The following is a 258,683-nucleotide window of genomic DNA, read 5'->3' on the forward strand; positions in this document are numbered from 1 at the left end:
CACAGTGCACAGCACTCTGGTATATCACTGCTCACGTGTAAAATGAACAGACCTGCAGTATTTCTCCCACCTAAAAGTTACCCCAGCCACACAGATAGGTGGAAGAGTGTTTACTAGAAGCACACTATTTTAACTCCTGCCTTCACACTATTTTAACTCTTGCCTTTTCTTCCTTTTTGTTGTTTTTTTGTTTTGTTTTGTTTTGCTTTGTTTTTAAATTCAATCTGCATAACTGCTAAAACATGTTTCTGCTGATCTTCTTGAAAGCATGTAACAGTGAAAAACATTTCAGGAAAGGCTTTGGAATCTGTTTGGGTATTGGTTCTTTTTTTATTATTTTGTCTTTTTTTTTTTAAAGCACACCCCATTTGAATTGAACAAACAGCAGGTTTCTGACCTTAACCCCCCTCTCGTAGACCATTCCTCGTTTAGACAGAGCAGTTGAATCAATCTCTTTGTGAACTGCTTTTGCGTTATGACTCTGCATAAATGTATAGCAGAGGACTTCAGGAATAGAACACAAATCAAGGTTAAATAAGGATAAGTATTTAGCTAATTCTTTGCATAGAGATATGAGAAATCTGTTCCTACATACTACTTGCTACAAGAATGTCAGAAACTTTTAGCAGGCCAACACTGTTTGTGCAGGTGTTTGCAAACAATGAAAGCTACAGCCCACGTCCCACAAGAAACCAAGACAACAGATGAAACAGAACCAACCCAGGGCAATAACAGACAAAGAGTGAATGTCCTCACTCAGAAGAAAGGAAGAGGAAGAGAAGCAGAGGCATATCGCCTGAAAAGGGCCTGCTGAAGCAAGAGGTGGAAGAAGAGATTGCAAAAGGTTAAAGTACGAATACAAGCTTATGAACCTGTTACGTATAAAGGTGGCTGGGAGTCTGAAGGAAGCTGCCAACAAGCAGAGGAGTAAGGCTGCGGCACACTTACTTTCGAAGCTCTGGCAATTTTGTATTAAACAGCTGCTAAAGTGGCAGTTGGTCACTGTGCAAAAAGTATGTTTATGATGAGATGCTCACAGTAATGATGAACTGCATTTGGTGGTCCAAGGAGATGGCTTCCCCTCATTGCATGGCCTGTCTCCCAGCAGAAGAGAAATGCCACTAGGAACAAGCAGTTCCCCACCTCACTGCTGCCTGCCAAGGGAACGTGAGGCCAACGCTTTGTGCTTTGCCTGTTCCAGTTCAGGAAAACTGAGCCTGAAAAGCTTTGCTCAGCACGGTCTGCATTCTGCAAACAACAGCGGAGCTCTAATTAACAGCACAGATTTCACCTCAGCAAACTGCTTAAAAAGAAATAAAATCTAAGAAGTATGTGAATGCTCTGAGTTTAATCCATAAGGCAAAGAGCTGAAATAGATTCTGACTAGGCGGTCCCTGGAAAACATCTATATTACATGCTCCATTTCTCATTTCAGAAACATCCCGAGTCCAACGTGTAGCAGCCCTAAATGCAGATGAGCTGAAAGGAGAATGCCAGATTCAAATACTCACGAGAAAAGATCAAACCTGAAGTCTAATTAACATCACAGAACTCTCTTACCTCTAACAAGGGAAAGCTGCAGGGAAGTCAGGCAGAGTTTCTGTGCACTTCTGCTAGGCACCTAGATTCCAGACAACAGCATTCTCCCAAGCCCTTCCACAAAGCCCAGAATCAGGCAGGAACAAGTGAGGCTACTGCTGGCTACTTGGGCTGGAAGGCCACCCATGCCCGAGGTTACTCTGGAGCCAGCTGGAGCTGTCTCTGGACAGCCGTCTTCCATGAACAGAGCCATCCTGTCCCACAGAAAGGTGCTCTAGCTTCACTTCTCATGGTGAGGCTGATGACCAGAACATTCCTTACCTGCTCCAACAATTACAAGTGCATGGGATCTGGAATCTTAGGCCTCCTTCACCCCCTGTGGGGTCAATTTCCCCAAACTGCAGTCTTACCCAGAAGCTCAAGGTGGGACTGTGTACATCCACTCTTCCCCCCCCAGTAGCACATCACCTCACACAGCTTGTTCCAAGGGACGGAGAGACATTGCCAGGAGATGTCAACTTATGCTCACTCTTCTTACCATGCAGAAGTTCCCCCGTTCTGAGAGGGCTTTCATTGATTCCAGTACAATGGCATGCAATTCCAGGCTCCTGTATTCCCTTGGCAAAGCACATTTGGACTTAACCCAGAAACCTGGAAGAAGAGCCCCTGGCAATTTCTACTGGATCTTCTAAAGCTTCATCATTAGCATCATAGGCTTTATGTGTTTCAGCCTATCACCACCAAATCAGACAGAAAGAGTAAAAAAAATCTGGCATCAAGTATTAAGCCTAAAGAGCAGGCAATCTCAGCCCAGCAAATCAAAGCGAGACCTCTGGTCTATTCCCAACCCATCTGATAGAAAGGCTGCCTTCTGCCACTGACATTTACTACAAAAACACTCCATGCAGAAGATCAAATACAACTGTTAATGAAGGGCACAGGACTCTTTCATGCCATCTGTGAGAAATCTTCAAGGGTACAAACAATACTTCTTCGAAAGACCAGAAAATCCACCAATTCCCATTAGATTGACAACACAGATCCTGTTGAGACCAACAGATACACTTATGTCAGCAGTTTCAGTAAGGATGGAAAAGGCTGCTGCATTTGGCTGACAGCAGAAGCATCTGAGACGGGGACATGAGTAGCACTCCAAGTTTAAAAGAGGAGCATGAAGAGTTTGATGTTATTTGGGGAGGGGAGGGGAAGAACAAAAAAGAGATGCAGGCAAACAACACATTTCAGATAAGCGTCATCTTTCAACGTTATGAAGCTTTTCCAGCTGGACAGAGAAGGAAAGAGCTCTTATGTCTTCCTGGTCCAGGCCAACTGCATTCTGCACAGAACACAGAGGTCGTGAAAACCATGAAGTTCTGTCCTTCAAACAGCCAGGGCAGCCTTACAGTCAGATACCAGTGCCCCCCATCCCCACACACACACTTCATTTCACCACATTACAGTTAAAGCCACTGAAGGCCAGCCTGAATTCTTATTCAAAACAGCACTACGCAAAAGCCACTTTTGAACACAGCGGTAAGAGTAAAATTAGCACTCCCAATTAATAAGGAGCACAGTACCTGAATGAATCTTCTAGGAACAACAACTGGCAGAATTAAGTTGTTCTTGCTGAAAAGAAAGACACTAAGTTTGCTCCCAAACTCTCACTTCCTACTTAGGAGCCTTTTCATGAACTGCCACATGTTTGTGAGAAAAGTGCAGCCCCAAGAAGAGAATGTGAGCACCCCTACTCCTCATAGGGATTCAAGTGGGGATTTGGTGCTATTTAGTTGAACAGAATTTAGTCAGTTAGGGAAGCTGAAACAATAACATATGTGAAACAGCTTGATTCCTGAGGATGTGAACTATACAGATTTTTTTTTTAAACCCACACTCTCACCATAACATTCATTTAGTAAATCTGAATAAGAAATGTATTCAATAGCAGCACAATCTGCATGCGAACATTCTGTCAAGAGAAAGACTAAATTCCATGAATCGATAATTTGTTTCAATTGCCTTGGTTTTGTTTACTATGCTATATTTGCTGAGTATTAGCCTATTAATGTTTTATTAATGTTGGACATCATCCACGTTAAATCTCTGCCTAGGACTGAGCGAACAAGGCCTGTATTTTCTTTGACTTCAAAGAGAGTGAAGAATCTGCAGAACTGCTTTCCAGACTGTGCTGCACTCTATTTGCTCTGCTGTCCTAAGTTCAGAAAAATCACCACATCATCTGAATTTGAGACAAAAGATCTTTCATGCAATAGATCATATTTTGCAAAACTGTTATTTATAGAATGTTGGTAACACGCGTAGCATTGTAGTCAACATCAGCCTATTGGCCATTAAATATTTATTTTCATCAAAAGGCTGGCCAGCTGATTTTTAATATTGACAGAGTTCTCTCCTGTATACAACATTTGTTCTAGCTAAAGAGATCTGGTAGAATTTCTTAATCAACTGTAACTACTTGCCACCCATAAAATTGATGGAAAGAAGGGAAAAAAACTGCTAGTGGGATCCAAAGACAAACACTTTTACTTAAAACTCTGTGAAAAGAAATCCCGCTCTCTCCATATGTTTTTTTCTTGGCTCTTAATCATCTTTTCATTGGCTTCCAGCTGGCTGTCTCACTATCATCTAGCAGTATCACCAGCAAGACCAACTTGTTATGCTGAAGTCAGGCATAGAAAGAGGAGAACTGCAGAGCAGAGTGTCTATGTGCAGCAATCTTGACTAGGAACAAATCAAGTAGAAGCAATGCATGGCAGGGTCATGCATTGTGTCAGCACAGCAACCAGTGCCACACTCCTGAAATGCATCAGCAGGTCTGTGCTGGTGCTTTTTAGGAGTGAGAGTGAAGAACGACTACTACAATTGAAGCTAGAGGGAAATTCTGCAGGCAGAAGCGTAATTACCTGAGTGGGAATTCTGGCAGGAAACCCAAACCTCTTTCTCTCCTTAAATAGAAACAAATGCCGTGCAGTCACCATGGAGAGATTACGTATGCTACTTGGATCACACACAATACTGAAATACAACACACGCAGGAAAGTCAGCCACGGAGCTGGTTTAGCTATATACAACCAGCAATCAGTCCTTATGGCTACAGCCACTCAGTCAGCTCATCTCCTTCCAGTCTTCTTCCCATTCCTAGCTTTTCCAAATATTAAGGCTCATACCACAGCTTGGGCTCCACGTGAAAGCCCAGCTCTGTGAGGTGTTTAGCCCTTCTGGGAAGGGAAGCTCAGCCTCTAGGCACCTCCCAGACAGCCTAGACATCTTGTAGAGCTGGGGTAAACCTTCAGTGAGGCAATGCCTTCTTGGAGGAACGCTTCAGCCCAAAAGTATAAACTTATTTTCCGTGTACTGAAAACAGCTGATTTGTTTGGGCTGAAACTCTCCCACTCACCACCACTTTTTTTGTGCTGCTACTCTTTGAAAAACTCTTGTGCCCCATTGCTCTAGGTCAAAATTAGGCAGGAGGCCTATGTTTGTCTCAAGTGCCTTTTGTCATCCCTGTGAAACTCAGACTACCCTGGTCTCCATAGCAGATGCTCTGTGGAAGCAGCAGGGTGAAAATTTCTCAGCAGGAGTCAAACTCGCTGTGTATACGTGCTGGAAGTGTAGCATGCCATGGCACTGAAATTCAGGATTTCAGGCAGAGCTGGTCTTCACCCATCCTGTAGTTGGGGGTTACCTTTAAGGTGAAAGCCCGGAAATTCATCCACTTCCAACCACATAAGATAGAAGAAATGGTGAGGAAAGAAACATTATACAGTGCATGGCTATTAAAGTCTACTTGGATTCAACTAAAAACAACCTTTGAAATGCAGCCTCTGGTCTTCAGAGGCTTTGATTTCTGTTACAAGATTTGTTAGTTTTGGTCTGCACCCGGTGTTTCTGGTTACCTCACACAGTAAGGCCCATATCTTCTTGCTCAACCTCTGATTTCTGTCCCTCTTCCCTCCTTCTGCTCACTGTACAACTCAGCTTGTTTTCTGTCTTCTGCCCCTCTCAGCCCTGTAGTTTTCTATTGTTCAAACTCAATAGCAATGTTATCAGACTAAAAATTTCATAAGTTTTTTCAATCACCTGAACCAGCTTCAGAACATGAGGAGAGTGTTTTTTCTGATCTGCAGACATATCAGGCTGGTGGTATTACATGACAATTCTTCTACTTACCGAGACCAACAAAATGCTGCTCTGTATCAGGAAAGCCATTCCACGGATGGTCCTGTTCTCACTTCTCTGCAGTAGCTCACTAATTGAGGAGCTTACAGAGGAGATAGCTGATAAGGTTGCAGACACTGAGATGCCCTTGTTCCCATTCAGTTTTCAAAACAATCCTGCAAATCACCTAACAACTTCAGAGTTGAGTTCTGAAAACAACTCTTCTCATCTTAAAATATAGATGCATTTCAATTTCCTCCATATAACACAAGCAATTATGGAGACAGCTGTTTCTGATTTCATTGTCATTTTTCCCCAACATGCACATCCATGTGACTGGCTTTGGTTTGCATTCTCACAAGACAAGACATTGAGGCCAGCACATTTCCCCTTCCCACCATTACTGGCTTTTTCACAGCTCCTCTCTCTTTCCACTTTTAAAGTTGTGGTTCACATATGCTGTATTCCATGGGTTTTCTTGAAGGGAAACATCCTGTATTTGTATTTATGAAGAACTGCCCTCTTTCAAACAACCCCATACACCCTAGCACATTGATGGTAGTAAAATTTGCTTGTTCTCCATTTTACAAACCCATGAAAAGCTACTAAAATGAGGGGAAGATCTTCCATCATTTCGGTCAGTGTCGATTTGAGAGCAGTCTGATCTTCAGTCTGATCAGTCTGAAGTGTGCAGCTCCTGTTGCTTGAAAACAATGACCAGCTTGGCAACTTAATCACATGCGTGAGATATCAAGGCTCAGGCTTTAGGTGTACAAACTGTAAAGATCTGAGAAGGTTCTTTTCATTTCAACAGAATAAACGAGTGCAATTCTCATGCCATTTGTTATATCCTGCATATTCTATTTCTTTAAATGATCACCTATTTTTCTTTTTATGTACCAAGAATTAATTTGTAAAATATGAATCATAAAGGTTACCTTGTTTCCAGTTATGCTAGCACCTACAATCTTACACTTGATCAATTCCCTTACTTTAGAAACTGAATTTCAGTTTCTATTTTATTACTTGCATTTGAAGGAGCAAATAAAAATCACCTTTCTGCAATGACTAAAATATCACCTACTGCTTACTTACAAACAAGTTTTAGAATTGCACCATCCCTGCAAGTGTTTAATCAGAAATTCAAACAAGAAATTCAGCCTGTACATCACGTCCTGACACACGCTGAGCAGCAATTATATTTCAGCATTACCACACAAACCTACAAACCTCTGCTAGTGGAAAGGAACAACAGAAAAGCAACAACAATGAATCAGCGCACCAAAAGGTTGACTTGAGTTCTGTGCGAGTTCAAAGTAGACATAAGAAACAGGCCTCCTTTGATTGTGCATAAAAGGGAGAAAAAGAAGAAAAATTGTACAGACTCATTTCTTAAGAGACAGGATAATCACATTTGATTCTTTCCGGCAGCCCTAGGATGCCAGCACAGGTAGGTATGAACAGTCATGCACAGAGAGATGTTAGCTACATCCTGGAAACCATATAATAACCTTAGTGCAGTGCTTTGCACAATAGAATAAGGCATGCTGAGGCAGAGAAGATTACTTCAGGCTCATTGCCACGTAAAAGAGTTTGTGGCTTTCCAGCCACCCCAGCTGACTCGTTTGGACTGCAGACAAGAGAAACACAGAGGGCTGCCTGCAACCGTGCCTCCAGAATGATCTCCCAGGCTGGAGTCCTTCTCTCAGTGCTGGGGTTTGTTTGATTCTGAAAGCTCATCAACCTTACCACTTGAAGGGCTCATTTGTCATGTAAACATCTCAGTTTCACATACATGGAAAAAAATGGCAAGTTTTACAGTTGGTTTTCCAGTACGAACCAGAGTAAGGTCACAAGCTGACACTGATTTGTTACCAGCATCTCAGGACACAACAAAAATACCGTCTCACTGGCATAAGGTATTTTGAGCACTTCGATTTTATGCAAAATGCCTGCTTCTTTCATTATTTGTAAAAATAATTATTTCTTCCAACTTCAATACTTGTTGATCTCAGCTAAAGTAACCCGAGACACGATCAGCTATGATCTTCAACTGGCAGCACTCTGTTCCTATTTCTCCGACAGCTTTTACAAAATCTTCTTGGAAGCACAAACTGTGGTGTTGGGTTCTTCCCCCATCCATCTCCTACAAACATCTATCTCAAAGGATGCGAGCAGATGCAAACAGTAATCAAGAAATTATACAATGATTTCAGAGGACATTTAAAACATTTTCCTTAACCACAGCCAGCCTGTTTCCTGACTACATCTCCTCTCATTTAAAAATTTGCCAAGCTGTTTGAAATGCTAAAATTGGGAGTTATTTTTTTCCCCAATTTCTAACGGAGATGAGAAATACTTAAGAAATCTGACCAGAGACTGATAATGTATATTTTACTTTATCTGATAGTATGTTATTCCTAAAGAAAAAAAAAAGATAAGAAGCTGGAGACACTCAAATGTCTTCAGTTCAGTTCCCTCGGGAGGTTCACTGACCCCCTCAGTGACCAACATCTCCAGCTAGCTGAGAAGAAGCACATTCCCTCTCAGCTTCAGATGAGGGAGCCTGGTCAAAGACAATGAGGTCTGCACGCCAGGACACAACATGAAAGCCTTCTGTGGTGCTATTTATTGTAGCAACAGGCGTGGGCAACAGTTTGATGCCATGGTGATCATGAATAACCAAACTCCCAGTGATGAGATGAGGGCATTTCCACTGCTTGGACTTGCAACAGGGAGCAGCAGATGGTCCTCATTTCATCATGGGCTGCAATACATCTAAAAGGGTTGCTGCAGCACAGCTGTCTTCTGAGGAGCTACAGAACAACCATGAAGCCAGAATCCAGGTAGCAATTTCTTCCAAACAGTCTCTGTACAGAGTATGTTATGAGATGTCTTAGCACGGGAGTGTACAAGGATATATGTATAGAGAGAAGCAGTTCTGCTGTATCTCAGAGTCTGTCAGGGAGCTCTTTATGAACAGTGTTATCTCTTAGCTTCATATGAGTCTTAAGCCAGAGGGGAATGAGACTCACCATTTGGCCACGTGCATGACCTGATTTTACAGCAGCTGAAAATTTGCCTCTCACAGTCTGCATCATTTTGCAGCACTTCAGCAGGGTACATATTGCCTCAAAAAATTATTTTCAGGCAGAGAACTTGTATACATCCAAATATTACGTGAAACATGCGCAGAGCCATTTTGTGAGGTTTGCACAATTGAAGTGGCTGAACCCCAACTCAGTCACGAGAATATATCCAGTCTCTACTCCTGCACTGTTTGCAAATGCAAAGCTCTCACTTAGAGAGTTTAAAACCTTACCATGTACTTATTCTAAAAACTCTTGGAGTTGAAATTTCTAACCAATGTCCAACGTACAGATAGCACTTAGAAGTACTAAACCAATACAGCAGTACAGGCAATGGGATTATGGACATATTCAAGATTAAGGTCATCCCTTCCTTTCTGAAATTATATGAGACCTTTCATCACCATGAACATCAATCAATCTGTGACAAAGCACAGATAAGTATCAGGAATGTCACTATATTCCACTTTACTCTGAATGTGTCAAGCCTACAAGACTATTCTAGAGACTGCTTTCTCCTTACACATTCAGGAGTCCTCAAGGACTTCTCTCATTCCTTTCTTCATTTTCTTGCAGACTACAAGTGACAGTGCTGACAAAACATGGGCTGCCACCTCACACGAAGGGGCAGCTTGGACAGGGGACACTTCAGAGAATGGAAGCAAACTTGAAGTTGAAGCCAGCGAGGGAGGCTTTCATGAGAAATCAACAGAAAGATTTACACCGTCAGAAAAAAGAAGCAACGCACAAAGCACAGGTGAACAGTAGTTTAAGGTCATATCAGCTCCAGAGAGAGAGACCTAGAAATGAACCATCTTGAGCCTATTGCCAGCCCTCTTCAATTCACAGTAAAGTCACTGCTGTGACACCACAAGGACCGAGCTCTTCACACTGGTTTGAAGCCTTGCAATAGTAGTGGGAAGTATTTCCTAACCACTTGTTATGTTCTGCAGCATGACTCAGCTCTCGCTACCAGAACAGGCAGAAGGGTATATACTTTTCTTGGCAGACGCTGGGAACAGACCAGGAGAACATACTCAGCCTTGTTGTCTCCAGAGGTAGCACTTGCTAACAGAGATTATGGCACGGCACACTGGGAACACACATTGCCCACGGTAGTGCTCTCAGCCTGATGCTATCAAGTCAAGCTTTCCTTCTTTTTTCTTCCCCCCCCCCAGACAGGACGGCAAACACAATTCTCTTAACTAGCATCAAGTGCAGACAGCGAGTAAATGCCACGCCATTACTTAAGACTGCAGCAAAAAGTTTCAGGGCAAGTTATCATATAAAGAAAACAACAGAATTTCCCAAAGTTATCACAGCACAACGCAGAGATCTGCTAAGAACTTTTTCTAAATTTCTTAATGCAAGGGAAAGTCTGAGTTGAAACTCTCGTGTATTCTTAGGATACTGATGTAAGAGATGTTGATGGAAAAGTAGTACTGTCTTCGGTGAATAACGAAGTTTTGTAGTTTACTTTTCAAGTGCTATGAACAGCTTATATTTCACAAAACACTGAACAGAAAATCTAAAGTGGCTATTTACTCTTTCTTATATAGAAGGGCTCCAATAACATATTCCAAATTGAACACAAAAGGAGTAATTACTGATGTTTGCTATTCATTAAAGAAGACTTAACTCCCAACGCCACAGAAGGATGTGATGAAAGGATTTCATTTCAGATTGATCAAAATGATTTGCTTGCTCTGAAATTAAGTGTTTCATTTAAGTTCATTAAGCTGAGTTCCTTTCCTTTGTCCTTGCTAAAAAGACAACTTCACAGGAAATTTCTAAACAGAATTTTTGAAATCGTCCTTCAAGCTTCTGTTTCAAGAAACAAAAAAGAGATAGTGTAGCTTCTTTTTTTCTCCTGAATGAATGCATTAGTGAAACTCATACAAATGGACATTGCTAATCAAAATTGTCCATTTATCATGCTTTTTAATATTATTATTATTATTATTTGCCAAAGGATGTTTTAGCATATACAGCCTTCTGGTATTTACATGCACTGGCAGACATCTGAGCCTTGGTGCCTTTTGGGTGACTGATTCAGTTATTTTAGGAGAGAGAGGGAGTCAACTTCTACAAGATGGTAGATGTTTTGTATTTGTGTTTTACAACCAGAAATTAAAGAAAAGCCAACACTGCCATAGCCACTTTGCTTAAAAAGATGGGCAGATATCAAGTAACTGTGATTTTGACTTGGTCCAAGTATTCTTCATACAAAAGCTCTATTTTCTGCCAGTAGGGACTGGGCAGATGGGATAACTGTCAGCTGAGGGTTGAAATACCTGATAGGTCTTGGCAAACTCGTTGCTTAATCATGTCTAATAAGTGGAAACTAAACAGCCCCTCAGAAGGGTTATCAAAATAATTTGGAATTATTCTTAACTGTTGTTTATAAGTACACGATTAAGTGTTGGAATGCATGTGATAATGCTTAAATGTAGCAGCACTGTTGTAACAAAAATCATAAGCCATGAAAGCATATGAAAATTTGCATTCATCTAACAGAAGAGCACAGTGATTTATACAAGACAGCCAATGTAAGATGGGATAATACAAGCCTATTAATGGGTCCTCTCTAACCAGCTCACACAATGCTTAAGAACTTGAACTGTAAACAGCTGTCCATAGCCTCTCTTGGGGAACGTATTGTCTTCACAAACCTTCAGCACCTGCTTCCAGGCATTTGGCCCTCTGGGTATAACTGGCCATACTGGGAAACTGAACTCCAGTTTTCCAGACATTAGAAAGCTTACTGCAGCATTTAAGTCATAAAGAGAGCCTCAAGCAGGCCTTCTCAACAACATGTTCTCGGAATGCAATCTCTTCAATTAAAAGCTCACCTTGAAGACGGCGTTCAAACAAAACTTCATGATTTAAGTGCTTTGATGTTTTCATCTTTTCAAGATGCACTGCTCACCAGTGGGTTCATCAGCAAATCACGGCCCTTACAAGAAACAGAGAGACAAAAATCATCAGACATTCTTGAGGAGTTGAGGATGCAGGGAATAATCGGGAGCCAAAGTACTGCTGCCAGGACTGGAGAAGCACACGAAAACAAGGTGAGCATCATTACACAACACAAGATCTCTGCTACGGAGTTCTGACTCTTTTGTGAGCTCCATGAGAGTCGATTTCTCTACACGCGCAGCATCCAGACAAACCTTCTCTACGATTTTAGAGGCAAGATGTTGAACATAAAACTGTATAATGAGGATGCTAATAAAACAAGCTGGCAGTAGTATTCATTCAGTTGTTTGCAGCTTCCAGGCTTGTTTCAAATGGGTACAGAAGAGAAAGGGGTGGTATTAAGAGACTAGTTCTTTGAACAACTCACTGGAGAGTACATGCCATAAACTTGTTTCTCAAACAAAACTATGAGAAACATCACTAATAATTACTAATAATTACATTTGCATTTGATCTCAGACTGAAAAACCATTAGAAAAATGTTGTGAGCTTTTTTGTCTAGTTATCTTGTTGTTTTGATTTTTTAAAAATAATTTTATAGAACAAGTATTGGATTAAGAAACAAGTGTCCATTTTCTTTTCATTCTGAATAATAACCTGAGGCTTATTTTGGCTTCTGAACTCAAGCTCGTTCTTTGTTGTTCAGCATTGTGCTAAGGATCAGTTGCTTTTTACAGATAGGGCTTCAAGTACAGATGGTGGGAGGGAGAAAATCCATAAGGAGATTGTAAGAAGTTTAACACCATTTGTGGCTGCATCCAAAGCACAATCCTTGGACTGACTGGACACAGACAATTCAAGCTCAGACCAAGGATGATTCTGAGTAGCTTTGAAGTTTGAGGCATTTACTCATCTCTAACCTTGACCACTTACATCAAGGTAACGTGGAAACTTTCATAAAAGGCACTGAACAAGTCTCACGTAACAGTCTGGCTAGTGTGCAGCACAATACACTTCCTACTGTATTTTGGAAATAGGGACTGAAAAATATCTGAGTGCAGCTCCTCCGTAGCCTTTACTTACTTTGCTTTATTTTTTATTTTATTTTTTATTTTTTGGAGTATCTGAGAGGAATATTCCCTCTGTGGCTAGATTTAGTTAACATCCTGCAGGCAGGTTTTTGTATTTTTCCCCTTCATAAAACAGGTGAGCATCTGTTCTTTTTTTCCCTCCTGTATTAAAAAGCTCTCTGCTATTAAATGGCACATACTCTTTCACTGACAGAAGCTCAGTTTGAGCTACTTCTCCTTAGGGAATTTCTCTATACCACCTCCTTACAGAAGCAGAGTCCTATGATGTTGGTGTTTTTTCCCCCTCAACGGTATTAAAAAATGAATTAATGTACATATATCAATACAGCTTTTAAAAAAGCGAGCCTTGAACTTTTCACCAAAAAAGCCAGATTTTCCAAGTGATATTTCACATTTGAGCTGGGCCCACTGCTGGGCAACCTACAACTGAAAACATAAATCTGCCACTAGCTGCTAGCTCTCCCTTAGTAGCCATCAAAAAATTGGCCTGTGCTGCCTCCTGTAAGAATAATTTATTACACTAGAGCTAAATTATCAATGAACGGAGGGTCTAAATGCACTGAATACAGACAGTAGGAAAGGGTTATTACCTTAACGCATTCCAAATTACAACACATGGTGCTGGATTGTGAGCATTAACACACGGGTAAATCACACCTGAAATTTTGGAATTGACCACACGTAAGGACAAATGGCTTTGTAGTGAATTTCAGTCCAGCACTAGGTGTGACAAGGAAAAGAGTTTTCGTAGTGCTGAGCTTTTCATAGCACTATGAAAGACTAGTATAACCAGGTTTGGGGTTATTTTTACAGTAATATTGGAGACTGAGATATCCTTGTGGGAGCTCTCCTTTCCTGTGTGTAATTTTACTCCATGTAAGTATCTGCATCTCTTAAGCTTTGTAGCATTACTTGTCCTCTCAGGATTTCCTACCATTGCCAAAACTCTGAAACCACTGCACTAGAAGCCTTCAGTCCTTTGACTTGTCCTTCATTTTATCCTGAACCAAACGAATTCTGAGCAGTAAAGGTTAAGATGCTTGTTTCTAAGCATTACTGCTCTAAGGGGTGAGTACTTCTGAGAGCAACATTCTGGGGGGCTAGTCTAACAGAGCCAGGAAGAGCTGCTCACACAACAAGATAAACTACCCTCTGTAACTTTAACAGTGACTGCTGCCAAAAATTTCAGCAGAGCCAGGACTTCCACCTAAATGGCAGATATCAAAATTTCTTTGTGTGATTGTGTTTTGGCATTTAGGCTTTTTTGTTTCCTGTTTTTTTTTAAGAAGTAACGACTATTTTTCTTCCAGCACTTGAAAATATTTTAGCTGAAGTCCAATGTGACAGATTTTCATCCTCACCACTGCCGAGTTACATTAAGCTTTTCTTTAGTTCATTAGTGGCTAATTGTAGCATATCATCTATCAAGTACCTTTTTTCCAAGTCTACCTTTAGAAACACTCTCATGTGTGTGAGCTAGAGGGTAACCAGAAGGATCCAAATATATTGTCTCAAATGGAACTGCCTATGGGAATTTGATCTACTTATGAGTTCCCATTTATAGAAGATATGCATAGGTAATTATTTTAGCTTTTCCATTGCAGTTAGCTTTCACTATGGGTTCCCAGGGTTTTGAAGAAGCTGACTGAGGTGGTTGCCAAGCCACTCTCCATCATATTTGATAAGCCTTGGCTGTCAGGTGAGGTCCCAGGTGACTGGAAGAAGGGTCACATCACTCCCAGTTATAAGAAAAGGAGCAAGGAGGACAAAGTGCAAGATTTTGCACTTGGGAGGAACCCCAGGAACACAGACTGGGAGGAGCAACCCTTGAGAACAGCCCTGCAGAGAAGGACCTGGGGATCCTGGTGGATGAAAAACTGAATGTGCACCAACAGTGAGCAGCTCAGAAAGCAAATGGTATCCTGGTCTCCATCAGAAGAGGGGTGGCCAGCAGGGACAGGGAGGCAATTGTCCCCCTCTACTCTGCTCTTGTGAAGCACCATCTGCAGTACTGTGTCCAGGTCTAGGGCCTCCAATACAAGAAAGAGAGGGATCTGTTGGAGAGTGTCCAGAGGAGAGCCACAAAGATGATCAAGGGGCTGGAGCACCTTCCCTCTGGAAACAGGTTGAGGGAGCTGGGCTTGTTCAGCCTGGAGAAAAGAAGGCTGCAGGATGACCTCATTGCAGCCTTCCAGTACCTAAAGGAAGCCTACAAACAGGAGGGGAATCAATTCTTTGAAAGGGTAGATAACTGCAGGACAAGGGGAAATGGTTTTAAGTTGAAGGAGGGAAGATTTAGGTTGGATATCAGGGGAAAGTTCTTTACCAAGAGAGTGGTGAGGTGCTGGAACAGCTGCCCAGAGAGGCTGTGGATGCCCCGTCCCTGGAGGTGTTCAAGGCCAGGTTGGATGGGGCTCTGGGCAGCCTGGTTTGGTATTGAGTGTGGAGGTTGGCAGCCCTACCACAGGCAGGGGTGCTGGAGTTGGATGATCCTTGAGGTCCCTTCCAACCCAAATCATTCTGTGATTCTATGAGTCCTTGAACCTATGAGGACTCCTGATCCCTCACAGCTGTTTAATTCAAAGAAAATTATTTTCTCAGCGTACAGGATCACTTAACTGCCTGGAAAGCAACATTGTTGCTGAGCACCCACTCAGCGCAGACGCATAGGGAAGAATTCAATTTGCCTCTTCCAATGTAACCCACAGTTTATCTTTGGTGAGGAAGGACAATCTCAGCATGCAATACATTCCCACATTAGGGTTCTGTTAGAAAGTCCTTTGTCATTAGAAAGAAGAGTTGTTTGTTTTTTGGGTTTTTTTTCCCTTTTGGAAAAATAACAGTTGTTTCATTTTTACAATGATTGAACGTTGTGCAGATTTCTTGTATGTCACCTGCATTCAGAACATCCCCTCTGAATACTGGTTTTCTTCCTACTGATTCATGCTCCACCTTCATCTCACTAAATGAGTCACCCTCTATACTATTTGCAGCACTTAACACTTCTGGCAGTGAGGTCTGACTTACAGAATTATTTAAGGCTGCAAAAGTATGGCAAGCAGATATCCCAGGAGATTTATAAACAGGACAGTGTGTATTTCAGCAACCAGAGGTCCCTGGTTTGACTTCAACACCGTTAAAGCTGCTTATAGTAGACTTCATCCTCCTGGCTGCTCAGATAATCACTGCATCTTTCCAGGAATAGAGATCTAGGACTGGGCTGCTCATTTGCATGCAACAGAGGCCAGCAGTAATGTGATTATGAAGCTTTAACAAAACCATCCTTAAATTTCTTCAGCAGTAGTAAAGTAGCTTCCTTTACTGAATTCCCACATCAACTGGGTACACAGCAACATTAGAAGCTTCACAGCAACATTAGAAGCTTCACATCACTTACCAGAAAATGGGAACTCTCATTGCAACAGCACTCCTGAGCAAGTGAACACTCAGGTTATTACCACATTGCTATTTACAGGCTTCCTTTGGTACCTGAGTCTATCACTTCTATGCATGGAAAGAAAAAGAAAAAAAAAAAAAAAAAGCAGAAGGCAAGCAGCAAAATGTCAACCCAACATCAAAATAGACTCTGCTGAAATATTTTAATGTCTCTACAGAGAGATGCCCTGGAAAAGATGCTGAAGAAACCACCAGCTAGGCTGGAAAAAATGTGGTTTGGAAACAAGGAAGTGAATGATTTTTACAGCAAAGGACATGAAGGCTGCTGAAGAGAAAGGAAAAAAAAAAAAAGAGGTCATCTGATTCTGTTGTGTATTCTTCAGCATTTGCTTTACCACATGAAATCCTCTGCTTTTTACAAACTGACCTAAAGCAGAGAGTTTGTGTGCAGGCTGCTACCAAAATGCATTCAATGGCAGCAAGTGGATCCCGTATTCCTCTCATGGATTTTGAAAGGCCAAGTTAATAGTTTAATTTTGCTGAAAGCCTGAAAGATTATCCTAAAAATATGCAGAGGAGGGGAAGCTTCTAAAGCAGTTTTTCCTGCAATTAAAAAAAAAAAAATGCATATTCTATGCAGACAAGAGTAAATTGGCTAAGTTCAGTGCTAAACTGGAGTGATGTTGTGATTGCATTTGGGTACAAAGATAGACAGAAATGCTGCATATGATCAATGAATCTTCTTCCTACTTCCATCCCTCTTTACACAGCACTGGGGTTTTTCTGTTTTGTTTTAGGTTAGGGAAAAGGAGCTAAACAGGAGACCACACCACATTGCATTTTATCCAGCAACAGCCCACCAAACTACAGGTAAACAGACTGAGGACTGCCCAAGTTTTCAAAGTCAAGAAAGCACAGATGCCCCTCAGTCATCACCTTTACATGGTGAGATAAATGTACTGCTGCAGGAAATAACTGCAGAAGAAACCACAAATTATTACACTGAGGACTTTACCATTGAGTCTGATATAACTTACAACTGTATCAATGAAACAATCTGGATTTAAGCCACTCTGCAAAGAAGGAACCTCTCTGCTCCCTGCTGCTTTTTATCTCGGGGCTTAAGAAGATGATTTATCCTGAGCTGTGGTTACCTATTTCACCATGGAAAACTCTAATTTCACGTTTTTACACACTAGTTGAAGGAAACAAAACAAATAAGAAAAGGAAGAGGCAAATTAGTGACCTGCCAGTCTCTTAGTTGGATTACATACGTATGAACACGGTTCTATTACACTTAACTCTAGAGCAGAGAACAGGAGTTTGGAAAGGCACAAAAGGAGGAGTGTGCAAGGAAGAACAAAAGCCTGAACAGCTACAAGATTTGGGGTAGTAAAACACAGTGGAGACCTAAACATAAGAACAAAGAGTTTTAACTTACTGTGCAGGCAGAGATGTGAAAGCTTCAGACATTAAGGCAACAACAGGCCACAGGAACATCTGTGAATACAGAGCAAGGACTAATACTGAAACTGCAGTGAAGAAAACAACTAATTGGCTGAGATATAAAAGCACAGGTGAGGACAGGAAGAATGTGATCAGTCTCCATGGGAAGGATAGGACTGTTTCCATAACAGAGCTATAAATTTGCAATCTTCCATTCCCTACCTCTTACACATATCCAGCTCTTCCAAAATCAGTGTAACAGCAATGGTTGCATTTGTGCTTTGCCTCTTACCAGCCCTACCATCCCCTTCTGGTTCATCCCTAAATATGCCTAATCCTTACTTCCATACCACACTCACTCCCACCTCCTGTGCTGGCTTTTTTAATTCTTTACCTCCAGCTCCTGATGAAGCATTCTTCCTTTCTGCCTTCCAAGCCAAGGAAATTCAGTTGCAGTACAGGACCATTGCTCTCTTCACCAGGCACTACAGAAAAGAGAAAAACTTAGCCTTTATTTGTACAGCCTCATTGTGGTTCTCCCCATTACTCCCAGGAAACTAAATAAATTAATAAACAATGCTTGTGCTGAAACATTAAAGGTAGGAACAAGATCTCATCTCATTACTCAGGCAGCTGGGATCGCACCTGAGCAGCTGAGTGAGTAAGCTCATCAGGAAGAGACCAATGCTTCAGGTTTGGCCATGTTGTTGGTTTTTAAGAAAAAGATGGGACACAGCAGCAAACAGAAAAGCAATACTGACAATTACCCTGTGTTGCCTGGAAAGAACTATAAAAATACTGAAGAGTAACAAATTTAGGAAAAATAAGAACTTTGGTCAGTTGGCTTGAAGTTATCCAACAGTCTGACAGACAGGGGAAGCAGCAGATTGAGGATGTGTTTTCAGCATACAGTTAACCAACGTTGTTCACTGAATTTTCTCTCAGATACTTCAAGTTAAGGAATAGAATGAAAACACGTGTCTGTGTGCGCATACATCTACACAGACTGTTGTACTGAGCTGATGAGCCTCCTTTTAAAGGAAGGTAAGGACACCGAAGCACCAGTAGTTGCCCAAAGCCTTCCTGTGGTTTCAGAAGGATGGGACAAACAGGTCTCTGTCCTCACCCAACGTCCTTTCTTCCACTATTTCCCAGATAAGGATTTTAGCTCCCTGCAGCACAAAAGGCCTCGTGACACAGAGAGAGAAGCAGAGCAGCAGGCAAGGTGCCTTTCTGCACCATGACCACCTGTGGGCTCCTACCTGGCTCAGCTGGGTCAGACACACTGCTCTCCCACATCAGCAAGGATGGCCTGAGAAAAGCAACAGTAAACAGGAGAGCTTCTGAAGGTGTCGCTTTACAACAGAGTTCAAATCTCTCTGCTGGTAACATTTGCTTTACTAACATGAAAAGCAGTTAAAGTTTGCCTTACTGAGTTGTGTATTTACCTGAAAACTAATCTAACTCCTATTGAAAGGCATCCATGTCTTCCCACTGCCTTCAGTGGATGCTGGACTCACTCCTTAATGCACAGCAGCAAAGCAGGGAGAACATAGCTATGTCTCCGAGCAAAGGAGCTGCCCGCTGTTCTGCCTGCACCCAGAGGAACGGGATGTTGTGCCTGCTCCAGCGAATACTCCAACGCTGGCACGACCTGACAACAGCATGGCTCTCGGCGGGCGCAGACACAAGCGAGGAGCACCGTGCCTGCTTTTAAATCACCACGCCGCTCCCTCGGGCCCTGTCGCAGCCACAGAGAGCAGAGCTCAGCGCTTCCCCTCCGCTCCCCGTGAGGAGCCGCCACGAGGCCTCCTTTCAGGCTCCACGCCCGGCCCTGCCGCCCCCACGCCCAGCAGGTGTCACCCTGTCCCGCGCAGCTCCCCGCCGCGCCCCGCTCCCGCTCTCAGGCCGCCAGCCCCTGCTCGCTGCCGCCCCGCTGCGGCCCAGCTCGGCGCTGCCTCGGGGCAGCTTTTGTCTCTCTCTCGTTTCCCTTGCATTCCTCGTTCGGCTCCTCTGTCCCTCCGGCGTTCTTCCTGTTTGACCCAGCTCTCTTTTCTCTCCAGCCTGCGGGCAGTCTCCATCTCGCCCTTGCTGCTCTGCATTTCTCTACATTCTCCCAGGATGGGGATGGCAAGAAGTGAGATCTCTGACCGAGCCGTGCGTGAACTCGGCGTGCATCTTGCTCTGCAAGCAGCCCGAGGAGCCGAGTGCTGCAGCGCAGCACGCTTACAGCTGTGCCCCGTGGAGCTGCACTCTTCCCTAATTTGCTCCGTGTGCATTTCAATACCACCTGGAATGATGAAACCCAAATCTGTCCTTAAAGCTTTACCCAAGCTGTGCTTTAGCTGTCTGCCTCTTTAAATGTACCTAAGGCCAAGCAGAGTTATTACATGGTGGGGGTAAAACTCAGCTATCTGCGGCGATGCTTTGGCACGAATTCAGGAAGCCTTCCGTGCTGGGAAGGGCCATTAAACAATGTCATCTGACCTCCTGCACATACAGAACATCGCGTTTAATTACTGGCTGTGGTGCTGCGGGGTACAGAGGGATCTAAAACAAAAAATCAGAACCGGGGCCCTCCAACCTCGCTTTGTTTTCCTACATTAATTTGACATTTCAAAATAACTTGGCTGCTTCTCAAGTGCTGTCAGAAGGGCTGGTTTCCCTTTGAGGAGCAGTAACTTCTGATTTCAGGCAGTACATCAAGAGAAACCATCATTTCTCTTCCCAGCACAGAGCCGGCGAGTACTGAGAAGAGATGTGAGTGATTGCATAAGCCACTACTGAAGAAATCCCAACCGGCAGAAGATCTCAGGTCGCACCGCACGAGGGGGAGTCTGGGGGCAGAGGGCACAGCAGAGAGCTGGACTCAGGAGGAGAGAGGGTGGGAAATGGAATGCTTTTGCAGAGAAGCCTCTGCTGCACAACCCGTCCCAGAGTGGGAATAACAAAAATATTTCCCTCCTTCTCCTTTTGAAAAACCAAACCATTTGATAAAACAAAGACACAACTTTTACAAAGAAGAAATGGCAACAATCACACCCAGCAGGGACTCCATTTTGCTCGGTGAATTCCCCCTCTTTTCCTGTTGTCTTGCAGATTAGGAAGGCATGGGATAAAGAGATCTTGTCAGGGATATTAATGGAGCCCTCCCTCCAGATAACTCCAGAGGCTCTGGTCCCAGCCCCTCTCACCACGAGGCAGCTCGCTGGGGAGATGTGTTCCCAAACAAGCTGATAGAAGCTATCTCGGGGTGTGAGGATGGAGCAGGGTACAAACACCCTTCCCAGCTGTGTAACCCCTGAATGCCCTCACTCCCAGCCACCCCGCTAATGTTTCTGCTGGGGTTTTATGCTGTGCAGTGGTTTGTTCTGAAATAGAGACCTGACAGATCAATGAACAGCAGAATACGCTTGCTTTCTACAGCGCTTTCCCACTTCACTGATATTTTGCTTTCTTGCTTCTCTGGCAGTTTTACTGTATAAAGTGTTTTTGTTTTAGAGAGGATAGTGAGAGAAAGACAATGAAGGAGGTAAACAAACACAGAGAAGAGATTTACAAAGACAGCCCAGGGAAAGTTTTTTCTGCTCCAGATAATGGAAGTTTTTAGTGCGCTGTGGCAGCATGTAGTGCCCAACCACTCCAGTATGCTGATAGGACTGCTTCCGTTACTTTGAGCCTATTTATATTCGGGATGGACGTAAATAAATATAAGCCAGCTATGATATGGAATGATGATTATTGGCAGCGGCATCTCTAAGAGCTGCTTAGACTACAGTTGTGCTTAAAAACCAAATGTATGAGAACCAGCTGCAGATCTACAAAATGTAGAAAGTCCTGCGAGGAACTAAAAATTTCCTTCTGATGTTGTCCTCTCATGTGGTTGTTACCTTTCCTGTTACACTCACTTGTATGGGAACTGCTGAGTCACGGCCTGAACCTCTGATTGATCACCTGAGGTGAGCCTTGAGTCAGCCAGAGGAGCACAGGTGAAGGCAATTCAGCTGTGCTGCCGGAAGGGGTGGAGCCAGGCTGCAGCCCTCCTGGACCTATTTAAGAGCTGGCTACCAGAGGGGAAGGCTCTCTTCTGGAGATCCTCCTCTTTTGGTATCTTCTAGTGAGCTCAACCCAAGGGTAAGCTCTTCTACTTATTCTCTTTTGTGATCCTTGTTTGCTTTTGCCTTACTCTTTTGATTATATTGCAATTATAACATCTTGGTTATACACTCACTGGATGCTTAGAACTGGAGACATGAATAGTTGAAGTTACAGAGACAAGGCTCCCAGGCTGGAACTGCAAAGGATCCAAATTCTCAGTAGCACAGTGTTATGTTGTGACTTCATCTATGCTGGAAAATCAAACATGCCTGAGCCAGATGGCATGGAACGTCAATAACCATCCTATCAAATTCTATCATCACTAAAAAATGTCTGTATCTGAACACAGGAATGGTCCTCGATCATAATATCTTCTGAATTATAACTTGGAGCTGCCTTGGAAAGCACTAATTGGGAAATGTAAAAACTGCTGGAGATTGTTTGGACAGTTTAGTTTATATTTGGAAACCTTCCTGGCCACTGTTCAAACTACTAGGGTGGACATTGTCTGAAAATATGTTTTTCTCATCTTTCTAACTTATGTGATGTTCCCTCTTCTCTATATTATGTCCTTTCAATTATATGGCCAAGAGACTTAATTATCCCCTGATTTCATACGTACCAGATAGAAATCAGCTATTTTAGTGACTGTCATATTCAACACCAAATTCATTAAACTGCACCCAGAATTCTTGATAGAAGCTCTGAGCTTTTATCACCATGACACTAGTGACTGATAAGACTCGTGTTCTCCCTATTCCCTGAGAGATCCTGGAAAATCACCCCTCTCCTCTGTAAAGGCAGTTCAGTCTTCCTTTAGGAACTCTTGTTCTCTATAGTGGGCTGGCAAGCAAAAGTGAGACCAGAGAAGGCTTTCTAACCAACAGCTCATGAGCTAGGAAGCCAGAGGACTAGAAGTGCTCCCCACCAGCTAAGCTGCTTCTCAGCACATTCATGCCTCTCCCAGGATATGAGCATTCGAAAGTAAAAGATACTTCATGATCCTATAAGATACAAGCACTAGATGGAGCAGCGGGCGAACTTCTGTACTCTTTTATTGCTCATATGCAATCTATGAAGTTACCAGATAGCCCACTTGGAATTTGAGCGGAGTTTTCTTAAGGCACCTGTTTAGTCTTCCAGACATTTCCCCACATGGAGAAAATGTTACCTTATTGAAAGGGAAAAAAGCATATTGTTAGAAAACAGGATCATGATTCTAAAGGTAACTTGGAAGGAGAGAAAGGGCTGTTGTACACAGGTCGCTCTGAAAGTAATGTCTCCTATTTATTTCCTTGGAAATGACAACAGATACAAAGAGCACAAAAACACTGCTTGATAGAGCAAATTTGCAACTACGAAACAGTGCTTTTCAACAGTGACCACCATGAACTACGCATTTTCACCAGCAATGAATAAGAGCCAGCATGCCATGCTCATAAAAATCTGCGTAGCCATCCAGAACGTGGCTTGTCTTTCATGTCACTGTCACCACTGCTGAAACGTGCAACCCACCACCTCGCTGTGCTCACATCCACTGCTTGGTCTCCATAAACATTCAGCAAGTATTGAAGAATGTCAGTGGGTGCCATTTTTTCTGCGTGGAGGAATTCAGTGACACACCTTTGCTTCATTCACACTTCCATGTTAGATGCCATTTTCTCAGTTTGCCCTTCTGCTGCCATCTGTCGCACAGCAGTAAAATGTGATGGAATGTTGGTGGGAAGGTTCAACCCCTGCTGCCACACCACCAACATCCACCTCCTGATGTTGTGGGCCAACATAATAAAATAGGGGGCATTACTTTCAGAGCAGCCCTCATATCGACCTTTAATCATTTGAGAATGCCACTGTGAAATTCATCTTCCTTTAACAAACAAGGGATAGAAATGGATAGGAGATATTTCCAACCCTTCCCTTAACAAAAACAATCTCTGTCAACCAACAGCTACTGCTTAGCTTATCAATCCCTCCACTGCGCCTTGCTCTGTCACCTCAGTTCCCTGTTCTGGCTTCTCAAATGAACACCCTTTGGAGCTGACTGAATAATCTACTTTCCACTTCAAGGCATTGAATAAATGGGGGAAAAAACAAACAAACAAACAAAAAAACCATGTGAATTGAGTACGGAATTATTCGATTTAGCTTGAAGACCACCTATTTTAAACCTCATTGTAAAAACGAAAGGGGGTCACTTGTAAAATGAAAAGTGAAACCAGATCGTTTCAGAAGTGACACTTTGAGGTCTTACCCTTTCTTGCTTTTTCTACTCCAGGCTATTTATCAAAGTCTCTAGTACCCAAAGTTGCCAATTTCATGGCAAATGAATTTAATTTTCCAGAAACTGCAAGTGTCCCTTGCCAGATTACTAAGGAAATAACCATAGAATATAAAAGGATTTCTTGAGAGCTATCTGAAGAATTATTCATGTCAGCAGATATATAACCATATGCAAACAGTTATACAATCAGAAAGCTGATGGCAACCCCAAATTCTTCTAATTTTTTCCTTGCTCTTTTCTAACATGCTTCCTAAATTTGCCCAATGGTTTGTACAGAATCCATCAGTCTGACTTCTTGCATACTCCTAAGATGGAGTATGATGGAGTAAAGCTGTTAGTTAATGGAATTCAAGCATCAACTGTCTAATGAGTGTTGTCTGGCTGCAAAAACAACTTATTTTGTATTTTATGACCCAATGTAGCATCACGCTGCATCTCTCACCAACTCTGACTTCATCTCTCAGGAGATCTGACAGTGACTTTCGCTGCAAGGAAGAAGGAAGACCCCACAGCAGTAATTACTGCCTTATTCACCTCGTTCCCCATCTTGCCTTGACCCTTGCAGTCCCTGGTAACAACAGCAGCAGAAGTGATGCACAGGCAGCACACTGTGGTCAGATAGCTCACTCTCACCTCATCTAGCACAGTGCCATGGGCAGTCACTGAGGAGGACAGATTTGAGGACACAGGAGACTGACAGTCTCTTTTTGGTGGTGCCCACTGACAGGACAAGGGGCAATGGGCACAAAGTAGAACACAGGAGGTTCCACCTGAACATGAGGAAGAGCTTTACTTTGAGGGTGACAGAGCACTGGAACAGGCTGCCTGGAGAGGGTGTAGAGTCTCCTTCTATGGAGATGATCAAGCCTGCACACTTTCCTGTGCAGGTTTCCGTAGGGAATCTGCCTTAGCTGAGGGTTGGACTTGATGAGGTCCCTTCCAACCCATATAATTCTGTCATTTTGTGACTTAATTATCAGTGTCTGAAGCTGTTCCCTGATCCGAGGGGTGATGGCAGTGTGTGTTAACACGTGCAATACATCTATGTTAAAACCTGGCTAGGGATGGTTTGAATATAAGCAAAGTAATGCAAACATCACACCTTAAATCCTACTACAGAGAAATGCAAAAAAGGCACAATTGAAGTGAGCCAAAAGCATTTGGCACTGGAAGGAAATCCCACACAAGAGTGTTTAGTGTCACAGAAAAAGACCTCAAGTTGTATAAATCTGAATGATAGCGTTGATCAAGAATGAGAATGTCATGGTCACATCATGGGGAAGAATACCTTGCAGGTGGCAATAAACACTGATAATGTCTTTGGGAATAATTACTCTGAGTTCACTTTAGTTGTTATTGATATCATTCTAAAGAAGAGTGCGATATGGAATGTCAGCAGAGAAAAGTTTTGAGTTTGTTACTTTATGAAGATTTACATAGTTTCTTATTAATAATGATTTCTACTTATGTAGAGGCTTTTGTTAAAGTCTCTCTACAGGAACACCCAATTGATTTTCTGAAGGGAACCACTCGCATGTTGAGGACATGCAAAATAGATAGAAAATCACTTTCACCTGAATTTCCATTGGCTGTACAGGAGACAAATCCTGTTCCATGACATAACTGCTCTGCAAAGTTGCATAGCCAGATGGAAATAGGACTATGCCAACACAGTGACTATGCACACCACATTCAGTGGTTGCTTATCATACACATTGTTGTAGTGCACTCCCATTTCAAATGGCAATTGCTCTAAATTATGATAATGTACTTTAACTGAAGCTCTTCTGTATGGAAGACAAGGTTAACATTTCTTGAACTTGAAAGTCATGCACTTTTTTTGCAACGTGTTGTTTCACTTAGTGGAATAACAAAAAGTAGAAGCAGAAACAGACTGCTTGCACTTTTTGGCATCCTTTGTAATGCTGTCATCAAAGTGATGCTGTGGCAAGAGGAATAGCTCAAGCGCATCACCAAGCTTTGAATCATTCTATGCTGTTATTTGAAAGTTTCCGTGAAGCCCAAGAGACTGTTAAATTATTGAATGTTAATTCTGGAAATGCAGTATTTCCAATAATGTCTTCACAAAAGACTGAAATTTTGTTTGCTCCTCTTCCTCCTCTTCCTCTTCCTTCTCCTCCTTTTTCTCCTCAAGCAATAATAAAACCAAAGTACAAAATCCCCATGCAACAGCAGATGAAAGAGAACCATGAGACAGTATAAAGCACTACTGAACAATAAAATGAGGACAATCTGCATTAAAAGTTTAGATTCAGTGCATCCCGAAAGAACATACTACTATAAGACCCATGGATTAATCTTCCATGAACATGAAATATAACTCATTTTCACGTTTTACAACGGCCATCTACTCAGTGGAGTTACAATGATTTGGGTGGTTGCTGTCAGCTCCGTCTTACGATTGCCAGGAGGCAGCAGTCCTTTTCTCCCAAAGGGCTGTGATGTGTGCAGAGCAAAGGATTTCAGCTCTGCTCCTCTTTTCTTCTTTCTTTTCTTTTTTTCTTTCTTTTTTAACTGTGCTTCGCTTAGGGAGAGCATAACAGCTCTTTTATTTTTGTGATCCTGCCAGAAGGCTGTGAGGCTGGAGAATGCAGGCTGAAGCTCTGTCAGCTTGTTCCTAGCAACACGTATACTCTGCATTTCATATTAGCCAGTTTAATATGATTATGGGACTTTGTTTTCTCACTGCTGAAGTACATTTTTTATTTATGAAGAGGGGCACAGGTATCGCTGTTTTGCCTCGATGCTTCTTTGAAACTTTCTTAAACATCTAAAGCTTTTTTTTTCTGGCAACAAACTTGTTCTCTAACAACAATGGGCTGGGAGTTTTGATAGATCCATTTAGCCTTTTGAGAAACAACTAAATTCTGTGGGTTAACTTGTCTCCTTTTACCATCTAAGGAATATTGGCAAGCTGCAACCATTTTCCTCTGTTGGCCCTTGAAATGATTCTTCATGCTTTTGTCACATAATTAAAATTAGATTATTGCAACTCCCTGCTGGCTGGCCTTAGAGCTTTGTAAACATTCCAGCTGGCCCATAGGTTCGTAGTGAAAGGGATGCACTAAGCATATTCTTTCTTTGTCCTCTTTTCTCTCATCTGTGTTGAAATCACTGCAGTTGCTAACTGCCAGCAGAATGTATTTGGTTATTGCTTTCTAAGGGCAGCGAACATAATGTCAGAGACATTATGTGCCAAAGTCTCTCCAAGCTTTGTTTGAAACAGTCTGGATGCAAGAGCTTTCAATCTATTTTCTCTCCGTCGGTGAGGTCTTTTTCTGCTGAAAAAAGAAGGCAAAGAAGAGGGAGGGAACAGAGGAGCTCAGGCTCCCTTAATGCCACATTCAAAAGGAAAATGGGTACAGCTCTACATGATTTCAAAACCAGGGACTGCCTTTCATTGATTCGTATGTAAACACCATGAACATTATGCAGTTACTTCTTCTCCTATGAAAAACTGACTCCCTTTCCCCTCAAAAGATTAAAGCCATTTTGCAATAACAGCATCTCCCGCTACTGCTGGGCTTTCTGAGTTCAGGAGGCTGCTTCCCTGGCTGACTTCTTTTTATGTCACATTTGCTTATGGACCATTACTCCCACATTCACATCCAACCAGTTCTGTCCTATAAATCTTGTACGTAACATTGGGATTGTGCGAGACTTGCTTGATGAGCTTGTATGGATTATTGAATTAAAGTTCTCAAGGGCCTGAATGACTAATTGTTGAGGAGAGAGAACAATGCAGGGATAATAGCGCTTTAAAAGTAAGTAATACTGATGGCATAGTTTGTGTTCGGACATGATTGCTCATCTGTCACATGTACGGATCACCGCTTAGTGTTCCCTGGTTCATGGGCCCATAACCTCTCACCTCTGTAATCAGCTGGTGATTTTTCTGAAAGTGGATTATAAAGGTGAAGAAGCACAAACAGGCAGTAAAGCTGGCTGCCTTGAATTCTCCACTACTATTGGAGCCCCATCACTTTCACTGAGCCAAGGGTACGTTTGTTCAGATTGAGTTTTAGCATGGTCTTGGCCAGCCACTGTTATGAAACAGTGACTGTGGGTGCAGACCCACAGTGTAAGCCTGTAAAGTACAATGTGACTTTATTTGTGCTTCACGTTGTCACTCACATTAATTGTAGAATCACAGAACCATTACGGCTGGAAAGAACACTAAGATAATCTAGTCCAACCATAAACCATTCATGATATATGTTCCAGCATAGTCACCTCTCTGCCCAGTCATTTTTTTCTGTGCTTTTGCTGCCTAGCCCTTTGGGCACCAATGTTTGGTTGTAAAGCTCCGTTACCAGCCAGGGGCTTGATTTTAAATCCCGTGGGCACATTTCCAGAAAGGCTGCTCCCCCATCCAGCTGAAGGCAGGAGAGCTGCAGGTCTTTGGCAGCTCTGCAAATCAAGACTGCAGCTCCTAGAAGTCTGAGAACACAGTTGATTCTCACACTCAGTTCCTGCCATGGTGCAGTTTGTGACTGCTGGCAGTCACAGCATAACATAAGCTTGGTTTCTCCTTTCCCTTGTCCCACTGGGGCTTTTGCTAACATAAATACGTTACCGTGTGTAAGCAAGTGCTCAGCGCTGCAGTTAATGCAGAAAACAGATCTCCTGTGACAGAGACTGTACTTGCAGTGCCCTGCTGCCTTCCCAGGGCAAACATCTCTGCTGGGGACTGGCTGCTCTGCACTGCTGGCACACCGCTGCCTCCAAGCAGGGCTGGTGCCAGTCTCCCGACAGCCCTAAGTACCGCAGCCAAGGCACCGTGTATCAGGGCTGTGCATGTGTCAAGGACAGGTTTCCCAGCCTGAAATGTCAAAGCAACTGTTTTTCCCTCAGGAGGTGCACTTGTCTCTACGGTGAAGAAAATGTATTATCACAAGTGTTGCCTTTCAGCTCAGAGCTGGCTACAGACTAAACAGGCACCGAATCCAGCAAAGTCTCAGCATCTCTCTCAGCAGAAACAACTCAGATCTTCAGACTTTTTCTTCCAAGAACCAGCCTGCTTCCAAAAGGAGTGAGCTGAGCAGTGACCAGTGCAGCCCTCCCCTCCAAACGTCACATGATAACTGCTTGGAAAGCAACACTTAACATTTTTCCTACCAAGAACAATTCTCAAACCTGGCATCCTTGTTAGCCATTTTCAGACATTTTCTGGTCATGACCCCTGTTTCAAATTGAGACTCCACTTCTGATGAGCCCTTGACCTCACATATGGGCGTGGATAAATGGCTCCTAACTGGGCTCTGTACTTTGCTCCTAACTTTACAGGCCCCACGCAGAGATGTGACCCCTGGTTTCAGAGGAAGGGATATGGAGTACTTCAGCTCATGGAGGAATGTGCAGCAATGTTGCTTCTGCTGGAGGCATGAGAGAATGCTGAGAGCTCACTCCTGAGCAGACAGCAGTTTCATTCTGGACTCAGCTGCTGACTCCAATTGAGTTAGGTGCTGCTGCAAGCTGAAGGAGCCAAGACCTGTGATGTTTTTAACAGTTACAGCAATGCTATAGAAACACAGGTTTCTGGAATATAGAACAAAATTTACTACTTTCACTATGTAATTTACTACTGGACTAAAATGCATAGGAAGAAAAACTCTAGTTAACTTTCACAAGCAATTTCACATTAGTTCTCCTGTATGGCTTTGTTTCCTTTTTTTTTTTTAAATTAGGACATCTGGGCAGTGACCCAACCAAAGCCTCACATCCCTAAAAGAAGTCTGTCTGACCATAACATGCATATTCCAGTTTTCATTCACAGGCAAAGACTTATCTATTGTCCAAGTCTTTTTACTCTCTCCTAATCCGAATACAAATTCTAACTTAACTTAAAATAGACATGTCAGAAACACTTGACGTGACCTGCATGCCTTTCAACAAGTGATAATCAAATTTCCTTGCTGTACTAAGGTTAAGCAGGACACATTTCTTTTTAGAAAACAAAGTAAAACAAAACAAAACAACCTCCGTATCATGTTGAATTTGTGAAACACAATGGAAGTTTTTATTTTATGTGAAGGAATTGAAAAGGAGTGAGAGCAGTTAAGAGCACATCTGCTGAATATAGGATGAGAGTAGGAGGCACACTTCTTTGTGGAACAGCATACATGCAGAGTTAGTGAAAATTAGAGCAGAGGGGGGATTATTGTTCTGCTTTTTTCTGTTTATTTATTGTGTAAATTCAGTTTCCCCTGCATAAATATTTAACTTCTCTCTTTCCCTTTGAAAATCAAACAGCAGCAGGGATAAAAAAGCAAAGAATGCAATTGTAAAATTGGCATTTACAGTGGATTTGTGCAGGTTTGGGGTCTGTAACAAATTTTAGTGCATTTGGTATGAAAGTACAAAAGTTCCTACAATTTACTGGAAAGGAATAGCACAGTTCCAAAAGGAAACTACAGGCAGAGAAGATTGTTCTTTTCGAAGAAAGCAGTGATAATGCAGCAATGTTCTGCAGAAAAAGGAGAGAAGATAAAGGTGTAAAGAAAGAGAAGATATTCCAATCACTTTTGGCACGGGCTTCCTCTGGAAGTGTTTGTCCCAGCAATATAAACAAACGGGCTCATGCAGTCTGTGGTTAAAATTATCAATGTCTCACTGGCTTGTGATCCAGACTAAGCAGGGCATTAAGAAATCCAAAAGAGCACAGCATCTTCTATTCCTGAAGGGACAGAAAAGGTACACTGACATAACAGTTTCCAACAGCTGTCATAGCACTGTGCATGGCGTTATGCTTTAGCTGACGGACAACAGCCTCTTGCACACAGGGCGCAGGAGCCATGCTTCATGGAGCTGCATGTTTCCAGGTTCAGCTCTGGTTTTTCTGTACAGTACACTACAGCTTAATCCCTCTGAGATTGCCCTGAGGGGTCTCCAGCATGTCCTTTTCTGGCTTTTCCCAGGCAGAGAAATGCCACTCCTTTCCTCCTTCATTTGACTGTATCTGGCTTTTCTTCTGGCACAAAAAAGCCCTCCTCACTCAGAGGTGTGATGAGATGGGGAGGAGAGGACTTTTCCTTTGCACATCAATTGCCTTATTTGGGGGTAAGTTCCCAATCTCTGATAAATATGGCACCGATGACAAAATCAACTAGTTGTCATGGCATCACTGCTCTTAGGACATGAACTTATGGGTTAAAAGCATCTTATTCATTTGAACTTCTTACTTAACTGAACAAAGTTTGATGCAACTGTTACTCAGAAAAACTACTGTGAGGACTGCAAAGTGGAAAAGCTCAAAATTGTCAAATGATCACCCTAGAAAGATTCTTGCTGTGGGAGATGCTGCTGTGCATGTTCCTATGAGATAGGAGATGGAACAGGAAGGAGACAGACAAGACTCCTTTCCTATTCCTTGCCCCAGCTCCAGGGAGACTGCTGGTCCTCTCTGAAAAGGTCCTCCATGGAAAAGGAATCCTGCTGCCCTTCCCAAAACACTTCTGCATGGAAAAATGAAGAGAAGTTGCCCACAGACACTTACAAAAAGGAAAGCAGACAGCAGGCCTCTGGAGCTGATGGATATTCCAAAATAAATGATGCAGGAGGAGATCTTGTTCCCGTCAAGCAGTTGCATGGGCCTACCAGCTTCAGGAGGGGCATTTTGTCCCAGAAACATTTCTGATCAGGTCTTGCCTTGCAGGGAGAGATAAGGGCTCCATGGCTTAAATTTTTCTATGGGAAGTTTGTTGATACCATCTGAAGACATCTTAGCTGTTTTCAATGAATTCCTATTGCAGGTGATAGAGGAAATTCTGAAGATCAGGTCTCTTGACTCCACTCTTTGTACACAGTTTGAGGCACCTCAAGCCTGGGTCTCCATCAGTCTAAGAAAATAGCAAAGACCGGGTAATTTCTGGGTGGAAAAAATGAGAACCGTAACCTCAGGGTGCATTAAAACCAACCAACCAAACAACAACAAGAACAAAAACAGCACTTTTTTTTTTTTTTTGTAGAGATACCGCCTGGATTCTTACTCTTAGACAAAAATCAATTTGCAATGCTAAAAAAAAAACAACAGCAAAGAAAGCTAGAAAAGGTGTCAAATGTCAGATAGAAAGTATGGTCTGAAAAAATGGAAGAGGAGTATGGATGAAGATGATGCAAGGGCGTTAAAGAAACATCCAGTTTTCTCATTGTCTTTGCAGATGGCAATTTGTGTCACTGTCATTTTTAAGATGCTTCTGGATTTTTCCCTCTCTGTTCTCCCAGTTTCAGCTGTTCCTTGCTATCCTGACACTGGACAACAGGCTAATGCCCCCTGACACGCCAAATGTGGAGCAACCCATTTGCATAGGCCATGCTCTACTGGAGGGGATGAAAGCTCTGAAAAGCAGCAGGAATAGTAATTCCCTTAACCTTTTCCTCTTGCCTCTCTTCCCTAAAGTGACAGTGTGATTGTGTTTACAAAGCAGAATTAACACCTGGGACAACACAGAGTCAATGGATGTGGAACTCACGTTCTACGCAAATGATGCTGAGTGGCTGAAAGATCTTTCTGTGATTGAGTTTTCAAGACAATTTCCTACTGAAGGGACCAGAAATGTTGGTGGTTATGCACACTGCATGCTCGACTTACCCACTCACAGAAAAAAAGTCTGATTTAGACTATTATAAATTGCATGTGTTTCAACAATTTCACTGGCTCCAGTATACACAACAGTAAGGAAGCAAGGACGACCCACAGAGGCTGAGTATTAGTGAGGAGAAGATGAATCCACCAAAGGTGAACATACCCAGATTTTCCATGACTCTCACAGCAACTTCTGAGCAACTGACCTCTCTTAGTATGACTAATGATGCAAATACTTATTTTCACCAGTCTTTGAAAATTAATCAAACCACAACACATTGTTTGAAACAGAAATGCTCGCTAATCAGCTGTCAACTGCAGCAACCTATTTCAGCACATACGTGAGTTTAAGCACACACGCAGCCACGCTGAATGCAGTATAGCACTAAAAGCTGTGTGCTCACACCAACTCCTCTGTTGAAGTAGGGTTTCCATCTGTCTGTATAAAGTTGCACCAAGCCTGCGCAACTTCACCTTGAAGCCATTAGTTTTGGCCCTACAGGAAGCTATTTATACATATCTGAAATAATTAAGTCAGCTCTGTACAGAAGAAAAAGGAATCAACTTAATATGGTCGCCATGGCAATAAATATTTCCTGGATGGAGTTTTGCTGCTGATTGGCAACGGCTTCCCCACATTCCTTATGATGGCAAAAGTTGTTGAGCTTTTTAGCTTGTACTGAACATCTTCCTTCAGAGTAAGATAAACTTGAAGCCTGAGTATTTTAGACAAAGATTCCTCTTCGGTAGCATCTCACACTAGTTTAAAATCATTCAGATCTTGAAACCAGGATCCACAATTTTCCCTTCATCTTGCCCCCTCCTATTCCTGACTAGTGTGCTGAGAGTCTCTGGGATACTGAGCAGATAGCGAATCCGTGGACGCTGACTGCATTTTGTTATTAAAGTGACCCCTCCACCACTGACTGAGCTGAGCACGGCTGGAAAAATGACGGCAGAGAACAACCTGTTGTTTTCAACAGACAGTCTTGGCTGACCCTTGTGTCCACACCAGGCAAAAATAGAAAATAAAAGGTGCTGACTCTTTGCCAGCCCCATCTGCAGAATACACTCCTGGCCATGTCAATCACACCAGCGAGACTCTACGTGCAGTACACAGTAGAAATGTCCAAGTCATGCCTATGCCTTGTTGCTAAATTTGCCAAATGAGTCCACAACCTCCTCACAGCTTTGGGAAGGCCATGCTTTGTGGACAGGGAGTCTTTGGTGGGCAATGGATACCTCAGAGGGCTTCAAGAGCTTCTGTGCGCTTGTGTGGAGCTCAGAGATGTTGAGCGGTTGTGCGAGCTTCTTTTCTTTTTGTCTTTTTCATTTCTTTTCTTGAGTAGATTAAACCAAATATTAAATACGCTTTCAAACAAACACCAGTCTTACACACTTCCAAATGAGATGGCATGTACAGGACAGATGCATGATTCCAATCTGCTTTTACTTTCCTGTTTTTAGAAACACGGGCCTCAAATGTGTGTGATCAGAACATGTGTCTGTCCATGTATTTTTCTCCTCATAGTCACTAGAAATCTATCTTATTCAGTGTTAACCAAATGTAGCAAAGGAGGTATGTTTTCACTGTTAAGTTTCATGAAAATAGGTCACTGGTAGAGAACAAAGATCCTTTCCATGTCCTTACTGTTAGGAAAGCTAGATTGCTCTCTTTTCGCAAGAATCCACATCAGAGCTGGAAACCAAAAACTGCACACACTTGTGATTGCCTCAGCTGTGTGAGAAGCTTCAGCAGCAATGGGCACCTTTTAAGTCACTGTTATCAGATGGCTGGAAGCTACGCTGTTCACACGACCAAAATTATGGCGGAGCAAAACGGAGAAGCTGGAAGAAGGGAAATGCATGATTAGTCTCTGATTTGCAAATTCACCGCATTCATTTTGAGCTTTGTGGGTTTTCTTGTAGATTTTTTTTTTTACTCCTATTGGAAGAAACTCAAGTTAGCAAAGTAGCTATTGAGATGAGGCATTTAGAAAACCCAGAACAAAACGATAGAGCTGCCATGACTACCCACTAATCTTCAGCTTTCAAGCCCCTCCTGGCCCAAGTCACCTTCTGAGGATAGCAAAGGAAACGCATGACCTCTCAGCCACATGCAGCCCATGGCAGCAGGACCCACTGCACCAGCTGCTGCTGGTTCCTAAGCTTACAGCTCGGCTTCTTGTGTTGTATTTATTAATACAGTCTTTAAAAAGCCAGTATTTCTAGTAAAACTAAAGGCTACCAGACCTCTTAAAGAAATATCTCGCTTCCCTGTGTGAGTAAAAGACTCGTACAAATCTGAAGTCTTTTAAGGTTGAATAGCTTAGTAGGACAGGGAACTGAGAGAGAACGCCCAGCCCCGAGGTGGCTGTTTGTTAATGGGTTACAGCTACACTGTGGTGTTATCTGATGTTTTGCTTTCTAATGTACGTGTTTAAAAAGGAATAATGAAAATGTAAATAAACGCAAAGGAATCCCAGGGACAGAAGAGGATCTATGAGGAATTCATTCAATGAAAAATACAAGCATACTGTTTCATATTGTGTTATTGACCATATATATACGTTAATTCTTCCATGTCTCATTTGCCTAGCAGCATGGAAACTGCCAGCATTTTAAGAGCTGCTATCAGGTAACTTGCAGTGACATTAGCCAGACCATACAAACAGTGAACAGGCTCTAGTGACTGCGTTTTGAACCTGATCCTATGAGATGCTGCATGCTTTTTCTCCACATAGCCTTCAAGATGGCTAGACACAAACGGACTCCCAGACCTCTGTACTGAGAGCAGCTATGCAGTGCACTGCAAGGAGAGAGCTCTGAGAAGTGTCAACTGGCTGGGACTGATCTGACATTTCAGTTTATCCCTTGCCAGTGCAGGGGACTCTTTCCCTGCATTAATCTTTTTATGCTTTTCTGTCAAATCTCAATGAGCCAGGTGAGAAAACTGCTGCATAATACCTAGCTTTAACTTTTGGGACTGTTTTCCTGACACATCCAGGGTCACAGCATCATGGAGGAACTCTACACAAGAGCTCCCTGTGCAACACGCTAACACAAAACAGTCACAGCAAGAAGAGACAAAATGGATCTGAATGACAGAAATACTCTGACTTCTCAAACACACTTATGCATGTACTTAACTCATTACAAGGAGTTTCTTTATTTTCTAGGGGCCCAGAAGACGCATATCAGATAGACTGGCAGCTCAGACAAAACCACTGAAACTTACATAGGACATTTTTACAGAACAGGGATCTGAACCAAGTGCCCCTAAGAACAGAATCACTACTTCTACCACACGCCCATGCATCCTTTCACAAACATTTCCTCCCCTTCTATAAGAATATGAAAATATTTTTCTATCCCCTTGCATATCATCCCATCTTTAAACAATTCCTCTCACTCTCCAGTATTTCACATGAACTTCTAATCTGGATTGCATTTAGCTGTTTTCAAGCTAGCTTTCTCCCATCCCCACTTTAATAAAACCCGATTAACACGCTTGAGAGACAAACGTGAACACAAATCTCCCTTTCCCTCTGAAGTATGGCATTCATGAAGATATCATGAATAAGTAAACATTATCTCGTGTTCTGTTTCTTTTGTCTAGCTTATTGGTGTTGAGAAAGCTTCTTCTTCATTTATTTATGTTGGTATTTTATTTCCTTCCTGAGTTTCAAAGATGAACAGAGAAAAATAAATACCACAGAAATAGTTGATAGGCTGAAACAACCATGTGCTTTCTTCCCAGGGAAGTAAAAAATATATATATTTAATGCTAAGTTTTTGTTGCCTTGGTATTTCATTTAATACAACTCATAATATGGACTGGATGACAGTCTATGTATGACAATAGCTAGCAAGCCAGAGCATCAAAATCCTGTTTTCCAATGTGCAGGATTCCAATTTCTTCTCTTAATACTGATTCAATGATATCGGATTCTAGATTCCTAAATTACTGTTGTACTTAGAACTGGGGCAATCTTGTCTAGAGCAAGCCTATTCTAATGGCAGAATGTGTACAGTCCAGCAGCTAGTCAGTTTTGCACAGTCCTCACCAAGGTCCCAGATAACACTCCTGCATTTCTTTTTCTCAAATTCCCTGGAGAGATGCTGCAACACAACATACCTGCAGGACCCAATGTCTGTGAGATTGGGCCAACTGGTGGATTAATTCTTGCTTATCTGACCTCGCTTAACTCTTTAGCAGATCTTGGTAAAATGATCAAATCTCAGAAAAATTATTCCTCAGACTAATTTTAAAAAGTATTGATTTGGTAAACTTCATGGCAAATGAATAGACTTTGACAAAAGGTAACTGGGTAGATTAGATGCTGTGGGGCGAAAGAGACAGCCTACAGAAAATCCAAGCATTGTACCTGACCCCTATAAGCAATAAGCACAATATTTAACTTGTTTCATGTTGACAGAGTCTGTTTTTCAAATCCATGACAATTCCTCAGTGGAATTAAATCCACCTTGATCCCTGTGCATGGCTAACCAAAAGGCAACGTGATAGCTCTTCTGCAGCACTAACTTAGCACGCTCACAGCTGTAGCATCTTAGCAAAGGTCCTTTCCAGAGGGGAAAATGGAGGCATTAGAGCATGACACGTTTTCCGTGTCCTACTTCATAACCTCACACCTTAGATGAACTGTGAAAGTTAAGACTAAGGGTCTAAAGGCGCAAGCCAGCCAAACAGTACTATTTTTATCCTCATGACAATGTCAGAACGGTTTTCTCCTTCTTGTTAAAGACAAAAGCCATGCATTTTCCGAATGAGGGCAATAAAGGCTACAAGAATGCTCAAAAACACCACATAAACTTTTTTGGTTGCAGAAATGAAGATGTAGATGCAATTGACAAAGTGTAATTTGCTTGACTTTCCACTGATAAACAGAGCAAACCAACAAAATAAAAAAAAACCAACAATCTACTGTGCATTTTGAAGCTATAGCCTGCAGGTTAAACCAAATTTTTTGACAAAATTGACTTTCAGCTTTGTAGGATGAATACAGAAAGCAATGGCAATTGCAGCACGCCTCCCTCCTGAGTCACTTCCGTGAAGACATGGAAGGAAGATGGGCAGAGGAGAGCTGTGTGCTGCAAGTGTCACCTTACCAGCACCGTGTGCTGCAGAAATCCTGACCTTCTGGGGGAGAATGAAGAAAATCACCGTGGTTCTTCTCAGCAGGAAGCTCGTTCCACTTTGGGGCTCTGGCCAAATCCTAACATAGCTAAATCTACCTACCAAAATGAAATAAGAAAAAATGTTTTTTTTTTCAATCCCAGCCAGAAAAATAATATCTCTGAACAGGAGAAGATAATCTGCTCTGACAGTCCTCGAAGGAGAGGAATGCTGTGTCACAGTGCAGAACTAGCTGTACCACTGCAGCAGGTGGTGGGACACAGTGCAGGCCAGTCAACCCCCGTGAGATCCTTCTGGAATGGAGGCACCAAACTGCTGTCATGTGTCACTGCTTTTTTTAACAAATGGCATCTAATCCAAAAAGCAGAGCCACCTAAAAGCTATTGTTGGCCTGGCACTATTTTTAGTCGAAGAAACCAAGCCTGCAAAGTAGACTGAATGGTAAAAAGTTTGGGCTAAAAATACTTGATGGCAAGATTTGATACCTTTGGATCAGAAAACACAGCTGAGGTAATAAAAACAGTTGTGTATTCCCACAACACCACTCTCTGGCTCAGTATCGGCAAGACTGTCAAGATGCTGTTTGTCCTGAGAGGGCAGCATGCAAGTGGGATGCCTGTGCCCTCCCAAACTCTCTTCCAGCACTTGTAAAGCTCTAGTTTGAGTGCCTGAATCAGAATATAAGGGGTTCTTATATTCAGGTGAAGAAGACAGAGCACAAATTTGTTTCTTCTTCCTCCATGTTTCTCCATACCCCAGATGCCTTCAAAGGAAAGTGGAGGACAGTTCAGTGGAGCAGCTCATCCTTCTCTTTTTCTCTCTTCATGCTGGGATTAGCAGATATGTCCCTGGGCAAGGACAGAGGAACACTACAACCCTCCTTTTCCTCTTAATGTGACATAGGCAAAGGCACATTTTGGACCTCTGCTCTGATTGTCTCAGTGGTTAGATGAAAATTAAGTTGCCTGCAAGCTTGGTTTCCCCAGGACAAGCAGTGCAAGAGGAACTAAGTCCTTTTAAAAAAGAAGTGTTGGGCTGAACTTCGCAAATGAGGATGTGGTATTTCCAGGCCATAAATTAGAGCCTTTCAGCTCTCTGACAGGAATGTGCAAGTCATTTCCCTGGAGGGCTGAGAGTGCATGAACCACACAGAAGTTGATTCCTGGATCCAGAGCTGCAGTACTGAGATGTTCACGTGACAGGTAATTAGTTGCTCACTTAGAACTTCCTTCAGAAGCATCCCTCCAACATGGCTAAGAACTGAAGGGAATAAAGTGTATTTGAATGACCTTTTCTCTGTATTTCTCTCCACCTATCCACTTTTCTCTTTCCTTTTCCACCTATCACCTTTTCTTTTTCTCTTCTACTATCCTACCAATATATGTGCACTGCTCTCTACATCAACTGTCTGTTTAATCCCTTGTAATAGTAACTAACCAGGGCTTAATGGCTTCTGTCTTTCATCAGAATCCCAGTATTTGTGTTTCTTTTTTTTCCTGCTTATCTTGACTGAAGTCTAGATTCAACGTGATGTAATTGGGTTTTGTTTCACTGCCCTTAGCAGAGATCCACCAATTTGGACTGGCAGAGAATTTTTTCATGGTGATATTCTTTTACTAAGAGTTTTTGTTTTGTGTATGAAATACAAGCAAGCAATGAATTATATGGGTCTATCAGTTCAGGCTACATGTATATGGCTTAGCAGGCAGCTCTGACCACTTGTTCTTCCATCAAATAACAAGATGAGGGGGGTATAAGGCATTTTAAAGATGTGCAGGAGTTGGATAGAGAGGGTTGTGCTTCTCATAGAATCATCCAGCTGTTATGCCAAGCAAAATTCAATATGGTTTTGCAGACTATCTAACAAGATACTTTCTAGATACCTGTCCTCAGCAGGACAAGGGGAAATGGGTTAAGTTGAGGGAGGGAAGATTTAGGTTGGGTGTCAGGGGGAATTTCTTTACTATGAGAGTGGTGAAGTGCTGGAACAGCTGCCCAGAGAGGTTGTGGATGCCCTGTTCAGGGCAGGAGGCATTCAAAGCCAGGTTGGATGGGGCCTTGGGCAGCCCGGTCCAGTACTGAATGGGGAGGTTGGTGGCCCTGCCTGTGGCAGGGAGGTTGGAGATTCATGATCCTTGAGCTCCCTTCCAACCCAGGCCATTCCGTGATTCTGTATCATAGCTGCCTGTGGCCAGGACAAATAAATCTGGTGTTTAACACTTCTACTTCTAAGCTTCAGCTAGTCTGCAAATCTACATTTATTCCTTCCCCTGATGTCGACATTATTAATTGTTCTCCTGACATTACTTGTTCATATGGCAAGTGTGAGAGCTTCCCTCCATTCATAGAGCATATGACCGTCATAGTACAACTTCAGATCTTGCTGCAGCACTGGGAAGCACTACTCAGTATGGCATTCATGCTTTGGTATTCATAAGCCTTGCCATGTGTTCCCCTACCACCAGCACGTGCTTGCAGAACCCTTTATGGATGCATTCAACATTCTGCGTACAGTTATCATTCACCTCTGCTTCATCTGACATACCTATTACTTTCTTATATACAGGCAATATGTCTTTCATACACAGTGTCACAAGCTTTGAATTTTGTTTGCTGAATCACTGAAATTTTGTGTCAGCTCTTCCACTGCCCTTGAAAGGGAAGAACATCCATATCAGATTGAAACTACCCTTGGTGCTCTACATTTGGTGATGCAACTGGGAGTAGTGAGGTTTATGGTAGACAGAGATCATGCTGATTAGTGCTCAGATATTACAAAGAAAGAGACTTTGGAAAACAGTGAGATTAATAGATTTCAGGGGGAAAAAAAATAATCCTATGGTGAAATCTGTTCTAACAGGCATACTGCCAGGAGAGACAGAGTAGGAGCTTTACCAATTAAGATTTTTCTCACAGAAATTGACAATTCGAGAAGTAATCATAGATAAGGACTATACATCAGTAAGAGTGAGAAGATGATGAGGACGTTGAGGTTTCTAAGTTTCTCAAGAACATGAGAGTGCACTGCCTACTACTGTATGCTATGCTTCCCAGTGCAGTCAAACGTATTGCCCAAGCCACTGAGCAGAGACACGCTGGTCCTCTCTGCAACAGGATGTGGTTGGTGGATTAGAAGACAAAGCCATGTCTGATGTAATTAGCTGAATGCTTTCACAGAGCTATGGCATTATGGAACTTCAGCAGAAATGTCTCACTGTCCAAACTGATCATCTTTACTGCTTTAACAGAAAAATAATTACTTTTCAGCGCTGCTCAAAACCCGTGGAGTTTTAGGCACTAAGCATTCTAGTAATAGCAACAGCAAATCAGTGTGTGCATACGTGTATATATAGATATACAGAGAATTTTTGGGATTTCACTTAGGTGTGTTTACTTCATGATGAACTGAATGTTCTGACGACCTTTCTTATTTACTGAAACAAGCGCCAGCAAGAATGAATGGCGTGCAATATAATCAGGGGTCTTTGTTATTTTCAGAAGCCTAATGAATGAACACATGACATCCACTGCTTTTTGACATGACAGGCATATGGTGTTCATAAATAAATAAAAAGCCTGATGATACAGTTAGGTTGATACCACCGAGTGGTAACATTTGGTAAGCTGGCAAGTTGTCTACTCTATCTTAGCTCGACAACAAAAACACAAAATATCTGAGTAAAAACAATTAATTGTAACTGATAGCTATTGCAGTTTCCTCCAATGAAGTCACATTACTAGGTTCCAAAAGAAACACTAGACTGCTCTTTAATGTATAGCTTCAGATACACTTACAATAACAATTAAAATTATTAGGGAGGCGTTTTTCAGCCACAATAGCAGTCAGCAACAATATCTACATGCATGGTAGAGATTCACAGCAATATCAAAGTGTGAAGCAGAACCAAGGTGCCTACATTTTACTTATACTCGAAACTGAAATCCTGAAAATGCCAGAATAGCCACCTAATGGACAGGTACTGCTTTTGGGTTTTATAACAGTGGTGCTTACTGAAATATGATTGAGCCAGGTTCAGTTTTCAAACCTCTCTATGCCCTACAGATCCCAGTTTCTCATCTCTCCCAGGAATGCTCTCCATAGATCTGTCTTTCCACATTCTTGCTGCTTGCTTGAAAAATCACACTTTCACCAGTGGCATCACTACTGCAAAATCTGGAGGATATAGGAATATATGTGTTTCTTCCACACTTGCATTTCAAAGCTACAACCTGATCCCTAGCAGTGAGTCATCCCAGTGACCCATCCACAAATGTAAAATACAAATTATTACAAGCAATTGAGATAATAAGTATGATGTATCTGCCCACAGACCTCACTGCAGAAAACCATATGCAGTACAATCCTTGTCTTTAAATCTTCAAAGCCACTCGTCTGACTGCAAACTCAGTCATACATGCAGTGTAGTCAGGTAAGCAGTAATCAATCAACAGCTAACCCCAGAGTCATCCTCATCACAGAATTCATCCAACTTCATCAGTTTCCTGTGATACCTACAGGTTCCACAGGACATCTTCAGGCTTCTCTGTGCTGAACCCTGACACCTATAGCAAAAAGATACAAGGCCTGATCAGGCCAGAACATCTATGAGATTGATGTCCTCTCAATAAGGATTGACCCTTCTGGAGTTTTGTAGTCAGCTCCCTTGGATTAAGGCTAGCTCAAAATTTGGGGTTAGGGTACAGTTTAGGAGAGAAGCACACGTTGTATGCCTGAACATGGTAGTATTCAGACGGTCTTGAATTTATTTTCAGATGGTTGAGGTCACTTCCCTTTGGGAAGCATGGAGTTAAACTGACAATTAAGACTGAGAAAGAGTTGAAAATATGTTATTTTCTGATAGCTGTTTAAATAAGATACAGGCTGGTACGGTAATGCCAAATCAGCCTTAATTTGGTCACAGGATAGTAAAGATCACCATTGTGAGAGTCAGAGGGCTGTGTTTGTTTTTCATAGGGTGTGCAAAAATACAGGCTCATGTTGACAGTACTGAACACACGAGAGTTAGCTGCAGCACCTCTCTGGGATTTAGGCTAGAATTCCTGAGGTATCCAAAGGCTGGAAATGTTCATCCTACATTATGTCAGAATCACCGAAGTAGGAAGAGGTTTAATCCTGGCAGGGCTGAAAGGATAAAAACTGAGTTTTGAGGGGTTACCCCTCAATGGTAGGGGTTCTATTCTTGTGTTTATCTTAGTGATATGGTTGGGCTAAAGGAAATAATCGTCAGGAGTACTGTGTTTATTTCTGAATTTCACTGGAACTGTCATCTGTTAATGGCCAGGGACATCTCTCCTTGCTTTAGAAAAGAGAATCTGTTAATATGCTGAAGTAATATGAAAATTGCTTTGGAGCATCTTAAGGCTACATTAAGTGTTTAGTTTTAGGAAAAGCTAAGTTTTGGAGAATTGTGTGATCACCTTAATCTTTGAAGAAATATCAAAGAAGAAAAGGGATGGTATCAGAGAGATTGCACATGATACAGCAGTCACCTCCTAAGTTAAACTGTGGCTAGCTGATTGGCATTAGGATGTGAGAGAAATGAGATGATAGAATTGTGGTTCTAGGAATACTATGGTTGGCAAAAGATGTGGTGTCATTGATAGTTTCAGTTCAATATTAGGAAAGAAGGGCAAGGACTGCTGGTATTAAATGTGAAGCCTGCAGGAGCCATTGAGTAGAATGAGGCTTAGTAAACAAGAAAATGTAATGGGTGACAATTTGGGCTTGGATAATTGTGCTCACTCTCCTGAATCAAGGCTAGTGTTAGGATTAAGAACTGGTGTTGGAACACTGAGTTTATTTCTGAATTCTGTGGGAACTATGTACTCAGTTGGCAGCTGTTCCTGAGAGGACTAGGCTGATGGAGCGGGTGATAGCTGCTTTCTAAGACACAAAGGGTTGAAGATCTGCGGTCATTTCTCCTTCCTGCAGGGGCCACCAAAACTCAATCCTGACCAAGCCTAGAGTTCGCTGTCTGCCACAGAAGTATCTTAAAGCACCACTCTTGATTTTGATCCAGATAAGTTTATTAGCACCTCCTGCCCAGAACTCTTTATCTCAAAACTGTGGTTAGGTCTGTCACTTCTGCCCGGACAAAACTACTCATACCCTAATCATTCCTGGAAATAGTTGAGCACCATGGCTCTTCCAAAGGGTGGCATGAAAGCCATTCCCAGTTCACCTTACCCCAAACTGAGCACTGGATCCCACGGCTCCAACCCCTTGTTAGTGACCATATTAATCCTATGGATCCAGCAACAAATGAAGTTATTCTGCCCTTGGCTTCTCAAATTCTCTGAACTGAACTCAACACACAGAACAAAGAAATAACCCTGCTGTTTGTCCAGACAAATTTGTGCTCTTCTGTCCTGATCAACAGAAGGCCTCGGCTCACTCTTCACAGGATTATGGCATCCATTGCAACAAGCTCAGATTGACAGTCCTTGTGAACTCCATGCAGGACTGAGGTAGGTGACAGAATTCAAGAATGGGGCAGAGTTAGAGCTACTGTGCAAAAAGGAAGCAGAGGTTGAAGAGCTAGTTCTACTGCTGGCTGGGAAAGAATTCCTGCATAGGCTGTAAGGGTTTAGGAAAGGATCGCTGTGCTTTAGATAAACAGATCAAGAATGAGAATGGGAAAATGAAGATAACTAGCCTAGGATTTAATCTATGATTAAGATGAAAGAAAAGATGCAGCTTTTGGAGAAGATAGATGGATGAATTAGAAGAGGTAACGGAGTAGAAAAGGCTGGCAATACTAGTTAGGAAAACATTTTAAAAGGGTCTGCTCATCTAAATTTTAAACTCATAATTAAAACCGGTATGGGACAGAATGAGGTGAAGATATATTTTTGGTTCATGTAGGGTCTGTATGTCTGTAGCATGATGGTAGTGTTGTAGTGCAAGTTAGGTCTATTGCTGTGAGAGCTACCTTTCCTTGTTGAAGGCTATGATTGCTTGGAATCACATGTGTACCTTGGGAGAGAAGAACCAGAAAAGGCTTGTTCATTGCAGGAACCCACAAGGGCTGCAAAAGCAGTAAGAAGAGTGGAGACGTCAGAGGGAATTAAGGTGTGTTTTTTCCTTACGAAATGCTTCCTGGACCTCAAGTTAATTATGTCACTGTGGTTGTGTTTGATTTGTGACAGACAGACTCAGGCTACTACAAGGGCCAGCTGATTAATCCTGTCTAAATATAAGAATTTTGCCCTTTATTGGCATATAGATATGGAAAGTTAAGTTTTGTTTCTGGATCCTGGAAGACCAGCTGTTCTGGGCTCAGTCAGCCAAAATCTCCAGTCTTCCACTCGGGCTCAGTTTTGTGTTGGGCTGTGGATACAGCTTGAAACTGGTGAGATTGATCAGCTCCATCTGTTGCCACAGTCTTTATAGGCTAGAAGACTGGGAAGAGGAGTGCTGCCTCTGCAGATGCAACACACTCAGGACTGTGGGAAGGAAAGAATTTCTTGAGTGACTACAGCTAGAAGTAAGGACAGATTTCTTAGCTATACAGCAGGCAGTTGCAGGTTTGGAGAGAGAACCCGGGCAAACAGGATAGGAAGAGGATTCATTTGCTGAAGTGAGATCCAAGATTAAAGATATCAAAGCAGTGTGAGTGTTCGGTTTATGCCTGAAGTCTGTAAGTCCGCAGGTCTGGTATGTGCGCTGACAATATGAAGTCATTGCTCAATTACAGTAAACAAACTGTATTTGTTACTGGATCCCAGAGGCCAATTAAGCTGAAAATTTGTTTCCAAAAACCCCTCTATTGGATCAGATCCGATGACAGCTTCGAGGCTTTAAGGAAGCTTTGTACTGAAGATCTACTAGCATTAGGTGGCTGTAGAAGGCTGACAATATTTGGAGGATGGATGATGTAGTTAGCTGTAAGAAATCACACTATAGCAATCAAAAGTTGATGGGCAAGAGAATAAAGATAAAAGTCTGGTGTCTGGAATGAAAGAGGCAAATTCCTTAATAGAGCTGCAATTACTTCTGGGGTAGCCAAACATTACTTTTCTGGCCTTAATGCAAGAATCCATGACTACATGGACTACAATGACTACAAAACTAGGCTAATTCTCCATTCCTGCAGACATCACAAGACAAGCAGGAGTGGTGGGCACAGAAAGGGACAGGGAATGCTATGGTTGGTTTTAGGTGAAGTTCATCCTTTTGGCCTTCAAAGGGGCAAGGAGTTTACAGTTCTCCTACGCAGTGTGCTGTAGTGCTCTACGGTGCTGACACCTTGAGTAGGACTACTACGTAAGTTCAGGTCACTGGGCCAGAGCTTAAGGTGACAGTTAACCATCAGAGCAGAATTGGCTTTGTTGTGTTTAACAGAGGGTTCCAGACCACTATAAGAAGTATGCTGGGAGATGTCTTGGGGCAGAGTTAATGGCCTTACTGGATTCAGGCCAAAGTTAATGTCTTGGAATCACAGGAAGTGAAAAGCAACATTTATGTCTGGATCACAGAATCACAAAATGGTTGAAGTGACAAAGGGCCCTCTGGGTCCACTTGGTCCAGCAGTCAGAGCAGAGTACCCAAACCCATGTCCAGGATGAGACTCCAAAACCTGTCTGGGCATTCTCTGCCAGTGTTCCATTTCCCACACAGCACCGAAGTTCTTCCTGGTGTTCAGAGGGAACCTCCTGTGCTTCAGTTTGTCAACTGCCTCTTGTCCTGGCACTGGGCATCACTGAAAACAGCCTGGCCCCATCTTCATTGCATCCTCCCTTTATTTATTTAGTGTATTTAGACACTGAAGGGATACCTCCTGAGCCTCTTCTTCTCCAGGCTATAAAGTTTCATCTCTCTCAGTCTTTCATCTCTCAGGATCCTGCTAGGTTTGCTGAGCTTAAATCTCAGTTAGTTCTAACATAATAACACAGATTGTTTAATCTGCAGAATCTGAAGGATGGTGTGGGGTTTGGGGTTAGTTTTAGTGACAGCACAGCCTGGTGCTGCACATTCTAGGCCATTAGAACCAGTACGATGACTGCTGAAGAAAATCAGGCAGAGCCAATATTACATATGGGGCAAGCAGGGCCTAAGACTAGGATTGATGTCATTATGGGTAACATTTGGTACTAGAGGGACTGAGAAGTTCTTGAAAATCATTTCTGGAAACCAGTGCATCGCTCCTTTATGTTAAAAGAGGGGACTTCACAGGGAAAGTCTAACAGACAAAAGCACAAGGAGATAGAGGCACTAGCACTTATCAAGGCTTCGTGACCACAAGGGTTTGGTTCAGAAGTCCATACACATGTGCACATATGTTTCTCCAATCTGTAACCTTCCTCCCATCCTTCCTGTCTCCCTGTGAGCCTCCCTGCCCCCCAGCTCCCACAGCCCTCCATGTCCTTTCTTTTGTTCTGCCGCATCCTTCTCAGCACAGCACAGGGCCGAGGCAGCAAGAGGAGAGAAAGAGGAGGGAAGCAGCTTTACCAATTGCTTTGGCCCTGCGTGCAGAACAATAACAACCACCAGCCCCACCATAACAGTAGTAATGGAAATGCTGCCGGGCCCCGGCTTTTCCATCTTGGGGTGTAAGGCAGGTGATGCGGCTGGGGGTCACCGCCGGCATTTGGTTTGGGATGTAAGCATCTGGGGGCTGCCGGCTCGCAGCGGTGACCCCACAACTCCGCCGGCACTGCTTATCTGCCCAAGCCTGGGGACACGCGCAGACTCCCCGCCGGGCCCTCCGGCAGCAGCCCCCGTTCCGACGGCATCCAGCTGTTGCCGCCAGCTGTGTGCCAGCCCCGGCCGAGCCGCGGCCGTGCGCGGGGGCCGCCCCACCGCGGTCCCCGCCCCTGCGGGAGGAGGAGGAGGAACCGAGAGTGCCCGACCCGGTGGCTTTTAGGGGGGGAGGCCACTCGCCGCTTAGCGCTCCTCCGCCCGCCGCCGCTCCGCCGGGCTGGCCGCTGCCCGGCCGCTGCCCCTCCCGTCCCCGGCACCTACCTCGAGCCCCCCGCGGGCTGCGGGGCTCCGCGCCCGGAGCAGGAGGCAGCTGGGCGGGCAGAAGCAGCGGGGAGCCGCGCCGTGACCGGGTGGCGGGGGGGAGACGGGAGGCAGAGAGGAGGAAAAAGAAGGCAGGAGAACAGGGCTGACTCTGGGAGCGGGTCTCGGCGCCCAGGACCCGCACGCCCCGGCGGCCACGCGTGGGTGCAGAGCTCAGGGCCGGGCGGAAGATGCACACGACGCAGAAGGACACCACCTACACCAAGATCTTCGTCGGGGGCTTGCCCTACCACACCACCGACTCCAGCCTGCGCAAGTACTTCGAGGTGTTCGGCGACATCGAGGAGGCGGTGGTCATCACCGACCGGCAGACGGGCAAGTCCCGGGGATACGGCTTTGTAAGTGCGGGGACGGCTGCGGCCGCCGTCGGGAGAAACTTCTGCGGGGGTCGCTGCGTGGGGAGCGGGAGGGTTTGGAGGATTTTCCTTCTTTCCTTCCTTCCTTTCTTTCTTTTTTCTTTTTGCTTTCTTTCTTTTCTTAGTTTTTTGTTTTGTTTTGTTGGGTTTTTTTTTCCCCCTCCCTGCTGGGCACTTCGGAGAGAGGCGGGGGGAGGATTACTGAAAAAGGAGATGGAGGGCGAATCCCGTCTCTTCTCGCCCAGCCTGTTGCTCCCTGATACGGCCTCGCCGAGGGTTATCTGCTGCCAGCGGAGCTCGGCCCGCACCCTCGGCGGCTGCCGGCTGCCCCGGAGCAGCAAGGCGAGGCGGGGGGAACCCCGGGCGGCTGAACCGGGGCGGGGGACTTCTCCCAGTCGCCCCGAGGGAGAGATCTAACGCGGAGCCTCGCCCCTGAAGGTCACCATGGCCGACAGAGCCGCTGCCGAACGAGCGTGTAAGGACCCCAACCCCATCATTGATGGTAGGAAGGCCAATGTCAACCTGGCGTACTTGGGTGCCAAGCCGAGGATCATGCAGCCAGGTGAGGACGCGGCCCTGCATGCACCTTGGGTTCCTGAAGGGAGTTGAGCTTTGGGAAAGGTAGTGCTGGGCCACACTCCCCTGAAGCGCATTGGGGGGTCAGGTGTGCTTTTGTCTCTAAAGGCAGCACACAGTAACTTTGTGGCTATTTGTTTAAGCACCAAAAGCAACTGGAGATACAATATCCCAAGTTCTCCAGGAGGATTTGCACAGTTCAGATTCTTCATCGGCTATTTCCATTGCTGGGAACGTGGAGGAGCTGACCATTTACAGTATCATTGCAGGGAAAGAGTGGCCTGGGAATGAATCGCTTCGAGTGTGTGTGGTCTTATTAATACCAACAGTATCTTAAAGGAAAGTCCTAAAACAGATGGGAGCTATGGGAAGGATTTTAAAATAAAGTAGCATTTCCCAAGGCCACATCTGAGCCAATCTGATGTCCTTGCCACTTCCCAAAGTGCTGCCTCACACCCTGAGAGAGCTTTGAGCACGGCGCGTGTAAACGTCTGAGCTCTGAAGGTGTTGAGCCCAGGGAGCGCTGTGAGCAGTTCTGTGCCCACACAGGAATGGGATTTTGTGCTTGGGCATTTGGAGAGCAGAAGCAAAGTCAAGGATTTGAACCCCTGCTAAATCCTCATGTGGAGAGGGCTAAGGCTTAAGTCTGTAAAAACAGCACAGATACACCGATGGTTAAAAAGGGCCATATATAGATGGACAGTAAGGACCAGAATGGAGCATAAAATCAAAAGTTAATGAAAACTTTCTACTCGTTATTTAGCCAGAGTCATTCTTCCAAACACCACTAGGGAAGCGTGAGCTTCACTGTTTTAATTTCTGCATGGATGTCTGTGTGTGTGTGTGTGTAGGGACCGATGTATTTTGCTTTCTGGTTTGTGGTTCTCCAGCCTTAGAGACACCACCACTGGAGGCCGTTACCCTGCGTTTGTGTGCGTGTGTGTGGCAAATAGCCAAAGGAAACTCATATGGAGAATGTGATGTGTTTTCCTTGGTAGGTTTTGCCTTTGGTGTTCAGCAGCTTCATCCAGCTCTCATACAGAGGCCTTTTGGGTAAGTCTGTTCAATGGGACCTCAAACAGGGGAGGAGAATTCTTTTTTTTTTTTTTTTGTGGAAAGCAAAAGTATGATCCTTGAAGGCCTCTGGCACTAGCATCCTTATAAACACAGCAGCAGTACTGCAGATTGCAGACTTACAAACGTATGCCTGTAACTGTGCTCTCCTTGTCGGTAACGTTCTGAACGCTGTAGCCGAGTCAAGTTGTGTGGGACGCGTCCCCTCCACCTAAGCAGCCCGGTCCCGTATGACCCTATGATAAAACAAGGAGGTATGACTTTATGCAAGATTGCTGTGCCCCGTTTCTCTTTTTTCAGCTTGACTCAATGTTATTTATCTCTTTCTAATCTGACAGGGATCGTTTACAGTTAAGATAACTGATCAGAAGGATATGATGATAAGAGGTGGAATAGTTCTGTTTGGAATTAAACTCTGTAACCAGTAGACTCAAACACAAACAAGCTAAAATGGTGATTAACGATGCATGTATGTTTTTTTCATATAGTCAATAGACCTCCGTGTGCTTTTTTTCATTTATTTATTACGGTAATGAAGTGGTGTTGATAGCTAAACTGTGTGCTTTTATTTACTCGAAAGAGCTGTAGTGAAGTGGGTTTTTTTTTTGGGGGGGGGGTCTTTTTAATTTTGTTTTTGTTGTTGAGGAGTGACTTTGCCATGGGGAGCAAAGGGCCTTTTTTTGTTTCCTTGCTTTCAAGCTGTAGCTTGTGACTTTTTTAACCTTATTTTGTAGTGAGTGCTAAATGGTGTGACTTCTTGGTTTTTTTTAAGTGAATCAACATATTGCTTGCATGTTCATAATTTTGGGGGGGTTTGTTCTCAGGAGGGGTGTGGAGCTCCTTATTAACAATGTGCGTCCTGTTGGGCTTTCTAATTGGAGATTTTTTCCTTCGGTCTGACTTTAATACGTAGCACATTTCTCCTTTACTCGACTATACTGTTCCTAAGTATCTCTAACTCTTGCTTCCTGTAGGCATTTAATTAGGAGGTGAGGTCTGCTTCAAAATTCCGATACGGCGTCACTTCACTAACGCGCACTGGCTGAGAAACTCATTGCAAAATAATGCATTTGGCTAATTAATGAAAAAGCTAACAATCAAGTAGGGAAAACGTGTCACAACTAGAATAGCTTCATGTAGCGTACCCAGCTGCCAGAAGCAGGAATAGCTTCTCAATAGTTTGCTTCATCAAACCTGTAGGTAACTGCAGGAAAAAGTTTTCCTAGAAGCTTTATGCGCTTTTAGAGGAGAACGTTTGCTCTCCTGAGACACCTGGGGAGGCTGTGGAAAACTTTCTGTCTTTTTTTCTTCTTCCTCTGCCGTACTTTGTTTGACTTCTCTGAAGTGTGAGGGGACGGCAGTGTGTGCGCGGTGCTCAGTGTGTGACGCCAGCACCGAGGAGGGCAGGAGGTGGAGTGCGTGGTCTGCAGAGCTGCTACAGCCCTGCTGCAAAGAGGAACCAGTGAACTGCCCAGGGAGCAGCCATGGAGAGAGTATTTGCTGAGCATAACAGAAAAGGAGAACCTGTGCAATCTGTTGCTGAAAGCACTGTGCAAGTGGAGGGCTCCTTCTTGCTTTCCCTACCCCGAGCCAACAATAGATCATTGAAATCTTGCTTAGGTCAGGGGAATTCTTCCAGCAGGCTGAATAAGGTTTTATTCCTAATGCAAAGTATATAAATCTGAGAAGAGGAATGTTGGTACCAGGGTCGTGTATATATCAAATTAGTCATTTTTAATCCTTGCTTTTTGCCTTTCTTTTGCTATGTACAGACAAAGGAGATTACTAAACCTGCTTCCCCCTGGGAATTTCCAATGGCCTGTGTATTTTCTAAGGGATGTACTTCAAATTAGGAAGGACAGCATTCATTAGGATAAATGAAAACCTTCGTTCTCTATATTCCTTGACAATTCTGCTGGGCTGTTTCAGTGCTTGAATCTACATTTATTAAGAGCTCACTCTCAGATGATGCTGCATGGATTGCACACCTTAAAACCTCTCATCCTCCCATGCAGTTGCACTTAAAAAAAAAAAAAAAAAACATTTTACTCATATGCTCTGTTAAATGGATTGTAGTAATGATTCATTACCAACCCTCTGCTAACTCTTCCACAGAAGCTGCAAAAGTTTTATTTTGTTTTTCCCTATCAATCAGAATGCAGATCAGTAAGGTGCTTCCATACTCCAGGATGGTCAACAGTGTTTTGTCATGATTGCCCACCTAACAAGCAAGAAACTGAAGATAACTGGAGTGTGTTAAATTACTTTACTGAAAGGATGCAGAAATACAGTATTCCAAATTAAATACAGCTTTTATTGCAGTGGAAGGAGCTAGCAACTAGGTTAGCTTCACTGCATGAAGGAAGCTGTTTGGTCACAGGACTGGTTATCTACAGCTCTGTTTTCAGAATTGCTTATTGAAATACTACCCCTGAATTCAATAGGAATTTAAGGAGAGGGAAAAATAACTCTGTCTCCTAAAACAGATTTTCTCATTTTGCTTTCATAATTTTTATTTTACTATTATGGAGGAAAAATATGGGGTTATGCAGAGGGACCGGTGTAGGACATGACTTGTTCTGTCAGAGTTTGTCCCCTTATTTTTTTCTAGAACTTGTAGTGCCTCAATCAAAATGAGGGCATTCCCATTCCCACTCTTTCTAGTAAGACCAGAGTTAAATCTCAAGTTGATAAGGCTGCTATCAAATGGTGAGCTGATACTGCCTGCTTGTTACTGTCTCCTATAGTTCTGTCTCCAGCCAGGCAATTCTGCCTTCCTTAAGAGAGAAGGAGAAGCCCTCTTTTAGTCTGTGGTTGGGAGACATGTGTAGTATCAGAGTACTGCTAACCAGGCTCTAGGGAATGAAGCCAGAACAGTCAGAAGTGAACCTGCAGATTGCTAAATGTCCTCTTGCTGTTACCAGATGCAAATTCAAAAGGGAGCACCTTAAGGGGATGCCTTGGTGCTTCTGTGACCTATTTTTATTATCAGGAAAGCTGTTCATTGACTAAATTCTACTCGGTAGTGATGCTCACCAAACCTTACCATGGTCTGAAGCAAAACATGTCATTCAAAGTTAAATAACCACCTTCTCAATAGCGTAGCGTTGAGATTTCAATTATGTGTTACTAAGGCTGAATTTCTGCATGACACAGCTCTCTGCATTAGTCCAAACTGTCCTTTCCTCTAAAACAATTAGCTGTCGCCTTATTATTGCTTGTAGGATTATTCTGGGAGGTCTTAGTTAAAAACACATCTTCTGTTATAACAACAGGGGAAGTCGTAAGGCACACGGCAGCGTGGAGTCATTTCATTTTGAATATCCCAAAGCTATAGTTGTTGCTAAAGTTAAATGTGGCTTTCCTTTTCCTTTAGTGCAAGAGCTTAAAGCAACAAATAGGTGTTCCAAAATAAAAACTACTGTCAGGAAAGAAAGCTCAAACCATGTGCAATTCCCACACTCTTACTTTCAAGAACAAAGCAGCAGCTTTTATTTAAAATTATTGATACTAAGGATATCCAGAGCTATTAGGCATTGCTTTTTCAACTTTTGACCTGGCAGAGCACTAAAAGCAGTTGGGTTCTGAATGGCCAGGCTCTGCACGTGCTGGCCTCTGCAGTAGGTAGAAATTGACTTTGGCCATATAAAGCCGTTTCAGTCGACTCAAAACAGTTGTAGCATGACAGATGATCAAAAATAGCCCCAGTGCAGCTTACGCTGTCAATCACCACGTGTGAAATGGCACGGTGGTGAGGAGCCTGCCTGGGGTTTATGTTTGTTGTAGGGTAAGATGTGGCAAACGGGTCATGTTTCATAACTTCACCACCTGTTAGTTTCTTGGCTTAATGAAACAAGTCATAAGAGTTTAAGTGGGAGCACATGTATCTTTCTGTCTTGTTCAAGGATCCGATCGAGTGTCCTAATGTCCTAAGAAAATTCTAGTAACATCAGTTGCAGACAACACGAGCACTTAGATAAGCCTTCTTGCTGAACCATTTCTGTTAGGACTATTCTATTTCATAAATGCCGTACATAAAAAGTCTTGTGATGTGATGTTGAATGGGCTCTTACATGATGCAGAAGGGGCTCTCTTTAAAATCGTTTTCATTCCTCTTTATTTAATACTTAAAAACATGATGTTATATTTATTGAAATTTTCCTTGGCTGGTGACCAATACGAAACGCATGCTCTTGCTCATCCATCTTGTATGGGGAGCTCAGGTAATGATGTGTATTTAAATGCACAGAGCCAGCTTAAATATGCTTCAAATGCAGTTCTGGCTAATCACATCATAAATTAGGTGAGTTTTAAAAACCCAACTTATTGTTTTATCTTATGCTTTCTTTCCTTTCCCATCCCTATTTGTCATTCTCTCTTTTTTTTTTTTCCATTTCTCCCTTCATCCAGTAGGAAGTGAATTCCATTGACACGCTGGGTTTTTATGAGTGCAGTGTTCCTATTCACGCCACTGAGCTCTTCTTCTTCTTAAGAAAGAAAACCAGGCTGTTCCAAAGTCCGGTTTTCATGTATTTTATACTATTTCTTTGCTATGAATCTAGGTGACAGTGCCCCTTCTGACTGAAATGCTTCCTTGTTGACCATTTAGGTAAATCTTGATGTCATTTTAAAAATTAAAAAAGCAAAAAAGCTTTCCATTAAAACTTACAATTGGAGGACACTGTGTACTATTGCAGGTTGCATCTATGCTACAGTGCACTAAAAGGCTGGTGCAGTCTTCAGAGTTGTCTGTAAAGGTAAATTTCATTACTAAATAGCTGTAAATTTGCACAAGCAGTTTTATATAAAACTCACTTTCTGGAAATGAGTTCGGAATGTGAAGGACTTCCCAGTGAAAATCCAGATGTGAGACAAAGCTATGGATTTTAAATGAAAATTATATCAGATGCATCATTTTAATAAACTGTATTATGTGATCAAACACAATTTTGAGATGAATTTGTGTGTACACTTCTCTTGTGGAGAAGATGTGAAGAAAGTGTGTGTACTGATTTGTTCAGAATGGTTATTGCTTAAGCCATACATTTGTTTGGTCTTTTTGTTTGCTTGTTTGGTTGTTGTTTTTGTTGTTTTTTTTTTTTTTGCTTTTGTTAAGCACCAGATCTATTTAGACTTAATCCTATTCCCACCTTCCAAAAAACTCTATGCTGTATGTCTTGCATAGAAATAAACAAGCTGGCACAAAACAGGACAGCAGTGGCCTGATAATCAAACAGGTTTGACCCTTGTGTCCTTATGAACTTTTTAAAAGTGTGATGCACATGTACTTAGGAGTCACTGTTATGGATTTTAATAGCATCCATGTAGCTTCCCTCAATGGCCTCTTGTGACGGAGTGAGCTGCACTATAGTTCGTTTGGAAAGTGTGATTCTTGCTGTGTTTACCACACTTGTGAACTTTATTTAAACTCTTTTGTCGCCTGTGTTGGTTTTTTTTTGTTTTTGTTTTTGTTTTTGTTTTTGTTTTTGTTTTTATTCTTATTTTTAATAAGGGTGACTGAGGTTGCAGAGAAATTAATGTGTGCTGAGTCTGCATAGCAACTTAAGTAGGGTTGCCACAATACACCTTTCTTCCCTGCTCCCCCCCAGAACACTTTACGTAAACAGGGCTAAGCTGTTTTGTTGCCTTATTGGCCATTGTCAAACAGCGAGGCTGTCAAACCGCCGTGTTACTAATAATAACAGTACTCACAGGAAATAATTTCACTAAGAGGCAAGTAGTTCGGCGACAAGCAGGATCGCGAAAACCACTTGAGGTGTTTTGAAAAACAAATGCTGCAATCGAGCCTCCTCCTTCAGAGTTGCCTTAAACTGACATCAGTAATCCTGGGCCTTCTAAAGGGTTTGATAACATCCCACGTAACATCCTCAAGCAACATTAAACGCTCCTGTTTAACTCGGCTATAAGGCTGTGCTTCAGAGCAACTCATGTTTTCAGGCCAACCAACTGATAACCGGTCTGTTCCACCCAGTTATTGTGGCAACCCTATGCACATAACAACAACTAAATTGAGTTTGTCTGACTTCGGAGTATGGATACGACGCTTAGGCGCTAACTCGCCTACCACCTCTGACTCCCTCTCCCATCTTTCAACAGGATCCCAGCTCACTATGTCTATCCACAGGCTTTTGTGCAGCCCGGAGTGGTAATTCCCCACGTTCAACCCGCAGCAGCCGCCGCTTCCACTACGCCCTACATCGATTACACCGGAGCTGCCTACGCCCAGTACTCGGCGGCGGCCGCCTATGAGCAATACCCGTACGCCGCCTCTCCGGCCGCCGCTGCCGGCTACGTGGCGGCGGGGGGCTACGGCTACGCGGTGCAGCAGCCCATCACCGCAGCAGCACCGGGGACGGCGGCTGCGGCGGCTGCGGCTTTTGGCCAGTACCAACCCCAACAGCTGCAGACGGATCGTATGCAATAGCAGATGGACTCCCGAGGGAAGCTCGTTCTTTCTCTTCCTCTTTTTGGCCTTCCAGTATAAGTAGTTAATCAGAGACGATTGATGTTAACTAAGGAGCTTTAAGGAAAGCGACGCTATTGCGAAACTAAAGAGTTTTTATTCCACTGTCTTCATACAGTATGCATCCAAATCTTGTTGTTAGAGGGGAGGGGTAGTGCGGCATGGCTAGTTTCAAGTATCGATCCAGAAGAAAATGGGGAAAACATACTGTACTGTCATGAAAGAGTGGCAGGAGTAGCAATGGGACTTTGTATTTTAAAAGAAACGAGAACCAAAAAAGCAAAGATGTATTTTTACAGTATCAGGGAAGCAAAACTGCCTTTTATAAGTGAGAAAGTGGTATTCAAAAAGTTCGAACCAGGGGAAAAAACTGAGTCAGCAATATGTAACCTTTATCCATTTAAGAGGAAACAAGCTTAAAGCACTGATTGTCCTGTGTAGCTTTCAGAAGCTGTCTTCGTGAGATGGCATCTTCCCACCGTTTCACTAACGGGCATCGAACAACCCAAGGAAGATGGCCTGCTAGTAAGATGGCGGACAGGCACCAAAGTTATTTTCTTATCTGTCCTCTGGATGAGTGGAACTATGGAGCAAGTGATGTGGAAGTAAGGGGTGCAACAGCTGTAGAGACAATCAATAACACAGACAGTTCTGGACAGAACACATCACTCATGCTCATGTGATGAGCTTGTCACATCCTAATCCCTCGCCCCATCCTGTTTCACTTTTGGGAAACTTTAACTGCTGGTGTCAGCTATTCTGATTCTAAAATAGGATCAGCCCTTTACTACAACAGCCTTCTCTTTCTATTTATTGCATCTATTCGTAACTTGTGAATAAAGGCAGGAAGAAGCTTAATGAATTAAAACTTTTAAGAACTGTTTTAAGGGAATTTTCTTTTCTGAAACCATTTGTACGATTTTAATATCTATTTCAGGACTATATTTAAAATATTTATTAGTGAACGTACATTACACAAGGCAACTTTTGTTACCAAGACTGCAGTTCTTGAAGGGTTAATGGTATGTGATTTATACTGTGCCTTAATTGTTATGCTATTTAAAAAGAAATATTTATTTTGAAAGTTTTACTATGCTGTGCTCTAAAGAAAGCAACTTTAGATGTGACACTGTATAATTATGTATTCATCTCATGGCATAAATTATTCAGTAGACTTAGATGTAGCATATTAAATATTAACCTAATTAACTAAGGATGTTGACTTGGATTTATTTAAATTCAGTATGTGCACTGTATGAGGGTACTCTTAAATTAACACTTTTTTTTTTTAGGTTTTTACATTAAATATTGCTAGTTCATTCTTTTTCCCTCTAATAGTTCTTCATGTAGACCTCTCAAGTACATTAGTGCAGTTTTCTCACTCATCTGTATGTAGACTGACTATTTTTCCCTTTGCTAGGAAATGCTGCTTTACATTGTCCTGTGAAACTACAATACTTGCAATTTTTATTCTTGACCGAAATGGAATTTAATATTTTACACTGTATTGGATTTTTTTATACTTGAACAATTTCATACAAGGGAAGACAGGATAGCATTTTTATGGACTTTTATCCAATGTCACTGGATTTATTTTAAGTATTCTGAGTACTAGCCAGTGTTACAATGTAGACATGACTCTTCTGTGCATATTATTTATTCAGTATGTATATTGCTTTACAACATTTCAGATCTTTTAATCAATTCACTCATATTAAAAACAATAAAAGATGTCGTCGCATCTTGTCTCTTGATGTCTTTGCTCAAATTGTCTTAGATCGTGTCTAGCTAAAATTGGGGGCCAACCTTTTATATAATTTTCTTGGTCTGTGGGCTGAACATTGCAGTGTCTTCAAGTCTACAAACTGTAAACTGTATTAAATAGAAGAAACTCTACAGAGAAAATGGAGAAGATCCATCTTAAAGGTTATCGTAAAATAACTGAGTGTAAGGGACTCTGGAAGTTCACCAAATCCCAGACCAGGTTGTTCATGTCTTTGTACAGTTTAGTCTTAAAATCCTCCATTCAGAGACTGCAAAACCCCACTACGTCAACCATTTCATTGCCTAATTGTCCACATAGTATCTTTTTTTCTTTTCCTTTTCCTTTATGTAGCCCAAGCCTCCCTGATTATTTATGACCTTCATCTCTCATTGTTTGGCACAGAGCCCAACCCTATCTTCTCAGTAACCTCCACTTAGCAACTGGAAAGTTGCCGTTCTTTTCTGTGGGCTGGACAAGCCCCATTGCCTGAGCCTCTGCTCTTAAATTTCATGCTTCAACCCCCAGCCATCTTTCTGTTCTTCCAATGGATTCATTAGGGTTTATCAAAAGCTTTCATATGCTGGGGAAGTCAAGACTGGACTCACTCTGCCAGATGTGATCTAATGAGCACTGAGTGAAAGGGAATTACCAATTCCCTTCATCTGCCACCTGTGCTGCTGTTCATATGGTTTAATGCACTTTCACTGCTGCCAGGCTTTGCCACTAACTCACACTCAGCCCAACACAAGGCCTTGCATGCCCTTTCCAGCAGAGCTGTTACCAAGCCAGCCATGCCTTATAAGCCTGTGCAGGGTCCTTGTCCATCTGAGATGCAGGATGCTACATTTGTCCACACTGCATTTCATGGGGCTCCTGTTGGCCCTGTCCTCCAGCAAACATGAATCTCTCTGAATGGCAGGCCGGATCTCAAGCACATCAACTACACCATCTATTTGGTATCATCATTGATAGCCTGAAAGTACTGCATCCTGCCTCTGCATCTAGGTCATTGACAAAGACATCAGGCAGGACAATCCCTGTGGAATTCAATTTGCAACCAACTTTCAGGCACAGTATGATTCTGAACATCAATCTGGTTGGAATTTTGCCCATCCAAACTGAAACATCTGAAATTGAATACAAGGATTCTGTGTGAGACTGCACAAAAAGCCTTGCTAAACTCAAGGTAGACCTCTGCTTTCCCCTCATCCACAGTGAACTCATTTGATCTAGAAGGTCTGGCATAATTTACACTTGTAAATTCATGCTGACCTTTCCCAATTACTACCTTCTTCTTCATGTGCCAATAAATGACTTCCAATATTGCCTGCACCGTGACTGTCCCAGAAACTGACTGTCCTGCAGTTTTCTGGATTCTCCTTGCCCCACTGAAGATGGGTGCATTACCTGCCTTTCTTCAGTAATGCAGATCCTGATCTCTGTACCCTTCCAAAGATAGTGAGCAGCCTCACAATGGCAACATCCAACCCTCCTATTACCCATAGCTGCAGTTCATCTGGGAAGTGAATTAAATAATGGAATCAAAAAATCATGATGCAAGAAACCTTAAAGACAATCCATTTTTAATCCCCCCTGCCAGAGGCAGGATTGTCACCAACTAGATCAGGCTGCCAGGGTCTCATCCAACCTAGCCTTGAATGCTTCTGGGGATGGGGCATCCACAGCTTCACTGGGTAACCAGCTCCCATGCCACTCCATCCTTTTGAGTAAAGAATTTCCTCCCAATATATCATCAAAATCTCCACTCTCTTAGTTAAAACCATTCTCCCTAGTACTATTACTAATGCAATGTGTAAAAAGTTGGTGTCTCTCCTATTTTTAAGCTCTCTTCAAGTACCGGAAGGCTGCAGTGAGGTGACTCTGAGCCTTCTCTTCACCAGATTGAACAATCCCTGCTCCCTCAGTCTGTCTCTGTAGGAAAGATGTTCCTCTGATCATCTCTGTGGCCATTTTCTGGGCCTGCTCCAACAGCTACACATATTTCTTGTGCTGGTGGCCCCCTGTACTCCAGACCTCACAAGGGCAGAGTAGAGGAGGACAATTACCTCCAGCCCAGGATACAATTGGCTTTCCAGGCTACAAGCACACATTGTTGGCTCACACAAAGATTTTCATCCAACAGGACCCTTTAGTTCTTCTCTGGAGGGGTGCACTCAGTGAGTTCTCCTAGACAGTGCACATAACTGGGATTGCTACAACCCAAATGCAACACCTTGCACTTGGCATAGTTGAACCTCATTAGGTTCTTGAGGGCTCACTTTTCAAGCATGTCCAGGTTCTTTTGGATGGCATTCCTTCCTTCTGCTTTATCAACTGCACCACTCAGCTTGGTGTGTGTCATCAGAAAACTTGTGGAGAGTACAAGCAATCCTCCTACCCAGCTCATTGATAAAGATGATGAAGAGCACTGACTGCAAGAAAGACTTCCGGGAGACACCATTCAACACTGGCCTCCACCTGGACATTGACTGCAATCCTCTGGCTGTGACTGTCTACCCAATTCCATTTTCTACTCTCTTCTACCATTTCCCCTTCATGATCTTCCCTAGAGAAGGTCTGTCTACAGGACACAGTATCAAGTAAGAATTAAAACCAGACACACCTGTCCATTTCCTGTGGAAGGAAAAGGAGAGCACAGATGTCTCATGAAAATATGCGGTACAGTAAAATCTTGCTTAATCTAGGATAAGGAAGACATCTCTGCCCTACACAGATACACTCCTGCCAAATCTGGGACCTTCTCTGGTCTCCATTCAGAGATGACTGATAGCCCAGGGTGGGGTGTGACAGGCAACGATTGCTACCCAGGGCAGGGGCTGTGCTGAGGTAAGCCACAACAGGGACAGAGTAAGCTTATGATTCAATTTACAGAGGTGAGTTGTATGCTGGCTCTGTAACTTGACAACTTAAATAACCTCAGCAAAAATGTACACGTGTAAGTTCTACTAGCAAACCTAGCTTTGGACACGCAACACAAATGCTACCTTATTCTTGCTAAATGTGTAGATGTACAGGCCTCTGGATATGAAACACATATCAGTAACATTCCACATACATGAAATGGAAATAGTTCATGTTACCAGGACATAAAATAACTGAGAAACAACAACACTTAATTGTGAAGTGCTAATACTCAGCAGAAATGTTAGCATTTTACTTGAGGGATGGCATATAAGCAAGCAGCAACAAGTTGCATACAAAAAAACTTACAGTTCTGTTACCAAAATCTTCAAAAGAGATTTGACATGAAAAAGTGACCAGTGCCGAGCTCCTTGCAGAGTGGGATGGAGAAGCTGAAACTAGGAACACGTTTGTTCAGCAGTGTGTAGATGAAAAAGGTGTCATGCCTTGAAATGTTGCATGTATGAGCTGAAGCTGCTAGAACTGCAATTTTTCTGAATGTTTGCATTTTCCTAATAACTTGTGAACATGGCATTACTAGTGTTCATTGCATCTATTATTGTTGGATTTTTAAAACAAGTGAAAGGAATATATTAGGATTAAAATAAAATGCAACCATTCAAAGCACCCCTCAGCCTTGCTAATCAGACACCGAGCCTTTTCAAATTGAGCAGTTCCCCAGTTCTGCTCAAAACATGCAGCCTATTGACTAGTAAGGTTACATAAGGTGTGCACTAAAAGTTTACATCCAACTATTATTCCAAGTGTATCCTGCAAACAACAAGGAAATGCTCTTCTAAACCAGTTTATTACTTCATGCCACCATACTACTAGATGTAAGGGTCCCAAGGCACAGATTCTTTGTATTATTTATATTAAATATACTACATTTAGCAAAACCAAGCAAATACGTTAAGAGTAGCTTTGAAAATAGTACAGTTATGGATGAATTTACATTCTGCATACTGTGAATGATGACTGGGCTTTGGGAGTTTGTGTTTGTGGTTTTTTTTTTCCCCTAAAGCCCAGTCAAAAATTATGAGAACAAATAAGCTTGACAAAGTGCCAAAGAGTAAAGAGAAAACTGCAACTACACCAGTGCTCAAGCATGCAGATATGCACACAGAACAATTATCTCCTTCTCTCCACTTGAGGAAAACAAACTCCTTTTCCCAGTTCAGTGTGCCAACTTTGCTGTGATAAGCCCCAAATATGTTTAAATATTAGCTTACAGTATCATTATTTTTGACCTAGTCAGTCTCGGATTAAGGGAAAAACCCACCAAAGTCTGCTTCATCACCAAACATCTAAAAGTCAGGGGTTGCAGAAATCCAAGTTAATTGGTGAGAGGTCTCTGAGACAGATACACTCTTTAGCTCCATGTAACCATGTTAGTCTTTGGACAAGACTTCATAGGCGTGCCTGCTACTTCTCCCTCTAAATGTGGCTGTGGTGGGCCTTAGTTCTCCACTTTCAAACAGAGCAAGGGCTCTTGTAGGTGCCGATGCACTTCCTGCTTAAGAGCGGGTAGAATGTGTCAGTTACAGTAAGACAAGCCTCCAGTCTTTCACCTCAAACTTATTTGAACTTTAAGAAATCTGGGGGAAAAAAAAATCTTTACAAAGGAAGCCTTCATACCCACAATTCATCTTCTGAATTTATTTACTTCATTTGAGACCAGAGCAAAAAATGTCAAAATGGCAAAACTGACATAGGAAATAAGAAAAGCTCAGTGATTCTTCTGCCTGCCATTCATTTGTTAATAGAGCTTTGTCACTGAACTTGCAAAGGCTGCAAATCAATCTTTAGGACACTTTTGAAGGAAAGTTTTTATCCGCCACATTTATTGTTAGGTTTTTTGGTGGTTGTTTTTTTTTTCCTGGTTTGTAGAAATGAGAAAAATAAGAACACAGCTCAGAAAAATAATATTAAAAATAAAAATAAAAATCAGTGTTTTGTTAATTTTAAAAAATAGCTAAAACTATATTTAAAAAATCATAAATTCTTTAAAAGAAAATATCCCTGCATTAAGAAAGTATTGGAGCAGAATGTCCTGGTTTTTCCTGACATGAGCCATTACAATTGAATAGTTTCCAAAAGAGTTCTGCTTCAGTATACTTTCCAGCTGCTTCAAAGGGAGGACTGATTACTTGCTCAAGGCTGTGGATGCCATACTGATGCCAAAAATTAGGATTCCCAAGCTATTTGCTCAAACCACTGGAATTCTTCTCCTAATTTGATCACTAGCAATATTTCTGAATGAAAACAGAAACAAGGAAAATGTAGAGGCAAAGATTATTCTCAGACAAATGAAACTCCAGTAGGAATACTTTGGTCAGGCAGTTTGGGAATATTTTATACAGATAAGTGAACACTGCTAAGAGGAAAAAAAAAAAAAGCATGAACATAAATAATCCAGTTGTTGTGCAAGCTTTTTTTGAAGCATCCAAGCTTTTTCAAATGATGGTCAGTCTCTATTATAATGTAATTTCTTTATCAGTGCTAATGATGCCTTAAATTGGGCTGGCCTCTGAGCAGTGTTCTTTCTTCCACAGAAGATGGGAGATGGTAAGTGGCATATCAGTGTGATAAGGGATGTCCACTGCCTGTGTTTTTCAACACACAGTTATGGAGCAGTGCACGTTTCTAGGCATAAATATATTTTACATACACTACTTAAGGAAGAAGTGGTCTTCATAAATCAAACATTAGGTAATTACAGTATGCAAATTTAAGCATTATTGTTTCCCAAATTTCATCAGTATTACCTTCTTTGTTTATTAGTGAATAATTTTATCAATTAAATACACTCTTTTCTCATTTTCTGTAAAGTGCATCCTTTCACTAACTAGAGTGCCACCATAATTTATGTTCTTCATGTAACAGAGAATATAAAGAACTTCAGACTTTATTCTTCTATAAATATCATCAGTTCCACTTACCCTACTGTATCTTGAGACTGGTTTTCCACTGACCTTATCAAGAGCAGCCATTTTCCTGCCTACTCTAACAGCACCTGGAATCTTACCAAAAGAAATCAGAACCCGGTGTAAAGCTTCAGGAGCAGTGGCTAAGTGTGAAAACAGGAGCGTGTCCTTCAGCCTTCAGAGGACTTGTGTGGGGAGGGAGCTGGTCCTCTTGGGGCTGTTTCAGCTCAGCTGAAGGCATGCAAAGGGCACACAACAGTTGAAAGGCTCCCTTGTGTGAATGCATTGGTTTAGCTTAATAAAGGCTAAGCAAAGGGCAAACACGACTGCACTGTAGTGACTCTCTAGGGTAGAAAATCTTGGTGCTCAGTGGAACTTCAGAAAACCAAGCTGGCTTCAAAAGCTCTGTCCTCTGCTTAATGCACTCTGTAACGCAGCACCTTGATCTGACCCCACTTGTGGTAGCAGTGCTTGACAGCAGTTCTCCAAGAATAAGGGTTGCATAGACAGTGTCTGCGGAGGAGATCATGGCATCTGGCTTTCCTAAACTCAGAGAATGGCAGTATTAGGGAGAAGCAGGCATTGTGTCTACTCTGCCTTCTGCAGTATGTAAGATATGGCTTACGTGACAACAGCACTGTATTAAAGGTATTTTGTTCCAGGAGGGCTGCTTGGCTGCTAATTACCACAGCTATTGCTGCAGAGAGCAGAATAGCAAGCTTTGGGCACAATGGAGATGGGCTTGATACCCTAGGACTGCAGCCAGGGCCCAGACTGAGAGCAGAATATCTGCAAAAATCTGAGGGATTTGCAGGAGGTCAGAGAGGTTTATTTTATAGGCTGGAAGTACAGTCTGTTCAGTGCCCATGGAAGTGCTATTGCTTGCAAACATAAGAAAGTTTTCATGTTTTTTTTCTTTTTTTTACATTTACTGTGGTATTTTATGTGCTTAGCATGATGGGACAATTGTTCAGAGTTTTAAATCTAATCTTTCATGTCTTTACTGGTTGAGTAGTAATGAGTGTAATTTTTGCCCATTTGTTGACACATGAAAACAAATGTGCCAACAGGAGAATATTTTTTAGTGGGATATTACCAGATGTAGGCAGGGTTCCTGCGAAGTCCCAGGTTCTGCCAGTTGCACTGGTAGAAGATTTAATGATAACATTTGGCTTTAAATTCCTACATCAGCAATGACCTCAAAAAAAAACAAAACAAAACAAAAAAGACAAAAAAGAAAACCAAAAAACCCCAAAACCCATAGCTGTTTGACTGCATCGTTGATAGATCCTGTTATTTAGAAGATCTTTGCAAGAACATCTGGCTCCTCCAGAGAACTCAAAATGCTGAACGAAGCAAGTTGCAGGTAAACCTACAAACATCGCTTTGCTCTACGAGGCATTGACTTGCTATAAAATCTGTACCGCAGCAATACATTCCAACCCTTGCATGGCTATGGTGGTAGGATAATTCTGCTGCTCACTATGATACTATCAGTGTTGAAATCTCTCATGCTGCTCCCATTTCTGGGAAGTGGTAGAAAGCACTGCATCCAGGGATTTGGGGACATGATACTGAGTAAGATCATTCAAAGAGAAGCATCTGGGGGAGAAATGTCAACTATGAAGTTGGAGGACTGTAGTCCACATAATGCAGCCACTTAAGCACATCTCTAGTTTGTAGGCTTCATGGAAGCTTGTCTGGATTTACGTGTTCATGATCCTACTATATGAGGTTCTACAAATTCAGACCTTCCACCACTGCCTCATTTCAATTCAAAATAAAACTAACTGTTCTTCCTTCTACAATTGAAACCTATCCTTTTTCTCAAGTACTATGGTGACAGAAACCTGAAGAGCCTTTTTAGGGAAATCCTTCTAAGTCACCAGGTGGTGCAAAGCCACTGGCAAAGATCTTCTTAACCTATAGGCTGGAAAGCTGGACATTTAGAAGGCAGAGTTATTTCAATTATCATAGGCAATACATTGAAAAAACAGATGGACTCTGCCTCCCTCATTATTTCTCAAATTGACTATCTCATTTCTCTCCAGATAAGTGCACCTGCACTCATTTCTCATAAACTCACTTTCTAAAAATAGAGGCCATCTATATTTACACAAGAATGCAAAATAATAAATTGCCTTGTCTGCTGCTAATCGTGGAGAATATGAGGAGTTCAGCACACATGGAAACTGAAGTTTCTTTTTGCAAGAGAAAGAGAAAGGTATTGCAAGAAATTTACTGAAGCGTTACAAGTGCAACATTAGGTCATACATGTGAAATTTTGAATCAGTTTATGCTTTTGGTTAAACGTTCCTGTTACGGGAATGTAGGGTCAAGGTTTTCCAAAACAAAAGATTATCTTTTAAATACACAGTCAAAGGCTTTCAGGTATCTGAAAAGTTAATGCAAATTCTTTCTTTAAAAATAATTAACCTGCACTGTGAACATTACTTCTCAGTCATTTCAAGCATTTTTCCCTATGCCAGACACACGTAGCTTTCCTTGGCAAAAGTTCTATTTCTCTGTGTCTCATGTGATACTTTATCAGATTTGACTGTAAGTTTTCTGACACAAACCTTTTCCTTTAAGTATTACTATATGCTACATAATGTTATATTTCACCAATAAGTGGTAATCATTCAAGCCTCTATCATAAAATGTTTGATCAAATATACTTAATTTGCATTTTATACCCTCTGCCTCTTACAATTTGCTCAATTATTTTATTATTCTGTGACTTTACCTTCATGACCTCCAAAACAGCTGCTGCAGCTCTTCTCTGCTAGGTCGGACACAGCAGTGCAGGTCAGGCAGCATGAAAGCTGTCAAAAATTTGCTGCCTGATTAGGTTTTTGTTGCTGCTGTTGTTGTTGAAAAATAATTATTGACTGCCTCCATTCCCTTTTTCACTTTCTTTCCATTCTCTCTGCCTGCTAGGCTTCAAGCTGAGACCAGGCTCTCTAACATTTTCTAGTTCATTGGAGGTCATTAGCAAACAGCTTCAGAGAAGCTAGACAGCATGTTTGCTCTTTTCATGGTGCTGTATTTCAGTTTTTGATGGGACAGAATCTCTTAAGATCTTCTCCTGTACTCTTCTTTTCACATAAGCTCTTTGTTCCTAATGATACAGGAAAGATACTCTCATACTGTCTCTTGCTTTTGTGGCTGAAAAACAGCAGAGCCACAATTTCAAAGGTAAAGAACACACTGCTGCTACAAGCTCCTGTATACAGACATTGGCATATGTCTTTACATCACTGATGCACTCACCCAGATTGGATTCAAGTATATGACCAGGTGCTTTACTGTCTACATATGCGAGTAAATTAAAAGCTGTATGTATAATAAAATACATGTACAATGCATAAAGCCTTAAAAAACTGTCCCATTGTACATTCTTATAGTTTACTTTCTGAAGTCACCATGTTCTTATTACAAACTTGTTTTAGACCCCGCCAAATTCTAGAGACTGACAGACCATTCAAGCCTGCCAAATTCGCCTCCTCCAGATTGCTCTCTGGAATACAAATCTATCTAAATCTAACAGATCCTACCAATAACGTGTTTTGAACAATTGAAATCAACTGCCACCAGCACACTTTCTTCAAGTGGAATGGTATTCCAATGAAAGGCATTCACATGCCAAATGATTAGTAGGGAGCGTCTTGATAAGGTCAGGAAATACAAGACAAACTGCTAAAGCAGTAGCTTAAGAGACTACTAACAAGTAAACAATATTTTTCAGAGCGACCTACTTTCTGTGGAGGAAAGAACCAAAAACTGAAAGATCAATTCAAGATGGAGGGAGCAGAAAAGGACTCCTGGAGATCCTGCAGAAAGGGTTCGTTTGTGAAAACAAGACGAGATTATGGAAGCAGACCAGCAAAAAGAAAAGATTAATTAATTCACTCTTTCAATAGAGTTAACAGAATTTGCATATCCATTCCTGTCTCAGAAGCTTTGGAATTCTGTTCTTCTCCAGCTGTTTTTCTTATCATTGTGGCATGCTTTCTCTTCTCACGTAGGACCACTTAGCTCTCAGATTCTCTCTTTAGCAGACTGCTGGCATCTTTCAGCTGCTCTCAGGCCTTCTCTTTTACATCTCCCAGCTGCCTCTCTTACCCCTCACAACATTACTGGCCCACTCATCTTGTGTATTTTTTTAAAATCATTTCCAGCTGCCACATTTGTGCTCTAGATACTTTTCATTCTCTCTCCCCCTCAGAATATGTCACTCTGCAGTGTTTCTGGGGGCTAATGGGATGACAAAAGTTTCCAAAGCCTCTTTCTGTCCCAATAGGAATTTCATTCAAATCCTTTCAAGATTTTCATGCACCCAACTCAAAAATCTGGGGGGCTATTTGTCAGTGCTGGGGAAGAGAAGGGCTGCTAAAATCCCTAAGGTGCTACAAACACATCAATGATCAGATAATGAAATCTCACCTCCTGCTGTCTCACACATCTCACGCATCATGCTCTCTGGACTCTAAATAGTGCCCAAGCTCCCACAGTACGTATGAAAGTTCTGAAGTTCAGAAGAAATCCCAGGTTACAGTGTAGAATCTCTTGCCCAATCGTGTCCAGATTATTAAGTTACTCTTGCAGACTGCAGGCTCTGGGCCGAGGAGGAAAAGGCTTTATGTGTTTTTAAGAAACACTACACTTCAGTACATGTGAATCCTTTGACTTTCACAGTCAAGAAACAAACTTTGTAAATCAATTCCTCTTACCTGTGTAAATGACAGTTTAAACACACACTTGGTGGCTATTCTTACACTGTTTTGCACTTTAAGAAATGGGTAACGCTTTCATTTTATCTTGGTTTTGCAAAATTTCATACCAAACTTATGTGACTATAGAAAAACTTCATTACCATCTAATTAAATTTACTCAATTTTAAATTTCAAAGCTATTAGACCTTCTTTCCTCCAAAACTTTGGCAAAAGCCAAATGAAAATATGGCTGGGAGAGGTGCTTAAATATTATGGAATCTTAATCGGGCCTTCTATAATCTCCCCTTCAACAATGTCATTTGAATAAACATACAAGAAGGTTCAGGAAAGGATATTTATACTCATAAATCCTGATAGAAGCTTAGATTTACCCACTGGAGTGTACTGGCTGAAGCACTTTCTCTGCAACAGGTGCCCACAGTCCAAAGATGAGCCAGGACAAAATGTGTTGGCATCCAGCACTTGCTTTGAAATAGGTCACAAACTTGGAAAATCCATTTATAAACATCGCAGCAGACTGCAGAAAGGGAATATATTTGGAACTGCCCAGGGAAGGAACCCTCCTCTGTCACTATGCAGAAAGGCTCCTGTCCTCATCTTCTCTTTCTCTTGCTGAATCTCCCATCACAGGCAGAGCGAAAAAGGATTTTGGATCTGCTTGTTTTAAACGATTAGAAGGAAAAAGAAACAGTCTTCTTAGGTTTCTTAGGAAAAATATCAGTAGGAGTGTGCAGTTTAAGAGCTGATTTAGTTAGCGCAGTGGCTGGGAGAGAAGCAAACATAAAGCTGGCAGGGCAAAATAGAGGAGAGGCTGGAAGAAAGATTTTAAAGAGCATCACAGACATTTGGACACAGCGTCCTCCAGGGTACAGTGAAATAATTTAAAGTTCTCCAGATACCTTCAAAGACCTTTAGATCAGGTCTTGTGATCTTGTATTCAGACTAGAGGGCTTAAGTAAAGCGTATTAACAAGCACTTTCAAACACACCTTAGCATGGATGGAGTCAGGACAGCTTTGGGTTCTTCACAGCATACATGATTGTTACCCAACCTGAGAACACAGACACGAGGTTCCTTTCCAGCTGGGTTTCTGGTATTCCCAAAAACCTTCTCTGATGATTTTGAAAGGATTTACAAGTCAGCTCATGAAACAAAGGAGAATCAAATTCCACAATTAACTAGGAAGTCATCTAGCACACACAGCTCTCTATACCTGCCAAGTACTAATGCTACTCTAAAAAGAACCCTATTATAAGAAATGGCGTTATTTGGATTAGACTAAGCTGAGGTTGCCTGGTTCCAAAGAAACCAAATAGGACTGTGACACAGCACTCTCTACTTTCCACATGAGATCACCAGATATATTTGACAGAGATAAACGAGAATGGGATTATATATTCAGTATACAAACTACAGCATCACCTTCTATAACCAGGCTAACATCAAATTAAAAGGCAAAAATAGGATCAAATGTTTTCCTTCTTTAAAAAAAAAAAAAAAAACAAACATCACAAACACAACAGTAAGAGATATGCCCTCTCCTTCCTCCAAATGTGTCTTCCCCTTCTTGTCCTCTCCTTAAGGCAATCATCACACAAGTACTGTGCCATTGCCAACTACTACAATTTTGTGTACTGTATTTTACAAGTGCTGAATACTATGATCTGACAGAAAGCAGAAATTGTGTCCAATAGAGACACAGTAATTTCCACAGGCCTGACTTTATTCTAGGAAAATTAGCTTGCTCCCTGGATATAGACAAGAGATGCATAGATCCTCTGAGTTACTCTTGAAGGAGCTTCTTTTGGATGCATGGAAAAAGAGGTAAGGGGGATGAGTTCATCTATGGTAAAGCTTGCTTCTGAGGATTCTCCATCAAGTTCTGTTTGCTTCTATGTAAAGTATAAGTCAGGGCTTGACTAATTTTGCACCTCTAAAACTGAACTAAGTCCTGAAGATAGTTCATAGACACTATCATAAAAGAATACAGCAACAAAGTAATTTATGAATGGATTGTATCAACAGCAATGGTAATTCACTGCTAATTCACAGAACAACCACTAGCAGCCCTAAAGATATAACCTTAGATTATGATACTAAAAGTAGCAAATAAGCTACTGACATAGCTTGTGTCTGAACAGACCATTTGAAACCACTGGAGGATTATGTTCATGATATATTTCAACTAGTTTCAGAAGAATCAAGATGGATTTATTTTGTGAGAATTCCCAGTCAATTGTAAAAGCCACATCTCCAGTAAACGGTTCAATAAAGAAGGAAAGAGTTGTCTAAGAAGAAATGAACAGTGTTTTTCTGAAACAAAATAATTACAGCAAAATTCTGTAAGTCCATAGTCCATTTAAATGTTCATATTGGAGGGGCAATGAAGTGCACAAGGACCTTTAACGCCTTGAAGAGAAGGACTATTACTAATTTTTAAGATTTATCCAAGATTTATCCAATAAATCTCCAGTCAGCACAGCGAGGACACTGCACAGTATGTATATTACGTGGACACACATTTCCACATAGATTCTGCAAATGAACATTTGTAGGTCTCTAAAAGCCACACACTATAATTGAAGAACAGTTGTCACAGATTTGAATCCCTATCATTGAACACTAAGGTATGAAAGAATGAGAGGAATTAATCAAATATAGTAAATGATTTCACATAGCCACATACCAAATTTTATCTGAGATATACTGTGGAATACCAAACACATATGCAACACAGTCATTTTAAGTACAAAACAGAAACTTTTTTTGCATCATGAGTTTATTCTTTTAACCCACAAACTCTTTTAGTGTTGAGACAGAGTTGCTTGTTTACACAGGCACACACTTAGATGAACACAGCTATCTAAAAGCCTTTTCTACACTGATTTTCCCTCAACATTTCTACTGTGTTACTGAATCATAGACTCATCTAAGTTGGAAAATCCTTCAAGATCATCAAATTCAACCATCAACTTGACCTACCAAGTCCCTTCTTTAAACCATGACTGCTAGTGCCACGTCCACGTGTGTCTTAAGTACCTGCAGTGCCAGGCACTCAGGCACTTCCCTGAACAGCCCATTCCAATGCTTGGCTTGGATGTTGCAGGGCATCAGCTCTTTTTGATGACACTTACTCAATGTAGTATGAATATATGTGCATGCATCTGCATGTGGATTAAGAGCCAGACAATGTGGGGAATGTGGAAAAGATGCACCCATTGTGGAACTAGCATGGGCTGGGTAGCACAAAGGTGTGAACCCAAATGCCTCAGGGACTGCGTAGAGGAGGAGAGTTTCAAACAAGCTAAGTGGGACAGATATTATGTGTATTATGTGTATGTTTGGTGGCCCTGCTAGGCAGGGGGGTTGGAACTACATGATCCTTGGGGTCCCTTCCAACCCGGGTGATTCTGTGATTCTGTGATTCTGTGATTCTGTGATTATCCTTGAGTAGCCTTCTTTAAGTTTGTCTGATAACATTGTGTGGTGGGTACTCGTGAGGGAAAAAAAACTGCTAGGGAAATACAGACATTTCCTTACATTTTAAGAGGTGCAGATTTTATAAATTCTTTCAAAATTCTTGACTGATGAGCAGGTATTATTGCAGTTTTACTGGCCGTATCTATCTGGCTAGGACAAGGGACCGATAGCAAATGTGTTTATTAAATGACTTTTCTTCAGACAAAAGACAGCAGGAGGTTATTTACAAAGGAGTAGTCATAGCAGATCTGTAACTTTGAAAGGCAGATTATTTAGAAGCTGTGAAAAAGTTTTAAAAGTTGTTGCATATAAGCAAAATGATTTTTAGAAAGTTTTGGTCCTTTATAAAGTTGCACCAGAATTTCACAGCTTCAGCATCAAGGATCATGCTGTAAAATCCAACGTTCCCTCAATTATTAAGTATAGCACTGTATAAATACGAGCATTAGGTTATGCATGACTGCTATCCTCCTTTGTCTTTTTAGGACACTGCTGTATCCTGGCAGTACGTGCAACCCACAGAGACAACCAAATGTTTGCTGCTATACACACCTCTGGAGCTGGTAATGGCCAACCCCATTTTGGCTTCCACACCACCTGCCAAAATAGCCAATAGTGCTGCCAAACTCAAAATACCTCACTATGTCCTTCTGATAATACCAAAGGACAAGAGTTCCACAAGTTCAGAACTGTTACCCTTCTGAAACAAATGGAACTTGACTGGAAATTATCATAAGGTAACAGAAGGGACAGCTGTATCATAAAACTTGATTTGAGCCAAACAAGCCAGCTGCATCATAAAGCAACTGGAGAACCAAGTAACATAAATTCCCCTGCTTTTTTGCCACGGCTGTGAACTTTACTCACTTACCTATATAGCTACTAACACACGGGATTGATGGCTTTATTTCTTAAAGCCCATAGTACATTCTAAATGAATATATTTGTGCTGAGCTGTAACACTGCAGAGCTATCTGAATGCAGAACCCACAGCACGACACGTGTCACCGGGACTCTCAAGCTCAAACTATTCTATTAAAGCCCAATGCAAAGTTCAACAACTGAGCTTTTGATCCACAGCATTTGGTCTGTGACTCACACAGGAATTTGACACACTCATCCCTTGCTGCAAGAACCTTGACTGAGGCTTCCTATGCGGTCAATAAAAAAGTTAACTGAGTAACGTCCTCAGATCAGTCCATTGTTCACCGATGCCTATTGGCACAACCTCACAGCTCCCACTCACCTCCCACCTTCTGGTGTCATACCTGACTCCAGAGCTGTGTCTCTGGAGAGCCTTTCTAGGCATGGCTGGACAACGACCTGACAATATTCAGTTGTCAGAAAAGCCATTGTTTTTGCTGCAGTCACATAAATAAAGTCCTAAAGCATTAATGTTTCTGGTTGGAGATTGTAATTGAAGGAATTTACCCAATTGCATGAACACTGGGACAGACATACAATGACTATAAATCAGCACATCTCTACAACTTTCAGTAACAGTTTAGTGATCCAGAAGGACTGATAATTTGATCTTGAATACTTAATAGGTAAAAATAATTGTTACAGGTAAGAGTCAACTTCTAAAATACTAAGAAAAAGCATTTATCATGGTATACATTAGCCAATTAATACTTTTCCAAGACATAATTCTTGCCCTAAAGAGGTAACAACATCATCTAGAAGTAAAGGAAAGTGAGAGAAACTATGCTACCAGACAGATTTAATATAATAAAATCTTCAATTTGCAGTCTTATCAATATTAATGTGTATTTATCTCACAAAAAGAAGTTTGAAGAGGTTGGAGAGAATGTCCAAATTTCATTTTCAGACAAAATCAAAGTCAAAGCAAAAACCCAAAGCCATTCTCAACAGCAAAATAAAGAAATAAACAAATAAATAAATAAATCTATGGTTGTATATAAAGTAACGAGTTATGACGTGTCCAGATTCTGTAGCCAAAAAAAAAAAAGCCACCAAAATAAATATCCATGGCAAAAACTCTTTGGTACAGGAAACAATCAGGTAGTAATTGTGGTAGCAAATGAGGTTGTTTTAAACCGTCGGAAGATCATTCTCCAATGTATCAAATAAGACTATTCCTCTTTCAGCTTCAAGGAAACAAAAGGATAAGAACCATAAAAATTGGGAGTGAGATTTGTACAGAACCAAGACCTAGGAATAAATCTAGGAAATCTGAATTAAAACTGTAAAAATTTGGAGATAATGTAGAGGGAGCCACAGGATGTATTTTAAGCATTTTCAACGCAAGGTTTACTTCCACTTTACTGAAATCGGTCTTATTTAGTATGAAACTCCATTCAACACACAGATCACACATATTTTGTGCCCAAAGCAACAAAAAGCAGCAACTTGGCCAAGTTTCCTAACCCATGTGTGGATAAGACCACAAAGCATTACTTTATGGAGAAAAGCAGTTGACTTGGCAAGTCTACATGTGGCATGTTGACCTTTTTTTTCTTCCAGAAAAGATCACCATGGAGCTGGGTTCCTGAACTTCCCAGGGTTTCTGCTGCTCTAAAGTTAGAAGCCTTTCAGACTATAGCATCATGACAGCCTAAAGAAACACGAATTAATAAGTCACTTTCTTAGTTCCTACAAAACCTTTTTAGGAGCTCAGGAGCAATAATGAGTGGTATCAGTCCAGTTCTTGGTGATCAACAGCTGTGACCATTGCTGAAAGCCTCAGCACGTAAGAACAGCTGCACTTAAGTGAAAGGCTAAAGGGTTCTGTGTGTCTGGGAGGAGGTCTGATTGTCTCTTGTCCGCTCTAATAAAACCCAACATTGTGGCTTACAATGCTGTCATGCTGGCTCTCTTGTTACATTAATGCAGTTGAAAGTATTTTTAGTGGAATATAAACACACTATACAGCTCAGACCGCAGGAAGCAAGTTCTAAGCCATGACAGATTATAATAGGCCGATTTGCTAAACAAGCACATAGAAATCCTTGAGTTCCACTGCCACTTAAAGCAATGGAACAACAAAGTGAAACAGGTTTAACCCTGATACTAGGTTAAAACTCAAACAGCGTGTGCAAAGCCTTTCATTTTTTCAGGGTGTGGATTCACACACAGGATGGTCAAACCAGTTTCTGAAGAGACAAAAACTCGCAGTGATGATTTTAAACAATCAGAGAATAACTCAGATATAAAGTTGCAGATACTATAAATCATGCTATCATTATTAATTTCAAAGGAGCAAATGTTGGTACATCATTGAACTTTGCGATAATTATTTCAGACTAAATGATGTTGCTTTTTTTTTAAAGTGTATTTATTTTATTTATTTTAGATATTATTCTATGTAGCTCCCTGGTTCCATGTTTTCAGATTGCATCAGAAAAAAAAAAGAAGCAACTTCATGAAAGGACTCCCTTGCTGAAATTAAAATATTTTAGATTTAAAAAAAGTAAACGAGAAAAAGGAATATTTCTATATTATTGACCAGATATTTTAATGGCACACTGCAATTCAATATCATAGAGTCATAGAATCCTTAGAGTTGGAAGGGACCTTTAAAGTCCATCTAGTCCAACGCCCCTGCAATAAGCAGGGACATTTACAGCTTTATCAGGTTGCCCAGGGCCTGATCCAGCCATGCCTTGAAAGCCTCCAAGGATGGGGCATCCACCCACATCTCTGGGCAACCTGTTCCAGTGCCTCAGCACCCTCACTGTAAAATACTTTTCCTTATGTCTAACCTAAATCTACCCTCTCTAAGCTTGAAACCATTTCCCCTCGTTCTATCACCACAAACCCTGCTCGGAGTCTGTCCCCTTCTTTTCTGTAGCTCCCCTTTAGATATCAAGGCCACTCTCAGGTCACCTTGGAGCCTTCTTTTCTCCAAGCTGAACAGCTCCAGCTCTCTCAACCTGTCCTCATAGCAGAGGTGTTGCAGCCCTTGGATTACTTTTGTTGCCCTCCTCTGGATACATTCCAACAGCTCCATGTCTCTCCTGTACTGAAGACTCCACATCAGGACACAGTACTACTCCGGGTGAGGCTTCACCAACGCAGAGTAGAGGAGCAGGATCATCTGCCTTGACCTGTTGGCCACGCTTCTTTTAATGCAACCCAGGGTATGGTTGGCTTTCTGAGCTGGGAGGGCACACAGCTGGCTCATGTCCAGCTTCTCATTCACCAGTACCTTCAGGTCCATTATGGCAGGACTGTGCTCAATCCTTTCATCCTCCAGATTGCATTGGTAGTGGATGTTCCTTTGTTCACGTTCAAGACCTTGCACTTGGATTTGTTGAACCTCATCAGGCTCACCTGGGCCCACTGCTCAAGCCTGTTTGAGTCCCTCTGGATGTCGTTCCATCCCTCTGGTGTGCAGACTGCACCCCATGTCTTGGTATCATCCACAAACCTGCTGAATGTGCACTTGACCCCACTGTCAGTGTGATTGATGAAGGTATTAATAGCAATATGCATAACAACAATAACTATTATGGCTACTGATATTGGAATTCCTCAGACAAAACAGATCACTTCTGTAAATACACGGTAACATAGTCTTAATACTATACTGGCGCATTTGTTCTTATCATCCTACATGTGATCACATCTCTCCAGCCAGTCCGAAATTCGTGTGTACTGTGTAAGGGGAGCCACAGGCACATTCCTAACAAACATCCAAAGATTTTTAAAATTGAAAAAAGAAAGAAAAGAAAAAAAAAAAAGTGAGAACGTGATTGCTTTTCAACTAAGTATAAAAACCAGGCAGAACCCAGTGCTGCCGTGTAGAAACTGAGTAATAATGCCCTGTGCAGGTGGGGCATGAAGGTGAAACCCACAGGCAGTGAATGAGGTTGCAGGGCATGATGCACACATACACACCCACACAGCATCTGCTACTGCTATTGCAGTCAGTAGACCCAGTATCTGGAGGAGGTGAACAACATTCTTCGGAGGTGAGCTGACTCAGCTGCACAAAGGCTTCAGGAGGTTTGCCCTGACATTTTTGCTAATTATTCGTTGAATTACAGCTATCTCCGATTAAATAAAAGTAGCAGCTTGGTTGACTTCAGCTGGTACAGGAGTAGACCTGTAAGAACTGCCACCTGCTCTTTCCAGTCAATGGGTAAACTTGCATTGACTTCAATCATCCTGTAACAAATAGACCTTTAAGCCCGTAAACAAAACTGGACTAAAAGCAGCAGGTGTTTTGCTCAGAAAGGTTCTTGTATGAACTTCCAATGTCTAAAAACAGCTCCAAGATAAATAAAAATGAATCAGCACTGGTGATCTTCTATTTAGGGAAATACATTCTTGTAAGAGACCTGAACGGCTCTGGGGATCTGACCTTTCATTCATTTCTCTCTTCCTCGAAAATATACACGAAGATAATTCTTCTAATGCTCATACTTGTTAGCATCCAGCCAACAGTCAGATATCTGGCACGGTGACTGTGAATCTAAGTTTTGTTTGTATCCTTTACAAAACCAATATTTGTATTTCAGAAAATGAAGAAACTGAAATGGTAGTGATTAAAGTCCTAGAACTGACATCCAACAGGAGAGTGACAAGTTAAATTACCAGTGAAAGAAAGCAAATAATAGGCCCTTCAGGTCTGTTTTTATTAACCTAATGACCAAGGACCACACAAAACATACAACCTTTGGGCTGAGGACATGTACCACAATAAAAACGAGGACAACCAATGAAGAAATCAATCTTGAACAAACTCCATGTATGGAGCATCAGGTTCTCCACCAAATTTGTTTGATAACACTGAAAACCAAAAAGATGTACGGAAGACCTGCTATGAAAGAACACTGAAGATTCCTAGGAAAACTACACTACACTACAGAATTATTTCTTTTTTTATTATTATCACATTAATGCTGGTGATGAATTACTGATGTTGATAGATGACTCAGAAAGAAGGGACTACATGGGTTGCTCACCAGAACAGGTGATGGACATCAGCCTGATGTTCCAAGAATGTTAATGTAGGAATCATCTTCTCTTTTGTTTCTCCAGAAGATTTCACTTTCTCTGTTTCTCTAATGTATTCTGTTTTCCTTTTGTTAACTGCTATACAGAAGAACTTGCAGCAGTTCATTCCCTGCAATGCCCGAGGTCCCCCAGTATAGCCCATAATTTTGCTTGTGACTAAGGTACGTACACAGTAGCCAGACCAAACCCTTGCACAAGCTGACAATTTGGCTATTTATTACAGGCTGAATGAAGCTGGTGGCTGGAAGAGGCTGACATTTCTGAATTGGTCAGCTCAGATACAAGCAACAATCTTTTATATGCTGTGGGACTGATATGCACCTTTAATACTGGTTTGACTTTGCAAGGCATACATTCTTCGAGTATGCAACTGTTTTGATTATTTCCTTTTAATGTTTTACAAGTACCTCAAGACTCGGCTTTGAAACAACACTTTGTAAGAGGTGCAGTACCTGAATCTATCTTATATACAGAAAATTAATTGGAGTTGCTTATAACAAATGTGTAAATCCCATGAAAGAACTTAAAAGTGTTTGTGGACCACAAATTCACTATGAAGATACTTCTGGAGTATTTCCTTTCCATCTAAAACATTTATATTTTAACCAGGTGAGATACATAGAATTTTGGATTAGACTGCATGTTATTTGCTGTTGAATTTATATTGTATTCTAAGCAGTTCTGTTTTCCTTCAAAGCTTACATTGCCAGACAAATTATCTGACATCTAAATATCAAATTGTCACCACGCTTCTCCCATGCTCCTTTTTTACACTCTGTGATAAGTCAGAGCCAGATCTTTGCCACATTAGTGGAAATCTGCATAGAACCAACAGTTTTGTTTCAGAGACACTGATATAACTGAACCAGAATCCAACCTGATGTACTTACTTACACCAACACTTTATTTATTTTTAACTCTCATGGCCTAATTCATAAATCAGCTTTGCAGTGTTGTGTTCCTTTTTTTTTCCTCTACAAAGTTACAAGAGTGGCACATTTGATGGGGGATTAAAGGAGATCCCCAAGATGAATTATTCAGCAGAGCAAACAATATTCTCTAAAGAAAATGATAGCTTCTAGAAATATGGTACAGTAGGTACAGAGCCCATGTAAATACAGGAAAGCAGGAAAATAAGCATTAAATAAATGAATTGCTTTGAAACAAAACGTTTTCTTCTAGTACTTGAATCATTGGTCTATATTTATTCAAGTGAAACATTAAGGTGAAAATTTAGGGTGAAAGCTCATCAGCCACTGGCAAAACACACACTGATTTGAGGAGGAATAGGATTTCACCCCACCAGAGCAAAATATTTGTAATTCTTTCCAAACCATTTTAGCCATCAAACAAATACTTTTTTTCTTTTTTTTTAACTTTTGCTTTCTCCTCCTTCCTTTTTTGGGAAAAAATAACAAAAAATGAAAGGTAGAGTGGAAGACAATGTGGCTACAGGAAGATCATCTGGCAAAAAAGGCAGAATCATTTTCTGGCTTTGTATTTGTTCTTCTGTTTTCATAGAAAGACTCAATACACAGATGATGGTAATTCAGAAAGCAAGGGGAAAAAAGCAAGCCATCATGCAAAGTATCTCAGCTAAGGCCTATAAAAGGAAAACCACGTTTTCACTTACCAGAAGAAACTCCTCTACCTCAGCTGAATGCGAAAAGTATGCGTTGATAGGGATATATAATGGGGCTGGTCTCAGAAAGCTCTCAGAGTACAGAAAAAAACGTTTTCATTTGCCATGGAGATGAAAAGTAGGGTAAACAATTCTGCATGGCTCTGTGCTGCTGTACTTGATCAGCTCTTCACATCTAATCTAGGCAGCCATCACTTGTAAAATAGTAATTTAGGCCAACAAAACTACATACTAATGTAAACAATGTACTGTACCTAGGGATCCATACCAGCAGTCTCATTTTGCAGCAGGATGTAAAATTGAGATATCCTCAGTCTTGAAGTCCGTAGCTGAGAGAGAGATTGAAGGAGCAGAAGAAAATTCACACCACTGTCACCCTCGGCATTCCAGTGCTGTATGAAAAAGCACAAATCACCTCAGTACCTTTCCAGATTAAGTCAAAGATGCTGACATTCAAAACTTTTCCACTCATTTCTTTACTAGGGTTAGCAAGAGTGCTCACAGAAGACTAATGTCAAAAGCTAAATGGTTACTTACAGGACAAGCCCAATCACAGTGACTACGGCAAGGCAAAGGACTTTATTCTCAACCTGAATTAACTGCTCTAATGGAGACTGAGTGCCTATCTTGCTCTCCCTCACTTCATAGAATCACAGAATCATAGAGTGGTTTGGGTTGGAAGGGACCTTTAAGATCATCTACTTCCAACCGCCTGCTAGACCAGGTTGCTCACAGCCCCATCCAGCCTGGCCTTGAATGCTTCCGGGGGGAGCATCAACAGCCTTTGTGAGTAACCTGTTTCTGTGTCTCACTGCCCTCACAATAAAGAATTTCTTCCTAAAATCTAGTCTAAATCTACCACTTCCAGTTTGAAAACAGAATCACAGAATAGTTTGGGTCGGAAAGGACTTCTCACTCTTCCAAGGCAGAGGAGCTTGGAGGTGGACAAAACCAGCTAGGAATGCTGTTTGCAGAAAGGGGTAGCAAAAGTCACCTAGCACCAAATTTACTACAGGTAATTTCAGATAAAGAACATAAATCTCTTACTCACAGCTCTGAAAAAGGGCATAGCCTAGTTAAGAGCTTGAAACAACACTAAATATGTCTGCTAGAATACTTTGGCTACCTACTCATGTGGCTATATTTCCTATGAAGTGTACTGTCCGTAACAATTAAATAAGCAAGTTATCAATTCATATGATTTTACCATAAATTCTGCATAGCTTGGTGTTTTCCTTAAACTGCCTTTTCCTAGAATCTAGTAATTTAACACAATGAAGACAAAGAAAAATTAAGCTTCTAGTCCAGGGTTGTACAGAAAACCTTGAATCCATGACTTGGTTATTCCCTCGAATCTCAGAAAAAGCAACATCAAGAACCTAAAATATACTCAAAAATTCATATTTTTCCCATGTCTGGATTTTTAAGTACTTCTACTGCTCTGTCTGGGCTTTCTCATACAAGAGCATCAATCTCAGGGAATCATTAGTAAGTCACCCCAGGACAAAGTTTAGAGCTGGCCTATGCTTTCTATCTTCAGGGTGAGAAAAAAAAACATGATTGCAGTCTGGATTTAGTGGAACTCCTGAGGATGTTGGGACACTTTGAATGAGCCAAAGCAGTTGGGAAAAACTAGCAGTGACCAATGAATGAGACTCTGTCATTCCTTTTGACTGTCCCATCCACAGCTTTCACATGCAACAAAAGCATAGTTGAAGATGACAGAACACTACAGTCACACACTTGGAAATTTTGCTTTCCTTCTTCTGATTCTCTGTTCAAGCACCCTCACTGAAAGTATTCCTTGCAAATTTCTGCCTGTAATTTAAATCATGAAACTTCACTTGAAATCTGTATCAAAATCGGTATCAAAATCTGTATCAAAATAGGATTTTTAGCAGTGCAACAGCCTGTATCTCATGATAATAAATAGATAGGGCAATGTAAATAATTAGCAGAACTGAAGCTCAAGCTTATGGTATTCTCTGAGTAGCTTTCCCAATAGAACAGCACCACAGAAAGGAATTAAAACACCAAACTATCATTAGTGAAAGTAGTCACAAAAATTAGTATTTGTGAGATCAAGACATTTTCCCTCCGGATTCAGCAAAGCCCTTATGCATATACTGAATTACAAACAAGTGAGCAATTCCATTCCTAAGTGACAAGCTGCTTGAATACAACTGGAATGCCTAAGTGCTCTGCTGCATGAAGATGCCATTACTCACATACTTAATGACATATTAAGCACGTGCTTTTTATTTAACTTTTCATGTTTCCATGCCTAAAGAGAAGCATCCGACTTATTAATGCACAGTTATGAGAGTCCACACTCCCAGAATCAAAGAGAGAATTGCAGAGAAGAGACGACAAGCAGTGCAGTGACGACTTATCAGCCAAATATAATTTGATCTCCCTTCATCTTATTTTATAGGCAACCAGATTGGATGTTGACATATTCAGCCTTGTTTCACACTAGTCTGAAAAAGGACAGATAGTCCACTTGTTTGGCAGAATCTTCTCTTTTTTTTTATCCGTGTGTCCTGGCACTGGATCTGTGTGAGATGCCCACAGAGCTTTCTTTACTGATTCATTTAGCTTACTGTGAACGTCTTTTCAAATTCTGAAGACTAAACAATAGATTTGGTAAGCAAAGGGCATCCTAACAAATGCATTCAGATGTAGACCTAATAAGTCACACTACCAAGACTTCCATAAGATATTCCATTTTGGTTCCACCTCAATATATACTTAATTTAAATTCATTTTTACGTATTGCCCCAGCAAAGACAAGTTCCATGAAATCACGGACATGAACAGCAATATTTGTGCTTTTCTCCAAACTCATCTATGAATCATTTAGATGCAACTTTTATCAACAGGGAAATTTTACAACTGCATACATCCAAAGCCTATTTTCAACAAATACTGAGAAGGTAGCCATAAACATTTTCAACAGTTTTCTTCTGTGGAAAAAAAAAAAACAAACATGCATGCAAATTGAATATGCACCAGAATATTTTCTTCTAAGTAGGTTGCAATTCTGTCATCCTGTGGAGATTTTGGTGTCTCTAGAGCAGCTTCCGGCATGTACTTTGGGATCCCTGCACAACTTCAGAAATACATTCTTCTAAAAAAGGAAATGAAATAGACCAGCCCTGGCAGAGATTGTGTGCAGGAGCAAAGATAAAAACAAAACTGAAAAAAAAAATTAGAAAGCTATATTAAATGCCATATACTGTTCTCCATGGCATACTGTATTTTAATTGGATACCTTTCAGCAAGAGGGCTCTTACTGCACCTTTTGCACAGAAGAGCTCCGCATAACTTCAGCCATGTACTGGAATTGTAAGACTTATTTTTTCTTCCAGCATGAATGCATGTTTTCTACATTTTAAAGACTTTTAGAAGACTTCAGAAGACTTTTGAGAAGATTTTTAAACCTTTTGGTTCTGCAGTTGTTGATTCTTTCTGTACTAAAAAAAAGTATACAAATAAAAATCTCTAACTTCTAACTTTTAATGTTGCGATTTCTGGCATCAATTTATTTTCTGCCTATAAACCAACAAATGAATGCATTGTTAGACTGAGGGAAAAAAAAACTCAGCTTCAAAATCTGATCTTCCAGGCTTTCCTCACTTAGTGTTTCACTTGATGTCAATGCCAAACAGTTTCAAAACACATTTTTATTGCAGTCCAAGCCTTTTCTTTTTTCCCTGGATGGGTTAGAACAATAGTATGTCATCTACTCAATATTTTGCAAAGTCCAAAATTTGCATCTCTCTCATTCTTTCCTTCCCTGTAGGGGGCTGTTCCTAGGCTTGAGCTAACTGTGAAATTCTTTATAGAACTGCCTTTTAAGATTGTCTTCATTTATGTAGAAACCAAAATGGGCAAGATTTTCTCCTCTAATAGCATGTTTTCAGGCAGGAGCTACATCTTACATCTCTACTTGCCACTGGGTTTCCTCTTTATTATGAGGTCACTTTACAATTACAGAAGCTCTTGTTTCTCCCTTCTAGCTAAATTTATCACTTCTTGTGTCCTCCTTACCTTAGTCTTAGCCTTTGATGTCTGCCAACGTCCTCCTGGGGAGGTGAAAAGAGCAGAAGAGCTTGACTGTTTTGTGTAGCTCCTACGCTTAAAGAATGCACTAGAAGAAGTCAAGAGGGAAGATGTGTTACAGGGAATTTACTTCAGATGCACAAGTTATCTGCCAGCCTGGTAGCCTGTAAACTGTTCCACGTAAAGAAAATGCCCAACTGTTTTCCCCTCCTTTTCACGTGCCTGTGATGTCCAAGAGTGATGTGGAGTGCTTGATTGTGCTCTTACACTAAGAGCTTGTAAAATGTTTCGTAAGTTAATGGCATCACATTTTCCTCAAATTAAATTGACATTGAAGAAATTGGAGGGCATTTGGCATCCCAAAATTTCCACTTATCCCACTGAACTGCAAAGGTACTGGAATGTTTTTTCTCTCTATAGTACGGTATATGGATCTGGAGCTTTCATTTAGTTATTCCACAGTTGGTTAAACTTTTTGTGCTTCATTTCCAGAAGGAGATCTTCTAAGCTTCCTTCTTGCTTCTCTCAAGCACTGTCTGTGTCCTGAGTATTTTTGCAACCAGGTGCTCAGTTTCATACTATGTTTTTCCTACTTGGAAGGTTTGCCAAGACTCTTATTTAAGAACAGCTGTTCTGTTTATTTCATCTGTGTGCTTTTTCTTTCTTTTAAATACACCAAGAAGTTGTTCCTTCATTGTCTACAGGAAGCTGCAGCTCTGACTTCTTGTAACTTCCGATGATAGCACTGTCCACAGCAGCGTTTTGATCCTAGGCTGATCCTTGCACTCAGCTTGCTTTTGCTTATTGCTGTTTCCACATCTCATTACTGTACAGACACTAAGGTCTGCTGTAGCTATGGCGTCTTTTTTATGATACAGTTTTCCACAGCCCCCATTTAAGAACTGCATAATTGAGACCAGTATTTCCATCTTACATTTTACAGTGTTGTCAAATGCTCAGACGTCAAACACAAAGTCTTCTAAAATAAACTATGTATTTGACAGAGAAAATTGCCACCAGTTTTTGCACAGCCACAAGGCTGACCTGGAAAAATGTTTGCAATCATTTATTTTTTTTATGACTGACTAATGACTCCTATTTCATTTCAGAGCAAACTGTTTCATTAAAGGCTATGAACTCGTGCTCTTCCCCCATGACTTCCATGCAGAAAGTCAGCTCAGCAATACCTGGAGGAGAAGCAGATTTCAGGTGACTGATCACACACCTTTGGGACCACAGGGCTGAGCACCGCACAACTGCAGAACCCATGTGGTCACAGGCGGTAGAGACTAGCGTGAAGCCCGCAGAGCCCGACGCGCAAGGCCCAGGCACGTGGGTTTGCCTACAGGGAGAGGACGTGCTGTATGGCAGCCACCCCAGCGCAGACACAGCTGTCGCAGCGCTCAGGCTGCTGCAATTGACTCCGCTTCGCAGAAGGCAGCAGACTGCCCGCAGCACGCCTTTGGCTCTTCCCGCACACACTTCCCACGCCGTCCTGCTCCCCTTTCCCAGCGCACGGCGCTCCCGCTCGCCCAAGCCGTGCTCGGCAGACAAGCGGGGCCGGCACACCTGTGGCCACGGCTGCCCCTGCCCTGCGTGCCCCTGTCCTCGCAGCCCGGCCGCTGCCCGCTCCCCCGCGATGCCGCACGGCTGCCATTTCCTCTCCGGCACCGCGCTGCCGTCACCGCTAAGAGACACCTCAGCCTTTCCCTCTTCTTCCATTTTCACACTCCACCCACTTTTTGCTTTCTTTCTCCGTCTCTGTCACGGTCTCTCTCTCTTTCTGGACTTGTCTTTATTTGGCACTCCCGGAAGCCGACGGGCATTTCTCTCCCTGCCTGCTCGGGCAGCTGATGTGACTGACTGACACCGGCTCCCGCTGAGCAGGAGGAGGAGGAGGAGAAGGAGGAGGAGGGAGAGCGACGGCGAGGAGAGGCGAGGCGAGGGAGGGGGGGAGCGAGTGGCCGGCCACGGATTGTCATTGCAGAGAGAAGGAGGAAAAAAAAAAAAAAAAAAAAAAAAAAAAAAAAAGGGGCTGCGCGGGTCATCAAAACAGGTAATTCAAGAGCAGACAGCGCCGGGAGGGGCGGGATGCGGGGAGCAGCCGGAGCGGCCCGACCTCCCCCCGGCCGGCTGCCTGGGGCGGGCCCGGGGCTGCGGGTGCGCCGCCGAGCCGGAGCGGAGGGGCCCGGCAGGGGCTGGGCCGCAGCGGACATCTTGCGGGGGGATGAGGGCACGGCCGGGGACGCGCGGCTCGGGGATGGGCGCCGAGAGCATCTGGGTCACGGCCCGGCTGCCGGCTCGGGTCCGCCCGTCAGCCGCCACCTGCGCGGCACAGCCTTGCGCTGCCCTCGTCGTGAGGAAGTAGCCGGAGGGCGAGAAAAAGTCCCGAAAAACGGCAAGAGGGTGACGGTGCCGCTCCGGGGTCGGACTCGGAGCCCTCGAGCAGCACGAGTCCGGGGGGTGGAGGTGGTTGTCCCGCAGCTCCCGGCCCGACCCCTGTCGGGTCTTGGAATTACCCCTGCTTGTTCACGCAGACCTGGCAGCGCACCCGGCCCCTCTCTCCATCAGCGCGAGGTGATCTCCTCTTGTGCGAGGCAGCTGGAAGGCTCGCTGCTTAGCCGGGCTCCAAAATGTTGGTTGAGCCGGAGGTGTGCGTTGGAGGTGAGCGGAGATCCAGGTGCTGAGCAGCCCCCGGGTAAAGCTGTGAGCAAAGAGCTGGGTTAAACGGGATCTCGGCGAGAGAGAGCTAAAGAAAAACGTAACATCTGTATAAATGCGTGTATGTATGAGGGATTCCACAGATCCTGAAGGATGTTGTGGGGGAGCAGGAGGAAGACAGAAATCAAGAATTGTGAAGCTGAGATGCTGCGGTTTGCAGTAACTTGACAACTGAAAGGAGCACTCCCCAGAGCCTCAGCACAAAGCACAAAGCTCGCCATGACCCCAGCTGGAAATGTAAATCTGTCCTTTGCTTCGAGGGCTGCTGTTGAGCTGTACCTTATCAACAGTGAGGCTTTTAATCAGTTAAAATGCTGACTTCTTAGTGAGTAGGGGCAATCTTAAAAACAAAGTCTATCTGGAGAAAAAAAAAAAAAAAAAACAAAAAAAAAAACCATCAAGCCCATACCTGTCTTTATGTGTATTACCTAGGCATGGTTGTCATCGAATGATAGAAAATGTTTTCAGAAAATAAAATAAAATCCTGCATAGAATTAGGATTTTGCAATAGTAACATCATTTAAGGGAGTCAAGTTTGCAGGAGGCAGAGTGGGATCAATACTTCATTTTTTAATTACTTTTTTTCTAAATCTGCCAAATGTGGCAGTGGCTCCATTGTTCTGTGAAACTGCGGTCAGAAAAATAGGACTATTTTAGAAATGTAACTTTAAACATGATTTAAAATAGGGAAAGTGTTAGATGGAATGAGTTGAGACTAATACCGTACTCCCAGAGCTGGCCTATTAAAGCATTACTAATAGTTGGACGTCCAAGTTTATGCAAACTGTCTCCTACCATTTCCTTTTAATTAGCTCTTATGCAAACAATTAAAAACTCTGTTCTGATTCTATGTGTTTTCAAAAGAGGGGTTTCATGACAGCGAGAGAATCTATATTGAGCAGGTCTGCCCAAGAACAAAAAGCAATACACCTACTGTAGCAAAGCCATTTATGCTGAGCAACGTGACATTTTAGGTCTTGGGCATAACAAAAATGTCAGTCTTCAGAATGTTCTGATGATTCCTTTGTTTCTTTCCCCTCAAGTGAATGATGCTCAGATGTGGAAGGTGGACAGGCAGAACTCCAAATGTCATGAATAAAATATGTTTTCTCAATTAAATAAAAATGAAGAGAATATGCATTATTTACTATTACTGTAGAGCAGTTGTATGACATGTTTTCATTATTCTTTGTCACCTATGGCACTCAGTGCAGAGGAAAAAAGGTGGTGATTCTTGATGTATCATGAGAAGACATGGCAAGATATGTATGATCTTGTCAAGGATGCTAAGATTCCATTTATTAACAAAACCCCTTCTCATTGGAATTTCTAGTCCCAGTGTATTAACTATTTTAGCCATTTAAAATACGAAAGTCAGCCTGAACTAGAAATAAAACCATAGAATTAAAATTCCCACAGAAAAAAAAAAAAAATCATGGGAATTGGAATTAGCAGGGATTAGAAAAAGAAGTACAATGCAGAAAGGAGAACTGGATGCAGAACAATTGTGTTCAGCTCACAGTCTTGACATTGACTTGCAACATTACCTGGAGCAAGTCACAGGGCCTTTCCATGTTGCAATCTGTAGCTTGTCAGAGACCATAACATTCTGAGAGGTTTGAACTACAGAGAGAAAAATGGTGGACAACCATTAAAAAATATTCTTAAAAAATATTCTTTGTGATCCTTCATGTTTTTAAATGATGTGCGCAATGGTAGGAAACTCAATAGTTGCAGTTTTGCCTAGTCCATCATCTGACACGGGGAAGGAGAATATTCTTTGTCATATTCATTGGTCAAAAACAAAACCAAAAAAATGCCTCCAATAAATCAGGCATAAATTAGTTCAGTTATTCAGGCAGCTATTTTATTATGATAGAATCACAGAATCCTTAGAGTTGGAAGGGACCTCTGAAGGCCAGCTGGTCCAAGTCCCCTTCAGTGAACAGGGGCATCCACTGCTGGATCACGTTGCCCAGGGGCCAGATTGCTTGATTAAGCACTTGCAATATAGAGAAATAATTTGAATTGTCTTCTCGAAAATTGTAGGTGCATCTTTTGCAATAGGAGGAATGCTTGCCATCAGTATAATTTTTTCTGAGATATACAGTCAGCTCCAGCTGCTCTCATATTTTAAAAAATTAGTGCTATTGACAGATGTGTTTTACTGACTCCCAAATAAATGCTTTGAACTCAAAAGGCTCAGCTATTTTTGGAGAATGTCACTCTTAGAACTATGCCAGAATATCAACACCTCTGCTAAGCAGTGAACACTGAGATGACAAAAGCACATGAGTGCAGCTGCACCTATGGCAGGGATTCTGCTGATTCAGCTTTGTACAGCAAGAGCATGAGGGTTTTTTTGTTGTTTTGCTTTCTAACTTCTGTAACTTTTGTCACCATGATAGCATGACTTAATGGCATATGTAACACCTTAATCTGTGTACTGAGTACTTTGGTCTTTGTTTCTCCTGCAGAGGTTTGGATATGCTGTGTCAAACCTCAGGGTGTTTTTGTTACCAAAAAAGGTCCCAGTGAGGCTACTTTCCTGAATATGTTAAAGGAGAATGCTGTGTCTGACCCACGTGTTGCAGAGGGAAAAAAAAACCCCTAAACTTAGAGATTAGAGAAATTGCTTTCAAAATCCAAAGCAGCAGTAGTGCTATTTTGGGAATCAAAGGCTTTATGTGGTGTATATTAAAAAAACAGGTAAATGGTCAAGTCCCTAATGGAATAATGTCTTATTTTTCCAAGAAGACATGCTCAGATCCTGTGCATTACAGCTATGTTTTCTATTATTTTAAATACTCTATTAGTTGCTTCCTGGAAGGAATGCAAGGAACGATTTACATTTCCATGTGTGTCATTGTTTAGACAAAAGTGATAGTTGAGTAATTCACCTAAAAGCTCTGGGTCCTCTGAAGTACTGGGAAGGCTACTCTTATAAACATCTAAGATGAATCCAATTGCATCTTTCTGGGCTGAAACAGAGGAGGAATAAGAAGCTGAACATCTCAGATCTTGTACATGAGCAAGGTTACATGGATTATCATTATAACTCAGGATCTCTAAGGATTTAGTAGATTACAGAAGGAAAAAGAAAGGTCTTTTTCAGTAGAGGTGCCCATTTCATCCTGAATCAGAAATGAAGGTACAGTGCACTTCTAGGATTTCTAGTAGCACTGCAGAATCAGTGGTCTGGATTTTACGATGGGAGGTAGGCCGAGGTGTAGAGTTTTTGTGATCAATGAAGATCAAACAATGAAGCCACAGTCGTTGTGGAGTGAAGGGAGTAGAAGGATGGCAAAGTGTGCTTCAGCCTTCCTGGCTTCTCCATGCTGAGAGAAGGGTCAGTGGTTGTAGGCTGAGCAGGGACAGGAGAGCCTGAGAGCATCAGACAGAGTGCTGAGATGGTAACTGTGGCAGGACATTCTGGGGAGAGAGCTAGAGAAGCTGACTTGACTGAAATTAACCCCAATTACTCTGACATCTGACGGATGTCCACCAATACTTCTACTTGTAGTACTCTTTGTTACTCACAGTTGCTGTTGTTTCACTTAATGTGATTGATTGCATCGGAGTGATTTCCTTTGCACAGCCAGAGGAATGCTTCTTATGACTTCTGAATTCAAATGAGATACGTTCAAGCAATGGATGCATTCCAGAGTTGACTTGGCATGCCTGCTCTTGCAGGTTGAAATGAGAGATAGCTGCACGAGTGGAAGGGATTTCCATCAGTGTGAATGGTGGAGAAAGCCTCTGATAATCAGGAAATTCAAGGTTTTGCTCAGTATGGATATGCAAGCAAAGTAAGATGTGGTGGCGTTCTGGAAGGCCAACCTCCCAGCAGACAACATTGTTACTAACCCTGGTTCTGAGGAACTCAACAGTCTCATCTTTTCTGAGAAAAATAATTGCATAGTTTGTATTTTTAGAGTTTGAAACTCTATTTGTTTGGTGTTAACTTTCTCCATTTGCTTTTCTGTCACATGCCAGAAGTAGTGAAACACAATGTAGGGTTTTGTGCTTTGTGGAGTTTACTACCCTTTTGAGCAGTACAAATTCAATTCGGTTGGAATCATAGCATAAATAATCTTACTGTTCAGTTATTATGAACTGAACTAAAGCCCTTTAATAAAATCAATGCCTGCATGTAGTGTTTTCTCAGAGCAGCAAGGCAGTCTGCTTACATACAGTAATTGGACTTGTGACAGGTAATTAAATGGCTTGTAAGGCCTTTAGGATGCTTGATTACATGAAAATCACTATGCTGATACATAGCAAATGAAGTGGATAAGAACACTATGTATCAGTTGATTGAAGAGACACTAAAGCTCTTACACTTCATTGGATGGAAAGAAGAAAATGAAAACAAGACAAAGGACTATAAGCAGCGGTAACATTAAAAAAAGGAGCATAGAAAGGAGAATGTACTTGGAAACTGGGTTGCCTTGGTTATTTTAAGTCAATCATGCTTACACAAGCTGTCAAGTCTTGACTGCTTCAGTAGATCATTAAATAATGAACTTGTTCTTTGTGATCACAAAATTGGTAAGACAGCCAGAATTATTCAGCAAGGGGTGGGAGCTCTTCACAAAACTTACATATAATTAGAAATGAACTGATAATCCAGGAAGCACTAAGCTCATACAGGAATACATGACATATTTTATAACTTGAACACGGGAAGTACCATACAAACGTGCAGAAGTACTTCTTTGTGGTAACAACAGTCAGCAGTCTTTGGGATACCTATCAAAACAGAGATGGCTTTACAAAGCCAGTCTGTAATATTTTTAAGATAGTGGAATACAGAGATGCCTCAATTCCTTTCCTGCCTGCTTATTTTTATCAGCAGGGAGTCAGCACTGGGAGTGAAGGAAGCAGGGCAAGAGCTGGTGTACAAGCAGCAAAGTATGTTTTGTGGTACCAGTGCTATAAAGCCAGACAAAGGAAAAATGTAGGTTAAACTGAAGAGGTACAACATGAACTTGTCTTTTCTTCTTCTGCACTTTGCCAGTTCTACACCTTTTCTGCTGATAAAAAATAACCCTTTAAAAACAATCAGTATGCCAAATACAGACGTCTACAGGCGAGATTATTTTGGTAGCACACTTTTGTGCGCAGCAACACAGGTCTCATTTCTAGTATACAAACACACACAAAGAGCTAAACAAAAAGCAGAAGTCACCCATTTTTGTCTGCTATAAAATTTGGCCATATTCACACGCACACACAAAAAAAAAGTTGTTACAATTCTAAGTACATTTAAATATACAAGAGTACATCTTTTACTTGGATAAAATAAAATTTTCCTATACTTAGAAGAGCATGGCTTCCAAAGGAACTCATAAGAGACACAGAGACAAAACAAGACTAAAAGGTCATCAAAAGCTCTAATTTGATCCCTGGATCATTCTCACATAGGCCTTTTCCAAGAGGTCCTCTGCTTTAATCCGACTTGACATCACTTTGACAAGCCTCTGTTTACATTCCTCCCATACAGCTAATTGGAAACAAAGCACAAACCATACAAGGTAATGTTTCTGTCTACCAACACATTTTCTTCTAACCAATACATGCTTGCTCTGTGATCTCCACCCAAAAGCTTTTATGGTAATAAACCAGATAGCTTCAGCAGCACCTCACTCACCATTCATCTGGTAACAGCCTGCTTCTCAGTTCTACTTGGGAATGAGCAGCCCCCGAGACCCCCAAACCAAGAGGTTTTCATCGTTTGGACTAAAATGGGGTGGAGCAAGAATTTGGATCTGATGCCAAAGACAGCAAAAAGGCTGCATGCTATACACAGCCTGGAGCTGGTACATACAGCTGAATGGCAGTGCAGGAAAGCTAGCCAGTTATGGCTCAAGCTGACTGTGTATAAAGTGTCGTAGGATGCTTTTGTAATTTGAAGGCACATTCAGAAACATGTATGCATTTCCCCTCCTTTGATATACACTGTACAGAAGAACTTTCTGAGGAGACCACGCTTTCAATCTATAAGGCATTTGTGACTAGCTGTAAGACAGTACTAGTTGGCAGTGTGAGGATTTGCATATTTTGTTTATCACATATCTCAGTAGCAGTTTTTTAAAGACTATGAGAGGAAACACATGTAAAGGCTGCAATACTTTCAAGCATAAAACTGTGTTTTTCCAAGCAGCGTAGCAATGTTAGATGCAATGAAAATAACAGATTCTTGCCTGTCATAGGTAACTGCCCTTTTTTTGGCATAGAGAAGAAAAGCAAAATCTAACCTGTAGCATCTCAGATGATGAAAATGAATCAGACCCAGTCAGTGTCACAGATGTGGGAGGAGTGGTACGAAAGAAAAAAAAAACAAGCACAAAACAAATAAATGAAAAAAAAAAAGCCTTTTTTTTCTTCTAAATTAAAAGAGCACTAGGAATTAAAGCAAGCCATGGAATCTCCTGATGATATTTGTCAGAATATCATACATGACAGGGTGGCACCATTCCTACATTCAACCTGCCATTTTTATGTGCCTGACAAATCAACACTTTTGTTTATTTTTACCCCTGATGCTGCTACACTGTTCCTCCCTGTGGGCTTGTTACAGCTTGTATCTTCTTGAGACAGAACAATATGGTCCTCTGTCAGAAGTCACATGCAATGATAGCAAGCATAGTACCTGTGTGTTTTGGCTTACGGTTTGACTGCTGTTTGGGATGAACACATCAGGGAATTTCAGCATACAGACAAGTTTCTTCCACTGATAGTAGATAAATGGTGCTTTGAGACAGGTGTCAAATTGGGGAGTAGAGCAGTGCTGTTCTGTGTACAAAAACAGATCTGCTTTTTGGTCTTCAGTGTGTCCTTCTTCGCTTCTTTAAGTGAAGAAAGGATTGATAGTTGCATTGCCATATGCCATTAGCACCCCACAAAAGATACCACTGACAGGAAGCAGTGCAGCTCTATGAATCCTCTGTGCTTTTTGTGCACTAGAGCAATGCCAACATTTAAACAATTTGTTCCTAGCTCTTAGCTGACTGTGTGTTCAATGAAGAACATTCTCCTTCTCCACCCAGAAAACTGGATCCAGGATTACACTGGACCTGAAGTATTATTGGTTGTAACTCCTTATAGGTAATCAGCATCAAACCTGAGAAAGGTGTATGAATAACCACATCAAGAACAAAGCTTTAATTAAAATCCCAGTGAAAACAAGATAGAGAATCTGGCTTGATGTAAAATCTAGCTTCATGGCAGTAGGGGCATCCCGCAGATGTATTGACATCATCTTTATTCAGATGCAAAGATTTTATTTGGCACTGTAAGTAGACCGGTCTCATTTTTATTTATAATTTTTAGCCCTGGTACTACATTGCACAGACTGCTTCACAGAGTCAAGCTCTGCTTTGTGCTCTGAGCTCTTTTGAGCTCTGGGTTTGCGGCATGTGTTTGACCTTCCAGAGTGCAGTATGGACTGTTAACTAATCAGATGGACTCTAAACACAGGTCAAGAAAATGATGAAGATTGTCATAATATGAGTCAAATATGTGAATCCCTAAATACAGGCCAAGTTGCCAATGTTTAGACTGAAAACAGATCGAGAGAGTTGTGCTGTTGGCCAGTGGAGTCTTTACTTCAGAACAGTAATTCTAGTTCAGTCTTGTTTGTAAGGAACCTAGCTGACTGACAGGAAAGCAAATGTATATATCAGGTTATTGTATGTACAGCTGATGTAGAGTTTTACACACTAACAGCGAAAGTATACTTGCACATTGTTCATAAAGGACAAGGTACCTGAATAAATACTTATGTGCACGCATGTACATGAGTATAGACACAAATACCATGTAATCATGCATTGAATCTATAAGTAGGCAGATGGAAAGTGCAATTCAACATAAGCATGATGACTGAGCAGTTTTTAAGAGTAACATTTCTTCTAAAAACAGCAAAAAAACTGGCAGCATTGAAGCTGTGGTCAAAATGGTTCTGACCTCTGTCTAAAGAAATTGGAACAATATGTTATTTTCACACACAGGGTGGTGAAGCACTGGAACAGGTTACCCAAGGAGGCTGTGGACGCCCCATCCCTGGAGGCATTCAAGGCCAGGCTGGATGTGGCTCTGGGCAGCCTGGTCTGCTGGTTGGTCACCCTGCACATAGCAGGGGGTTGGAACTGAATGAGCACTGTGGTCCTTTTCAACCCATTCTGTGATTCTGTAATTGTCCCACTGTTGATATCTGACTTTAGAACAACATTGTAGTCTTGCAGCTTTTTGGCACTGGATAAAACTGTGAAGAATATCGTGAACAAAAGACTGTTGCTATTGGAAGGTATTGCATAGAAATGTCCACAGGGTCATTGGGTTATTCCATAGAGCTTCTGACTCCATAAACCATATTTTTAGCATCTTACAGGGGCTGATTTCTTGGGTAGAGCATTACAAGTCTGATCTATTGCTGTTTGTTTGGAAGATTCCTCCAAGTGTGTGTAGTCACATCAGAACCAAATCCTTCAACAAGCAAAATCAGGCTACAGAGACAAAAAGGAGCCACTCTTCCAAAGAAATTTTGTACTTTTCATCAGTGGAAATTTTGGAGCAGATGGAAACAAATATAGTTACGTATCAGACCATGTCTTCAAGTAAAGACAAACAGGAAATACACTGAAATATACTTTAAAATGCCGATGAGAAGAACTGACTGTTAGTATGCTTCAGTTAGATCAGCCAGACTTCAAACTGCTCTAGAAGATAACTTGTAAAATAAGCACATTTTGAAGCTTTTAGCTAGTAGAGTAGAATGTGAAAAGAATGTGCCCTTAATACCTTTCAGCAATGAGTGCTTTGTTTTAAGAAAAAGCTCAATATTTTGAGAAAAAATTTGCACATTTCAGAAGCTTTCCTGACACCTTCATGTTACTCCTGCCAAGATAGTTGTAACCTTACAAATGTGAAGGGTTTTTTGGTTTTGCTTTGGAGAATTCATTATTTTTCAAACAGAACAGGGTACATTTTAAATACATGCAGAAGAGACCCCCTCCTCCCAAGTTTTGGACAGTGCTTATATGCACATTGACTCATGTTGTCCTCTTTTAGGGGTTTGCTTTTTTTATGTAATGTAAATAGGGAAAAAGAAAGGAAAAAAACAACGCATAATCTCCAGACAGAACTTTCTCATGAGAATGGTTCTCCCAAGACTTCCGCGTTGTAAAATCTTCTGTTTCACTCTTAGGTCAAACACAAATCTCCTCATATTTATAGGGCAAAGCCTGAAAGCCCCACCTTGTTAGACAGCATGACTCAACATGAGAGCTCTGCATGTGCTCCCACCATCCTCATAGCTTCTCTCACGCTTAAATTTTCAATATAAAAATGATTATAAAGATTACAAATACTGATTTTTAAATCAGAAGCCCTTCTTTTCATATTACTCTACTTTTTAATAAAAGAATTTACACTTTCTCCCCAGGGCAAGGGAACACTGAAGCAGCATTATTTTATTTGTTTTGCTCACTAGAAAAATATTGCATAGGGTAGGGGATATAAGCTGTCGTGTGGGGGCTCTGCTTGAGCTCATGTGGATCACGTTTTCATCGAGAACCATAGATCACCACCAGCTCCCTTACTGGATGTCACTCAGCATAAAACACCCACAACCTTAAGTTAAGACCACTTGTTATATTAAACTATGGGAGATTTAAACATAGCTTTCTCTTTACTTACGTAACTGTTTCTTAGTCTGTAGCGTATAGAGCACAGTGTTCCCTGAGACATTGGCTAGCATTCAGAAATTCAATGCCTACACTTCCCCACATGTAAGAAAACAGACAATCACTTCATGGAGAAATGAAACGGTGTGCAAATTGTTCAAAATGTAGCCTGATTTCTATTTCATTTTACATCAAATCACTGTTGCAGCACTGTGCAAGTAGGCTCCTGGCTTTTTCTTTCCAAATGTTAATCAGTGCTTGATTTGAAAAGCTTGGGATGCACTGATTGACATCAGGTGCATTCATAAGAAAAAGAAAAATAATTAAAAGATGGGAAATCACACCAGAAGAGCAACCAAAATTGCCTCTTCACGATAGTCACTCAGTAAAGTGGTTGAGCCTTACTACAAAGTCTAGAAGACCCAGACAGATTTCAGCGTGTATTTTTAGAAAAGTCAGGAGGTAGACACTTAAAGGCTGGCTTTTAATCAAGTTTTAATCAAATCTATATTTTTGCCCCAGGAACTGACTGATGCAAATCACTGCCGGCTTACGTTTCTACCAAACACATTTATAAAGATTTCACAAACTGTCCAAATACAGACTGCCCAATACCAGCAGTAGTTTGTATCCATTTGCAAGGAAAACCGAAGGCTGAGCACTGATCAACAGAAGTAAGTTCTCATTTGTCAGCTGCTTCACTGCAGCCGGAAGGACAGTAGTACAAAAAGGAGCTTTCACCATAAATGTTGATAAAGCCATGAGTAGAACACGAGGTAAAGAATGGGCTTTCTCAAAGGGGTCTAATGCTCTTTCCTGAATGACTTTTTTAGAATGGCAGAGAATCATGGCTTGATGGAGAGATTGGAGAAAGCAGTGACTCGACTTGAATCATTATTTTCAGATTCCCAGAGATCTGGTGGAATGGAGTGTGATGCGATGAACGGTGTCAATGGAAGTAAGTCTCTTTTTTTGACGTACCACCTCTTTCTGCTATTAGAAATCCAGCTTGTAAGGAGAGCGTGTGTTTGTCTTCTAAGCATGATTACAAACATACACGGCCTAGAAAATTCAATATTAGTCATACCTCTTAAATATGTGGTCCATATTTCAAGCTTTATTGCTCTCTCGATTTTAGCATTTATATTGTTGTAGATAACTCACCACATAGCAACATCTCCTTGAGCCCAGTTAGCAGAAGAAATGAGACATCTCAAAAATGCACAGCATAAATACTGCTAAAGATGTCAGCAGTATAAACACCGAGTCTATTTTCCAGCCCTCTGAACTTCATGCTGTGCACCATGATTTAATCGATTACCATCCTTAATCAAATATGAGTTTGTTCATAAGTGCTTGCTCACTCAGATCTGCCACACATCCTTGGCCTTACTTTTATTACTCTTGAGCTCTCCTTTCTCAAGTGGATCTCCAAAGCACTAACTGGAGATACATGAAAAAAACACCTGTCCTCATTTATCTACCTCATACTGCCAAATCATTTTTTCCACCCCTTAATTTTTTTTTGTTGTTCTTGCAGTCTATAGGATAAATAACCTTATAAAAGTGGTAGTACTGATGTTGGTTTAATAGAAGTACCTCTTTCCTTTCTCAGGAGCTTTAATTTAGCTTTTTTAAACCCAGAATCCCTGCATATATCCCTGTCTAATCTTCACATCAGTTGCTTTGTACATTCCTTAGCCCTTCCCCACCGTCTTCTTGGGAGAGCACATCCTGTCATGGACTTGGTATACAGAATGCTGCAGAAAAAGTAGAAAGTTGCAGGCAGCTCCCTTATTGACAGAAGCAAGTTACTGTGTGATGTCAGCTGCTTTGTTGTAACTGTATGCCAGCCCTTATCCAACAACACATGTGGCTACATGTGCTATAGGCCTAAATGGCAGCAGTTGCTGTGGAGCAGCTGATTGAAAGCAATGTTTCTGTGGCAGGAAGGAAGCATCTTCCAGGCTTCCAGAGCAGGGGACTTAGCTGGTCAGAGTGAGCTTCAGTAGTGAAATGTGTACAGTGGGGAGAAAATCCAGACAGCTTGTAAGCCTTAGCAAAGTCATGGAGAAATATGACTCATGTACAAATAAATTGATTGCTACTAAGAAGTCTACATTTTTCAAAAACATTGGCTTTGATCCTACAATGAATCAATTTGGGTGAGTCTCTACTAACACAAAGCTTAGAACTGCAGAACCAGGGCTGCTTTTACAAAGGAGGTCAATTCACCCCCAAGAAAATCAGCATATCCTTAGCCTACCCTACAAATCGAAGAAAGATGAAGAGCCTCACCCCCCCCTCCCCCCCACTGCCTAGGGAAGCAGAGCCTTAAAAACCCTCAGCAGGTCCTCAGAAGAAACTGACTGACAAGTGTTGTGTGAGTGAGATTGTAAACCACACCTGCTGGGAGAAGCAGCAGCAAGAAACTGATAAGAGCAGCACCACGGGGAGCTGCCCAGGCTGAGCTGGCTCACACTGGGACTCAGGAATCAGCTTTTGCTGATGCAGTCAGGACAGACTGTATCCGTTTTTCACTTGGAACGACTGATTTACAAACAGTGCCACAAACATAATTCTGTATGCTCTTGTTACTTTGCAGAGGCTCCCATAAGTCTCCACAACAATTGCAGAGCTGACAGTCTTACAGTGCTCTTTTTCTACTTTAAAACAGACACTCTGCCCAAGAATGTGACATTTCTGAAGTCCCTAGTGGAAATGGAGATACATTGCTTTCTTCTTCTACGCCCTCTTCCCCTAAATGAACATTCCATAATTAGAATTATCCCCAAAAAATAAGCTTGAGTTTTTTAATTTAGTTATTTTTTTAAAAAAACAACAAAATAGTGGGGAACATGAGAGGAATGTAGTGTGCTTTTCCTTTTTTCCTAAATGGCACTACAACAATGGGATTGCAAACAAATCATTCAATTGCTCTGCACAACTCACAGCACACTCTAGTAAATGCTCCTGGGAGTTAGCTGTATTGAATAGTAAAAAATAGCAGTCGCTTTCTAGTTCTGCATAGCACAAATGCCATTTGGTGAACTGCTATTTAAAAGTGTGCTCTAAAGTAAAAGGTTACAATGATTCTCTTGGAGACGCTCACAGATTTCAACAAAGAACATAAATAGGCTTTGGAAAGCATCTCTACAACTAAAACCTTTTGTTGCCTGGGTCATTTGAGGGGTTTACACACAAGCACTGAATATGGAAGAAAGCCCAGAAATTCCTCAGAATTAAAGGTGAGTGACATCAAGAGAACAAAAGAAGCCTTGAAATCCCGCCTAGTTGTCTAACTACATTTTTATTTTGCACAGGCCATTGCAAATTCCCATTACCAAAGCCCTTCTTTTTTTCTGTCGAGGAGCCAGATGACTCTTAGGAATTAAAGAGGGCTTTCAAGATTATGAATTTGGATGCAGTAGGTTAAAGCACTCTCTCTGAAAAAAGCCCGGTACCTCTTCAGAGCAATCTCCAGGCTTTTTTAAGCAGGCAGAGAGGCTGGAAAGAATTTTCACCATGTTCTCTCAGATGCTACAAATGCCATAAATTCACGTATGCGTTGCTCATGCTGGACTTAACAAAAGTTCTGATGCACCAACAAGACAGGAGGATGTGCTAGAGAGGAAGGAGAGGGCTGGAAAACGCTGAAGGAAAGAGTTCTTTTTCCTTCTTAAAGGATATCACACCAAGTGATTTAGAAAGCCAGTTATGTAAGAAGCTGAGTCCCACCTTGGTCTTCTGATTGTCCATCAGAAAACAGCTCTTTATACTATATAAAACACAATAGTTCTGTTTTTCTGGCAGAATATATACCACGTAAATAGCCCGAGGGATGTTGTCATCTAGAAGATTTGTTTGAGCCTTCTTTCTCCAGTGCCTGTTTTGTACGGTCACACAACAAAATAAGGAGATTGCAATGGCTAAACTGACTGTCAGTAAATTCTAAATGCTGGAAATTTAATTACTTGTTATTAATGGCCACCAAACAATACAGAAATCTTCAGGAATGGGTGGATAGCATAAAAACAGTTGTTCAGGACAGCGCAGATTCTTTTTAGGGAGTAATATTTGGTTTTTTTGTACAGTAATAGAATTTTGTTAAGACAACCATCCTTGTTGCACCATTATGCTTTTGAAAGGCTGAGAGATGTTTACTTTAGCACCTGTTTTTTTAATACAAAAGACGCATCCCACAGTATGCAAAGTAAAATCTCTTTGTGCTCCTTGACAAGTTTTACCAGGAGCAGTATTTTTCCTTTTTAGAAACTAAAAAAATATATATAATGCATCCTTTTTCACAGATTTCACAAATCAATGAATACAGCAGAAATTAAGTTATTTCTTTGCTATTTCCCCACTTCTTTACTATTTCCCCTCCATGTGCTACACAGGGAAGTCCTATACTTTGTTTACTTTATGGACCCATTATAATGGAATGCTCTTCTTCTGTAGGCATAGCTCCATACGTGGAGGCCTTTGATAGGCTGCTGAATGGAAGCGTTGCTGAGTTTCTCAGGTACAGCAAGATTCTTGAAGGTGATGTGAAGACACATGTGAGTATTACTCAAATTTTCTGCCCATACTATAAACGTACACATTTTGGAAGCTGTGTGATCAGCTTTGATGGCTGAGTAGAGGAGAATTTTAATGGCAGTTCTCTGAATTATTTGTTCTTGATAATACTGGCATAACACACTGGGGGCATTTGGTTGGGGAAGGGTTTTTGCATTCGTGAGAAGAGACTTTTCTATAACACCCAAGATCGAACACCATAATACACAAAACCTCTAAATATTCTCAGGTGCAAGCAAGTTGAATTGTCCTGTTGGCTGCTAAGCACTTTGCAGGACAGGAACAAACATAATTAAGAACAAGTGTCAGCAACTGAGAAACAACAGGAAGAAAGGTGGATCAGAGCAGTGGCAACAGCTCATGGACGTGTCTGCTAAGCATCTACATCATCATACCACTTAATGTAGCTTTGACTCTCTTCTTTTACTCATATCTCTTTCATTTGGAACAACATAGAAAACTAAAAGATGGGTCCATCAGACATTAAAGTGTCTCTTTCTTACCATGTATGTCATAGCAAGAAAGTGAAATGGTATTTTCATGATGAAACCAGTTTGTAACTTTGTGATCAGAGTTTGTTTGTTTCGTTACTTTTTTTTTTAAATACTGTCTTCTCTAAATTTGTTAGTGATAGAATGAAAAAAATGGGCTCATTTTACTGCAGTTCACAACAGCTTATCTATACATGTCTTGCCAAGAAATCACATGCAGAAGAGATACGGTCACTTTAAGCCTGGTCTGGAGGAGCATGAAGCTACTGACTTTATCTAGTAGATCCACGCAAGCAGGCCTTTCTCCACATGTGTTAATCGTTCCCCAATTCCTTGCAGCTGCTGCTCCACATAAAAAAACCCCTGTAGCCAGAAAAGCGTGTAGTTCTACAGGAAACTGGGATTGAAAGGACATAATAAATACTTTGCAAGGCAGCCAAAGTAACAGTCTGTTCGCAGAGCAAGAGCTCTGGGATTCTTCTGTCTGTGCTTTTTCTGTGATATGATATGTTCTCGTTAGCAGGGTAGAGATTCTGACCTAGTTAGGCCTAAAATACTAGAGGGAGTAGGAGATGAAATGACTCTTGAGGATCCTGATGTTTTCAGAAAATGCCAGGCTTCAATTTAACTTGAAAGCCTCTTCACCTTAACAGTTATACAGTATCTTATAAGATACTGTATATGTACTTAGCTCTTAAAATAAATAAGGGAAAAAATACCAAGCTGAGCAAAAGAAGTATACCTCTAATTGAGCAGGGAATTGATCCCTGGAAAGGATCTGTTCTACCTTTGGCCATAAAGATCATAAGGCACCATTATTTTGCAGTTGATTTCTCAACAGTCTAAACCTGGTAGATAGCAATAGCCACAGTACTGCACCCCAACACTAAGCAATAAAAACGTCTGCATGTAACTTTCTAAAGGACTGGAAGTTTTTGTAATATTATTATTTTTTTAATTTATGGTGTCTGTGAATGTTTAAATCAGTAAGCATATTAATTTACATATTTGACACTTATCACTGAGTCCATATACAAAAATGTTTATAATTTATCTCTCAAGTCTGTGGATAGTCTGCAGCATATTGTTGATGATAGTGTAATGCAAACTGTGGCACAGAGTGTATGTTAGGACTATTAGATTAGACATAAACAACTTCCCTTTACATAAAGAAACTGGTGATTCTGATTGCAGCCTATTAAATATGCTGAAATCTTAGATTCTGAATATACAGGATGAAGCAGACTGTGGTTGCCTTATGCTCATACTTATCACAGCAGCAACATCTGTGCTTTACCTTAACAAGTGGAACAAGGAGTATTTTTCTTCTGGGTGTGTTATTATGTGTCCTCAGCATTATACTTGCAGCTGCTGTCTCTGCCACATAATTAGCTGAAGGGAAGATTGTATTTTATTTCAGAAAACACCTGTTGCCTAGAAAACCTCACATACCTGACTCACCAGAATGGTAATATGAGAGAAAGGGAGACTTTATATTATGCTACAGAAATAAAGGATTTAACATGATGTGTTTTGTGCTGATTGCTGTAAGAATTGTGTGGTTTGTGTTTCTGGTGAAAGGAAGAACACAGCCATAACTAATATCCGTTGGGGAGCCCAACTCCTATTCTTTCAGCATGCTGAAACAGTCTATTGAAAGCAAACAAAAAAAAGAGAACTAGCAGCTAGCTCCTGGCTCCATGCAGCACAGTGGATTTCACAAAGATTATTGTATCAAAAAAAGCGTTCTGCTTAGACTCAATCTTGAAAGCAACTTATTTCTCATTCAGATTACAGTGTAAGCAATGCTGAATCTCTGAGGTCAACCGCAGTACGGAAACTAACCACTTAAAAAGACAGAGAGAATAGTTAGGTTTTTTACATAGTCTGTTTAAAACAAAATTACCTCTGTAAATGGCTAGGATGAGATCCTTTGGCTGTCCTGTCACTACAGCAGAAAGACCTGGTGATTATACGGGTACTTCTGTGGCATGCAAAGTGCCCTACGGGCATATAATTTATAAAGCTGTACCTAGACATAGAATTAATGAAGAACTTGTATTCTGTCCATGTCATAACTACAGATCGTGTGAAGTCAGTGGAAGAGTGAATATGGCCAGGACTGCTGCCAGCCAGCTGTCCTTAGCCTGACATACCCGTGTCTTGAAAGCTGTCACCAGCTATTACAGTTTAGAACAGCCACCCTGAAGCTGATTGACCATATGTGCCAACATTGGACCATTCTTCTGTCAAAATGAGGGAATTCAAAAGCAGTAGAGGATAGATTGTGGGTCTGCAGTATAGACAGTGTTCTTATATCCAGCAGATAGACAGCACTGGCTGACTGCTAGATCACAAAATGTAGTCCTATCAGTATTTGCCCAGACGCATCCACCACTACAGAAAACGTGCTGAGGATGATGGAGAGCTGCCTGTGGGAGACACAGCCTGTCTTCAGATCGTATCCCAGTGAGGAAGCTGGGCATTCATGTCTGATGGGCTCTGTCATGTCACAGCAGAGCAAGCAGGATCTTAGAAGGCCACGAGCAGATTTTTTGTGATGAACTTCTTCACGTTGTTTTTGTTTATGTGATATTGCAAGTGATAAGATACTTCGGCTTGAATTTGAACAATGTACTGGATGGGACATAGTGATAAGAAGAGAATGTACTAGTTCTACAGGAAAAGGACTGATAACATAAAATGTGCATAGCATGATATTTTATGTGATACAGAACAGAGGAGAATTACAGCCTTCCTGTCAAACAAATCGACTAATACTTCCTATTTTAATTATTTTATATTTGTAAAAATCTCCTAACCTCCCAACCCCACCACTTCAGAGAAAATATTGTCTAGGGGATTCAGTTATGTTTCTGCTTCTCTCATCCAAGCTATTTAGCCTGGAAAGGAAAACTACAGAAATATTTATATCTTTTTCCTCCTCTCTATCATCAACTTCCAGCTGCTGACCTGCAGAGCTCAGACAGACAACCAGTAACATTGTGGAGCATACATCGGAGTGCCCAGCAATAAAAAGTTTGTTGGTTGGCTTGCTCCTTCCTGGGACAGTTAAGATACGACTCATTTACATGTGTGATACACAAACAAATAGCTGGGGAACAGCAATTTCCAGCATGTTATCCCATCTGCAGAGGCTCTCTGTGTGCATGCACTGATCTACTATTGTGAGCAGGGGAGGCAGCGTTCACATTACAGAAATTTTATTTGCTTATATTTGCAGAGGTTCTCTTTTCTTTATCTATTGTGTGAACGCCTCTACTCTTTCCAGGCACATTCCGTGTAAATACAGTCAGGCATCTGAAGGCAAGAGCTATCTTTAATGAGGTACATTTCATGAGTTGTCTTTATACTTGCTCTTGGAAAAGTGCAGTTCCAGTCTGGACTGTCAACAAAGTTAAAAAATCATCGCTTTCTCATTTCATCCAAAAAGTAGTTACTACACGTGAAATAGCCACAGCTTGTCTTTTCTTGCGCGTGATGTTGATGAGTTACTCAATGACTTTCATAGCCTTGAACTTTGAACAGGATGTGCTGTCTCTGGTACACCAAAAAACACTTCTGCACTTCATATTACCTAATCAAAGCACAGACTATCAAACCCATTATCTGGCTGATTCCTCATTAACAAGCAATTTGCTTACAGGGCAACAGAATGCACAAGTGTACTCTCGTGTTGTTCTTTTGTGCCCAGAGGCTGTGCGGTTTTAGGCATTGTGTTGAAAGTTGAATTAGAGCTCAGAGAAGAGGATGATGTCAACATGCCCAAAAAGAAGCTTGCTGTCACGCTGCCTTTGCATTTCTATGCGAGGTATTTTCTGGTGGATGAAATAAACACCAAACCAAGTAGCTACCACAGGAATGGAAAAAACAGAATTAAAAAAAATAAATAAATAAAGACAAGTATTTTTGTACACCAACAAAACAGCTGAAAGAAAGAAACTAAGCATAGAAAACAGTACTGCCATCCACTAAAATCAAAAACAAACAGAAAGAACCAAAACAAATAATCTGCGATGAAAAAACAGCCTTGGGAACGTAGCAATATTAGAGTTGATTTTTAATGATATTGCAGTCATATTTCTCACCCTGAACGTGTCCAACAAGATAGTTCATAATATAAGCTATGAAAAATGTTTGCTTAAATATGACACAATATACACAATGAAGCCAAGTGGCTAATCCAGAGCAATTACCACTTTTAGGTGCTTTACAGCTGCTCCAAGGGATGACTTCATTTCTAGACTAAGGGTTGGATCTGGCTTACAAAATAAGCAGGATTTACTGGGTCAGGTGAAGGCACGGTTACACTTGTCTAACTGTAAGACACCTGGTTGGCAAGAAGAATGGCTCTGAAACATGAATAACCTGGCCTGGATTGTCCAAACCAACAATCCCTGAGAGACTGGGAGGTTTTCTGTTAATTTTGATGAAAACTGGATCGAGCTCACAGTTTCTCAATAATGTCATTGTACTAAATGCAACCTGCTTTTTCTCTTACTTAAAAAGACAAGGTAGAGAGTCTAACAGACCGTACTGAAAAATACATGACATGGTGGTCAGTACTGGGCAATTAGTGTATTGCTGCCATGAGAAACATGCACCTGCAAATACAGGGTAGTATTGGTTGGAATATACAATGAAGATTCTGCCTTCTATACAATGAAGATGTTCCATACAGTATTCCCTCAGTCAGAAACATAAGAAAATATTAACACTCAATGCTGTCAAACAGTTTCCATAGCCTGTTTTCATGGAGCTTGCTTCTTTGCATATGGAGTAGTTCCCAACTAAATTCAAATATGTTTGTTTCATAGTGGAGTTGATCAGAGGACATTTCTTGGATTAGAGTCTAATATCCTTAAAGCAGAAATTATGTCTGTGTGTGGTTATCCAGTAAAATAAGACTGATTTCAAAAGGATGCCTGAAAAACGGTATCAGGAAGATTTGTGTGGGAAGTCTTAGAAGAATGGGAAATGAAATTAAAACTCCATCATGTTTGTCCAGCCGTTTTAAGTCTCTAAGTCAAAACTGATTATATGCTCTAGCTCATGCTAATTTTATTATCCTCTAAAATGTTTTCATTGAAGCCCTTTAAGAGCAAATTTGAATCTGCTGACATGAAAACTGTTCTTCTTGGTGGTTTTCTATGGACTCGTTACAAGTAGACTGCAGACCTAGAGGCAGAAGTGCCCCACAAGTTGAAGAACATTGCAGCAATTTAACCAAAAGCCATAAGGTAATGAAGTTACGTGACTAAATTAGTTAGCCAAATGACAGGTAGTTTTTGTGTGCGGACCAGCTGCACTCACAGCTGCAAACACAGTGTGACTGCTTCTCGGTGAGCCTGTTGCAAAGTCATGGGGCAGGACAGATCTTAGAGGAAACCACAGAGAAGATTACTGGGGAGGACTTGAGACATGGAGATGGCAGAGGCCCAAGGCCCATGAGGGAGTTGTCAGAAGCCTTGATAAGATTTCAGATTTCAGTCTTTTTCTGTTCTGATTCAAAGCAATCCGGGCTTACGAGGACGTAGGTGACAGTCATCTTTAGTTACTCCACCTCTGAAAAGTGAGGTCTGGGCTTCTCACAAGAGTAATTTGCAGTGAGCCACTCACAAATCAGACCATATTGATCCATCAGGAAAACTGAGACAGAGAAGCAGAGAGACAATTCCTGCTTTCATCATCAGGATGAACTTCTTGTGACTGAAAACTCTTCCTTTATTGACACCAATGCTCGTGGTTCTTATTGCTGTAGGAGGAACTACAACTTCAAATTGAAGCTGTAACGCTATGTAAGCTCATTTATTTCAAGCTGCAGAATATGCATCCATCGATGTTTGAGTTTTTTTAACTTTTTTTTTTTTCTTCTTTGGGTACCATACTGTGACACTTATCTCCTGTGCTCGATTAACGTCATTTGTTGCTACAGGCTATGAGCAAGCCTTTTGTAATGTTCAGTCTCATTCTTTCTAAAAAGCACATATACGCTCTTCTCACTCATCCTGCCTCCCCATCCCTGCCCCGCTTTTATTTTGTGAGTTGGTGGTTGCAAATGTTTTGAGTGTATAGAACTGCTAGGACTGGAAAGTGAGAAGGCTGTTCATCGCAGTCAGCAAAAAAAACCAAACAATGAGCTCAGAATCTGGCTCTTCAGATAGTTTCTAGCAAAAAGGAGTTCAGTGAATAATGAAAATTAAGCCACAAGGGAAACCAATGTGCAGTTTCAGTGTTGTTTTTAATAAGCTGGGAATACTGTCAGGAATGATGAGATAGAATATGGCTACAAATCTGTATTGCCTCTTTATCCAGTTTGATTTGTATGATCCATGTAGCAGGATTTCTGAATGTTAAAGAGTCCATTAGAGGAGATTAAAACATGTCACTGCCACTGCTCACTTCCATTAGTCTCTTGACATCCATAAGTTGATGTATTTCTATAATTAATCTGAATTGCAAAACAGTTCAGTTATTTGCTTTTTTTTTGTCTCAGGTATTTAACTGTGTTTTATTCCAGAGCTCAGAGCAATGAAAGATTGATTTGGAAACTTGAGGGAGATCTTTAAGGCTGAAATGCTTTTTTGTTGCTTCAATACATACTCTGTTCAAAGAACAACCTTTTTGCAGGCTTACTTTTCAATCACATCAACATGCATCTTTCCTTTCAGAGAGCTTGAGATCCAGCCTCCAAGTTACCTGGACTTTTGATGTCACAGAATCATTTGAGTTGGAAGTGGTGTTTAAAGGTCAAAGATCATCCAGTCCAGCTCCCCTGCAATCGGGACACCTACAGCTACATCAGGTTGCTTTGATCCCCGTCCAGCCTGATCTTGAATGTCTTCAGAGACAGGGCATCCACTGCCTCTCTGGGCAACCTGTTCCAGTGCTTCACTACCCTTATCATACATTTCTTACATCCAGTCTAAATCTTGTCTCATTTACTTTGAAACCATTTCCCCTTGAGCTATCAAAGACCATTTCCCCTTGTCCTATCTTCACCCTTCTAAGGAGTTTATCTCCTTCTTTCCTTATAGCCCCACTTTAGATATTGGAAGGCTGCTCTTGGGTCTCCCAGAGCCTTCTCTTCTCCAGTCTGAACAGCCTCAGCTCTCCCAGCCTGTCCTTATAGGGAAGGTGTTCCAACCCTTGGATTTTTTTTGTGGCCCTCCTTTGGATGCACTCCAACAGGTCCATGTCCCTCCTGTACTGAGGACTCCATGCCTGGATGCTGTACTCCAGATGGGGCTTCACCAACACAGAGTAGAAGGGCAGGATCACCTCCCACAACCTGCTGGCCATGATTCTTTTGATGCAGCCAAGGATATGGTTGGCTTTCTGGGCTGCAAGGGCACATAGCTGGCACATGTCTAGCTTGCCATCCACCAGTACCCTCAAAGTTGGTCAGGGAGGACTTGCCCTTCGTGAAGCCATGCTGGTTGTCTCTTATCATCTCCCTTTCTTCAGTGTGTTTTAGCATAGCTTCCAGGAGACTGTATCTGTTTCATGATTTTCCCTGGCACAGAGGTGAGGCTGACAGTTCAATCAAATCAGCAATCAAATATTGCTGAGATTGACTTGGCGACTACATCAGCCAATTCCCTAGCACCCGGGGATGCATTCTGTCGGGACCTGTGAACTTATGAATGTTGAGGTTCCTCAGGTGGTCGCTCACTTGATCTTCACTTACAGTGGGAGGGACATTGCTCCCCCAGTCCCACTTTCTGCCGCCCATCTGCTCAAGGGATGTGTGAAGAGCAGTTGCCAGTGAAAATTGAGGCAAAAAGTTGCTGAGTACCTCAGCGTTCTCCTTGTCCATTGTTACCAGACTGCCTGTATTGCTCACTAGGGAAGGTACACCTTCTTCAACTTTTTTAGGGTTGATGTACCTGTAGGAGACTTTTTTGTTCTTCTTTGCACCCCTTTCCAAATCCAGTTCCAGTTTGGCCTTAGCAGAAAACCTTAGTGGCAAAGAGGCCTGCAGATTGCTGGGACCTCAGCTGTTGTCAGATGGGCTGCTTTATGGTTTCTGTCCCTTACAGAAAATGTAGAATTACCTTTACTTGGGGAAATGAGGTTTCTCCTCAACACACGCAGTGAGGTCCTACAAGAATTCTGAACTTGGACTTCAACAGGAAAAAAAAGGAACCTGAATTTTAAAAAATGACCGACCCTGATAATAGTCAATTTTGGAATTCATCTATTTGGTACACACTATGTGGTTTCTATTGATTTCAGGAAGTAATACACGTTTTCTGAGATACAGAGTGCAGCTCCAAGTAATAGCAGAAACTAGAAGCTTTGGGAGTCTGTGAGACTTGAATGTACCATGATTTCTGTTCTTTAATCAAGTCCTGGAATGAGTTGGTTTTTCTTTCCCATCTGTCTTTGAGAAACAAGCTTGCTTTTGCAGGGTAGTCTGGATGTGAAGCTACAAGAGCTGTGTCTTCAAAGATTGTGGTTAACTTCTGTAAATGTGTGTGCAGGTTGGGGTGCTTTCTCTCTGCCCTCCCTGATTAAAAAGAAAATTGCAATTTTGGGATGCCACATGCTTTGATGTGATATAAAGAATATTCTCATAATATCATTAATTAATTGATTCTCCTTGGAAAATTGCATCATTTTCTGAGTAGTCATTCTCAGAAATAGAGAAATAGTGTTAGCCTTTCAACTCAAGAATTCTGGAAGCAACTTGAAGGCAGGTCAAAACCAACTGATCACTGGCTGCTGCTTCACATATTCTATATCTCATGAAATATACTATGACTGTCTTTAGTTATTAAAATCTCAAATCAGCAATGCTGGCCTAGTATGGACTGTAGTGATGTCTCCTCTATAGCGTAAAGAATCCATTTGTTATGATGTTTTTATATTTGTTCTTAAAATATCTGGATGTTTTTATCATCTGGTTTTGTTTTTTTTTTTTTTTTGTTGTAGTTGTTTGGTTATTTTCAATGATGATCAGTATTTATGTATTATAAAGGCAGAATGTGTCAACACAAGTTCTTCACAGCTGAGAATCAATGTTGGGAATGTTCAGATAAGCCCCAGAGACTGGAAGATCATGGGTTGCAATGTGCCAGTACCGTCTTTTACGTCCACTGCTGGGGAGTCCTTTAAATGCAGATCCTGAACTGTACACTATGCAATGAGGTAGATTTGAACTCTTTAGCAGGTAACTGGCTCCTTGCAGAAGATAGCAGATTGCAATGCTAGTGGCAAACTTGAATTCTTGAAAATCTTCAAAATAAAGGTATTGAAAGCAAACAAACAAACAAAAAAAAAACTCTCTAGTCTGTAAGGAGATCACAACTCCGGTGATGTCTGGATTAATTCTTGCACACAATTCTCAGTACTTTTCTATACTGAATCTTCTTGAATCTCCAATCATCAGTACTCTACATTTGTTTTCAGAACTTTCCTATAAAAGTGGAAAGGAGCAGAGGTCAGGAGATACTTTTGGCTATTTGCAAGGAGATTCATGGAACTGAAGAATCTGGAAGTCAAAAAAGCAGTCTGAGCTTTAGAAAGCATCAACTAGTGCAGATTTGGTCTGGTATTGCTCTTCTTCTCTAGTGGTTGGGGGGATATTAGAGATGTTTTGGAAGAATATACAACTTTTTTGCTCAGCAGTAGTTAGTAGTCTTACTGGCCCTCCAGCCAAATATTTATCTGTTTGAAATGACAGACGAAGAAACTAATTGACTACTTCTGCTATGCAAATTAATGAAGAATTATTTAACAAAGCTGGCATTTTAGTGACATTCTTTGGGTTTTAAAATTAACAGTCTTGTAAGATCAATAAGCCCTGTTCACATCACTCAGAACTGGTAGAGCATAAATTCTAGAACACTGGAGCAAATTTTATAGTGCAAAAGAGACTGTGTATTCTTTCTCTAAGGCAATGTTTTTGTAATTTATGTAAAAGAAGTTGATGTGGCTTTAAGTACTCCTTTGCTCCCCTGCATCTACACAGTTCATGTCATACAGACAACTAAGATGACAGGTGAATAAAGGTTTGTGCCAAACAATTACTATCTGTCTTAGGTCATTAGCTTCACTGGAAGTTAGAGCTCTAAGAGCTCTGAGTATTTTAAATCACAGTCAAGCTATCTGAAAGGTAAAATTAGTGAACTTAGATACAGATGTTTCTCTGAAACAACAAATAAATAACATTGGCTAGCACTGTGCACAGTTAAACGACAGTGTTTAAGACACCAGTAGATATAAACAACTAGAAAAACCAGCCCTGTTCTAACCTTAGATTGGTACTGGACAGGCAGAAGCAATGCTGAGAAATTTTAGCAAAAATTACCTAATATAGACATAGCTATGGAGACTGAAAAACACTATAAAAATACAGGACAGCTGATTAGTGGTAGCCAAATTTATCTGTCACTGAAAATAGAAAAGAAAACATCTGGGGTGCAGTCTGGCTCCATCAAAATCAATGGCAAATTTCCCACTGACTTCAATTTTGACCACAATTTCAACCCTGTTTTCTGCATATACCAGTAAGAAAAGGTGATAGTTTTTTTTCTTTCTTTTCTTTTCTCGTATCAAGTGCGTTGCTTGGAGAACTGTCACTATCTTCAGCATTTGGCTCAATTCTAAAAAGGAATCTATATCAGCCAATTAACCATACAGAACAAATAGTATCTCTTCAGCTGGCCTGGGTAGTTTCTATGGCAGCCCCATACTTAATCTAAACACCATTCTTTTTCCATTTCTTGCTTCTCCATTTAAGCCACCAGCCACTTCCCCACTTCACTTTGTAGAGGCTCTTGAAAGCAGAATGTAGAAGATGAACTCTTTCTCCTTCTCTGGCAGTATTGTTCCCTTCAGAGAAAGATTGGGTATTAGCCCATAAGGCTAAAGTTCCATCTGTAGTTGCTATTTGCCAACAGTCATTGTGTCTTTTGCTAGACCAAAAGGACCCCAAATGATTGCTGTAGAACCTGTGATTAAAACTCTGGGCCACTAACTAAATCCTCACTCTCTTTCCCAATGTCCTCTTTAATATTTTGTTTCAGAACAAAGTCATTGTGGGTATTGTCAAAATCCAAAATGTACATATATCTGTATTTTGATTTGCAAATTATCACTGTTAATGCCTGAGTGTATATATATGCAGATGTGTAGTATTCTCCAAGTATAGAAGTTCAGTGAATTCTGATGTTTGCATTATGCTTTTTAGTGCTATGACTGAGGAAATACGTTACTAAATATAATCACACCTGCCAATTTATATTATCAGGTCAATAGATTAATTTTATTGACTGAATTTCATAAAGAAATCTCTTGTTTCTCTTATTTCTATTTTATTTTACTATTTTTTTTCCAAAAATTGAATTTACTCATAATGAGATCTGAATGCACGTGCTTGTCTTCCTCTTGTAGGCTGCCAAACTGTTGTTACATAAGTAATATTTGTATTCATTAGTGCTTGGATACCAGCGTGATGGGCAACTTAGATTAAATAAAATGTTTAAAATAAGAAAGAGACATCTTAAGGACAAATGATTTCTCCATTAATTTCTGCAAGCTGAACTGTGAAGAGGTCTGTCTATGCTGTTACTGTGACGCTGATGGAGAGGCCACTCCCTGTAGTCAGACACAGATTTCAACAGGAATGGAACTGGGCTGACATATCAGAATTCTTCAGTTCCAGTCATAGTAACCAGCTGAGGCAACTATAAAGCATACCTTAGGTAGAGGATTAAGACAGCTTCTTCCACAATTTACTGTTTGGGAAACTGAGGAGGAGAATGGCATGCAGGCAGTCTGGGCATTAGAGCCCAAAGTCACAGCCATCTCCTCCAGCCTTTAGCAGAATAGAAAATCTTCTGAAGCACTTGCTTCCTTCAAAATGTTTGCCTCAGCTGCAGAATCTATCTGATGATTGCTGTATCAGTACATAATCCCAAGAATGCCAAAAGGATTGCTCCAAGTTCTGAGATAATGTTTATCTGCTGCTCCAAAATATCCCATTTCTATCTGCAGAAAAATGTGTGCAAGTTTGTGTTCTGGTCTAGTCTGATAAATTTACTCACAATCTCCATACATTTTTGACACTCAGTCTTCATTACTATCATCCATTATAACTGAAAGAATCTCCGTTGATTTATTCTGTGGCAATCTTTTGGCTGAGCAGCACAAGCTGTTGAGAAAAATCCCTCTGGTCCATTTCCACTTACTAGACTTCAGTGGATATGGAGGTCTAATGAAAGAGTCAGTTCCATATTAAAAAGTGCTTCTGCTTGGTTACACAGCCAGCTTGCTAAAAAGAAGGAAGTAGCAACGAAGTGTCACATTTCAAATACTGAAAGAATTGAGGTGGTGATAAACTGAACTAATGCATTCTTAATTAGAAGAAGATCTTCTAATACTTTGATAGGATGCATGGAAAGAAATACTGCATGTTTGGAAACACTGAACTCAGAAACCCATTTTTAATGCTGCTGGAGAAAGAAGGAAGTATCTGTTGCAGAAGTCTTCTGAAATTGGGCTTGTAAAAATTCAAAACCTGTGTTAGCACAATCCTTTGATTAAGACTTATTTTCAAAGGTAAGAAATATCAGTGCTTTTCCCCCTGTACAACTAAAAGCCTATGGGGCTGGATAATCTCAGGGGATGTGGTATCACCAGTCAATACGAGTACACTGACCACTGAGTGTTTCCAATGTCCTACAGTAAGTAAGGGGTAATAAAAACAATGTGGAAAGCTAGAGCATCAGCAGAAAAGAAGTGAAAAATTAGGCACAAAACCAATTGTTACGTCATACTATGAGGGGAGAAAGAAGTTCTACTCAGTCTAATGTGTAAATGGGAATCCAAAAGTATGGATTTTTCAAACTCTCGTTTTGTGATCTATCAGCATTCACAGTTCTGTCTTAAATAGTGTTATCTCTATGTAGGAATTTGGAAGAACCCTTCTGAACTTCACCTCTGAGTTAGCTGGAACAGGGTGCCTGGAGAGGTTGTGGATGCCCCATCCCTGGTGCTGTTTAAGGCCAGGTTGGATGGGGCCCCAGGCAGTCTGATCAGATGTTTGATGTAGTGGTTGGCAACTGTCTGTGGCAAGGAGATTGGAACCTGATGATCCTTGAAGTCCCTTTCAACACAAGGCATCCTATGACTCTATGAAGTTATACATCAAGAACAATGTAAGGATGCTTAACTTACACTTCAGCTCATGACCATGGCCTCAATTCATCTCTTGCGTTCTTTATTGTTCCAGTAGCTAAAAAAACCCCTATGGCTTAGTTTTACTTCTCTGTGTAATACAGACCAACAAGGCCTTTATCCTTCATTCCCTTGCTTTTTTATTTTATAATCTCTGAACCAAATTATCCTTGATAATCGAGGCCTTTTCTCACTCTTTGTAGGTTCTGTACTTAGTATCTTGCTTCAGTCATTTGTGCATCCAGAGACTGGTTAATTCTTCTCTCGTCCAGCATGTGCAGATTATTTCCATTATTAATGCAAATCCATTCTTTTCTGCATTCAGTTAATTGAATTCCTCAGGCCACTCATCTTCATTCACTGACTTTTCTATTTTCCACAAGTTGGCCCTTCAGAAATACTGACCTGTAGATTTATTTTGTCCATCTTGCAGTTTGAGAAGAACTAAATCCATTCATAATCACTCCTCCTCGGATATTATTTTTTGGTCAGCTGCTCTGCAAGGTCCTCCTTATGCACAAAAATTAAGCTTAGAATAGCATGCATGTTGTTTTACAAATTTCTGTACCAAAAGTCAGTCGTCTGAAATGCCTAAAAAAACCCAAATCTTGCCATTATTGGTAGTATTTTTGTCTGTCCAAAAAGGTTGTTTTCTGTACTCATATAATTTCCCTTGTTATTTATTTATCCATTTATAGAGTTGACTGCCTTCTTACAAATCTCAGCTTGTCAGAACATAACATCCCCCTTCTACACAAATAGTGTCCAAGTTGCTCTCTTTTACCATCTTTCCTTGCAGTGATTTTCATCCTAACAGATTAAGTTTTATTCATGCCATCACATTTTAAGATAGATAAACACCTTTTGGCTTTGAACTTTGAACTTCCTAACTGTAATGTAATTTAAGTTGCACCCACATAGGCCCATACATAAAGTTTTCTTGTTTTCTTTTTAGACTGAAGGAACCTCAAAGAAAAATAGCATGAACTTCCCCACCCTTTCACAAAGTGATCATAAATGTACTCATTCATATTAGATTAACTTAACAGCATTTGGTTTGGTTTTATATAGCTAATACATACTATTTATGAATAGTTCTTTTCTTTGCTAATAACTCACCATTCTAAGTCTTTACTCATCCACTTGAATAAGATATAGGTAATACTGAAATACTGATTAGATTCAAATCAACATACATCATTCATAATAGAAGAAAAATGTGTAGTGTTCAAAAACAAATTTGTCAGATGCAGATTTAGTCCAAATTCTTGAGTTCTGTGGGGTGAAATTGCTCAAAAATCCTCAGCCACCCTCATCTCTCATAGCCATCAGTCTTAGGGTCTGCACAGGGAAATACAGGAAAGGAATGAGTTAACAGCTCATCTCTCAACAAATATGCCAAACTCAACTCTTCTTAAACATCACCACAGCCTAAGGTATCATTCAACAGAAAGTTTGCAGGCTGCAGGTCTCAGCAGTAGTAAGTTGTTATCTTGCACTCTGAGTATAAACACTGCCATTACATTGCCATCAAAATGTCTGAACATTCTCCGAAGTGGTAAAATTAAGTCCTTCCGTGACTTATCTTATAAATGATAAGCAAAAGGCTGCATATCAACTTGTTTTATTTCCTATCTGAAGAAGATAGGAAGCCTAACCTGAGATTTCATATATATATATATATATATATATAGCTAAGCCACTATAGTACATTTTTTCCAGTCAGCATTGCTGTGATTTAGATGAGAAACAGCAAGAAAAGTTTGAGCTGTCACACTTGACTTTGAGCTGCCAAAGAGAAGTACTGGAGGTCACAGGCTAAGATTTAACTTATCTCCTTTCCTTACAGGCAGAGATGGTACGTGCTGCTTTCCAAGCACAGAGATCTTTCCTGGTGTTAGCATCTCAATGTCAAGAGCCTCAAGAGGTAAGAAAACTGACCTACAGTTTCAAGAGTCACTGCATCAAAAGGCTGTCTTCCTGCATGTTTTGTATCATCCCTGCATTTGCTTCTATCTCTTACTTTATACAGTGTACTTAGATGCTTGCTTTTAGTGTTATTAGCATGGTACTGCAATAACCAGAAAGTTTACAATAACCGGAGTGAAGGAATTTTTCTGAACCAATACATATAACATCACTGTAGAAAGCAAAGGAGGTTTCCATTATAGGGCTGTAAGTAGGATCAGTTTTTCTCTGGAAGCTGAAGACACTAGGCAATATAATGACTTCTTGCTACCCCACAGGGATGTTGTGTAATAGACTTGGAAGTTAGGGAATAAGCTATTGAAAGAAAAAAAGATCAATACTAGCCCTTAGACTGAATACTCTCAGAGCTCTGGATTAGTCTGATTTTGGAAGAGGCAGTGCTTTTCATCAAGAAAGTGAAAAGGCATTTTAGATCAAATTGATTTATTTACTTTAGCGGTAAGCTTTCACAACTAGAAGGCTCAGGGAGGCTGTGGAGTTGTTAAGAAATGTCATTTGAAATGAAATGAAATGTCATTTGTGGTTTCGGCAGGGCACAATGTTTTGGATAGCAGCACTGTGTGAGTGCTGGGAACAATGATTGGGCAGCCCTTCTGTGGGACTGCTCTCCAACCTTCCTTCTGTGAGTGTGCAGAGAATGAAGACTCTACTTGCACAGCCTTCTGTTCTGCCTTTTTCTGGTAGCTCATAGTTCACTAGATTCTGTATTCTCAAATCTGAGCTCTCTGCAACTAGGATGAATTATTGAAATTTTGCTGTCATTGTGAGATACAAATTGAAAGTGTTACTAATCAGTATCTTTTAATGCACTCAAGGAAAAAAAATAAAAGCACAGATATTCCAGATGAGACTTTTGATTTATGGAGTTCCAAGCAAGGGAAGGGATCCGTTGTTTTTCCATCTGTCCCTGATCTCAGAGAGTAAAAGTGAGTCATGATTTGCAGAGAACCAGCAAAATTCCCACTGGTACAGGCCTCAAGAAGTCATTTATATTGGCTGTGAACACAGTTGCACCCAGAGGCCCACAAAACTCTTTGTGCTTGTTGGTAAAATATTCCCCAATGAACAATTTCCAATGGCCACTAAAGTAATGCAGTGCTCCAGATTGTTGGCATTGTCCCCCTCTGGTGAAAGTTAAAGCTCTGGCTCACTACTTGGTGATGTGTTACCAGTCTGATTTTGTCTGTTTGTCAATTGGAATTGGAGTGGCTTCTCCTCAATTTTATCCCTAACATTTTCTGAACCTGATGTCAAAAATTTGATATTTCTTCAGCTGTAAAGTTCAGAAACTTTCATTTTAAAATGGCAACAAAACAAGCAAAGAAAAAAAAAAGAACAAGTGTAAAAAGAGATTCTCCTGCGATCCAGAACGGCAGCTGCAGAAGCATTAAGAAAAGCAACAAATAATAAAAACCTTGCCATAAATATAACCACAGTTGGCCACATGTATAGCTGGGCATTATCAGGCTTGCATAGAATTGTTGAGCTTGTTGATGGCAAAAAAAAAGTATTTTTTTATCATTGAATTATCTTTTAGGTCAGAGGAAGTGCCAGGTGGCACATGTGTTACAATGGCAGGAATATTACAGGTTAAGGTTCGTTTCTCAGTGACAACAAACCCAATCCAATTACTGAAAGTTTTTTAAAGTGAAGACTGTTAGGTGCATTTTTTTGATAGGTTTTTGATAGACATCCAAAACTGTACAGTTGTTAATTCCTTTCCTCTTTTTTGCACATACTTTTTGCACGGTCCTACATGCAGCTATAAAGCAGACAACCTGAAACTAGTTGAAGGCTGCCTATTGTATGCAACTTGAATAGCATGCTCCACTGCAGAGACCGACAGCACAAAAAGCATCAGGCTTTTTATATCTCCATCTCAGTGGGGAAAAGAATCCTTTTGCAAAGCTGTATTGGTTAACAGTTTTGAAAAAGCTAGTTAACACCAGATAACGCCAGGGAGGGAAAGAATCAGGGGTCCTTCCCCCCCAGGACTTTATTGATGCAATGTCATCTGGGCTCTGGTTGTATTTACAGCCTAGAGCCACAGAGTCAGTGTGGAATCCAAACAGGAAAGCTAGTCATTAGTGTATCAGAATGCACAGGGTAGAGAAAAGCAAATGAAGATGACAGCATATCTATAAATGCAAGAGAAAAGAGAGTAATTCTGTCATTCAGCTGTCTAGACTGTTTGCTTTATAATGTAAAGCTGTGAATGAGCCAGCAGGCTGCGATTATGGCATAGTAGCTTTGCAGACATTCAGAGACAGCGGTGTGGAGACTGAGGGGATTTAGTGAGTTCCTGTCATGTTGGGATGTCATACGTGGTGCCTTTAAAAAAAAAAAAAAAGGGGAGGGGAAAATGCCCTGCAAAAATAAATTAGCTCAGCTCTTGCAGCTTATAAACTAATGAACAAGGAATTCAAACTAAAAGAAAGCTCCTACATGTATCATGATCCTTAGACTTTTCTGTGCTTAGCAAAGAAGGAAGAGAAATACGTATCACACAACAAGCAAAAATTTTCCCCTCTGTGAAAATGTTGCAGGCTGAAGTGTTCTTTCAGATCTTGAGCTCCTTCTGTGAGTCACTAGCAACATTTTCGGTTCAGCTTGCTTAAGCTGCTTCTGCAGAGTTTTGCTCCTTGATAATAAAGCTGATATTTTTTCATTGGAATCTGCTGCAGCGCATAGCCTTTATTATCTGTATATGTGAAAACAGTAGGAGCTGGGAAGGTAATTCCAGCTGGCATACCGATCTAGCATCAACTGCAATAAATTACTTAGCAGAGAGCATGTTCTGTTACTTTTTATGGTCATGTTCTATATTTGTGTGTGCAGTGGAAGAGATCACATGGCAAAACCCCCGTTTGATATTCCTGTTTATGTATGTCCCAGTTAACGGCTGCTGGGTGCAGGCTCATTCAGCAAGAGCGAATACTTGAGTTCATCTGCTTCTCAGAAATTACATTCTGCCATCAAACCTCAAATGTTGAAAATAAAAGTCTGTAGGAAGTTGTTTATTATATAGAGATAGCAGAAAGAAGATGGCGAATGGAAAACAAATCACGTTGTCATTTTATTCTGGGAGATGTTTTTGAAAAGGTATTTTGAGAGGATGTTGCTCGGGCAATTCAGAAGATAATGTGTTAAAGGAATGTCAAACACCAACCTTCACAAAACATTCATGATACATGTTTTGGATGTGAATTTTCTTCTCCCAGTAGTTTAAATCAAATACAATTGTGACTGAAAAATTATTATGTTGTATAATAATGCTAAAAGTTATTAGCCTTCCTAAGCAACTCTGTTTTACAAGTTTTTAAATTCAGGATCTTGTACACAAACACGAGATCACTGCACCAAACATATGAGGCACTGCGCTAAATTCCTTGTCAACGGTAACTTATATCATCTCCTCTTTATAGGTTGCTTCATTTCATTTTAAATGTTCAAATAATTTTAAATTACACATTTTATTAGTGATATAATATTCTATGCAATATTTAACAGTGTATTTATGTATTATTTTTATATTATTTATATATTGTTGTTTTTAATTATTAATTCTGAAGCTCACAGTAACAAATAATGGTAGAATAAGGTAAGATGCTGCTGTGTTTAATGGGAGCTACACACATTTACTTTGATCCTCTGAGTTGTTATGTGAAGGGGGTTAGTTTTAGTTAATGAAGCATGGTAGATAAATTGACATTGGTGACTTGAAACTTTTAAGTGTTTTAGCATATCTTAAGCCTTCCCACAAACAGACAAATGTCCTTGCAATTAGGCAAAACTCAGGACGAATGCATCCCGTGGTAAGAAGCACTGCAAACAGCGACGAATGCAGTTCAGACTATAAATGCTTACGTAACTCCTCATTGAACTAAAATAAAATGCTGAGTTCATGTGACTGGCAGAACTCATGGATTTAATTACTAACGTGGTTAGACAAACATTCCGATGAAATACCTGCTTAACTATCCAGAATGTATGCATGGGGAAGTGAGAGGTGAGAGAAGGCCTTCTTTTTTCCTTTTTTTCCTAGAAAAGTGGAAAAACATAAACCCAGGAAACTGTATTTGAAGTTGGAACGAGAACCATGGAAACAAATTCTGACGTTTTTAATTTCTTCATAGTCAAGCAAAAATTCCATTGTAGAAACAGAATAGTTCTGGCCATTTCTCTCAATAGAGTTATTCTCAGATTTTTTCTTCTAGAAATTAAAGATGGAGATTTACACTTTCATACTCTCCTTCAATTTAGGATTAGTCATTTTTTTTCTCCTATTTTTAAATCACTCTGGTAACAGAACTCCTTGGAGTCCTGCATCCTAGCAGGATTTTGTTTTCTAATTATATTGACTTGGTTTTTGCTTACGTCATTCCATTTCCCACTATTTTGCCCCATACCTACCAAAATCACCCTTGCTTTTTTTCCAAAAATATAAAGAGCAGTATATTCTCCATTCTTTCATTACTTACTTATGCTAAAGAGTTTGAGCCAAGTTTTGCTGCCACTCTATTTAGTTGGTTGACTGCTGCAAAGCTTCACCTTTGCATCTAGAAATAGCTTAAGGAAGAATTTGGTTCAGTCCTTTTAAGGTCCTCAGGTCTCAAACTTACAGAAGGTGCCAAAGAGTGACATGGACAGACCCTGAGAGTCCTGAGCTCCAAAGGGAACCCCTTCCCCCATCCTTTTCTCTGAAATCTTGTCAAACTGTTAACATATTTCTGTTATCAGCACGCCTACAACTGCATGAGATGTGTGGTCTCAGCCACAGCAATGGACCGACTGACAGTTTCCAGTTGCTATTCTGCTGCCTTGCTGTGTTCACAGGCTCATTTCTGGATATTGTTGCTAACTCTTAGTTTCAGACTGGCTTTCATCTTCGATTATTTCTTTGTTGCAGGTGTATTGCCAGATAACCCCTTGGCACCTATTACCTCATAATGTTGTCTCAAAAGCGTTAGATAGCATTAAGCTCATGATATTTTCTGATAGTGTAGTTAATATCTGTAGGTATTCTCGTACCATGTCTCTTTCCTCACTTGTGTTTACCAAAGCTCCCAAATTGATAATCCCTTAGTGAAAAGAATGATGCAAGTGAAATTCAGTTCTGTCCTGCAAGCTGAGCAGTTGGCTGTAAGAAGGCCCAGAGACACCTCAGGATCCAGAGAACACAGAAGGGTCAGATTGGTGCCACATCTCCCAGTCACTACGGCAGGGAAGCAGAGGCAGAGATGCACATCAGCACACACGTCTAGACTGGCTCATGCCAACACCGTCAAGCAGAGACTCTCCAGCATTCCAATGCCCAGTGCAAAAGCCAGGCTCCAGTAAGCACAGGCTTCTTCCCTTGTTTTACTTCATACATCAATACTGGGATTAAGAACAGTATCACCCTATAAGGAAGACATTAGCCAAGATGGCACTCCACATATTACCTAGCTCTTCATTTGATATACCCACTAACTAGTTTTGGGGATCCCATAGGCTCTTACTGCTGTGCCCTCAAATAATGTCCTAAAATCACCAGACTAGTTTTCGATCCCTCTAGCAATGCTCATATTCAAACTGTGTCATGTAAGAGCCCACTGAACTGTGCTGCTGGGACATCCCCTTTCCCACTTAGCATAATGTTCTTTAGTTCCGTTAAATGCAAATCCAAAACAATACCCTCCTGTACCTGTGCTCCCCAATTGTTGCCCAGGATTTTTAGATTACGTGTGAGCTGCTAAGAGGGAAAGATTTAGGCAACAGCCGACTGAAAAGAAGGGCTTTTCAGGTTCGCGGTTGATTCCAAAGTTTTCTGAATTCATTTTGGTATAAATTGGACCACAGTAACTAACTTTTGAATTCTGAGAGTTATGCTCATTCATAGGCTACTTATTGAACTTGTCAGTTTTATATTTTTTCACTAGGGAGATCTCAGGTGAACCACGTCCGAGCATCTAGCATATCTGTGCTGGCAGATAACCTATGTGGAACCTAACCAGCCTTAACAAAAACTCGTGAGATCTCAGATGTTATGCACAGAACAATTGTGGCTCCATACAATACCATTTTCTGAAAGAATGTTGTTAATTCAGATGGCCTAGGGCCCATTGGCATGGACTGCGATCGCAGCAGCAAAGATCAAGGAGTAAATCAATAGGCTGGAAACAATTCATGTGTGTAATTTTCTTGTTGATGATATGTGGGATGGTTTTTGGCCTGTGTGCCTCAAGCAGGAGGCACCCTTTTGTGCTAAAGGTGCTGCTGAGGATCTGCAGTGGAAAGGAAAACAATATAGAGAGCATTGAAGTCCATTTAAAAAACAGTGTTGTCCAAAAGCATAGAGTGTGATTTGGCACTGCTGCAAATTGCTGCACGTGGCTCCTATCAGGCCCTGGATTTCTCCACAGGTTAGCAGCTATTCTCTTTGATGTTCTTCTCCATTTACCTTTCTTAAGAGTTAGCATTTCAAAATGACTAAATTTGTCATGTGGGATTCGGTTTTTGTGTTCCCATTTTTTTCACAAGCACAAAATTGCTACAGCTCAACTTGGCTGTTAGATTGAGAATTTATGTGCTAAGAGGAATAAATGCCAAATACCAATTAAGTCACTTTGGAAGCACACAAATGTGTCTAAGCTTCCGTGTGGATGAAGCTGACGAGACATTTCTGCACATTTGTCTCCCTGTGCCATAGTCCTGCTGCTGCACAGCAGTGAGTTGAAGTGGCAAAACCTGTACTATCGACAAATACTTGTTATACCACTATGCTGAAAATGTACAGGCTAAGAAAACGAGACCAAAATAAATTAAGCTCTCTCTGTCATTAGCTAAGAGACCTCTGAACCCTAGAAATATCAGTATATTCTAAGGATGGGAATGTGAACCACTGGGTTCACGTGCAGTAGGTTACACTGTGGTGTGAAATGGGAATGTGAAACACTCTGATGTGAAACACTTCATGCTACAAGAGATGGAGATAAGCAGTGAAGAGAAGTTTGGTGGCAGCCAATAAAAAAAAAAAACCTGAGTGTTTCACTGGAAAAATGAGGTAAAGAAAAAAATGTAAGTATCTGAGAAATCCATATTTTCACTACAAGCAGCATTATTTGGAGGCTGAAAGTTATGAACTAGCTTAGATTCACCCCTGAAAAAAAATGTTTTCCATATACTCAGTAGAAAGATTATTCCTCACCCTAATTTGAGCATTGATTCCATTCACATACACAGACACAATAGAAAAGATAAGCCCTTCTGATACCACATGTATGCCAAAAAAGAGATCAGCTCCAATTTCCAAGTCTTCCTTGTAGTTTGCCTCCTACAAAATATGGGAAGGTACAGTTGACCTGAAACTATTTTAGTTTCATATCAGAGCCATCCATAGAAGAAACGCGCCTCGCTGGTGGTCACTAAAACTACTGTTCTGTATGTTAGGGTGCAACATACAGAACAGAACGAGATTGTGCTCATCAGCATTAAGAGTCAAGGCAGGCATCTTGCTTAAGGTGTCCTTCTGGGCCCTCTTTACAGTTAATGGCAGCACATCTTGAGTGGAATCTTCACACTGTAACATCTATTAAAGACAGAAGGAATTCCTCAGGCATATCTCTTTCTTCAGTTACAATAGAGGAAATTAAGTCTCAGCTGAGAGAGCAGATCCTCATTCCTTAAGCTGTTAGACCTGCATGTGGTGGATGCTGTCCATGACATCTTTCACCCCATGAAAGCGTGGGATGGGACCGTACAAGGTTGTTAACATAGACAGAATGGCTGAATCTACATTACTGTTTTAATTCACAGGGGGGCAATGTTTTTTCTCCAAATCAGCTCTACTTACTGTGCTGTGATCACACTGCAGTCTGAGGATGTGCAAAATGGGTACCTTTCTGATGACGTTAAATGGAGGATTGCTGCACTCTCATAGAGCACCTCAACTACAATTTACAGCTAGTCCAAAATAACCCCCCAGAGATGCATACAGTGTGAATGCCAGGTCCTCAGCACCAACTGTTTTGCTCTACAGATCCATTCCTACTAGGCTGCCCTATTTGCCAACATGCACAAAGACAGATGATTCAAATCAACTCTGCTTCAGACTTGTCTGTGAAAAATATAATGCAAATGCAACGGAGATTTTGAACTGATGGAAGAAAATAATAGGGCTGTGGAATGGAGACAGCATAGAATTAAGGTTGTTCAGGCTGCAGCAGAGTAAAATGGAGGCCCTGTTGGTCTCAGATGTTCTCAGTTTTCTTTTACTGGTCCTATCCCAAAGGCTGCCACCCCCTCATTTAACTTAACTTAAAAGAGTACTTGTTCCCTGGCCGTGTTTTTTTCACAGAAGGCTGGGTTAGCTTAAACATTTTAATGGTGAGGTCTGAAAAGTCACCACCCATCAACATAAAAATTCTTCAGTTAACAATCTCAACCCTCAACACCACGTAACATTAGCCAGAAAGTACATAAGTTCTTTAAGAGCTGTATTTTTATTTACCTGCTGGGTTTTGTGTTGTTGCGATTCATGCTGGCAGGCTTCTGGACAACAACGATCCTGAGAAAATACCTGAGAAAATACTGTTTTCTCCAGTGAAGCCTGAGGTTTTCAACAGTCGCTTGGTCCAGCAGCCAAAGGTTAAGCAAGCTTTATTATGCATATTTAAGCAGTTTTATTGTGCCTTAATAGTCAAATCCCAAAATACAACAGTTTGGCCTTTCTCTGAATTAAATCCACTTGCCTCAGTCCTGTTAACCTGTCACTGGTGGAACTTCTGTGAGTATTATGAAAAATCTAAAGGAAAAAAAATGTGTTCAGTAGGTTCTGTGGGAATACTGGTATCCCAGGCCATTCTGTAAGAGTGGGCCTGTGTTCAACCTCTGAATCCAAAGCCTAAGGCACTTCTTTTTGTATTCTGTAACTTTTTTGTTGTTGTTGTTGTTGTTTTCCTACTCAGTGCAGTAGTCTCACTATTGTTGATTTTCTATTAAGAATCGTGGATCAAAGCTGATTAGTTGTTTGGGTATTAATATTTAAAAAGACAGTCTGGTTCTAATAATCATTAAGAAGGGACAAAGGAATACAGGAATTATTTTTGGTATTTTTATGTTATGCCATTGTTGCATTTTTAAACATTTCAGCAAAACTGATCTTATAATAGGAATGGTGTTCATACAGAGACTGTTAAAATTCTGTTAAACAACTGTGCTGTGTCTTAAATGACAAGACATCTTATCTGGCACATGCCAAAGGCATGCTGTAGATTTTTCCAACGGCTCTGATTCATCTCCTTGAATTCATTTTTTCCTAGAGATGCAATATGGACAATCGGTTAATTAGTAACTGTTCTTATAGTCATTACCATGAAGAGATCATTCTCCTAGAACCCTTAGCACGACTGTAGAGCCAAACAAGACTGATCAATGCCAGAATTAACAAACCTTTCTATATCCATATGCCATATACACTATAATTCATCTGCAGTCTAATCACTAACTAGAAGTTTTGAATCAACTGCATGGAGACAAGACTCAAGTGGTTCCGTGCAGGCCTGTATTCCTTCATTCCTGACCATTACACAGAAGCTCAGATCATAAGAAGCTCACACACACACACACACACAGTGCACAGTCATCCAGACAAGCAGAAATCATTTCAAGATGGGATAAGTGCTCAGAGAAGGGAAGGTAAGCTATACTGTTCTTACAGTGCAAAATACACATGATAGGGCTGAAGATATCCTCAAGCCCTTTGTGGTTCTTTGCCAAGTGAATGATTACTTTGAGCTACTTCCCTTAGCAATTTATTATTTGCCTTTAAAATTCTTACACTGAACTTCTGTGAAATTACTTCAATTCACTACAATTTTCTTAACAGTTGATTCCCTACAGGTTAAGTCCTGTGTTCTGAGGCACAGAAATACTGTCTGTACCAGTAAGAGGAAACCTTCACAAAAGTGGTTGGGAGTTTTTCCAACATTGTAAGCGGAGTAGGAGGAGGGGCAGCTCTTAGGTTCCCACTGAGGAAAATGTTCAGCCCTGATGTTGCCTTATCAAAATAAATACAAATATTAAAATGTTCTCCAAAGGCAACCAGTTATATTAACAGTGCTTTATATAGAGGAAGCTGGAGCACAGAAAGGTAACTCTGCTTTCCTAAAATCCGACAGGAATTTGGTGGAAGAGCTGCAAACAGCTCTTCCACCTCTTTCAACCTCCCTTTGCAGACTCCCACTTCAGTGCCCTATCCACAGAAGCGTGCTGCCTCCCAGCGCTTTCTAGATATGCCAGGCATCTGCACAGCTGTATTTTTAGTCCTGATATTCTCTCTGTCTGGAACTGGACCATGAAGACTCACAATAAGCCAAAGACTGTAAATATCCCTTCAACTTTATAGGAGGAAAACTGGCATCATTTCAAAGCAGAACAAGCACTGTCTTCAATTTCAGTTTTGCTAACTGCTGTCATACTTAAAATTTCCCTAAAAACAACCAAAGAACCAACCAGCTGCAGTGTGTTGTAAACAAGAAAAATTAGGAGGAGGAGTTCCTGCAGGACACAGAATCAATTTTTCTTGACTGTAAATCACAGAGGTTTCGGGGCTCTTTCAGACTTAATGACTTATCTGGTCATTAAGTCATAAACAAAAATCTTTCCATCTCCTAGTAGTACTGTAAACACTGGTTTTCTCCCAGCCCACTTTGCTGCAGGAGAAAACCAAATATTCCCATTTACTTGAGACGCCCAAGCCTTTCTCAAAACTACATTACCACTAAAATATTAAGGCTCTGTTGTTGGATCAAAATTCTTTTCAAAATTCATAACCTATTTTTGTCCTATCTTGACGAGTGTCTTTTCAGTTTTCTCGATCCATAGCAAACATGCTTATTTTCAGGTGACACGATCTTCGAGGTCCATCCCAACCCAAGCTACTCCATGATTCTATAATTCTATGACATAATATTCTGTGAAGCTGAGGTCTCACGGGAAGCTGGAAAGATGTAATGTAGAGACCAAGTAGCAGGTATATACACACTGTTTTGTGTGATAACAGGACAGTCCTCGAAATTATGAGCATTAGTTTCCTCTGGCAAACACATCCACTAAACAAGGACTCCTGAGGAAAAAAAAAGGTGAGTAGAAAGTACGGAGTTCTGCTACTTTGTCAGGAAAATAATACCTTGAGTGACTTCTGAGTGAAGAGTCAGGGAAACTCAGAATGGGGCACTCTCTTTGGTGGGACATAGTATGGGTTCTGCAGGCATACTTTTGCAATAAAGATTTTGACTGTTTTTCTAGAAACATATTACAAAGTTGCAAAATTCAGCAGCTCTTTTGCTTGTAAACTAATGACTGTTTCTCCCATGAATGCGTTGTTCTGAGTGGAAGAATTTTTCCCAGCAAGTGCTCCAAATTAGTTTTTCTGAGACACTGAATCTGTGTGATTAACATTCACTTTGCAGAGGAGAAGAGCTTGGATAGCTTTTACATTCATTCTGCTTTTCTCCTCACTCCAGACACTGTGCCTTCCGCTCAGCAGTCATTCCCCTGGATACCATTCCTTTCTGATTAACACAGGGGAATTTGTCCAAGCCATGCCTTGCAGGCAGTGTGTTTCCCATGAAATATTCCCATATTACTTGCAGCCAAGGGAAAATTAAACATTAAAACTTACCAGTAGGGAGAACTAAAATGGATATTGCCTTCACTGCATTACTTTCTAAATCTTGTCACCAGATGATAAGGAGTCACTAACTAACAGGTAATTTGTTTCTTGTGGAAAGAACAGTGTGGTGATTAATATGAAAAGCTCCAGCCAGTGTAAAAACTCTGAAAAAGCTCCAGAAAGATCACATGAAAAATGCTAAAACTCTGAGATGCGGGGTCTCTATGGGCCTTAACCAGGATGGCGTGTAAAAATGCTGCCAGTGCTGAGAACAATTTTTGCTGCATCACGTTATTAATAGTTAATGCCAGTGCACTTTGCTGCTACAGCCAGAGCAGGGTAATTAAACTGTTACTTTAATGTGGAGAATATGCTTTCCTTTTCCTCCCACTGTTAACACGACAGGCAGGGAGGACAACGTTACACCATAGGGTGTTTTTGGACTGCCGATTGTTAACAGCAGCGTTTTCTTTTTTTCTTGCAGAATGAAGTGGCAGTGCTTCTCAAGCCAATATCAGAGAAGATTCAGGAAATACAGAACTTCAGAGAAAGAAACAGAGGAAGTCAAATGTTCAACCATCTCTCAGCCGTCAGTGAAAGCATTCCTGCGCTCGGCTGGATCGCAGTGGTAAGGCACACATAGGCCAGCTGGGAGGGCTGCCAATCCACTGGATGTGGCCCAGAGAAAGGTCCAAATCTTGCAGAACTTTGTAGTCTCATCTGCATAGTTCTTCACTCTACTACATCCAAGAAGCTGCTTTATATTATACCTAATATATCAGGGAAGGTGTCTGACTAATGTTTTACCTCCTTTCTCCTTCTGTTGTTTCCTGCTACCGTGGGTTGATGGTCCTAGTCTCCTAAACCAGGCCCTTATGTCAAGGAGATGAATGATGCTGCCACCTTTTATACTAACAGGGTATTAAAGGACTACAAGCACAGGTATGTTGCAAAGCCCCAGTATCTACTAGCCACCATGAGAGAAGAGAGCATTAACCACACTAACAGTGTTCACAATCCCATCACACACACACAGAAAAAACATTTTGTAAACAAAAAAGCATTTGCTAAAATCTGATCACAGCAGCTTGTTTTCCCCTCCTCATCTTAGACCAGCAATGCTGGCTTTTGTTCTCTGCAGGTTAATATGATTAATTTTCTGGAGTGCCAGAATGTTGGCCAACGAGCTGCTATGTGTCCCTGTCTCACTTGTGCACTCAAACTGTTGCTGTTTTTAGTCTCCGCTTGGAAATGCGTGTTTACATGCTTGGTGTGTACGGTTGAGCATCTACTCTCATAGCTTTCAAAGTGATTTTTTTCTGCATTACTGCATTGTTCTTAAAGAGCACAGGGAATTCACAGAACAGTTCCATGAATAAGATCAAAAAAGAGAATAAGTGTGGGTACTTTCTATGCACTCCTAACAAACGTCATGTATAAATCCTGTTTGTTTGGTACTTTTGGAGGCCAGATTTTGGCTTTTTATTTTTATATCCTCAGTGAAAAATAGTGTTTGCAGTCGAGTTTCTTCTCTTTAGCAAGGAAAACTTTATATACTTATGTATTTAAATATGTAATTTTATCTATAGATTTCAGTTTCTTCTATATGTACTATGTGTGTGAAATATATATTATATATTATTATTTTTGAAGCCTTAGTTGACGTGCTCGAGGTAACTGAACATTTTTACAAAGTAGTTTTGGAGGTACTTATCCTAAAGCAAAATAAAATCTCACATAAAGGTATAAGGAGGGTGCATTAGCTAGGCATAAAGTCAGCTCTTCTCTTAAAAAGGAATTCTTCCCATGTTTTTAACTGAATATTTGACCAGATCACAATGTCTTCCAAAGCAGTGGAAAGCTGTCTCTTGACTTCCCTAGGCCTTGGATTAAACCCACTGTCCCAGATCCTCAGCTGTATTAAACATCAAGCTCCCAAGGAAATAAACAGGGGTAGGTACCCAAGCACTTGTGAGCATCCACTCCACGGCAGTCACTGTTCAGTAATTATTCTTACGTGGAGTTCCCTAAGTAAGGACCACATCTTACAAGCAGTTTCTCTATCTGTATGTACTTCTTGTTCACACTTAATCTACCAGTGGAAGACTTAAGCCTTCCAAATAATGATTCCAGAGCCAACTTTTAATTTGTATAAAAACTCTTGATGTATCAGTTTTTCAGTCAGATGCCTATTACACAAGCTAGTATTACACTGGCTACATATGAACCTGGGAGCTAGAGCACTGTAGGTAACCCACAAATAGTTCATTTTCTCAAATTCAGAACCTCGAGATTGAGTCCAGGAAGCTGCTACCAAGTTCCAGATAGCTTCAGTGCTTCTTCAGTTGACTGTGAGTTTGAACAGGAGGAGGTAACACGTAACACCCTACCAGCAGGCTGTGCTAGAGGCACCTTTGCCCTTCTTTGTCCTCTGGAAGGGCCCGAAAACTTTGCAGTGTAATAGGCCTGAGTATCTTCAGCACTGTGCTGACTTGCTGCCTGCTGACTGGCTTGTCCATGGCTGCAGGCTTTATTTGCTTTAAGCATGAATAGCAGCATTTTCTGATTTGAAGTACAAACACAGATATAAATATTGTTTCTGTTTTTTACAGTGATACACGTCATGTTGATTGGGTGAAGTCCTACTTGAACATCTGGTCTGATCTTCAAGCATATATCAAAGAACATCATACTACAGGTCTCACCTGGAGTAAAACTGTAAGCACCCTTTACTGTTTCACAAAAAAAAAAAAAAAAAAAAAGAAAACACATAAAATATAAGCAACCAATTTGACTTCTAATGTAGGCCGTTAACTTAGAAAAATACACATCCAGGTGAGAAACAGAACTCATAACTCATGGCCAATGAACTTCCTAGCCAAGATGATAGAAGCCTGAAAGACAGGCAAAGTTGATCTATCAGGCCACTGTGGTACAGTTTTTGAGAAACAAAGATTTGTTTGGGATGGTTACAACTATAATTCCCAGTTGCAGATAGCGAGGAAAGACAGGCACAGTTCTCCAGGCCAGATACAGTGAACGCAGGAAAAAGAAACACAGGGAATTCATGCCAAGTTCTTAGTCCACAGATAGTCAACTGTATAAAATTAGTATTTTATACATACAGAGATAACTTCTGAAATATATATACTTCATATATATATTCAGAGAGATGGCATATATAACTGTGCTATTTATGCTCTCTGTATCAGCATCTTCTGGGTGATACATCTGAAACACATAACAAGATGATCACAATGAATATTGTTCTCTAAAAGAAGTAAAAAACAGTAGGAATGAATTTTCTGTTAGACATAAAGGTGAGAGTTTATGTCAACAGTCTGCATTCATGCAGTGTTCTACATAAGATTGGAATAATGTACTCACATTTCTTACCAAGTTACAAGATTTGCTGTCATAATTTTCTAAACTTACCAGTGCACACACATACTTGCACATACAGTCATTCATACCAAGACTATCACTTCTGTACAGGCAAACATTTTTATTTTTAATTGAAAGATTGTTAAGAGGGCTGACACAGACCATCAGATAACTTAATTCTCAGACCCAAATCACGGTGACAACACAAGGAAGTGAAACAGATCTTTATGATAGAATGTATATTAACATGGTATCTGGAAAAGTTTCTTCATCTCCCACGTATGGAGGAGATAATCATATGAAAGAATGTAGAACATACACTACTTGTTCTCAGCTACAGACACTGTACAAGTCCTTACATTATTCAAATGCAAGTTCAAATACAGGAGACACTAAGATCTGTGTGTACTTTTTAGTTTGAAGCAATGCAAAAATACTTAAACCTGATCAATTGAAAGACTGGAATTATCTGCTGCTTTGTAGGTTTCTATTGTAAAAATCTGAAATATTAAATATGATGCTCTTTCTTAATTCAGCACAAAGTTTCATATATGCTACATCTGACTCTATTGTAATCAGTGAGTGTGAGAAGAGCTGATGATTTTTAAGTGATTGTTAGAAACGTGTAAGAAATTATAGCATCCTGCTAGCAGAATTATCCTAAGATCTGGAACAAGTTTAGTTCTGTTAATAAAGAAAGATACGTGTATCAGTGCATCTAGAATTTTACAAGAACAGAAGTAGTGCTATAGAGATTTGTTATATGTGTTATACAACGTAGCAGGAAGCCTCAGTGCTGTGAGTACTGGTAATCTTACAGAGAGTGTGGCTATTGCATATTATATTTGACTGGTTTGAAATGCATCCCAGCCATCACATCTCTCTATTTTCCTTTCTTTAGATGTGCAGCAAATTGCTGAAGCCAAATCTAGGTGTGACTTGTTTGTTCGTATTAATCATAGTTTACTGTGCTTATTATATCTTGAGTAATGAGTCCACTAGCACATCTAAAGTCTTGCTTTCACTCCATTCGGATATTGCTTTCATTTGAAAGAAGATGTCTTGGAGGTATGGATCATATGAACTATCATTCATTTAGTGTATGCCAGAAAGACTAAGTTAAAGGTTATACGTCTACAGGAAAAGGGTTGGTAAATTTTTACTTCATGTGAGTGTAAGGACATTGGAATCCAGTAAGTTAGCAGGTTGTTTAAGTACCTTGTTGTGTAGATGTTGTTTAAATAGTTTTATGAAGATTGGTAACAAATACATCCATGAAAGCAATGAATTACTAAAACGATACTGTGATTTCTTAATGCATTTTAAGGTGAGAATGAAAGTGATGGATTCATGCTGCGTGAAGCTAAGCACAAAGGTCTGCAGAATCAGGGCCTAGACAGAAAGGGAGGCTATAAGAAAGAAGCAGATGGACTCTTTGGCAGGGTTTGCTGTGATAGAACAAGGGGAAATGGTTTCAAACTAAAAGAGGTGAGATTTAGATTGGATATAAGGAAAAGTGCTTTCTATGATAAGGGTTGCCCAGAGATGTGGTGGATGCCCCATCCATGGAGATGTGCAAGGTCAGGCTGGAGCACACTTTGAGCACTGATCTCACTTGTAGGTGTCCCTGTTCCTTGCAGGGTAGTTGGACTAGGTGACCTTTAAAGGTCCCTTCCACCTCAAATGATTCTATGATTCTATGAAATGCAATATTTAAAAGTTGTAGAAATATTCCAGACATAATCACGGCACACAGCAGCTTCCACTTATATGCATAACAGGAAAAAAACAGTGTGGCAAGGCATTAAGAGGGTGTTACATTTATGAAAGGGAGACGTTGATACAGAAAAGCTATTCTGCTTGAGGGAGAGAAAGAAAGCAAGTCTTTGACCAGTGTAAGTACATAGTTTTAAGTATGCTATAGCAATAATTTAGCCTTTAGCTGCAGAAGTCAACAAAGGATTGCTAGAAGCATTAATAGAGAAAGCTGTTAAGTGAGATATTTGGGCATTTCTAAAGAAACTGAATATTCAGGGAGAACATTCACTACTGCATTTCTTAGAGCTGTATTATTATAGTTTGGACTACAGCAAAACACCAATAGCATCAGCCCAGATCAGGCTAAGCTTGTGCTTCCAAAAAGGACGGGGCAGTTTTTTTAATGGGCAGTTGGCCTCTTTATCTATAGATGCAGCATGGTGTGGCACACACATTTCTGGCCGTGCTCCAAGGCAGTATCACAAAGCCGTGCAATTTCCAGCCCCCATGTACTCATCCATCAAGCTGCACAGGGCAGCTGCAGCCAACTTGGTAACAAATCATTGGTACATACAGTAGAGTTCTTGGCTCTGGCAGCAGCACACAGGCAGACACTTTAGAGAAAAGTGTCAGAAATGTCTTAATAAATTACAGGACATGCACTAAAACTAAAACACATAAATGTATCCTGTGGTGAGTACCAGTTCAATATACTCTCTATATATCAGTTAAGGCATCTTGATAATTGGAACAATAGTAATTACCCACCTAATAGAAATAAGCAAGCATTAATTTGCTGCCATATATGACATTCTGAAGTGTCAGTGAGTTCTATGCAAAAAATGAAATGATGTAAATGTCTGGTGCAGCATTTTACCCATGCAGCAACTGTCATGTTTGCTTGCTACAGCTTTCTGACTTAAACATGAAATGTACAGCTGTAACAGTAACCTACGTCCTTTTTTCAGTCTTTACTGAAAATAGCAAGTGTCCTTTTCCTTCCCCCCACCTCCTAAAGAAGGGATTCTATTGAAGCACAGCTCTTTCTTTCTTTCCTCCCTGCTTGCTTTTTTTTTTTTTCTTTCTCTTGGTGGTGTAAAGAAATGAACAGCTGTAATATAAGCTCACAAGAATGCCTCATAAAAGTTTGTTTGCTACAAGGACTGCATGAGTAAGCTGGGGGAAGTGAAACTTCTGCTCCTATTACTGCAGGTTAACTCTGCAGCAAGAAAACAACTAGCGATAATGAGAGGTTGCTGTAGTTTCCTGTACATCAAATAAGCGTTAGGAAACAGATCTTGCTCAAGGATAATTGTCCTAAACGTTCCTCTCACTTGCAGATAGAGCTGCAGTAAGTTTTTGCTGTTTGTACACAGTTGTCATTTAGGACAAATTTTGACAGCAGGATTTGAAGAGGTATTCACAAAATAGGGGTGAATTTCTTTACAGTGTTTGGTTGAACACAAAATGACACTCAAGTAATGAATGCTCTCCCACCCCCATTTACAAATCAAAACAAATCGCTAGCAGGAAGCCTGCATCTGCATAGCAGTTGCTGTAGTTGAATCAGTTGAGATTTATTTATATCTATTCCCACTGAATCACAGAATGGCTTGGGTTGGAAGGGACCTCCTGAAGTCTTTTTTCCTTTCATTAATATACATATATACATGGCCATATACTATTCTAAAAACATTCTTTAAAAGTTGAAATTCCCCACAGGTTCTACAAGAGGCCATCACGCTTCCTACATCAGCCTGAGTGCAATTACACTGGCCTCAGTGCAACCTTTGGCCGTTTCATGCTTACCCAGAATAATCACCTGCAGACATTTTCCTATTAAAAGGCTCTGCCTGTCTCCTGTACTATCAAAATACTTTCTTGCAACGTATCAACTCTCTAAATACCAATGTGAACAAGTTGAAAAAGACCAAATCCTGCAGGCAAAAGCCTTCTATTATCATTACAGTATCTCTTCCGTGCTGTTTGGTTTGACTCACTTATCAAGAAGCCATCGTCTGAGCCACATCACTGAAGCTAAAGGTCAAAACTGTAGTGCCAAATTCCATCCAAAGCCGCAACTGCAATCCCAGAGGCTTCATTCTGACAGAACTAATGGCAGCACGGATAGGCTGATTTAAATGTCTGTACCTTGGATAAGACACACACTTTTTCAGAGTGCTCAGTTTTTCTTGTCATAGCTTTTCTTTGCCTCTTCTGCCTCTTTCTCTTCCCTTTTATTCCCTTTTCTTCTTCCTCTTCCTCTCCCTCTCCTCCTTTCCTTATATTTTATGTTAAAAATTTGTTCCCTTTAGCTGCTTGTTTCTCAGAGAATATACAACATACATGTTTTGATATATGATTAATTTAGAAACTGGCCACCAGAAAGATACAAAAAAATCCCTTTTCTTAAGGCAACATCTTATTTGGAAAGTGCCCTAAAAGTTGCCCATCATTTTAGAAACATCCTAGCAACTCTACAATTAGTTGCTTCTGTTGGAATTTGCCACTATGACATTGAAGTGCCTTTGAAAAAAGTGGTTTTACTCCCTTATTTAAAAAATGGCTGAAAATACATGTCTGCTGGCTATCAGAGGTGTCCTTTCAATGTCAGCAACCCAACACCACACACACTCAAAGGAAGAGGCTGGGAGAGGTTTGTTTGACACCAGCTGTCAAACGTAACGTGTAACATAATGCAACCTGGTTTCAGTGGAAAAGGGAAAGAGAAGAGAAAACTGAAAGCATGTAAAATGGAGAGAAAAGGAAAAAAAGAACATCTATTAAAACTTCAGTGTAATGCAGCAGAGTCATCTTCTTTTTAACTGGATTTTTGTTTAAGTATAGGATGGTTTAATGTACCTGTGGGAGCAAGTTCCTCCTTGACAACTGCACTAAGATACGGCTTTCAGATGATTTAGAAGACCTTGGCTGTGTAAAACATTTCTCACTGGGTACCTGGGAAGATGTGAGGACCACTTTAAATCCTCAACAGGTGACAAATGGCAGAAATGAATTAAAAGGGGCTTAAAAGTTTGCAAACTCAACAGATAAGTAATTCTGGGACTCAGTAACAAGAAAAAAAGAGCCTAGTCTGGTTTTTGTTGTTTTGTGATTTAACTCTCAGCGATTACAGGCCCTGCAAGTCAGCTGTTTCATCTAGTAAACTGTGTCTGAGGGCAGTGGAACCCCATGCAGACAGGTGGCATAAATACAGTACGTAATAGGACTGTTGTGCTAAGCTACTTTTGCACACACAAACACCTTAACAAGAGCTCTGCGCCCCTAAGTCAGAGTCCACCTGTTCCCAGAGGTTGACACATGATATTTTGAGCTCCACAGTTCTCATCTTTGCCTGTGCATATGTACAAGAACAATACAGAATGCTGTGATTTTAGGTGTGAAACTAGGATTACCAAACAAGAGGGGTTTTTTGTTTCTTTTTTTTTTTTTTTAAAGGAGAACATAGTCCCTGTTAAGATTTCTATTTACCTGCTGCCTTGAAAAGATGGCTTTGCAATAAATGGAGGGTTTTATGCCTATTTCTAAGCCACTTGTTGCCTCAGCCACAGATAGATACTTACATCTTAACGTGAGTTACAAACACAAAAGTACCATATATCATGTGCACATTCATACTGAATTTATTTATATGTATTGTATAGATATTTATAATGTCTTTGGTTAAAACTGTCCATTAGAGTTACAAGAGATGACAGTCCACTTAAATTATTCCACAGTAGGTTCCCACCATAAGAACTTTGTTCCTCCCTGTACACATGCTGCACTGTGTCAGCTAAAGCTAGATAAACACAGAGAAATACTGTGGTGGTTTGTACAGGGCCTGGCTCACAAGACCTTCTCATCCTCCCCCAGGACAGCAGCATGCCCATGTGATAAAATTGCGTGGTTCCATTTCAGCTCTTCCCAGCTGCCACTGGGAACCAATGACAGAGGCAGGAGATTCTAATTAGGGTCCTAATTAGGCTGTTACGATACTACAAACACAACAGCACGTCAAGCTGCATACAGCCTCTAGGACCTACAGAGCACTTGTATAGACACTGTTGTGTTTCTCTGACAAGACTGCCACTGCGTTGTGCTCCAAGGAAAGCCCTTGGTAGACATGCTCTGTATGCAAGGCCTACCTCCCCAGAAGCCAAGGGTTTCACTCATCTCTGCTGTAATTTCAAGGGAATTAAATAAGATGCAGCACAGATGAATTTTAATTAGCCAGCTGCCCCCAAAATAAACAGTCTCTTCTTTATTCCACTGAGCCAGGTAGGCAGACAGCTTGGAGGAAAAAAAAATACCTTCTGCCAGTCCTATGAGATAAAGGTAGAAATACAGCTTACTCTGAGCTTGTACTGCAATCCTGCAAACCCTTCCACGGCGATAATGTACATTTATCAGAACCAAGGCTGTCAGCAGCTTCAGACGCTGGCTCCAGGGAAATGGCTGAGGCACAGGCAATGGGAAGCTCTTGAGCCTCAGCAGATGGCTCTGGGCTATCCAGCAAAGGCTATCCCTGACCCCTTCCTGTCACTTCATTCAGATCATAGTTTAGAAGGAGGCCAAAGACATTTTTCTTTTCCCAGAGAGAAGAATTGTGGAATATTTTGTCCTCTTCATAACTATTTCTACATGACACAGGGCCTGCATCCTCTGTTCCTGATAGGACCTTACTCAGAGAATGACACCTTCTCCCATATTTCTGGAAGCCCCAAGAACAAGATTGAAATCATATCAAGTTCACTCTGATACAAAGCTAACAGGTTAAACATTAGTGGCTTGTTTTTATGTTGCATTTTCATAAAGAAAGGCTGAGGCTATCTATTCCCCTCGCAGTTCTTTCAAGGGGAATATTTTCAAATGATGAAAAAAATGACCTCACCAACATGGCAATGAGAACATTTGGCTATCAGCACAACTTGTCACGACGTGTACAGACACCACTGCACTGAGAACAGCAGCTGTTACCAAGGCAAACAGCTGAAATAAAAGAGGAAGAAAGGCGGCTTGCAAATAACCGCCTTTGCTAGTCCAAATGGCTCTTAATACTCTTTGTGTAAAGACACACTGTTGTTAACATCTGCTTGAAGTTAATATAAAGAGTTGTTTGCAAATAGCAAAGCTGGTAAGCACCTGCTGCCTTAGGAAAGATGAACTTTTGTGGGCATATAACGTGCTATTTTATTCCCAGCAGCTCTCGTAAACACCGTGCTATACAGAAAAGAAATGAATGGACTTTGTGAAGAGCACTTCAGTTGAAATAGGATAGGACTATACACAAGTACTGCTAGATACCAGAACAGTTTAAGAGTCTGGTTCAGAAATATTCTAGAGCCCGAGGATCTAAGTGGTCTTAGAAAGATGACTAAGAAAAGGAAACCAGTTTCCAGTGACTTAGGCTGATAACATTGAGGTCTGTGCATTAATAGAGGTTCAAACTAAGCAAAAGAAGAAAGTTCCTGGCCACTTCTCTAGTCCGGTTTTAAAACTGCCCTTGGCATGAGCACGTTTTAGTCCAGCACAATCTCCCTGGCATGCAGGGAATGCAAGAAGTGCACTGTGTTTCCTGCATTTCCAGTTCACTTGTGCCTTCCATCCCCTTCTGAGTGTTACCCTGAGATGCTCCTCCCACAAAAAAATTTCATATTGACTTGACTGTTAGCTTGATTCCCATCAGGTAAATCAAAATGGAAAAATAAAGAAGATAAAAGCTAGAGTGAGATTGAGCTTTCCATACAGCATGACTCTGTATACCTTCCCAAGTCTATGTAAGACCTCTATGTTTTCTCCACGCTGCTCTGTTTCATTTGAGGATTGTCATACTGCATGTATCCGTGCCATTAGATGGTAGATTTACAGTGGAGCAGTTAGTCCTGGCCCTATCATTAGCAACCTTTTAGACTTTGACTCGCCTTTTCATTTTGCCTACGTTAAATTATGACTGAAATTGTTTGCAGTTTTCAGATTGGCAGGAGATTTTCAGACCCTGGCCATAGATATTTAGACATAATTGAAAATGTCACCATGTTCTGTTAGCTTCTGTAGCTGCAACTCGGTCATAAACAAGAATTTGTCATGAAGCAGAAAAGTTTACAACAAAGGCTCTGTCCATCTCTTATTTCTGTGATTTCACAAGATTACAAGGAAAAATGAAGAACCCCAGTTGTGACACTCCTGTGCTGTTATTATGTATAACCCAACATCTTTTGAGCTCAGTAGATAGCCACTGACTTCAGAGGATGGACCAGGCTTGTAAAGAAAAGTGGAGGTTTTTGACTAGACTTGGCTTATCTCCATGAGTACTGCTTTAGAAGAAGAACATGCTTGTAATTGCCCAAATCCTTTCCCACCTCTGCCCTTGAAAAGTAAATTAGACATTCTCTAGTCACATAAGACCATGTCTGAATGTGATTATTTAAAATCCTTCTGTTTTGTTTGTGTTTTCACTAGATAGTCCTTTCAGAGTTCTGGGAGGGGGATCATCCACTTCCCACCATTAAATTCCTTTGAGTTTTGCTTCTACTTTGGTTACTGGACATTCCCTTCCCTTTGTTCCTGTTTGGAAAACTGCCCTTTGATACACTGCTTAGCATCATCGTTTGAGCTCGCAGTCTCCTGCAGTGATCAGGCATAGGCCTTTAGCACCTGAAGCAGAGATTGGCAGCGACCCACTGTTCTGTGTTGTATGCAGAACACGCAGATAACTCCTGCATCTTTGTAGCTTTTGCAGAATTTCATTGGTGTTAATTACAAAAGAATGTCAGCTGCTTCTGCTTCTAGGTGACAGTTGCTCCTCAAACAATGACTCTTTCACATTCAAGTTTCTGGAAAATCACACTACTGTATTTATGCAGGTGGAAGCTATAAAGTATGTTGGGAAATCAGAAGGTCAAATTTTTATCTCAAGCCACAAGTTATTAACCACTACTGCCAGTACTACCATTAATCTACTCACTTAAAGCCTACATAATTTATAGCTGCAGGTTCACACTGCAGCGTGGATGGTGAGTGCCATTTCTGTGTAGCTAAGGATTTTAAAAAGACCTGCAAATGCAACGTTCATAATTCTGGATAACCAGGACATAGTGAATTCAGTTGCTATGGTTGCAGGCAACAGATAGGGAAGATCTCTGTTGCACCTCAGGCAGCAATAACTGACTGTGCCACTGAATCCACTTGCATTCATTTTTTACTATAGTAATTCACGGTTGTGCTGACTCTGCTGCAGGTAACATTACTGACATGAGCACAGGCAGGAAGATGGGCCCTGTAAATTGAGTTCCCAGAGGGGGAGCTGTCCCTAGTCTAAAATAATAACCAATAATTACCAAGTACATATGCAGAAATGCTCAGCGTTAAATGTATCCGTGCAACAGTGAAATGTCTTTAAGAGCAAAAAACATCAGCACCTGGTTCTGGTGTATCTCGACAATAAATGATAATCAATTCCAGAAGGGGATTCTCTTTTGTTGACATTTGATTAAAATCATTTAGCAGCACGGGGGAGAACTCATTGCTTTAAGAGATCACAGATCCTTTCAGAAACAATCAGACCGTGCTGTTACATCAGCTTTGTTACTCACCTGAGTCTTACTGTGCAAGTAAGTTTTAATGCCACTAATGTGACAAAGTGTCTTGCAGCGTGTTTATCACTACCATAACCATCAATGGTTGCCTCAAGTGGAACAGTACCCCCGTGCTGAAGACTCATGCGCCAAGAGAAGGGTTACATTAAGATGTTAATTAATGTTGTTATTACTTTTCCGTGCTGCTTAAATCAGGGTCATACAGACTGAGAGGTCTGAATACCGTTGGGTACACAAGTGTGCCAGTCTTTTCTTTTTTTTTTAAAGGATGTCTGAAGAATAACAAAAGTGTGTGCACCTGATGAACCAGATGCATGCTTTGATGTTTTCACTTAGTGCAAAGCAGAAAGTGGTGGCACAGTAAACAATTAAAAATATCCTTTGAGTCCAGCTAAGCAATATCTCTTTCCAGTATTGGTTACCTGGGATGCATTTTTAACAACCTATATCTCCTAACAAAGGCAGCCAATTAGGAGACACGACTCTGTAATTCTCTGTCATTTTTCCACTGTATCTACCTACCTATCGAATGAGTTAGTGCAATGCACAACACTTGGAGAGGAAGCTAAATTAATCAGACCAACCTAATTTTTTCACAGCAGTTCTTATAAAAGTCCCTGCTCTGCTGCAGAGATGCTGTCTAGATGAGCAATTTCTGGCATCAGAGTGACACTCAGTGGCAAGACAAGAAAAGTGATTCTCAGTTTCTCAGATTCTTTGTATCATTTCAATCGGTAGGATGCATAAAATTGTGATCAGCTCATTATCTGTATTCCCTGTTTGTTTGATAATATTATATATGAGCATCACCATTCAGACCAAAACATTTACTTTTGATTGCACAAACTAATAGAATGACTGCGTTACTTACTTTATCAGGGTCCCCTCACTCATTATTCATGTGCTGTGATCTCCTGCAATTGAAAAAAAATAATTTGAGAAATCAAAAAATATTGAATTTCATGAAGAACTGACTTGAACGACCATAGCTTTGTTTTCTGCTGCAACTCAAATCTTTGCAGTTACTTCAGCAGTCTGGAGAACAGCATTTTACATGTTTTTTTATAGTTGAGAATCTTGCATATGCATAACTGACATTTGGTGACCCCTTCAGTTATTTTTTAGACAGAAACGTTTTCTGTTGAACATCAAGTTACTGCATACAGTGTCTGAAGAAAAAAAAAAGAGAGATTTTTGCTTTTACATCTGAGAAGCATTTATATATCACAGCACATGTAAATCATATGGAAACTTTAATATTGAAGATGTTTAATAATACTCTTGGCAAGCATTTTGTATAAATACGTTAGGCGGAGTAGCTCTGCAGCAGAGTGGCAGTGTGGACTGCCTGTCTTTCCAGCCTGGTTTCCATCGATGCGAGGAAAGACTAATAGTGTTTAATAACCACTTATGATGCTAGAAGTTCTTCTGAGCATGTGGCTGCCTGGAGTCAATGAAACTCAACACTATCCAAGGATGTTAACAAGTAAGAGCTATCATCATAATGTGTTCCTTGTCACACTGTATTTAAAACTAATTTCCATCTATCCCACACAGGGTCCTGTCGCATCACCTACGTCTATGAGGTCTGTCCTAACCAGTGGGTCGTGCCCCTCTTCAACACCTCCTCCACCACCACCTCCCCCAGGACCGCGCCGCGGGGGGGGGACAGAAACCCCCCCAAAGGATGAAGGAACGGCATCTCGCTCAGCCCTGTTTGCACAGCTTAACCAGGGAGAGGCAATTACCAAAGGTCAGGAGAGAAGAAATCAAATTCTGACCCTTGAGTCAAACTACATCAACAGCTGTTGCATGTACTGACCCAAATTCCACCAATGTTTTTAAGCTATGTTTTGGCAACAGAGACTTTTCCAAGGCTTGTACTGATCCATCTGGATGAGACAGCATACTAAAACCCCCTTTAGAAGTAGCAGCACTCAAAATTGTTCAGTATTCCTGAAATTTACACCATTTATTTCAAAGTCTCCATTTAATTTCAATGCAACCATGTTAGACATCTTCAATCCCCAGCAGCTGGTGAACTTCAAAGTTGCAATTACAGTCAGAAGTTATTCCTGTTTCTGACCCACAGTCTGTGTACCAGCCTGTGTCAAAATGTCTCATATGTTGCGTGGAAAAGTATGGCTCACAAATCAGTGTGATAAAACCTTTTGTATTAACACTGGATAGTTGTAATTAAAGTGGATGGCTGTGAATTTAAATACAATTCATATGTCTGCCTCTAGAGCCAAATTAGAAAAAGAATCTCACTTTTCTGGATGTAAAAATACTCGATAGCAAGATCACAGAGCTCTCTACAGATGGAGAGGGACTAAAAGACTGCTGCATTTTAAAGATTTTAAGACAGCCCATCCGGGGTCAAAGAGGTTTTATATAAAGGGCTAAAAACATCTACGCCAGTTACAGTTCAGGTGGTTACCCTGGCAAAGCACAAGGAAATAAAAAAATGTCAGCTCATCAGATAATTTAACACAATTGCAAATGACTTAGATACTGTCTTTCTTATTTCAATACGAATAGCCTTAGGACAAGACAACAGATTCTCTTTTATAATAACGACCCATTTTTTTCTCCCAAGGGCTTCGCCATGTCTCTGACGACCAGAAGACTCACAAGAACCCCAGCCTACGTGCCCAAGGTCCACCCGCTCGTTCTCCCACGAAAAGCCATACTCCAAGTCCCACCTCCCCCAAGAACTCCCCGCAGCAGAGCCATGCCCCCGTCTTGGAGCTAGAGGGGAAAAAATGGAGAGTGGTGCGTTCCAGTCACAGCGCGGAATTGCACGCTGCACATTGCAGAGCAGCCTGAGCACTGAGCTTCTTGCACAAGGCTGTCCGTGATCAAGTAGCAACAGATCAAATTTGCAACTAAAATTTGCAACTACCATACCTTATTCCAGTTTAGCTTATTATTCTCTGAGATCTAAAGTTAATTCATTTGTCTCTGAGAATCTAAAATACTTCATCCGAAACGGAGAATGTCAAACCAACAAATAAATTGTAGCAAAATCAGACAGCGCTCCAGAAACAAATCCCATGAAGAATCCCAATTAAAATCCCTTTTTGCAGGCCGCTCTTGTGAGAAAACATACATTATTAGCAGAGAGCACTGTTTCCATCCTTGTTAACTGATGGAATTATACATTTATTTTTCATCACTTGGTCCTCTCTCATGCTTAAAAGTGCAGAAGTATTTTCCTTTTGCTCAATCTACAGAAGACAAAGATATCTTTGCTTAGAGCATGGAATTTAATTTATGGAGGCATATACCAAACTGTCTGCGAGTGAAAAGCCATGTCACTGTGTTGGTTTAAAGAGGGAGAAAGCAGTAAGCAATTTAGTCATGCAGAAGTTTCAGTACACAGTCATTACAATGGAGGAAAGTTTGCACAGAGTGTAGCCACAATTTACCTCTGTTGTTTTGCATTAGGGCTTTACTACCTGGAACTTCCCTTGGGGATCCCTAGCCTTTCTTTGCCATACATTGACTGTAAACAACCTTTTGCACTTCATAATGAGAGAAAATTTCTTCACATATTCCCCCTTATTGTTTAAGGAGGAATATTGCTTATTGCAATATTATTGCAATATTCTCCTTATTGCTGCCTGCACCAGCTCACAATATACTGTATACAGCCCTAGATAGCATTGCTGGGAGTGAAAACTTGGTTTGGCTTTCAACATGCTGGTTGTAAGTTGAATGAAAGCCAAACTGCTGTGAAGGCATTCTTACACTGCTGAGAGCAGAATGTCTTTGCTACCAAGTCAGTGGGTTTGTCTCGGTCTGTGCCAAGTTCTTCAGCTCTAGAACGTACACATGCGTCACCAAAGGCTGAGGTAGGTGAAATATCCAGCCACCAATCACACTGGATTCTTAAGCCACCAGGAGGATATTGTTCTGTTGCAGTGATGCAATGACTTGATGATGTGTTGTACTAAGCTCTGACTGTGAGCTAGTTAAAGATAACCAAATAAATAAACTTTCTTCTGAAATAGGAATATCAAGAGGATAAGAATGACCTGGTCATTACCAACACTGAACTCAAGCAAGTAGCCTACATCTTCAAGTGTAACAAGTCTACACTTCAGATAAAAGGAAAGATCAATTCAATTACTATCGGTGAGTGAATAGCTCAGCTGGACTTTAAATGCCAATCTTGAAAAAACTTATGCAATTATAATGCATCAGAATCATTTCATTCATTGTGATGGGCAGATCACCAGTGATTACGCAGTATGAGACTGGAAACTTTTGTAATTAATGCAACTGATGTGCATGTATTTGCTTTTATCTTGCCTTTCTTATTTACGATTGTTTTTATTTTAGATAACTGTAAAAAGTTTGGCCTTGTGTTTGACAACGTTGTGGGAATCGTGGAAGTGATCAATTCCAGGGATATTCAGATTCAGGTAAAGATCTGTTTGAGAAACAAAGAGAGAAAGAGAACAGACAGAAAGAACAAGCCCGACATGTGGCTGCAAGAGATTATTAGAAACTCACGCGCACACGACGAGTGAGAGACTGGTGCAGCCAAACCTATCTTAATATACAGTGAATTCTGCTGATGTATTTAGGAAGTGCCTATGAAAACTACTGATCGTTACTGAATAAACTTCATTTAGTCCAACACCTGGTTCCAGCGAAACGGACAGATCTATTCAGTGGAATCACAGAATCATAGAATAGCTTGGGTTGGAAGGGACCTTTGAGGTCATCCAGTTCCAATCCTCCTGCCCAAGCAGGGTTGAAATATTATTGCTTCTGGCCTTAATTTTGTTGCTTTCATGGTAAACAGCTCCTGAAATTGGAAGTTTAGCAGTGCTTCAAATTCTGGCAGTTAGCTAATTGGTTTCTGAGCCTAGAAGTCGGTTATTTCTTTTTTTCTTTCTTCTTTTTTCTCTCAATGAAAACATTCAAATAGACTATCAAGGACAACTCAATGACATAAAGTCAAAGCAGGCTCTTGGATTTTGAAGATCTCCCTGCCAACAACTTGACTCATTACATGATAAGATAATGCAGACAACTTGCCCAGATACGTGCTGTGACTCTCTGGTGTTGTCCAAGACAAGCAGCAAGTAAAATTTCATCAGAGATCACCTTCTCTTGTGGTTCTTTTGAAATGAAAATATACACTTTTTTAATCCAGATCTTGCCCTCCCTGTACTGGACATTGCCCTATTCAAAATACAGACAGCCTGCCTGGCATTTACGGCACTTCACGCGTTCCATTCCAGAGAGGTCTAACTGTACAAGCTGGGACCAACACAGATGATCTTAAGAAAGGCCTCTGGGATGTTTTATTTTAAGAGAAAAATAATTAAATGGAAATTAAATTATATTAAACTGCCTGTCTTCTTCACAAAAGCTGAGGTCTTCTGCTTAAAAGGCTATGCCTGCAGTAAATTCTGTACTTCAGAAATACTGGTCACAGATACCACACTAAAAAACAGCAGGACTTTTTTTGCAGTTTTGCACCTCTTGCAAGTGACTGACATTGCTACCAGCTGCACGTCATCTTCTGAGCTGTAACAAGCAGGTTTGCCATGATCCCTACACAACTTATGGCACAGGCATTTGAACATCCCAGGCATTTGGCTGGTTTCTGGTTTTTTTCCTAAATAAATAGATTATTTTTATCAGCGCTTCTAGAACTTCTCATGAGAGACAAAAACTCCTATGTAAGGAACAGCAAAACTGGACGCTGTTAATATTCATGCAAAGAGGAAATATCTTTACTAAGAATAAAAATTCTTTTGATTAAGCAGGTTCTATGAATATTGCATAAGGCTTCTACAGCATAGAACAGAGTGGAGTTACACTTAAGATTCTGGCTATAAGCTGCCTGATTCTGAAGGATTTGAGCATGCCAAGTGCTCAGAACCTGCATTTTCTCAGTATTTTGAAGATCTGAGCTCATAAATTGCAAATATATCACATATTAATGCAATGAATTACCCTATAATTTTTTCTATATTTACTTCAGTGCCTTACTTCTTGGCTGTCCTTTCTCCCAGCAGCATTTTATTTTTCCTGCTGTTTGCTAAATGCATAACATTAAACAGAGCCTCCTTTTGCAGGATCTCATGCAATAGAGGGCAAAAGAGAGGAAAGATGAGGCTGGGAAGCACTGATCATTACATAGCTCAGACTTCAGGAGGAGGGCAGAGTGCAGTAGACAGACCACTTGCTCTTTGTTTGCCGTCACATGTAAGGAACTGAAGCTGAAATTACATTCTAAACTCGAATGATGGAAGACACTTTTTTTATTAGCGAGTGGCTATCTGTCACGCACTGTTACTGTTTTGTAGCTCAAAGCTACCTTTGCCCTTTCAATACTCTGACCAGAGTGTACTGCTGCTTTCAGCCAGTGGGGAGGAGGAATTTTTACTGACAGCCATGAGTCAGCCAGTTAGCCAGGTAGAGACCTTTTAACCTGCAGAATGGTCAACATGAGAAAGTTGACTTCCTTTTGCCCCCCTCAAGTAAATCTTGTGCTCGCTTTTAACGTGATGTAAGAAATACCTTTGAAGATGTAATTAAATTGATCTTCGTGCTTTTTTAGGGCTCTATCTTGCCTGAAGGGGATAAAACCCTCTCCTGTTCTGTGCTATAAATCCAGGAAGAGTTTTTAAGTCTTTGGAACGCATCACAAAACACTTCTTTCGGATGCTGAGATCCTACATTTGCCTAGAATGGGTTGGAGTTCACGTGTTTGATTTCATGCCATCCTGCTGATGAACAAGCTGAATGCTGCCTGAGTATCAGCACAAAAACATCACTGGAAGCAGAGAGAATGGAGAAAAAATTTGCATCAAGTCATGCATTAAAAGTTTGCTGTGTATTATAAGCTTGCAGTTGCATAGAGAACATTGTTGTCACCACCAAGAACTTCTAGTGCTCAGCAAATGGTAGCTTCTATCTCAAATGCAAGCATCATGCAGGCAGATGACATACAGATCAGATGCTGACAGGCAAAATTAGACCCGGCAGGCAATAAAAATTAGGCTAACAGAGCCTTTATTTGCTTTTTAAGATTCGATAACGAGTATATCCCATTTTCCAGGTGATGGGGAAAGTGCCAACCATTTCCATCAACAAAACAGAAGGCTGTCACATCTACCTCAGTGAGGAATCATTAGATTGTGAGATCGTGAGTGCCAAGTCTTCTGAGATGAACATCCTCATCCCCCAAGATGGCGATTATGTGAGTGAGATTGTTTTTAGAGATTCTCTCCCTCTACCCATCTAGCCTTGCTAGATAAAACTGCTAGGAAAGAAAGAGCTCACACACCACACGTACGAACATGATCAAGAGATGATCCGAAACAACTGAATTCCTGTGTTCTGTTTTCTCAGCTATCAGTGCAGAAAGAATGACTTCTAATCTTTGAAGTTTGTGCCCCTGCCAAAGATGTTATCTCCTTTTTTTTTTTTTTTTTTTTTTATATAAATACAGATGATGGCTTCATCTCCCATCCACTTAATTTTCTTTTCTTGAAGTTGGTTCCTAAACACAACCTCCCAGTGGGACTCACTTCACACATTATTTGAGAGCACTCTGACTGAAGAGGATGACGCTAAAGTTAAGATAGAAATCTTGCAGCTCCAAGTGAAATGATAAAGTATTACTTATTTTTTTTCTAAGACTGCTGATACACAGGTAGTATCTGTAGAATTCTTTCTAGTGTTTTTTCAAAATATGGTTCTTAAACATCACCTAAACATGAGGTTTGCCTTTTCTAACTCAGAGGCTCCTTTTTGTCCTAGTAAGACCTTAATACTTGTCTCTCCATCATTTCTACTAAAGCTATCCACTGTTGTGTCACACTGTAGCAAGGCAACCTGCAGGTAAAGCATACTTACTCAACAGAGTAGTTTTGAAGTTGCACTGAATGACTCGAGAGAGAACTTGAATTTGCCATAAGTCTTCCACTCTGGAATACCATATGGCAGAAGAGTTTAGGCTTTACAAAGGAAAAGATGTGACAAGAGAATCTGCATGCTCCACTTTTCCTAAAGTGATTACTGGATGCTCATCTTCAGGCAAATAAAAAGAGAATTGTTTTTCAGTGAGTGCATATCTACCTGCTTCTGAAAAAAAAAAATCTCTTTGATGAGTCTCTCTCCTTAAATTGCCACTGTTGTGTGAAGTCACTGGCTATCAAAACACTGTGAGATCTGAAAGAAAAAATCCTTTCCTCCACACTTTTGTTCTCTGAGAACCAAGGAGGACCCAATATCTCTCATGCTTTCATTGAACACATGAAATGGAAGGAAACTTCCCTCAAGGTTCTGCTTTGTTTTGTCTGACCCACAATGAATGCCATGCCTCTAGACGTTTATCACGTGTAAAATGATAGGCTGGTATTTTAGATTTCACTCTTCTGTGTTATATCATTTGCTTTCCTCTTTAAAATTAGTCTCCCCACCAAATCTCCACATCAGATCCCTTCTACTGTCTTCCAGGCCAGCCACTGATGGAGCCTAAAGTCATTTCTGACCTGAGGTTTATTTACTTAGCTGTCCCAAATAATGGTGTGAGAGGGATTTTTACACAGGAGTACCACAGCAAGGCTATTTGAAACTAGGTAACAGTAAGGCTTTTTCCTGTGCAGCATTGAAAATAGCTTCCTAGGGTAATGAGGAAGGCCTCTCTATAATCCTGGCATGTCTGAGCTCTCAATGCTTTCCCAGTCATGTAGCACTAATAGTATCCCACCACTTTTCACGAGGCATCCGCTGTTTATCTAATCAGCATTGGCGCTTTTGTTTCTTACCAGAAAGAATTTCCGGTTCCTGAACAGTTCAAGACAGCGTGGGATGGATCTAAGTTGGTCACTGAACCTGCAGAGATCGTGGGTTAACCTGACAGCACCCAGCGCTCACTGACCGCGATCAGACCACAGCCAGCAGAAACAACGCAGCAACGTGAAGAACTAGAAATAGCAGTAGTTCCTACTGCTCTCATAGGCCTTCAAGCATTAGCTGTGCATGCTAGAAACAATAACTCGTCTGGCACGCTTTTGTTAGGCACCTCAGCATTTCAAGTTTCCAGTTTGCCTTCACTTACGGTTTTACTTCTCGATGATGTCATGTGAATGTAATGGCTTGAAACCCCTGCCTTCCAGCCACCTCATTGGTTTGAAACACTTTATTTGTTAAGCCAAAACACTGCATGATACACTGTTATCACATTGCTTCCGGGCACTCCTTTTTATGTTTCTGCTAATCAAAAACAGCATTAAGACTAAGATGAGATTCTCACCTCTTATGCTAGTCCTGTACAATGCAGTACAAACGCATCCTGAGAGAACTATCTGACAGTTCCTTGTAGTTCTCTGCCAATCTTTTTAAGCAAGCAAAAAAGGGTAACTTTCAGCAATACATTTTCCTAATGGAAGATGAAATAATATGATATTTTAATCTAACACTTTTCTAATACACATATTTAGAGGATCCCTGCATTTTCAGCGATACAAGGTTTTATTCTGGTCCACACAGACTTGCTGTAACCCTCTCGTTTCTTAAGAATCAGGAATTTTTTTGAAACTGAAGTCTCACTGAGCTAACAGCTTGCAGCAAATCACCTGAAAGTTTTTGCTCCACAGGTATCTTTTGTTGTTGTTTATAGACACAATCTCTCATGCTTTAAAGTTTCACACTGTATCCTGCAAACTGCACCTTTGCTATTCAGCAAGCTGGCATGGGAAGTACCATGACTGGGCAGGTGGTTTTCCCAGGGTGAGAGGCACGCAGAAGATTCACTTAGTTTGCTTGTTAGAGTTCCTTTAAAATCTATCATAGCTGTCATAGCTTCTGTTAATTAAAATATCTTTCCATTTCTTACACTTACTCAATTTCAATTACATCCACGAAGCAAAGCCATAGATTTATGACCTACCAGTTGAGCCCAAACAAAGCCCACTTGGCCCTTCAAGTCTGCTTTCTATAGTCCCTATTGTACATGCTTTTTTAACAAAGGTGGAGTCCTGTATACATTTGTACTATTTCAGCACACAGTACAATAAAATTTTAAAGTTTTGCAGCCAGCATATGTTTTTGATCACTTGTAATACTTGGTAATGGTGAAATCAAAGTGAGATGCTTGCAGAGCTAGTTACAAGCTAAATTTTGTGCCTAATTTACCTTGAAAGTACATTAATCCTTGAGGGTTTTTAACTATCGTCAATTGTAAACCCTACATAACAACAGTAGTGCTCATTCTGCAAGGTTTTGCTGTCTGATCTTTAATCTATATGTATAATGTGTTTGCCTTAGTATATAGCATTTTTCAACAGTAAACTTCTTATGGATTAAAAAAGGAAAAATGTACTTGTTTAAATATAAAGTTGCTCAGAGCTTACTGTGCCGTACTGTTTGTCCCACACACCCTCTCCATCTTAAGTGCCATTTTATTAGCTTAACTGAGAAGCAGTAGCTGCTCCTCCCATCTAACGAAACATCACCACACCAGCAGCCATCACTCACCTGACAGCAAGCAGTGCTTGTGCTGCATGTGAGCAGGTGAAGTTTTGTGCATGCAACTTCTGTGACAGCACTGGAACCCAGCTGTTCATGGTTCTCATTTCTAGGTACACCTGTATCTTCCAGAGATTTTGTCTAGGGAGATGTCATGACCCGAACAAGTTTATAAGGTCTACCTTCTATTTTCAGCCTTCCCCATTGTTTCTCTACATGTCTTTGGGTACATCCTTCCCATGTTAACAAGCTCCCGGAGCAGTCCATCCCATATTTCACTTGTGGGAGGACTGTTTCATCTTCAAATCATAATCATAATCATGATTTGTTCTGTAAAACAATCTCATTCTGATCTGAATGACTGAGCCATGTTTTTAATCCAGCTTCAAACAGGGATGAAGTTGTTGCACAAAGACAGGAAGCCACGTGCTCCCATGAAGGTATTGCACAAAGCAAGTCTAAAATGCTTTCTGGTGAACAGAAAACAGTGATGCAGCTCTGACTTGCTACAAGGACAAACTCTTTTAGTTCTTCCAAAGGGTTCAGCTTTCTCCTCGAGGCTGGTTTGCTTGTATCAGTCTCCTTTTAAACATTTCAGAGCAAACTCCCTTGTGGCTAAGCCTTCTCTCTACATTCACACTCCTGCAGCATGCAAAACCCAAGCACAATCGTTGATGAGTTTCTTAACAGGAAGGAGTCCTGTCCAGTCACACTGTGTGCTTGAAGGTCTGACCACACCTGAAAACTTTGTCAGAGAGCAGAGGTTGAAAAGATAAGGAAGGAGGCCTTACATTAAAAGACACAAGGTAATGCTGATAACTGGAGGCATGGAGGCCAATAAAGTCCATGCAGTATTAGGCACCAGAAAAGTAGAATGGGAGAGAGACTTGTTAAATGTGCAGACATCTTTTATCAAGTAGGCAAAGTCAGCCATGTGGCACTAAGTCATAACTGTGTTTCGTCAGCTGTAATCCTTAGGAAAAATATTTGTTATGTGTTTTCAGGCTGCTCTCTGCAACCTGTCTTCAAAAATGCAAAGGAATGCAAAATAAACAAGATAAATCCTAGGTTCTGATTCTACCCTATATGAATTCATGTGCAATTAAATGTAAAAAGCTCCTTTTTGAAAGAATCATTACATACATCTTGAGTTTAAAAATAGTCACCAAGCTGCAGAATGACGATTTGAAGAAAGATCCCAACTGCGCTCAGTTGTGTCCACATCCTCACCAGGAAACGTGAGCTGTGTTTAAGGACTTACTGCAGCAAGGAATGAAGCACTAAATGCTGAGCAGTCCTAACATTCTATCAGCCTTTTCTTCTTACTACGCGCTGCCACAGGAGATATGCCATATATTCCAGATTGGTCTGCTGTATAATCAATGAATGCACAGATGCTATAATTAAGAAATATACAAGAGAGCATGGCTAAGCAGGTTATTACACCAAAAAAAGAATAGACAAAGGGCTTACCATTGCCCTGGGCTCACTGGAAAACTTCAAAATGAGGGATCTCCAAAAACAGACCTTTTCCTACTGGCAGTCAGCTCTTAAACAGGTCTAGGAGAGGTGCAGCCAGGCTCCCCCCCTTCCGGCACACAGCTGAATTGCCTTCACCTGTGCTCCTGTGGCTGACAGTGCTCGTCTCAGGTGGTCAATCAGAGGTTCAGGCCGTAATTCAGCAGTTGCCATACAGTCTGCACTGCTTTGAAATTGTGCTTCTGTTCTGAATCTAAACAGAGAACAGTATCTGTGGTGCATACGTTGTTATGAATGAATGTGTATGGTGTAACTAGCCTGTTCATTTTTATAAACCTCCGTGGGTCAAATGTTCACTAGGCTGCAAATTAGCTGGTAAGATGCACGAGAGATTTTGATGTAAGTTTTCATATTAAACAGTGTTTTTCTTGTGAGATCTCACGCTTTCTTCAATAGCTCCTCTGTAAAAGGACCGCTTCATGCGCAACAAGGAGAAGGGCCAAACCCAGGACAGGCTGGGGCCTCTCAGGTAGAAAGCAGCAGAACAAGGGGCACTGGGCACAAACTGGCATACAGGAGGTTCTGTCTAACCACCAGACATCACTTCTGTGCTGTGCAGGTGATGGAGCACACGCCCAGGCTACCCAGAAGCTGCGGGGTCGCCTCCTTGGAGATGTCCAGAAGCCGCCTGGCCACGGCTCTGAGCACGCTGCTGGGGCAGAGCTGGGCCAGGTGGGCAGAGAGCCCTGCCAGCCTCAGCCACCCTGCGGTTGTGCGATACCGGCTTAGTTATTCAGAACATCGCTTCCTTTGTGGAAATGGGAAGTATCGAAGCAGTGACTCCGCGTATCCACCAGATGGCAGAGAGCAGCTGAGGCGCGGGCAATGGCGCGCTGTTCTGTTACCGCTGGGCTCGTGTTCGCAAAGGCTGTGCGCTGTGTCTGTCAGGGGACTGAGAAACTGCTCTCTGAGCGTCACTGTTAAGACGTTAAAAGATCATCTCGGTTAAAGGCCTGAGGGGACTGAGCGCGGAAGAAGAAAAACCATCTTCTTGTTGGAATAACGTAAGACTGCTTTTTGAACACCGCTACTTCCACAATTAACACCATCTCCGTTAAAAACACGTCATAAAAAACCCGGTCGTGGCGCTAATACTCAACAGAGCTGCAGAGGAGAAAAGGCTGAGCAATGCCAAGCCTGCATTCGAAATCCACAAGTCTTCCCAGCGATCTAGCAAACTAGATCCTTGTTTCCCAGTGCCACAGTTTCCCAGTTGGTCGGATTATCGCTTTTCTTTCGGATTTCGAAAGAAACTCTTCACTGCGTCACACACAGGCGGGAAGGGAGCGGCGCTGACTTGCTGAGGAGCCGCGGCGCCTCGCGCCCTCACACGGCACGGTGGGGGCGGGGCGGAGTGGCCCTGCCTGCGCCCAGCCGGGGCGGCTACGGGGCCGCTGCTCCCCTCGCTAGGGGCGCTCGGACGCTCCCCGGCCTAAGCGCGGCCCTCCCTCGGCGCTGGGCGATACCATCTGGCGGCACAGGGGTGGGAAATCCGCTTCCCTCCCGGCGCGCGGAGTTTTTCGGCTTTCCCTGCTCACCCCCGCGCCGAGAGGGAGAGGCGAGGCGCGCCCTGGCGCGTGCGCGGTTCGGGCGGCGTTCGGCGTCAGCGGCGATGCCGGAGATGGCGGATCCCGGCACGGAGCCGGGCACGGCCCGCAGCGGCGCCGGAGCGGCGGCGACGGCCGGGGGCGCCGAGGACAGGAGCGACGGCGGCGGAGAGGCCGTTCCCGCGTCACCGCCTCCGCCGTCCCGCTCCGCACCGACGGCCGCGGGTAGCGACGACGGGGGGAAGGCGCTGAGCGCGGCGGAGTACGCGCGGCGGGTGCACCAGTGGCTGTGGGACTCGTACTGCGGCTACCTCAGCTGGCACTGCGGCCTGCCCGCCCTGCTCGCCGCCGGCCCCGCCGCCCGCCTCGCCGCCCCGCCGCCGCCGCCCCCTCCCTCAGCCCCGCCGGGTTCCGCTCCCGCCGCCTACTACAGCCCCTTCTACCTCTTCGCCCCGCCGCCCGCCGCCGCCGCTCCGGGGCCCCGCGCCCCCCCCTCGCCCGCCCCCGCCTCCTCTTGGCCGCCGGCTGCCGCCGGGCTTTCCCCGCTGCCCCGCGCGGCTCCCGGCTCCGGCGGCGGCAGTGCGGCCCCGCGGGAGGCTGCGGGCCGGCCGGCAGGTGAGTGAGGGCGGCCTGGGCCGCGTTTGTGCCGTGTTCGTGTGGATGCCGCTCGTTCCTAGCGCGGTTCGGGTGACGGGAGTCGAACTGACTTCATCTGCTCCTTTCCGTGCTGCGGTGACATCGCCTGGCCAAGTCGAAGGGAAGAAGCGGAGCCGTGGGGCTGGCAGCGGGAACTGTAGTTCGTTTCAGATGTCAGTATTTGCAGAGTGTGTATAGCAGTGCTTCTGTTTGCGTTCTCTTGAGAGCAAAGCAAACTGATTGCGTGCGAGAGAACGCGGGCAGCATGCAGGTGCTTCCCCGCCGGCTGCTGGAATGGCCGCCTCCTTTATTCCGGGGCTGCCGATGGACGGGCATCCATCCGACTGTGCTGCCGAGGCCCCTGGAGAAAAGCCAGGTGTCCTGGCCCTCCTCAGGGCAAAGTGCAGCGGGCAGAGCTGTGCCGTTGGTGTGAGCTCGCTCCCCAGAGAGCATTTTTCCTTCCTTTTTTTTCTTGTTCTCTTCGAAGGGAAGGGATTCTGACTTTTAAACGTGATTTGTTTGGTTGCGGTGCAGAGCAGTGCTTGCTTTCGTTCGGGGTTATAGATTGCTTTTATAGATTGCTTTTGAACAGAAGCTAAGTCCCTAAGTTGCACAGTCCATAAGGCAGAGGATACAGAGGTGGATGGAAATGTTTCCTGGGTTCTTACGTAGCTCTTCAGGAACAGATGCAGTATGCCCAAGGCAGCTGGGGGCACAGATTGCTCTTCCTGCTGGTGAATGTGGTCATTCTGAGTGCTCATTACTGTCGTGACACCCGGCCTTTCTAAGGGAATTCTTTGCGTGCTCCAGTGCTCCGATGCAGTCATTTGTGTTTGCGAGGGGATGCATGTGGAACAGCTCAAGTGATTATATCTCCTTTTCTGCTGTGGATTATTGTCCTTGGAGCAAGCTTGGCAGGAGAGGACATGTTTCCATCCTGGTGCTGCTGTAGTTTACAGCCCTGTGTGCTTATGTAACATAGGCTGTCACTTTTTTCAGCTGAACTTTGCACATTTCTAGCTGGACCATCAAAAAGCAGAGCAGGTGACCGCCTCTCCCAGCTCAGTCTGCCTGCAGCCGAGTGTAAAAACATGTTAGTTGTATGTTAGTCGTACTTAGTTGTACGCTGGGCAGCAGCAAGCTTTTGGTGGATGCTCATTGTGGTTTAAGATGCTTCATCCCCTTGCCCCTCCCTGCCTTACTGTAGCAGGTTACCACTCTTACACTAAGCACAGTAGAACAAAGCACGCTCAGACACAGTTGCCCTGTGTCACTGCCTGATTAGTGTGACCCCTCCTTCATGTGACAGCCTGGGCTGTGAGCTGCGCATTGCTTACCGCTGTCCCCACCACACATGTTAACTTGTGATGTAAAAAACATCTCCTTAAATTGCTGCGGGGGAAATACGCTGAAGTCTCAGCAGAATTTAAGGTAACTTGAATACTTCCACAGCCACAAACACTTCTGCCTTCCTCAGTCGCTGTGTCTGTGTGTCCAAATGGCACTGCTGCTACTGTCAGCCACTGTGCTGCATTTGAGGAGGGCATTTGCTCTGTGCTTTTTGCTGCTATGTGCTTAAGCTGGGCCAGCGGAGGCTGAGGTACAGAATCTACTGTTAGAAGTTTTTTGACTACTTGGATATGCTTCAGCAGTGCAAACTGGATCTATTTTAGTATTCCTTATGTAAGTCATGCTGCTTGACAGATAGTATCAGTGTGGAGTTACCAGTGTAAACAGCTATGAAGGGAAGATACAAGCTGAGTTGCGTTAAGCAAAAACTTGCTCTTGCATAATCACTGCTTTATTATACTTACTGCATTTAAAAGTACAGAAGTGCCCTGGGCTTGCAGCTTCACATGCACAGCTTGTGAGGCCGGGACTGGCAGTAGCAGTTTTGGAAGCTGAACTGCTCTGGGTGAAATTTAGCATAGAGCAGTGATGTTTTTTATGATGTTTTTTTGAGATTGGGGTGAGAATTTCCTTTTCCCCCTCCCCCCCTTTTTCTCCTTTTCCTGTGTGGGACAGGCATTTGTAGAAATGCTGCTTATTTTGCCCCCATCTGCCGTTGGCCAGTGATGCTGGGGAAATGGGTTACGTTTTCTGGCTCATGGAGCACTGTGCTGTGTTGTATTATAATAAACAGCATAGGAACCTTTCTGACAGATGTGACTAATGCTTTCATCTGCTCCTGTTTCTGGGTCTAACCTGAAGGCTCATATAACTGAAGTAATCCAGATGCGTTCTTTTAATTGATAGACTTCTTTAGAAAAATTCTTGGTGTGAGCTGAGATGAAGCTGTTGGTTGCGTTCTTGCGAAAGGTATCTGTGAAATATCCTTGAGAGAATTGAACTTGTTAGTGCAGTACAAGCTGGGTAATCCTAACTGTTTCTGTTGCAGGTCGGGAGTTCATTATCCCTTCGCTGGCACACAGGTTCATAGCAGAGATGGTGGATTTCTTCATTCTGTTCTTCATAAAGGCAACCATAGTTTTAAGTATTATGCACCTCAGTGGGATAAAGTAAGTAGAACAGTATAAAGGTTTATTGTACACAGCTTTAAGGTCTTTGTGCTCTTTGAGGTGTCATGATGTATATGTGCTGTGGTTATGCAACTGATGTCTCTTTCTTAACTGGCACAGGTAGAGGAAACAGCCCCACTATAGGATAACCTCCTTTTAAATCTTTCCTGATCTGGGGTCAGCTGATGGCAGGGGGAAGAATTTTGGAGTAGTTTTGTAGGCTCACAAACTCGTTACTAAGGATTAATTAGACTGACCTGCAGTGTATGATTTTGAGGAAATTAGCAAGAATTTTTTTAAATGCTCTTAAAAAAATCTCTGTGGGAAACTTTTTTTTGCTTTGTTTAAAAAAGGTTTTTATGTCAGATCACGTCAAATATGTATCAGCAGGAAGGTTGCTAGGAACGTTGCCATGCTTCAGGCTTTAGTGTGCATAAGCTGGAGGGAAAATGGAATAAGCATCTTATGCATCAACTCTGCACCAGAATGAAAGTCTTCACATTTTTATACTTGATGTATTTGGGTTTTTTTAGTGCTTAATTACCCCAAAGGCTCTCTCCTACTGCAATAGTTCTTATTCCATAGCTGATTCAGTTCCTCCACTTGGATACATTCAGATATTTCAGTCTCACGAGGAGATGGAGGCTTAGTATGGTCCATACACTTACATTTCAGAATTGAAGGTTTCTGCTAAAACAGCCTTCCAAATGTTGGCTGGATGTAAACTGATACTACAGAGATAACATCTTTTGGACAGGTTGAACTGCTGCTTGAAGGGTGTGGGGAAGAGGCTTAAAACCAACACAATAAATGTCAGTGTAAATTTTCGGTGTTCGTTGTTCAAATAAGCAGGCAAATGAAATGCCAACCTCTCAGTTCTGTTCAGTTGCCAAAGCCTCCAACTCTAACCTGGCAGCTTGTTTTTCTAGCTTGGTTTTGTAGGCCCAAAATGATACAGAAGGTACAAGAAAGAGAACAGCTATACGTGCATTGCTTCTGCAAAAATGGTGCTGGTGATTGAAAGAGAATCTTTTTCTTTTTGAATTAATGTACGGCATATTGAACATTACTGCTCTTGCAAGAGCTACAAAGTTGCTTACAAGCAGCTTCAGAAAAACATTTGTTTTTCCTGGTGAGCTGTGTGCTGGAGGCCAGGCTGAGCTGTCGTGAAAAAGCACGTCCTCACTGAAGACAAATGCTTCGGGCCAACATTGCACTGAAGGGAAAAGCAGATTGTGCCGTACTGTCATCTTCTCTGTTCCTTATCTTTTTTGATCCTGAACAGAGAGGAGAGCAAGTAGTGCACGTATGGGTTGTTTTCAGGTGGGACCACACCTATTTGAATGGAAATTATAGTCTGGATAGGTCACTGAAAAGTCACCTCCCGAGTACACATTGCAAGTGTGCCTGTTCCACGTATCAGATGTCAGATCTGTGGTTTGGCTTGTGAAAATACACAGCTGATTCCAGGCTGCTGCTTTGCATAGCTTCATTAGGGGAAATGGCTCAAAGTTTCAACTGCTTGGTGAAAGCATTTTGAAACTGCTGAGGAGACAAACCCTGGTCATGCAAAGGAGGAGAAATGTCCTTTGTTGCCTAGTGACTTGCAAGTTCTGCCTTGCAAGAGAACAACGCTTTGGGTTCCCATCTCCCTCGCCTACCTTTTAATGAAGATACTTGTATCCGTGTATTTAGTGAGATGACTGTGGAATCCCTTGTGTATCTCTCAAGAATGAGAGTTTTCCTAACAGTTCTGCAGCTCACTATATAGGCCATCCTGTTGCAAACGTGGTAACTGAATTTTTTCATAATGAAAAACCAAACAGCAACTCAGAAGGAAGCCTACCAGTGTTGGGAATTTTAGTGGATGGCTTAAGATCACAGAAGCTGAAGAGCTATTATTCTTTTTTAATAACAGACTGAAGTGAATTCCAGTATTAGAAGGGACAAATGAGTTCTGGCTTTTGTGTAGTGTTTTGTTGTTGCTGTTTTGTTTTTTTTTTTAAAGTTATCTTATTTTCAACAGAGACATCTCTAAATTTGCTATGCATTACATAATAGAAGAAATAGATGAAGATACATCCATGGAAGATTTGCAGAAAATGATGGTAGTAGCTCTCATCTACAGGTTGTTAGTCTGCTTCTACGAGGTAACTACTCCTACATTGGAACTTCTGTAATTCATACGTGGCAGTTCTCAAATAAACAAACAAATGTATCATCAGTGGCCAGTGAAGGAAATCCTTTTTACTTTGAGTTCTGTGAAGCTACGTGACTTTCAGTTGAAAGCTAAGTTTGCCATAGCAGTGAACTGCAGTGTGTTGTATGGAATTGAAATAACTTCTTTTTGCAGATAATCTGTATTTGGGGAGCAGGCGGAGCAACCCCAGGGAAGTTCTTGCTTGGACTGCGAGTTGTGACATGTGATACATCTGTGCTCATCGCACCCAGTCGTGTGTTAGTCATTCCATCCTCCAATGTCAGTATGACAACGTAAGTATTTCATGCTAATGGTATGGAAAGCCTGCAGTTTGGAAGGAGATGCACCGTGTTTTTATTGTTGGCTTTGCCGGAATTGGATTGCCAAGAGCCATCCTCGGATTCTTTCAGTATAGCAATTATTCAGTTGTGAATATTTTCCAGTTCAGGTGGTAAAATAATCTCTAAACTCTGGAGGTCGTGGGTTTGGGGAAAGCAGAGAAGTGACAATAAGGCACTGAATACTTCTATTCTCTTTTTCAGGTCTACAATAAGAGCTTTGATCAAGAATTTTTCTATCGCTTCATTTTTTCCTGCGTTCATTACGCTGCTGTTTTTTCAGCACAACAGAACAGCCTACGATATTGTAGCAGGAACTATTGTGGTAAGAAGAAATGGGATCAGATGATATCAAAAGATGACAGACTCCCAGACTGTTTTTGAATACCGTTCCCAAATGAACAAAGACCTACCCCGAAACTAACACTGAGATGACCGTCCGAATCTTAAGCCCAAATTAAAGCAGAATGATTCTGCAGCTAAAGGAAATGCGTTGCTCCAGAGCGGTGCCGGCAGCTACCTTCAAAGTATTGGAGTTCTCACCAATGCCAAAGAATTGTGAGAGAAACGATGTGTATTAACCGCAGCTTGAAAATAAGTGGCTCTGTTAATAACTGCAGAACGCTGCTGCTCTGTTTGTCATCCTGGGGTGAAAGCAGATACTGAGAAATACTCCACCTCGAAAGAAGTGTTTTTTCTGCACTTTTGGGTATTGGAGGGAACTAACTGGAAAATGTTGTTTTCCAAGCAGTTGCCTGAGTTGTGTCATTGCAGACTCTTTGAGGGGAACTGCGGTGTTGGAGAGTAAGGCACATTCACTGAGTTACAGTGACAGGTGTGTAGAAAGAAAACAGTGTTTATCGCTGCCTTTATTATTGCTTCACAGATCATATTCCCTCACCTCTTAAAAGTATTGTATCTGAATATTGATGTGACAAGTTTTTTTTTTGCATGATTATCTTAAGTATTGTCATTTATTTAATGTGTCAAAGCTAATGAGGTGAAATGGTAGCTGCTTTTTATCTGGAAAGGGCATTTTACACTGCAGTGTTAGTGAACTGCCATGTATATAATTTTGGAGCTGTGAACAGCACACGTAATTTGCTTCTCTCTGGAGTGAAAGCACTTGTCTATTTCTTGCATATACTATCAAGCAAAACAGCTGACTGAGTTTCCAGGAGCATGCAGGAACTATTAACTGAAACACGTGTTATGGGTGTAAGTCTACCAAAGTACAAATACTACTTGTTTTCTCTTTATATCCTGGCTAACTGTTGGTATATTCAGAATAACTTAAATACTGAATAAAAAAGCCTAATATTTTGCATGATTAGACATAGCTTTGATTTTTGTTCTTATGGCATTAGCATCTTGGAAAGGGCCATCTACAACTGTGTTCATGTTCTATTAAAATTTGAAGAAGAGTTGAGAATTCTCCCAGAGCAGTTTTTGTCTGCTCTTCTCTGAAGCATACCTGCTGCTCTGCTGCTGAAATTCTTACCCTTTCTTCCCTTCTGGAGGTAGACAATGGAAGTACTTGTATGAGCTCTTCTTCTCTCTTCAGGTGAAAAGCTTAAAAGCAGTAACATGTTAATATTCTGCATTAGTTTAGTTTGACAAGGGCTGCTACTTTGTTTATGAAGAGAACTTTTTGCATACACTTTCTGATCTTTATTTGCCATCTGTTGAGAATGGCATTTTCTCCTCACTGAACTTTCTAGAACTTTTCCAGAATGAAGTCTCTGCCTTTTTGGATAATAACTCTCAGATTCTTTGCTATGAGCAATCAGTTGTCTTACCTAGAAAGCCCACTTCCAATTGCATCATCAGAAAATGTATCTGTACCAAAACACGAAGAACAGCACTGCTGATTTGAGTGCTAGAAGTTGAGGAGGGGCTGCCCAGCCTGACAGAAGCTGAAGTTGGTAGAACTGACAAAAGCCATGCTGGGTTGGGTGTTGCCTATTTATATTTTCACCATGAATACAGATAGAACTTGTGTTCTTGTAGTGGTGATCTAGAAACTGGGATCCAGGATGGAGGCAGGTAGAACCATAGCTAAAATTAAATAGGATAAAATTTCAGTGTTAAAGCTTCGGATTTTTCTTAGCCTGGAGAAAAATACAACCCTGTCCAGAGCAGGCAAAGAAAAAAATTACAATTCAGAAAAGCTAAAGCTGGCCAGGGAAAAACAAATATCCAGTTGCCTGGACAAGTGCATGTTTATTTTTCCGGTTTGTAGGTTCTGTACTTGGCAGGTAAAAGGGCTGAGGAAAACTGAGTGGCATTTCTCTGATTTGGACACCTGGAAATATCTAACTGCATATAATCTGTCCACAGCAGTAAGATGTGACCACCTGAATAACAGCTTAGCTCCGTGCTTTTCAAGTCCAGTTGCTAAACGCTTTTTCTGTGTATGGAAATACTGATCCATTCTACACATGCTGCAAGACTGACAGAAGTGAAAGTTGGCCTTTGTCCTCCTGTGAAGCGTAGCTCACAGTTGGATGAGTTTCAGAACATGGGCATGTATGGCTGTAGAAATGCAAAGCAGCACTGAATGGCAAAAGTGCTGCCAAGTAACCACTAACGTATCTGAAATTATGTATATCAACTCTAAGCCAGGTGGGCCATGCAGGCTTTTCTCCCCTAGCAATATGAGATGGAAGTGGTGCTTTCACTGTTTGCTGCAGTAAATGACTGGATCTTAACCATAAACTAAATGCTATTGCTTACCAAAAGCTCAGCTGTAGTCCCTGAAGAATCAAGAGCCTCCTTCCTTCCTCTATTAGACTGTCTGCTCTCTAAGAAACTTTTCTCACTCCTACAGAAGTGGAAAAAAAACACATCATGCACTTACAGTTGGGTATATTTTGTTGTGGTGAATGTTTCTACAGTTAAGTTTTGTAGCAGAAGTTAGCCTCATAGCTACAACAGTTGAGTCACACTTACGGCTCCAAGCAAGCCTACAATAAAACTCTAACAAGTGAGAAGCTCCAGTTCCCTGCTAATTTAAAGAGTTCTCAAGTCCACTGTGGTGGCAGAAAGCATGTGGCAGCACGGGGCATGAGCACACTGCCTTGCAGCACAGCTGCACTCACCGAGGCCTTTGTTTGGAGTTAAAACTGCCAGACAATATTTCATATTTTTATTGATGGCATTTATCCCATGGTTTAACATGTTAATTATACTGTAATAAACATGGCTTTAATATTAAACTTTTCCTTATTATCCAAAGTCACCACAGTCCATTTCAGTAAATATAAAAATATATACTTAATACTTTGTACAATACTGGTTTTTGGTCCAAACAAAAATGGATCAGAAAAGCCAATAAACTTACTTTAAGAATTCCCAATTTTAAAGATTTTCTAAATGGATTTAGGCAACTTTGAATAATGGGATTTACATAATAAAATCTGAGACAATACTAAACAAAAATGGCCGTAACACACAAAATTAAAATTTCCATTTCACAGATCTGTTATGCCAAAAAAGTACATAGAGAAACAAAACTGTATTTACACGTTTCATAATAAAATAACAAAGGCGAGACAGGTGATAAAGGGCTGTAAGAATGAAAATATAGAAATAGCATATAATTATTAAATGGAGAACTACAGATCTAACAAGTCCTTAGCATGAATCGTCCTGTAATCAGTCTTCCTCTATCAGAAAATTTTAGTGCACGATACACCCAAACTCACTCACTTCACACATACACCGGCACAAACTCAGCATAGAAATCATTCGTTACCAACATTCTCTACTCTATACAGAACCCCTCACTGGTATAATTACATTTCGGAGGCGTCGGTAAACGCGGATGGGCGCACGGAGCGGTGCAGATGAAGAGGTATTGTACAAGCCATTCACTGCGCGGGCTGCGCGCATCTCTATAGCCGAACCATGCCGAGTCAGTGACAGAAGTAACTTGCTGGATTCTAAAATAGTTTTGCTTGAGAACGGCCCCGGTGCCAACTCTACTTGTTACAAAAAAACTAAAGGAGGGAGGGAAGGAAAGGGCAGCAGAGTTCTATATTCCTTTAGGCAGATCTGACTTCAGCTAACCCAGCATGAGGTACGATCCCAACAACTGAACAATGCAGGGCAGCAGCTGCTCTCAAAGTTGCTTTACCAATCGGCGATTACTTTCTACGTCTAACTGCAGTCTTTATCTTCCGACCGGAAACTGAAGATCCAGAGGCAGAGAAAATATTTTTTCCATTAGTCCTATCAAAAGAAATTAGCAGTGCAGAGTTTAGGACAGTATAGTCGACAATGCAGTAGCAGCACTGAGCAGATACTCCAGAACAACTGTTTTATCATCTGGCTCACTAGTTAGCAGCTGGCAACACACAGCGTATGACGAACAGGAAGAGAGTTCCAGAAACCAAAAGCAATTAAATCTCTCATTCAGCAGGTAAGCAGCACACAGTGGCTAAATGCAGACCTTATTTTTCAAGAACATTTCAATGGGTGCATGGTATTTCTGAGAACTAGGCTGCTGTCAAGCTAGCGCTGCTCACGTAGCTGCTCACGCTAACAGAGCGAGGAAAGCTGCCATGCTTAGACAGAAATTCCAATGTTCATCTGAGCACCTCACAATTTAACATCAGTAGAGGCTGCACACAGTCCACTGATACTACCAAAAGCTCAAGTGAAATTCTGATATGGTCTCTTACCCCACTGTAAATGCTGGAGGCTGGCTGAATGAAAATCCTGAAGAGCCAGAAGGCTGTACCGGTGCTGCTGGTGCAGGGGGATTTGCACCAAAAGTAAATACTTCTGGGTTACTTGTAAAGTTGAAATTAGAAGTACTACTTCCAAACTGGAATACGGGACCTAAGAAAGATGGGGCAGAAGCAGAAAGGAATAAGAAAATGAAATCTGAGTTCATTCTTTCCAGCAAAAACCTCACCATCCTCCCTCTACCTCTGTCACACATTGCTCAAGATGGCAAAGCTTGGGGTGGAAGGTTTACCAGAAATGCTAAATTACCACAGGAGCAACACTAAAAAACTTCATTTGCTTCAGTAGAGAATCATAAAGGGATTCTAAATAAGATTGCTGGCACACTGCTAATGAACTGTTTCCTGCTATCTGTATTGCCATTAATTTATGCCTGCTTGCACTGAAATATATCAATGAAGTCTCAAATTGCAGTAATGAATTATCTAGATTTACCATTTAAACAAACTTTGTTGTGTAACTGCAGTCTGGAAAATAACATTAACCGTTCCTACAATCAAAGTAACACAGACAAACCACGGGGACTTTTCTCTTTAAACTCCTACTTCATTCATTACAGAATGAAAGAGCAACTGACACGGTGTGCCAACTAATTACTGATTAATACAAATGCAGGCTGCTTTCAACAGAGAGTATTTTGTAAAACATCCGAGAAGAAAAGAGGCTTTTCTTTTCTAACTGGCCCTAACCCTTTTCCGTATCTGATGCTGTTATCAAATACAAGTGTTTTACCTATGAATGTGTTTAGTTGAAAAAATAATTATTACTGTGGAAGAGGTCTTGCACTTAAATTGCAAGGATCATTCTTGCCAGCGTATTTCAGAAAAAGAACTTTAAATGAAGCTTTCGCCCATACAGGTCTAGTATTAGCAATGTATCTCACACAAGAAAGTCTCCAATCCAAATAAGTTGGCAAAAAAACCTAAAAACTACTCTGTAACTAATCCCAAAACAACTGCGCAGCGCTTCTGCTGCTCTGCTCTGTCTGTACAACCTATGTGTACCTGCACATCTCTGGTCCTCCCTTTTATGGAGGTTAATTCTTACAGTTGAGTATGTGCAAAAGGCAGAAGTCATCTCACTCACTAAACTTCAGATGCACTTCATGGAAAACAACCCACCGACCAAGCAAGCTCTCTGTGAGACCAGAAAGGAAGAGGATGGTCAACACTCACCAGCACTGGAGGTGCCGGAGCCAAAACCCAGTTGTTGGCTCGACTGCTGTCCAAACACAGGGGGCTGAGTGCTGCTCGTCACAGAGCCGAAGGCAGGAGGCGCAGGCTGAGGGCCGGCTGAAAACAGCGTTGTTGACAGGGATCCAAAGCTGGGAGCATTCGGCTGGCCGGGGCCCTGGCTCTGGCCAAATGCTGGTAGCTGACCGGCACCAAAGGCCGGGCCAGCAGCAGGCGCTGAAGACCCAGACCCAAAGACAAATGAAGAGGACGACCCTCAGGGAAAAGAAGAGCAATTTCAGCATGTGCTGGGCTGTTTCGTTTGTTACAGAGCTTGTGTTTGCAGCCAGGTAGGTAAAACAACAGTACCTCCTTCATAATAGGAATTATACCTTTTCTTGTAAGAAAGATGAAAAACAGCATGCTTTCAAGAGTCAGTCAACATACACCTCAAACACTGGTTGTCTAGCCTCAAATTACCGTTAGCCATTCATGTTCTAGAAACAGACTCCCACGAATAGCACATGCTGATCTGTGTTTACTAAGAGTTATTTATATCACGGGTAAAGAATACTCATTCATTTATTTTTAATATTTCAATCATTCAAAATACAGCTATTGGAATCGGGAGAACGCAAATCTTTCCTCTTGTAAGCAATTGCACCCCTTCCTCATCCAAGTGTTTACAATTATCAATTTCTGGAGACCAAATCAGGCTTGCAGGGACCTAACTCAGCTACCAGAATAATTCCGTCCCTCCATGTAACAGAAAACAAGCTCATTCAATTAGCTGCTTTGGTTCTGCATGGCCAGCAGAAATAATGAGAAGAAAATCCATGACTGAACAGTGACTTCAAACACACACACTGCTGCTGAGCAAAAAGAGACATTCTAAATAGCACTGGTAATCTAATGCAATTTAAGCAGACGTCATGCAATGAAAAAATATCCATCTCTGCAACACAATGGCTGACTGTTTTTCCATGAAGGAAAACAGAAGGTAAGACAGGCTAAAAGGTATTTAAATACTTTTATGAAGATTTTTGATAGCTTTGTTTACTAACAAAGAGATGCTGGAAGTCCTGACTTGCTAGTGGCTTAGACTGATCTGCTGATTGCTGTAACTTAGGGCTGCTCTCTCTCTGTTGCTGATATACAAAAAATAACATTTAATTCCCATGAATGACAAGTTTAAGGAAACTGATCAGAATAGTTGTAGCTTCCTTACAGGTTTAATTTTTATTACCAACAGTTTCTAGGCAGAAATACACATTATTTGGAAACTTTAGCCTTGTGCCATACTGCTAAATTCATGCTGCATTTCAATGAGCTAATGCATACAGAACGTGAAAAAAAAATATATCCAGATTCTTGTTTCTGTGTTCAGGTAACCAAGAAAATGAAAGACTGGCTATAATGCTCTCTAGAAGTCACTCTTTACAAAGCAGCAGTTGCATATATCAATACTGTGTTTGTGATATACACTTGTGAAGGATGCTCATTACAAATCTTGATGTTATTTACAGTGCTTGATAGTTTTAGGTACGGGAGAGAAAAAACTGAAATTGTCACTGACTTTTAACCTTCAGCACTGGATTGATACCAAAAAGAGGGAAATTCACTCTCACAATGACAAGTTCCTACGTGAATGAAAGCCAGTAAAGGATTGTCCACTGCACAGAATAACAGCACAGCCAGTTGATTCCTAAACTGTATTTCCCAGACTGCCTGAAAACCTGAGTAATCATTAGTATTGTTTATATGTTGTTGAATGTAAATAGTCACTACTTCTCTTCTTTCCGTACGTTTTGCCTACACGTTCTCCATGAAACACTATTTCCCAGCTCCACTTACCTATTTTGTGACCTAACAGCAAAAACAAAAGCACCTGCTTAAACGTACCTGTTGAACTTGATGTGGCCGTGGCTCCAAAGGTAAAGCCAGAACTTGCTGCACTGCTACTGCTGGCTCCTGAACCGAAGACAAACGGAGCAACTGCTGCACCAGTGGTGGAAGATGTGGTTGCTGGTTTGCTTTCTTGAGAGAAGCCAAATGACTGAGATGCTGTAGATTCTGCAGAATTGCCAAAAGCAGTGCTGCTCACAGTGTTGCTGGCTTGCCCAAACACAAAGGGAGTGGGAACCGGCGCAGGGTTGGAGGAAGAGGTGACGCTGCCAAACACGCTGCTGCTGTTGGCTGAAGTGGTGGGCACAGCTGTGCTGGAGGAACTGGAGCTCAAGAAGCTGAAGGATGGCTTTGCTGCCCCTTGATCTGTGGGGCAGAACAGAACATGAAACGCTGCCAAACACCGAAGTGTGTGCAACAGAGACCCTGTCCCAAAGGCTGTACAAGGAGAAACACTGACTGATGCCTCAGCTACTGTGCAGCTACTGTGGATTACTTAAGATCCAGATCTAATACACTGATTGCTGCCATTCACAATTAATGGAATGGGAGAACCGTGAAGAACGATGACACCACCACAGCTGTAGGCTTTAGCAGTTACAGACACCAAGCATTGGCTATAATAATAACCAGATTTAACCAGTACATCTCTTCAAACAAAAATATCTTTCAGATGCTCCAAGAAGAACAACGTCAACTACCTATAACACTTCTATAGTTTGTTAAATAGAACACAGCAAACAAACAAACAAACAAAACAAAACAACAACAGTGGAACAGTTTCTTTTGTAGCCTCTCCTGAAGTTACAGCCCCGAGCCTACAGCCCGAAAGCCAGCTAAGCTGATCATCCTGCAGCCTCGCTCTTACGGCTTAAGCTCACTGCACTTCAGTACTTTCAAGACCTGCTTTTGGGAGCCATGGAGAACAGCCCTCTGTTACAAAGCTGTCACAAAGTACTGAGTGCAATTTTAGATTTAAAGGTGTTTTTTTTTAAAGTATATAATTCTTCAGCTTTCCCTAAGCTTCTGCTCTCTCATTATTACACCTGACCCTGTTCTTCATTTCCCACTGCTGTTTTTTCCAGCAGTTATGGACCTTTTTCCATCTATGCCACTTGTAAGTAACTCTCCACTGTGTTGAAGAAGGCTTGTTAAAGTCTCCTTGTTACACAAGGTGTTTTGTCAAATTCCCATGACTAAATCAAACTCCAGAACTTCAACTGGAAGAGAAAAAAAGCCAAAACAATACAACCTCCCCTCCACCAAATCCCCCAGTCCCCAATCTGCTCAGTAGCAGCTCAATCGTAAGACTACAAAGATTAAAAATAACACAACCCTATGCATTGCTTTTATTCCCCTTGTTCTTTCCCTTATTACTTCCAAAGTTAGCAGAAGTTAGTAACGAACTCTGTTCTCTACACCATGGTAAGTCATACAACAAGGAATTACAATCAGAATTTTTCCACACAGTAATTGTCACTAAAATCTTTCAGTCCAGTCTTTCAGAAGATAAAAGACACACAGAACTGAGCGGTATCTACTTAATTACTTCCACACCTTTGTGGCAGTAGAACTGCAGCAGTACACCCGGCAGCACAGCTGCAAGTACACACGAATGAGACAACTTTCACAGATCTCCCTTCACTATGAAAACCATAGCATGAAGCCTCTACGTCATCACACTAAAAACTTTACCACCAATGATGGTGCTAGCACAGAAACCATACAAAACATCTGTGTTCGTGTGGGATGCAACACAAATTCATTAAGGTGCAACGATTTCTTTTCTTCTTGTCCAAACCTAGTCTTAAAACTCACTGAAATTGAAATAGGAATTGCTACTAATTGTCTATACATCAACAACTGGAACAGAAATTACACTACATACAGTACTTAAGCTTTTTCTAAAGCTCCAGTATGTGAACCTATCAGCTCCTACAGATTTTGTAACTTATGACTTTAGAGGTACTATTTGAGGGACTTAGACAGTTGAAGACAAAAGATATTCTGCTTACCTGAAGTACTGGCTTGGGCCCCAAATGAAAAAGCTGGCTTTGCCTGCTCGGTTTCCTTCTCTGATGGTTTAACAAAGCTGAAGTTGAACATAGGTTTTGCTGTGCTTTCTTCTTTGGTATGCTCAGACTGCCCGACAGAAAAGACAGGTTGTGCCTTTGACTCTTCACTGTCAGCTTTCTTCCCAAACACTAACGGAGCAGCAGAACTGACAGAATCCTGTTTCTCTTCTGTCCTTCCCAAAACAAACTGCGAGGCAGGTGTCGACTCCACGTTACCAAAAGAGAAGCCTCCCTTGGTTGAAGGAGTTTCATCCTTTCTCTCATCTGGTTTCTTAAATGCAAAAGAAGCTGACGCAACTTCATTTTCTGCCACAGTTCCAAAAGTGAAGCCAGCGACTGCGGTTTTATTCTCATTGGTAGTTATGGAAGAAGTAGAACTTGAACCAAAACTGAAACCTCCCAATACTGGTTGTTGCTCTTTCTTTTCCTGCTGTCCCAGGCTTGCTGTCCCAAACTGAAACGTTAAAGGAGCCGGACTACTTGTAGACGGAAGGCCAAAGGTAAAATTGTTACTTTTATCTTCCTTTTTATTCTCTTCTGATTTAGAGTCCGAGGATGAAACTCCAAATTTGAAGTTCCCAGAACTGCTGGGAAACTTGAATCCCCCAGGCGCAGCGTTAGAAGATGCAGATTCAGATGCAATGCCAAACTTGAAGCTCCCTTGTTCTCCGAATTTAAAACTTCCTGCGGTACTCGATGTTTGAGAATCAGAGGATGATGACTGAACACCAAATGTAAATGATGGCATTGCAGCACTTGTGGACACAGCAGAAGCATCAAAACCTGCAGAAGTAAGAAATAACGTTTACTTTGTACTCTATGGTACATCTGTGGCACATGAAGGCTTCAGCTACTTAGCGAGTTTCTAGTCCCAAACTTCCCAATCAGAACTGTAAAAATAAAACAAAACACAAAAAACAACCCAAAATCAAAACAGAAAACAAAATTCCCTCACGCTTCTCTCTAAATAAACCTTTTCACAATGGTATTTTTCTGTCTGCTGCTTGGCTTTCAGATGTGCACTGGTATTAGATGTAATACACATTACATTATTATTACACTTTTTGTCTAAACTGCAAATGAACATCATGTAAGAACAAACATGTTGTTAAAAAAGGCTTTTCTCTAAAAAGCATACATTTATTCTTGGGAAAATGTGTGGAAACATACACGTGACCTTATCTAGACAATACTCCTACAGGAAAAAATGAACAGACCTGCCATAGCTCTAAGGAAAAAAACTAACTGAGCTTTAAAAAAAGTCAAAGCAAAACAAACTGCAGAATGCACATCCTCATTTTAACCACTCAGTATTACCTTTGAACTCTGCTTTGGTGCCTGGCTTTGCACTTTCACAGGCTACACACTTTGTGGCCTCCGGTTTGTTTTGGACCAAGCAGACCTCACAATCCCAGCTTCCTTCAGGCTTCTTGAATTTGTCTAAATCCAGAAGTTCTCCAGAAGGAGCAGCAAATGCAGACGCACTGCTGCTGGTCACAGGCACTGAACTCCCTAGGAGATAAGCAGTAATTAAACACTCTGCTTGAGTTATAAAGTGAACACGAAGTTTAAGAACCCCTCAAATGCTCTCGGGTTTACAAATCAGACAGGTGTAACAGTGAAACATCAAACAACAGCTATTCATACCATTCAACAACACAGCCCATTTCAGATGTAATTCATGGGTATTCTTATCAACTAAACTTACAAAAATAATTTCTGCTGACACAAGTAACCCATAGCCAATGTTAGCACACACAAATCGGTGATGAGTGTAAAGTGATGTGAAGCTAAGAATTTAGCAGATTGATTTATCTCCAAAGTCAGACATGTTGGAAACTATACCATCATGAAACAAACAGAAAGGAACCCAAAGCTTCCAGACACGCAGCTCTGTTCAGCACACAAGCTGCACTGTCATCAAGAGCAGCAGAAACCTCCATAAAAGAGGCCTGAAAGACATTGCTTTCCTTCTGACTTTTCTCCCTGCAAAGGAATAGTTGATGCTGCGGCAGAAAACTTGTAGCTCCACAAGCATGAGGATTGAAGCAGCCACCCAGAAGGCAAAAAGCATCACACTGACATCTTCACTCCAACTGTTTTAAATCACTGAGGGCAGCTTTTAAAAGGGAGGAAAAAAAAAAAAAAAAAAAAAAAAAAAAAAAAAAACACCCTTGTATTTGAAACAATAAAGGCAGGGTTTCTCTTTCATGGTATACCCAGCAGATTTTATCCTCATCTTATTTTCAACACTCTTCCCCTTCACTGATGTAACATATCCATGCAGTTCCCTCCACCAGGAGGATAACAGTAAGCCCTGCATTTTCAAAATCCCTCCTTGCAACAGCTGCAGTTTCAGATAAAGGTTCTCAGAGGCTCTCCAAGAGAATCAGCTCCCCCTGAAATGCATTATCTTACCTGATGAAATTTCACTTTTATTGTACAGGATGATCACAAAACCAAAATCTAGTTGGTCCTTATTTTTTTTCTTCAGGAATATATTTGAAAATGTGTTTTTTGACATATTAGTATATTAAATGATGTGTAGAGTCAAGACATTTACAATGTCAAATAGAGGGTGACAATCCAGAACCAGAATGAAGAACCCAGTGGGTTACCTGTGTTCTTGAAGCCTACCACTGCCCTTCACTGGGATACCTGGACATCAGGTTTTGTTTTAGCTAAAGAAGACTAGTTAGGACAACACAGTCTTGAAATCCAGCTTCCTATCTCCCTTCATGTAATACAAGAGGTGAGTGGAGATATTTTTGACCGTGGTTTGTAAATATGATTTTTACTTTTTTGAAACAGTTTTGTTTTTTTTTTTATACTCCTTCTACAGACTTCACATTTTTTTCTGGTGAAAAATCAGTGAATAGTTCTTAAATTAAGCCACCCAGTTCAGACATCTTTCCTCACCAACAGCAATGCAGGGAGTATTTGCTTTGACTCAGCTCTGTACTAACACACTGCACAATCAGTTCAATTAATGGGATAGGCTGGAACCTGGGCTGACACCTTGAAAGTGCCTGTAGTCATTCTTGCAGACAGGCACTAATCCACCAATCACATCTGGCTGTTGTGTTGTTCAAAACATTTTCCATGTTTTTCTGTTGTTTTTTTTTTTAACTCCATAACAGAAACCACAGACTAAGATGGAAACAGCAGGTTTTCTTAACAGGAGGTTAAAAAAAAAAAAAAAAGGCCATACCTGGTTTCTCGGACTGACAGGATACACATTTGCTATCTTCTGCCTTATTTGATACAAAGCATGTTGCACAGTCCCAAGAGCCTTTTGGCTTCTTAAACTTGTCTCCAAAGCCCAGAGTGACTGCGGTGTCAGTGCTGCTGGAGGAGGACGTCACAGTCACCGAGCTCTCTGTGGTCACTGGCAATGCCAGAGTAGGCATTACTCCCATCCCAGGCTTTGGTGTCTCACATGCTATGCATTTGGTAGCTTCAGGTTTGTTCTGGACCAGACAAGTATCACAATCCCACGTTCCAGGCGCTGCCTTGAATTTGTCTCCAAAGCCCAGCATCCCCACTGGAGAGGCTGCTGCCTTTGTGGAGCCACTGGGACTTGAGCTCATCGTCTGTTTCGTACTCTCAGCTGTTGACACTTTAGCAGCTTGGCAAGTGACACACTTGCTGTCTGTGGCTTTGTTCTGCAAACACGGGTCACACGGATCAGTCTGCCAATACGACGATGCTTGTTTCGAGGTCTCTTTACCTGCAGAAAAACTACTTATTGCAGGCCTTGTATAGACCGCTGTGCTTGTGATAGGCTGTGCAGATGCAGAGGATTGTGTTTTTACAGATGTAAATCCTGGAGGAGGAAAAAAATATACATATCTTCCTGTTAAAGCTGTACCTCACTACAGTTAGCAGAGTTACTAAGGACACTACAGGGCATAAATTTCAACTCAAGTGTCAACAGTTACAAATATACATTCAGACTGAGTGCAAAAGGAAGTCCCTGGAAATCTGATCTAAAGGGATTGAGTTTCATATGCTGCACTGAGACACAACAGAAAGCTTCATTTAACTCTTCAATTTAGGTAAAGTTTGAAATCAATTTTTTCACTAGTTGACACGTGTGAGCAAACAGTGGCTGACTGAAATCTGACTGTCCATCACGCACTGGAAATAATTCAGTTTCATTCAGACACCACGCCCAAGCAAATCAAATTCCTGAAGCCATTCCTTCTGTAGTAACTATTCTAATTCACTTCAGTAACCGTGCAGCAGTTTGCCCTGTGAACAATAATCTGCACGATTATTTCCCTACAGGTGCTGAATATTAATTAGCAAGAAGACAGTAGAACAATTGTCTCAATTTTATAATCTCCTTTTAAAGTGCGCTGGACACAGGCCAACTTGTTCCTTTAAGGTGCCAATTCTAACAGAAAACAGAAGCTACTAACAAAGATACAGTAAAGGAAATGCACCTTCAGTAGCAGCTCAAGTTGCCTGTAAAGCTAAAATAAATACTGTGTCGTTGGCTTATTTTTTAGCCAGCAATGAAGCCTTTGAACAGTGTGGATGTAGATCCTGCTTCTCTTAAATTGAAGAAGAAAGTGACAGTCACTTCATTCAGAGGTCTTTCCTTAAACAAAGGAATTTTCTCCCACTTAGCTCCTTCCAGTACAAAAAAAAATTACAATTTAAGGCCCAAAGATTTGCAGCTTTTGCAACATATTTAGAAATGGAATCCCTTATTCTTTCTTTTTTTAAATATATACTTATATTTTCAGGACTGTTGAAAGTGGGACAGGAATGCTGAGGTTTACAAACATTTCCTTTTCAATTCCATAAAGTTTACTTATTTCAAATCAAGCGCTGATTATTTGATTGTTTTCATAACTCATTTACATCCTAGCACAACAGAGATGTAATCCATCTGGTTTTGAAGGTGCAGTTTTACTTTCAGCAATAAAAACCACTCAGAAGGGGCAGATTCATCCTAACGGACGTAGCACTTAACACAGTGCTTTCCTACATTTGTATTTACAGCTGATACTGCATTAACCATGACATAAGCTTTTTTTTTTCTTTTTTAAATCCATGTAAGCATTTTTTCTGCTGTATCTTTTAAGAAGAAGTTCATTATCTCACCAGGGTTTCTTAGAATGTCTAACACACTCCCTTCCTTTAAGACCTTTGCAGGTTTGAAGGGACCATCATACTCTTCTTTTTCTTCCTTTTTATTGCTGATGCTGTTTACAGCGCTGGTATCTTCAGAAACAAGAGAAAACAAAAACATCTTTCATGATGCAATCCAATTAGAACAGAATACACCCACTTTTGCCAGTAACAAGAACTTCCAACTTTCCTGAATCTAACAATCTTCAAAATTCAACCTGCTTTACAGTTTTTAGTTACACCTTGTAAAAGCAGATCTGTCACTGAAAAAAAAAAATACTGCAGAAGCCCAACACTGTCTGAAATCACTAGCATGCTCAGAAAGAAGAGATTCAGTATTTAATAACACAAAAAAGAAGACCTGCACTTCAGAAGTGAAGTGCTAAAGTTGCAGTTACCGCGGGTAAGGAAGGGCGTCGCTGCTGTATCGCTGCATCCAGAGCGCTCTGCCGATTTGACAACAGGAACACTGAATGTAAACCCCATCTGCTACAAAAAAGAGAGGCTTTTCAGAGTCTGAAACTAAAGAAATGTAATGAAATTCACACACAAATACAAGTCTGACACCAAACCTCCAAATTTTCGGTATACTGGATGACTGCTTATAAGCCAGAAACCTACATAATCGTTTTTCCCATTAGCACAGCCCTGTTTTAATGGTCTGCAATATTCTACTAAAGGTCTGATAAAAGGTTGAGTTTTTTTCTTTTACTTACAGACAACGGAGGTAGCACTTCTGCCTCAGTAGATTTCACAATAGGAGATGAAAATCTGAACACAGGACTGCCAACATTACTTGTTGGTTGTACCTGTATTTTCAAAAGAATTAGAAGTTTATATCTAAGAGCAGCAACTACCTGAATTCAGAATCCAACAGAAGCTTTGCAGAAGTTCAGAAATCTGATGTTTTAGTTATTTCTAATCCACAGATGGAAGCAACAATAAAATAAAATGAAGTCTGCTAACGAGTACACAAGACATCATCTTTAAAACTACATCACACAAACCAAGAGAAAAAGATGAGATGCTACTTAGGTCTAAACATATGGAAAAGCAGAAAATTGAAGATATCTAAACTCAGCTCTACTAAAGAACTTCCTTGACAGGTTAAAGCAGATACCTGCTTCAAAAAATGCAAAATTATCTCAACTATTCTGGAACTGATTAACGTTTATTTTCCTATACTAATCTAAATTATTGCACCCTAAGCTCGTTCTATGCAAGGCTTGAACGACCACTTAATCTAGCTCTCATTCAATAACCTCACGTCATGGTGTAACCATCGTAGGCAGCTAGTCACTCCCTTCACATTGGCAGGGAAAAGAATCAGACAGTAGCACAATGGCCACTTGGAAAACCAAATGCTGTGCCTCTGCACATCCCCTCTTTTGTCCCTCTGTGTTGCTGCTGAGCACAATGCTATTGGTATGGCTCATCCCTGTGGTCACACAGGACACTGTCCTGGCTGAGCCCTCTCCCAGCCCTTGTGCACCTTGGCCTGCTTGCTGCCAGGGCTGCGTGAGAAGCAGAAATGGCCTTGATGCTGTATAAGCATTACACAACAACAGCTGAACACTGGTCTGCTATCAACACTGCGTTCACTGCAGACAGGCAACTTTGCACAGCTATAACTATAAAGAAAATTAACTCTATCCCTGCCAAAACCAGGATGAACAACTTGGCATAAAATCCCACCCCCCTGAAATTCCACAGTTATACAGTTACCTTAACCAGATGTTTGCAAGTTCAAGACTGACAATCAAAAAACTGCATTTTTCTCTCCAAATTTGAATACAACTCTGAATTATTCAACTCAGTATGAACTAATGCTGGTTAGTTCCACGAGTACCACAGAAGTTTGCTTGCAACAAAGCAGATATATACTCATACTGAAAAGCATTCACAGCATACAACAAAGATTTACCTTGTTCATCACTGATGTGGAAACAGTGCTTGGTGACGACGAGACAGTACTGCTAGTCAGAAAACTGAAGTTGAAAGGAGCCAGTGATGCAGTACTGATGGGCAGGGATATTTTCGGGAGTACCGGTTCCTCTACTTCCTAGAGTTGTAAATTAAAATTTTTCCCTTTACAAAACATGCTACTTTCTCATCCTGCTCCGCTCTCACTTCTTAATAAAATTAAACAATAAAAGTAACACAGACACAGATTAAGAGAAAGCAAGTTTTCAAAAGGGATTCCTAATCTCCCCATCTCAGTCTGTGCAGTCATTTTAATTCATGGCAGGCCTGCTTTCACATTACATCACATTCACCACTAGCCCAGTAAGAATACTGGAGTTACCTCAAAATCGTTACCCGTGCAGAACAGAGAGGTACAGATCAGACTTTTTTGTTGCTGTTTTCTATGCTTTAGTCATTAATGCTCTAAAGAAACATCACCATTTCTAAATATCCTCACATTTCTTCCTTTAATATTAAACTCTCAAGACAAATGAGAAAGTGTTCTTGCAGTACTGGACAGGGCAGCTGCTCAAATTTCTGAAGCCACTACAACAGTGAATTTAGAAAAATGTAACATTTAAGGTATGTGGGTTCAGTACACAAACAAAACAGAAAATGCCTGCAAAGAAAGCTACAGAAGACCGTACTCTGATAAATCCAGCCATGTATGAGGATGCAAATCACAAATCAGTACATCTTAAAAAGAACTGGGTTTGTTCTTGCCTTTTAAGCTATTTGATAACCAAGACTGGATGAGTTTGGGTTTAAATGAGAACTACCAACCTAATCACAATCTGCACAGAAGCACCAAGATCTAAATAGAAACGAACAACTAAGCAGAGAGATAAATTGGTACCACAGACATTCAGTGTATCCTATGACTTACAATGTTTCACTATTTTGATTAGGAAAGTTTACAGAACTTAGCTAGTTTTATCTCTATCACTATTTTATTTGAATTACACATACATACTCCATTGTTAATGATTTCTTTATATTGCATCAGCTGAAAGACCAACTTAAAGACTAACACTACAGATACAGTTACAGGCAGCTCAGATAACATCCAATCAGAAAATCATCTTTTGAGTATTTGTGTCTACAGTTTTAGAACAAGAAAAAAAACCCCTCACAACAAGTTGAGTAAGTATCAGAAATGCTAAGTTATCATTAGCAGACGTGCAGAACACCATTTTCTAATTCTCTTATGAACTCTTGGCCCACGTGTCTACGAGACGTAAATAGGAAACAATAAATTCAGTACGCTTTGTTTACGTACTTGGCACTTGTTTCAAGGATCACTGCAGTACAGAAATGAATCAAATCTCCACTAAAACATTCCTGTTCTTAGGACTCATTCATTTAACTGCTGGTGGGAAACTTTATAGCACAAGGAATCTCCAGTACAGCAGAACTACAGATTTCAGAGCTACATAGCAAGGCTCAAACAGAGTAAGTAAACAGGAGCTTGCTCTGAAGCCCACAAGAAAAAAAAACCCACAAACCTAAGGCTGCATTCTTATAATTCACTGTGAGGTAATAAAACTGACAGACTTCAGTCATCTCAAAGACAGCAATCAATGGAAAAGTCACTTACCTGTTCTTGTCCAGACTTTGATATGTAGTGTACCCCTCTTTCCCTTCTCATCTTGCCACCACCACTTCCTCCTGAAGTCAGACCATTGGATGCAGGAGTACTGAATTTGGGGTAGGTCAAATTGCTAGCACAGAATAACAACACATGGGTTGGGGGTTAAAAAAAAGAAAAAAGAGAGAAGAAAAAGTTATCAATTTATTTTCAAGCTATTATAGCCATCATCAGTCCTAGAACTGAAACTTGTTAATCAGAATCAGGAAAAAAGTAAAGCTGCTTCATAAGTTCCTAAATGCTGGTAATACAATTTTTGCTATTTAGAACATCAAGTTTAAAATAAAATAATAAAAAAAAAAAAAGCTAGGAAAATGACATACGAAGTTGCAACATCCATATGGGAATGATGACTAAGCCAGAAGACCTGAAATAGAAGAGCTGATTCATATTGATAATTTCTAACGCTTCTTTTAGATAGCTCAGGCATGGACTGGCTCTCCAATTCTGGGATGAACATTAACTCTGCAAGGATATAAAGAACAACTGACAAAAATACACAGAGTGTATGTATGCACACATGGGAAACACTGCCAACAGCTCTGATGGAAGAGAGAGCCCTCAAGATGGTAAGATAATGTGGCAGAAGTTTCAGAAGCAGCTCAGGCTTTTATGTGGCCATCAGAAGGAACGGCAGAGGTGTTTGGGTGTGCCAACATTCCAGAATTCTTTTCAGACACCAACACAGATCCCTTTTGTAATGCATACAAAGGCATTTCTCTGTTTGTTATGAAAGCCTTGATCAAAACCAGAAAGATTTCCTAATGCAAGTGCTAAGAGAAGAAAAAGAAAAAACCACATCACAAGCCAGAAGTGAAATAAAGAATAACATCAGAAGTAATATGGCAACAAAATGAAATATCCCTGAAAAAAAAAATCATTATATCAAAGCTTATCCAATCAGTCATTAAAGAATTAATTATATTAGATCACATTGGAAGACACCAAGTCCAGTTTCTGGAAGACTGAAGAAAAGAACTGGTGTAAACTTGTCAGACACTTGAAAGCAGTCTGATTAGCACTGTAACTGCTGAGAGGAAGCCAGATCCCTAAGGCCATACGCTCAGGCTTTTCTGTAAACCAAACTGTCAGTCAATCAGAATTCTGAAAAAAGCCTTATGTCAAAACAGATCTTTATTCAGACAACTATAGCCTGCACATAAGAGTCTATTATTCTTTCTCCTAACACATATCAGCTTCAAGGGGCAAAGACATTTGTCAGTCTTCGAGTAAATCCATCCTACAACCAGCCAAGTTTAAAGAACAAATAGCCTTTGGTAGGTTGAAAATAGCTTAACCAGTATTCCACTCTTGCCAGAATATCAGTGTTGTGTTCCTGATCTACAGCACGACACACAAAGACTGGCTTCCAAAAAGGGAGAAAGAAAAAAAAAAGGAAAGAAAATAACATCTACCTACTGTACGGACAAAAAGAAAGACATTGCAACATTGCCATGAGCACTGAGAATGAAATAAAATGCAGAATGTTTTCTGAATCTCCTTTTTACATGGAGGAGGAGAACGGATTTCTGCAAACAACAATTTAGAACTGTTTGGGGAAAAAAAAAACACACAAGTCAAGTCCAGCACCTCTTTGCATTCATACCAAAACCTTACAGCCAATCTCACACCCCTGAAAAGGCAGCTGTTGTGAAATCAAACTTTTAGACACCAAATCAAAGTGTTGAGGTGTTGTTGGTTTGTTTGGGCTTTTTTTGTGAGCCAAAGAATGCCCCAGGCCACACAAGAATTGCTTGGCTTTTGAACAGTCCTGTTAGTGTTGTTTGAAGAGAAAAATCCACGCCCCAAGATAACGTTAGAGTGCGAAGCGCCTCCACTCCAGCTTCATTGAAAACACTATGAGCTATGTGGAGCAGAACTCATTCTACCTACCCAAACCAAGTAAGCCATGTGGCACAGAACAATCTCCTCAAGGCAATCCCAACTGTTAGCTCCCTGGGAATGTTGTTTTAGAACCAAGCTCACATTGGACCTCAAAAGGTTCTGTGAAGCTCTTAGTTTTCATGCTAATTCAGAGCAGAGAAATGACTTCTCCAAGATAGGAATTTCAAAACAAACAAACAAATAAACAAAAACACCCAAAGGATGTAACAACAAACACACTCCTGAGCTGTACGCCACTCTGTCTTATAAAGAATCCTTCACAAAGAATCATTCCTTTAGGACCCAGCTTTCAAGCTTCAAGCAATTAGACTAAACAAATCACTAAAACTAACGGCTCTTACTCCAGATAATAGCGAGATGGATAAATGGTTTCATTGCCAATAACTAAACTGATAAGCTACAAAATATCTGCCAAACTGAAATTTCTAACACTGGAGATTTAGTTGAATTGAAAACTAAACTATCTTTACTTCCTAAAGAAAAAAGGCCTCCATAGCAAATACCCTTTCTGTGGATACAGCATCATAACTGTAAAGCTATAACTCCATGGAAAACACAGCAGGGTAGCAAAGTCCTGGGCTGCAGCAGGGGAGGATGAGCCCAGATGCAGCAGCCACGGATGCAGAAAAAAAAGGAAAAAACCTGCTTGCCCTTGAAAGGCCTCAGGAAGGCAGGGATCTCCAGCAAGATACCCTCACCTCCACTGCCAACCCTTAAATGAGGCCTGGAAAGGGTTGGATCCTGGCTCCACACCCCTTCTGGTCACTCAGGAGCACTGCATGTACCTGAGCTCCTGCCTTCCCACCAGGTGCTCAATCACTGCCTCAGGTGTGACTTAGCATTTCTGCTACATTAAATGCCTTGTTTCCAACCTTCATATCCTACTAAGGAGATAGACATGGGGAAAAAATCATTACTTATACATCCCTGATAATCTGATTTCATTCTTGTTCATCTTCCTTCCTTTCTTAAAAACAAAAATTTTCTCAAACTTATACTGATCTTCAAATGTGATTTAGACTTTACAGCTCTCAAAAGACAAATTTTTTGTTCCCACTACTAGAACTGTTACTGCGTTTCCAGAGAGACCTGCAGGCAGAATGCAGTGACAAAGGAGATAGTTTTCTTCATTCAAGTTAGCCTTAAATTAATAGATCTGTCATACCTTTCAGATGGTTCCACACGCTGTTCTTCAGGCAAACTCTTCTCTTTCACTTCCTGCAAATTATTTCAAGATTTAGCTGAACATACATACTATACACAAAGTGCAAACAATGAATTGTGTTGTTTTTTGTATTTTTTTTTCTAGTTTTTTAATTTATACCACTAAATACACCTCTACCTAGTTAACTGTGTTCTCTAATTCAATATTCTAGGTACAGCTAAATTTGGGGGCTAAAACAAGTACTGTTGCTTCTCTTAGCATTGAGGATGAACTGACAGAACAGTTAATCACCTTTGTCAAACTCTCTAAAGAAAGTAATTAAAACATAATGGTAATCATATTGTGTGATGGGGAATCAAATCAAGTTTTCTTAATAAAGCTAGTGCTAATTTACAAACCCATTAAAAAGGCTTCACTTATATCATTTATCAAAGATCAAAACACAACACACCCTTCCCTTCAAAAAAACCAAACCCAAGCAGTTGCTGCTATGCTCTTTTTTAGAACTCTGTTAAAGAAAGATTGTGCTGGATGAACAATACAGAGATTAAGAGATTTCAAAGCAGTAACCAATCAGTAATGACTGCCCACTTTCATCTCTTGCCTAGAAGGTCCACAGATTTAACACCTGGCCATTTTTCCATTCAGACCAGTACTGGGAATGTGGTGGTTTTTCAGAAAGAGATGCCGCTCTTGTTTTTGCAGAAAACTTACCAGAGACTCCATCTACACCAAAGGGATCAAGAATTATAACCAAACACATTGTCAGAAATCTCAGTTGGAACACATAGCTCACCTGGAAGAGCTTACACACAACATCAGCATGCTCCATCAAGGACAACTTTGTGTACAGGAGGATACAAAAGGAAAACACTGCTTCTGTCTTTTAATATTCTTTCACTGAAAACAGCCTGACCCTACAGAACATCATTACATTGTGAAACCACCAGAGGCCACTTAATTATTCCAAAAACATAGTTAAATCCAGAAAACCTGAACCTTTGCTCAATAGTTCCCACTGCTTTCATGCCTATCTCAAGCATACTATCTGTACTCTGCAAAGAAAGAGCATCTCGTTAAAGTAATTGGTTAGAAACATTCCAGGCAGGTAAGGACTGCAGAATTTACTTACTTTGTGCTTTGTATCTACTCTCTGGTGAATTTTGCTAGAATCAGCAGATGGAGTCAGAGATGGTTTAAAATACTGGGTCCGACTTCCTGACAGAGAGATTGCCTTTGGTGTCACCAGTTTTTGAACAGGCGGATGGTGAGATTCCATCTTAGAAAGGGAAGCAGTAATCAATTTATTCTGGCACCCACCAAATTTAACTGCAGTGTTTATGGATGAAAACAATTTACAGAACTATAAACATCCCATTAGTCTTGGAACTCAATGATAATCATTAAAAAATTCTAAAAGCATTCAACTCACAGAGGGAAATCATCAGAAAAACAGTGATAAAGCCCAGAAACCTACACAGAAGTAGCCAAAGTTTGACTAAATCTCATTTCAAAATTGGGCAGTTAGTTTCATAGACAAAACAATTCACGCTACCATAACCAAAATAACTCATGTTCCTATAATAGTCCTCTCTTTTCCTCTGCCTACACTGTGATATTTTTTACTAGCTTAATCCACTGATCTATCATTCAAAGCACTAAGCAACTGATAGAGCCTTCTGGGCTTCATACTACCTACATTTTCCTCCTTCAAAGCCAAATAAACACTAGAGCACTTAAAAAAAATAAGGTTGCCAAATAACCTTAAAATAATCTCATTCACTAAAACGTCATCTAACATTTTAGATTTGTACTAAGTACACTTAAAGTACTAGTTTAATTTCCCCGTTCAAAGTATTTTCACAGACCAGAGCTGATTTTTTTTTTAACAGAAAGCTCTGAATGCTCTGCAAAACTGACTTCACTGAACTGTCAAACAGAAAGCAAGCTCAAGAGGCTATGAGATTTACCAAATGCTCCATCCACAGTCTTAATGAACAGAAGAATCAGTCTTACAAAGTTTGCTGTTCTTTCATCTGAACAGAAAATGTCACACTAAACTTTAACTTCTCCCAACACCTGGTAATAAAATTGACTGCCTATAATGTGATTAAAAATGCATCTTTCTAAGAATTATTTGAACGCTGACTAAAACATGTTTAAATTCACAATTCTGCTTTGAATGAATAGTTTCATTGCTGGCTTCAAAAGTAAATGACTTAAGTAAATAAAAATTGCCCAGTTAGCTGTTTAGTACACCAAGAGCTATTCTGTCCAGTGCAGATCCTTGAAATAAGTGGAATACCACATACATCACTGCTACCCACTGCGAAAGTTTTGCCTGAGCATACAAGAGTTCTGTCAACCATACGCTCACTTCAGCAGGAAAACAGAGAGCCACGTCCCTTGCAAATAATTGCTTTTCATCACAGGCTACTCTTCTGCCAAACATTATGAATCCTAGCATTATGAATAGACAATCTACCTCCTTTTACCCAGTGACAGCTGTGTGCAACACTCGTTTACTGCCTGACAACTTCAAGCTCTCTGTTGCAAATCTGGCAGATCTTTCTTAATGCCATATCACAGGTGTGGTTCTACAATTTAACTGAGAATTCACACCAGATCTGTTTGTAGTTAATTGGGTAATACTTATGCTGTACTTTACTTTTCTGTAATCTTATAATTTAGCACACATGAAAAGAGAAGGTGCAGGAAGTCTCAGATGTTTGTAAACTCTGAAGTGACTGTAAACTTAATTATACATCCAATCAAGGGATTATATAAAGGACAGAAATTAACAATTTTCATTTTCATTATCTGGATGGTGATAATAAACAGAAGTACTCCTTTTCTGCACCTGAATCAACACAGAAGCCTGCATTAAATCTATATGACCACTTGATCATTACTTTGCTATCTGTGATCACTTCAAGATCAAGCTTTCCCAAACAGGAATTTTAACACACAGCTTCACTCCAAGATGAAGGACAAGACAAAACTACTTTATGTGTTCTAGAAAAGTTGTTCATTTGACATATCAAGACACCACCACACAAAGATCACATAAATGTTTAACCTAAGTAATCTTCACAGCTCTTCATTTAGTGCAGGTAGAATGACATTTTTTTATCTATTTTCACACAACCAAGATATGAATTTGTACCTGTAATGCTAACATTAACTTGTACTCATGTGTACAGTGCCACTGAGGTCAAATTTCTTGTGACAGCACTGAAGCAAAGAAGATTTCTCAGTTTAAGACATCACTGGTTCTTACCTGTTTTCGAGAGGAATGGAAGCCCGTAATATCCAGCACGCTTCTGTCCACAGGCTAAGGGAAAGGAAGAAAGCCTAAATATTAGAGATCCTTTCTTTCCTCCCCCCCACCCCTCGAGAGAGGGTTTCATGCAATAGAAATACGTGGGTTTCACGGTCAACTTACAGAAGACAGTGGACTGGTAACAGAAGATGGAATTCTTTTAGCGTCCTATGGAAAAAACAATCAATAAATTAAACAGGGCCCAACATAGGGAAGAATTTCATTCTTTACTGGCACGTGTACTAAGCTTTATAAGTATATGAAATAAAGCAGATTAAAAGGAGTGCCACTTACTGCCAGAGGACTTGACATCTTCTCCAGAGACTGCAGGATGCGCCGCGCTGTGGAACTTGTCACACCATAGGATTGCACGTTTGCTTGTTTAGCTTTCATCTGCCTTCTTACTGGTGTCTGAAAAAAAACAACATTGTAATTGTCATGCTGCTCAATTTTGATTTAAATACACATGTATTTTACGTCCCTAGGCTACACAAACAACATAACCAACATTCTCTGACAACAGAGAAAAATGCATTCACTGGGAGTTCAAGACATAATGAAAATACATTCTGAGTTTATAGCAGTTGAACTGGGTCTCCAATACATCTTGCACAAGGGATAAAACTAAAAAAGAAATCCATATGTGTAGAAAGTAAAGATGGAAGATGTTATGAGTGCCAGCATCTCTGAAGCAGTAATCAGAAAAACAGAACTGAAGCAAAGGCTTGTGATGCAGAAAGCACTTTGACTGACAACACATCTGAAGAGTTTCATAATGGTGCAAGTGTACCATCTTTAAATCAGTGCATACAACCACAACCAAGAATTCCTAGTTTTACTTCTCTCTTGCTTCTTCCTCTCACTCAGGAGGGGAGGCTGCGAATCTTTTTCTCTGTTTAGTAAGATAAAGCTCTGACTTGAACAGTAACAGATCAGAACACATTACAATGAAGTAAACTATTTAACTTGCACCACAATTTAATTCAGCATGGCAGTGTAACCACATTGTGTTTATCACACAGTGTGAAGATAGGAAGCAGACTGCACAGCATACAAAAACTTCAGCAAGGCTCACAGCATCATGTAATGGTTGATCTGGGAAGGGGCCTCTGGGTCTACCAAGTCCAGCCCCTGCTCAAGTGGGGACAGCCAGAGCAGGGTGCCCAAGCCTGCATCAAGGCATCTCAGAGAGATCTCCAAGGAAGAGACCCCACAGCCTCTGAACAGCCTGTATCAATGTTTCATCTCCTGCACAGCGCAGAAGTTGCTCCCTGGTAACTACATGGAACCTCCAGTGTTCCAGTTTGTGCCCACTGCCTGCTGTCCCAGCACGAGGCTCTGCTGAAAAGAGCCCAGTGCTCCATCCTCTTGGCACCCATTCCTCAAGGATTTACAGACATGGATGAGATCCTCCCTGAGCCTCCCCTGATCCAAGCTGAACAGGCCCAGCTCTCTCAGCCTCTTCTCGTGAGAGGTGTTCCAATCCCCCCATCATCTTGGTGGCCCTCTTCTGGACTCTTCCCACTATGTTGCTATAATCCACAGCAAACAGGAATAAGCAAGCTACTCTCTCCTTTAAAAGCCTAATCTTTTGGTTCCTCTTTTTGGTGTAACCCACAGTTACACTGCAAAAAGTTAAAATAACTGATCAAAGAGGGCTCCCAGCTTGCAGGAAGTTTTAAAAACAAGTTTTCAAGGTTTCCCATGCATCACAATGCCCTTGTTCCATGTCTGAAATGGACTGCCAGAATAAATCCAGAAAACTGTGTTTCAATTTCCTCCCAGTCCCTTTTGATTTTATTTTTTTTTTATGAAGGGCATCTTGATTAAAATACATTCCTACCAAACCTGATTTGACTTTTATTTTTGATTCAACTCTAGTTACTGAGAGCCATCAGCATTTACTTACAGCTTCATTTCAGAGCACCCAGAACTCTTTGGGGCAAATAACTCTTTTCAAGAACAATATGAAACAAAATAAAAAAGAATGCTACTGCTCACCTTGAGATTGCATTTAGTCCTGCATGCCCCTCTCTGGGCAGTAGTAGAATGAAAGATTTGCAATGCTATTTTAGAATGAACAGCCTTATACAATTTATTCATAGCATGAGTGTAGATATGACTGTGTAAGTTCTACAGATAAATATCAGACAGGTCTGACTACTGTAGCTTTTGCTACTATAAACACAGGTTTTTGATGTTATGCTGTCACTGTTTTAATTGCGTGATGTCATTTAACCATGATACAGTTAGAGGTACACAATGGCACTCAAATGGAATATTTTTAAAGACTTAACAATAGAGGAAATCCCAACTACAAACATCTAGCTTTAACAGTCATTCTTGTTCATTACAACAAATCTTTACATAATACCTACTGAAAATAATTTAAATAGCAATTGCCATTTAAATTTCTACTCTTGCAGACAGAGAGAGAACAGGAGCTGTTGCCACATTCTCAGCTCTCCTCTGAAAGCTACAGTACACGACTTTAGCATTTCAACCACTGTTTCTTACCACGCTGTTTTTCCCATACCTGATAAGGAGCAATTCGCACTTTTGTCTGCCTTGCTGCTGCAGCTGCTCCACCATAAGTGGTCTTTCCAGGGTAAAATGGAGAATCTCCAAGCTGGCTTGTCTTAAAGACAGAAGTGTTTCCAAGCGACTACAGAAACACAGTGTGGTAACTGGTTAGTAAAATGGGCACACATTTAAAATGATTCAAATAAATACTGTGCGGTACTTACAGGAGAGAGAGCTCCAAAAGCAGATAAATTGAATGCAGGTTTCTTTGAACTAGATGCAGAATGCTGGGAGAGGGAATGAGATCTTTCAGCTTCTGTGGACCAGAGCAGTGGTGCTGAATTGGTTTTTGAAACTGCGATATCTGCCAAAAAGAAACACACTGGATGTAAATGCCTTGAGTACAAAAAGAACTCCTGTGATTAAGGGTCACACTGACTTCAGTTCTTTAATACAAAAAAATAACCTTGACTTCAGCATTCTTTAAACAGATCCATTTCACATACAGTCTGAAAATCAAGTACCAATTCTGAACTTGAAAACTGTTCAACACAAATACAGTTACTTTTCAGCAATCTTAGGAAGCCAATTCTATGTTTCCAATGCAAAGTCTTTTTTTTTTTTTTTCTTTCATATCAAGATTAAAGGGAACTGCATAACACCAGTGCATCTGTGAGGACACACAGTTTTTCTTGTGTTGGTGAAAGGCTGGAGGCCAGATAGGTCAAAACTGCACAAGGTTTTAAACCTGAAAGATTCCCCAGAGGCTGATCTAACAGAGTTAATTTGTTTCCCATGTACTTTTTTATGAAGACACATCAGAATGCTCTAGTAGGCAAAGGTTATATTGCTAAATCCTGGCAACATCTACTCTGAACTTCAAAAATATGTACTCCACAAAACTTGCTGAGAATGCCTCAATCCCTGTCTGTACTAGAAAAAGCTGCAAACCTGCTGTTTGCCCTTTCACAGTGAGGTGACCCAGGTACCCATCTACATCAATACAACATTCATTTTTTATTTTAAAATACTGTGCATTCCTTAGTGAGCTCAGCATAAAACATGGCAGCATCGACAGCAGAAGCCTTCTTTCAAGAAAGGCCAGAAAAGCAGCTCAAACACAGTCAGAATGGTTCCTTTATCTGCTCTTTGTGAAATACAAGAAAACAACCTGCATTTCCATTTGTCACCTGCAGTTCCTCACTTTTAACTAGCTGTCTGTTGGACACTGAGTCCCTCTTGCAAGTGATCAACCCAGCTGTCAAGCCAGAACAAGTCACTTTCATTTGCTACCACCTCATTTTGAACCACTGTTCAAAATCTACATACAACTAGCTGAAAGTAGGTAATCAGCAGTGATTTTTTTGTAACATCAAGGTCTCATAAATGTACTTCCGAGCACAATTCTATTAAAATGTTGACTGAAACAAATACTTCTAAAACACTAAAAATTCAATTCAATTCTCACTTCCAAAGCTGACATTCACTTATTTTACTAAGTTGATGAGGAATCTGAACGAATGCAAAGTACTTCACGTTATGTAAAAACAAAACTAAAAATTAAAAGAAAGTATGAAAATTACCTTTATCAGATGCTCTAGAGGAGAAGCCACTGGTTGTTGAGATGTTATCATCATCGTGCTGAGAGGTAGAATCTTTTATTTCTTTTACAAGAGACAGTCCAGGATTGCCAATGCCAAGTGTAGAAGATGTAGAGGGCTGACAAGGTGGTACAGCAGAATCTAACACGGTACAGTTCAAATGGCTCCGATGCAGAGACGGCCTTGTTAACACAACCGAAAAGTTCAGTGCTGATCTACTCGTGGATGGTTCTAAATACAAACAGGGAGATGATCAGCTTTCCTATAGACAAGCTCATAGAAGCCAAAACCTGTTTTCTATCAACAGTCATGCTACTGCCAAGATCTAAGCACAAAAATAGAGAAGCCAAATTTAACTTCTTCCTCATCCAGATAGGGTTTCATCTGTGTGACTACAACAGCAACACTACTTGCAATTCTAAGTATTAATATCACATCAAGAAAAAGTTAAGTATGGGGCTTTACAACACCAGGTTCTGACATCATGCTCAAGTGCTGGATCTTCTACTAATCAAGCACATAGACTCCTTCCTCTTGCTTGAAAAGCCTGCAATAAACTTCCAAAATTTGAGATCATGTGGCAAGTTGCAGACAACACTGCAGTTTATATAATCTTGGCACAAAGATCCCATTAGTTTGAATACAACATGAAAATGAATATTTGCAGTACTTCAGCACTTTTTTTTTCCTCCCAAACAAACGTACAAATCAGGTCATACCACATGTAAACGTTATCTCCTATCCACTAACTGCTGAGATTGTAAGCCAAGAGACAAGTAAGCATGTTGGCCCAAGTAACCAAACAAGCATTTTTTCCTCTGGAACCAAAGGGTCTACAAACACTGCCAGTGGCCTGGAAGGGGTGGCCTCACAGCTCCAACTTGCTAAATGAACAGGACTACTAATAAATATCTTGCCTGATGAAAGTTCACTCGCTCAGGAATCCTGGGAATTCAAACGATTTTGAGCAGCTCTCCCCTTGATACTTGCACTGAAGCTCAAACTAGCTAGTTCAATTCTCATAGCCACTGCAGTACCACTAATCAGTTCTCCAAAACATGAGCAGATTTTTAGGACAGCACTGCTTGAGATACTTGAACAGCCAAGCAAGGAATACAGGCTCTAGCACATAGGTGTCTCACAGCTGAAGAAACACATTTATCTACAATTGTAGTAATAACTAATCTTAAGAAAAAAAAAAATCAAATCTTAAACATAGCAAGTAACAAATGCAGACAGCAACATAAGTTAGCCAAGGTTCTACATGGCCCACCTGCTCCTGATCTTCTGGAGTTAGCAAGCTTGCTGTGCAGCTGTTCTTACTAAAAGGTTCTTTCACACAGTTCTACAGAAAAGCCAGCATGTGTTCCCCAGTCATGAAGACATTATCTATTGCTTTATTCAAGCTTACTCCCGAGCTACAGCAATACAGAAAGCAATAAACTCCTTGTTTACAATTAGATGACACTGGTGGAAAAGATACTTCCTCATTATTTTTGACTCTGACAACAGAAGCAACTGACTTTCCATATTATCTATGATTACCTTTACATGCTCAGACAAAACCACTCTCCTTATTAAAAGATAAATTCCCCCAACAGCTATCAAAGAGGGACCCAACTGAAAGCACAAGCAAATTTACACAGCAGGACTACAGAATAAGTGGGAGGAACCTGATTTAAAACAAAGATGAATTTTTAACATGGTATAGAGGCTGCAAGTCTCTGACAAGAGTCCAAATATCTTTTCAAAGACAACAGCCCAGACACTAACACACATCTTAATTTTATTGAATATTCTAACAATACTGACATAAATCACATGCACGAGTTCCCCAGTTCGCCATTAAGCTAACAAGGAGCTTTACTAAATTGATTTAAGTCCAAAAGGTAAACAAATACCATTAAAAAAATCAAGACATGAGAAGAATTTTTTTCCTCTGAATCTACTTTTTGTTTTCAGGACTTCAAAACAAATTAATGTTTTTAATTGCCTTAGGCAGTTAGACAAAGTTTCATTCCAGGTCTTCTAACAAAGAAAGAAGAAAATACAACTTAGCACACTTGTAAATGAGTATTTTCAGCATTTGCTACCTGACTAACAGAGTACATGAAGTTAATGGATGGCTTCCAAGAGTTCTAAGTTCTATGCTTTATAACCATATTACAGTTTAAAGCTAAGAGACAGTTTCACAAACTGTTGTTGTTTTGAGGCTTGGTTTTTTTGTTAACTTGCGGGGCAGGGGCTGGTTTTAATTACATCAAAACCCTCTTAGCAGATTCCTTTGGAAATTCAAACTCAAAACCAGAAATCTGTGAAGAAATAGAGATACCCAGAACACTCAATGATTTTTCACATACCTTCCAGGTTAATTCCTGCTGGTTCAGGTGTGACTCTCCCATCGGTCATTATGGTATCTTCATCTCTATAATTATGATGATAATTTACTGGATTCTCTTCCTGATTTGTAGATTCATTTGTATCTACACATTCATCTTCACTTTTATTAAAATACTTCTGTAGCCATCCTGGTACGATGTTTTTCACTGATTCTGTCATTCTGCTAATAATTCCCTGCTTGAAAGAAGAAATACTTCTTTAATTACAGAAATTCAGCCAACAGGATGTGCTGGATACAATCTTCCACAGACCTCAAAGACAGAGGTTATACAGCAAACACTGAGACCAACAGTAAGATGCAGGAGGCTGATCCTTAGTATAGGACTGCGGGGCTTGGGGACGCCTAAAATTCCCCTAAGATTGATTCCTGACTATCTATTGATATTCAAAGTTCTGAAGCTTCCATCGAAGTTCTCCAGCAGCTTGTCAATTCACAAGGCCATCAGGAAACTATTTCTACATAATCCTGATCTACATACTTGTTCCACAACTCCTCCTCCACGTACTCAATTGGAAACCGCCTAAAACAGAAACCCAGCAGTTACCTGCAGCGACAGTGATGATCATTCTATCCACTAAGAGCAGGGAGTCTAAATATTGCTGTTTCTTCTCATGCTGAATCACAGTAATAACATGCATCAAAAAAAAACATTGCTACACTCTGAACAGTCAGTGTAACCTGATCAAAATCCAGGAAGAAACACAGCTACAGCTGCAGTATCAGCTGCATCACAGCAGATATGTTAAATAGACCCCTTCTGATCAAATTTCACTTTATGGACATTAAAGTTTCGGACCTCCAAACACTTATCACTCCACAACTACTATATGCTTAACAGCCGTTTCCATTTTGCCATTTACAAATCCTTGGCAATTCTTACATTCCTCGTTAAAAGAATGTTAATTTACCATGTTACAGATGTTCACTTTTTCCCCATCGTTCCCTCAAAACTTTAGCATCCCTTTCTGTCCAATGGCTTGCAGCACTCCCTCTCACACTGCTGACAGCCACGGAGCTGCTTGGCTCCTTATGCTACAAGCAAACATGAAGGCTGACTCAGCAACTCCAACACTGAAAACCAAGAAGTGACAAAATGTGAATGGAATACAGCAAAAAATCTGTTCAGCGGTTGCTGATGTGTGCACCTGGTTTTGTAGCAACAGTCCTGCTCTACCACTTTTCTGGCTTTGGGAAATAGAACTTTCCAGCTGAAATTATTATTTGGGTGTAAAATATTGACAATATGCTTTGAACATGCTGAAGTTACTTACAGACTAACAAAATTCTGAGATAACAACCATGCATACACACAAAAACAACAAAACCCCACATAACCAAAATAGAAGCCTGTATCATTGAAGTATTCCATAGACGACAGCGCAAACACTGAGATACAAGAATTATAAACACTGATACACCCTAGAACCCAGAACTAGGAGGGAGGTAAGGGAAGAGGAAAGAGTAGAAAACAAAAAGCCTTTTCACAGGAAGAAAGCCATTCTAATTCACAATTAGACATTTTTCCTAATGATCTGTTATTCTGTTGTTTACTTGCACAAGGACAGAATAAATACCCGGGATAGTTTCAGCCGCGCAGGATACCACGGAATAAACACATCCATCACAATTACTACATTAAAATGCACTCATTAAAATGAGTACAAAGTGCTCAGAACGTTGCTATTCTTCTCTTAAACACTAAGTCTCAGCTTTCCTGCAGAAACCACAAATGCAGCTGATGCCAGAGTTCACAAGCAGTTCAACCCACGGTGTCAGCAGAGCGGCTCTTTCTAATCCCCCAGCCCCTCGTTGACACCTTTTCCTCTGACACATTCCACTTTTTACCAGCCCTAAGAATGAAAGAGCATCGGGACAAAGCATCATACAGGATAGCGTTTGCAAGAAAGAGCAAACGCTCAGGCACCCAAGGCAGCGTTCTTTCACTAAAGGCACTGCTTCACTTAGTATTGCTGGAGAGTTGCTCACACAGAGCACGGCTATTGCAATAGGCCCAGAAGAGCAATCACCCTGTCAATCTGCAGTAATCCAAATGAACAATTGCAGTCTAGCTAGACAAGCAGTTAGAGATGACGTTTTATCATCCACATCTAAAGCCAAGATGGTCTGACCCTTTCTTGCACATGGCAGCCTTGCCACCGTTGTCCACGCTACCACCTTTCTGAACCCAGGATAACTCCTTAATTCAGAAGCTGGGAGCCTCCACCCAGCCATACTGCAGAGTGCTGCCGGTACATTCCAGGTTCCCTGCATGGGCATCAGCAGTCCCTCCAGAGGCGGTGTAAGGGACCAGTGGGAAACTGACTCAGCGACTTGAGTTCAAGAGAGGAGGTCTGAGTCTTGCAGAGGCAGAGCAGCCAGCAGTTTTACCCACTTCCTCTTATGGCAACTTACTGAGGAGAGGGTGCACAAGCACCAGAGGCCGTTGCCGAAACTCCCCAATCTTCTGGAACCCCCCAGCTGAGCAGACACGAAGGACCTGCCACGTCCAGGGCAGTCTGTAACCAACTGGACTACGTGAAAGTGAGCATGCACGTTTTGTTGTTGGCTGAATCACAGATCAAGGCTCCAACTCAAGACAACACTGGGTCCAAGAATATGGTGAAAAATCTCTTTCACTTTTGTTTTGTCTATCTTTCACTGTCTTCCTGTTTCTCCCCTCGATCTCTTTTCATTTGTTTTCTCTAACAGCCATTGCCTAAATGTGCCTCAGAGTAGCTGACTAGGAAATAACACCTGTGTCAGAGTATCTTTTATCCATAATGTTTACTCTTGGTAGAAAGCTGCCTCATTTTGCCTCAAGGTAGTTGACTAATTGTAGTTGGAAAACTCAAATTGTTTTGTATTGCTGCTCTGAGTTGTTGTCTGACTCTGTCACCTCCACAACCCCTGCAGACCAGGGACTGTCCTACTTCCTCACAACCCACCGAGCCGAATGACACAGGCTGACAAGGATGCTGTATATCTCATCTCATAGCAGCAGCTCTCCAGAGATCAAATCTGATGCTTTCAGTAGTATGCATAGGATCATTAAGGTTGGGCTCATCTAGACCGCCTGCCAAACCATCCCCACCATGCCCACTAATCTATGTCCCTTGGTGCCAAATCTACGTGTTTCCTGAACACCTCCAGGGATAGTGACTCCACCACCTCCATGAGCAGCCTGTTCCAATGCCTCATCACTGTTTTAGACGAGAAATTTTTCCTAATATCCAACCTGAACTTCCCCAGGTGCAACTTTAGACCATTACCTCTCATTCTGTCACCAGTTAGCCAGGAGAAGAGGCTAGTCCCCGCCTGGCTACAACCTCCTCTCAGGTCACTGTGGAGAGAAATGAGGTCTCTCCTGGGTCTCCTCCAGTCTGAACAATCCCAGTTCCCTCAGACATTCTCTGTTAGACTTGTGCTCCAGATCCTTCACAGCTTTGTTGCCCTTCTCTGTATGTGCTCCAGGGCCTCAACATCTTTCTTGTACAGAACACAGTACTTGAGATGCAGCCTCATCAGCACAGAAAACAGAGAGATGATCACTTCCTCACTCCGCTGGCAATACTATTTCCGATACAAGCCAGGCTGCCTTCTTGGCCACCTGGAGACACTACTGGCTCATGTTCAGCCAGCTGCTGACTAGCACTTCCCGATCATTTTCTTCCGCACAGCTTGCCAGCCACATTGCCCCAAACCTGTAGCATTGCATGGGGTTGTTGTGAGCAAAATGCAGGAGCTGGCACTTGGTCTCAATGAACCTCATACAACTGGCCTGAGCCCATCAATCCATCGATGCATATGGTGAAGCAAATTAAACACAAGTAAAAAGCCACCTATATTTCACTTACAACTTCCAAGTTAATTTCATTTAAATAAAAAAAAAGTTTAATGAATCTTGCAATTCCTGGAACATACTGGACAATGTATGCAATGCAGAAAAAAAGGAAACAACCCAAGAATCAGACGTGCCTCCTTTTGTAACAAGACATGCCTGTGTAATGCTCAACCCTTCACACCACAGTTACTTACCAGGCCCTCCCTCATCACCTAAACTCACTGCATATGCCCAGCATGCTGCTGCACAGCAACTTCTCTGGTGCCAGCCCTGTGCTCAGAGGAGGGGCAGCTCTGTTGTTCCTCATTGCTACCGGACCAGGAGACTCAGCAACGTGATACGGTGACAGGCAGAATCCCAGTTGTAGTTGCAGCAATTCAATCAGTGAATACGTTTTGGTCCTTCAGCAGATTCAGAATTAACTCACTGATTTCAGCAGTTTGAGAACTGCTCTCAGTTCCAACGGTTGTCTGCTGATGTTAAATGCACTCACACGCTACATTCATCCAAAAATAGCAGTAGGAAAGCGGAACAAAGCACAGAACACGGAGAAGAGATCCAATAGCTTATGAATAGGTATTTACAACAGTGCTTCAAACGCCGTGCATCCCAAGCGCCTGCAGCACTGCTGGGTATGTCTCCACCAACACATACATGCACCACCACAGCAACAGTAACTACAGCTGCAGCTCACAGGCACGCTGCCTTGGGATGAGACTCCAAACAAATGATGAGCTGTAGGCACCCGAGAGTAAACAAGCAGGGATCCTAATTCACTACTTTAAAATGACGTTTTCTGAAAGGGTTTATATCGAGAAATAAAAACCAATAGGTTTCAGTTGCAGTTTGACTTTAAACCTTAAAAGCAGGCCGTCTCCTGGCAATAATTATTTATGAACTGGACAGTTTGTCTAGCTCCTCAGGGGTCTCTCACATAGCAGTGGGGACAGAGTGATGGCAGAAATACTCAGAAACAATGCGTTACCAGAAAACGGTTCTGGTAATTCTGGTTTCTGTAATTGAGTTGATTTCAATCCAAGAGGCTTAAGTAAATCCCACTGTACAACAAGGGATGTATTAAAAAAAGAAGAAAAAAAACCACAGAAGGGCTACACACTGACATGAACCCTTCAGAGATGCAAAAAGCACAACCTTTCAGGAGAGCCAATTTCTACTTCCCTATATGCACACCTCTAAGAGCATCAAGGCCAACTCAGATTTTTTGTTATTTTGCTTCCCATTTCAAAGCTCAAGCTCTTGAAATATACAAATCAGTAAGTCTTCAAAAAGAAAGCCTGCACCTGAGGGCAAAGTTCAGCGAGAAGCAGCACTTCCCACCACTGACAGAACTCGGGCTCCCTCCATCCCCCACATTACCCAGTGCCAGCTCTGGCACAGCAGGCTGTTCTCCTTACTAGCTGAATTTGTTAATCTGGCAAAAAGCACATGTTTCTCTGCTGGACTAATGAGTTCAGCTGGCGCAGTGCAACAAAAATGGCTCAGGAGAAAGATCAGGCAGCGGGACAAGAGAAAGAAGCAGCAAGACTTCTCCCTTCCTCTGACCAAATATGCACTGATACTCAGTCATGTAACATCCATATCAGGGCTTTATCGAACTGACTCAGCCAAAATTTCACCTACGGCTTGCAACAGCTCACCATCTGGTTACAGTGGTGCTAGTGCAAAAGCAAGGTTAGAAATGGAAACGTGACATGGCTGTCTCCTGCAGCAGCACAGACGGAGACCAGCTCTGAACTAGCTCTGCTCTTTTCCTTTAGGGAGTGGTTTCAGTCTGGATGTAGGACAGCAGTTTGATATTTCATTTAGAAAACAGACAATAAAACTTATGACTTAATAAGAACAATATGTTACAGGAATGTCATCAATTATGTGACAGTGGAAAAAAACAACTGTTTTATTTAAGGCAACTGGACTAGTACAAATTTATTTCCAAAGACCATGAAGAAGGGTTTATGCTTCCAGATGTAAGTACTTCCTTCTTATTGTGTGAAATGAGCCTTTCTCAGCCTAGCTCTAGGATGGACATCCAGGGACACTAGTGCTGTTCTGCATTCTGGCACTGCCTGTACATTTCCACAAGGAAGACAACAGCCCATCATTATCCCTTCCATCCAAGTGCAAAAAACCAGCGTGTGCTCCTGTAAGTAAACCAGCATCTAACCCACTTAACACCCAGGTTAAATCCTGGTTACACCAAACAGTTTTATCTTATATTTAATTATTTTTATTTTTTATTATTATTTTATTATATTTTTTATTTTAATTATTAATATTTTATATTTTCAAAAGATGGAGCAATGTACAGGATGCCTCCCTTTTTGGTACCAGCACTGTGCAAGGCTCCAGCCAATCCTCAGCAGAAATCAAGAGACGGTGCTGCAAATTATAAAGTGCATATGGAGTGGTAGACACTGAGACCTATCAGCATCAAAAACAAAAATTAGGACTAAGGAGACAACCTGCACTTACAACTTCATGAGCTGTTTTGACCGAATTCATTCTTAATCTAAGAAGGGGCTATCAACATATTTTTTATTGAAAGACTGCTGCACAATGCAGTGTCTGCAGCACAGCTGCAAGGGCCATAATTCTACCAACCAAAACTCAGCTCAATTTATTTTTTTCCTGTAAGGGTACCCTACAGTCTAAACTATCTTTATTCAACATCTAAAACAACGCATGGTACCAGGGTAGCAAACTCTCACAACCACACAGACACACAGCCTAATTGGTCCAAAGTTAAAATGATCAAAAAATACACTTCCCAAAGCACCAGATGGTCTTTGCAAGGCCATTAGAACAAGCTATGAGAGTTAGCAAGAAGCATGATAACAAACATTTATATTTCGGATTTAAATAGTTTAGGCATAAAATCTTATTTGTAGATATTCTCTGTACAATAAGGCACGATTCATTACATTCATTTCTATCTGCCAAAAGAAATGGCAACCTTTCTGTTCCCCCCCTTCACAGGAAATAAGTCTATGCATACAAATGTATGCTTTCCACTTATCACATCTCGTGCTATGCATCTGCTACCTCTGATAATATATTTGACTCCCAGCAATTAATTAAACAATATTTTCACTGCCACTTTGCCTAAACGCACCCACGAGCTACAGCTCTGAGCAGAGAGGACACGTTCTGTGGGTAAACTACAAGCAAGAGCAGGCCAAATCCCACAGCAGCTTCTCAAGCAACGGTTAAATGCCATTCAAGGGCAAGTCACAGCTTGCTGATGCTCATCTCCATGTCCAATGTCTTCTAGTGCAGACCTTACAGATAACTCGAAGTGCTTTCTGTCACTTTGGAGCAGCACTCCAGAGTAAATCATAAACTCGTAACAAGAAGACTGGAACTACATTTTTTCATTATATGTGGTGTTAATAAAAGATGGCCAACTGCTCTTATGCTCCCTCTGAACAACTAGTGAGCTACAAACTGAGCTGATCACAGCACACACTGGTGGGCACACAAAATCTATCATGTCAATCCTGTTAAACACGGAATCTTTTTTGTTTTTATACACCAACTTGACCTTGCAAATTAAAAGTAAGTAATCAAAGAATCACCTTTAGTTATTCTCTGCGCTCACCTGGAAGTGAGCAAAGCTCTAAGCTTTCTTACTTTTGAAGCATCACACATCAGTGCTGTTCAGTATGTGCAAGTCAGATCTCACAATACAACTAAGTCAGCAGAACCTGCAATTAAACAGGGCAGGAGTTTTAAAAATTGAACTACATTTGATCCTGCTGCACACATTTCTGACCAGATTTAAGACAAACTCAAATGCTGACTCAGACACAGCTACTTTAGCAGCAGTTATGGTTATATTCTTTGACATTTTAAGCTAATATTCTGAAACGGCAAAGCCAACACAGGTTCACCTCTGCTGCAGGGCAGCATTCTCCAACAAATAGGGGCAGCAACATATTTCTGGCCATGTGTTTTCTCCACAGTTCATCTGACAGAATCAAGAGCAACTCACAACGGATCTGTAAATACCATTCTCTTATCACTAATACAAAAAAAAAAGACTGTCACTGCACAGAGATCTATTCAGTGGCTCTAAACAGTAGTATACAGTTCTATAAATCTGTATACATTCCACAGCTCTGCATATTAAGTTTGTTAACAAATCCTTAAGGCTGACATTATGGCAGTTGTGACGTTAGAATTACCACGTCCCTGGTACAGATGAACAGTTCAAATCTTTGGTTGGTCTTGGAGGCAACCAGAGGTAGAGCACTAAGAGGGGAAGGAGCCACGAGACCCAGCTCATGCAGAAAAGAGTCAGACTCAAAAGAAACTACAGCTTCAAAGCAAAGTCAGCTATTTTTTCAGGACACACTTGCACAACTCCTCCCAACAAGCAGAGCTATGGAGACAGGAATAAACAACCTTACCAAGGAGAAAGAAAATTTTCTGCTGGCACAGGTATTTGCAAAGCAAGCACGTGTGTTAGAACTGTAGCTTTAAGCTTAGTGTTAGAGGTATAAATGTTAATGCACACATTTTTTCCACAGCAATAGAGATTATCATGAGCTTACGCTTACTTGAAAAAAAGATGGCGATCACAACCATGCCAAGCACACATACAGACACTATAATTAAATGCAAAGTGCAATTATAAGATGAGTTACAGAATCTCAAAAGGAACTGCTGCCCTGAGAACGTCAGCAGTGCTGCCCCAACACAACAGCTCCATTGCTGTGCTATTTCCTAGACAGCGGAAAAATAACTTCAAGGCCTCTCTTGTCAAAAGAAGGGGGACATATCTGCAATCTCTCCAATAACAACAAAGAAAAGCAAACAGCACAGTTGAGAGGATCTTTTTATTAATAAGCATTTTCGTAAAGTAATCTGGAACACCACAATGACAAATACTGTATCAGCAAGTTGCAAAATGCCTTATGCTTCAGGCAGTCAGACAAGCTAGTTCCTACTCGCCTTGGCCCCATTTTCTGATGACCCATCTGCCTTGGCTTGAAAGGGCTCCGAGTAATCTTCCAGTCCCTTTCACTAACAGAGGTGAGGGAGTAACAAGCTGAAGTGGTGATGCATAGCTGTGAGTAACACCAGCTTCAAGTGCCTCAACTGTTAGCTATATTAACATCTCTTTAGCTTAAAAAATGAACATAAACCATGCCTTTGATTCAACATCGAAATGGGTAGAGAAGACCTGGGCAAAAGGAGAAAGCAAGTCCAGGCTTTAATGCAAAACTATTTGGAAAAAAAGCAAACAGAACATAGTGGCATGAATGGGAGATCCACGGCACAAGACATCGGTACAAGGGAAAGTAATAAAAATCCAAATTCAGGAGAGTTGCTCATGAAACTGAATAGATGAATTACTGAATATCTTAACAGTAATAAGAAAATCTACCTAACAGCTAAAATTTTTCATTAGAAAATCATTACAGACATTGAATAATTCTTCAGCCTCAGATGTGTATATTATGTTACAAAAAGCACAAAGGAGAGTTTTCATCACGTTGTCTTTGTAGAAAACACCAACGGTGTATATTGGGGAACACCTTCAATCATGCTTCTATAAACACCACTGTTCAACAGTTCCTAACTGATGTTAGGACTATATGTTAGAACTTCTGAACTGTTGTTGTACAATCACTACTCGATTAATACTGGAAAAAAACCACGGCAAGCTATATTGCACGACCTATAATTAAAAATACAATAGATACTTTAAAAAAATGAGTTGGAAATTGCAACCCTACAGAAGTCTCTTTAGTGGGGTTCTTCTTGAGGGCAACCCTGCAATTTACTCTAGATAACATGCAGCAGCATCATGGAAGTGTTATTTCTTTCCTCAAAAAGCAGCACTGCTCTTAAGACACTTCCCTCAACAAAGAGGACTGTGCACCTGAATTGGCATTTATGCTGAAACCACATCATGGTCCAACAGCAGCAATGCCAGAGGCTGCACAGCACCACAGGTTATCTTGTCCAACTCAGAGAAAGGACAGGAAGAGCAGGTTGCCAAGCCAAGGGCTGTGTCCAGCAGTGCTTCAAGCATCTCCAAGGATGGAAACCTCTCTGAGAAGCTCTTCTGACAGGTCTTCTCTGGCAGATAAAAGACTATGCTGCAATGAAAAAGAATGTCCCATTTTGAAACTTAAATTCATTGCCTCTTTACCCATTGCTCTGACCACCCAGAAATAGCAAAAGGAACGTTGTTCCACCCTTCCTATACTCTCGATAGGCATTTTTTGACAGCAGGTCTCCCCTTCACCTCCCCTACTTAAGGTGAACACATCCAGCTCTCTCAGTCCCTCCTTGTTCTGTGTCCCAACCTTAGCCATCTCGCTGGCTCTCAGCTAGATTCACTCCAGGATGTCAATGTCTTTTTTTTGTACGTGTGTGTGTCCAGCTTTGGCAACTCCAGTACACAACACTCCTGGATGTACAGTACAGAGGGGAACAACCACCTCCCCCAGCCTCCTGCCCACAAACTTACTAATACTGCCCAGCACACAGTTGGCCTCCTCTGCCCCAAGTGCATGCTGCTGACACGGGTTCAACTTGTAGTCCAGCAGCTTTGGGGAGTTGTTTTGTTCCAGATGAAGGACTTTTTTGCTTTCGTCATAGAATCATAAAATCATTCAGGTTGGAAAACATCTTCAATATATCATCAAGCTGAATATACATACGTCTGTTGGGACTGACTGGCCTCACCTGAGTACTGAGGGAGTTGGCTCAACAATTTACCCACGTCACAGGATCTGGGGAGTGCTAGCCAACCTCATACCCAGCTACAAAAAGGGAGTGAGCCAAGACCCAAGAAACTATAGACTTGTTAATCTGACATAAGTGCCTGGAAAAATTAGAGAGATTATCCTAGGGAATACAGAAGGCATTTAAAGATCAGGTGTAGTTAGTGTGGGTTCATCAAGGAAACGTCCTGCTTTAGAAATCCAACCTCCTTCTGGGATAAGGTCACCCTCTCGGTGGATGCAGGGAAGGCTGTAGATGCAGTCTTTCTGGACTTCAGTAAGGCCTTTGATAGCATCCTTCACATCACCCTTCTGGACAGACTGTCCAATAGCGAGGTGAACAGGTTCACAGTGCACTGGAGGATGAACTGGCAGAACAGCAGAGTTCAAAGGGTTGTAGTGAGTGGGGTTACACCTGGCTGGCAGGTGGTTACCAGTAGTGTTCCCCAGGGCTCAATTCTAGGGTCAGTCCTGTTCAACATTTACATCAGCTACCTGGATGAGGGACTGGATTGCATCCTTAGCAAGACTACCAATGACAGTAAGCTTGGAGGTGCCGCTGGTTCCCTAGAGGAACCACCCCTAGAGGGGTGAGAAGCCTTGAAGCGGGATCATGATGGACAGGACACTCAGTCATCAGCAATGGCATGAAGTCCAACAAATGCAAGTGCTGCACCCAGGACAGAGCAATGCCAGACACAAGCAAAGACTGGAAGAGAAGTGGCTGGAGAGCAGCTCAGCAGAGAATTCTGGAAGTGCAGGTGACAGAAGGTTTAGCATGAGCTGCAGCGTCTGGTAGCCAGGGGGCAAAGAGCATTTTGGGGTGCATTGAGCACAGCACAGCCAGCTGGTCAAAACAGGTACATCTCCTGCTGCACTTAGTGTTGCTGCAGCCTCACCTCGAATACTATGTGCAGTTCTAAGCTCCACAATTTAAAAATATATTTAAATACCTGAATGCATCCAGAGGAGGAAAACAAAGTGAAAACAGGCTTCCTACATTGGTGGTTGATGTCCCACAACTGTCAGTGTTCAAGAAGAATTTGGATAGTGTTCTCAATAACATGCTTTAAATCAAAACATCAACCTGACCTACCAAGACTCATCACTGAAACGTCCTTAGTGCAACGCTCGCACATCTCTTAAATACCTCCAGGGACAACGAATCCAACACTTTCCTGGACAGCCCATTTCAGTGTTTGATCACTTCCTCATGAAGAAATTCTTCACAATACCCAACCTAGGCCTCCCCCATGCTATCACTTACATCCTACCACTTGTCACCTGAGAAAAGATGCTGGAAGCCTCCTTGCTGCAGCCTCCTGCCATATAGTTGTAGAGAGCAATGACATCTCCCCTCAGCCTCCTCTTCTCAACACTAAACAGCCCCAATTCCCTCAAAAAGACATATTTTCTAGTCTCTTCCCAAGCTTCACTACTCATTCCTGGATGCACTAGAGCAACTTTGTTTCCTTTTCATAGTGAGAGGCCCAAAACTGAACTGCATCCAGATGTGAAGACAAGAGCCTGTTCAAACACATCCAGAGAATGGCCACAAAAATCTGAGGACAGGCTGAGAGTCAGGGATATTCAGCCTCTCTTCAGAGGGACATGATAGCAGCCTTTCAGGAGGGCTGTAAGAAAAAAGGACTCTTTAGCAGGGACTGTTGTGATAGCATATGGGGAAATGGTTTCAAACTAAAAGAGGGAAGATTCTGATTGGATATAAGGAAGATATTTTTCTCAGTAAAGGTAATGAAGCACTGGAACAGGCTGCCCATGGAGGTGATCAATGACCCATCCCTGGAGACACCCAAAGTCAGGCTGGCCGGGCTCTGGGCAACCTGATGCAGCTGTAGGTGTCCCTGTTCACTGCAGGGGAGAGGAACCAGGTGACCCTTAAAGGTCCTTTCCAACTCAAACGATTCTGTGACTGTATGATTTGAGATGTGCATCAGTTACATTGCATACAGAGGCACAATCCCTTCCCCAGTCCTGCTGGCCACACTATTTCTGACACAGAGCAGGATGCCACTGGTGTCCTTGGCCACTTGGGCACACTGATGGCTCACGTTCAGCTGGCTGTTGACTAACACCTCCAGCTATTTTTCTGCTGGACAGCTTTACAGCCACACTTCCCCAGCCTGTACTGCTGCATGGAGCTGTTATGCCCCAACAACACGAGGTTCCTGCCAGCCCATTACTGTCAAGAAACCTCAACAGCAGCCTTGTCCTTCAGCATCTGGAGGTTCCCTAAGTTTGCTATCATCCAGGAACCCAGTGGGGGTGCTGCACTTCTCTCATCCCTGTTGCTTACTAAAGACATATAACAGAATTAGTCCAAATATCTCCCCAGGAGACTCTTAACAATTGGCTGTCAGTGTCTCTCAGTACCACCGATCACAATCCTTTAAGTCAGTGTCCAGCTAGTCTTCCAGCCACTTGGCAGCCTACTTGATGAGCACATATTTCCCCAATTTGTCTGCAAGAATAATACAGAAGACCATGCTGAGTGCCTTGCTGATCTCCAGGTGAGCCGCGCTGATTGAGCCAGACATCCATCCTGCTTGTGTTAAATTTGTTACACAATGCTGCGGTAGCATTCACGCCGATCCAAAATAGCTCTGCTCAAACTTTTTCAGGTAAGCAGAAGAAATTTGGTACTCTATCCTCAGTCTTCTGAATCAGCAGCTCAGTTCCTGCACAGCAGGGAAGCAGGAACCAATGCTAATTACTGACTGGAGGAATAAATAACGCAGAGGAAATGACGAGCTGCTAGCAAATGAAGGCAATGTCAGCGCCCCAGCTAAGGGACAATTCTTTCATCTACTTTAAAATCCTCTATCTGAAGACACCGCTCACTAATATTGCTCTTCCCCAAGGCTGTCATGAAAACACTTTGCAAGACAGAAACCAAAATATTCATAAAATGGGACAGCAATCAGATTCTACTGTGTGCTGTACCACTGACAGCTTAAGCGAGGGGAAACTCAGCATCTCAGCTAAGGTCTTCCCAACCAGGATACATAATTTGCTTGTGATGCCAGTCCAAAGCCAAGTAATATATTTTCACATCCATTTTGCTAATACAATTTGATATTGCTGGAACAGAGACAAAACATCATTTAAGGATGACACTCTAAACATTTCTTAAAGTTTACAAACATTTAGCCCAAGGTGCTAACCTGCTACTAAATCAAAACTAGCAGAGAGAGACATCAAGTATAAACACAAGCACCTAAGCACGCTTTGAGGTATGATCCTATTGCTAACAATTAAACCAATAGTCATACGTGCTGAGTTCCATATGGACATTCTTAATAAAGATTTTTATAGATTAATACTTTGCTTCCAAAGATTCATGACACAAGAACTAATTTACATTACTCAACAGGATATTCTAGGAACTCTTTGCATGAATTTCAAGATTTCACCCCCAAACCAACCCAACAGTTTATAAAATTCCAGCCCACAGCCTGCAGGCGCTGCAGACCAAGAAAATCCCAGGCATAAATCAAGTATGAGTTTATAACTGGCCCGTCTTCATTACACAATCAGGTGATAATGTAATGATTCAGGCACTGCTGCACACAGTTTAGATTCCTGATCCCATAACTACTCTGTCCTTACGTGACATCGCACGTGATTCTAAACTTCACCCATCCAAGCAGAGGTGCTGTACGACTGGGACCCACAGAAAATGCACCTCTCCTCTTCCTGATATCATCCCAAGGATTCAGAATCACATTAATCACAAACATGTAGCAACTTCTGCTGGTTTCTTCAATGAAAGCACCTAGATTGTTTTGCTTTATACCAGGGTGGCATCGCTACCAGTACACATGAGAACATATGTATATGTTTGACAAAAAGTAAAAACCACCTGAAGTTTCAGCCTACAAATATGAAGGCCAGTTACCAAAAACCTCTAACTTGAAGCTTAACATAAGCAAACAGGTTTATGGGAAGGTTAAAAAGGCTTCTCAAGTATAACTGATTATCTTTTTCTCATGCCTGAATCTTCTTGTAGGAGTTTAAGAGTACAGGAGAATCCAAGTTCTCTGACATTTTCATTTGAAGGATTAATTAGCAAATAAATAATAATCCCAAAGGTTATTTTAGTCTCTTCCTACAATGAGAACTTTGAATCTCTGAAGCTTACCTATATTCTACCTGGAACAGAATGCCACCATTCCAGGCTCATCGGTACACAGACACAAAAAAGCAAAGCTAAACCTAAAGCCAACAATAAAAACACGGAGATATCATAATGAAGCTGTTTAATAACTTAATAATGTCAACAGTCATCCCATTTAACACACCCACCCTAGAAATTGCAGTCATCAGCCTACCTGAATGACCAGGACAACCCAGCATTTAAAGCACTTGCGGCCACGTCCGGAAGATGAAACCCACATGCCAGGCACAACAGCTCCCTTGTCCAACCATACTTAGCCCTCAGAGCACATTCATGACTTTAAGCCAAGTGTCCAAACTCTTTATGTGGAGCACAGAATGGAAGTCTCAGCACGAGGCAGCTGAGCGAACAGGTAGCATGCCAAGTGTGGCATTACCTAAAGTCAACACAATCAGCATGGAGCTGTCATCATTCAGCCATCAGGAAACCCAGTCGCTGGGAGGGACTTCTAAATTCTACCTCCAGGAATACAGAAGGGCCTTTTTGTCTCTGAGGATTGCCAACCTAGAATCCATCACAGTGGGCGACTGTCCCACCTTTACTTAGCAGTGCTGCTACTTTTCGCTTGTTTGTTTGATAACACAGCCACTGAGGGTGCCTTTTGTTGTAAGGCAGGATGGCAGTCCTGGAGGGAAAGCACCATGGCTTAAGTTCCTTCACTAGTGGGGCCATCAGCATCCGTATCTCCATCTCCCAGGACAGCACACAAACTGCAAGTCTCCAAATGTTCTTCTCCAGGCAGCGTCTGTTCACCTCTCCTATCATGGCTGGTTTTAAAAAGGCAAAGACTTAAAAACAAACAAGCAAATAAAAACATAATGAAGCATGGCTCTAATGATTAATCATCAAGCATACAGGCAGGAAATAACAGGCTTCGGACGCTTGCTGCAGGAACATCTAATGTAAAACAAGTAACAAGTTTTGAAACCATGGACCAGAGCCTGAACACCTCCATTCTTGGAGGGCAGCATTTTCTTATATATCCTCTTTCTGGCTCAGTGAATCATGCTTTCTTTTTCTGGATAGCAGCACAGCTTCAACCAAGAGAACTGAGGATAACACTCAGCTTGACGACTGGGATATCTGCCTGGAAAGTGGAAGATGTAGGTTGATGGCTCCAGGCAAAAAAGGAAACTGAAGCAGGGTCTACCACATTCTGAACAAATGCTTTAACTAATAGTTTTTAAAAAGCATCAGCGCGTCCTCTTGCAAATGCCTTCCAAAGCTGTCACTGTATTTTGTAGAAGAGCGACTGCAGCATATATTGGAGATGATCGGAGAATTCCCACCTGACAAAAATCCCCAGGAACTACAGTTAAAGAACAACATCCAGAAAGCAGGCGGCGATGAACTGGGCATCCCGCTAATCATCCCTCATACAAGGGGGAAACAAACATCAATTCCATTTCCCAGAAAATCAAAGCTGTCAGCTATGCTGCCCACAGTGCCCAGGCACCCTCAGAGCTTGATGGTATGAGACAGGGTTTTCAGGGCCACAATTTTGACCAAGAGCATCTCAACCAGGTTCACTCTCAGTGAATCTACTCAATGATAAAAGTTGGAGGGGAGAAGATCAGAATCAAAGGTGTAACTTCAAGATAAAATCGCACCAATTGCTCCCAGGTCCTCCTAAACTCAGCACTGAGACCAATAAATCTGGAAAGTGAATGTTATATTGAAAACAGGAACACATGTTCATTAATTTCAATTTCAACTCAGTTTTCAGTTAGCTACCTACCCAGAGCTCATTCTTTTATGTAACAGAAGTTTATACAATTCATACAGTTAAAAAGCCATTCACTATGATAAGCACACCTCTCAGTCTCCCATTTACTAACTGACTACATTTTTCCCCTCCGACAAGCTGCTGTTGTTCTGTTTACACACTGGCTCTGCAGTACCCACTACCAGGCAAAACCCACAAACACAGGATCAAAGAATCACAGAATCACAGAATGACCTGAATTGAAAAGGGCAGAATCACAGAATGGCCAGGGTTGGAAGGGACCTCAAGGATCATCAAGCTCCAACCCCCCTGCCATATGCAGGGCCACCAACCTCCTCATTTAATACCAAACCAGGCTGCCCAGGGCCCCATCCAACCTGCCCTTGAACACCTCCAGGGACGGGGCATCCACAACCTCTCTGGGCAGCTGTTCCAGCACCTCACCACTCTCTCTGTAAGAGAGAAAGAATTTCCCCCCTGCCGTCCAATCTAAATCTTCCCTCCTTCAACTTAAAACCATTTCCAGGACCACAATGCTCATCCAGTTTGAACCCCCTGCTGTGTGCAGGGTCACCAACCACCAGACCAGGCTGCCCAGAGTCACACCCAGCCTGGCCTTGAATGCCCCTAGGAATGGGGCATCCACAACCTCCTTGAGCAACCTGTTTCAGTGCGTCACCACCCTCTGTGCGAAAAACTTCCTCCTAATATCTAACCTAAACCTCCCCGGTCTCAGTTTAAAACTAATCTCCCTTGTCCTATCACCATCCAGCCTCGAAAACAGCCGTGAAACATCCATCCCCCAGCACACTGCGCTGCCTAAACAAACCTGCTGAGAAACGCTTCGAGATATCAGACAATAGCAGGGCTAGAAAGCCATCTCTGCTGATTACTTTAAACACAAGCGTGAGGCTTATCAGTTATCGACGCTGTATCAGCGCAGGAAATTCACGGCAACTTGAACGCTCGTTCACCAAGGGCTTTCAGCACTCTGTCAGCGCGGCGACGCTCCCCACGAAGTGCAGATAGCCTCACGTGGACAGCGTCGCTCAGTCAACGGAACGTGCGAGACTCAGCGCTCCCCCAAAGCTCCGGACGCGGCTCAGGCAGCAGCACACGCGGGACGCGCCCCGACTTCCGCGCCCGGCACGCAGCGCCGTCGCTCGCGTTCCTATTGGAACAGACGCGAGGTCCACCCGCACGGCCAACTCCAGGCGCGCGATGAAGGCGCCCCGGAGCCCCCAGTGCGGCGGGCACCGGCAGACTCCCCGCCCGCTCCGAGGGGCCCCGAGCTCCCGGCCTTTGTTACTCGCCCCCTCCTCGCCCCGTGCCGCACGCGGAGCGAGGAGCGTGCGGCTTGAGGCAGCCGAAGGCCGCTGCCCTCCCCGCGCCGTGCCGCCGGGCGGCGAGGCCTCTCCCGCAGCGCTCCGCTCTCCCGCCGGTCCCACCGCCGGCACCGAGGGGAACAAAAGGGGCCGCCCCGGGCCCGCCCCCGCCCGGCGCCTCGCACGTGGGGACCGAGAAAGGGCCGGCCCCGCACCGCCGTCCCCCGCCGCGCCTCACCTGCCTGCTCCTGCCGTACGGAGGCTTCGCGGCTCCCAGGTGGTACCGCCGGGTCCGGATCTTGCCGCCGCCGCCGCCGCCGGCTCCTCCTCCCGCTCCTCCGCCGCCGCCCGAGGCCATGGTGGGACGCGGCCCCTCGGCCGCCCGCCGCCCCGCCGGGCCGCTCCCTCGCTCCGCGCTGTCACCGCCCGTCCCCCGCCCTCCACGCGCCGCGCGGCCTGGAAGGAGCGGGGGCCCCGCGCGGCCTGCCCCTCCCCTCCTCTCCCCTCCGCCCCGCTCGGCAAAGCTCCGCTCCGCCGGCCTTCCTCCGCGCGCGCGCGCGCACCCCTTCTCCTCGGCCGTGCGCGCGCCCCCCCTCGCCCCGCTGCCGCGCGCCCTTTGCCCGCTCCCGCCTCGCGCGCTCGGCGCCGGCCGGCCCCGTCCTGCCCGCCCGCTCGCTCGCGGCCGAGCCGCTGCGCCCCGCCCCCACCCCCCTTCGGGCTCCGGCTTCGGCTCCGACCAACCACACTGCGCCTCTCGTCAACCGGACGCGCCGTCGCGTCATCCGGCCGCGACGGACCGGCGTGCACCGCGCCGCGGGGTGGGCGGGGCTGCGCGGGAAACCCCGGCGCGAGCGCGGGGCGCGTGGGCTGGTGGCGAGCGGAGCGGGAAGGGCGATCAAAGCGGGCGGGGCACGGCCTCACTGGGCGGGCGGGGAGAAGGACGGAGTGCAGCGCGGCCTGCGCTTCCTCGAAAGGAAATACGCCTTTCTGTTGTGAATTGGAAACACGTAAAATAATTGTCCTTTTGTAGCGTGGTACTGAAAGGGTACAGCTGTGGCTCTGTGGTACGTTTAGCGCAGTGATTTGTGTGGGGGTGAGCAGAGCAGGGAGGCGCAGCACCTTCACTGCACAGAATTCAGCACGAATGTGCATCCTCAGGTACAGAATGTGCTAAAAATAGTGTAGGAGGTGGCAATCACAGAATGCTTTCAGGTGGAGAGGACCCAGAAGGTGACCGAGGCCATCGCATCATCTCAGTGGCACAGATGCCCGCATCCCTCTCACCTGTGTCTGCCCAAAGTCCACACCTGAGGGAAATGCTGATCAGTGAGCAAAGGAACTGCCACAGGAGTCTCAGTCAGGAGTTTTGCACTAAATCTCTGCTGCTTGTTTCAGCCTTGGTTTTTTTTTTTTTTTTTTTAACCCCCCCCTCTGTTTTTTTCCCAGCTGTCTTCCAGAACTTGCTAGCTTTCTTTTCCTCAGTCCTGCCTCCACTGCCGTACAAGTGACTTCTGAACCCTCCTCCCCCCCAAGCAGAATTACTTGCCAGGTAGTTCATACCACACTCTGCACTTTCAGAGCTTTCTTCTCCCACCTGCTGTCAGTACACCTTCATTTGCAGCAGGATGGTTTGCATCAACACCGTCCTTCCACAACATGAAAAACCCTCATCTTTAGTCTAGAACATGATTATCATACTAAATTCTAACTTAACAGAAGGGTTTCACAATGCATTTCCAATCTGGGAGGAGCAAGATTCACAAAGAGAGATAAACTGCCTTTTGAAAACACACTGAGCAGAGAAAATGCTGACTTCTGGAATGGCATCTCCTTGGGGATCTGACTAAAATCACATCTGCATTGGCTATCTAATAGCTAGGCAGAGGTAGAATACAATTCCCTTTTTCTCATGCACACTAATTACATTAAGGTAACCATATTATGGTAACATGATTTTCTTTTCAAGCTCAGCATCAAAGGCAGCTACGCTGTTTTCTCCGTAAATTCAAATGCTGCTTTATTTATTTTGCTTCCATTTTTCTTATTTAGAACAATTTCTAAACAGTGACAGGCCTTTAATGACACTCATGACTCAGAAATGTTTGCAAATGTAGTCAGTGTCCATTAACATGTGTCACTTAGGTTAATTGTTGCTAAAAGTGAGCCAAAACAAAAAGGCAAATATATATGCATCCAGCAGTATGATAATGATCATCACCATTTGATCAATCTTCCCTGTGAGTTATATCTGCACGTTACTTTGAGGTAGCGCTAGAAAGAAGCGGTTGGTCCAGAGCATCCCTGCAAAAAGAAACATTCATGGCTTAAGTACCATTTACTCTTCATGCATTCTTTTAAGAACTCTTTAACCTTTCTTGACAGTTGCTTTTTCCTTGCTCACTGACCACGAGATTAGTAGTAGCCCCTCAAACCTTCCTGATCACAGAAGAGATAGGAAATGAAACACTACTATTCTTGAACAATCTAGCAGGTTCTGTGTAAAGGTACCCTCTATTGCAGCTGTACCCAAATGAAAGAGTTTATGAAATTACTCATTACTGGGTATTCTTGTAGAAAACTTAAAACAAAAGTAAACACCAGTTCAGCTGGGTGAAACAAAACAGAACTAGAAGCAAGCTATAGTGGGGTTGAAGTAGTATGTATATATTTTTAAATTAACAAGTCTGAAGCAAATCAAGCTCCCATTGCCATCCCATCTTTGCAGATCTGATAAACTGACAGCAGACACCCACATGATGTGTTCAGCTAAAAAGGCTGGCAGTTGTCAAACAGCTGTGAGTTTACTTAGTAAAAAGACTCAGAGAAGCACTCTAGCAGTTTTGGTGCAATTCCATCTTCCTGTACTGGCCATCCACTAGTAACAGCACAGGAAGAAACCTGCCATCCTCTGTGCTCTGATGGCAAAGAATTGTACTGCACACACTATCCTAATCCCATGTACACACTCCTAGCGGGAAAGAGGAATACACCAGTAAGTCTCAGGAGACAGAAAAAGAGGTCAGAAAACTGTTGTAGAACTGTTGCACGCCAGCTGCAACCAACACCCTTTTCCTCACCTCATTTCTGTTAGTGTTGACTGCAAGAGAATATGCTTCCAACATTTCTCAGATCTGGAGAACTAATGGCCCAAGCAATTCTCATTCACTGAGCTACAAGAAAATAGTACTTTCACTACCTAGGCACTTCATAGTCCAGAACAGAAGGAGCATGTATCTGACAACAGTCATAGAGCATTAAGACTGCACAAAATGGGGCGGCCACAGACTTGTTTTTCTGAGGTTGGCATACTTTGGTCATACACCATCACTGTATCAGACTAAGTGAAATCACATACCTACACGGGCCCCTCATTACACAATTCACATATTATAGACCAACTTTGCTAATACAAAAAAAATTAGCACAGGTACTTCACAGTATTTGATATGGCAACAGATATCCCTAATATCACATTTTTGGTGGATAACAACAAATATTTCCATAACGTAATGAAGGCAACCTAAACACAGGGTTCAGTGATGCTATGCAAACTTTGTCAAAGCAGTTATTATGCAGGCACAGACCTGGAAGCAGTCTTGCTGCTAATCAGGATGCTAGATATAAAGTCCTTTGCTTAGCTGACCAATTTGTACTTTTAAGCTCAAGCACCACAGCTATGTACAACTGAAGTGGCAAACCTTGTAAGCTTTTGAAGCTTTAACACCACCATCCAAACTCAAGAAGCCTATGCTTATCATCTCGAGTTTCTCCCCTGCTTAGTCCCCTGAAACAATTCCATATATGCACACAAGCAAGTTATTTCCCTCTAAATTCTCTCTGCTTCATCCTTCACCTCTACCTAACATCATGTTCTTGTTACTAAATCCCCTCACACTAATGCTCCAAAGGCTCACCTCACACAGGGGAATGGCACAACAAATCCCTGTACTGAGCTCCAGTGTGTCTCTGCTTTGGGGAGAGCTAGCTGCAGCCGCTCAAAGTGATGCCATTACCCCTGCCTTCCTACACATATGCCTGCACTAAAAGCAGGAAGAACGCATTTCTAGTAGTCCAAAGGCCTCTTCTATTTCAGAACGACCTGGCTTCATGGCAACATTATGACAATATTACCACCACAACTTAAACAGTGAAGAAAACAGAGGGAATTTCTGGTCATCAGCTCATTCAGGAATAGCACATAGCTTATAACCACTACTTTCATTACCTGCATCAAGCCATAACCTACACCACGCCATAAAAAAAAGGCCAAAGAACTTAATTCTTGCCTGCCATCACAACAGTTAGATCTCCCCTACAACACACACAGTAGTATCAAACCACCTCACCTGGCTTTAGCAGCTTCCACAGCTATTGTTACAGCAATTTCTGCTCTCTTTTTTCCTAGAATATTCTACTGTCTCTAACCTGACCTATTTATCATTACATACATTAAGTAACAAGTAATCCAATACACAGAGGGTTAACTAAACCCTATGTCTGGAAAATAATTTATAGCTTTCATATGAGAGTAGTTTAGAACCACATTGCTAGCTTAAAACTAATTTTCCTGCCTTCCTTTCTTTGAATAGTCATCACTTCATCTGTAACCTCATAACTATAAAAACATTTAAATCACCAGGAATATCACAGAAATTGTCAACGACAGGGAGGAAATTGGAGAGTTGTTACTAGGATATTTGTGTTTTTGGTTGCTTTTTGTTGTTCCCAATGTGTTATTCCCTCCTTTGAGCCAGCAAGTTATCTCCAATAATTTTCAGGTTGAAAAGTGCATTGTATACATGTGTATACAACATGCATACTGTAAATGTATGAAGTGTGAGCTGAGAAGTATAACACTTAAAAAGGTAAGCAAGAGCTGAATGCTGAGGCTGAAATTGACAGCAGGGATCATCCTTAGTCCATGGAACTTTGGCAGCTATGGCAGCTGAAGTCTGAACTTCTGTATGCTTAAAGTACCATATTTATAAACCAATTTTAACTGACGCAGATTAACAACAGTGCCAGATGTCTGCAGGAGGAAGGGAGCACAAGAAATTTCATAGCAAAACCTAGGAACATTTCCCACCCTGTACTTTTGAACTAAACAAGTAGTCTACAAAGTGAGTGCTAGATTTTGCTAGTGTCCTAACACCCATACAAAAATAAAGATGAATGAGATGCCCTTACTACCCCCAATTAAATTCTGTAAGCCAGAAGAGAATGTCCTACACACATGTAAGAGTGAAGTCCCTTGCTGGCAGGTTTGCAGAAACAAAATTTTATTTACACAGGCAAGTCTATCTTTAGACCTCAATTAACTCTTTACATTTCTAGAATATTTACATGATTTCATGATGCTCCAAGAATAGAGTGATGAACAACAACAAAAAAAAAAGATTACAGAAACTGTCAAAAGCATAGCAAAAAAAAATCCAACCTATCGTTGTGCTTTAAAACTTATGATCTAGAATAATGTAGAAGTGTAGTTTTAGCACCTTGGTCATAACGGCCATGCTATATAAGACACTTAAATAGCAGAGGGGATTTCAGAAGTGACCGTATCCAGAGGTTGCCAGTGACAATTCATAAGCGAATCATAGAGTTCTTCACTTGTCTCCATAAATTGTCTGTTCATTTCATCAACATCCAAATACAACTGTGGATCTGAAAATAAAAGCCCAGTAAGTAAAGCATCAGCACTGAGGTATGCACACCAAAGTCTCAAGAGATACACCTAGTACAACATTTTTGCTAACCAAAGTAAATAGATTTAGTAATAATTTTAATAAGGCGTTTATTCCCCTAAAACTTTAAACAAACCTGACAACTCCAATTTTCTTCTGGGGATTTGTGTATTAGAAGGCTAGGACTCTATTTGTCATTCAAGATAAAATCAGGTTTAGAAATAATCAACGACAAAACCTTCACAAAAATCATGTATTCATTTCTGCTATACTAGGTACTCCATGTAATAAAGCTTTGAACACAAGAGCAAGATGCCTCCGTACGAGGAACTGCCTGCAAGCTTCCCAAGACCAAGAATTACATTTTGTACCAAATCTGGAAGTGCAAGCTGAACCCCCCCCCTTTAGAACCTGCAATGTAAAGCTTTTACCTCACGGTATGGAAAACAAAGCTCATGCTTATGAATGAGTTTCCTCATGTAGAATCTGCTCAGTGGATCAATACAAGGAAAATAAATCCCACATCAGAACTTTTCAAAACAGACTGAAGGCACAATTACAGGAACCCTACTGTAGATGCCTCATTTCATTTCATATAGCATATGTCATATTAGCTTTAAAACCCCTAAGTGATCTCAGATGAACCACAGAGGGCTGACTCTTGTATCAGCTCCATTTCCAAGATCCTCTTCCAGTTCATCCAGCCTTGTATTGTTTAAGGGCACAAGTATGGCTAAAGACAGAAGACACAATGACAGAATCATCATTACCTTCAGTAAGCAGGTCATCACTGATTTCAGCCATAGCCGAAGATTCCTGCAAGACAGAATGTAATCATTTTACAAAGCTTTATAAATTCAAAATAATGCTGTTACCCTGAGACATCCTCTCTTTCCACAGACATACAAAATGCCATTTACCCTTGCAGTTACTTTTAAATGAAAGCAAGCATTAGAGTAGAGGTTGGAAGGGACTTCTGCAGGTCATAACTGACTAACTGACCAAGATAAGCTCATTTACAACAGCTATCTGCTCTGAGCAAAGCATACTGGGGAAGAAAGAACAGGAGAAGCATACATAGTTGTGCTGTCAAAACTGTTATTTGTTATACATAAACAAATAACGTATCAACCACTAATTCTGTGCAGAAACTATAAGCACTATAAGCACAGATACCTCTGAAGGCAGTCTGCTGTTCTAATCTCCATGCTAAGCAGAAAGCATAGTTTCAGTTTCAGAACATATTTGCTCCAATTCACACAATTTGTACAGCTATCCATAAAGTTTCCTTATTTAAGACAAGTGCGTAATGTGTTTTACCTCAAACACAGCTGGGGCCATAACAGCATCTCCTAAAGAGCAGTCCCCAATAGCTTGCATGCTATCATAGGCAGCATAGGAGTTGTAGTTATACTCAGCATATGCATCATAATTCCACTGTGAGTAGTAGTTCTGATAATCCTGGTAATAATCATTGTAGTTGTACGACTGGTACCGCTGGAATTCTGCTTTCAGTCTGAAACACGAAAAGTTGAGAGTTTGAGAACCACAAACTGTAAACCCAGTTTTCCAGTTACACAACGTGCCAGCTTACACATTTCAAAGCTTAAAAGGAAGCTTTCCTAAACAGCTGCATTAAGTGACAGCTTAAGGCACGGCACAAGATCTTGTATTTAAACAGAAGCAGATGTCCTCACCTTTGCCAATATCAAAAGCAATTGCTTTGCATTAAATCCAGAGCTTTGACACTATTATCATACAGAGTATTCTTAGTGTTGGCATAAGCAAGCTGCTCATAAGCCTTTGTGCTCTGCAAAGATTAATTTAAGACCAGAGACATTTATCAAGCACAGCTGCTTTAAAGATGCAGTCTTAACCCTTTCATATTTTGTTTGGTTAATTACAAGATATTTCTTCCAGAAAGATGTGAATGAAGTCACATTATCCATTGCAGAGAAGCATCTTACACTGCCTGCTAGTTTGCCTCTACCTGCACAGTTTATTTTATCAAGCATTCAATAGTGGCCAAGAACAGCTGTCAGGTGAAGCCAGTCTTGCTTAACACCATACTTCTAATTGTTCAGCAAGACAACCAAATCAGTGGGGAAACTATGAAATACACTTTTTTTTTTTTAAATGAAAAAGGGGCCATGTGATTAATTTTCATTACTCCCCCTTGCCTGAGATTTTCTCTGGGGCAGCCTCACACAAGTGGCGAGAATCAAGACAAGGGTTATCTTAACTAAAACTAATGCACACTGCATAAAGGACATTCAGATAACCATGCTACATACTGCAGAAAATCCTTTTTAGACATGTTTTCACTAATTCTATACAGGCAGACCTCCTCTTAAAGTGGGGAAGCAGAAAAATCAGTCATATACATTTTTGTGTGCGCTGAATAGAAACTGAAGGAGTTCAGAAACAATCACCAAAATGAGTAAAAATTCATGTCAAACTGTTTAATTTGACAACTGGGTATTTTGATGCCAAGACAGATACTGAGCCCTTCAGAAACATACTAATGATGTAAATTTTAATACCTACGTTGTATTTGTTTCATCACTGTAAAGTACATAGGTCTTAATATAGATATCCTATTGTCCTGCTCCTGTAGGGAGCAATTATCTTGAGACTTCTGCTTCCAACTGCATTCCTCCTTACGAGTACTGTTAACATCCTTCTGGACAGCAGAAGCAGGGAAACATGTTTGTGTGACCTGTTTTGTTTCTAAAATAATTATGGTCACAGCAATTTTAGATAGTGCTCTCTCAGGCAACAGCATTTCCATTCTAAAGCAAAAAGAGGCAACATGTGCAGAATTATGCCAGGTAAACAGAAACAAAAGTAACATTTCTTTCTGTTGAACAGAATACACAAGCTAACCTCACATACATACTGAAATTGTTCATATGAAGGGTTTTTTCCCAGTATCCTGGATCAAAATTTATCATATTTAGTATTAATTCTTTTAAATGTTCGGAATTGAATTGCCTTAAGTAACTGACAGACCTGAGATGAAAAGAGTGAAATCCCTCTCAGAAAGTGCTACACTCCCCACTGCCTAAGCTACTGGAAAGCAGAGAACAGTACTTTGAAAACAGTTCTAGCAAAACTCCCCTTGACTTTCTCCCTATATTCCTACGTTTTCTCCCCACTTAAGAATTCCTTTCCCCACCAGCCTACTGTAAAACCAGGGATGTGCTTCTTTCCTCTAACTAGAGAGAAAGGTCTAAGAACAAAAGCTCCCTGTCCCTTCTACTTTATTCAAGCCCAAACCTGAAAAATATTTACAAATGCATTCAGCTTTGCTAAGAAATGAAATAAAGCTGGCTGCAAGAGCAGATAAGCCCAAGCTACACTGTGTGGTTAGACTGCAGTTGGATTCCCCCAGCAATCCTGAAACAGGCTGATAAATCCAGGGAGTCAAAACAATCTCTCTGCATTTTTGATTTTGTAGACTGCATCCTACAGCCAGTGTTACAGCTGTTACAGCAAGGGCCACAGACTTTACAAAGGCAGAGCTACGAGAATCTGATTATTTAGAATAACTGTATCAATGCACAACTCATTGGTTACCTTTTAGAAATTCCTATGCTCAGCCGGATTCGTTTTCCCCCCAGACCTGGTGCATTCTGGCAGTCTTGCAGTGCCCTCATCTGATCACCTTGCTCACCAAATCTGACATAGGCATACCCTCTACAATTTTCAAAAGGGAGAAAACAAATTCTAGTATGCATAACAGTTACAAGACTAATGAATTCAGTTTGTCTTCTACAAAAACAGAAGGTAGCAGCTACTATCGCTTCTATTACTTAAGCAACCTCTCTGGCATACGCACATGCACGGAAGAGGCTTTCACCAAATCAAAAACTTGGGCCAGAAGTAAAAAGCCTGCTCTTTGCTAGCAACTTGCTGAGAGCCAGCAGAATAATACATTTTAACTGCTATCTGCATAAGTAATCAGATTCTATATTTCTGCATAGACAGAGTTCATTTATCAGTTATTAACACACTCCTTCTACTGTAGAACACTAGTATTCTTTTTAACTGCCTTCTCTTAAGCTTCTTGAATTAGTCTGTTACAGGCAGCACCGCCTGAACATAAACTCCTGCATTCCTGCTTGAATGACTGCATGGCCAACAGTTTCAGCTAGGCTTTAGTTACTATCAGTGAAATTGCATTCAATCTCCCAAACCCCTCAGATTTGCCAGGCCTCGTGCTTTTCTCCCACACAAAGAATGGGAATTCTGACCTCAGTATTGCAAATGACAGATACAAAGCGGCACCGATTTCAGTGCACAGCTCTCCCTTCTCCCAGCATCTGATTATTTTTTTTTTTAATGTAAATCTACATAACTAAATCAAAGGTTTTCAAAGTTAACTAACTGCTTAAACCAGCGTTTCAGAAACTCAAGGACCTGTGCTGCTAAGAAAAGCAGTGCTTAAAACTAATCTCATTCCTCTTGCTTCAGAAAAAAAGCAGGGAAGTTCTGCCACGAGTTCTTACATATCACTACAGAAGCAGGCACAACCAACTGCATTACAAATTTACACTGAATTACCTGGAATATCCCAGCAGGTCCGTTGCTATTTTGCAGTCAAGACATGAGGGATACCTCTTTAGGAAATAGTCATAGAGCTGGAAATCATCCACTTCTGGAGTAAGCTCCCCAACAAATATTGAATAATCCGGTCTTTAAGAAGATAAAGAACAGTTTTAAAACTTTCAGACCAAAATAGTGATTCCAGTATTAAAACAATTATTATATTACAGCTTGTTAGAACCAGACAAATTAGTCTAGAGTACTTCAGTGCAAAAGACACTGAAATGTACAGAACTGCAATGCCATCACACCAGCATACAGTTCTCTGGTACTGTAGGTCTAACTCTACTGCTTTAGCAACAAGGATCCATTTTCTTTCAGAAATTTGTTTCAAAAATCAACATATTTACTTGGTTATATATAATATATATATCAGGGGGATGGAACTAGCTGATCTTAAAGGTCCCTTCCAACCCAAAGCATTCTATGATTGCCTAAACAAGAGGCACAGAAATACCCTGACAAATTAGCTCATACTTCAGTCATGGCTGTGACTGTTTTGCCACCACTTGCCAGTGACCACAGAGTTTTTCAAGTGAGTGATGACATTCAGTGGTCACCATCAACCTCAGCAGATAAAGAGAGCCAGAGCTTTTCATGTTCCAAGGGCTTTACCTGACTGTACTGCTGGTAGTAGTAGTAGCACTAACAAACTCTATTCTTCCTGGTTTTATTTTGTTCTTTTTCTTCCGCTTCTTCTGCGGTGTTCTCCACCAGCTGTAGGCCTGGAGACATTCGCGCTTTTTCCCAAGTAAATCCTGTTGGGATAAAAAACACCTCTATAGTATTTAGCCTCATTTACATTCCTCCCTCCCACTCCCCATCACCACAGGTGATTTCCCCATATTCACCTTGCCCTTGAAAGAAGCCTGGGGTCCCATTTCTCCCTCCGCCTCCCATGAGGGAAAGCAGCCTCTGGGGAAAACGCCTGGCAAAAATAACAGAGCCAAAGGATTGTATGAACAGCCACATTCCCCTGACTTGTCAAGCTGGCTAATGGATTGACAGCTTCCTCTTGGAATTCGGAAGAAAGCAGTTAGTCCTTCGATGCTGGTCAATCCTAAATGTTAAGTAGCTCCAGGACTGGACTGTGCTCCACCTGAGCTCTAAGACTCTCAAAAAAAATAAAAAGCCTTCAGTGGCACAGCGAGCCAAAAAAATTTATATATCAAACTATCATTCTTGCTCAGAAAGGGATCTCAGCTGTCCCTACTTCTCCTCTCCTAGGAGGTCTTCTTTGCTTCTATGAGATGCCTCTCCTCACTAGCTAGCAGTGGGCTACTCTCCCAGGCCAGGAACAACAACAGGAGGCCCATTAATGGAATGTAAGAAGAAAGAAGACCACAAACCAACTTGGCTGAGGGAAAGCGCTAAACCCAGATGCAAGGCCAGGAAGAAAGAGGCATAAAAAGCACCTCAAAAAAAAAAAACAAAAAAAAACAAACTGCAAACCCCAAAAGCCACAGTTTAAAAAATGTGGGGTAACAAAAAAAAAAAAAAAAAAAAGCCATATTAACAGGTTGCCTCCCTCATTCAATCTTCTGAAGAACGATTTCCAAAAACAAGAATGGTATTTTTCAGTATCATTTTTAACTTTACTTACGCAGCGTTTAACGTTCTTCCTCTAGAACACCTCTACATAACTTACATAGAGAGTGTTATTTGCAAGATCCTTCAGAAGAACTCATGCTCAAATAATCCAAACTGCAAAGTTTAATGCCATGCTCCCAACCTGTTTCGGTTGTTACAATTAAGCATACACAGGACAACCACCAGTTACCAGAGGAAATCATGGGACTAGAAGAATACCCCACTCAGAGTGAGCTAGCTATTTCAGCTTTACATTCACCGGGGATTCTGAATGTTCTGGAACCCATTTAGATGCTACAAACCTGAATTTCTCACCAAATGATCTTACCTGGCTCGTCATGGTTGAAAAAAAAAATCTGTCTTCTGCCTTCTTTCAAGGGACGCAGATGCAACAGTTCAGTTTATTGCAATCCTTCAGCTGAAAGAAAGTGTGAGGGAGGACCAAGAATCTTAATTCTGAAATCAATTAATTTCAAAGATGTTCACTCTAACAGTTTTAACATTATTAATTCACAGCTAGGGAATGTAAGTTCTGACTTGTCATTGCTAAAGCAATGGAAATAAAAATGATGTATGACTAAGGGCATTACAATTAGAAGTTGTAGCAGGTCACAGATTTTTCCTGCTGTCCAAAGCACTACAACATTTTATAAACAGCTTTTTAGTTACCTACAGTTTACTCCTGTCTAGAAAACATACCAGATCATAATTTACAAGCTCTAAAATAATTAAAAACAACGCAACAAAACGCAAGCTGTTTTCTACAATATCTCAAGGCTTGCTTTACCCCATTCTCCACCCCCTTTTGAGCCAAATAAGGATTTGTAACTTCCTATTGCACAGAGTTACACAGCTGAAAAGGAGCAGTGATACCTCCTAAGCACTGATGAATAAGAGAGTAAATAAAGAAAGAATAGTAAAGGTAAAATTGATCCAACTGTTCCTTCTCCAAATCTTTTCTTAGTTATATCTTGTCTTTTGTCTCTTCTCAGACTTCCCTACAAATGAATTAGCAACAAAGAGGGACCTTTTCCTACTATTAAAATCCTGGATACCCTTAAGAAGCATACAGCTATTTCCAATTGATAACCTTTCCTGTCCCCCAGAAAACATTTTCATTTACAGAATACAAGGGCTGCTCTAAAAGTAATGCCCCCTATGTTATTATGTTGACCCACGATGCCAGAGGTGGATGTTGTTGTGTGGCAGTAAAGGCTGAACCTTCCCACCAATAGCCCATTCCACGTTGTTGCCATGGGACAGACAGCAGCAGAGGGGCAGCCTGACAAAATGGCACCTGACATGGAAGTGTGGATGAAGCAAAGGGATGGAATTTAATTCCTCCATGGAGAAAAAACAGCACCCACTGACATTCATCAACAGTTGCTGAACATTTAAGGAAACCAAAAGGTAGATGTGAGCACAGTAAATGATGTATTTCAACAGTAGCAACAGTGGGTCACCTCTGCTGGTACAGACTTGCAGGCTCTTGTTCATGGCTACCAAAAGCACACAGCTAATGTTGGTGACTATGTTGAAAAACAGTGCTATTAGGCTTTTTCTATCTGTTGTAGCTTTCGTGGAAATAAATGGGAGGCATCACTATCAGAGCAACCTATGGATTGTGTGCAAGGGGATAATACATTTCCAATTCACCACTACTTTTTGTCTTTATATCCAAGGTAACTCTTCTAAGCAAACGCTTGATTGCTGGAATTTAACTCCCATTTCCACATAACGAGTTATGTAACACTCTACAAACTGATTGGTTGGAGTCACGTTCACATAATTACAAAGTATTTGTAATGCCTTAGAGGTGTGGCCATGGAGGTGAACAGTTCAGCACGGTGCTTCTGAAAATGGGTTACGCTATCCTGACACAGGACAGGCATGGTGTCACACAAAGTAGCTATGTGCACTTCATCTCCATAGCCATTTCACACCTAATTAAGTACACACAAGTCCTTAAATACAGGGACACACCAGTAAGGTCAGCGTATAACCTGCCACTAAACATAACTGTGCTGAGGGATGATCATCAGCATGTTTTTTCCAATTAAGGAGGTTGTATTAATAAGAATAGCCTTTAGTTCCTTAATTTAAGTTTCTTAACTTCAGTTCCTTAACTTAAACCTTACTTTTATTAAAAAGCTCAAACGCTCAATGCCTTCAATATTGGAATACTCATCTTTGTATTCCCCAGTGCATAATGCTTTATTTTATTTATTTTCAGAAAACTTACCACTCTTCACTCGTGCAGATTTACCAGGAGATGCCAAACACTACAACACAACTTTACACCAAAAAAAAAAGTATGAGAGGGCAAACGATGCAATAGCTCTGTGACCACAGTTACTGCAGACTCATGCACAACTGCTCTCGTACTCTTCTCCCATCCGCTCTTCAGTGGTGCCTCTTTTCACTGCAAGTCAAAAACACATTTAAAAACCAATTGAGAGAGCACGCGTGTGACGTGGCATGTACACCTTCAAGCCCAGCTACGCTCACGGCACCTTTATCCCTTCGGTGGGGCAGGTATAACCTCCGGAACTCAAGCAGTTCCTTCTCTTGCTTACATAGGCTCGCCACCGGGCTTTTCGCGCCCACGCCTTGGCTGCACATTAGCTGTTAATACGCCGCACCGCCGTCTCGGCAGCGCTGGGCCGGGCCGGGCCGCCCCTCCCGGCCTACCATAGAGAGGGACACGGGTGGGTTGTTCGCCGCCGTGCCGCCCCGCGGGCGACAACAGCGCCCCGCCCGGCCAAAGTCCTCCTCCGCAGCAGCCTGGCGCCGGGGCCGCGCTGCCCGTTTCCTGCTGCGCCCCACGGCAATAAAAAGCGCCAAAAAATAGCCACATCACGAGGAAGCCAAGAGTGGGGAGGAAGCGGAGGGGGGCAGGGCGGCCACGGCTGTACCGCTCGGTTCCCCCTGCCGCCACGGGGGTGACGCGGCCTAACGGCCGCGGCCTCCACGCCCCGCAGGCCCTGTAGGGGCGGCCCCGATACGCCGAGCTACGGGAGGCGCCGCTTCTCCCTGCTTGGCGTCGCTCGACCGCTCGCCTCCCGCCTCCCGAGCCCGGCCCTCCCGCCCCCGGCCCGCACTAACGCCTCTCGCCGTCCGCGCCGCCATCGGGAGCCGCGCGCCCCGCGCTTCCGCCCCGCGAGGACCCCTGAGCCGGGCTGCCCGGCGAGGACCCCTGAGCTGGGCTGCCCCGCAGCGCGCCTGACTCCGCGGCGCTGCGCCTTCCCCCGCCGCCCCTCAAAGCGCCGCCGCCCCCCGGCAGGCACCGCCGAGGACGGGCCGAGAGCCGGCGACGGGGCGCAGCGGGGCGACCACGCCGATGGAGCTGGTGGCCGGCTGCTACGAGCAGGTCCTCTTCGGCTTCGCTGCGCGGCCCGGACAGGTAACGCGGCACAAGGAAGGAAGGGGAGGCGAAGCACGCGCGGAGGCCCAGCGGCCGCCACCCACCTGAGGCAGCCCTGCTGCTCCTCGTCGTCGCTGCCGCTGTCGCTCGGGCCGTGGCCGCGGGGCTGCCTCGGGGTGGGCTTTTAAAGCTCGGCGGGGGCGGGGCGGCCGCCCGAAAGCACGGGCTCGGCCCACGGCGCGTGGGAGCGGCGGGTCCTTCGCGGCTCGTTGCCCTGCTGCCTTCCTGTCGGCCTCGTCGCACCGGGAGCCGCCACGTGATCCCCGAGGACCGGTGCCAGGCGGGAGGCGTGCGGGTGTCAGCGGGGGAGAACGGGCAGTCGGGCCGCCAAAGTCCTCTGCTGATAACTGCGTGCGGGTCCTGCGTGCGCACAGCCGCGTCTGAAAGTGGAGCTGATTATAACAGGTGGTCTGGGCGCTGAGATCGCCCTGTCTGGTCTTGTAACAGCACGTTAACTCGATGCTGCTCCATCATCCTTGTAGCTAAGTGTGATTTCTTTGCGTTTTACACGTCGGCTTTTTCAGATTTTGTGAACTCTGATCTTGGTCACTTCTTGGCTGATGAAGCCGTGAGGATCTTCTCTTCAGACAGACCCCTTCGTTTTGTTTCCTTCACAGCCCTGGACGGTTACCCCCGATTTTACCCACCATGCCCACACTGCTTCTCTGTCGGCCGTAGCAGTGAACAGCAAGTATGTGGTCACGGGGAGCAGGGATGAGTCGATCCAGATCTATGACATGAGGAAGAAGGTGGAGCATGGGGCACTGCTGCAGCACAATGGTAAGCATCAGGGATAGAAACTCAGAGCTCAGTTTCTGAATATTTGTTCGTTACCAGAAGAAGAAAATTCAGATTGTTCTGCTGTAGTCTTTAATAGTGGTGGTGTTTCAGCCACCGTGGTCTGATGATACAAACAAGGCAAGCTTTTGAGCGTGAAAATCCAAAAATTGTTTTAGGTGTCAGACCACAAATACATCTGCTGCTTCCAAATGTTTTCAGTTTTACCCATTTCAGAATTTATGGCCCAGAAATGACGTTAAGAATGATTTTTGTTCTACCAGGACAGTTTCTCCAGACCATGCCTGCTCCTAACAGCCATCTTTCTCCGTGTACTTGTTCCATCATCCACCCAAAAGAGATGGTTTGTATGTAAGGACAGGCTACTGCTGCCAGGAAGATTGCCTTGTACCTTAAAATCATAGAATCACAAGGTTGGAAAGGACCTACAAGATCATGTAGTACAACCGTCCTCCCATCACCACCGCTACCACAAGCACTAAACCGTATCTCGTAGCTCCTCATCCACACACCTCTTGAACACTGCCAAGGACAGCGACTCCACCACCTCCCTGGGCCGCAATTCCAGTGCCTGACCACTCTGAGAGAAAAAGTTTTTCCTTATGTCTAACATAAACCTCCTCTGGTATAACTTGTGGCCATTTCCTCGGGTTCTGTTTGTTGCCCGGGAGAAGAGGCCTCGTCACATCCTCCTTATCACCTTGCCTGATTTGTGTGCTTCCTAAATCACAGTTGTCAAAAAGACAAAGTTGATATTAGTCCATATAAATGTGTTCAGGTCACCTGGGACTCAATCCCAGTTGTCCTTTTTCTCCTGATAGTCTAGAAGTATAATGGAGCTAAATTCACCGTGGTACCTGTGTTCAACTTATGTACAGTAAACAGGGTGCTTCTGTTACAGTTGAAGCTGGCTGGGAGCTCAGCACCACACAGCCATTTGCTCACCATCCCCACCAGTGGAATGGAGGAGAGAAAAAAGGAAAAAAAGAACCCAAAAACTATTTGCTAAGACAGAGAAAAAGGAAATAGTGATGATGATAATTATGTTTGTACAGAACAAGTGATGCACAGTGCAGTTGCTCACCACTAGTTCCCAGCCAGTCCCTGAGTAGCAGCTGCACCCCCCAGCCAATTTCCCCCAGTTTTATAGTTTGTTCACATGATGACATATGGTGTGGGATATCCCTTTGGCCAGTTTAGGTCAGCTGTCCTGGTTCTGTCCACTCCTAGTTCCTTGTCCCCCCCAGCCCATCACTTGCAGGGCAGTATGAGAAGCTGATAAACTGAAATGTCCTTGTCTCTGTGCAGCACTGCTCAGCAACAACTGAAACGTCTGTGTTATCAGTGTTGCTTTTCTCCTAGAGCCAGAACACAGCATCATATCGGGCTCTATAATGAAAATGAACTCTGTCCCACCTGAAACCAGGACAGTGGTAAATTCAGCTGTGTGCCAAGAGCAAGGCTTTGATGTAAGAACACTGCATATCACTGGTAGAACCTGTGTGTCACCTGCACCATGCTGGCCAAGTACTGCTATGGCAGAGAGCAGATCAGACATTTCAGACATGTAGGACTGTAGAGGAACTAATAGAGCACATCAACAAATGTAACAGGAATGTCTGTAGCTAGTTTCAATGCTAGAAGCACCTCTGTTAGCTAATATGTTCTCTGTGTGGTAACTGTTAGTACGTACAAGATTGTTGATAGCTCTGGCTTGAATTTCTAGGCACAATAACTTGTCTGGAGTTCTATGGTACTGCACATCTACTGAGTGGGGCTGAGGATGGACTAATTTGTATCTGGAACACAAAGAGATGGGAATGCCTGAAATCCATTAAGGCGCATAAGTGAGTTTCTTAAATCTGCATATTCAGATGAGTTTTCATAATTATTTTCCTTGTAAATAATATGTGTGGCTAACACTTTGTTTTGTTTTTATCAGAGGGCATGTGACATCTCTTTCTATTCATCCATCTGGGAAATTAGCTTTGTCAGTAGGAACAGATAAAACATTAAGGTGAGTCCAAACTAATGAAGAAGGGCTCCGAATTATAGTTCAGTAATTTAGTAAATTCTGCTATAAGCAACAATTCCTTGTTGTGACTAGACTGTGTGAGACTGATGAAGCATATCTTCACATGAAATCATTTGTTTGTCTTTTAAAGTTCTAAGTACAAGTAATATTATCAAGTCTTTTTAAAATAGTCTTTTCTATTTCTAGCTTCATCCCTGGAGGCATTCAAGGCCAGGCTGGATGTGGCTCTGGGCAGCCTGGTCTGGTGGTTGGTGACCCTGCACATAGCAAGGGGTTGGAACTCGATGAGCACTGTGGTCCTTTTCAGCCCAGGCCATTCTATGATTCTATGATTCTTCTTGCTGAATTCTAACTCTTTTTAGTCATTTGTAGATGTGTGCATTTGCATTCTGGAATAAAAATTAAAGCCGTCGAGTTTTATTCCGTGTTAGAAAAGTAAATTTACACTTGGAGTGTATATGAGTTGCTACAGATATGTACAAGTATTTTAAGCATGCTGTGTTATCAAGACAAATTGGTATTTGGCTACCTTTTGTGCTCTGCATTGCAAACTGATTTAGAAAAATAAATATCACAGATTCAGCCTTGCAGTGTACAAGCAATACATTTAAGTCATCAATTTCTCCTGCATTAAGGAAAGCACTGAAAGATAGAGAGATGCTTAAAAGCTTCCTTCAGATGTGAGCTGACAGGGCTTCGGTTTCACTGTGCCGTTTAACCAGAATGCACATTATCTGTTGTTGTCTTTCAGAACTTGGAATCTTGTAGAAGGACGATCAGCCTTTATCAAAAACCTGAAGCAAAGTGAGTTTATCAGTCTAAATCCATTAATAAGTGGAATTAGACAGTTGGGGTTTTTTTGTTTTCTTTTTCTAGAAGGAAAGGCAGACTCTGTTAAATCAACAAGTCAGTTAATTGTGAGCTATTTTCACAATGTATTTTACACATGCTGGAAAGTACGTGTCCTTGAATTGTAGTCATTTACCAAAAGGAAAACACAGTGACAGTAAAAATCCTTTTTTCCTCCCCTGAAGTTTGATATCAGGACATTTAAACAAGTATGTTTTTTTTTCCTTCCTTTATTCACTTCTGTCAATCAGAAATGAACATTTAAGAGCATACATTGACTAGATTATTTTTCCTCTGAATTTTTCTCTGCTTCACCTAGAACATAGGAGGTAGCCACTAGAAGGATGTTTACTTTTAGTGTCTCATGTGTTACAGAATACAAAAAAACTGTGTATATGTATCTAAGAATGTTCCTCTGTCTACAGATGCCCACATAATTAAGTGGTCCCCTGATGGAGAGAAATATGTGACTGTGATAACAAATAAAGTGGATATCTACAAACTCGATACAGCTTCAATCACTGGCACTATCACAATAGAGAAAAGAATTTCTTCCATTAGATTTATTACAGTAAGTACAAAAGAAAAGCTGGGAAGCTAACTGCTTTGAAACATATGAATTTAATCACACTTGCATTTCTTTTTTCCCATTTCAAGGATTCTGTCCTTGCCATAGCTGGAGATGATGAAATTATCAGGTTCTACAGCTGTGACTCTCAAAAATGTCTGTGTGAATTTAAAGCTCATGAAAACAGGTATTTTATATTTGTGTACTACTTCAATATTTATGGCAGTGCTGAGTACTCAGTATACAAAGTTGCAGCGTTCACACATTTTACTACTGTTCTTGTATTTGTGTAGAAAGTAAATTTACTCAATGTGCTAAATTCCAAGTTTGGAACAGACTTGTTTGCTTTTGGCATGAGCAGAAGTACTGTGCTATCCTTGCATGCTACAAAAACAGCTGGGTTTAGAATTAGGAATATTACAGTTCTAACCTTAGCAATTTAAGTACTGTGTAAAATATTAAGGTCTTAAGTTCCAGATCAGTACAGATCATGTCTAAATATATGTCTTAAATATAAGACCTACATTTACTGGTGTGCCTGTGTGTTAATACTTTTTTTCACAAGGAAGGTCTTCCTCTCTTTTCCCTCCTCAAAGCTTTCTTGTGTCTGAACTGATACATCTCTACAAGTTGTAATACCAAAAACCTTCATGGGGCCACTGAGTTCTGTAGTTCTTCTCAGCCAATGAGATGAAAATTGCTCAACAGGGTTTCCACTGCCAAACTGGATTGTACTGGACAGGCACATTTGAAAGGAGACATCTTGTGATGTCTGACTCTCGTAGTTGGGTCTGTCCTCATGACAGCTGCACCATTGGCAGTTGTGAATTACCCAGCAGGTTGGTGGGGAGCTGCTCAAGGGTGGCTGGTTCCTCTGAATGTCTGGTCACCCTGGTGACTTTGCAGTGGAAAGCTGCTAAGTGGGGAGATCAAACCACAAAAGGTTCTACCAAATTAGTGGATTTGATATCAAATGCATGCCATATATATGTAACATTTTTATATATGGATATGAAACGTGCTTACATATATATGTGTACAGTTTTTCTCAGTGTATTTCATGTATTTCTGAAAGTGGGCACTGGTATTTGGCAAGAAGGCAAGGCTGTCTAAAGAATGTTCAGCCTTTACAGTTTCTAATTGTTTAGGATACTTACATAAAACATACCAGTTGTATTCATTCCAGACAGTAGGATATTCTCTGTTGTTGCACACATTTATTTATGTATGTGTGAGATGTCGTGTATTTATTTATGTATTTTTCCCAGTTCTGATTTTAATTATTTTAATTAATCAAAACAGGAAAACTTTAACTACTGTGCCCCTGATGCAGACAATAGTGTGTACTTAAAGGTACTGACACGTTCTGAACTGAATCCTATCTGCCTAGCAAGGACATGTATTCCTACTGTAAATGGCAGCACTCAAAATGGGTCATCTTTCCAAGTTACTGCCTGTCCTTTGTGGGTTTTTTTACTGTTCAAACTGACTCCTGTACTGTTGCCTGTGCAGCTCTAATTGCTGTCAGCTTACTGTTCTGAGGGATCTGCCGTGTTACGCAGTAACCAAGTATAACATTTTTTTCACAGAATAAAAGATATCTATAGTTTTGAAAGGGAAGGACAACATGTTATTGTTACTGCATCCAGTGATGGTTACATTAAAGTGTGGAATCTGGATCTTAATAAGGTGGGTCTGTTGAACTGCTCAACTTATGGAAAAGCATCAATCAGAATTGTGGAGTGTTTTGTTGTAATAATCAATTTTACAGCACTGGTGGAATTTTATTTGTAATCTGCATGTCTTGATCCTTCTCCCCATTACATTCAGTGCACATATATATGTGCATAGCTTATGCACCTGTATATTTTGACATCTTTTCTTTTAACAAGCTATAAAATCAGATTATGAAGCTCTCTTTTATACATGAAATCATGCTTCTCTTCAAATATAGCTGGCAAAATTTACCACTGTCCAAACAGTTAGGTATGTTACAATGACTGCAGTGAAGTTGTGTAGTGCTGTTGGCTGTTGCTAACCATTTAAAGGTGCAAAAAACTGTTGTGCAGAAAAACTCAGATCACAGAATCATAGAATTGCTCAGGTCGGAAAAGACCTTAAATCACCAAGTCCATTACTATTCTGTGTACATTTATTTCATGTATTTTCCAACAATTTAACAAGGAATTGTGCCTTATCTTTCAAGTTCCCCTTCTTTACTGTTTTGTTCTGGGACTTGCCTTGTAAAATCAGAATTAGATTTTTTATTTAGTGCCCAATAATAAGGGCTCTACTGTATTCTGCTATAAATATCTTAACATTGAAATAAATCTCACTTTGTATTTCTATTCTGAATTCATACATTTTTAATTTCAGCCCTCGTGACGGTTTTTATATTCTTTTAAGCACAGTAGTGAGAATCCTTTTTTCCCCTTTGTCTGAAATCCCAGGTCTGCTTTTGCATGATTGAAATAGCGATCGAGGAACTCTTTAACTTCCTCTGTAACGTTGTCTTTACTTTAACCAAGTGTGTGATTTATTTTCTTTCTTCTTACTGCACAAATCTTTGTAAACCCCTGCATAACTGTGTGGCTTGCTCTGCCCTGCTCTGAGAGGCACAATACATCTACTAGAAGTAGTTTCTAGAGGATCAGTGCTGCTGTTTTGCACGTGTGTTTGTGACACATTACCCTTGATACCTGCAGTAGGATTTTGCTCAACAGTTGCAGAGCTGCACATACAGATGCAGTTAAGCAATTTGAAGCACACCACGTAAGGATTATTTTCAATCAGCAGCCATGTTTTTGTGAGGGACAAAAAGAACCTGGTGCAGTAACTTAATTCAAAGTATTTTAACTCTACTGAAAACGCCTTGTAATCTGGATAAACTTCTGAAAACATTCACTTTTTTTTGTGGGCCTGTGACTCGTCTGCTCATTCATCGTGTCGGACCACCTCTGCATGGTAAAGCATGCTGATGTCACTTAGCAAGATGTGCACTGGCAGCTCTTGGGAGTTTTTTTTATAAAAAGCACCACTGAGAAGTGGTAGCAGAAACAGGGCTGTAACTGTGCCCATTAACCTGCGTGCAGCCTCTGCTTCTTAACATTGTTAGGCACCCTACCATTTTTAGGAGCAGGTTTTTCACTCAGAGGGTGGTGAAGCACTGGAACAGGTTGCCCAAGGAGGCTGTGGATGCCCCATCCCTGGAGGCATTCAAGGCCAGGCTGGATGTGGCTCTGGGCAGCCTGGTCTGGTGATTGGTGACCCTGCACACAGCAGAGGGTTGGAACTGTATGATCATTGTGGTGCTTTTCAACCCAGGCCATTCTGTGATTCTGTGATTCTCCAGAAAAGAAGTGGGAACTGGGCCATACAATTCTTCCTCAGTTTAGATAATTTAGTACATTTTTAAATAGAAGTGATGTTTAATTAATTTTCCATATTCAGATTAAAAACGTGCCATCTTTATTATGTGAAGTCAGCACCAAAGCTAGGCTGACATGCCTTGCAGTGTGGCTTGACCAAGCTTCAGAAATGAAAGAAAATTGTGAAAAAACTGCAACATCAACTCAAGGTAATAAAATTATCTGTATTTTCAGTTGTTAACGTGACTGTGAAATGTAAGATAGTGAATGGGACGTTTTTACTGTATGCTTTTGTAGTTTAAGGAACTGGGGATGTGGCAAGTTGCATAGATATCTACATCTACTTAATAGTCTCAGGCCTGCACTTAATAAAGCCACAACTGTGGAAACTATTTGTGAGCAGACACACACAGGAACTGAATGATGATTTGGAATTGAGGGAAATGGTTCTTCTGTTTGTGGAAACTTAATTTGTGATACATTGCATTGTAATGAGAGGACATCTTTTCACTTCTATGATACGAAAGCTTTGTTTCTCTTTAGTGGAATAACTCTGAACTCTGAAGCTTTCAGGACAGATAACAAAGGAATGAACAGTCTGATAGAACGGAACGTTCCTGTACTGCTATGAACTTAGAGCTGATGCCAGTGCAGTTGGGCAAAGTCTGGCCCAGGGGTTGGTTGGTTGGTTGGTTGGTTGGTGGCAGGAGTTGCTGATTTTTTTTGCTGCTGTTGTTTTCCTGTATACTGAGTTACTTCCATGTTTGATCTTTAGGGATTTTCTTAACAAAAAGTAGCATAGGTGACACACACTGCTGTAAATCAGTTATGGCTTAAATTCCTCCTTTTTTAATGGGAGATACAAATAAGCCTCTGTAATGTTTTAGACTACAGACTGGAAATAAATGTCAGAGTGAATAATTTCTTGCTTTTTTCAGCAAATGAAGATGAGAAGCCATCAGCAGACAAGAAGAAGAAAGTCTGTGGGACGAATAAAAGTGGTAAACTGACAAAACAACACAGACAAATTGCTCCAGCTAAGCGAAAATTGGAAGCTCCACTGCAAAAGAAGAAAAAGAAGCCGAATAGCTCAGAATGAAGGCGAATGCTTTTTCTCCTGAATAAGAAGTAAATGCTGGTGTTGCTGTAGTTTTTACAAGGATGTTTTAAAACTTCTTGACGGGACAAACACCTCTGAACTGATATGGTTTTCAAGAGTCATTATTTTTTACCCAGATGAATTGGCTGATCATTCTGAGAAATAGTAAAAGGGATGGCAACTTTACCTGAGAGAATGAGGCTGAAATAAACTCACAGTACGTAATGCTTATATTTTTATATTTACAGCAGCATACACTTTTTAACAGATTCTGAAATAGGCAGCTAAAATGATAAAAACAGCTACATCTGTCTCAGTTAAATTTTTGTCTCAGCTAAATACCTATTAAAGTTATACTCTTTACTCATAAGTCATTCTTACATTGAAAATTCTCTGTTCAGACCACTGAAATTATAATCTGCCTTTGTTTCTCATGACTTCTACTTTAAGAAGGAATATATTCAAATTACTTACAATATTATCACTTTTCATTCATACATTCACAAAAAACTGCTTTTTAGTTCTTAACCCAGAGTTATTCAGAGATTTTGTGAACAGAATATTTGGTTTTTTACTCTATGCGTTTAATTTTTTCTTTAAGTCCCCCTATGAGCACCCTATATAAGGTCTAGGTCCCCCCTTTTTATGGGAGTTTCCTGACTCAATGAAACACTTTAAGAGTGTTTATTAAAAGTTTACATTGTATACTTTCAAGAACTTCCAAAATTCCAGTGTGAATGAAATACAGATAGATTGGCTTTGGGGGTTCACATGATTGAAATCCTTTGTTCAGAATACAGCATGTATGTTTAAATGGAAGAGTTAATAGGGTTGTACTGTCTCTTCTCCATACCATATTTTTTCATGTCCTTGATCTGAATCATGGTGTTTAAAAAAAAAATATCTAACATTTGAAACATTTGTCACCTTGATAAAATGTCAGCCATCTGTTTTGCACTCAAACAGAAAGTGCATTCTCAGCATTCTCAGTCAGCAAGAACAGAATTTTGTCCTAAGTCTTATTTCAGTTACACAGTGGGAAAAACAAAGTGTAGTATTTGACCTTGTCCACCTCAAAGTTCTCTTTGTTCTTTTAAATGAAGGGATTCTAATGTTTTGTTTTCCTATACTATAGTCATTATTTATTCTGTTTTCATAAGGTAACTGGAATTAGGCTTTATCCTTACTCAGTTTAATAACAATATGCTCTTCCATATCAGTGTCACCAGAGAAAAGGTACAGGGAAAAAAACAGGAAGAAGAGTGAGCCCAATCTGGAACCAGAAATGCAGCCTCCTGCCTTAGGCTTGTAAAATAAGGTACAACTCCAGCCTGGCTCTGAGAATGCTCAGATATTGAAACAGAGCATCTGAGCTGTTATGAGATTGCTCATGTGCCAATAGCAATCTTCTCTTGAAGGCAGATGTCTGTTTCTCCTTTGCAACTGTTCCCTTTATTTAGATGAGTTATGAGAACACCACGTCTGAATAGGCAGTGTACTCCGTTTAAATGAGCCCAGCAATAAAGGGTTGTTTTTAACTTCAATAGGCTCCTACAGCTAACGTAGAACTTACATTTTCCTCTCATTGAAGTTTATACTTCATGAAGTACAAGAGATTTAAAATTTTTTGTCTTATGTCTGTGCTTAGCAAAATGGCTGTCACTAGTAGAGCAATTTCCACTGAAATTTCAAATACATGAGCCCATGGCCATGAGCATCATTGCTATTGAAGCCAGGTGTCACGAGCACCAGCAAAAACCCAGTCTGCACATCATTTTAAGAATGAAAAAGCAAAAATTCCATGGATCTTTGGTTTGGAGCTTTAGGCTTACGAATCAAATTGCACATTTGTAAAAATCCAAACTCCCTTGGTACTAACATATCATCTCATCAGATTCAGAACAATTTGTGAACAGGAGACTGAGAAATCCAGTGCAAACAGCTTCTAAGATGAAATGCAGAAAGTCTTGGAAGCAAAACTTGTTTCATATACCTTGAGTGCATGCTTGGCCACCAACCAGTGCTTGGCAGCGCTGCAGTTTGTTCTCTGGTGCACGCTGTCCCTTTCAGAATGTTTTCCATTCTGGTTTTCAGAGAACTAGCTAGAACAACAGAAGGCAGCAGCAGAGAAAAAGAATCACAGAATGGGTAAGGTTGGAAAAGACAACTGAGATCATTAAGTCCAACTGCCAACCCATCCCCACCATGCCCAGTAACCACGTCCTTCAGTGCCACATCCACACAACTCTTGACCACCTCAGCCCATTCCAGTGCCTCACCACTCAGAGGAGAAGAAATCTTTCCTGACACCCAACCTGAACCTGCCTTGGTGCAACTTGAGGCCGTTCCCTCTCGCCCTATCGGTGTCACCTGGGAGAGGCCGACCCAAAGAGGTACCAGAAATGAAAAAGCTCATCCTGCCTTACGAACAGCGAGATGGGTGGCAGTGGTAAAACGCCACAAGAACTTCGAAGCAAACCAGAAGCCGCAGCCTGGGGGCCTCCTCAGCACCCCAGGCGCTTTACTCGCAACTCTAGCCGAATGAGAAGACACCCATTCCCACCCATCAGCACGGGCGGGCTCTTTTGTCGCTTCTCCCTCGAATCGGACGGAACGGGGCGTCTCCGCGCTGCGACTCCCTTCCGCCTCCCCTTCCGCAAGGCGCCCCGCTCCGCCCCGCTGCAGGCCGGTAGGTGGGCACCGCCGGGTTCCGCTCCTGCCTACGGCCAGCCCTATAGCCAGCCCCATAGCCGGCCCCACGGCTGCTTTCCCAGCTCATCCTGCGTGTCACTTCTTGGCTTGGGGTTCGGGCAGGTCCTCCCGCGGCAAACAAATATCCTTGTTATTATCTGCCTCCCTCCCCAACCGCGTTTAGAACGACTCCCCCTCCCCCCGGTTTATTTTCCGGTTTTCAGCATGGCCGTGGATTGGATCGGGTTCGGCTACGCCGCTCTGGTGACATCGGGAGGGCTCATTGGCTACGCTAAAGCAGGTACGGTGCTGGAAGCGCCTTCCGACCCTCTTCCCTGCTTGTTCCGACAGCCCCCCACCTCGCGGTCCCGAGGGGGAGAAGCGAGAGGCTGTGCCGGGCGCTGATAGCGGGGCTCGGGGTGCGGTGCCATAGGAAGAGCTGCTGCTGGGCCCGATAAGCCGCAGTCCGCCTCCTGCGGAGCGCCGATAGCCCGGTTCGGCGTTGGGCGGTGCGGCTGCACTGGCGTGGATCGCTTCAGAAATGCTCTTCTGTTGTTAAGCTCGGTCCTTTCCCGGACTCCCCGTCACGTGCTGAGTTGCCACCCTGTTGCTTTCGCTTTCCCACTTTGCCCTACTCTGGGCATAGGTGTGGATTCATCTCTCCTGAAATTTTCTATTTGGAAAGTGCTTTTACATAATATTTGCAATACGAAGGTGTATGAGTTCATTATGGAAGACACCAGGAAGCATCCCAGTAGATACAACTACACAGGTGTTCGTGCCCACTCCAGCCTGCTTTCTGCTGGCTTGCTTTTTCCTTTGGGCTGCAAGTGGAGTTCAGAGCAGGAGAGACAACAGAATGATAGAATTGCTCAGGTTGGAAAAGACCTTAGAGATCCTTGAGTCCAACCACAACCTATCCATACTATCCTAACAACCCTCTGCTAAATCACCTCCCTGAGCACCACATCCAAATGGTTTTTAAACACACCCAGGAATGGTGACTCAAGCACCTCCCTGGGGAGCCTCTTCCAGTGCTTAACAGCCCTTGCTGTAAAGAAGTGTTTCCTGACACCCAACCTAAACTTCCCCTGGCGCAAATACTGAGAACTTCAGTAACTAATTTCTTCAGCATTACTCTGAGGCCATGATGGTGTGGGAGACGTCTGACTGGGCAGGGAGGACGTGGCTGTGGGAATTCAGATCATGAACAGTAAGTCCTGAATTCTCCATTTGCCTGACTGAAAGCATTCACCCCCCAGTGGTCTTGTCACTTCACTGCTCAATGAACAAATTACCTGTGTTGTGTAGTTCAGGATTATCACTTGTGCTGAGAACTTGATCCCTTGATCGAGGTGAGCCCAGGGTGTTTGACTCCTTTCTACTTTGGAAACTTCTTGTTTGTGTAAATCCCTCCCACCTCGTTCAGTTCTCACCACTTTTTTCTGATCTTAAACATGCACTGCTTTTCAAGAAATTCTGGAATCGTTGCACTGAAACAAAGTACTTTTGTCTGCAAAAAGAAAACATCAGTTCTTTCACTTTTCTCATTGGTCTTTCTGCCATAAATACATTCATGACTTAAGGATTTAAATACTGATGCTGTTCGTATCACGTGCAAGAGTATCTGATATGATTCTTGGTTCAGGTCAGCATGGCCTTAAAATCTTATAAGACACCCCCCTTCCCCTCCCTCATTTCTCTGTTTCACAACAATGAATGTCCACGTTTTTTGTTATTTATAGTGTTTTACAAAACAAGTAATGAGTTTGTTCTTGAGCTTCCAATAAATGTGTTGTCTTTTCTTGATTCAGGCAGTGTTCCATCGCTGGCTGCTGGGCTGCTCTTTGGAAGTCTGGCTGGACTGGGTGCCTATCAGCTCTCCCAGAATCCAAGCAATGTTTGGATTTCTCTGAGTAAGTCTTTTAGCATTTTATTTACAAAGGAGTAGATTTACCCTAAAACATCTGGATACTAAAGATGAACACCTACAGGTTTTTGCTGAGGAACTAAACTGATAGTACTATAAATTTAGTTTAAAACAGAACTTTAAACTTACGTTCAGTGAAAATCTCTAATAGCGGCCAATCTGCACTGTTCTCTCTGGAACACGAGCTGTCTGCACTGCTTAGATTTTAGGCTGCTACATCTCAGATGCTTGTGGGAGTGCACTGTTGGTGTAATTCTCTTGCCAGTTTTTGTGTTAGCTGTATTTTCTCTCCGTTCCTGATCTGCAGAAGACACTGTTCCCACAGCATGTGACTGTTCTCTGGTGCTAGCCATGGTGCAGTTCCCCTGGACTGGCTGAACTGGTGATGCCACCATGCACCTGTCTGACACTGGGGTATTTGGAAGATCACAGTGAAAGGAAAATTCTAGTAAATTGATGTATAACCTCTGCGCGTCCTCTTTTTGCCTGGATCCAATGTTCAGCAGCCAGCATGAGTCTGGAGCTACAGGAGGAGAGATTTCCCTGCAGGCTGCCTGTGCCCCCAGCAGGTTATTTTCTTATTGCTGAAAATAGCAGAGATTGTAATTGGCTTATTTTTATGTTTGACGGATGTGTGCACGGTTCTGGAGGTTTAACAGAAGCAAGGTTCAGGAGTTCTACTTCTTCTTCTCCTTCTCAGAACTGGGGCTCCCCTTTGAGAAGCCAACAAGCCGAGGATCACTGCTTACTTCATGCTTAAAGGGGTGCCACTGACAGAGCATTCATTTGCTGAGGCTGTGCCATAGCACCTCACTCTTTTTCATACATATGAAAGTTGGAAGTGAAAGGAGAGGGCTCAGCATTTCTCTGTTTTAGCGTTGTCTGCAGTGCAGCTCACTTCCATTTCCCCAGCTACTAGACAGGTCAGAGGCTGTGCACAGTCACGCCTCATCGAGTGGCATCAGCTGTGAGCACAGCCAGATGAACTGGACTGAGACCAAGTATTTTCCCAAATGTCAGTGACAGTCAGATACTTTTTTGATAGTTCAGTAACACACAGAGGCTTTTTTATTCTCCCTTTCACGCTTTGAGGTTTTTGGAGAAGCTATGTTTTGGACGAAAATGCATTTCGTTTGGTGTGCACATTCTGAATACTGGCTATTGATCAGAGCTGGAGGCATTTGAATATTGAAATACTTTTCTTCTTGTTGGATTGTGGTCCCAATCTTTTACGTGTGTAATTAAACAAGACTGTTAGATGTCAGTGACAATTTTTAGAGTAGCGTTAGGGAGGAAGAATGCCATGACTAGGGCTGAAATGAGCGGGGCTTTGCCAGCCCAGCTATCACACAGAAGCAGTGCAACCAGATAACATGTTGTTCCAAGCGCATTGTTACATGCAGCTGTTACCCCTGGATAGCAGCTCCATGCTAAGCATTTCATCGGCACCATTTCCATGTAGTTTTCTTTGGAATTTCTTCAAGATCCGGTGTTCTAGAGATTGCCCTTTCTATTTTACTATCTGGGTGAAACTCCGTCACTTTTCTCAGTGTCAGGTGGTCAGGGTGGATAGCTATCTCTGACCTTAGCAGTAGGTGAAGCGGGGCTGTAAAGGGTTGGTAACAGATAAGAAAATGCTATCTCCCTCTTACAAGAAGTGGGGAAATTACATGTGCAGGCTTAGCGTTTTGCTGGGAAAGAGTCGAGTTCCAGGGTAACATGCTGTAGGTTATTTCCAGTCTCTAAAGAAGCTCACTTTGACAAACAAACTTGCAGTGTGTGTGCAGAAGCACAGGGTGCAGCATCTGCCAGAAGCTGGTTTAGAATATGCGCTCTTCATGCACTGAGGCACTCCAAAATTTGCAGTTTATTTTCCTTTTTTTTAAGGTCCATCATGTGAAATAACCCTTTCCACTTTTCACTTGGTTTTTACTTATTTCTGTTCTGAACTGCAGCATCTCTCTTACACGTGTACATCTCCTCTGACCGAACTCTTTAATCTTTCATTTCAGTTACATCTGGAACACTGACTGCCGTAATGGGAACAAGGTTTTACAACTCTGGAAAGTTCATGCCTGCAGGGCTGATTGCTGGTGTCAGGTACAACACACTGTACTGTTTTGGTTTTGTTGGGGCTTTTTTACTTCCTTAATTCAACCGAGATGGAGTAAATCTTATTTTCTGCATCTTTTTTGTTTCTCTGCACCTGTTACATGAGAAATATTTGAAAATGAGTTGCTAAGTTATAACTTGTTGTTTCATTCTGTGAATTTGCTGGGTCTTTTTCACCTTATACAGTTTGCTGATGGTTGGAAGATTAGCACTGAAGATGGTGGAGAAGCCCCATGAAAAGTAATTGCTCATTTTACTGCTTATCATCTGCATGAAAAAACCTGATAATGACACTGTGAACACAGAAGCAAGAAAATGAGGATGGATAGTTACATATGAAGTGCCATTTATTTCAAGAATCTGGTAGAGCTCTTACTGTGCAGTGAGAATTTGGTCCTGGTTGTTTTTTTGAAACACATTTCAATGTATTTTGATACTTTTGATTTTTATATCCCAAAATATACTGATGACATATATGAAGTAGAGTGGATCTGTAATTAGGCAAGCAACCATGCAGTGTCACCAGAAACAACTGGCTGAATACAGCACTGTATCTCATAACTTTTATACCAAGTACTACAGTATGCTTTACCTGATGTATTCTGAGTTGATATATCATGTCTGTGTAACACCAAACAAATCTTTTTATTGTGAAATGATGCTGAAATGTTGCTTTTCTACAAGTAAAACCTGTTACAAACATTCATATGTTTTTGTGATCCTTTCTGTGTGTATGGGGTATATTTTATTTTTACCTTCTTGTCCTTACCTCAGTCTCTGTAGTGAACCCCTCTATGAGTGTTGTCTTCTGATGGTATTCAAAAATCACTTTTTAAGTGGAAGAGCAGAAGATTAAGCTAGGGGCCTTTGTTAACACACTATCTTTTATTGATCTACAGCCATTGATGTGCTGAGTACTTCCACATTGTAACTCATAATCTAAAGTGATATTTTGTGTAGTGACTACTTGAGACTTGACTTAGGGACCTCTGTGCCATGAAGGATACCAAACTTTGTCAACAGCATGACATACAGAGGATATACAACTTAAACGTTACGCAACTGCGTCTCATTCTGTAGTGCTGAAAGGAGTATATAACAATTCTCTGGGGAAGTACAGCAAGCTGATTTTAAACTGCTTAATTACACTCTTTCTTTGGCCACTGCCCAAGATGTATTTCTTGTTCTGAACATTTCATTGAACAGTGTTGAGCCTGAGTGACAATTGCAATGTTTTGCATCAATGGAAACCCACATGTAGTAGATTGAGCGTTGTTACAGTAGAAAGTAAGAATGAAGGTGGATCTGTAGATGCTGGGCCAATCGTGCAGTGTTTTATTAATTCTCTTAACAAAAGTTATCAAATTAATTCCAGGTTTTCAAACATATTTCACACTGTGACCTCCCTTGTTTCTGGGCACTTAACCCATAAATAACCCAATCTGCAGGGAGCAATGCTGAAAGCATGTAAAATTATGTCCGAATTCTAGTCTCAGTTAAATCACAGTTCTCTTTTGACTGTGCTGTAAGTAAAACCTAATGGCATTTTTGTAATGGCCCTAGAATATTTTTAATCCACTGTATGAAACTGAATTGAAAATTCCATCCCTGCTATGAAATTTTCTTTAGCCATTCAAGAATAAAATACATTAATACTCTTAAAAGCTGAGTATTTAGGCAGTTCTACACATTCCACTTCCTATTTAATTGTGTAGGTTTTGGTTTTGGTGTTGTATTTTTATTCCACCGAGGGTGGGATCTATATAAACTGAGATTATTCCTTTCGCATTGAGTTCATCCTGAGACCATGCCGTGGCTTCAGAGAAGTTCCATGCTGTTGCTCAGGTTGTTTCTGAATGTAACATTTTTAAGGAGTGATTTAACTTATTAAAATTTAATTATTTGCAGGAAATGAATTGTTAAAATAATTAAAGTTATGTTAAAATAATTAAGCTATGGCTAGCCTTTTCAAAGCAGACTCTGAAATTAGAAAGAAGTTAAATATTGCCAATAGTGGATAGCATGAAAAAAGCATGGAAAGAGTGCTGCTTTTTTAGACCTGGAAAAGGAAAACTACATAGACTGAGTTATCAGACTTAAACAAATCAGAGTTTAGTTGTGCCTCCAGAACTCAATGAATACATCATAGTAATGAAGGAAAAGAGAATTTAGGTAGGCAAATCTTTATTCTGCAGACTGAAAGCCCAATGGGCTGGTGTCCCATTGAGGGATCTCTTCTGGCTGAGGTGAGTTGCTCACACCTGAGCAGTGCCAGGCATGGATGTGCTGGGAATGTTACAAACCACACAGCTGGCTGGAATGGAGGTTGTGTGGGGGTCAAAATCTTCAGTGTCTCAACTGTGCTTTACTCTTTACTTATATAGGATAGAGACCTGGAATACAGTAGTGAAGTACTGAGTTCAATGGCAGCATTGAGTTGAGGGGAGCAAGAAGTCCTTTTACTCACCTATCAGTGGATGTCACACCCTAAACTGTTCTTTCAATTCATATGACTTTCATGGCTAGCAAAATCCCTTTCATTTAGTACAAACACATAATGTAGTTTAGGAACACAGGTAAGGTTATGCTGGTAGAACACGTGCCAGTCTTTCAGTGTAGCAAAGGAGAATGAGAGGATGGGAATGTTTCGAGTGAAATGGTTTAGAGGGGAAGTAGTCATGGCCCATTCTACTTTATCCCTCGTTCTAAGAATATAGTCAATGACTGTTTGTAATGCAAAGCATATCCTCTAGCTCTCCTTCTGCTGCAGGCTTTGGAAATGCTATTTGCCACGTCCCAGTTCTGTCAGTCACTGTGCTGGAGCTGCTGGCACTCTGTCATCCCTGGCTGAGGGGCAGTCTGTGCTGAAACTAATATGGCCTGAAGTATTCGGCAATTATCATTGCTGTGGTGGTAAAATTCCTAGCGTCTTGGCAATGCATTCATGCTTTCTGACTGAACAATTCAATCACCTGGAAAAATGAGAGGGGAAAAAAAGGTCAAGAGAACCTCCAGGCAGTGACAGCAGCAGGAGGAAAGTCTTTGTTCCCCCAGAATCCCTACAAGAAAAAAATGGCAAAGCTCTGCATCAATAGTGGCACAGAGACATCCTGATACTTCTCCTCTCCTGCTTCCTTGAAGTGCCACAATGGAGCAGATCGAAGTGCTCAGGCTTTTGTGCTGTATCCCCAGCTCAGTTCACAGGTGACTTTGGATGGTTTTTGTATTCCTGTGCCTTTCTTCTCAGCATGTGAATTGGAGACAGTGTTTTCTCTCTCCTCTCCTGCACACTGTTTTCTACATCCCTGATGGTAACAGCGCATGGCATTTCACGTTCCCTGCCCCAGGAGCAAGGAGCAGTAAGTTTGATGCCTGCTTATTGCTAGTAACTAACACAGCCTGTCCTTCTTTTAATTTGATCCTCTTTTAAAAAATAGCAAGAAAAAATACAGTAGAGTTATTTTCCTTCTATCATTACCTTAAATGTTAGCATTTCATAGAATCATAGAATATTCTGAGTTGGAAGAGATCAAGCCCAACTCCTTGCATAGTACATTAAAATCCCTTCCTGTAAGTACTATAAGTAGAGTTGAGTTTTAGTATTAATACTTAACATATTTCATTTTCAAAGATGAAGCAAGGATTCCAGATTTTGGGAGTGAGATTAGGAGGAGGATGGTTCCTTCTGCGAGCCCAGTGACACAGAAGGGAACAGTGCTTGCTGAAAGCACCACTTCCCCATTGCCTCAGTACGTGGAGATTCTTCCATTCTTTTCCCAGTGTCCGGGAGAGCTCTGTGCTGGTCCCTCCCTATCTCTCCAAGCAGCCTGCTGGCAGGAACAGCCCCCTGCTTCAGGGGCACTGAGGTATGAACAGCGCTATGACGTGCTGAGCAAAATCCAAAAGCAAGCAGCGTGTTCCCTGCGCTCCTCTGTGATCTGGTCTTGCAAATTCGTGCTGATTTTTTTGTTTCTTTCGTCGGTTCCGTGGGTTTCGTTTTTTTCTTTGTTATTATTATTCATTTTTAGTTCGGTTAGGGTTCGGTTTTTCGTTTATGCGCGCTGGGGGGCCGGCAGAGGGCGGCAGTGCCCATCCGACGTTCTGCTGGGCGAGGGGCAGGCCGGGATGAGCAGCCCTGAACCGAGCTCCCCTGCCTCTAAAACGGGGTTCCCCCCTCAGCTGTCAGATTTGGATTGCCAAGGCCTCGCTCAGGCCAATCCGAAAGCTCGGCCGCTTCTCCATCGTGACTACGGGGCCCACCAGGAGTGTTACAGCATCCCGCCAGTGCTGCTAAGGAGTGCAGAGCCGCACAAAGAACAAATAAAGGCCCCCATCCTCTCCTCCTGTGCCCTCGGAAGGAAATCACTTCCCAAGTGTATCTGAAGCCCAGCTTCTCCCACACGCACTTTTGCATCAAGAAACAAAATCTGCAGGTTCAGCCAGCCTGAGGAGTTTAGCACTGCAAATCTCCTTTTTCGAGCACTTATAGGGATTTTTCTCTCTTAAATAGACAAACATTACAGCTTTACAGTATGTAACCAGGGAGAGGATGCTGGATATGTTTCTCTGAAGGTCACACGCTTGCAGCACTGCTGTGGCCATAGGAAATGGCAGCATCTGCTGCTACCTGCAGGCATCCCATAGGTAGGAGAGTCATTGGATGCACTGAAATTCCCCCTGCTGCTCTGCTCCCCAATAAACCCATCCAGAGCTTCCTCCCGGGATGGGCCAGGTGTGTTCCATCAGCATGCGGCACCACTGCCAGCAGGGGAAGGAAACACACAACAGCAGGAGAGAAAATGGATGGAAAGCAGCAGGATTAGAGTAAATGCTTTTGAATTCTGGATGGACATTTCCTTTTGTGGAGGTTCTCATTAGTCTGTGGGATTATGAAGAGACCTGAAATACTCCAAGGTAAGACTGGTCCACTTACCTAAGAAAGAAAGCCTATACTGGGAGGTAAGGGAAATATTTTGTGATGGGTGCAAGAACCCAAGGGCCATGACAGAGGGCACAGTGGCAACCCTAAAATCCTCTAAATGTATCATAACCCATCATCTGTGAATATGATCTTCCACGTTCTCCAGCTACTTACACATCCCCAGTGTTTAGCAGTGCATCAGTCACTCCGCCTTAGGAGCCAGCAAATATTCCCTATAGTGGATGGTAAAAGGCTACAGGCTTTTCTGAGGCAGAGAAGGCAGCAGCCTGCAATTATTCATTTTTTGATTAGCTGTTAGCTTGGGAGTGCTGGGAGCTGTGCATTACAAGAAGACAGAAAACAGCCATAGACTGTGTTAGATATGTTTGAGTCACAGAATGAAACCCACAGGACTCCCTGTGGGATCTAAGCTTATCGCAGAAGTGCTCCTCACAGATGAGTGTGACACCCACTGTTGTCACCTACAGACACTCAGAATTCCTTAGATAGCATTCTCTGTAAGGACAGAGCAACAGATCTGCTAAAAGAAGATGTTACAAACACTCAGATCCTTCCTTGTCAGCCTTAAACAGGGTGCGATGTGTGTATTAGCAATACAGCAGGAAGAAGGAGAGTTAGATATTTAAATGGCCGTGTTAAGTCACGTCTTATTAGTGCTATTTATTTATTTTTTCTTTCTTTCCTTTTTTTTTTTCTTTCCACAGGAGCAGTAAGTGCAGACAGACAAAGAAGAGATTTGGAGGAAGAAGGGTGAGGGAGGTCAGCCTCCTATTAATTGCATCTCGTTTAGCTGGGTTACTGCAGCTGACCTCATTCCAATCTTTAATTGCCATCTTGGTTTAAAACCCGGGATGATAACACTGTGAAAGCTCTGGGCCTGCTTTGAGTTCCACTGCATTCATCATCCTTTTTTTCTTTATCAAACATGCATCAGAAATTGAGGAGAGGGTTTTTCACTTTGTTTCCATTGACCATAAGGGGAAATAAGTTTGTGCAGCATCTCTGGGAGGAAGAGAAAGAAATGAACGCCAGATGATTACACTTAAAAAAAAAAAAGGGAAGAGTGGACTATCTGGAGTGATGTGAAGATTTTGCCCTGAATGAAGGTTTCTGAGAAGGTTCTTCACTTATCTGTGCTGTCCTGTGTTAGCTGCCCCCTCCAAGCACCTGTCCTCCCGTCCTGAGATTTTCTGCAGGGAGATCTGTTAATGAGATGAGTTTTGAGGACTATGATTGGAGTAAAATCTATTTGCAGATCTTGCCAAAAAAATTCTCAGCAGAAAACATAAGGAGAAGGTATTTTTGTGTTAATTTCTCTGGAGGTCATTCTGAAATTTATGGAGGAGGAGAAAAGCAAGGCATTGAGCTTTCCTGTAGGTACTCTGGGGACAAGACTGATTCAGGCTCAGCTTAATCACCGTGCCTGGGTAAACTAATACTCAACAACACACCTCAAAGTGCTGTGCAGTAAGTCTGCACTTATGGAACCCTCTGTCTGCAGACAAGGGAGTCTGAGGCACCTCTACCCTGTGAAGGTGCAAATCAGAGCAGCCTGACATCTTGAGCATGCAGTGTTTCTTTCCTTCTTGGTCAGGAAACTTCCCTAAGCCCCAGCAGTTCCCTCTGTATGGGAAATGATGGTCAGCACGGCTTTGGCTTGAGACAAAGTGTGGGGCAAAACAGGTTAATTTTAGGCTAAGGTTCCCAGCTGTGCTCCATTGTTTGTGCCCATCTGCGTGGTACCCAGCCAGGAGAGGTGGAACACTGCTATTTGCTCCCACACAACTGAAGAAGTCACAGAGATGCTTTAAGGCACAGCAGCGGATGTAGCTTTCAGGGTGTGAGGCTCAGCTGGAAATAACCCAAGCTCCATCTCACATTGCTTATGCCTTTTCAGCCATGCAGGCTTGGGGGTAGGCATGTAATAAGGTGCTCCTTATTACGTCATAATTCATGCAGTCTGGCCGCATCCACCCTGCTGTCCTTTCTGGCAGAAGATTTGAACTTCCTGCCACCTTCAGCTGAATTTCTCAGGCATTCTTATAAACCTACAGGAAAGTGTGCAAATGCCAGCAACCTGTCTCAGGCAATACATGAAATTCAGATGACAAAATCAAATGCAATTTCTTTCTTCAGCATTATGGCAGGTGCAGCATGGTGAAACCGCCACAACTCACTATAAATCTTAACAACAGAAGATGTGGGAAAAGAAAGGGAAGGTGGCTTTGTTCAAGTCATGCACCTAATGAAAAATGAACAGCAGAAAGCTTGCTTTTATCAAGTTTGATCAAATTTTGGATTTCTAGCTGAACTGCAGCATATACACTGATATCAGTGCATAAGCCCATGCCCTGCTTATACAAGGGAATAGCTTCTTCCCACCAGAAAGCTGTGGTGAGTCTCCCCAGGAGTCATTTTGACAAACAGCTGCAGCTTCTGGCCCCTAGAAGAAGACCCTGTTTTCCCTGACATTCATGTTGCCCTAATGTGACCATGTCATACATACAAGGATAAAGAGCTTTAAGGAAAGATATCTCTGAGGAGAACGAAAAAAGCCTTTGATAAGAAATCACATCTGTTTCTCAAGTAAATCTCTGATCTGAGGCAAGAAACTCCACATAATTAAATTTTATTTTCCCACACATCATTGAGACAAAACTAATGTCTATGTTGTAGATTCTCCTTCTCCTTGCAGCCTGAATCATAGCTTAGAGGGAGATTTCGGTGCTCTCTATTGAACTGTAGCAGAGACAAAGGAAATTTTAGAGGACAAATGAAGGATGCGCTTGAAACCCAGCTATGTTAATTTGTGCTCTGCTCCGTATTGATCTTGCTTTCTGCTTTCAAATTTGGCATGGGCTCTGCAACTCTGCCACAGGCAGATTGCCATGAAAGAGTTTTGTCTGCTTTTACCCAGCAGCACTGGATGCTCTGCAGTTCTGATACCCACTTGCTCTATCAATCTCACGGAATTACTGCTCTTCCACACCCTGATCTACAATCACAGCAATCTGCCCATCCAACCAGTCCATTAAAAATTGTCCAGCGTTCCTCGGAAAACAAAACAAAGCAAAACAAAACAGATGGCTTGCAAAATGTCGCTTAGTCTTTTTGCACTGCCACGTTTCATCCCGCAGAATTGCTGATAGTGTTACGGCTTCGAGTTTCTCCATATTAATTGCAATGATGTTTTTCAGTCTTTTCCTGCCAGCCGAGCTGCTGGCTTTTGATCAGAAATCACGTGTGCTAGGAAGATGTGGGCTGCTGTCAGCTGGTGCCAGTCTGCTGTGCCACAGAGGGAAGAGTGAGGTGCAACGGCTGGGGAGGGAAAAGGGTGTACTGACATGCTGATGTACCATATATATGAAAATATGTGGTAAATAGGAGCTTCAAACCCCTTACAGTTCATATAAAACACTGGGCTGGGACTGAGTTTCTGATTGGCTTCTGCTCCACATGGGAGCCCCAGATTTCAGTGGCCGTTGTGGTAAATGCTTGTGATTCTCTAATGCAATATTGAATTCCTGGAGAGAGATGAGGTGCCCCAAACACTTTGTTCCAGGAAAAAAACTGTTCTGGGTTTTGCTTCCTGCGTAACAAAAAGGGAGCAAATGCCAGAGCAGTCATCCAGGTAACTCTATTGCTTGGTGGTTGTTTTATGCCATCTCTCTTTGGAGCATTTTCTAAGAACTGAGGTTTATTCCAGGTCCTGACTTCCCCAGCCTTTCCTGACACTTCCTTTGAACATCTTCATCTTCTCTAAGGCAGCAAATTTTGGTTCTCCTTTTTCTTTTCCTCTCTCTTGTGCCTCCTGTAAAGAGTGCTGAAACTGCCTCCACATATTGATCAGCCATTCCTGCCCAACTAATTTGTTTTCTCTCAGGCCACCCAGCAGTCTCAGGTAATTTAAAGGTAAGGACTGTACAGACTATATGTTTCTTTGTCTACTGGAAAGACTTTTCTTTGTACATATATTGGGCATAGTGAAGCCCTCCTGGCCTTGAAGATGATCTGAATGTAAGCAAATGATCAGGACTTTGTTATCATCATGTGATACTGGACCAGAAATTCAGCATTTTGGTTTTCATACTCCTCATCCTCAGCTGTGTACCTTGCTTTGTTCAGTGCTGAGGTCTAACTGAGATCTCTCTGTAGCATCAGGTACTGAGCATGGCCTGACTAGCACCTCTGCAATTCTTCTTGGCCTTATATGGATCTCCCCATATATTGTGCTGTCTGTCCAGAATTAATCTGAATTCCCTCCAGTGGAGGGCCAGTACCTCTGAACTTCATGGAGAAGAAGGTCCCATGGCATGCATCACCGATGTATCCTGGTGATGGGGTGGTTGTAATCCATGCATTACAAGAAAAGAGAAAGCTCTTCCCTGCAGCTATCAACATAAACCAGCTGTGCAGCAAGTCTAATTTGAGAGGAGTAAGCTTTGAGGTGGTCATCAATATCGAGGATGCCTTGGAAGCTTCTTAACTCTGGGTCTTAATGAAGGTTTTGCTAGGTTTTGCTAAGGTTTTTACAAGACAAGGCACTTGCTTGTGAGGAAGAGGGAAAACCTGAGCTCCAGCCCTTGCTCAAAATAAAAGCTCAGTGTTTTAGCAACACATTTGCTAGCATGGCTTTAAAGAAGAGCAGAGTACTGACATGGGGAGACAAGTCAGTAAGCAAACTTCTGGAGCAGCCATTTACTGAAGTGATGAACGAGGCCTTTTCACTTGGAGCCTTCCCTGCAAGTGAGGAAATCATTTTGCTTCATTTCAGTGTCTTTGTTTTACCTTGGTCAATGACTTGTTCATTAGAAATAAGAAATTAAATAAGAGGTTTAAGAAGCAGAAAACATATTTTTCCTACCTGTCTGGTTAACAGATTATTTCACAAATGACAATTTCCTTTGTTTAATAATTCATCTGACTCTAAATACAGAATGTATTTTCATACCTTCTTCTTCCACATCCAAAGCATTTAATATGACTTTATTTAATAACAGAAAACAATGCTGCCTTTTTGCACGTTATTATAACCTAATTTCTATCCAAAAGCAATTCAGCAAAACTCCTGGGGAAGGAATTGAATTAGCTAGTAAATACAAAATATCATTTGCCAATTTCTGATATAATACGAAGTAAACATGAAGTGTTAGAGTAAAAACTGTAGTTGTTTAAGTATTTAAATGCATCACAGAGTAAGTTAGCAAATACAAGAGAGTATGAAATATAGCAAAAGGCTTTGGGTGCTGTGGAAGAAATCTCAGCAGTTGCCAACTAGAGGAGTCAACCGCTCTCTGAGAAAATGATTAAGCACAAATGCAAAGTGGGAATAAAGCAGATCGCTTTAACCAAGGTCACTCACTTCCTCCTTTAAGTGTCAATTAAATGACTGCTTAAATCCCTTGTGCATAAATCACTCCACCCAGCTCATTTTGCACAGCAGAAGGCAGGGAGTTGAAGTGTCCCTGTGGCCACAAAAGAGGAGGAGGGTAACCTGCTAGCGTTGTCACTGCAGGCTGCAGCTTCAGTTCTCCTTCATCCATTCCCAGCCCTTTCTCGCTAAGGGCTTCCATCAAATGCCCATTTTGCCTCCAGTTTCTCTCTCCTGTACTTGTGAGAAGAGAGGCACCTCTGACTGCTGCTTGGCTTTCCTCTCCCCAACACCCACCTCTTCACCTTTGTTCATCCCATTCATGTTCCCTGTAGCTCTCAGGTGCCAGCAAGCAACTTTGAAACCATGTGTGTGGTTGGTGTCATTCTGGCATTATGCATCCTGCGCATATTTCATACAAACTGCCCCAGCCCACGTGCAGCCTGGCAATCCTGTGGCAGAGTTCCCAATTGATGCCATGTTACCTGCTGAAGCCACATCTCCAGCAGCTGGAATGGCTCTGGCTTGGTGGTGCTGAGGGAAGCACTGCCTAGGAGAAAGAGGTTAATGGGAGACAACACCTGGGCCACTGAAACATGTTGGCTGCTGGTTAATGCTACTGCAAATGTGCTGGGGGGGGGGAACTGACTCAAGGCAGATGTGTCCATATTGGATTTACTGGGGGAGTTTAACACGGAGAAGAGCAGGATTTGCATCACACGAGGCTACTGTGAATCTAATCTGAGAGCATTTACTGCAGGAAAAGAGTTAATATTTTCTCCTCCCTAGCTGTCGTGAAAATGAGTCATAATTTAATTAAGGGCCATTTTCTATGCCAGATGAAAGATACCTTGGTATCTGACATGATAAAAAACAATGCAGAGACAAAAATGTCACATTCCAGCACTCTAATCACAATGCTCTTCCTTCCCTTCATTGTGTTCTCCATTTTTTTTCAGGTCTGAAATGAATAAAACAAAACCCAAGCAGCTCGCCTTTTGAGATGTCCATGATTTCAGGACAAGTGCCATGTGCTTTTTTTTTGACTTGCCTTGGAGTCTTCCACTCACAATATTTACTGTATTTCATTTCTCTGCAGAATCAAATCCAGTTAAGTCCAAACTCTAAAAGTAAATGCACTGACCTGGATTTGTAAAACGCCTTACAAATGTGATTGAAACCAGTCTAGCTTTTCGTGGTAAATGATAAAAGTTATGTGTCTGGTAGAGATATGTAGCTGAATGCTACAGTGAGCGCAGTGCTGTCTTAATATCCTCCTTTGTCCTGCTTCTTACTGGAACAACAAGAGCACACTGATACGTCTTACAGTGTCCCACATTAAGTATGTGGGACACAGGCTGATGTGTACTGTATTAGACTTCTGATTCCGTAATGTCCTTAATAAATCTGCCCTACTTTCATTGTTGAGATGCTTTTCTAATATTAAAAGTGCTTAGCCCTGTATCACAGACTTATCCATATTCAAAGAAATATTCTGCTATTACTAAGCAGTCCTCAGCCATCCACTTCTGGTCATTTACCCTGTATTAAAAAGTGTGTTTCTGATAGGCACACATGCAGCTGCAGTTTACATTACCATGTGTGCTAGAGGATTAGCTAGCCCTCCCTGCAATAAAATGTCATCAAGTTCTTCATGAAGATGTATTTGATCAAGCACAGATGCTGCACTGGTTCCTAAAATAGTAGCTGTGTTACTCCTGATGATTAATATCTGATTTCTGATGGTATGTAGTTCTCTGAGCTGTTAAAATACTTCTGAAGAAACATTCGCCTCTGAAATAAAGTTCCTTTGAAAATGTGCGTTTTCATTCCAGGAGGAAGATTAAGCCTTGTTTAAACATTAACAGGAATTTCTGGTGTGGAAATTGTTTATTTTCAACAGGGTGTCAGCATTGAGCTGATCTGATTTCAAAGAACTGAAGAAACATAACCTCATTAAATCTGGTGCCTTATTGCCTGTCTTGCTTTGCAGACTGTCTGAGAGGGCAGCTCTGCCCTGGTCGTCCTATGGGTGGCAACTGGGTACCAGAGACTCCCAGACCTCCTTGAGAGAGGAAGGAACAACACTCACACTCAACTCAGCTGATGCTGAATGATGGCACATGCTGGGCAAGGTGAAGGAGGAAAGGGAAATGATTAATTTCAAGAAGGAAGTCTTCAGCTCTGAAAAACCTAAGAAATACCTAGTTGACTAGGAGGGAAAGAATTAAAGTTTGCTGTTTCTTTCTGTGCGTTCCATGTGTGATTACACGGGAATGAAGCACCGAGGCAGGCTACCACTTCTGTACAGCACATAACAATAGCTGTGGCAAATGGGTACTGCCCTTATGGGGAAAGGAGAAGTCTTCTATGGTGCACAGGTAAAGAAGGCACATAACATCTACTTCAAAACACCCCTGTGAGCTATGATCAGTGTGTGTGAATGCATGATGCCCTCACGCACTGCACAGTGTAACCTCCGTACCCCCTGGATAGGGGTGCTCCATCCAGAGAGACAAGAACCTTCCAAAGGTGGACCAAAGAACTCCCAATAATGGTTTTGCTATTTTAGCTAAAGGAGAATTTGCAAAGAACCAGAAGCCTAGAAACTGCACGGGATTAATTTTACCCTTTGAACAAATAAAGAGCACATGACTGAGCATTATCGATTTAACGAAGAAAAGTCACAGGCCAGGTAACGCAGGATGAACATTAACACGATCTAATCAGTACAAGTGGTGAATCTAAAGCCTCCTATTTAAATATTAAGATCCTAAGGAGCATGATTTTAAGGGAGAAATAGCTGTGCAGAGTATTTGCAAATATCTGGAGGCATATCTGTTCATACCGTGGTACTGGATTAGACCAAACCAATTATTTTTCTTCACATTTGTTTTCTCAGTGCATAAAAAGGAAGGACTTTTTGAGTAGCTTTTGTTGTTTTTTTTTTCTGTTCGGGATAAAAATTGTCACAAACCAATTTATGAGCCATAAGTTTGAAGTTAAAATTGAAGTAGGAAGACTGTGTAGGATGACAGGATCGTACTTCAGGTTTGAGGGGGCTTTGGGGACAGTTAGATGGGTTCAGCTTCTCCCAGGAAATGATACTGCAGAGATTCAACATCTTCCCAGCTCTCACAGTGCCTGTGCTTGTTGTAACAAGCACAGAAAATTTCTTGCCTACCCTGACTGAATCACTGAGCGTTTGTCCAACAGGAGCAGGTTTTCCATTGTGAAATGGAGCTGATGTGCAGTATGCTGGAGGGCTCTCCAAATCTGCAGTACTTAACATGTGTTATTCACGCAGATCTATTTTCCTTTAAAACTCATCCCACACCTGACTCCTTCAAGGCTTCTTGCAAGCCCCATTGTAGTCCTACCCACTTCCAGAGACAGGACACAGATAAGGGGACAGCTGCCTGACTGCAGAGCAGAACAACCTTGCATCCATCTCCTGTCAAAGTGCATTTTTTACCCGACTGAACTCCTTCACAACACGTGTTGCATGGAAAGACTCAAAAACCTTGACACTGCACATGCTTGCTGTCATGCAGTCCCCTGTGACTAATAAATCGATGGTGCTCTGCTGCCTTCATCCAGTAGAAACATCTCAGCTGCCCTGTGAATGGTGTGGAATTCTATTGCTTTAGTAATAATCACTTCCGCAGCACATTACAGCTATTTGCACAGTGCTTAACAAGTGTGATGTGGCACTAACTACTGCTTAGGCTCAAAACTATTTTTCAGAATTAAGAATTTCAATATGACTCATTGAGTGGAAAAATACAGATCATGGCCTGAACAAGCGAGTAGCCCGTGAGAAAGGGCTTGAGTTAACTTGGAACACAAGTAAACTGCCACTAGCTTCTGCATGCAGCTAGAAGAAACTTGTTTTGAGAAACTACTGTGTAGATGTAACCAATCATCCTTGCTTTCTGTGAATGACCTTGCTTATACTGATATGTGTGCTTTACTGTCTCCCGCTGTTATATATATGGTCATGGTACTAGGGGGGGGTAGCAGACCTCTTGCTGGCTGCCACTGGGGCCTGGTGGGGGTAGTCCCAGGGCAGGCACTCTATTGGCCACCCCAGGTAACATGAGCACCTCTTCATTAAACTGATGAACTTCGTGTACTTTCTTGTGGGTCAGTAAACCTCATGCAGAAGTGCTGGTGCTTTTCATTACGCTTACTCACTCTGTTATAATCTTTTTCTGCATGGTACTTATATGAGAATCCCCTTCTCCACGTGTCTACTTATGCCTGACAGCAGCCATGGATTTGCTAGGCAGCTTAGTAAGATTTAGCCACTGCTGTCCAGTCTCTTGCATTCATCCAGGGTCTCGGGATGCCTGGCAGGAACACTTGCAGCAGCCAGAGCTCTCCAGGAAAATGGGCTGTTACTGACCTGTGCCTGACAGGAGCTCATGAAAGTCAGCTAGGCCAAAACTGCAAGGGTCTACAAGTTCAGTACACCATTTTGGGTGCTCAGTTGCTCTCAATACCCACAAAATAGCAAGTTCTCAAGACCCAACAAAAAACATTGTACTTGAGCATCAGTTACTACTCATGTAAAGTGGGAATGCTCATACTTGTTTGTCTTCCTTCACTAGATGTTTACATAAATAGAGTGGAAATTGTACATACTTAAATCCTTCTGTGTGTCTTGAACAGAGTGCTAACAACTTCTGAAGTATTTTGTTAGCAATGTAGTTTCTTAAAGCCTTGCTATTTTCCTTAAAGCCCATTCACGCTTGGCATAGATATCTTGTAAAGAATGGTTTTGGAAACAGGAAAAGAATAAACTGAAAATATACAGAGCAGGCTAAGAGAGACTGGGTTTGGATAAAACTCCCACTGAAAAGAACGACAAATGGCACACACTCCACTTTTTTTCTAGTGCTCTCCATTGCACTTTGGACCAATGCCACAAATGTTAAAGCAGTTCCCATCCTTCTGTCCCACAACAAGACCCACTGTGGGTTGCACTTCTCAGGAATGAATTTCACATGATCACAGCATCACTGAATCATAGGGGTTGGAAGGGAGCTCTGGAGGTCGTCTAGTTCAAATCCTGCTAAAGTGGGGTCCCTGGAGAAGATTGCACAGGAAAGTCTGTCCAGAGGAGACTCCACAAACTCCATGGGCAGCCTGCTCCAGTGCTCTGTCATCCTCACAGTAAATAAGTTTTTCTCAGTGGAAATGTATTCAAAGAGACATTAAAACAAAATGTATGGCCGATCAGACTTCTGTTTGTCTGAGAAATTGCAAGCTGCATCATATTAGATGTAAAAAAGGACTTGAGCAACACAGTTCACACATCGTTTCTAGTGTGGTACATGACTCAGTAAGGCTGAGTGGGAGAACCAGACAGGTCTGAATCACCACTTTTTCCTCCTCTCTGAAACAGTATTATCTCCAAGCAAATAATTTCCAGTCTCACAGACGCGGCAGTTCAGTAGAGGCAACCACAAACCTCACGTCCCAGAAGGAGCCAACTGGTTAATGAAAATTCACAGCTGCTTCGTATTTGAAGACACTGATGTATGTAGAAGGAAATTAGTTAATTAATCTTACAATTCTGGAACTTGAGAAGTATTTGGAGAGACAGTGAGCTCCATTTCATGATTTCACAGAAGCCATGTATTATTTAGCTCTTTCCATTGTTCAGACTGATGTATGAGAAATGCAGCTGTGCAGTCTGACAGGAAAAATGAGAAAGACCAGATTTCAAGAACAGAGAAGTAAGAAAGAAAGAGTTTGAGTTCCCAACGTTCTATCAAACAGATCTGCATTTTTTCTGGCAAGTTCAGTGGGCAAAGAACAGAAACCTGTGCAATACGTGGGAAGACCTTCACACATTTTGACAAGTAGATTGAGGACTTTTATCTGCTAAGAGATGACTACATTTGGAAAACCACCAACATTCTGCATTTTCCTTAAGCCAACTAATAACAAGCATTCGCACATCACGTGTGCTTGACTGATCCTTTCATACCCTCTTGCATCTTTTAACATCTAGTACCTACAACTTACTAACTAGATTGGTAATATTAAAATGAAGCACAAAGCTAAATAATGGTTGAATAAAAATAATTAAATGAAAAGTAAAAAAAAAAAAATTAAGAATTTCTGATTTTTATAATAATATCAATATTTAATAAAGAAGAAACCAGTACTGTTCTACAGAAATTACCTGAAATATGAAATTCAACTGAGAAGACAGTTTCAAATCTTTGCAAACAACTTTATCAGACTTCTGTAGAGGAGATATTAAGTAGGGATTTCTCATGTAAAGTTGGTGATGTACCAGGATATACACTGCATAGTAAAATGACATGGTGCTGCAAAACTCAACTGAAATACGTAATAGGACCAAAATGGTGATTGTAATGCTTTCATTACTTTATTGCTGATTGCTTTCATTTACAGAATTCAGAAATGCAGAAATGCATTTATGCTTTATGGTAATCAATTATTTCAGAATGAGAAATAGTCCAAACAACTATGTTCTTCGCTGTTTAAGGACAAAATTGTTTTCTATCAGAGAAATCCACATGTGCATGTATTCCTTGAAGGAAGCTGCAGCAACTGTAAGAACAAAATGTTGTCTCTCTTGACAAGACCGGCAGACTTAGGAATGGGAAGACATCAAAGATAAATGGAACACAGGAGGCCTCAAAGTTCCTGGAGTACACACAGCCCAAGGAGCCTCAGTTCCAGCTAGACGTGTTTTCAAAGCAGAGCACTTCAGTGCTGCCTTAACCTTTCTTGTACTGCACAAAAATATCGACTGGATTTGATAGTACGTAAAGTCAGTACGTAGCCAGTACAAGTAGTGATGTGGATTTTACCATGGATTCTGCTGGCAGTGATAATCGCAGTTGCCTACATTGCAGTGAGACCATACTCTACATCACTCAGAAGCTTATTGTCCTGCTTTGGCTTCCCTCAGCCCTTTTGAGTGCTCATGAGGACAGGCAAGCACAGCACGGTCATCCTATTTCACAGTTAACTGAGGAAGAATAGCACCTTGCTTTAGTGCAGACTGGTACGGGTCCACTGCAACTGATGGGGCACACAGCCCAGGGCAGGTCAGTCATTCACAAATGGTGTTGCTGTGCGTTCCCATGCCCAGCACCCTGACCATCATGATGGGCTTCTGCTGGACTTATTGCCCTTTAAGCACCCTGTCACAAAATTGGTGAATGGTCTGGAGGGGGAGACACACAAGGAGCAGCTGAGGTGCCTTGGTTGGTTCAGCACAGAGCAGAGGAGCTGAGGGAGACCTCCTATCAGCCTGCAGCTCCTCACGAGTGGAAAGAGTCAGGGCTGAGCTCTGCTCTCTGGTGGCAGGGACAAAGCCTGAGGGAACGGCACGGGGCTGTGTCAGGGGACGGTCAGGTGGTAGTTGGGGAAAGGTTCTGCACCAGAGAGTGGTGGGCATGGAACAGGCTGCCCAGAGCAGCGGTCAGAGCTGCAAGCTGCCAGAATTCCAGAAGCGTTTGGACAACACCATCAGACATTGGCTTTGAATTTTGAGTGGTGCCGCATGGAGCCAGGAGGCTCATTGATTGGAGGGTTCCTTCCAATTCCAGATATTCTATGGTTCAGTGAATCAAGGAAACGCCACACAACTGTGGTTACTGGACAAATGGCTGCAGTTCGCATTCCAGCTGTAGGGAGCCACATAGCACCCGTCTCCTCTAAGTCGGTGCTACCAGTGCATGGAAAGCACAGCATGGTCAGCTTCTTTTTGCCACACAGCGGTGTTATTTCAACTGCTTTTGTCTTTCCGCCCTTCTTCATTCTATTCTTCCTTCCTACCTGAAAGGAAGGAAGCACGAATGGAACACGTCCCCTGCCCCCCGGTGGCAGCAGGCCGCCCACCGCCGCCATTTTCGGCTCCTCCCGCCTGCCGCGCCCCCAGCCCCACACTCGCGGCTCGGGCCGATGGGCGGAGCCAAAGCAGGAGGGGTGGGG

General features: G+C 41.8%; 8 protein-coding genes and 3 long non-coding RNA genes across 27 annotated transcripts in view; 6 read left to right on the top strand and 5 right to left on the bottom strand.

Moving 5' to 3' along the window:
• LOC122178641 overlaps nucleotides 1–19,457 on the bottom strand; it is a 121,002-nt gene extending 101,545 nt beyond the window's left edge. For 2 of the 3 annotated variants that reach the window (XR_006178407.1, XR_006178405.1), the window contains exons 1-4: nucleotides 18,919–19,457; nucleotides 18,051–18,141; nucleotides 17,652–17,710; nucleotides 11,657–11,760 (exon numbers count right to left, since the gene is read on the bottom strand). This is a non-coding gene — a long non-coding RNA (uncharacterized LOC122178641). The remainder of the gene's footprint in view (nucleotides 1–11,656; nucleotides 11,761–17,651; nucleotides 17,711–18,050; nucleotides 18,142–18,918) is intronic. The other variant, XR_006178406.1, reaches the window with a different exon arrangement.
• STMND1 (stathmin domain containing 1) lies at nucleotides 8,435–17,277 on the top strand. Its single transcript, XM_042868894.1, is given in 6 exon segments — nucleotides 8,435–8,561; nucleotides 9,381–9,561; nucleotides 11,721–11,875; nucleotides 16,429–16,509; nucleotides 16,511–16,564; nucleotides 17,008–17,277. Coding segments are annotated over 6 exon segments (825 nt in total). The 5' UTR covers nucleotides 8,435–8,477.
• Nucleotides 19,458–30,004: 10,547 nt separating the features above from the next.
• LOC122178642 lies at nucleotides 30,005–85,716 on the bottom strand. Of its 2 annotated transcripts, XR_006178409.1 has the most exons (5): nucleotides 85,595–85,716; nucleotides 83,844–83,943; nucleotides 80,059–80,182; nucleotides 31,552–31,894; nucleotides 30,005–30,732 (listed from the first exon to the last, which is right to left on the bottom strand). It is a non-coding gene; the product is annotated as an uncharacterized LOC122178642 (long non-coding RNA). The 2 variants fall into 2 exon arrangements; XR_006178408.1 differs by lacking the exons at nucleotides 30,005–30,732; nucleotides 31,552–31,894 and having other exon boundaries at nucleotides 78,341–80,182.
• Nucleotides 47,812–58,074, top strand: RBM24 (RNA binding motif protein 24). Of its 3 annotated transcripts, none has more exons than XM_042868895.1 (5): nucleotides 47,812–48,181; nucleotides 48,638–48,761; nucleotides 49,774–49,828; nucleotides 55,035–55,086; nucleotides 55,995–58,074. In XM_042868895.1, the coding sequence occupies exons 1-5, from the start codon at nucleotides 48,014–48,016 to the stop codon at nucleotides 56,292–56,294; spliced, it is 699 nt and encodes a 232-aa protein (XP_042724829.1). In that variant the 5' UTR covers nucleotides 47,812–48,013; the 3' UTR covers nucleotides 56,295–58,074. The 3 variants fall into 3 exon arrangements, with proteins under 3 accessions (XP_042724829.1, XP_042724832.1, XP_042724831.1); XM_042868898.1 differs by having other exon boundaries at nucleotides 47,818–48,181; nucleotides 55,967–56,201; XM_042868897.1 differs by lacking the exon at nucleotides 55,035–55,086 and having other exon boundaries at nucleotides 47,818–48,181; nucleotides 55,967–58,074.
• A 75-nt stretch (nucleotides 85,717–85,791) lies between the features above and the next one.
• Nucleotides 85,792–151,310, top strand: CAP2 (cyclase associated actin cytoskeleton regulatory protein 2). 4 transcript variants are annotated; one of them, XM_042868890.1, is made up of 13 exons: nucleotides 85,792–85,911; nucleotides 97,099–97,223; nucleotides 100,727–100,827; nucleotides 116,393–116,470; nucleotides 128,673–128,816; nucleotides 129,045–129,130; nucleotides 130,801–130,906; nucleotides 142,486–142,681; nucleotides 143,528–143,703; nucleotides 144,945–145,068; nucleotides 145,276–145,358; nucleotides 148,016–148,156; nucleotides 149,733–151,310. In XM_042868890.1, the coding sequence occupies exons 2-13, from the start codon at nucleotides 97,100–97,102 to the stop codon at nucleotides 149,814–149,816; spliced, it is 1,443 nt and encodes a 480-aa protein (XP_042724824.1). In that variant the 5' UTR covers nucleotides 85,792–85,911; nucleotide 97,099; the 3' UTR covers nucleotides 149,817–151,310. The 4 variants fall into 4 exon arrangements, with proteins under 4 accessions (XP_042724824.1, XP_042724827.1, XP_042724826.1 ...); XM_042868893.1 differs by having other exon boundaries at nucleotides 85,793–85,911; nucleotides 97,170–97,223; XM_042868892.1 differs by lacking the exon at nucleotides 85,792–85,911 and adding an exon at nucleotides 86,474–86,519 and having other exon boundaries at nucleotides 97,170–97,223.
• On the bottom strand, nucleotides 115,844–153,030 carry LOC122178644. The gene is made up of 3 exons (XR_006178410.1): nucleotides 151,441–153,030; nucleotides 141,800–141,842; nucleotides 115,844–115,884 (listed from the first exon to the last, which is right to left on the bottom strand). It is a non-coding gene; the product is annotated as an uncharacterized LOC122178644 (long non-coding RNA).
• Nucleotides 153,031–154,591: 1,561 nt separating this feature from the next.
• FAM8A1 (family with sequence similarity 8 member A1) lies at nucleotides 154,592–161,545 on the top strand. The gene is made up of 5 exons (XM_042868628.1): nucleotides 154,592–155,132; nucleotides 157,552–157,672; nucleotides 159,699–159,822; nucleotides 160,026–160,165; nucleotides 160,415–161,545. Exons 1-5 carry the CDS (start codon nucleotides 154,592–154,594, stop codon nucleotides 160,557–160,559), a joined length of 1,071 nt encoding a protein of 356 aa, XP_042724562.1. The 3' UTR covers nucleotides 160,560–161,545.
• A 1,796-nt stretch (nucleotides 161,546–163,341) lies between these two features.
• NUP153 (nucleoporin 153) lies at nucleotides 163,342–209,989 on the bottom strand. Its single transcript, XM_042868627.1, has 22 exons — nucleotides 209,870–209,989; nucleotides 191,746–191,962; nucleotides 189,368–189,616; nucleotides 188,009–188,148; nucleotides 187,798–187,926; nucleotides 185,556–185,672; nucleotides 185,385–185,429; nucleotides 185,220–185,273; nucleotides 183,072–183,218; nucleotides 181,940–181,992; nucleotides 178,819–178,942; nucleotides 177,181–177,318; nucleotides 175,973–176,065; nucleotides 175,655–175,745; nucleotides 175,230–175,349; nucleotides 173,326–173,940; nucleotides 171,432–171,626; nucleotides 170,055–170,897; nucleotides 168,037–168,405; nucleotides 166,138–166,410; nucleotides 164,896–165,055; nucleotides 163,342–164,443 (listed from the first exon to the last, which is right to left on the bottom strand). Exons 1-22 carry the CDS (start codon nucleotides 209,987–209,989, stop codon nucleotides 164,359–164,361), a joined length of 4,377 nt encoding a protein of 1,458 aa, XP_042724561.1. The 3' UTR covers nucleotides 163,342–164,358.
• Nucleotides 209,990–211,622: 1,633 nt separating this feature from the next.
• Nucleotides 211,623–225,065, bottom strand: LOC122179433 (tRNA selenocysteine 1-associated protein 1-like). Of its 5 annotated transcripts, none has more exons than XM_042870299.1 (11): nucleotides 224,982–225,065; nucleotides 223,756–223,935; nucleotides 221,842–221,931; nucleotides 220,775–220,851; nucleotides 220,539–220,681; nucleotides 219,882–220,013; nucleotides 218,895–219,014; nucleotides 216,636–216,831; nucleotides 216,086–216,131; nucleotides 215,127–215,295; nucleotides 211,623–211,932 (listed from the first exon to the last, which is right to left on the bottom strand). In XM_042870299.1, exons 4-10 carry the CDS (start codon nucleotides 220,802–220,804, stop codon nucleotides 215,159–215,161), a joined length of 804 nt encoding a protein of 267 aa, XP_042726233.1. In that variant the 5' UTR covers nucleotides 220,805–220,851; nucleotides 221,842–221,931; nucleotides 223,756–223,935; nucleotides 224,982–225,065; the 3' UTR covers nucleotides 211,623–211,932; nucleotides 215,127–215,158. The 5 variants fall into 5 exon arrangements, with proteins under 5 accessions (XP_042726233.1, XP_042726232.1, XP_042726234.1 ...); XM_042870298.1 differs by lacking the exon at nucleotides 224,982–225,065 and adding an exon at nucleotides 224,619–224,692; XM_042870300.1 differs by lacking the exon at nucleotides 224,982–225,065 and adding an exon at nucleotides 224,027–224,125.
• PAK1IP1 (PAK1 interacting protein 1) lies at nucleotides 224,818–234,024 on the top strand. 4 transcript variants are annotated; one of them, XM_042870293.1, is made up of 10 exons: nucleotides 224,818–224,916; nucleotides 225,555–225,717; nucleotides 227,462–227,582; nucleotides 227,678–227,752; nucleotides 228,522–228,574; nucleotides 229,045–229,190; nucleotides 229,277–229,374; nucleotides 230,777–230,876; nucleotides 232,638–232,764; nucleotides 233,494–234,024. In XM_042870293.1, exons 1-10 carry the CDS (start codon nucleotides 224,854–224,856, stop codon nucleotides 233,652–233,654), a joined length of 1,107 nt encoding a protein of 368 aa, XP_042726227.1. In that variant the 5' UTR covers nucleotides 224,818–224,853; the 3' UTR covers nucleotides 233,655–234,024. The 4 variants fall into 4 exon arrangements, with proteins under 4 accessions (XP_042726227.1, XP_042726228.1, XP_042726229.1 ...); XM_042870294.1 differs by having other exon boundaries at nucleotides 227,462–227,549; XM_042870295.1 differs by lacking the exon at nucleotides 224,818–224,916 and adding an exon at nucleotides 225,184–225,342 and having other exon boundaries at nucleotides 225,462–225,717.
• A 1,902-nt stretch (nucleotides 234,025–235,926) lies between these two features.
• LOC122179434 lies at nucleotides 235,927–241,089 on the top strand. Of its 2 annotated transcripts, XM_042870303.1 has the most exons (4): nucleotides 235,929–236,646; nucleotides 238,160–238,261; nucleotides 240,288–240,375; nucleotides 240,574–241,089. In XM_042870303.1, exons 1-4 carry the CDS (start codon nucleotides 236,091–236,093, stop codon nucleotides 240,629–240,631), a joined length of 804 nt encoding a protein of 267 aa, XP_042726237.1. In that variant the 5' UTR covers nucleotides 235,929–236,090; the 3' UTR covers nucleotides 240,632–241,089. The 2 variants fall into 2 exon arrangements, with proteins under 2 accessions (XP_042726238.1, XP_042726237.1); XM_042870304.1 differs by lacking the exons at nucleotides 240,288–240,375; nucleotides 240,574–241,089 and adding an exon at nucleotides 238,583–238,773 and having other exon boundaries at nucleotides 235,927–236,646.
• Nucleotides 241,090–258,683: the final 17,594 nt, after the last annotated feature.

This window comes from Lagopus leucura, unplaced genomic scaffold (genome assembly GCF_019238085.1).
Source record: "Lagopus leucura isolate 7727_CA_CO unplaced genomic scaffold, USGS_WTPT01 Super-Scaffold_100002, whole genome shotgun sequence".
In the NCBI taxonomy this organism is placed as follows: Eukaryota; Metazoa; Chordata; class Aves; order Galliformes; family Phasianidae; genus Lagopus; species Lagopus leucura.

Excerpts from the sequence above, each read along its gene's own strand:
- RBM24 (XM_042868895.1), top strand. The coding sequence starts at position 48,014 with ATGCACACGACGCAGAAGGACACCACCTACACCAAGATCTTCGTCGGG. Across the intron at positions 48,182-48,637 it reads AGTCCCGGGGATACGGCTTT|GTCACCATGGCCGACAGAGC; the intron begins GTAAGTGCGGGG and ends TCGCCCCTGAAG. Across the intron at positions 49,829-55,034 it reads CTCATACAGAGGCCTTTTGG|AAATAAACAAGCTGGCACAA; the intron begins GTAAGTCTGTTC and ends TGTCTTGCATAG.
- CAP2 (XM_042868890.1), top strand. The coding sequence starts at position 97,100 with ATGGCAGAGAATCATGGCTTGATGGAGAGATTGGAGAAAGCAGTGACT. Across the intron at positions 145,359-148,015 it reads CCAGGGATATTCAGATTCAG|GTGATGGGGAAAGTGCCAAC; the intron begins GTAAAGATCTGT and ends CCCATTTTCCAG. Across the intron at positions 148,157-149,732 it reads TCCCCCAAGATGGCGATTAT|AAAGAATTTCCGGTTCCTGA; the intron begins GTGAGTGAGATT and ends GTTTCTTACCAG.
- FAM8A1 (XM_042868628.1), top strand. The coding sequence starts at position 154,592 with ATGGCGGATCCCGGCACGGAGCCGGGCACGGCCCGCAGCGGCGCCGGA. Across the intron at positions 155,133-157,551 it reads GGCTGCGGGCCGGCCGGCAG|GTCGGGAGTTCATTATCCCT; the intron begins GTGAGTGAGGGC and ends TTTCTGTTGCAG. Across the intron at positions 157,673-159,698 it reads ATGCACCTCAGTGGGATAAA|AGACATCTCTAAATTTGCTA; the intron begins GTAAGTAGAACA and ends TATTTTCAACAG.
- NUP153 (XM_042868627.1), bottom strand. The coding sequence starts at position 209,989 with ATGGCCTCGGGCGGCGGCGGAGGAGCGGGAGGAGGAGCCGGCGGCGGC. Across the intron at positions 175,350-175,654 it reads GACGCCCTTCCTTACCCGCG|ATACCAGCGCTGTAAACAGC; the intron begins GTAACTGCAACT and ends TTGTTTCTGAAG. Across the intron at positions 171,627-173,325 it reads CTGTCAGTCCGAGAAACCAG|GGAGTTCAGTGCCTGTGACC; the intron begins GTATGGCCTTTT and ends CTTATCTCCTAG.
- LOC122179433 (XM_042870299.1), bottom strand. The coding sequence starts at position 220,804 with ATGGGACCCCAGGCTTCTTTCAAGGGCAAG. Across the intron at positions 220,682-220,774 it reads AGGCTTCTTTCAAGGGCAAG|GATTTACTTGGGAAAAAGCG; the intron begins GTGAATATGGGG and ends TTATCCCAACAG. Across the intron at positions 219,015-219,881 it reads GACCTGCTGGGATATTCCAG|AGGGTATGCCTATGTCAGAT; the intron begins GTAATTCAGTGT and ends TGAAAATTGTAG.
- PAK1IP1 (XM_042870293.1), top strand. The coding sequence starts at position 224,854 with ATGGAGCTGGTGGCCGGCTGCTACGAGCAGGTCCTCTTCGGCTTCGCT. Across the intron at positions 228,575-229,044 it reads TATCAAAAACCTGAAGCAAA|ATGCCCACATAATTAAGTGG; the intron begins GTGAGTTTATCA and ends CTCTGTCTACAG. Across the intron at positions 229,191-229,276 it reads CTTCCATTAGATTTATTACA|GATTCTGTCCTTGCCATAGC; the intron begins GTAAGTACAAAA and ends TCCCATTTCAAG.
- LOC122179434 (XM_042870303.1), top strand. The coding sequence starts at position 236,091 with ATGGGTGGCAGTGGTAAAACGCCACAAGAACTTCGAAGCAAACCAGAA. Across the intron at positions 238,262-240,287 it reads CAATGTTTGGATTTCTCTGA|TTACATCTGGAACACTGACT; the intron begins GTAAGTCTTTTA and ends CTTTCATTTCAG. Across the intron at positions 240,376-240,573 it reads GGGCTGATTGCTGGTGTCAG|TTTGCTGATGGTTGGAAGAT; the intron begins GTACAACACACT and ends CACCTTATACAG.